At 38.6% G+C, this 242,491-nt stretch overlaps 2 protein-coding genes across 5 annotated transcripts; one reads left to right on the top strand and one right to left on the bottom strand.

The window, feature by feature from the left end:
* Positions 1 to 79,739: 79,739 nt before the first annotated feature.
* Positions 79,740 to 193,500, top strand: gulp1a (GULP PTB domain containing engulfment adaptor 1a). Of its 4 annotated transcripts, none has more exons than XM_042494467.1 (13): positions 79,740 to 79,936; positions 121,197 to 121,284; positions 151,329 to 151,409; positions 169,253 to 169,314; positions 174,978 to 175,049; positions 179,157 to 179,255; positions 179,394 to 179,531; positions 179,705 to 179,821; positions 181,035 to 181,121; positions 182,169 to 182,399; positions 182,581 to 182,719; positions 183,528 to 183,622; positions 192,687 to 193,500. In XM_042494467.1, the coding sequence occupies exons 3-13, from the start codon at positions 151,382 to 151,384 to the stop codon at positions 192,756 to 192,758; spliced, it is 1,140 nt and encodes a 379-aa protein (XP_042350401.1). In that variant the 5' UTR covers positions 79,740 to 79,936; positions 121,197 to 121,284; positions 151,329 to 151,381; the 3' UTR covers positions 192,759 to 193,500. The 4 variants fall into 4 exon arrangements, with proteins under 4 accessions (XP_042350401.1, XP_042350399.1, XP_042350398.1 ...); XM_042494465.1 differs by lacking the exon at positions 182,169 to 182,399 and adding an exon at positions 143,150 to 143,241 and having other exon boundaries at positions 79,747 to 79,936; XM_042494464.1 differs by lacking the exon at positions 182,169 to 182,399 and having other exon boundaries at positions 79,747 to 79,936.
* A 1,428-nt stretch (positions 193,501 to 194,928) lies between these two features.
* On the bottom strand, positions 194,929 to 242,158 carry col5a2a (collagen, type V, alpha 2a). The gene is made up of 54 exons (XM_042494419.1): positions 241,899 to 242,158; positions 219,875 to 220,099; positions 219,316 to 219,335; positions 219,185 to 219,217; positions 219,056 to 219,088; positions 218,745 to 218,798; positions 217,559 to 217,651; positions 215,287 to 215,358; positions 213,113 to 213,157; positions 212,924 to 212,977; positions 212,658 to 212,711; positions 212,113 to 212,166; positions 211,923 to 211,976; positions 211,718 to 211,771; positions 210,622 to 210,666; positions 210,292 to 210,345; positions 210,072 to 210,116; positions 209,828 to 209,881; positions 209,528 to 209,626; positions 209,372 to 209,416; positions 209,190 to 209,288; positions 209,022 to 209,075; positions 208,819 to 208,926; positions 207,634 to 207,687; positions 207,382 to 207,480; positions 207,212 to 207,265; positions 207,004 to 207,102; positions 206,842 to 206,895; positions 206,413 to 206,466; positions 206,265 to 206,318; positions 206,053 to 206,106; positions 205,863 to 205,907; positions 205,684 to 205,782; positions 204,972 to 205,079; positions 204,611 to 204,664; positions 204,358 to 204,411; positions 204,009 to 204,062; positions 203,863 to 203,916; positions 203,634 to 203,741; positions 203,340 to 203,393; positions 203,075 to 203,128; positions 202,553 to 202,714; positions 202,054 to 202,161; positions 201,749 to 201,856; positions 201,557 to 201,610; positions 201,369 to 201,476; positions 201,060 to 201,113; positions 200,769 to 200,876; positions 199,189 to 199,242; positions 198,920 to 199,027; positions 198,350 to 198,662; positions 197,675 to 197,856; positions 197,133 to 197,375; positions 194,929 to 196,145 (listed from the first exon to the last, which is right to left on the bottom strand). Exons 1-54 carry the CDS (start codon positions 241,987 to 241,989, stop codon positions 195,999 to 196,001), a joined length of 4,494 nt encoding a protein of 1,497 aa, XP_042350353.1. The 5' UTR covers positions 241,990 to 242,158; the 3' UTR covers positions 194,929 to 195,998.
* Positions 242,159 to 242,491: the final 333 nt, after the last annotated feature.

The following is a 242,491-nucleotide window of genomic DNA, read 5'->3' as shown; positions in this document are numbered from 1 at the left end:
CAGTTTTTTCAAATAGGCTTTATTAGCATGAAATATCATATGTGTTCCCAAAGCACAATTACAGCTAAAGCCGTTAAATGAAATTGAAAACTGATCACGAGTTACAATATTATTGAATTAATATTCACACTAGTTTACAAAATCGAGTAATATATACAGTAAACATACATATTACATATATTCAAACATATGTTACATTTATCAGATATGACTGCCTATAAACGTGATGTCTGTATTATTGATCTGCTGTATAAGTAATATAAGCATAGCATGGAGTAGAGGAGTCAATATAAAGGGAGGTTGTGAGCTGTGAATTGTTATGTATTGCTGTGTGCATGTGTATCTATAGACTGTGTGTGTGTGTGTGTACTTAATCTCTTTCTCTCTCTCTCTCTCTCTCTCTCTCTCTCTCTTTCTCTGTCTAAATTACAATTTCGTTCATTAAAGATATTTTTTCGACTTTTGCCTTCATGATGTATAGGGCAAATTAGGCGCGGAAGGAGGAGACATTGTATGACATGCAACAAAATGTTCAGTTTGGAGTTGCACCATAGCCGCTGCAGCATGGATTGTGTTTAACCCTAACCTTAACCCTAACCCCCACTCTTCCAGGTGAGCTTGGGCGCCCTTAAATGTCAATTTCAACAGGCTTTATTGGTTCAACAATAATATGTGTTGCAAAACCACAATTATAATTTAAGCCAGTGAATGAAAGTAAAAACTGATCACATGAAGAACAATATTTGTCAGTAGAATAAAATAGGTAATTAAATTAGTTAACACAATAGAATAACATATATATGAACATACATATACACAGACATCTCATATATCCCATATATGTTTACATATAAATGTTGCATGTGTATTATAGATCTTCTGTATAAGTAATGTAAGATTGTTTAGGGTTAATAAGGAAACAACTAACAACAATATATTAATACAAAATCATACATATCAAAACAAAACCCATGGAGCAGAGAATAAATAAAAAGCAAAGTGTGAGCTGTGAGGAGATGAATTCCAGTTTTTATCTGTTGGTATGTGAGTGTGTGTGTCTAAGACTCTGTGTGTGTGTGTGTGTCTTTCTTTCTCTTTGTCTCTATTTTGCAGCTGATGAACTGTAGCAAGCCAAGCTCCAGGTTGCATCTTTTCGACCCCTCAACGGCACTTTAATCCTCTGCGATTCATCTCTCAGTGATGAGAATTTCTCATCTGCAGCCCATTACCCAGACTGAGCTGTCTGTTTCATTCAGGAGATTCGTACCTGAGTTATGGCCTTTGGAGAGGTTTTGAACCCCCTTTCAGCTCCTCCAGGCCTCTGCTAGTGACACATACCGTAATTGAGCTTCAAGCTGGCACACATACTCTAAAAATTATAGTCTGCCAGCCCCTTTGTACCCAGTACTTTTATAACTTGAATTAATTCATTACACTGAGTTTAATACCACACAGCAATGTACAATAACAGACAAGTACAGATGGATGCACCAGTGCTGAAGCTGGAGATTTGATTCACAGTTGCGGGTCGCACAGAGTAAACACTCTAGCTTCCACTATCATGCAAGTCACTTTGATGGACTTTATGTATGTGAGTCAGTCTAAAAATGGTTGTTGTCGACTGAACAGATTGTAAAGCCACATTTGTGATTTGGGGGCTTACAATGACTTGGCTCGTCTTAACATAAAAGCAAAGGCAATGGCACACAGTAAACTGGGTTGCTTTGGTTGTTGGACACAACACATGGCCACAAGCTTGTAAGATGTAACACAATTTAAACAGCTTCTGCATCATTGTCTCTGCACCATCACTGAAGCCGGGAAATCACTGTAACTGAGTACAGCAACACTTTCTATCAGGACAAAACAATAATTATTTTCTAAACCAAAATCTTCAGGGCACATTCCAGCAGAAATATGTACCGAAACTGGGGAGACATTAAAAACAACCAAGACTACATTTAACATGTAGCTACATGCAGCAAAGTGGCCTTTTTTATGATCTATCTTACCCTTGAAAGAAAGAGACTATACAGTTTAAGACTGCTGTCTGTTCAGTCATGAATTTAGACTGTTGCTAGTTCAAACTTAATTTGTTCAGTTCAGTTCAAAACTAGACCGATATAAGCACTGTTAAAAACCTTCAAAGCTTAGGAACAACCAGTCTGCTCAAAGTAAATACACCATTATTTTTCTGTGGCTTTTCCTTAAGTCTCTAGCCAGGAAGTAGGATTTTATGAAATTGAAAAACTCTCAAGCCAAAATGTTTCTCAATAGAAACATGGCTACTTGAGTATTTCAATCTTCTGGGTATGGAGCAAATAGCTGACATGTTAAATGACACTAATCTTAAGACCAAAGCCAATTGGAACCAGGTGTGGGAGTGTGTCTCAGCATCCAAAATAATAATGTAATCAATTTCAGTTGTGAGAAGCCCAGTGCTTTTGTTTTTGTTATGAGGCTTGTGTTGACCCTGTACAAGATAAAGTAAACCTCATGATGATGAATGGAATATATTTATTTATTTATTTTAGTTTGTGGTATTGCATGAACTATATATCCCATTCTGTGTTAAATGTTGTCAATGAACGAGTTAATGTCATGTTATGTTTTCTCTGTTGTTGTCTTTAGGGGTGTGTAGTAGTTTGGATTTGTGTATCTTACTTTTTTATGTATAAATGTAAAAGTGTAAATAAAAAAAAAAAAGAAAAGTCTCTCTACCAGTAAGAAGAAAAAAAAGAATCAAGCCAGGAAGTAACATAATGTATAAGGAAGAAGAGCTCCAAAAGAATTAAGCCACAGATTCGGTCAGTAAAAACAATCATACAGTAGAGTTAGAGTTTAAGAATTCAGTGTCAATAAGTCATTTGCACATGAACATCACAGCTCTTTGAGTATATCAAATACTGTGTCTGTATAATATAAGCCTAACTAGAGGTCATCAAGTGGTAACCTCCGAGGCTGAAAAATGGCCAATGCAGAAGTGCCAAAAACTGCAGGTCATCAAACAGCCACTTGAGGCTGGCTCTAAAACAGAGTGAAGCCCCATAAACTCTCCATGTTAGACTGACCAACTTAACCACAGAAATAAATATATTTACAACCTGGTGCTAGAACAGTTTTCGTCTCTATAGCTACTTTGAACACTCATAACAACCGTGGGAAGTTGGGGAGTTGTCCACAAACCAATGGGTGACATCATGGTAACTACATCCATTATTTGTACTGTTGATAGTTCTCATACACCAAAAACATACCAAGCAGTGGCAAAATGTAGCTTACAGCAATAATTAAGTTTTTCTGTGACGGGTGGGCACATTTATGTGTTTTAAACAGAAATAAATTGTTGTAATATTAGTCAACATGTCACGGGAGTCACAGGACTCTATTTATTGTTTGACTACCAAAAATAAACTATCCCCAACTTTTAGTTTAGCCACAAAATCAAACGGCTGCAACTTAGAGCGACAACCACAGCCTTCCAAGGACATCACATGGCAGCTCACATAAGGACTAACTTCATTTCTGCCTGGTGTTTTTTAGATGATAATCTTGAGCTTTGGCTTTTAGATAAATGTGACTACTTTAAGTTAAAAAGTTTGACTGAATATCTGTAGTGGTTTTAGTTTCTATATTCTTAATAAACTCAAGCTGCTGTCAAAGAAAGGGAAAGATTGCTCCAAAACTGATGGCCACACTCGAATGTTTTTGTCTTGTCCTCAGATGGTGCCACATTGTTGCCAAGACAAGCTGTCTTTCTGGACAAGACCAAGACATGGGGTCCTGGCCCAACTTCCCCCAACAGCTGGGAAGGCTTGGAAAGTTAATATTTGTTTCCTCTCCCTGAAGGGACGCTGAGGTGCCATGAAGCCGGCCTCCTAAAACCCCAACTGCTCTCATGGAGCTCATAAACAGCCAGCAGCAGAAGTGGTCATACTGGTCAGCTCCCAGGAGGGACTGTGTAGAAGTTTACTACTGTGATGCAGAGCAGAAAAAGCATTAAGATGCTCACTTCAACTTCCTTGGGCAAATAAAGGTTTGGAAATGTAATAATAAAAAGATAAAAACGTGCTATATCTCTGTAAATGTCATTAAGGAACTGACGGTGATAGTCCCGTGGAGGTGTTGTATTGACTGCATGACTCAGTTATATCACATCAACCCACCCTGAGTAAACTATGACTATTTCATTTTACATGGGTTAGCATCAGATTGAGGAAATGTTATTCTGACAAATAGTGTGTCATCGTTAATAGAGGTGTTATGTTCTGAGGTGCAGCCTGCTGTATTGTTAAAGCAGAGTGGGGATTTCTGGCATAATTTCATCGACTTCCAAGGTACATGGAGAGGGGAAATTGGAAATCTTAAGAGGACAAAACTCGAGCACTACACTTGCAGTATAAAGAAATACTTTATTGTCCAAACAGTCTGCTGTATTTGAATACATTTAAAGCACAAGTGGTTCCAAGCTGCAGCTATTGCCTTATGAATTACGTTCTTTTGCAGCTATTCCATAAAAAACAAATTAGGTATAATGGCAACATTAATTGACAGTGAAGGAAGTAGAGTTGTGGTGTACATATCTGCCTTCCATTTTGGCAGGCCTGCCTTACATCTTTTTCTAATTTAATTAAAGTTGCACCTAACTATATTATATTCTATATTATACAAACCAAATCAGTGTTGCCAGTTTTGTAATTTTCTCCCAACGTCAGAAAATGACAGAAACATATCATATTGTAATGTGTAGACGTGACTTTTGGAGCTAGAGCTTGCTGCTTTCATTGGAGAAGAGTTGGCAACAATTTTTTTTGTGTACTGGAAACAGTGGTGCTATTATAGGATTTAGTTTTAGTATCTTTCAGCTCTTTTTTCCCCCTTTATTGTCACTGATCTTACCAACCTTGTTTCCAGTGGTGACAATTTTTTTTTTTTTTGGGGGGGGGGGGTCAAAAAGCTCCCAAAACCCCACTGTGCATAACTGGCTTAGCACCAAACAGTATGCACAGTTAGCAACTAGCAAAGAAGTAGACATTAGCCTCAAGAGTTGGTGGACACCAAAACAGAGTTTAAAGAAATACAGAGAATAATGGATACAAGTAATATAATACAAGTCTTAAACCAATGAGTGATGTTATGGTAGCTCCGTCTGTGGTAAATGTGCAAGCTTTTATAAACACGTTAAAACTTTATATATTAATAATACAAAAATGTTGTGTTGGTAGCTTGTTGCGCTGCCCCCAAGTGGCCACAAGCGGAATTAATGCAGGTTTATCTCATCATAGTCTCCTTCACCCTAAGATAATTAAGTGATTTCAGTATCTTTAACCATACTTTAATTCACTGTGCATTATTTAAGGCATGACAAGAACATTAGCAGTGTACATTTTTCAGATGTATACATCTCAATAAAACAGTCTGATAGGGTTAAGAATAATGCAACCCAGCCATTATTCTATTTCCGCCAAAATGCATTACTTACTTCCCTCATAATCTCTCTGATGCTTGGCTACTCAGTAAAACTCAACTAGTGGGTTATTGGATCACCTTTATTTCCTGACTATGAAGGTACAAAAGTTATTTTATTTGCTATTTTTACTAAAATATGTAATATATTAAAAGATATGAATGGCAAATTGGTTTTAAGATGTACGAATGTGGTACATTTATATACAAATTTACACTGAAAGAATTAAAAAATGTAATTAAATATGCAGTCAAATGCCATTCTGTCTTTTTTCAGGATAAAAGACTCATTTTTTCACACCCCTGAAAGAAAATGAACCACACACAGAACAAGCTTAAATTAACTCAACATATTACCAGATTTGTTCTTGTTTGAAAAATGAGCCTGGGAGGCTGACAATGACCCAGAATCCCTTGTAACACTCGAATCGACGGCCTTGCCGCTCAGTGTGTCTGTGCTTGGTTGTACATTTGCGCATATGTGTGGGATGTCAGTGGACAAGAATGTGCCTGTCTGTGAGACTAATCGTGAAGCGTCATTACTCACACTGTTCAGGGAAACTGTGCCTCTGTTGTCCCCCACCTTCTGCATGGAAAGTCTTAGAGTGAGAGAAAGTAAAAGTCACATGGTCAGATCTGCTGCAAAGCTCTGATGGAATTTCCTGTGTGTTAATTTTCCCACGATATCATGGCCCCAATAATCCCCAGTTGAAATAATGTGTTGGAGGGGCGGACTCCTGACACTTGGGTTTGTAGCAGATGACATGATGTCATAGTCTGTTCTCAAGGACTGACCTCCCAGAAACTTCTGAGATGAAGGGAAGCCGTTGATTTGATCTGCTTTCAGGGGGAAAAAAATATTAGAAATGCAGACATCAAAAGAAAATGATCATTTAATTATATTTTATTTTCACTGAAAAAAATAACACATTGGATTTATTTAATTCAATTGTGAACACTGGTTGCACACAGGTTGTTTGGCTTGACAACAATCTACAGACTTATGTTTAATTAACACAACTCTTCATGTTAAATCAACATTAATACTTTGTGTTGATACAAAGTTATTGACATTTTTTTTTAATTTAATAAAGTAAATTAATTACTTAAATCATTTTACTCTGACACAATTTGATGACACTAGTCCAACATTATTTGATCACCTAACTCTAACAGTTTTAATATTCCCACATCAATTACATGTTTAATAATTTTTAAGCGTAGCCACTTTTTTTACCCATTAAAAGTGATGAGACTGTTTTGTTGTAAACCTTTATTCTAGAACCTGTATGAACAGCAAGTGATCCCTCTTAAAATGTGCCAAATTGAAATGTCGTAGTTAAATTTAAAATAGCAAACACATGCATGAAAACTCATCTATAGAGAACATACTGAAACTTATATTCACTGCCTGCAGATGGCTCAACTATTAAAATGCAGCAGCTGGTTGCCAACATAGGAGTTCAGACCCCTCAAGAGGTCACAACATAAATCTGAAGATGATTTTCAATTACAAAAGGAGAAAAAAACTGCAAAAATGTATTTCTTTTATGTTTATTGTTTTGGCTTTTCAATGTTGGCTTTATCTTATGGAATGCGCAAGAGTTTCAGCATCCACCAGACCGTTTAAAAATAAATTAAACATAACTGTCTTTGAGGGAAACACCAGTTTTTGGCAGTCATGTAATGTAACAACATTATAATACTTCATAACAGCACTGAAGTTTTTTTTTGCTTTTAATATCTGCATTTTATTTGAGTTCTTATATTTCTGTCAAATCTGTTTTACTCCACTACATTTCCTAAATAATATGTATACTTGTAGATGCTATATGCTGGAGCAGTGTTTCCCAAACCTCTCCTCGGGTTCCACTTGTCCTGCATGTTTTTGCTTTCTCCCTGCTGCCACACAGCTGATTCAAATAAACAGCTCATTAAGAACTCCCAAAGCTGCTGATAATGAGCTGATCATTTACATCAGCTGTGTTGAAGCAGGGAGAAGCCAAAGCCAGCTAAAACATGCAGGGCAAGTGGTACTAGAGGAGAGTATTGGGAAACCCTGTGCTTGAGAGTGGAATTCCTTCCTGATGATGAGACTGACTTCATGATCCCACTGCAGAAAGGGAGATTCCAGTGGATTCAGATTTGTGATGGGTAACTCCACTCACTGCTCTGGTCTAGCCCTGGATAGTCATGTTTTCTTTAAATCCTTTAAGTTGTGAATAAGACCTTGTTTGTCTTCATGTGTAATGTCCTTTCATTTTATAGTGTTGTACATGTTAGGAGGAAAAACTTTATAATCCCCAGAATTCTGAGTGCTTGCTTTATTTATTACCAGCATTTACGTGTACTTTTGTGTTGTGTTCATGTGATGTTGGACTAATTGGAATGACGTATCTCCCATTGGGAAAATTCACATGAACGGCTTCTCATGTTGAAAAATAATTGATAAATTGATAAATGATAAAAATCATTTTATCACATAAATTGTCAAGGTGACATCATAAATGCACATCCACTGTGGGCTAAATTCAATGTTTCGGCAATGGTAAGAAACATATTTATTAATTCACATATTGTGTGTAGTGTAATATAGTTTGAATGTTACCTGCTGTCCATGTAGAATGACCTAGATTAGTTAGAAATGTTTTTTTTAAGCATAAACCCCAATAAAAAGTCAGGTAAAGCTATTTTTGAGCTATATTTTAGTGATTTAAAACACACATCTTTGAAATCACCTTATTAGTTTACTTTGCTCGTCGTTATCATGAATAAACTGGAAATAGCTGTCAACCTCTTGTTTGAATGCTATTAGCATTAAAATGCAGCCTATCTTCTTTGTAGCTTCCATGTTATCCCACTTTACAATGTCAAAGCTTAAAATTCAACTTAAAATTAACAATATAATTTGTTTTCAGTATTCAACGCCAATTGACGCTGGCATTAGATGTTGCCCTGACACTGAAATTTGGTCACCTGACATCACAACCTAAATTCAGGCAAACATTAATGTCTAACAGCATGAGTGGCCAGATGGATAATTATTATTAATTTCATAGAATTACTTTTGAGTACAGCAATTATCAGACACTTCAAGACTTTTACTCAAATAATATTCTCATAGGTGACTGTCACTTCTACCTATCATTTTCTGTTGAGTAATCTGTACTTCTACTCAAGTGTGGCTTTCCAGTACTTCATCCACCACTGACTTTGGGTGGTGCTTGAAATCTCCAGGTAGATATGAGCAACCTGTGACTGCTTGGCTATTGAATTCAAAATGGCGTAGAACCAGTGATTTAGGAGGTGACATCAAAATGTCAACATCTAGAGGTCTGAACTGCTGCTGCTTTTACTTCTTTTACTCCTTCTCAACTGGTGGTGAAGAAACTGGACTCATGACAACCAAACAGCTCTACCTTGTGGAGAATCAGCAGGTTGCTGGAAGTTTGGAGTGGGCTTTTACATTAGTAAAAGAGATGAGGGCCAGTTCCTCTTAGATTTTGGATAGAAAAAGTAAATAATGGATAGTACATGATTTCTTTGCATGTATGCACCAAAATGATCACCTTGTTTTAGGGATGTTTTATTGAGTCGGTGCTGTCCTACAGCATTGTCGCGTAGTTTGGGAATCTGAATGTTGCCAATAAAAATAGGCTTGGTTGGCTGGTCAGAGCAGCCAGCAAAATGATTGAGAGACGCACTGGAGGAAAAGAACCTGTATCTGAAAAGATCCAACAGTATACAAGTTTTTGGATCTGTGACATATTCATTAGGATACCAGATTTGTATATCACAAAGATCGCAGAGCTGAAAAAATACCATCAACAGATTTTCAGGCAACTGCAGATACAAAGAAATCTGATTGACATATGTATATACTGACCTGGAATACTGTCTCAGCTGGCCAAAAAATCGGATCATCTATGGTTGAGTACAGATATTTACACAAAAATGTTAGGGACTACATGTTTAATATTAAACTAATTTGTCAGAGATGCTAATGTTGTAATATTTATCTACAGTATAATCTGTTAGAAATGCAAGGTTAGGTTTGCCTTACCCCAAAAATCAAAGACAAAGGAGCTTACAGCTCACCTGAAAGGTCCAGTGCTACATAATTTTATCTTTCACATATCCATAGATATCTGGAAAATATCTCATCTGTTGCATATGTTTCTGGATATTATATTGCACGGATAGATGTCCTGATTCCGGATTTTTCAGGGTCCAATCCTGTTTACAGCTTTGTGTGCGTGTGTACACACATGCGTGCACACACAGGACTTATAGACCTATATGCGTTAGTTGCAAAGCGATGTCACAGTGATGGAGCTGACACATAGTCAGAGCTCCAAGCAGTTAGAGCCCTTTTTTTAGAGCTTTGCCCAACGGCACCTCAGAAGTGTCCAGTCACCTGGCACCTCTCCAGCTACCAGTCCACACTCTGTAATGTGGTCTAAGCTGGACTATGTTATCAACTAGTTAGTAAGACGCAATGCTGCATAGTAATTGAATATTTTCTCCATCTTTTACTCTGCGACAGCAAGTATATTATGCTGGTATGCTACATCAGCAAAACATGTAGCTACATAATATCTTTTCAGCTAAGCGGAGGCTAATATTTGAGATATTGTCATTTAGACGTTTTCTTCTTGGCTAAATCTGATTGGCTTAATCTAGCCCCCAAAAAGACTTTTATTTATTTTTTTGCACTATTACAAAAAAGTTAGAAAACTCAGCTGGGCTTATAGAAATCCTCACAGAAGGGAATACAATCAATTTCAAGTAATACAACAAATTCCAATACTTTGATACTTGATCCTAATTAAGCCCAAAAAAAGACGTTGAAAATTGGTCTGACTTTGCCCTAATTTAGCCGAAAAAAAGGCATTGAAAATTAGTCTATGTGTAGACTGTCTGTTTTTGTCTTTATTTAGCCCACAAAAAACATATTGAAAACAGTGACACCACTGTCTGTGGTGTCACTGTAACAGGTGAGGCAGATGATTGATCTGTTCATACGTTCACAACTGATAGGATCATGGATGAGAGGAGGTATTTACAGATTTTTGTAGGTGAAAGACAGTTTTAGGCCCAGCAGAACGAACGGTTCTGCTGCTTGTCTCTGCCTCTACTGCGCTATAAATAACCCAACGCTGTTTTAATAAGGCTCTTAATTAACAGTTCAGCTCCATGGCGACCACCATAGTCTTTGTTATTAATGGGAAACACTGCACACTGCTTATGGACATTCTTTGGATGACCACTATAGCTCCGTTCAGGTCAATTCCAATGTTATACATTTATATCCAGGTGTGTGTGTGTGTGTGTGTGTGTGTGTGTGTGTGTGTGTGTTTTTAATGAGACAAATGTAAACTGCCCAGTAACTCAGACTGGCCGCGCCAACTGAGCATCAATGAGAGAGGGATAGCGTCAGGCGCATGCCATGGACCGCCAGATTTTGAACGTTCTGACCATTAACTTTCTGGAAATTTCTGGACCACTAACATTTTAAAGGAATCCTTCTTACTTGGTGAGTATTTCAGAAATCTTCTATCATTGTCAGTGCCATAGTGGTGGTTAAAAAAGTAGGCAGTATGCTAGGCTATTATTTAATACATCTTTTAGATGTATTACTGATTTATTTGAAGCTATAACGTTATACTGTGGTGAAACTTGTTTTTCTGTGATTGGAAAACTACTATATTTCAGACAGTTTGAATCTATTTTTAGTACTTACTTCACTACCACTAACATGAGTGTGCTTGATGTGTTGCTGCATCATGGTTAAGCTAACAGTAGATAGCTAGCTAACAAGCTAATGTAACTTTAAAGTAGCATTAGCTAATGAAACAAAATGTGGGGTTTCACCCAGGACGTCCACGGTTAGCTGGTGTTGAGAGCCTCTCCTTACTTGTAAGTTAAACTCACAAGCCATAACCTAAAAAGTTGTTTGTGAACTTGATATATACCTTAACTTCATTAATAAACTCAAAGGAGATCTCATGCCCAACTGTAACATCAGATAGATATGATTTTGTAATTTTTATGATCATATATTCACAAAGAACAGAAGGTCCTCTACAAGGCAGGCTACTGTTACCATGCTAACAAACCAGAATCACTCTCAACTTCCATACACTCATTTGTAAATTAAACATTTATTGATAAGGTGAGGTTCACTAAAAATTGGTGACAAACTGATGTTGGGGTTTTATGATTTAAGTAACTAATTTATCGTAAATGCTACCAAGCCTTTGTTTAGCTAACGTTAGCTATTTTCATCTGTACTTTTAAGGTGGTAGGGGAATAAGCCCAGTCATGAAGATATTATGAATATTATGTTAAAGAAGCTTTTGCAAATTACATTGCAGGCTGAGTAATTATATAACATTAGCTAACAGAGGTTATTTTAGTGAGCAAGAAGGCTGAGGAATAAATGAATAATCATAATATCTATACACAAATCAAGTTTTCAGTCTTACAACAAAATAATAAATAAATAAATAATGGACACTGACAGAAGCAAACAAACAAACAAACAAACAAAAAAATTCACACTAACATCATAGGGCTTCACCAGATAAAATTTTGTAACAGTATAAAAATCTGTAGCTTTTTTTTTAATTTGTAAAAGCAAGAGAGTAAAGTGTTGAGTTTAAATCAATCCAGTAAAGATTTAAAGAGGGGTGTGAACCTAAAATCTTTTGTTTATGGATAAAGAATTTTTCCATTAAAGTAAAAAAAAAACAACTAATAACATAGTTCAAATTATCATAACAGATTACATATTTTAAGGGTAAAATCATATTCAGGACACTGTATAACATGATGGAAGAAAAACTAAAACCAGCTCATGAACGCACATATTGCCACTGTGTGCCATGAAAAAAAAAGGTCTTAAAAGGCATTGGATTAATTCATCTAAAAATAAGGCCTTAATTGGTAATAAAATCTCTTTAAAAAATCTTTCCCATACAGTAGCAGCTCACCTGTAACCTGCTCGAGGATGGTCTGGCAATGGAGGCTACTACCCAGAAAATAAGTAATGGAATATGTTTTATGTTTTTTTTGTTGTTTTTTTTTAAATTGTGTTTTAAGTTATTTATTTTTTTTAGATATTTATTTAGTTGATATTCCCCCTCTTTTGTTTTTGTGTTCAGCTGATGTGGTGGGGGAGACACTTTTTTTATTGTACATAGTTTTAAATAGACATATTTTGTTAGTTATCAATAAATGTTTTATAAGCACTTCTTTATCAGTTGTCTCATTTCGAGAGAAACCCCAACCTCATTATCAACCATCAGTTTATGATATACATTCACTGTGTTACAAATTTAGTATCTTTTTATCAGTAAATTTGGGTAAAATACAGCTGTCGCTTGTCGCTTTTGTGAATACGCTCCATAAAACACAGATGAAGGGAGGGTAATTTTGTCATGTGATGAGATCCCTAGGTAATAACAGTCCTGTGCGAATGGGCCTTATGTGTGTGTTGTGTTTTTGGCTGCTGTGCCATGACTATCCCTCTATATCTCCTTATTCTTTGTCTTTCTACCAGTCCACACTCTGTAACATGGTCCACACTGGACTTCTGGACTCCAACCCAGCACCCTCTGGTTCCCACACTAAACTGAACTACCGCTGCCAAACTAGATCGACGCATAGTAAGGGCAATTTTTTATTTTTTTTAAGTCTGAGTTGTGGTTTTGGTTGGTTGCTGTGCCATCAGTTTGTTTATCAATCATGGCCACCATGCCATGACTATCCATCTCTCATCTCTGTAACTATCCCTTACCTCTCATATTACCTCTCTATCTCTCTGTCTATCTCTACTCCTTATCCCTCTTCATCTATATATGGCTGCTGTGCCCTGACTATCTCTCTATATCTCCTCTAACTGTCATTTACATTTTGCTACCTTAGAATTAGCAGTTTCTATCTGTGTTCTTAGTGGTTTTGAGCCATTGAGCTTCAAAATTGTGCATTTCATATAGCAAAAATTTCAAGAAATTCTATTTTTTCTAAATAAAAAGTCCAAAAATATATATAACTTTTATGAAACACCTCACATAATGTTAATATGTTGTCACAGAATGAGAATAATAACTTGAAAAAAAATGTCAGATTGAACCTCATAATGCTGAGGTGGCGATTTGTGTTGTGTTTGGTCGGTTCCATTATCTGAAACCGTCTGTTGTCTGTCTGCTTGGATCTATTAGTTTAGAGCAATATGTAACAATAATTGTCGAAAGTGAATATTACACTGTATTATTATTTATTACACGCACACATGCACACACAGGACCTATAGACATGCATTATTGTCAGAGAGATGTTAGACTGATGGAGCTGACACATACTCAGAGCTCCAAGCAGTTAGAGCTTCAGTGCCTTGCTCAAGGGCCCCATCCTCCAGTTTCCACGTCAAGTCCCTGCAGACTGAGCTATCGCCACCCAGCAAGATCTACAAAAAGTAAGTGCCATTTTTTATTTTTCATGTTTGTGTTGTGTTTTTGGTTGGCCGCCGTGCCGACTTATCTCTTGAAATGATCTTGTATGGCCGCCGTGCCATAACGGTCTGTTATGCTTATATATTTTTTAGCTTGAATCAATATTGATACAATAAAATAATTTTTATTATAATCCCTCAATGGGGAAATTCAGTTTTTTCACTCTTATAATCCTTTCATTCACAGAAAATACACACATTGACACACAGGACCTGAAGGCATGTCAATAATTGTAGAGTGATGTCAGAGAGATGGACCTGCTACATAGTGAGTGATTCAATTAGAGCCTCGGTTCTTTTTGGTTTTTACCATAAGCTGTCTGTGCATTCCAATACCCATACTAACATATGAAATTATATCTGTCGGGTATCAGGCCCATTTATAGCTGATATCTTTAAGAGGATATGTCAAAGATGCTGGTAATATATGAAAAGATACAACACATAGATCTTAAGGAGACATACATTGTAGGATATTTTATGCATATTTCATGGACTGGTATCTTGATTCCGGATTTTTCAGGGTCCAATTTTGTCCGTTTACGGAGATATATCAAGATAGGATCCGTCAAAGATGCAATGTGTATTCTTCTGGATATTGTCTGCATCTAATATATCCAACCTTGGATAGCGCCGTATTTTCTGGTCGTTTGTCAGGTGGACTTTTATAATCGGCAGGTCATAAGGAAAACCCATGCCATATTAGGCTGTAATGAAAACACCCTGCAGAGGCAGTTTGAGTTTCTAAATTCAAGTAGAAGATATAGTCCCTTCTCAAAGGACTAAAAGATATAGAGAATCATTTGTCTGCACTGCAGTAAGAAGGATGGATTTGCACAGTTGATTACACCATGCACAACACACTTTGGCCATCCATGGTGATCTGATTTTATTTTATCTTATGGTCTCTGTGTTCTGTGAGGTATTTCGTCTTTTACGTTGTTCTATCTGATGTATTGAATGTATTTTTTATATCTGTCTGCAGCCAAATTTCCCCTAGGCGAAAATAAATCAAACTTGAACCTGAGAGTAAATAAAGTATATTTCCCCATTCCACACATAGATGTGACTCTACTAACAGAATTACACCCAGTTGCTCTGCGTCTGTAGGTTTTCGATGGGTTGAAGTCTCGGTCTTCAAAGCCATCATTCTGTCCCATTGCAGCACCCCCCCCCAAAAAAGACTTGGATTAAGCCCTGCTCAAGACCACTTCATTCTGTCATACCCTGTTTGGCTCAGATAACTCTTGCAGTGCTTTGGCTCCATTAGAAATCCTCAGCAGCCAGACATGACTCAAGTTAAAATGGAAAGAAGTTTAAAAATAGTAAAATGATGTTGGTGGGACAACTCTGTATGAGTGATTTAGCAAGGCCGGTAATGACGCTTATTGTTATGAACAAAGTTCTTTTCACGCATTTTATTTTGTCAATATTTCCATCCCATTCATAAAAGTTCAACTTCTGCTCCTTTATAAAGCAACACAAGGCAGCCAATGATTTACAAAACAGTGAGTTAGATCAATAATTAATTTAATGACTCAGTAGAGTTTGACAAAGGATGTTTCTGTTCGTGGTGGATAAGAGAGCAGATACTTTAGCACAAGCTTGCAGAGGGGGTGGAAATACTGAGTGTGGACACTTATAAATCAAGGTACAGAGCATGAATCACAGCTGCAACACCTGCTGGCTTTAATGTGAAACTCCCCTGCCGGCTTCTGTAACCACCTGGTGCACTTCATTGTCTGTCGCAATATAATCTTTGTACGTTCTCAGAGGCCAGTGAATAAGCAGTTCTCTTTGATTTAGCATGGTGCTGTGGTTACGGTCGAAGCTATTTATATCACCTACCAAAGCGTTACAAAATGTCCGAGCAGTTCATTCTTTCAGCCGACTGATATGTTTGAAACTTGGAATCGGTTGTCAACACTGACAGAGGGAGGGGTGGATAAAAGCTTTCTCACCTGGGGCTTATATAAAAGCAGCTGTTGCTCGGATATCAAGATGAAATAACAAAACACTATACATACTGTTTAAAGTTATTTCCTGTGCACCATCTGAACCAGCTTGCATTAACCTCAAGTCTCAGTTGAGATGCTTTAATTGCATCTCCACGAGTGTCTAATATTACACCAAAAGAAAGACAATACTATAATTTATACTCTTTAATGTATGAAAAAGCTGATGATGCCAGCTGAATTTAATGTCACAAGCTGGGGAAGTACCAGATTAAACTGCATTGATAGATAAGTGCCTGTTTATTGGATTTTCTTTCCTCTGTGCAATTAACATTTAAGAAAACAAGGAAAATCAAACATCGTTAAGTTTAACATCCTCACTACCATCAAATATCACAGTCATGTTAAAGCACCCAGTATCTTGTAAAGGAGCATCATTGAAAAATAGCTTGAAAAGGCTTATTGGACAAGTAATTGAAAACCCCTAAACAATATAACATTTAAGATCAAGTCTACGAATTTGTCCTTGAAAACTAAAAGCTGTTTCTCTCTCTAAATTAGTGGTTTCCAACCTTTTTTATTTGGCATAGGGTACCTCACCAGTCGCCCTTTTAACTGACACCATCAAAAGGTGTTCATTTAAATTTAATTAAAGTGTAAATACTAAGCAACACTATAAAAGTATAGATATGGTCATTAAAATGGAATACACATGGATTATCATTGTTTAAGTTTGAATGCTGTTACCACTTGGAACAAGCTGAGACTTATACATCCATTATCTTTAATAATATTTTTCAACTGTTTATCCACTAGCTGGTTGTGTTTATACCTGAAGCTACTTATGGTTATCTATGACTTTTAGCTTGTTATGTTTATCCGACTAGACTACAGACTACAGGACAGCTCTCAAAAAGTGAAGCCAAAACACCTTGAACATCCCCTGGTGGCTTCAGTATAGGTCATAGACCCCTCCCCCTCCATGCTAGTAGATGGGATATGGGATAAACTAAAAAAACTAAAAACTCAAAGTACACATCTGATAATGTTTTAGGTAATATTATCTTATCACACTGATATTTGTCCCAGTGTGAAATGTTTGTTTTAAGTAGCTATCTGATGATTGTGCACCATTCGAGTGCTCAAGATTAATGCTGTTTGTGTCTTGTTTTGATTCCATTTTTCACAGGTTTAAATTAAAGTTGCAAACAAAACAAAACATTGTGGTCACAGATTTGTTAAAACCATGTTAGAAAGCACTTTGAAAGACCTTTTTCAAGACACCTGACAGGTGTAGCATATCAAGAAGCTGATTAAACTGCTTCATTACTACACAGGTGTGCTTTGGGCTGGTTGGTTAGATCTTTAGATCTTTATTTTGAACATGCCAAATATAATAGGAAAACAACGTAAAATAAAAGCAAGAAAAACACCACCAGAACGCCCATTGGGCGTATTCAGTACAAAAACATAAGTATTGCATGTCTGAAAAGGAGTAGGAGGAAGTGAATACCTATCCCCTTTTTTCAGTTTCATCAAAAAGTTCATTTTTATATAGGAATCTCCCCAATTTCTGCCCCAATACTCACCATACACACCTTGATCTAATCAATCAAAAACAAGAACAGATCAGTCTGAATACACACACACCTGCACACACGCACACACACACACACACACACACACACGCACTCACGCACAAACTACCACTGTTTCCGTATGCTATAGATGGGAAGAAAATGATTTCTGTGTGCTATTGTTTTTATCCTGAGAGACTGAATAACCTTACTGACATATTTGAGATCAAACATCAAGCTGCATTTGAGGAACATGAAATATATTTAAATTAAACTGGACTTTCCTCACACTCTGTTCGCAATGCCGATAATTAACCACAAGTGCATTATGACTACAATAGAAAATTAATTTTCTTTTGACTCCAGGTCTGCTCAGTGGCCATCTAATCACAATGGTGCTGCAGCGTTAAGTACGGACAAGAAACCTCTCAGTTAATGTGGATAAAATAATCCTTTGGAGTTTTGATAACTCATTGGAAAAAACTCTTTTGTTTACCTATTAGGTAAATTGGTTGTGTGTTGTTTCAGCCCCAGAAATTTATTGACAATTTGCTGCAACCACAAAAGACACAATTTATGATGAGTTACAAAAAGAAGCATTGTTGTTTCCCGTTCAAAACATGTGCTTATCACTTCCTGTGGTTAAGCTTGAGAGGGTGAGACTAACAGTGAGAGCTTTCCCACACTGAGCTGCCTGGGGAGGAACATAAACCCCACCGACTTTGAGAGGATCATGGTATGATGTAGTCTGAGGAGTTGTTCAGTGGTGGACAGGGACCACAGAAAGATAAACAAAAGAGCAAGTTGCAAATTGTTTTTGCCTCATTATAGTGTTTTATGGGATAAAAAGTAAAAAGATAAATCAGGCCAAATTAGCCTTAGCCTCATTAGCCTTAGCCTCTTAATATCCACACTAAATAAAAGAGGATGGGAAACAGACGTCTTTGCATTTTTTATTTTCTTGGGGCAATGATAATAAAAATCCATGTACATGTATTAGTTATATAATTGATAAAAGGAGAACTGTGATGCATCTAAGAATTATTATTTCTCAGAAAGTCAATCAGACATTTAAAGCCCATTTCACCTTCTGATCCTCTAGTAATCTGACTCGTCCAAAGACCTGCTACACTTAAGCCCCCCTTGAAAAAGTCACTACAATGTGATGACCCCTCCCATTGTGGTTATGCGTGTGTGTGAGTGTGTATGTGTGTGTGTTTCCCCTGTTCCTGTTTAGGAGGCAGTCAGATTAACAGGTGTGTCAGAACGATGAGCTACACCTGAATTCAGCTCTTCTGACTGCTCCCTCTATTTGCTACAGAGAGCTGAATATGGCAGTTCTGGTTCTCTCTCCTTCCTGCAAGCAGAGAAGGAATAAAGTTTTATATGGATTAAATACATTTGTTTTATTTTAACCCTTTGAAACCTGACTAAAGTGGCCTGATTTCTTTCAAGAACAGAAGAAGCCCATTAACAGCTTTACAAGAAATGACCCCAAAAAATAACGAGAAATTAGTAAGAGTTACAAGAATAATAACAAAAAAAGGTCAAACAACCAAACAAGGAAATAACATGAAAAGCACTAAAAATCGTGTACTTTAAGATATCGAATTCTAATGATAATACATGTAGTTTTCTGGACATTTTCCATATTTTTTTAATAGTCATCTAATTTCTAGTAACCCTTTTTAAATTTCTATTCCATTTCTTGCCAGGTTGCTGATTCCCCTTTCTGCATGTTTTGGAAAGACATCAAACCAATTTGCTGAGGTTTCAGAGGTTTTAAATGCCTGTAAAAGGCATCTGAACACAGCACATAAAAACTGATGTTGATCCAGGTTTCAAAGGGTTAATTAATGATGACTCTCTGAGTAGGCCTGCAGGAGCCTGGCTGGGGGAGTCGGGTCATCAGGGAGATTGAGCTCACCTGGGCTGGCTGCAGGATTATATATTAGCTGGTGGCAGTCAGCCAGGCTTCGTCTCCCCGAGCTTCCCCCTGTTTGATTTTGTTGGCAGTGAACATGATACCTCAGTGGTCATACTAATTTTTGCAATTTCCGTAACTACCACCATAGTAGAGCTACTTTGGGAGATGGAGCTGCAGCAACATGCATGCCGATGTCGACAGAGCCAGGAGACAGGAGTCTCTGGGAAAGGGTCAGTACCATACAAGAGAGGATGAGTACCAAAGATCGGGAAATCAGAGGTCACTCTTTGGCTTGCTGCCTTCCAGACTCCAAGGCCCTGCACCACAGACTCCACAGTGACCATAACATGTACCAGTACGTGGTCCCAATATGAGCGAAACACTTTCTATATTAGTCTGAACTTAATTAAGCTCTCTAAAACCCAGTTTACACAACAAGATAACCATTGTGACAGAAACTTCACGATAGCGAGGTTAAAGGAATGGCAGTGTTGTCAGGGTTGTGCAATCAACAACAGTCAAATTCTGACGGTGTCAGAAATTTGAGACGAGCCTCTCACTGTGTGACTGTTGTTACGACCTACATCTACTGACCAACCAATAAAAATGCAGCATGAAATGACGCACTGGTCAATACGATCTGCTAGTGCATGCTAAATGCAAATAGATGCTACTTACTTGGAGCTCTCGTTGCAAAACTGGCGTACCAAGTTGGCCATTTCTCCCCAGTCACAACCGTGCCCGCACTCCCCTTCTCTCTTACGACAAAAGAGAGCATCTTGAGTGCTGAAATTCTTACTGTTACTGTTATGTTGTTTTAATTGTTCTATATTTTGGATACTCGAATACTGGCTGAGCTCTTTGTTGTGAGGGAACTGTACCAAACTGAACTGCAGCTATTTTGATTCCAAAAGCCACTCTGATACAGCACCCACACTTCTCAGTGTGATAGGATTGCTGTTAGGCTGTGTGTAATGGTGTTGTTGATGAGTTGGGCAGTGTTCGATCTCTCTCAATCACGCACTCAGCATGTGGTTGACTCAGTCTCTGCAGCTGATCCACCTCAATGTTTCACTCTTGCAAAAATTATCTTTCTTTTTTTCATGTACATTATGCACAAAGCAACAAGCAGCAACAACATTGGGCATTACATTACAGTTATTGTCATCCTGCTTTATTACATTTCTTTTAAGCCCTTTCAGTCATTATATGAACCGTTGTATGAGGTTACGTTGAATGTTTACTAACCCAGCTTTCTGGTGCATTCGTGTTTACAGGACACACCAGAAAAAAACATGACACCCTGGTAGATAATGGACTGGCACATGTGTAATATCATAATGATGCAAATCTCTTGCTCACTTGACATTTACGCCAGTGCGGTGTGGGACTAATGTGGAAAAGGTTCTTCAAATCAAGACTGATAGCCACTTATGAATCCAACATAGACAAACCTAGCATATAGCATATTAAAGTATAGTAGGAAAGGGGAAAATTTGCCAAATTTCTTTCACGTAACAAGCTTGCTCAACTGTTAGAGGAGCACAGAGCGAAAAAGGGATAGAACTGAGGAAGATCTCTGCATTGTGTTGCAAAATGTAACCCTCCAGTTGGCAAATCTGTATGTTATTACAGTTGTATTCAGTGGTGTTATGTAACAAAGTAATGATACTTTGTGTTGCAAAAAAAGGAAACGTCATAATTCTCAGAATTCTGACCTTGTTCTTCTTCTGTTAACAGCATTTACTTGTACTTTTACTTTGAATACTTAACTACAGTAAATATCAGATACTTTAAGACTTTTACTCCAGTAATATTCTAACAGGTGACTTTAACTTCGGCTAAAGTAATTTTCTGGTAACATGTACTTTTACTCAAGTATGACTTTCCGGTACTTCATCCATCCCTGCTTATTCTAATAAAAGATAACGGAAGTAAATTAATTTTTATATTTTAATTAGGAATCATTGCAGATATGCAATGTTTTAACAGTAGGAAGTTGTCACAGTGATAAAAAACATGTAGCCAATACAAATCAAACATTTTGATGCATCAATAATTCTTTTATAATCACATCATAGGCCTCTAAATTGCAGAGGTGCCTAGAGACTTCCACTCCTACCTCTTACTAATTTTTCTGTATGGGCGACTTGTTCTGGCTGTTAAATGGTTGTAAAAACAAGCAGTGTTTTTAGTAACCTCATAACTTTTTTTATTTTGTGTTTGCAGTTGATTTGGTTATATTGTCTCCCTGATGTGGTGTCTGCAACAGCTGCTGAGTGTATGCTTCCAATATCCTGGGGTTTAGTGGCAATTCAATGATCGCGGCCCATAAAACAATGTATTGGAAAATGCACTCAGCTGTGTTTCTTTAAATTTAAAACTTATTTTCCCTCAAAATGGGTTGTCATGCCGGAAAATGAAAACCTTAAGAAAGTGTAACGGCTAAACTTTGTTTCTCTGTCAGCAGCTCCTTAAGTCCTTCTTGTATCATATCACAGATTCAGGCATGACAAACTTGATGAATGCAGCCGGTCCACATGAGAGCGCCTGGGAGGGAACATTAACCAGGCTGCCTTTCAGTCACGGAGGACATGCCGAGGAGGCTATGCTGAAATAATTACATTACAGGCTGAAATTAGAGGCCATCCTCTCAACAAATTTTTTCCAAATGGCAGTGATTTCCCTCTGCAAGCTATTCTCCTCCACTGCACAAATAATAGGCTTCCTCGAGGTGATGCAATCACATCAAGAAATGCAAAAGCCAACTTTCTAAACCTATTTTAATCATCTTCTCCTTGACCGTCTGAGCTTCATCTGCATGGATCCAAAAGCCGGGAGATGAAATGGGCTGTGACCCATCAGCTGGATAGATTCACACCATAAATGATAACTTCAATATTATTATGCAAAGCGTATCCTGTGGTTGCAGTCTTTTAGGCAAGGCACTTAACAGTGACAGCATAGATTTAAACTTCAGTGAGAGCTGCACTACTAACTTTGGCAAACTGTGTACCACACCTCGCCAATTAGGACTTGGAGAACAGTATTGTCACTGCATACGGGCTCTCCAAACTCAGAGGTGTCTCGAAATGTCAGAACAATCCGTGAAGACAAAACTCCCCACTTCCTGTAGGGGTTGAAAAGTAACTGAACTAAAGCGTTACCATTTACAAAAAGTAGAGTAGTGTGCAATGCTTAAATGTTGGTATTAAAAAGTTTGGACAAGCCACTGTACATTTGGAATCATCTTTTATATGTATGTGTATATAACAAGTGCTGAATTTGTAGGTCAAATCATTTTCCTCAAACAACACCATAGATAAAGACGGATTATGTCTCCCGTTTCATGTACATCAGACTGAGGAGGGATAAACTCAGTCTGACTTCAGCTGCTGGTCACAAGGTCAGTGTTCAAAACAAAGCTTTGTGTCCACTGAGAGCTTTATTTATCATGTGCCAGCATGATTGATTTCTCCTTGTCTTATACTTAAAATGATAGATTGATAGATACTTTATCCATCCCCCATGGGGAAATTCATGAGTCCAGTAGCTAATCAGAGTCACATATATTTGATTTCTTTCAGAGGAGTTATGGAGGAATTTTTGCAGATTTCGCATTAATGATGAGGCTAATTTCATTAATATAAACATGAATATCAAAACTTTTTAAGAGATTCAAGAGCCCACATTGCTCTGGCCCTTGACCGTGTTTTAGCCCTCTCTCCAAGCCCTGCCCATATACCTTTTTTTTTTTTTTTTTTTTTTTTTTTAATATTCTGGAGGCTTTTTTTTCCAGGGTAGAGGCACTTCAGCCAAGATGAGTTTTGATCATTTCAATTGAATAAAACTAAAATCATCCATATGCCAGCAAAACCAGGTTCCTTAAGTTTCTCAGGGACTTTGTGAAACCTCTCAGGGTTTCTGGTTTGTTGACATGGTGTGTATCTCTAAGGAACTGTAAGATGCACTTTTTGCAAATCCTCATTTGTACAGACAGCTGTAGCAGTTCAACATGCAGAGCTCTTTACTCAGAGAAATGAAAGAGGAATCATTTTAAATTCAAGTTGAAATAGCTTTTCAAGTGGGATCAGCTATGGATCAGCCTGGTGCTTGACAGTGAGTTTTATGGTGTTATGTTTGTTTCACAAATGTTTTCAAACCACAAATAAGTTACATTGGCAAATGTTCAAAATGAAAAAAAAAAAAAAACAACAACAAGCGAGACTTTGTTGTGTTTCCAGCAGCTTTTAACCCTTTAACACCCGGATTGTCATCTTTTTTCTTGTGCTGCATTTAGACGCCTTTCACAAGCATTTTAACCTCTGAAACCTGGTTTGATTTCTCGTAAAGCACAGGAAGAACATATTGAGCAACTTGGCAAGAAATATCCCTCAAACTGAAAAAAAAACTATATTTACAATTCACTTGGTTATAAATTTAAAACAATGTTACAGAAAAAAAAAATATATATTTTTTGGTACTTTATTGAGGTTTTTTTGGCAGCCTATTTTCCAGCAATGCTCTTGTATCATCTTATTAATTTCTTGCAGTTTTTTTTTTGGCCATTTCTCATTAAGTTGCTCACCTCCCTCCAATGTTTTTGAAAGAAGGCAATCTAATTTGCTCAGATTTCAAAGGGTCAAAACCCCTAAATGTGGGTGTTTTTAGTGACCCATCACTTTTTTACTTGTGGTTTTATAGTGTGGTGGAAATTTATAGCTATGTTATTATTGATTACATATTTTCACATTTACCACACACACTACGCTACATTCATTTCTTGTCTTAACTTGTGCATGACTCAGCTAAGTTATTAACACATTAGGTCACTGTAATAAATTGTGTTATCCTGGCTTCATCCTGGAACAAGGACATCTAAAATTCTGTTTATTGGACAAACATGTTCATGATTTTAGGCAATGATTAAAAATCAGGAATGTTGAATCCAATGTCTGATTTGATTGGTGTGTGAAAAAGGACGGCCCCCATAAGTTCTATTACTGTCATGCTTTAGTTGCTTTGCAAACCAACTCAGGTCTTTGATTATCCATCTTTTATTTGTTGTGACTATGCCTCTGAGAAGTGTCATTTTGACTTAAAAAGTGCACTAAAATAGCCCCAAATGTGTTTTTTAAGCAACCAATTACTATTTTTACAGCTGGGATAGTTCCTCAAAAAGTTTTTTACAGAGACAAAGCTGAGTTGCCAGCCAGTTTCCCCCCAAAACTGAGCATCTTAAGCCAAAACATGATCGTTTCCTAATCATAACCAAGTGTTTCTTACGCCTAAACCAGACTACATGTTAATTAAAACATTGTTTTAATGTAAAGTTTCAACAGAAAAAAAAATTATATAACCTCACCTGACCATGAGTTGCAGAGATGTACCATGCCAATCTTTTTTTTTTTTTTTATCCTTGTACAAATAAACAGTTGATAAATAAATGACAAAAACACATGGATTTGAGTGGCTGTTGTCAAAGTAAAAACCTACATAATACACTAACGTTTGATAGATGGTGAGTCTTCAGGTGTCAAAAGGACTTAATGATAACATTAATAAATTCTGTAGATTTTAAGACATTGAATGATGAACTTCTGTCATCGTGTTTTTAAGAGGAGACAAATAGTGTTTGGGAGAGACAGCTGATGTTTCAATGCATCTGGACCCTGTCAGGTTGCCCTGTTTGATCAATACTTTTCTCTCTCCTCTTACTTTTTGACAAAGGTACCATGCAAAAAGCAAATCAAACAAACATTTGTCTGTCTCTAGCCTTGTAGGGAAACTTATTAAAAAATCTCATATTGCATGGAGAGCGCTCATATGCAGGGCTGCTCGTATCGCAATAATGCCTTTCTCTAGAGGGGCCAGTGGTCAGGAGGAAACATTACGTAGTTTAGTGGTGTAGACTTTGCCTGCGAGGGCTGTCTTTTATTAAATCAAACAAGACATCCAGTTGCTGGATGTGACGCAGCTACATGTGGTAATGCCTGGGTAATAACTGCTGCTCCTGCTGCCTGCGTCAGGGTGCAGTTCACTCGGCGGGAGGCGCAAAACAAATAAACACACAGAAAGCCAGAGGAGAAAACGTTTTCAAGAGATTAGACAGTATAAGGACATGACACACATGATGTAAACAGAGACCAGATGGCAAACATCTTTAGTAAATAATTTATCAGGACATCATTTTTAATTTATGATTTTATTACTTAGGAAGTGTGGGCAGCCCTCACAGTATATGGTATCACTATGAGTCATGTATATCTGGGGCTGCAATTGAAATGTTTCTGGTATTTACTGCTGCTGTATTCTATTAGAACTTCATGTACATGTGCTGTCAATGCTCTGCTCCATCCCTCATCTGCTACCTGTCAGGGACTTCAACATCATGACTAATGAAGTAAATAAATAAATCTCTTCTCCTCTCTGAGACTCTGTCTGTCCCCCTCTCCCCCTGTCCTTTCAACGAGATGAAAAGCCGTTCAGCCGCTGTGAGATCTATTTTGAGGTTACACTTCCTTAATGCATCTGCCAAGCCTCATCAAGTAGCATTAGCAAGAAATAGCAGCACCGGAGAGGAGGGAGAAATGCACTCATGATCAATGCAATGCATGCATTGTAGCTCGCTCGTAGGATAAACTGTGCTCAGGGATGAACACAACTGCTACAAGTAATCTAATCCAGATGGAGACGGTCATGGGGGGAAGCACTCATCATCCTGTAGATTTATTGATTCATTCAAAACCTTGATGGAAATAATTGATCATTTTCATGCAAAAATAAACAACACGAGATCTGATACACATGAAAGAGGGGAGAGCGGGGTCGGTTGGGACATTTTTGTATCAACACCAAGTAACCTTCAATTATTCACAGTCTAGGTTTTGCTTATTTTTTACTTATTTTCAACCGTTTAAAACCTGGAGCAACATCACTTTTCTTGTGCTGTTTTTAGATGCCTTTCATAAGTATTTTAGTCTTTGAACCCTGAGCTCATTGGTGAAATGTCTTTCAAAAAAAAAAGGCAATGAGCAACTTGGTAAGACATTTTCCACCAATTGTAAGAATTAGTAGACTCACAAAATATATATTTTTTTAATCTAGGAAAGATGTGTAGAGGAAAACATATTAATATATATATTAATTTTATGTTTAATATTATGCAACATAATTCTTATAATTTTGAAGCACTTTTTCAAGGTCATTTCCATATTTTTTAAACTTTCTTTTTTGCCTTTTTAAAAAAAATGTTTCAGGTAATTTTCTTCCACTTTTTATTAATTTCTTGCTAATTTTGGTGTGATTTTCTCCTCCTTTGCTCATTGCTTTTCCCAATGTTTTTGAAGGAAATTAAGCCAATTTGATCAGGTTCTTAAGGGTTAAAGCCCAACATGTTCAAATATAGAACTCTGACCAATTTATTCAAGTAGACAGAATCTGTCTGCCCTGAAGGTGAACACTGTATTTCTACATGAAAGACAGACATAGAAACTTTCATCAGAAAAAAATGAATAGAGCCACAGACATGAGTCATCTAATTATGTGTTCCTCCCCGATACAGCAGTGGGCAAATAATTACATGCATTTAGTATGAAATGCATAGTTCTATATAATCATTCACTATTACATACAATAACAATTTTCTTTGGCATTTAATGACCTGGACCCGAAAGCCATTCAGGTGAACATCACGTTCAAAGATAATTGCAACACAAACCCCATTAAAAATCCATGTGCTAGCTATTTTTATTTGCTACAAAGAAAGGAGAAGAATAAACAAGAATTGCAAAAAAATGTATAAACCTGTAAATAAAAATCTATTTGTACTTTTACCCTATTTACATTTATTATAGTATGCATAGAGCCCCTTTAACTATATTATAATTTGCTAAAGTTGCTAAACGTAGCATATCACTGCTGGAAAGAGGTGTTTTTTATAAAACTGGACTGTCTATGCAGTAGACAGATGCAAAACCTTTTGAAATTGGTGCTACTTGACCAGAGAAAACACACATTAAGGACTGTAGCATTGGCGTTTGCTCAAGAGGTAGAAAACTACCAAAACTACAACTACCAGAGTGCCCTCTGACACACCAGACCAATGAAATGCTCCCACTAGTAGCAGAATAATGCAAACCCATCCATTTGACACAATGGTGGCAGGCTGGTAGCAAATGAGCTAATTTTACAGTAAAAAATATAAGCTATAATATGTTTTTGAAAACATTTGAGCCGTTTGATATCTTTTTTCAGCCTCTGTTTTAATTATCTAGGAACCTTTAAGGGGCCTACTTCCTGTTCACAAACTCTACTCTGTTACAGCTAACCAGGGCACTAAAATATGTTTCTGAGAACATTTTTGGTGAGAAATAGGCAATGTAGTAAATCTTCATTCATATGCAATCAGCACTTCCTAGCTTTACCGTGTGATCGAAGTTTGTTCTATGTTTGAGGTAGAGGTACTGTCTTTGTGTCCATGGTGGTGGCATTGGTTGCGGGCAATAAAAAAATGAAGAAGAACAATCTGCAGTTTGCACAACAGCCCCAGAGCATGGATGTATAAAGACAACTGGATATTTCACTAGAGGCAAAGTCCTGTTCATTCCTTATATGTAGCTATAAAATGACCTGGATGATTAGCACTACGTGATGCTGGTAAGATGGGGAGAAGTTTACCGTAGTTAATTTTTTACTCTCAATATTGTTACGATGCAAAGCTGTTGAAAATCAACAATGTATCCATTTAATGGGCTATAGTCTCAAAACTCCATGATACTTTCAACGGTTTAATTGCTGTATACAAAAAGACTCCTCAGTTGGATACGGTACATGAACAGAGTAGGGAAAACAAAATATCCACTTTAATTGCATAATATTTGACTTTTGGCTTCACCTTCTATGCACTTGGGATGTGACTGATCCCTTTGTTTGTATTTGCAGACAGATTTAGACTTTTAAGCAGATTGTGTTGAAAATGAAAGAGGCACATTTTCATTTCAGATACTTTTGTTCCTGTAAGGAGAATGACGTGAGAAGCACACCCGGCCCGTCAAGTATTAACATCAAAGAGCCGAGGAAAATGTGAAGTTGATTGAATTTTGGCTTTCGCCTTTTTGTTCCTGCTAATTAACTGCTTGGGATTCCCTGCATTATCACATTTATTCACATTTCGTAGCAACTTGAGAATATGATGCAACATCATCATTTGAATTTCCCATTTCGCTTGTGCAAACACATTTAACTGAAAAGCAAAAGCCCATTTGCAAAGGAATTCTTTTCATCTTTGTAAAACAGCAAGATCCCCAAGGACAGCACACATGATATTTCATACTTTTCATCCTCCCAATCTCTTTCTCTCTCTATTAAACACACACACCAACACAGGAGGATCTGCGCCCGAGGTCGACGGCTGTGCACAAGCTGGAGTGGAGAGTTGAAACGCCGCTCACGGGGCCAGTGGTTGGCATCCCGTATAAGATGCAGCAGGCCTGCAGTTTGTTGGCTCGTGCCCACTTCACACTCTCCCAGTGGCACCGAGGATTAACCCGAGCCCTTCTGCTCTGCAATCAGTACTCCAGCCAAACTGCTCTCTGGCAAGCAGGCAAACAAAAGCAGGGTGACATCAGGTTGAGGACAAAAAAGAGCTTACAAATTTCACTCAAATATTTATTCACGTTCAAGGTTTAGTGTGGAGATCGTTTTGCTTCCTGTGAAAAACCTTTGGAATATTCATTGATTTGTCATAGCAGTGTATTTTCTTTTCTGCGGAGCACTTGACTTTAATTTTAACCTTGTAGAATTGTATTTACAATCAATATCTCTTTTGTTGTTGAAGCACCATATGTTCTTGAGCAGCCAAATTTCATTTCAGTTTTTTTCATTGTGACCATGCAGTGGTCCTTTTACTTTTCTTTCAGTCCAACACAAACGGACAGTTTCTGTAGATTCAGAGCAGCCATCATCACTACCCTAAAGTCCACTCCTGCTCAGTATTGACCCCCCCCCACGCACACACACACACACCCACACACACACACGCACACACACTGCCAGTGCTGTGCTGTGGTAACTGCTCATCTTGTCAGTTGCAGAGCTCATGAAATAAGCTAATAAAAATAAATTCACCAGCCTGGTCTCAAGCCTCAGTCTGCCATCAAACACACCTGTAATTACGGCTTATCACCATAGATGCTGCTAACAGGATTAAAAATAATGAGATCTTTGAAGTTATAATTTTTAAAGGAAACAAAAATTTGCTTTTGTGCTTTTGTGTTTTCTGTATAATGTTTATTATAACTATTATTATAATAATTATCATTTTCATGTCTTCATGGCACATGTAGCTTTAGCCTCAGTTGTTAGGAATGGTCTTTGTGTGTAGTTATCAGTGGAGGGTGTATGCAGGAATACGGGATACACCCACTCTTTTTCTGTCCGTTCACAGCATATCACCAACCAGCCAAAAAAGCCATCAGAATATAAAGGAGAGTTTACATACTCCTTCTCACTACCTCATCAACCACTGCATATTTTCAACCCACAAAGCTGACAAAATAGTGTAGAAGGTCAATCAGCAGTCATAAATGAAAAATTGGAAGGCTGCTTTGTCGACCTCTCAGAGGTTAAGGACTGCTGTTCTATGAATGGTACAACAGCAGTGAACTGTTGGTGTCATCTCATAAAGAATATCACCGTCAAATCATAAAAACCTTATTACATTTTTCAAGCATTCCAAGGGAATTGAATTTTTCATAATTTATTTGCTATATCTTAACAGTAATTGCCTTCCCACACATATTAACAGGCCAGAAAATCAGTCTTTATTTTTCTGCATTAAACGTGTAAAAAAAATGTCAATTAATATCGATGGATCACAGTGAGAAAATCATTTTCATCTAATGAGGCTATGGAACTTAATATCGCCTTTCCCCCACAACAGTGCATCTTCACATTATTAACTCCTCACCTTGATGATGCCCCGGCTGACGGATCTCTCTCTGCCCCTTATTGCTGAAAGAGAGAAAAAGTTTCAACTTCAGTGAGCCGTTTCAGTTCATGTATCAGTGACGCCACGAGGCAGAATACTGATGCGTCCCCCCGCAACTCAATTAAAGCAAGATCGCCTTCAAACTTGAGCTGAGGAATCAATTTCTTCCTCAGCCCGGTTTTAAATCGGCAGCGATGGATTCTGCAGTGTCAGTGGGTGAGGCGTCGTTACTCACAACACCTGAGGGAAGTGACAGCGGATGTAATGAGATTCTCAATACCCTGTCTCTCATACACATCAGCAGCGCTAAATAGCATGAAGAGAGCAGGGGATTATGTTTATAAATGTTCTTCGCATGGCAGCCTGTGGAAGATGGGTCCTTTAAATAGCAACTGTCTTCCAGCTCTCAAACTTATGATTGCGTCATTAAGAAGGTGCCCACGACTGGTGTTTTGTAAGAGTTTTGCTAACATGTTGAATGAAAAATATATTCAGTGGGTGCAGCTTTCCAATGTGGCTAAAAGCAGAAAGAGTGCATACATTTAATGCCTCGAGGTCGGCTGACAGGCTGTCAACATGTCATGTTGAAGGGTGAAAAGGTCACGGCTAGACTGCATATGGGTTTAACCTTTATCACAGAGGGTTCAAAGAGTTTGCCGTATACATATTTCTTTTAAAGGTAGTCATAAATTATCTTAAAAGTAAGAGTATGTCATAAGAGTATGAATAAATTTTGAGAATAAGGAGAAATGACAAAAAAATAAAATGTTTTCCAATGAAACATTTACAAACTTTGAAATTTAAAGGGGCAGTGTGTGGGATTTAGTGGCATCTAGTGACAAGAATTGCAGATTGCAACCAGCTGAAACTTCCTCCATGTGCCGAGTTTAAAGTCCTGATTAGATTTCCTTCAGTGTTTTATAACATTATGTTAACTGTATAACTCAATGTTAAGGGCGTAACATTATCCATGGGGCACTAATTCTTATACTAATCATTTAAATCCTTTTATGGGTATGTTAGAAGGGGACTCTACCACATTAGCAGTGCAATAACTTAATGCTGATTATAGGGCAGGCAGATTTTTTCTTGAAATATTGTGACTTCTCAGAGAACAAGTGCAGAAAGTTTTGAACATGTGCACAACATCTTGCTGGAACACACACAAGCTTTTTAAGTCCAGGGGTTTAAAAATGAATTAAAATGAATTAATTCACCATTGATGTGAATAGGTGCCACATGCACATTTAAAGAGACTTTCCCAAACAAAAGACACAAATGAGGACCTGATTTTTGTGTTTTCCTTTACAAAAAGACATTTCATAAATGAGTGCATAACAATTAACCAGAATGCAGGATTTTAAAGTGTCTGATGCTCAGAACTTACTGAGAGAGGACCCCTTGATCCCACGCTGAATATGTGTTGAAAAAGAAAACCTACGCTGTGCTTGCGCCCCACATACAAACAGACCAAACAAATGGCCGCTATGGCAAAGAAAATTACAGGTTCTCTGGAGAGCAGCGATTATTGGATGCTGTAAAGCCTATAGATGAACGATAAGAACTTAAATAGAAACAGCAGTCACCTCGGGATGAAATGAAAGAGTAATTTTCTGATGTGATCCGGCACCTCGTGAGCTCACACTTTATTTCAAGATCTGTCCTTGAGCCGATCATAGATTCAATAATATGAACAAACAGGAAAAACTTCGATGTCGCCGAAAATCCATTTATCTTCCTGAAAGGGATGTCTCATCTGACACCTGAGCCTTGTGTTTAATGTCCTCCTCGGCGTTAGGGGCCACTTTAAATCCAAGATTTTTTTTAAAAACATGAGCCTTAGGGGAACACGGCCCGAAACACAAACACAGATAAAGACGCACAAACAGACAGTGAGGCACTTCGAGAGATAGTATCATCTGTCCAGAATGATTAGCGACGCCTTTTTCTTGTATCAGTTTAGTGTGAAAGCAACGTGGAGAGAATTCAGGTGAGACTTTTTCTTTTCTTGTAAAACTCATGTTCAGATAAATGTGCACTGAGCCATGCTGAACACTGTGGCACTGAGCAAAGTCCTATCCAGATGCAACCTGCACAGACTCCCAAGATAGCAGATGTTTTTTTTTATACTCACACAAAAGCTTTGCATATAAAAAGAACAAAATGGAAATGAACTGATTTAAATATATTAGTCGGGAATAGTCATTTCTAAAGGACCTTTCAAATCTGAAACCTTTGTCACATTAAATGTTTCCATTTGTCTACGCTGATTGGTATGGAAAGACTTTTTCAGCCTTGTGGCAATATCCTCACGTACACGTTGTTTTTCATCATTTTCTCTGAGAATGTGACATTTTGAAATAATAAAAGAAAAACCCTGCCTAATATCCATCTTTTGTTCAGCATTTCACAACAGGTGGCAAAGCAACATAAATGCCTTAAGACTTATTTGAGCAGCCAAGCTGAGAACATGCTGCCATGGAAAAGTTAAGAATGTAGAGAATGTACTGTGTTTCAAAGTTTGTATTTCTAACACATCCTGCTCTGGTTTAGTGCTCGATAAAGCTACGCTTGTGAAGTTAATTTTGAGAGGGACAAGTTATTTCAGGTTTCTTATTTAGAGACTTAATCAGCACATCTGCTTTGTTTCCCAGAAGAATCATTTCCCCTGTTAATAAGATCTTGTTTTTTTTTAATTAACAGCAGGTGTTTTTCTTTGTAGTTTCACTTTCAGGCTAAATTTAAACAGAGACTTACTTTGCAAACTGAGCTTAATGGTCCTGAGCGCATTGCCTGGTAGCAGATCTCATCGGGTACGAAGTCTTTAGCCAGCATTTCTACTATTTATTTTAATGCCTCCAAGCAGGTGATAGCCATGGCCGGAGGCATTTCGGGTTGTTCACTGGCTGTGTGTATGTATATACTGTATATCAGTACATACCATTCTTGTGAACTTAATATCTCAAGAACAGCTTGCGGGTAACTCTTCAAATTTAGTACAAAGGTCAATCTGGACTCAAGGACAAGCTGATTAGATTTGGCGGTCGTAGAATAAAGGTCAAATACACTGTGACTGTGCATCCATCTCACTCTTGAAATGCAATGAAGATGTCCTTGAGGGAGTTTTCTCAAATTTGGCACACTTGAACCGAAGAATAAACTGACTAGAATTTGGTGGTCAAACTTCAAAAACACTGGACTTTCACCCTGCAGACCAGTGTTCCTGTCCCGTGTCAAACTAAAAGTCAGCTTGAGCCTTTCAACTATATAACAAAGTTACTAGCGTAGATCACATGACATAGTTGTCACATGACAGTCATTAAGTTCCTGTAGCAAAATGTAGTTATTTTTATTCAAACCATAATCATATTTCTAAACCTAACCAAATAGTTTTGTTGTCTAAACCTAAACTAGCTTTTGGTTGTTGCCTTAACCTAAAATAGTTTCAGTGGCAAAACGTCATTACCTGTAAAGACAGGTTATTTGTACCTGGAGCACTATAGTTTGACGCATAATGCCGCTGACTAAGCTCTTTATGTGCATCAACTGGATATCCTCAAAACCCATCCCCTTAAACCTTTACATTTCGTTAAATGATGAAACACGGTGCATGGGGCTGTAGTAAGACTGATACTCTGTTTTGGAGGGTTTGAGTTCAGGGTTAAGCCAACAAAATGCTTTAAATCATGCAAATCCAAACTGACTTTTTTAATCCTGTCAGCTGTCAATGAATGGGTTGCAGAGACATTAAATCTAAACATTTTTAGAGTTTAGCAGAGGCGTTCCATTTCCACTTTATGTTGAAAGTAGCACTTGAATTTGCTGTTGCAAATTAGATGTAAATAAACTTCATGTAAAGCAGACAGAGCTGTCTCTAGAGGTTCGAGGCGCATAATTTCTACTATATGCGTCGCAAGGCGAGAGACGTGGGGGCTTTCAATAGAAAACTATGAGTTTGTTTTCGATGTTTTGACGTGTGTCATATGCTGGCGGATTTGTTGCTGTAATATATGTAAGTCATCTTCAGTGTTTGAACAAATGACAGATGCTGTTGTTTATCTGGTGAGGGGAGCATCCTTTAGATATAAAAACCTATAACATCATTTGTAGGTTATAAAGTCAGTGCATGAACAATTTCATGCATGCATAGCATCACACTGTTCACCCACCTGATTGCACTTTATTATTGATGTGTTTTTTCAGTTCGTGGGTATTCAAGATCACCTGAAGTCCTGCCAGGAGTCATTTGCTCTGTATGGCCTTTCCCTGACTGACCTTTCAGTGATTAATGCAGGGCCAGTGCCTGTGTGTTAACCTCCCGACAACTCTGACACAAGCTCCCCTCAGCTGTTGAGTTGCACACGTCCAGACATTACAGCCAGATGTTGAGGCTAGAGGGGTTGGAACATTTTGTGGGCAGTGTGTAATTAAAGTGTTTGACAGCACATTAAATCTCCACCACTTTAAGAGTCTAACAGCTCTCTGAGGAGTACATGCACATGTTCCTTTGTGTGGCACAACGCTGCGTCATCTGCCAGGGATTGTCACGCCGCTCTCAGCATGCAAGTACTGTGTTCCCAACAGCTGCAATTTATTTTCAGGCATTTGCTTTTACATTTTTAAATGAATGACATTTAAAACTGCATTTTAGCCAGCATGATAAAAAGATACAAAGATTAAAAGCTCGATGTGTAACCTCGTTAACCAGGAACAATGACATGGGCAAATTGAAAAATCACAAAGCAATGCTTTTCTGAAACTACAAAATGTCTTGAGTCAATCTATTAAATTAATTGTTTCAGCTCTTATCTCACATCTCTGTCAGCAGTTGCACAGTAGGTAGGGTTTTTCTTTGTAGCCATATTTTGTCATTACCTCAAATGTGGGGAATTTAAAAAGTGTCTATTTCTAAGTGACAAATCAGTTTTCTTGCTGTGTATTTAAAGAAAAATTCCAGGTTAATTACACTTTAAGTCTTAGTTTTGTACTGCCATCATTCCTGTTGGTAATGATAATATTGTTCTCATAATAGCTGAGATCTTTGAATGCAGAGACATTACTACAGTAAGAAGCATGCTGTCAGTTCAGCCATTAATTGTAACCAATTTATTTTCATGCAAATCTAAGACTGACTGCTCCTAAACAGTTGGTAAAAAAATCCCTGTTGTGCAGGAAAAGTACTACACTAAGTACAGCAGGTCAAAGTAAAACCTGTAACGTGTGACTTTTTCTTTGTGTGTTTGTTTTTGTGGGTTTTTGGGTTTTTTTTTTTATTTTTGTGATTGCAAAAGTGCAGTGCAAAACGAATAAGAAAAGACAAGACAGAAAAAAACAGGACAAACAAAACAACAACAGACATCCATAGAAAGAATAAGTTAAAAAATAAACATTTTTTTAAAAAACGGAACTAAAAGACACACACTCTCTGTTCAGCTGTAAGGCTCTGCAGTACTTTATTTCCCCTTGTTTCTCCAGGGTTTTTCCCCTCCCTTCTTGTTGAACACTTGTCCCCAGTTTGCCTCCCCTGTCTGTCTGTGTCTACGGCCGGGTGTGGCTGACCTAAAGTCTGCTCTCCAGCCAAACTCCTCACACACCTGCTGCTTCTCACACACCAGCAGATCCTATACTCTGATTACCAGCTATCTGATATAAAACCAGCCTTCCTCTCCAGTCTTTGTCAGTTCACTGTGAACCTTTCAGTAGTAACGTATTGTCTTGATCATTTTTACTAGAAATTCTTCCTTGTTTTTGGAAACCTGCCTGAACCTGTCTTTTACTCTGTGCATCAGATCTGCCAAACTCAACAGGCCTGTCCAGCCACTGAACCATTTAAACTGCCATCTGCCTCTTGTGTGTGCATTGTGGGTCCTAATAACTACTGCCAGATTACTACACTAACAGCTGACACAGGAGGAAATTCAGTGTGTAATATGCAGACGTGGAAGTCCACTGACAAAGCAGCAATATGTATTGACTTGGGATGAGAATGTGTTGCTTTATAGTACCTCTGAGGGATTGTTTTCGTGGTTCTGGCTCATAATTTTGAACACATCACATGCTACCATCATGTAATGCAGTGTTAAGAGACAATAGTTATTTCACCTGTTTCTGTGAGACCAGTTTGGACTAAAGCAAACAACATTTTGGGGAATATTTTTACCATTTTTCTTCATTTGTAAGAACTGTATAACTTATGTTTGGTGATGATGGCCAAGGCAAAAAATAAGAAAATAAAACCCAGCCTGTAATGAGCCAGAATAATCCTTTTATAGTATGAGCCACAGCTCAGGATGAAGAATAAGCTGACAGTGAAACTTAGTATTGTTGTCTTTTCTGAGATGGCACAAAATACATCCACTTATACACTAGCAAAAAATATACAAATGGTAGCCATAATTACAGTTTTACCCTGCATGTTCCCTAATGAGAGAGCTGGCAATAGAAACAGACAACACAGTGACGCTTGTTAGGTTATCCAAATAACCACTAACTACTTTCTATACTTGCATAAGAGGTTTCTTCTGCTTCCCTCTTTAACCCAGGAAATACAGTATCTGAATAATAAAATGCAGAGGAGTGCATGTGGGCCATGAATGATATCGTCCTCATTATTGGTCTCTATTATTTTGGTGGAACCACTGGAGTGTGACCATGAGATGTGTCACTCTTCTTGTTCCTGTTATAATTTAATCAAAGGGGTCTGACCAAATGCAGATGACCTATATGAGCAAACTAATGACCAGAGTAGTGACTCTAACATGTGCAATGGGTTTCATCAAAGTCTGACCCACAACATCTGAGACCGTGCATGTGATTAACACATGAAGATCATATTCCTCTCTGTTTTTCAAAATAGTTTAAGAGATGGTGAATCAAAAGCTCTCATTAGATGAGAATTATGGGTCTAGCCTCAGGTATTTCATTCACTTTGTTACCAGCTCTCCAGTTTTTATGAGCATCAAAACATTTATCTGTGCAGACTGTTGCCTTCCTCCAATGAATCCATTAACAGAAACATTATTGCCATATTCCTATCACGTTTTCTACATTGTGTCTATTTTTTTGAGCTTTGATTGCTGTTTTAATTACATCATCTTGTTGCACCCTCTCCTTCTGCAGTGGTTTATGGCACCAGCTGTTTATCTTGATGCACTTGTATTATTCACATAGCACTCATAGATGGAAATATCAGCCCCTTCTCATTCCAAAGTTGTCAAATACTTTTGCAACACTTTCGGCGTAAGATCCTGAAGGCAAAAGCCATCTTTCGCACCCTTCTTATTATATGCCGCTGAACAGCAGAACCATTCATGGCGTTATTATATACAGCCAGACTGCACTTGCCACAGCAGCATGACACGCAAACTATCGGCATCATTTGAGAACGTAACCAGGTGGAACCGATCGTGTCTGCATAATACGCCGCTGGACGGTGTCAGGTTTAAACACGGCCAATAATGAAGTCATTTAAGGAGCACAAAGGTCCCTGTAAGGAAGGCGGGACGGGTGGTGGATGGATCCAACAAACCCCAGACCTTCATGCAGGAGTCTGGTGTTTGCTTCCTATCTGAATGTGATGTTTTTTTTTCCGACACCTTACCACATGCCTCCTTCCCCTAGTCCTAACCATCCGTGCCAGCGTGTTTGTTTGATGTCCCAGCGTTGGCTGCCAATCACTTTTCGTCTCTAAACACAACCACTTGCAGTTTAGTCCCACCATGTTCCTGTGTTGACATCACAGTAGCAACACAGTAGCATACCTAGAACATAATATATAGAGGTGATAGTCTCACAAAGTGGCAATATCTGATGACTTGGGATGAGAACACGTTGGAAATGTTTAATCTTTCACCTACTTGTGCTTCCTCACCACCCCTGCCGCCACCAGTAGACTCCAAAAGCTTTTCAAGGCTTTAAACATTTAATGAAGATGCTTCACATTAATTAACTCTGATTGCTTAAAGGAAGACTAAACCACCCAAACAATCATTTGTAGATCAATTACTCACCTCATGTTTCACTGAATTTGGCAAGGAAACATTGTTTTTCTCATGCTTCCATGGGGAATGAAGAATCCAAGAAAAAAGGCAGATGTTAGAGGTGGGTGGATCAATGCAAGAATATCTATACTAAAATTACCAAGTTTTTGTGTTGAATATTAAATTCAGTGTCAATAGGATCAATACCAAAAAAAGGGATCTGTTTCTTTTGCTCATTCAAGGAGTAAAACTGTCTGTGTAAACATTGTTCTGTTGTCATGATCACATGTAGTGCATATACTACTTTAATCCAACACATATTTTACTGATGGCTGAACAAAAGATGAAAGAAAAAAAAGAGAGAACTTGGAGTCAAAATGAAATACAGACTTTAGATCCTTCGATTTTAGCCAGTTTGGATTATTAGTTCATGTTATATTTTCAAACTAATTGGTCCATCATTAGCTGTAAATTGAGAAGACTGTTTATATCCTTCATAAATATTGGCACACAGCTCTTGACATGGATTCAGATTTTAATTAAAAAAATCAACACTGGTTTTAATATTAGTGATTCTGGCCCTTTTATGACTTCATATCGAACTGAAACCCAATTTTTTTGGAATCGCCCTGCCTGGCAGATGTCCGTGTTATGGTCAACACCACCTAAACCAAGACCAAGTCACGACTAAAACCAAAGTCTGTTGGAACCAAGACAAGACCAAGACTTTGAGGGTCAAGACCAAGACCACATCTTTTGATATAATATCAAAATATCTATGAGCAAACAAATACAAACACTAAGGAGATGAAATAAACATAACCATTGTTACTTAACACTCCTTTTTTTTGGCAGTTTGGTGATATTCCTGCTGTTGTGGTCTTGACCTGTCTTCAAATGAAATCCAGAGTCCTTTTTGTCTGAGACAATGATAAGACTCAGTGAGAAAGCAGTCAAATCCAAGATAAGATCTTTCAGAGGTTGTCTTGAGGACAAGATCTATCACATCTACCACAACACTAAGTGTGTTGTAAATATTACAGTTTTGGCAAAAATGTGTGTGTTTAGGTAGAATGACTAAATAAAGTAGACTTGGATTTTACTTATACTTTGTAAACAGATGTTTTGATGTGCAGACCCATTTTACTCCAATCCATCAAATATTTTTCCTATGGTTTTGGGTTCTTCATTCACCTTGGAGAAATGCAAGACAACCCCCCCCCCCAAATATAACGAAACACAGGCTGAATAACTGAGCTACAAATGATCATTTGGAGGAAGAAGTATTCTTTAAAGTTTTTCTTGCTTCTTAACATCACAGATATGTTGCAACACCACATGACAGTGTGTAAATAAAATAAGGTCCTTTTGTTGCTTTGAGTGTCATGCTGAGTGTTGGATTTGGCAGGCAGATGCAGGACTGTTTCACATCTGTGTCCAATAGTGTACTTCCTTTGAATAACAAGTACTCACTCGCTTCCTGCCATACATATGATTGTTGATGGCAACTGTTGAAAGGACTTTCTCTTCATTATGTAAATCTCCTGGGTCACGGCATATTTGTGCCGTCCTTTCAAACAGAGGGCCAAGCTGCACGCACATCTGAGGTTCTCAAAGCATGTGTGAGGGGAGTCTGCATCACAGCACTGTGCAAACGAAGAGCAATACAGCTATGCAATTAGTTGGGCTTTTTTTTTTTAAATGGGGGTTGCAAGTTAATTTGGCAGTTACTAAAATGAACCTGCATATTTTGCATGATTCAACCCAGCATGGTGCAAACGAAGAGCAATACAGCTAGGCAATTGGTTGGGCTTTTTTTTTTTAAATGGGGGTTGCAAGTTAATTTGGCAGTTACTAAAGATAGATATACAACATTTTTTTTAAATTAAGAAATCATGAGATGCATGGTTCACATCAAGGATTATACAGCTTTATACAGTATGTAAATGGAGACCTTTTCAATGCATTAGCATGAGGCAACGTCTCACTCATATCGATTTCCTATACCTACAGCACTACCCTGAACTCACTGTGCCCCCCGAGGAAAGAACACTCTCTGTATGCATGGAAATACTGTTCCATATGTATGACTCCGGGCAGAACAACGTGCAGTCAACACTTTTTTGGGGGTGGCAAAATATACATTTGTATTTCATTTTATATGAGATACTATATGTATATATATAGATATATTTATAAAGAGATCACCCCCATTTCAGCAGCCCTGCTTTGGCCTCCTGTTAACTTCAGGATTGATTTTTAATATTTTAGCCATTACTTCTAAAGCACCTGCATACACATGTAAACTTTTCTGCTCCTGTGTAGCTGCACGCAATCTCAGATCATTCAAAATCTACTAACAGTCCCTCGATCGAGACTTGCTACTCAAGGAGTTGGTGGCAAGCCCCCAGGAAGTGCGCCACCCTCTGAAGCAAAATTTACATAGTGGCCGAAAGTGGAACTACAGCGTCATGTGATGCACACTGGCCCAGAAAGACTTTTCCCCATTTGCTTAACATTGGGAAAGAGACGTCCTTAAATCACTGGATAATTTTTTTTGAGACATGTTGACTTTTCAGAACGCAATTTTTTATAGCCATTATTAAAAACATTAAGTCCTAAAGACTTAAAATGCGCTATTCTCCGAGTCAAGATTTGGAATTCAGTCTTTCTCCAGACATAAAATAAACACACATCGGACCCGCGGGACTCTACCGTGAGAGCGCGCATGTAACTCAAAGTGTTTCTGACACAGCACAGGCTTCGTACCGGCTGTAGTAATGGATATTTTTGCTGTAATTCATCATTTTTCAATCACAATTCATAATTTTTACCATTTTACATCACATCCATACACTGTTGGCTGTAAGCCTGTAATATGGACGTCTTACTGTGTCTGTATCAGAGACTGAATATACAGTCTGTGGTCTGTATTCAAGCTATCGGTTATCAGTGAGCAGCGCGGAGCATTAGTGACAGTTACTAAAAGGTACTGAACGTAGTATTTTTTAAAGTTGAGCTGTGTAATAAAAACACGGGGCAATATTACAAGCACCACCTTTTATTACCTTTTTATGGGCACAACACATTCCGATTCTGTTAATTTGATTTCTCCGGTCGTGATTACCATATGATTCCCTGATGAGTTGTATGTATATGTGTGTGTGTGTGTACAGAGAGAGAGAGATAAATATACCATTATCTGATAATCACGTAAATATTAAAACCGACAGCACTGTCGTTATACCGCCGATTAGCTCCTGTTGCTAATAAGCTAAGCTACTACGAGAGACATGCTCGTGCACCGGTGCTGTTCGCTTCGAGCCAGTGAGTCGGAGTCAGCGCTCGGGTACACTCGGCCGCGTTCGGCTGTCGTTAATCACTTCCACGCATGCTCTATGGGCCAGTAGATCCGGATATTTTACACTTTTCTAAACCCGGAAAAAGAGTTTTCTCTGCTCATGCGCCACTGAGCGGCTCTCATAGGAATGAATGAGGCCCCGCCCCCACGGCTGTATCCAGGACTTCCTTATAATACATCCATGGTTGGTGGTTTTGTTTTTCAGGGCCCCAGAACTTTGGAACAGTCTCCCTGTTGTAATCCATCTTGCAAGCTCAAAAAACTTCTTTTAAATCACTACTGAAAACTCTTTTTTTATAAATCGCCTTTCCCTCACTCTCTTTGATAAAGTTTGTTGTTGTTGTTTGTTATATTCTTTGAGCCACTCTTGGGTTTTGATGTATTATTTTGTGTAAAATGTGAAGCACTTTGGAACACTGTACAATATTATCACAGTACTTACTTACTATTGCAATTTTAAAGGTTTTGCAATATGCCCAGTATTGCTATAAGATATATATGGAAATAAATTGCAATTTATAACCTTTTTTTGGCTCAGAATCAAGGGAAAATAACTGTCAACAACTGCTTTTTATCTGATCAAATAGAGTTTCAGTGTGTTCATCTCACTTTTGTCATTTTTATTTTAGAAAAATGTATCCAGTGGACTGAAAATGATATATATATATGTATATATATATATATATATATATATATATGCCCTGTGTGGTATCATTGCATATTTACATGGTGTTGTATTGGTTGTGTTCATATTTCTGTTTCACTTGCTTGGAGTGTGTGTTCGTGTCTCATGTGTGGCTGGTGACTTGCAGTTGGAGGTGTGTGATTGGCTATTCAGAGTGATCGCAGAGTTTCACCTGTTGATTGGCAACTGTTACCACAGGTTCACTCTCCCAGCCGCTCGTCAGCTCCGGTGTGATCCGGTCTGACAGCGAGTCTGTCACCTGTGTGAAGACAACTGACAGCTTGAAGCCGTAGTTGTAAAAATAGTGTTTTTGTGGACAGATATTAGGCAACTTTATGCCATGTCATTTTTGGAGCTTGTAAATATTTGGAGATTCTGACTTGTCAAACACAGGTGTATCTAATGACTTTAATTTGTTCACTCTTAATGATGTGTTCCAGTGTCAGGGCCGCGCTGTGCTGGCTCACTGTCACTGCTTACAGGCACACCTCAGGAACACAGTCTGCGTTAATGTCATTAGCTACAGCCGTGTGTTTCCTCCTGAGTCAAAATGCTTGGAAAAAGATATGAACTTTGGTACATGGGAGGATTAGTAACAATAACTATTTATTTAGCACTCAAAGCAAAACAGAACAATACTACATGAAAAAAACAAGAGCAATTAGCAAAGATAGATAATATTAAAAGGAATTTAAAAATCTATCAAATGCTGTTTAGTTTTTGCTTGGAAATACTTTTCAGCACCAACCAATGTTTTTTTTTTTTTTTTTTGTGGTTGTTTGTCTCCAAAATTATGCACATTTAGTCATCAATACTATCAACCAATAAAGAAAATTTAAATAATTCCCAATTAATTTCTGTGTACTGTAATTATCTATAGTTTATTTAGTTTATTTACTAAGTTCAGTCTTGAAAAGCCAGGGTGAGTATTTTCTTGTTTTTTGGTCTTTTTGTAAATAAATGTTCTTCTTTTGTATCTAACGTGGTGTTGAGTCGAGACAGTCAGTCAGTCAGTCAGTCAGTCAACAACATAATTGGTCATTCATGGGTGCAGGAAAGAGGGCAGCACGTTACTGTCTTAGGTGGTTTTGGGGTGGCAGAATATTTATTGTAGGTCAGGGTTTAACACAGGGTTGCAAAAAGCAAAATGTAGACCTGAATAGTCTGTATTTTAAGCCACATAGTTTTTCTGACCTGAAATGTGCCCTCCAGGGGCTGAGCTTGCCTCTGTACTCCGGGATTAAGGGCACCACCAGCAGCGAGCAGTCAAAAAGCGTTTTGTCTAGATCGATGTCTCCAGTGAAGTCCTATGTAAGTTGATGAGCACCTTGAAGCTGACAAAGCCAGATTCCCTTCAGCACTCCAACAGTGACATCAACATTATAGCCCCTGACGGTGCCAAGCCCCGACTGTTTTGTTGTTTTCCTCACCTCTGCCCTGCACAACCGAAATTGAGTGAGTGTTTATTCAAATGTCACTTCATATGCTGCTGAAATGATAACAAATGTTGATCAGCAAGGCTGCATCCATACATACATTCAGCTTGAATAGAAACCATACTTAATCTCAGATTTCTTGAAAACTAGACATACTTATTAATGTTCAATGACATATTTGGAAAAACAAACATGAGGCCAAAGATAGTGCTGATTACCAGTAAAAAAATATCAAACTCCTCTTTGCTGCAAGCATGTGATCAGTCTTTCTTCACTTATTTATTGTCATGTAGAACACAGCTAACAAGTCCTATCAGAACTGAGCCTTCCTATCATTTTTATATGCAGCTGTTTCATCCCTTTGTAAATATGGGGAAAACGAAAAGTGTTTTGTAACGCTATAATAATGAGCTCAAAGCGGGGAGCAGGACCTGTTATCTACTTTCCATCTGAGTTCAATTTTCCACAATTTCTCAGAAATAACTCACAGTGCAGCATTGTTTGCACTCGGTTTCTCATCTATTTCTCATGCCTTAATGCTGTACATATCCAAAGTGTGATATCTTGTATAAATATGTCATCTTGATAATTGAAGCACTGGGAAGCCATGCTCAAATGTAAAAAAAAAAAAAAAAAAAAAATAGATAATGTTTTTTGTCCTGTTGGCACTACAGATCTGTTTTTCTACGGGTGAGTTTTCTTTAGCTTGTGAATGCACCCAGTCACAATTGCACATGTTTGCATGCAGATGACTTTACTGCAAAAGGTTTCGGATAGGGTGACCAGACAAAAATTTGGGATAGTCTCAAATTACAAGCAACTGTCCAGAATCCTGCATTCTGTTTTCTTTGTCCCAAAAAATGAACCGTTATAGTAATAGAAATAGACTTGAAGGCGACATGTTTAGGAGCTGTGACTGGGTGAAACAGTTATATTGAAAATGTTGCACTGAACATATTGTGTATTTTGGAGCGCTGCTAAATTGTCATGAATAATTAATAACATAATGAAGATGCGTGCAACAAGCTGCTGCTGTCACCAGATGAAGACTTTAAATTAAATGAGAAGTCTTTCATTAAATTAATGGTTCCCAGCTGGTCTAGTCACGGGGTCCAGAAGTCATTAGTTCAAGGTCCGCACACATAATAAACTACCACATATTCAATTTCATTTCACAAAATGTAAACAATACAGTGGCCCGGAGCACATAGACATAAAACTTATTGCAAGAATAAATTGAAACAGTCCTTCAAAATAAAAGCTCTGTGTTGGAAATTCACTGTACTTCAATGTTACGTGTTTTTGACAAACATTAATTTACCTTCCATTTAGAATGGACCCACAACCCACTTCGGGACTGTGACCCACCAGTTGATCACTCAATTTAGTAGTATCAGTAGTTTTTATTGCTCTCTAAATATCACACAACACGGACATGTTGTTCACGATGTATGCTATTAGAAAAAAAAAAAATGAGTCTCTGGGATGCAAAAATCAGCTTTGCAAATGTTTGACTGGGAGGTAAATGCATTTAATAGTTTTCTTACAAGAAAACTATAACTTAAGACATAGCATGCACATATAAAAAATGCAATACTGGTATGCTTCAGGTTAGGGAAAGCTACAAATATACCATGGTTGAGGTATGGTTAATGTTATGTACTGTATGGAATTGTGCCCTAAAATGATGCTTAAACTGAGCTCTAGTTCATAAATTGTGCACTGTAAAAACATGATCAAAGTGATAATACCGTACTGAAGACTCTCAGGAACCAATCTCGATTTATAATATCTTCAGCAGCACACCTACAAGCCAAATATGTCTCCATCCATGAGTTTGAGTCATTTAACAACCCGATGATTCAGCTGCAAGAAAAATGAGTGCTTGTCAGATTTAATTTGAAAAAGCTGTTATTAGCTTTCTACATTTTCTATACCCGTATACCTTCAACAAGATAAATTCTTTGTTATTGAGTAACCAGGTAACGGATGTGGACATTAATCCACAGCAGCCAATCTCCACAGAGTGCACACTTAATTTCCAGCCTGAACACTCAGCTCCAGCTGCTAGTTCAGTATGTCTAAGCTTTTTCCAATTATATACACATGCTACCATGCTACAGTGAGCTCTACAAGGTCTGCTGAGTGTTAAACCCCAGGTCAAGTCTTACTGTACGCCCGTACTAACAATCTCTCACGGGAGCGGGGCTGCTGACGCACACCTGCTCTCACTCGGTCTCCGCGCTGATCCGCCCAAACCTGTGTTTCAGTTCCCATTGGCTCCATACTCCCTCAAGTGCAGAGGTAATTTGGAGCAATTTGAAGTCTGTTTAAGTCTATATTGCTTCTCTCATACACCTTGCCACTTAACAATGTGAGTGGAAGCTGTCAAGTGCTTTGACCTCAGGAAACATTCACTTTGCGCCTCAGAGAGATTTGAGTGTTTTATTAAGAGCAAAAGGGAAACTATAGATGTGGCTCAAAAGTAACAGCCTGACAGTGTTGATGCGTCAAGTCGCACTCCAAATGAAGTCGACATATTTTTTCAATTCTCAATTTATTTTGCTTTTGTGAGTGACTGAAAGACCCATTTTAACACAATTCATACATTCATTCGCTGCTTAAGTGAGTATTTAAAGCAAAGTATTTAAAACAGGGCAGTTTACATGGAATTGATTTTTAAAAAATGATACAAAGTAATGCTTTGGAAACAGGTAATACTTGTTAGTAGGACATTTCTGGTTTTGGACTTTTAATGGGATCACTTGATGAAAATGACTATATAATATATAATATATAATATATAAATAGTTAATATAGCCATTTTCATCAAGTGATCCAACTTTATTTTAACAGGGGATGACTCATTTCAAATGACTTTATTTGAATATTTAATGAGTAAACTCTGAAGTACATGAAAAGATGCCAAATGAAAATGAAACACAGACGTCCTGTAGGGCACCACAGCTCTGTCTCACCCTGGAGGTTTGGACATGAATTGCAACGCACACCGTGCTTCATGCACCAGACCAATCAGACGAGCGGATTATGGGGCGCTCTGGTAGAAAGTTCAGTGCTCCTGTTTGATTGATATTCTTATTCAACCATTTCCTTGATAGAGTCTCACTTCTTTTAAGTCATGAGGCATGATGAATGATTTGAGGTTTAATTGGTGAAACAAGTATCCCCATCACTCACCGGCTTTCTCCCCTCCCGCTCTCCCTCACTATTTGACCTTCAGAACGAAAAATGCGGTAACAGATTAGGGTCACGATAAGGAACATAAAATGTCTATTCGCTCAATTATAGTAAACATCAGAAAGGTCAAATTTGCATGGACCGCTACAACTCAGTGCTACAGTGAGCACTGCAGATGTGTTTCCTGACTGATGGTGCTGACACAGCGGCAGGGCAGGAATTTCACAGCGGCCACAGCGGTGCCCCTTTTTCTGACCTCGATGCCCTTCAGAAAATTGAATGCCCATCGGCCACTGTGGCCTTTGTGCCCCGCACTGCCTGTTTTGCTTTATTCTTTCCCTGCCGTGTCTCTCTGTCCTCTCCTGTAAACTTCGCCCCAGCAACAGAATGTTGGTCCTTGTACTTTATCAGTCAACGGTCGGGAGCATTTGCAAATAGTCACAGCAGAGTACACCGATGAAATATACTCTACGGTTATTCAGAGCACCACACCTTCGGAGCAGCAGCTTATCAGGTGCAGGGAAAGTGAAAGTGAACGCTTAGTTATGTATAAAGAAATAGAATGCTTTATTTTCCTGGACAACAGTGCTCTCATTTTAGTGGAAAGCATCATATTGGATTTACAAGCACACCTGTAATCAACAAGTGATGACTCTAATAAAAAATTCAAGCATGAAAGAGCTCTCATGTTGAAGTTTCTGACAGGCCAATCAGTTCTGTTCATGTGCAACTAGATGAGAAAATAGAAAAAAAGGCTCAGTTGTTTATATTTGGGGAAAAAAATATGTTTTTAATTCAGAATGTTATTAATGTTTGTTTTTTTTTAAATTAATGTTTAACTATTTCTAAGGGGGACTATCCAATGTATAATACAATATATGACAAACTATATCAACCACTTACAGTCTATATACTGTATGTCTCATATATAAATGCTTGATGTGATGTAAATACACTTCACCATATCTATATATCTTATGAGACTGCAATTAGCAGATGATAAAATCTGTTTTCAAAAATCTTAATACCATTCTGAAACAAATTATCATGATGAAAACAGCATTTTCTTTTCTCTGTAAGTGTTACACTGTTTATTTAAAACCCACTAATGCTTTCCGGAATGGGTTCATTTATTTAGTAAACTCAAAATTATGTTCTAAACTTATGGCCTTGATGCCCTGGCATGTGGCCTTTGTGCCCTCAAAAAAATTGCCCTGCTGGAGGCCAAGTGGCCTTAACCCCAAAAATGAAATAAAAAAATTTGTGACAGGCATGTTCAAAACAAATTGCCTGGACTATTATTTGAAGTTTTACGGTAAATACTTATTTCAGTGATCAGTAGTTTTAAGGGACTGCAATTTCAAGTTCAGTAATCCCAGTAAGGTTCTATTACTTTGACATTTTGGGAGTTTGCTGTCATAACAGAACGGTCTGGTCTCTCTGTGTTCTGATAGTGACTGCTGCAGGATGTCTTAGCTCGGTGCAGAGGCAGTAGGAGGTTCAGCTCTACCAAAAGAAGAAAAGAATGTCTTCCAGAAATAGGAAATAAGCATGCCGGTAACTTCAAAGTCATCTTGATCTGCACATTATATGCTCTTAGCAGGCAGGACACTGGTTAATCTCCATAGAGGAATCAGCAGTGTGGAGAGGGAGGGTGTGAACCTGCAACTTGAGTATGAGGATGAGATTTCTACAGAGCTGCGTGCAGTTACCAGCTGTCAGAAAGTAAATTTGCTTCTAAACAGTCTTTCTGCATAAATATTTCAAGCAACTTTCCCAACACTAGACATAACGATATTCTAGTGTTGATATTCTCATCTACTCGTGCTGGGGGATAATCCTCCATTATATTGTTTTATATCTCTTTCCTTTGCACATTAAACCTTAACGAGAGGTTAAATAGCCATAATTATGAATTCACAGTATTCCTTTCAGAAAGTGCACAAAGTGCTGCTCAAACTGCCCTGTCCTCAAGGCTCCTGCTAGATGTTTGGCTGAACTGTGGCTCATCAATAACGGGCCCGCTGGCAGCGTGCTCTCACTGACTATTAAAGTAACAGCAGCAAATGAGACTCAGACAGAACGCAACATTGGTCATTAATGACTTTGAGGTGCCTGTGCACTGTTGCATATCATTTAGATGGCCACAGTGTAACTATTTAGCACTTTAAATGCTATAAATCACAAAACAAGGCAACAGATCAGGGAGCAGCATTAATAACATTGTGCAAAATGGCTTCATAATATGAGCGTGATGTCTTAAAAAACAAATGACAGACCACACATGGGATGATGCACGATAAAAGAAAGCGACAGGCCCAGGTTTAACTTCAAATAATGTTGTAGACATTCAGGGTGTGCAGGTCAAAGAGGTGATTGGGTATTTGATTTGAGTGATCCAAATTTGATTCACGACAAGGATGTCAGTTTTGATGAACTAACCAATTAATATTTCAGTAAAAATAGATATAAACTATACTCCACTGACTCAGTTAACTTCAGCGTTGCATGTCAAAGCACTGTCTATTTAAAGGTGTTGAAATTTTTATGTCTTGTAATGTCAATGTGTTGACTCCTTTTTTATTTTCTGTTGGTTTTGCTGACAGACACTTGTCCACTACCCAGCGTCTGGTTTCCACTGGTTCCTCAGCCCCTCTGCTCTTTGAATCGCTCAGGTCAGCCGGGACCTATATGTTGGCTTGTTGGTGGTGTAGCTCATCTAGCAATTACAGCTGGTATCATTGTCCTGCTGGCAGAATGTGTTGCTGTGGAAACAGCAACACATTTTGCTTTTTAAATTATATTTATATGATGATTAAACCTAAATGGTACAATATGTTTCATAAGTGCATCTTAACCAATGTAAAGTGCTCGCTATCTGCGACCACAATCATTATTATTTCTGTTAACATTTTTTATTTTTTGGTATGCTTTACCATGTTAAAGTTTGAAACTACAGTTCCTATTCCATACACACTACTGCAAAGATGACTAAGAATATAGTATGACCTTTGTGAATCCAGTCCAGGTGCCAATGCAACTGTTACATTTGCTTCAAGCTACCAGTTCTAGAATTATCTCTGCAAGTGTGTTTTTATCATTGGGGGAAGAAGAAGTTGGGATTTTGAATTACTTTTCCACACTCAAACCCACTGATGCACCATTTGTTCTAACCAAATATTAATTTAAAACATTAGCTTTAATCTGCAGTTTTTGTAGCAACCGCCTTTGTTTATTTTCTCCATTATTTATCAGGCTGGAATTCCATATCCTGCCAGTCCACTTGTTTTGTAAAGCAACACACATCGCTGGCTGGCACAGTCAGCCTGCGGGTGAATGTTGTTGTGTTTTTTGCTTTGTGTTGTTGTTTTGTCAGTAGTGCTGTGTGAGTGTTGAAAGGAAAAGAGAAATGATGGCATCACCACTCACTTCATGCAGCCAAGAGAGTCTCTCAGTTCAATTATTAAACCCTGATGTGTCCAGCCAGCTCTCACACTCAGGCCATTTCTCTGCAGCTTCTGTGTACGTCACATCAATAACAATACAAAGCCAAACCCGAGTCATAATTTTCCTTTTTAAAAACACACAAAATGCAGTTACGGGTCTTTGCCTTTGCATGGCAGCATTGTGCACATCTCTTTGTCTTTGAAGTCCCAAACCATCACATGGAAGGGTTTCCTCAAGTAAAAACGCTGCACTGTCTTTGCTGTCTCGGGCTTGTCGGTAACAACAAAGTAGACCTTATTTCCTCTGATGAATCTGTTTGGAACCAGGGTGTGCCCCAAGTGGTTCGCAAGAACAATTTCCATGCCTGCACGTCAGGATACAATACACTCTTGTCACACAGACAAACAATGGTAGATGTCACTGCATATACTTGCTGTGTTTAGTACAGTACGCCAACATACCTGCTGCCCAAGGCGAGATAGAGACTTCGGGGGGAGAGGAGGAGAAAAAGACTTGGCATGGAAATCTTACCAGATGCTCTTCTACTGTGCACAAGTGTGCATGGGGATGTTTTGTTTTATAGAAATATATATATTTTTTACAGAGGAGGATATCAGTTGGACTGCAATCTAGTCCAAACTTTTGTCCATAAGTTGAGATAGATTTTATTACAATGCAATAATACCCCATAAAAATAGCAAAATATATATTAAAGGATACATATTCCTGAATACATTACTGCACATACTATAGCCAAGATTCTGGACATTTTCAGTAATTTCTGTCATAGTTTTCTAATCAAAAATGATTTGTTTATTCAATTAAACAATCTGCTGTAAATAATGAAATACATCAAAATCTGTGTATTATAAAGGCAATTTAGTATCATTAGTCTGTTTAAACATGGCAGTGGTGAGAGGATTTAGAGTACAGCATTATTTCAAACTTGTATGCAACTACATGTTTGCTTCTCAGTGTAAAATGTTTTCTTTTTTTCTCTGCTGTATTAAAATTGTTAATGAGATTTACAGAAAAGGGGAAACAATAGATTATCATGGCATGAATTAAATAATCAAATATACTGCAGAGTTTTGGCTCTGAGGCATATTTAGGATCCAGAGAATTCAGCTTTAAATAATTAACATAATGCATCATGTTTGTTTTGTCACTGATCACAAATCCCCCAAAACACACCGAGGCCAACAGTTCACAAAGCACTCTGCTGATTTATTCATACTGAACACACACATCTATATGCTTTTACTCTCAAATAAGGCTAAACTATTTCAAAACAGCTGGACAGTAGTGGTAGTAGTGGTCGTAGTGGTAGGTGTAGTTTTAACTGTAGGTTACTCATGAGCATTGGTGTAGTAGAGAGTATATGCAGGTATATGGGGTATGACTTATTCAAAGTATATCTGTCAGGCAAAAAGCCATTGTTTTCAATAAAAGAGTTTACCCGACTCCTCCATGGTAACCTAATCATCTACCTAGTAGTGCATCTACCTTATCGACTACCACTACATTACAGCTCAAGAGAAAATTGTGCATTTGCTGGGGACTTAAATTAACTCTACGATCATGGTGATGAAGGAACATGGCACAGTGCAAAATTTAGCTTGATTAATGTGTTTTTAGTAGTTTTTGGACATCAATAGAGCTCTATTACACAGAGAAATAAGCTGTATCTGGCTTTGAAAACACAACAAAATAGTTAGCTTGGGTATTTACCGCAGTGTAGTGCCCGTGATGTTACCCAATGGTTTGTGGACTCCTGTTTTGAAGTCTTAAACATTCTCATTATGCTTTTTTAGACCAGAAGTGACATATCATAAACATTTGTTTGCCACAGAGCATGTTTTGCAAAATTCAAAAATGCAATGGAAAAATCCCATCGACTTTTTGACAAGGCAACCAGAGGGATACTACAAATGTCATCCCTGGGGCATTCTATGGGGAATTCCTCCTTTTAGGAGTCAAGTGGCCATTAGAGGAATTGCAGTTTTTCAAACTTCCACTTTGGCTTCATTTTTCAACCCCAAAGATTGTTGCTTAGTATTTTGTGGTTTACCTTTATGCAAAAAACATATCACCAAATGTGTACATTTTATTCTTTTTTTACAAACCTAATCATAACCCCCCATCCCCCATGTATTAAGACATCCTTTTTGATGGCACTGAAGAGCAATCCTAGATTGAAAGACGCAGCATGATAATAAAAGAATTATGGAATATGCATTTGAATCATTAATCATGTCCTTCAAAGCCATGCGATGCATCTCATCTCGACATAGAGCTCCTAATGAGTAGCTCGCCACTGTGCCCTTGCTGAGAATGCTCGCACTGTGTATCATTTCCAGCCGTGCACACTGATAATAAGCACTGTGCTTTTCACTTGAGGCGTGGAGAGGGGCTGATTGCTGGCCCATGCTAAAACCCTGAATGCTTCATTCACCCGAACCACGCTGGCCTCAAAACTAGTCCCTGCACTGGACTATTTGGCTTTGGGGAGAAGGAAATGGACAAATCACCACTCTTTTGTTTCGTTAGTGGGTCATTCCACCGAGGACATGCTCGTCTGGTGGATTGCCAAGATTCATTAAAGCCCTGATCCACATTCTTGCATATTCTTTTGGACATTAGCAGCTTTGTTTGGGGTTTGCACATTTGTTCTGTTGTCTCTTTTATCTTCTTTTGCCTCTCTCAGTCTTTCTCAGGCTTTTTCTCCCTGTCTCTGCAGCAAACACGCTGTGTGACACCTCGGCCAGGGGATGTGGTCTCAGCACATCGAAAAAAACGAAGGAAGTGTTGATAGAGCAGAAAATTGCCCTTGTTGGTCCCTTAAGTGAGGCTGGGAAATTAGGTAGCCATGGTGATATACCTCCATAGCTGCCACAGGGGCTCCACTTAGCAGCTTACCACACCGGACAGGTATCGACCATTCCCCTTTGGGCACCAGACTAGCCTCAGCCTTTGCTTCCTGATAAAAAAATCTAAATGCATTAGGACTGAGGGCATACCTGTGGGTAAGCACAGGGCCAAATCCAGCAGGACTCTGAAAGAATGAGTGACAGCAGTGATAGGTGGCTTTTTTTCCTTGTTTGTTCACCACTTTTCCATTTTTTTTTACCAGTATAGCCATAAGGTGAACAACACTTGGTGAAGAAATATGTTGGAAAAATATCTATGGATACATTCTTCACCCACTACATTGTCATTTAATTCCCCCAAAGACGAGTTTGTGCTGGCCAGTGTGATATTGCTGCAGGCCATTCCCACACACAATGAACAGCTTGGGTTGGATTTCCAACAGCCTGATGAGCTGTCATGGAGTTGTCACTATAATAGAGCTCAGACTGACCAGTGTGTTATGTAGCCAACAAAGCAGTTATTCTTCAGCCACTTTTCAAAGTGCTTATATTTCAACAACATTTGGCAAAGGAGATATCCAACCATGGCGGTCCTCCTCTCTCTGCTGACAGCGCTTTAAAGGGACATTTCAGATTTTTTGAAGTGGTGTTGTACGGGGTACTTATCCATGGTCAGTGTCATACATCCAGTAGCTTTCAGTTGGCATGCTCCCAGTTTGGAGAGGCAGACTGGAGTCCCACATGGGAGCTGAACAATTTACTGCTGTGGATGGGGGCCAGCACCAAAATAATGTATTGCCGGTAGCCATAAAACGATTGTTAAGGTAAAGCAGTGAAAATACTCTTAATATAGCATATACTTAAACTCTTTTTTTTTAAAGGTCGGACATTCTTTAGGTGGCTAAAATATGTTTCATTGCTCACCACCATTCAGAGCAGTACATTGCTTGGCTCCATGTCCAACTCCAGCCTGCTTCTCCAAACTGGGGGAGTGCTGACAGACATGTACTGTTTTCAGTGTTCTATCGATGGATAAGTACCCCATACAACCGCACTTTAAAAACTCTGAACTATCCCTATAAATGTGCTCAACTGAATTTCGTCTCTACACACACACACGCACACAAACAAACACAAACACACACACACACGCACATACGTCGCATGCTCATTGACCTGAAATAATATGCATGGAATAAACATTTTGGTTGCCTCATCACACTTCATAAACTGGGTGACAGGTGGGAAATATTATGTGATTTTATTATGCTGATTTCATTTTCTGTCAAGCATGTCTAATGGCAGCAGGCACGACCAGCAGATCCCACTGTAAACGGTGTTCGTCGAAAATCTGCTTTGTGTTTTTGTGCACTTTCCCCCCAGAGGGTATCTTAATGGTCTAGTGCAAATTTCTTTTTGATGAAGTCTTATACGGTGTGATTACTCTTAATAAGCCAATCTGTCGGCACCCTGCTGTAAAATCTTGCTCATGATAGCGTTAATGCGTGCTAATGTGGACCACATTGCCTCTCACCTTGTCTGAGACCACACTAAAACTGGAGCCTTGACACGATATGACTGGTGATACGGCTCCTCTGAATGCTCTAAGGTCTCTGATTGATTAAGCTGCAAAAAAATAGTAATTCCTAGTCATGGCTAAATGTGGATAGATTCTCAAACAGCAGAATTGCATGTGATTTATGAGATTTTTTATAAAAAGAAATCCCATGATTCTTAATGCACTCAAAACAACATTTGCTCTCAGCTTCTTTTGAAATAAGCAAAGACCAAAAGTGCAGCATATTAAGGCCAGCAGTGTTTGCGAGAGCCAACTCTATTTGCCTCTGAGCACAGCATTGTCATGATAAAATGTCCTTCAAGTTCCCTCTGAATGCTGGCAATTTATCTTGAAAGCTGTTCATATTTTCTCTGGCGCATCTTTCTAGGCAGGGGGAAAATCAATGGCTAAGCTAAGTAATGAATTCCTATTGGCCTGCAGCAGCATGCGCACTGGCACTGCCACTGTGCAGGGGTAGAGAGAGACTCCAAATAATGTGCTGGAAAACAATTTCGCTTCTCACGGATGAGCCATAATTCACCCTTTAAAGACCACTCTCACCATGACATCCTTATCAATACAGCATGCTCCCCCTGGCTACTACTTCCTGATTTGGCTCTGGACAAATTAATTTTCCTTACAGTGCCATTCATCATTTCCTCTACAGTTGAGCAGAAAAAAAGTTTCATAACTGACAAGAAGAATGCATCCTTTTCTAAGACAGATTGTTACTGCAGCCTTATTTGAGTGAAATTTCCTTGGCATATGTGGAAACTAAAAAAGTGTGTTTTTAAGGTCATTTTTGTATTCTGAGATATTATTTAAGTGCTGTTTAAGTAAAGCATCAATCTGGTGTCATCAAGTGTGTTTCCCCAACAATTTTGTGTTGTGATAAAAGCGCCCAAGCTGTTTTGTGCATACCGTGACTCTGCCAGTGTTGAAAGCCAAGAGCAAGCAGCCAATGCTCATTCAGGGCACACTACCTACAGCGCTGAGCAATCAAATTCAATAACAGTTTTGGCCCATCACTCGACTTGCCAGAATTCTTTTTTCATGAAATCTTTTTCCTACTTTAGCTAAAAAGAAAATTTGGTTGTCTCATTTTTACATGTCAACACCCTTTCATGACTTTTCTTTTTTCTTCTTCTTGAGACACATGCAAATTTATTTAACACAGTATCGAAGAAATACAGGAAGTTGCCACATACCTTTAATAATGCATTGCATGGTGGTAGGAGAAAATATGTGAAAATGATGTGCAGGCAACATGAAAACAATGACAATGCAAAGTCTAGTATGAACGGTCGCAGTTTTATTCATGTTATTTAAATGGTTAATGTTATGAAATGTTCTCAGTTTGGATTTTGGGAAGGAAATACTTGCCAAAGTTTAGGATTAGGATTAAAATAACTATATACAGGACTTAAATGCTGTAAACTTACATCTCTGTGTATATGGAAAGTGCTGATATAAAGTACTTCTCGTAGTTTTGTGTATTAAAAGTACCAGTATAAAGTAGTTTCCACACTTACATGAAGTCACATAACTGCATAGAGTTTTGGTTTGAAACAGGACACAAACAGCGGTCTCCTGGTTGAAAGTCCATAATTGTTTGACCCATCCACAAACCCCATACCAACTAGCTCACTATTTATACTTAATTTATGTGTCCACCATGGCAAAAGATCCTCATTGACCCTCAGTTGGCATTGTTTTTGTGTTACCAGCACGTAAATAAACACTTTATCATGCCCACCTCATGTTGTTAGGAGTTATGTCTATTTACATGTTTCTCTGAGACTGGGCTGATTTATTGCAATGCAGATAATACTCAAAAAAATTTCATCGTTTTACTTAATCTAAATAAATCTCTACTTTATGTTCCAAGTTTTTATTTGTAGTCATTAATGTGTTACATTTCCTCTCATTTCTGAAGGTGGTTCACAAGGGTTAAGCTGCAACTTTAAAAAAAAAAGTCTTTGTCTTCTTCTCTGGTGAGGTAGTCAGGGAAAGAGTATGGTGCATCAAGGGAGGACTTGCACACAGAGAGCAAAAGAAATTCAGACTAGAGGCTAGATTTACCTCTATTTACATTTCAAAGCTGCACAGAAAGGGAACGAATGTGCAAAAGTGCACCGAGTGCACAAGTGCAAAAATTTCAGTTCATGTTGGGCTTTTCTGTAAAATGAAGCAGGCATGATGAGCCACCAAATACGTGCCGAACTCTACAGATGCACCTGGACAATCATCAGGGCTTGACTGAAAACACATGAAGCTCACTGCCAGCAGGTCAGGTCATAACAAGCGCACCAGAACAATACAACTCCATAGCATCGACTCATTCACGTACACATATAAATTTAATTATAGCTGAGGACAGACTCATGAACACAACTTTCTTCTAACCTTACACCTCACATACCTGTGCATGACAGCTACCTCGCTGGACTGCTGCAGCTTGCACGCAGGTGGTGTTCATACAGACAGAGTTGTGGCACTACTGCCTGCCAGCTCTGTCTTTCTAAAAAGAGTTTGCTTTTGATAGCAGGCATCAATATTTTACAATAAAAGCCTTGTGTTTGAAAATGAAGCAATTTTGTTCACCAAATGCCATGAAGAGCTTTTAATTTGACACATAAAAAACAAAAATGTGCATATTTGTTTCTTGTCTGTGAGATATTCTACAGACATGTTGACATTGAAACTGCAGTGAAAGGTGTAATGTTGCTAATATGTTGTCAATGTGAATATAACCATATGATTTTCACGGCCTATTTTATTGTCTTTTGGCTCATTGTTTTGGTTTCAGGGTTGCAACTTTTCTGTTAAGGCTCACTCTCACTGCTTTCATCAAACAAAGTTTGATGAAGCCAGCCAATTTTTTCATAACAAAAGCTCTGATAAACCCACTGGAGCTTTTAGCAGCTATATTTCCCTCTGGAGTTGGCAAAGACCAATCCACAGGTACAACTCTGATTCCCAAAAAGTTGGGATGCTGTGTAAAACATAAATAAAAAGAAAATGCAATGAAGTGCAAATCTTTTCGACCTTATTCAATTGAACAAAGACAAGATATTTACTGTTTAAGCTTTATTGTATTTTGTAAATATGCAGTCAGTCTGAATCTAATACCTGCAACATGTTCTAAAAAATTGTAGGTATAAGGGCAACACAAGACTGAAAGAGTTGTGAAAATGCTCAAAAGCACCTGTTTGAATATTCTACAGGTAAACTGGTAGATTAGTAAGAGATTAAAGTATCATGTCAGGGTATGAAAGGGGAACATCCAAAGGCTCAGTCATTCACAAGCAAGGATGGTTACTTTGTTAAAAAACTATGTCTAAGATTTCACATCTTCAATCCATAATATTATCGAAAGATTCAGAGAATCCAGAGAAATCTCTGCATGTAATGAGAAAGGCAGAAAACCAACACTGAATGGCTGTGACCTTTGACCCCCCTGGTGGTACTGAATTAAAAATGACCATGACTTTATAAAGGATATTACTGCATGAGCTCAGGAACATTTTGAAAAACCATAAAACAGTTTGTTGCTGCATCTACAAATGCAAGTTCAGACACTACCATGCAAAATAAAAGCCATATATCAACAACATCCAGAAATGCTGCCTACTTTTCTGTACCTTTTCAAACTGTTTTTGGAAATCATGGTCATTGTGTCTTTCATGCTAAAAAGGAAAATAACCATCTGTTATTTTTCAAAGTTCAAAGCTAGCATCTATGATGGTATTTCTCAATGTAAGGGTTCATGACATGGTAACTTGCACATCTGTGAACACCTGTAGCACCCTGAATGCTGAAAGGTACATACATTTGAGAAAATGTAGTCATATATCAAGCAACAATAAGAAAAAAATCAGTTTCAAAACTTTAACATTTTGTGTCCTCAGTTTCCAAACACTTTGAGTGTTGTTAGGAAAGGAAAGGTAAGGTGTAAGGAAAGGAAAGGTGGTGTAACACAGTGGTAAACATGCCCCTCTCCTCAGTGTGTTGATATAAAAAAAAAATATATATATATATTATATATATATATATATATATATATATATATATATATATATATATATATGTTTTTTGTACTGTACTTAATTGGATATAGGTCAAAAGGATTTGCAGATTAGTGTTTTAAGTTGATGTTTTACACAGTGTCCCAACTTTTATGTAGTCCATGTTGTAGAAGCAGAGTGAAAACTGGACTTCATCAGGTGGAGAGAAATGTGCTTCCATATAAATGCTAATGTTGCTGTGTGTCTGCTCGATGTGTAGAGTTTCATGTTCATTATTTTGTTGAGTTCCTGACTGGCCTGTACTGGCCATGTGACATTACATGCCGATGGACCAAAATTAATCTATGGATTTGCATAAACATTCTTTAACTGTAAATCTTAAAAAATGGGGCACATGCATTTCCAGGGAAAGAAACCCACGTATCATAAATATTTCAGAAACGAGGAATTAAAATACTACATAACCACCATCATTCAGAGCACAGATAATACAGCTCACAGCTCATCTGCAGAGCACAAGCCAAACAGCAGGCAGCATCACCCACACCACAGCAAAAAGCAATTTATGGCTACAGTGGTGTTTCCTGGCTGTGATCCTGTGGTTTGGGCAGCTTGTTAAGAACAATGATGATGGAGGAATAAACCAACTGCTTCCACTTTATACATCACACTCTTGAAACAGCAGCCAGACAGTAGGAGGATGAATCTTGGCAGATTTTTATTGTGGTGCAATATTTTTCAGCAGAGTTTCAGCACACACAGTGTGTTTTCAAACTGCAAAGAATTTGTTGTGTTGCATATGCAGCTCCCCTCACTTTCCCACTGCACCCATCCTGGCCCTGAAAGGAGAGAAATGTTGAAGTGTGAAATTGGGAATCACTTGGAGCGCTATGTGCTCATCTCTCTTATCGGCTATTTCCAATTCCACGTGTTCTCCACATGCGGGTTCCATCTTGTGTGGTGAACGCATTTGGTCAGCGCCCACAGAGAGAGAGATTTAAGACTTAAAACAGCCTCTTATCCACACATTCACAATCATTTACAGTATGCATATGGAAATATACAACCAGCCAAAACACAAATATAGACACCTACTCACAAGTATGTATTCCTCTTTGACAGAGGTCACATTTAAAAATGCAAATTTTCAAATCTGCCAAAGATGGACAAGTAAAATCATAGCTTGTTACAAATAAAACACACATCATGCATGTCATGATTTAAATTTACACAAGGTAGAGGCAATATTTTTTTTACTATATCGACAAATTTCATCATTATTCTGTAACATTTTGTCATTACAGTAAACATGGCCAGTGTCAGGTATTCCTTGAGGCCCCTTTTATTTAGTCATCTTCCAATTTTGTGCTTTTGTAGATGATGTATGTCAGGATGTATTTCTGCCTATATATGCATGTAATCCCACTGTCAAATTTGTATCTTTATATATTGTGCATTTTTGAAATAATTTGTTTATTGCTGTAAAAGAAAAAAAACAATACGTAACCTACCCAAACCTTTTTTCGTAAGTCTGTTGCCAGTTGCAAAATGCAAAATTAAAAATAAAAAAAAAAGAAAGATAAACAAACTTGAAATGCATACCATTGCTTCCACTTTTTTTCATTAAAGCAGCACTGATATCTTTTCTTTGACCCCTTGGGGAGAAGCTGGAACACAACACTGACATGTTATGACTTACAAAGTTGTTCTGGCCAACATGCTAGCAAACACTTTTATGCATTTACACACCCAGTAGACACAGACAAGCATAGCATTTATCACACGATGAAGCTAAGTCCAATACTCAGCTCATTTAAACCTGCTCACATAAGTTAACCTATGTTGCATACTTACGTTGCATTACATTAGTAACAATCCTACTTATTTTAACCCAAGTCATAATATTTTTCTAAACCACACCAATTAGTTTTTGTCCCTAAAACTAAAGTTTCCACCACTTGTCAGTGGTACTCTCCAGTGGTCATAAGCTATTTGTTTTTTGAGGAGTCATTGACAGACTTCCTATTCTGTCTTTTAGGTATGAGGACGTGTTAAAGAAAACTGTGATGCAGTATAATATAGGCTGCCCTGCATGCTAGAGAAAAGTAGTTGTATACTTTAAATCTGAGTCATGTAATAAACAAGTTTAATCTCAACCACAGTTTGGAACTTTTCACCATAAATACATCATAACTTTCTGCATGCTCGTACCCCACCGCCTGCAGCTGGTGGCCTTTTTATTTTTGTCTCCCCCTGCTCATCAAACAGCCTGAGTCCACCCCTGAATAAGACGGCGATATTTTGTTTATTATCTGTCAAAATACAGCCATTACTAAATGTATAATGTGCTGATGGAAAAGTCCCACCAAATTGTATGAAAGTTAGAAATGGAATATATCGCACACACACACACACACACACACACACACACACACACACACACACATAAACCCCTCCTCTGTGGTGTACCCTAGACCTTAGTGCTAAATGTTGCTTCTTAAATCATTGATTCTACGGTTGCCTACAACTGTAAACTGCACACTCGTATGTTTTATTTAAGGCTTTCTAAGGCAAAAATAAACCATGCAGGAGTCAGCAGCACACACACACACACACAAAAATACGGGCATTGAATGTGTAGCAGCTCCTCACCATTACCAAGATGAAAAGTCATCTCTTTGTGGCCTTTGATCTCCCCTTTCTCTACATCCTGTTGGTGCGCAGAGCTGGATAATGAATCAGCGACAACGGTGCTGAATAATATGTCTCTGCATGGATTCAATAATTCTATTTCAAAGCAAGGTTTCGATATGAAAGCAACAAGCCGCGGCAGCTGAAACAAGTCAGATTTGACCGTTTGACCGAAGGATCTGTGACTTTGTATATGTATAAATCATCTCCAAGGTCATTACTGGGCTCCACATGTGACCTTGTTAGTGGAGTCAAGCCATGCAGAAAGACATTTTATACATCATGGTTGAGATAATTCAGTTTACTGAGAAAGTCATGGTCATTGCAGTGTTAAAATAACTGTGTGCATTAGGGAGTAATGCTATGGGTGACACTAAGAGGATATTTAAAGAGTGCGCAGTACTGTGGAAACTCAGAGGCTGTCATAAGGCAATGAACCATGATGCCCTTCAGGGTGATCCCACTGGAGCTCTTCATTCTCTTTAATGGGCAGTATACCATGGAAAAGCTGCACAGTATAGCAAACCACTATAGAGGTAGAGCAATATTAAAGTTTTTCATCTTTTCCATGTTAAAGCAAGAAAAGGCAAAATTGGTACGCAGCCAGATGCAGCCAAACGGATGTGTATGGGAAAAACCAAAAGAAACTATTTAGACAGGTTTTACAAAATGCTTTCTTCATGAGCCAGGACTTTGTTGTGGTTAAAGCCACCTTGAACCTCCGCAAGTTCATGAGAAAGGTTTGATTTTGATGCATGTGACAGTAGTCATGGCAATTATTATCCAGCAAACATGAATCCTGAGTTTAACCGCAGAGAATCAAAGGAAATAACATAGTTCACTGCTGAAAATCACAAGAGACGGGCTGTAACGAGAAGGCAACCAGTGACGGGAAAATCAAGACCTATATAGATGAATAGGCAAAACTCCCACTCCACCTACACGTGTGGACACACACACACACACACACACACACACACACACTCACACACACACACTAACATACACTTGTGCATTTCATATATGTTTTTAAGTTAGGTACAAAAGATTTTACCCCCGTTTTACTCCTATAATTAGCATCATTTCCACAACTGCATGAGCATACCAATCGTGTCTGTGCTTTACGTATCCAGACAGGCTGCTCTGTCTGGATACATAATCAGACTCTTTTTAGATTTTCCTATGAAAAGAAATGCACCAAATATTCAAATATCCAGCATAATGATCAGACATTAATTTGTGCTTAACTTAAAGTATTTCGGAAGGCGGAGATCACATGATCAGTGCACTGACAGCATCAAAGAAGAAACTGGTCTCGAGCGGTCCAGTTAGGAGGCAGGTTGGGTTGGTGAATAGGTCACATAACAGAAGACTTTGCTCTTGACACTGGAGACGTGAACTCTTTAGTTGCGGAAAGTTAACTTCTGCAATTTTATATTAATTATGTACCTTAATGTTCAGGACATAATGTCGGATGCTAATTCGAAGGATATCATACAAACCATAGTATGAGGATACAATGATCCAGAACATGTACAACTGAATAATGAGAACTGGATACAGCCTCAGAGGTGGGGCCGAGTTTTATTCATTTATTTTTTTTTGGTTGCCTAGTGGCACATGAAGCCTAAAAAGTTTATCTTTCACATAAAAAATCACCCACAGGATTGGCACTGCGTCCACATTGTCCCAGGAATGAGTCCTACATCCGGTCAATGTTTTTTTTTTTTAACCGTTTTTTTTGTTAGATAACTGAAATAAGGTCTGTATTTAACACCAGCTGAAGAGACTTTCACACTTTTTTCTTCGACATAATATTCATCTTTGTAAACACTGTGCTGAGCTGCACTGAGCATGCCTTAACAGCCTCATTGTGGGGATAACCTTAAATTGTGCGACCATAGCATAGATTGTTTATAGCCTTTAGACATTGGCTTTTAACCTCTGGCGATTGTATTTGGGCTACAGAAATGATAAAAGTGGTTTATTTTTGAGGATTATCTTGCTGAAAAAAACCCTGTAACTATCATAAACATTTGTTTGCCACATATCTTATTTTCAGCCATAATCCAAAATCCAATGGAAAAATCCCTTAGGCTTTTTGATAAGGGGACCGTAGTGACGTTAAACTGGCTCTCAGATTCAGAAACATGTTTCTTTTTGCTTACCATTTACCTGTAATACAAGATAGTTAGTTACCAGCCATTGTGTCAGATGGATGATTTTTTGTCACTCACTAGCAGGAGAGTTTCCAAGTCTGGTACGGCACAGCACATTCTGGTAGTTGTAGGTTTTCTACCTCTTGAGCAAAAGTGAATGCCTCAGCCCTTTTCTCTGTTTTCTCTGGTCATGTTCAACGAATTTCAAGTATTCAAGTATATAGTATTCAAGTATATAAGTATTTGTGTCTTTCTGCCCAAAAAGCCCTCTTTTCAGGAGTGAAATTTTTTTTAATGTTAGATGTTACTATTATGATGCGCTGTGCAAAGCCCCTAAACATTCTGCAGCATCTAATATCCATATCCATTGTTTAAGTTTTTCAGAGAAACAGGCTTAATCTAATCTGACAGGTAAGTTATTAGTGGATTCATTTTATCTGTCAATAGCAAAAGCATGTCAGACAAAGATCAAGAAAAGCAACATCAAATTGGGGGCTGACTTAGAATACACTGGAGCAAAGCACGCTTTTTCATTCCAGGGATTTTATGGATTTTTCTTGACAATGCAAGTTCCCTGGCTGCTGTGTTTTTAATTCTAGGCCCCGGCAATTAGCTCACTTTTTTCCTCCACATTGCTCCAGAGACTAGCTTATGCTAAAAGGTTTCTCCAAACAAACTCTTAAAGGTTGTGGTCACAGCTGGAAGCTTTAGTTCTTCACTAGAATGGCGTCACGTGGCGACGTCGAGCTGCAAGGTTTCAAAGCTGTTGCTGTCAGGATCAAGAACAGAACCTGGTACATGCACTGAAGCAAAATGACAGTGAGCTCCTCTAATCCTCTGCTCTAATCCACCTCTACTGAAGGCAAGTTGCCCGCATTTAGCAGAGGTACACCGCTCGCCAGAACACCTGATTCAGCAGGCACGGTAGCCAAATGGCTGAAATCTACAGAATACAATTTGAAGAACATCCTATTATCATAATGTGATAATAAAAGAGGAATATGCAGACAGCAGTGTATGAGACACAGCTTTGTGAGCCATTTTTAGTGGCATTAAACTACTATAAAATCGCTAATATTTTCTATGGAGTTCTCTGTGATACTCAAACATTAAGAAAAGAGAAGTTTATGTTCACAGTCTTCACTTCACTATAAAGCAGGGACACTTAATTTGCTTTGCTTGGGGGGACACTTTTGTGAAATGACAGGACAGGAGGCCAGGGGCCTGTCACAGCAGCTCCATACGTGTTGCAAGGATTTTAAGACATAACTTGGATTTGGGGACATTTATTAAATTTTAGGACATTTTCAGAATTTTAGGATGTTTCTTTGATTTTTGGATATTTCAATAATTTTAGGACATTTCTAGAATTTTAGCATATTACAAAGATTTTAGGACATTTCTAGAATTTCAGGACATTTCTTGGATTTTAGGATATTTCTTGGACTTTAGTACATTAGGGGCTTAACTAGGACTCTGTCAAGGGGTACAGGCGATCCCCCACTGGCCCTTTTTTTAATACACAAGCTCTGTTTTGATGCTGTTTTATGCACTCTGGCACCTTTTTTATACTAAAAGTTCCAAAACAACCCAGTATTAATCACTTTGTTTTTATTGTAAATTCGAAAATGGTTTGGGGCCACCTAGCACCTTATCAGGGACCAGATTTGGCCCATGGGCTGCAAGTTGGGTATTACTGCTATAAAAACTTTATGCAATAATCTGCAGGTCACAAAATACATTTCCTGTCTTTATATGAAGAAATAACATAATGAAATATAGAAGTCTCATAGCCAGCCTTCCGACTTAACTGTCTGTCTCCTCTCGCTCCCTCCAGACTTTCCAGCATTACATCCCCATTACAGGTGGGGAGTAAATCTGCTTCCCATTCAGCAACATAATCTCTGCGCTAAATGTATTGCATGTTTGGGATGATCTAAGATTTGCTTATTACATGCAGGCTTTTATTCCCAGGATTATCGTACTGAGTGACGGAGAACGCTTTTACTTTTGCGGAGGGAATTCTCGAAGCCTGCAGGCCCGTGATAACAAGAACACAAATTGGCAGTGTCTTTAAAGACAGTCGATTAAAATGAAAAGGATGGGTGTTCTAAATTAGTCTCTGGGCTTGTAATTTGACTGATGTCTCTTGCTGAATGTGCGATGATGACTCATTTGTGTAGACCTAATCTGTCATCTAGTGTAACAAAGCATATCGTTACCATAAAAAGCTGGAAAATATGATCAGGGACTTTTTAAAAAAAAAAAAAAAATCTCTTCTCAAACAAAAGCTAAAGACACAATGTTAAATTGAAATGGTGGTGAGACCTTTGCTCATGATTTTAAATTGAACTTAGAGAGTTTTACAGCTACGTTCGTTTTGGGACAGTTGGCAATTTTCAGTCCCCCATTTAAACAAGTTTACCGCATCTAATACATCGTCTTTGGCTATAGCCTCAGACAGAAAATAAGGCCTGCAAGCACCAGCTCCTTTTGTGTTCCACCAAGGAGCCCAATAATGAGGGTAATAACATCTCCAGCACATGGGCTCTTCAGCGCTGTAATGGAGATTTGATTTACTTGTATCTGCCCTCTGGGTCTGAGATGCCCGAGGCTGCAATCACGCTCAAAGCTTTCATGCTCCATTCCAAATGAATTCTCACATCTTTCTTTTTCTTGTTGTTTTACTGGGGTTTGGGTTGGCTGTAAATTTCTATTAACTGACATAACATGTATCAAATACATAAAGCAAGAGCAATTTTTTCACACGACCGCACAGGGGAGAATGTTTACTATTTATTTATGAGATGTGTCATTAATAGTAAGGGGGAACTCATTTCTAAGATGTCAGCCTGCATGTTGCAAATTTGATGAGATGAGCCTGAGATCAAAATATAGCACAGCACAGACTGATGCAGCTCAGACTGATTAGATACTAACAGCTGTGGTCTTGTACCAAGGTAAAAGCTCAACAAACTTTTGTCTGTAGTGTGAACTCAACCTAAAGAGGATCCCCAAGTAGCACATTGGAGAGGGATACAAGTGCTGGGGCAAAAAGAAAAACTCACGATTATCCCTTTTTCACCAAATGAGCTGTGGCTCTTAAAGAAGTTCGGTTCAGGATTCTTTCAATCTTTGTGCGATCTAGCAAACCCTAATTTCCACCAATTTCCAGTGGAACTATTGTAATCAAGGATGTGTCATCAGTGGAAGGTGTTGCAGGAACCAAAACGGAACCAGTTTCATGTTGATGGAAAAGGGGGAAAAGTGAGTTTGAATTCTTACCATAACTTGATAGTTTAATTTAATATTAAACAGTTGCTGAAAATTACTTTAGACCCCAGCTGTATTTTATTTATACGTATATTCATTAATAGAATTATTACCATGTTACCATATTTTATAAAAATTAAACATACAATTAAAATGGCCTATGTCTGATTACAGCATGGTGGCAGTGATTCAAATTAAAATGCCAAATTTTCTTATGGACTGCAATCTCTTGCTAATTAGCTACTATACTATACTACTATATCTGTTTCATAAGAGTTGCGGCTGAAGATGATCAGAGATGGAACATGGTGGAAATGGAATCATGTCCTTTGGATGGTCCGATTCAGGGACCCTTGAAACACTTTTTGTGGAGAGCCATCTGGTCCTTGTATCTCCAAAGAGCTGTGGTCAAATACTCAGCATTAAGTCAAATACATTTTCAGTGATCATTGGCCTCTGCAAGGGTAGTTCCTTGTCACCGATTTTGTTTGTGATATTCATGGACAGGATCTCAAGGTGTAGCTAGTGGGAGTAAGCGGACCTCAAAATTGCATCTCTGCTCCTTGCAGATGATGTAGTTATGTTGGCTTCATCACACCATGACCTCCAACATGCACTGGGGCACCCGAGTAGTCAGGATGAGAGTTTGTACCTCCAAGTCTAAGTCCATGGTTCTCTGCTGGAAAACAGTGGATTGTCCCCTCTGGGTTGAGAGAAGGTTACTGCCCCAAGCGAAGAAGTTCCTGTATCAGGGTCAGGGTCTTGTTCACAAGTGAGGGTAAAATGAAGCGTGAGATGGGCAGGTGGTTGGCCACAGCGTGAGAAGTCATGCAAATGCAGCATCCAACTGGCAAAGCTATTGATTTGTAGGCCCATCTATGAGTTTCCTACTGAGAGTGGCTAGGCTCAGACATAAACTGAGGAGCTCAGACATCCGGACGGGGCTCAGAAAAGAACAGCTGCTTCTTCTTGCTGATAGGGGCCAATTGAGATGGTTCAGGCATTTGATCAGAATGCCTCCTGGGTGCCTCCCATTTTGTGGGCACGTTCAACTGGTAGGACGCCCCGTGGTAAACCCAAAAACACTGGAGGGATTCTATATCTTGTGTGGTCAGGGAATGCCTCAGGATCCCCCAGGACAAGCTGGATAACGTTGCTGGGGAGAGGCACACCTGGAGTACCTTGCACAACCTGAAGCCCCAGCACCCCCTCGATGGATAAGTGGATGAAAATGGATGGATCGGATGGATTGACAACAGACACATTACAACCAGTGCAACAACTGTCACCTCGCCACAGGAAATGATACAATAACAGGCCACACATTTTGCCAACATGGAAAATCAAAATAAAAGTCTAAAACTGGTCCCAGTTTTGACAAATTGTTTATAATGCCTGCAGCATGAGACTGTCCTCCCAAGAGAACTGCCAGCATCAGTTACGTCAGCAAGTTCCCCAAAATGACATATGTTTAAGTTTAAGTGTTACAGCCCTCTAGCGGCCGTAGGAATGATGACGACTGTGCGCCTTGAGCAAAGCAGGATATGTGTGACATGCTGTCAACAAAGCCACAAAGTCTGCAGAGGGATGAGGTTCATTTGGCAGACCACAGTTTAATTTATTTTTCCTTCTCTGAGTTAGCATTGGTTTCTTTTAAACCATGGTCGTTATTTTAAACCAAACCATGATCTTTCTCTAATCACAGTCAGGTCTAACCAAACCATAAGAAAAACGTTGTGTCACTCACTTAAAAATGACATATTTTGTCCTTTAACTTTGTCCTTTAACGAGAATAAACCATTACATTTATGTACCTTATCAGACCTGCAGGGAGGTAGTCAGACTACCATGTCTGGTTATGTTTAAGCATCTAAAGGCATTAATAATCTTTTTCTAACCCTAACCAAGCAGTTTTGTTGTAGCCTTAACTGAATTAAACTGCGACAGTTTCACAATGTAAGTCACATATGCTGTTTTCTGTCTCCTGCTACTAGTGGTGACATTTTAGGAAGCACTTCCATGTGTGTATTAAAGCATATGCATAAATGTACATATAAACAAAGTTTCCATGAGAGAGGGTGGGCTCTTTACCCTCAGCACCCCCACTTCCCTCACCTGAGATAATGTAAGATTTTTGTGAGGATTTATTCTATTTAGTGGTTAACCTTATTCTCTGATTTATTTATACAAATAAGTTAATTTCAGGAATGGTGAATTCATACATTATATTGTATGCTCCCTTGAAGTTAAAATTCAGAACTACATAATGTAGTGCACCTTTCCTTTAAGGTCAAGGATGGTTTAGATCGAGGAATGATATGAGAGATCTGAAGTGACGAATCACCTTGCTGTGGGTTCAGCTGTTGTCCTACTGATTAAGTGGACATTAGAGTGGCATAGTCCCTGTGCTTTCCTCACCCACAGCCCTTAAGTAATTCAACTTCTACAATTAAGACTGGAAGAAGGCGGCCTTACATAGCTTTGTCTTCTGAAAGTCTTCTGCCACTGAAGAAAAACAGAACTGAAAATAGCTGATAAAGATGATGACTTTACCACGTGATAGTACTGCATCACTCAGCTACAACTTTGTGCAATGAGGCTGATTGTGACACAAATTTAGGAAGCCTGTTAGCTGAATGTAGAGATTTATTTACCCTGATGTAGTGTATTACTTCCATCAAATCTCTGCACTGTTCTATCTAGCTGCTGCCACTGAGTTGTAACTCTCAACTCTTCAATGATTCATGAGAGGCCATTTCTTCCCCGAGTGAAGCTATTAGGATCTTGCCACCAGGCCGGGTTGGTGGCTCGGCACGTGTCCTGCTGTACACATGGAGAATAATATTACCAGCTCTAATTTTAATAATAACTCCAATCAGCAAATTTAAACCTCAGGGTGAAGCCTTACCTGCAGCCTGCTCTACAGCAAAGGTATCTCTGGCAGGCAGCATGATGTAAATTCAAATCATAGCGAGAGCACTTTTTTTTTTTTGCAATGATATCTATTTATATTTTGAGACATATTTTGCTAATTACCATGCTGGGAATATTCAGAGATGCAAATTCATGCTTCTTTTATCAAGATTTGCTCTCAGGCTCACCCCTTCTGTCTGGATCCCGAACACCTAGTGAGGGAAAAGAGAGGAGGGAGTAACTGATGTGGGTGAGGCATGACAATGCATACAATCACGGTGACATTTTTTTTGCCAATAACATCACACAAAGCGGCTAAAGACTGCCAAAGCACATCTCCCTAATGGTCGCTTTATATGACATCAATACTCCCATCATCTCATGAGATTGGATATCCAGGGTATAACACTGTGCTTTTGAAACAACCACTCGCTCACAATGCTGCATGGATTTCAAATCCAATTATTGCAGCAGCAGATCACAGGACAGCTGAATCTGAAATGTGCATAAATTGCAGAGTTGACATAGTGTACCTCTGGAGAAGATACATATACACTGCACAAACATTTGTATTTTTTCATATTTTAAGGGGATAATACAGCACATTTCTTAATTGTGCATGACTGTTTTTTTTGCTATGTCTTTACTGAAACAAATCACTGAAATAATGCAGCCAAATTCTAACAGTTGTAAAAAGTTTTTTTTCAAAACACTAAAACACCTAATCTTGATGCACGTACAACTGTAAGTATCATATCCTACAATTAGCACCCCATAAGTGACATTACGTCCTTAAGGTACAGTTGCGTAATTAATGTACAGTAACAGAGGTTAGGTTTAGGCAATAAAAGTCATAGAGATTAGATTAAAAAATGTAAAAATAGTTGCGTCTTTTTAGGTTAAGGCAAGTAAGTTCACTGTGGTTAGGTTTAGGAGAAGAAATATGGCAAGGATGCACCTTAAAATGGCTTATTCACTCGCTTTACTCAAGGTTCATCGCAGCCTTTTGAAAATATGTGTGATATATTCAAATTTTTTGTGCATTACAGTTTGTGAGAAAATTTTACACTGTAAACCTCACATTCCAGCCTGTTCTCATTCTGTACTCGTACCACCGCTTTGATTTGATTTCAACATAAGACCCTGACACCTAAAGCCAGTGTCAGTTAGTATCATAGCCAGCCATAGTATTTATGAAGGTATAGCTTAAAAAGACGCAAAAGTCTGCATAGTGATGAGGTTGGGGTAGATGAATGAGTAAAACAAATGCAGGACTTTCACCTTGTAGACCGCTGTTTGTGTCCCGTGTGAAACAAAAGGTTATTTTATCTTACCTTTCGGGTGTTATGATGTGTCATCATGTTGAAATGCTGCTGGTAATGCTGACATATCAAGAGAGCGAATGTTCTTATAGGGCAGGCTGGATGGGTGGTGAATGGGTCCAACTAACTGCGGACTTTCATCCAGGAGGCTGGTGTTTGCTTCCCTGTTTGAATGTAGAGCTGTAGACCAGGACGTTTTTTCCTAAACCTAACCATGTGTTTTTGTTGACATCCCAGCATTGGTTGCGGTATCCCAGAACGTTAATTGCAGAAGTAGGTGGATACCTTGAGTGTTATACTTTATGTAGATGCAAAAGCCCGGTGGAAAAGTAGCAATATGTGACAACTTTAGTTTACCTTAATTTTACAGGAAAATTTGTTAGAGTGTATGGAAGCGTTTCTATTAAAACAGAAGAAGTGAAATACTTTGAAAGACTTAAAAAGGAACTTTGAAGCCATGAGAGTGTCTCTCAAAATAAGCATATAAGTTTCAAGATCTAAAGAGTATAGAGACAGTAAACAAAGCATGCTCATTTTACACAGAGACAGAAATGGAACCCGCAAAGCTGTAATACAGCGATGGCTGATATGTAGATCTGTCTTTAGCTCTGCTCCTTATATGCAGCCTCACCACACCAGATGGAAATAGATATATTTGTTTATGATGCCTATTTTCCTGGAAAAATCCCCTGTTATGGACTGAGAATGGGATTGCAAATAACAATATGAAATAGAGGTATCTCAAAAAAGCTGCATGAAGCAGGACTCTCGGTGCAAGTGGAAAATCCACTTTGGTGTCTATTTCTATATGAGAATTAATCTGCAGGGTGGAGATGGGTGTGAATCTTTAATATTTGCCTGTGGTGCTGACTATACACTAAAACATGTCAAAAACAATCATCTGGCAGACTTCTGCGTGCAATTGGAATCAGCAGGCTTTGAGATTATTCAGAGGGGAGAGTGTCTCTAATGCAAGGAGCTCTTTGAAAAAGCGTATTTTTCTGTTCCGTGCACTGTGAACCAGAAGCTGGCTGATGGTGAGAGCAGTAAATTAGGAGGAAGTGGATGGGGCTGTTTGTAGCTTTGCCCTGCAAATCAGCAGCAGAGGTATTTTCTAGCCAAACAGTGTATTACATGGCCACAAGTGCAACCAACCTTTAACACTTATAAATAAACAGGATCTTTAATTTACTTGCCTAATATTGTAGACCATATTTTCCTGCCTCAGGGATTGGATCCAAGAATATATTGTGAAATACAAAAGGAAGGATTTTTCATCTCACAGCCAGACAAAGATACTTCCACCATGGTAATGAAGAGTGACTAATATAAAGAAAGCAATGATCTTGTTGTTCAGTTGCTGTTTTGTGATTACTGTCTAATCATCAAAGAAAAAACATATTCTTTATCTTGATGAAAGGACTAAAGCTTGTTATCCAACGCAGTCTCCCAGAAACGTCCTTCAAATACTAATTAGCATTACTAAATACATCCTGAGAAAAATGTAATGATGTCTGAATTTGTTTTTGTTTTTTAAACATGATAATATGACATATAGTAACATAAAGAGGAAATGTTTTAATGAATCTGCCAAGTTGCAAAATGTTCTTGCTGAATATATCAGCTTATTCCCATGTTTTTTAAAGAAATCAAGCCAGCTTCCTTCAGGTTTCAAAGGAATAATATCTGCTCATGCCATTTTTATGGCTCTCTTTAGTACCTCAAAGCAAGAAGTTATGCGTAAGGGAAAGTTCATGATCTTGATAGAATATTGGAAAAGTCAGCAGTGATGTGAAGACATAGCATATTTACTTCGACATTATGAACATCAAAATCAGTTCCCCCAAACTGACCTTAAAACATAAAGCCGGCAATGTCCAAAATTCTTATGTTGTGTTTTTCTTATCATCAACAAATCCCCTGGAAAGATCAAAACTTAGAAGGTGTTAGCCAGTCTCGCAACAATTTCCGACTTCCATGAGACAGGGTGTTATTTAGTCGTCTTGCTGAAAAGTAATGCTGACATGATTAGTACCAACAGATGCCTTAAGTCATGTTCACACTGGACATCAAAGCGTCTCTATATGTCAGTGCACCCAGCCAGCAGTCATCTGACCGTTCACACCGGAAACACATTTCTCAGCAAGAGATTCTGCTCCTCTGCTCTGTTCTAATCACACAAAAAACGCTATCTGCTTAATGTCACTGTGTGTGTGAGTGTGTGTCTGTCTGTGTGTGCCCGCTCATTTTTCTGGCTCTCTGTTTAGACACAACTGACAATTAAAGCATTATATACATATTTGATTATTTATCATTATCAGATCATTTATATCATATATAATACAGCCTTTACATCATTCATGAACGATTATTATTGTGTTTTTCTGTCAAATTTGCTTGCTGCAGATTTCAAGCTGGCCACAGAGCTCTAGGCCACAGAGCTCGGGGCTGCTGTGCGTCAAGTGTTAACAGCCCCATTGCCCAGCACGGGTCCGATAAGAAAGCTGGCAGCGCTGCACATATGCGTGCTTTAAGGCGCTTCTGCGTGCAGTGTGAACTCGGCGTAGTTTCACAAAATAAAACTACCTTTGTGCTAGATTTAAAAAAAATTCAAAAGCTTGCCACAGCCTTTTTAAGACAGCAATGTCTGCTTCCATTAAGTTTCAGCAGGGAGGGCCAATGTGGGACAAGGAAATTTTTTAGGGTGGCCATGGCTCCCCCTGGCCCCCCCTTGGGGTGCCACTGGATGTTGAGCTTTCAAAACAGATAGTATAAGTAAATAGTTACATTTTTAAAGAAGTCCCAGCAATAAATTAAAACATCATGGTACTGCAGTTAGCAAATAATATCTTTTGTTGGGAACTATTTTCAGCAGCAGGTTAAAAATACACATTTGGTGCTCTAATGAGCATTTCAGGAAGCAGGATATGTGACTCACTCAAAATAAACTACAGGGGCCGGGCTCAACATTTCACCCAGTCCAAAAACAATGTCTTACTGATATGTTTTTATTAGTTTTTGGACAAATTTAAGCTTTTTTGGCACAGAACAATGGGCTTTGGTTTTGTCAGTTATTTATCTGTTGATTTTGTTATTTTCATGAGATTTCTTTACAATTAGAAAAATATAGAATATAACCACTATCAGCCTTTAGTCAAAATCCCTTTGTTGCCCAGCTTCACACAATGAATATGTTGCCACTTATCATAATCCAAACAGCAATTTAGTTTTGAGGGAAAAAAATTTGACAAAATAAATTAGTATATAAATGCTATGGGGATTGGTTTGTGTTATCTCTGGTATTAAATCCAGACTGTGCAGCTGGAGGAAGACTATAGATATAATAGGGAAAACTATACAAGACAGGGATGCTCATTAAAGAAGGCAGGTTATCTATAAAATAAAATGCAGATATTCATATTATTTATCATTGGGGACAGTTTAATCCATCATTGTGGGAAACAGTGTCGGCTCTAACCTGAAGTCTAGAAGCCAAGGCACATCCTGTATCTGCAATGTCATCAAAAGAGTCTCTGAAGTTGGTCAGAGTGCTTGAGACTGTAAATACTGTGACAGCACCAGGGGTGATTCTCCTGTGATATTGATACATTTTTAGCAAAGTGTAGACGAGGGGGAAGTCATTTGAAGCTGACTGTCTGCCAGCTCCTTTGAGATCAGGCTCTATAATCCTCTGTGAAATATCTAAGCCAGACTTCGGCTGCCATGAAATAAACTTAATTTTCTCGTAAATGCTTTAAACAAGAGACTACATTTCAAAGTGCACAGCCAATCTCTCTGCCATCATGGATACAGCGACTGACCTATTTGGAATTTGTTTTGAGAATTATTCTCTTTGAGCTCTTAAGTCATGGATTTATATATTTCAGTGTAATGTGATGTGTCACTGATGCTTGCAGAAAGTTGCCTTCTTGCTTTCCTCAGGGCCTGGAATTATTGATTATTGTCATTATCAAGTATTCAACCAAACCTATCACATCAATCATGTAGAATCATAAATCAGTATTATTGAGGGTAGGGGAGAGCGGGGTTGGTTGGGACAGGGGGACAGTGCCTTTTTACTTAATTGGAAAGCAACTTTGCTTGTACCATCCACCATGCTTATACTCAGCTACATCCTCTTCATTTTCAATGTCATAGTGGAGACCTTCTGACTATTCCCCACATTCTTTTCAAAGTTTTGAAAATCTGCAGCATTTAAGTAAATGTAGTCGTTTTTTTAAATTTTCTTTTACATTGCTGTTTATAGCTATGCCACATACAAAAAAACACATCATTGGAAAGCTAGTGTTAGTTTATGCTAGTATTATCTGTCTGAATTTTTGTTGGTAGCCAATGCAGGGGTCCAAATTCCATATATAATGAAGTTACGCTATCTCTATGTGTGTGGTAGGCTATTCCGAGCTTCTCTGTTGTTTGTTGTGGTAGATGGTCCAGCTGTGCATGTATGTAAGTGCAAGTGGTTCCCTCTGTGTGTAGTTGTCCCACTGGCTAGCTAATCGCTACCGTTCTGCGCTGTGCTCGTACAGTGGTGAGGGTCTGTTATCGCTGATAAGGGCAATGACAGTTTTTAGAAAGCATAACAATTTACACAGGGTGGCATGGTGGCGTTGTGGTTAGCACTGTTGCCTCACAGCAAGAGGGTCCCTGGTTCAAAACCCGGTTGGTCCAGCCCAAAGACATGCATGTCAGGTTGATTGGTGACTCCAAATTGCCCGTAGGTGTGACTGTGAGCGTGTTTGGTTGTCTGTCTATATGTGTTGGCCCTGCGATAGTCTGGCGACCTGTCCTGGGTGTACCCCGCCTTCTGCCCGATGACAGCTGGGATTGGCTCCAGCCCCCCTGCGACCCTTACGAGGACAAGTGGTTAGGGAAAATGAATGAATTAATGAACAGTTTGCGCTGTTTGCACCATTAGATGCTAGCCATGAACTGTTTAAAGATAATCCTGGCTCAGTCTCTAAATCATAGATATGCGTGTGCAACTCTGTTAAGCGGGCCTTTTTTCTTAAAAATATTGGTATTTTTCTTGTACAAAAGTTTGTTCATTAATAAAATAGTATTCATGTAAGCTGCATTAACTGATAAAAATAGCAACCACTAGCAAAAATGAATTTAGGAAGAGCTCCTGGCCATTTCAGTGACCTTTGGTGGACATTTACAGATGTCCTATGCATCACTTTCGATATTTATTTATAGATAGATAGATAGATAGATGATAGATGAACCAGTTGATCAACTTTTATTCGTGTCACACATTAAGAGTTGAAGTTTTCAAAACTCATAGCACATCTCCATCTCCATTAAGCTGGCCTCCTTTAAAATGTATATTTTTCTCTCCATTTTGGTTCACAGTCTTAAAAACAGAGATTTCCTAACTAGGTGAATTATTGTTTCAGTGTGCTCGGGGAGCAAAACGACATTGATAGCCTCACAAGTCACAGGCAGGTAATGCGTGGTAGTAAATTAAAAAAAGCACAGCTGTCACTTATGTGTAAATTTATTTTGAAAGATGAAGTCATAAAGTAATGATCTGATCATTCATGCAGCTGAGAATGACTGTGATTTTAACAATTGGTATTCATTTACAGTGAGTGATCACAGAGAGCATGAGGGGCAGAATGGGGTTTAATGAGCTGAGACAAAAATAAAGACAGCTTATTGTGGGTGTTGTTTAATTTACAGGCCACCATCATGCCCTCAAGAGCTGATGTTTTTTTTTTTTCTTTTTCATGAAGTTAGATAAAGGTCATGCCTCTTTCAAAATAACATTTCCTTCTCATAGTATTACTTTTACACTACGATATGCATACCTCCTTAGAAACTGCTTTCTTGTGCTGAACAGTGATGAAGTTCAAAAGGGCACAGTTAGAGACACAGTGTTCCTTTAAGATGATCTGACATTGAAACATGCATTTCATGTGCTTTTCTAGAAAATAAATCAATAGGCTAAACTCCCAAAGCCATGGGGACTTTAGAGCCACGGAAAGCAGCCTGTATTGCTGTCTGGCACATATATACAGATGTCTTCCTTTAGACAGATTGAACCATACCAGGAACATAGAATAGAATAGAATAGAATAGAATAGAATAGAATAGAATAGAATAGAATTTCCATTATATGCAATGCATTTGATTTGGGCACTCTCATACAAGTTCTCTATGGAAAAAGGAACTTGGCACCAAAAGGGGAAATAAGAAATGGGAACATATGCTCCACTTAGTGCTCTCTTCTGTCATTGAGCAATGGTTTAATTTAATGCAATGAAATGCATAACACCAGTGAAAGATCAGCAAAAATGTTTCCCTAATTATGATGATGCTTGTATTAGATGCGAGAACCCCTCCACCCCCACCACAACCCCCAAGATACACATGCTTGGATCATGTCCCCACTGACTTGAGTACTGGACCAAAATATCTGAAATGTTGCAGAATTCTTTCAACACAGTCATTGATTCTGACACAACAATTATTCCTTTCATCTCCACTCATCATAATAATCTTTCTGTCACACTGCAGTGGGCTTTAGCTCTCACTATTTAAATGGCTAAAGGTGATCTTATACTTGACGTCCTAGATTATATGGTTGGATTTAGCTTAACTGTATCAAGCTTGGGAAAATTAGGTACAGTACTATGGGCTCCCTAACATTTCCATACATTTTAGAAACACCCAAAAAACCCCAAACATTTTTAAATGTATTATTTATTGATTGATGGGCTCCCTCAATGTTTTTAGTTGACTGAATTGAGAAGTCAAACTGAATCATTTCAAAATTACCTTAATTTGTCTTTTCAGATCAGTCAACTTAAAATTTTCAGGCACCCCAAACACCAACTTTCATAAGTTAAAACAACTAGTTTCTTTTTACAACCTGTCATTTGGCTGTGAGGCAATACCTATTTCCATTCACATTAACCGGATTTAGAAAACCAGCATTTCTGGACTTTGTATAGCCTACATAGGTAGAAGATGACAGAGCACTTAACAAGGTACAGCCACTGCTCCACATGGCGTGATGTAACTTCACACTCTAAAACTAGCCTAGTCATTGAATTAAATTCACTTGATGTGATAAGTCTTACAAATTTTAGATTTGCTGTTTAATTCAGATTAATTTAGTTTAGCTGCATGGCGTTGCTGGTTGTTTGTTCCACTGTCTTCGCTTTTGGTGAGGGAGATTTTCATTTTTATGCTTCTGCACATATAACAACTGTTATGTTTTTCTGTTAGTCTGTCAATCTGTCTGTACATCTGTTCATCTGATTCTTGTGAACACAATTTCAGGAACATCTGGAGGGAATTTCTTCAGATTTGGCACAAACATCCACTTGGACTAAACAATGAACATTTAAGATTTTGGTGGTCAAAGGTCAAAGTCACTTTGACCTTTCATCCCTTTTGTTCTTGTTCTTGTTCTTGATATTTCAAGAACACTCTAAGGGAATTTCTGCAAATTTGGCTCAAACGTCGACTTGGACTCAAAAGTACACTGATCAGAATTTGTTTGTCAAGGGTCAAGGTCACTGTGACATTGTGTCAATGTTATTCCCATGAATGAAACATTTTAAGAAACCTTCAGGGAATTTCCTCAGATTTGGCACAAACATCCACTTGAACTCAGGTATAAACTTGGTAAAATATGGTGGTCAAAGGTCAAGGTCACTTTGACCTTGCATATGTCTTGTTTTTGTGAACGTGATATCTCAAGAACACCTTAAAGGCTTCTCTGTAAATTTGTCACAAATGTCCATTTGAACTCAGGTATAAATGAACTAGAATATGGTGGTCAAAGGTCAAGGCCACTGTGACCTCAAAACATATTTTTGACCAAAAGAAGTTATCAGCAAATTATGATATTTCACGCAAATGGCTAACTGGATAAAATGCTGAACTTATGGCATTTAGTTTTGGAAAGGTCAAAAGTCAACTCTACTGTGGCATCATAATGCTCTGAAAAAAAAAACAACAACAACAACAAGAAAAAAGAAACAAGAAAAAAACAAAACAAATAAAAAACACCTTTCTTGCCATTATTAAACACCATAACTGGGGAACAGATATGCGCCTTGTCATCAGATTCTGAAGCAGATATCATGTGCTCTTTAGAAGCATCATATCTTTCTTTATCAAGGCCAGTAGCAGCCCACTGAAATCTATTTGATGTGTTTCAAAATATCATTTCGCATTTAGAGATCATATCCACTTTATTCATGTTTTCACAGCAAAAGAACAGATTTTGATTTTTCTTTTTTTCCCTCAAGTGAATATAGCCATTGTCGTGAAAGGGGAGCCTCTTTTGTGGTGCCTGCCTCCCCGATTCTTTCCGGTCGCGTCTTTCCCCTCCTTTTCCATGTATTATTCAAGTTGCGACCAAAGAGCTGTGCCGGCTGAGACTGAGTGCTTGTTGACGTCAGCAAACTTATCCAGCAGCTGTAGAGGAGCTGAGGAGGAGGAGGAGGAGGAGAGGGACCGAGGCTGCTGGATGTGGAGCTCTCTGGCTGTGGAGCACCGAGGACCGTGGGCTTTTTTTTTTCTCGTGTTCGGACTTCTTGTCTCTCCACTGTAAGTGTCCTGTTTCCCCTCTCTGTCTGTCTGTGTGAGCTGACACTCCGCCACTGCTGTTTGGAGTTAGCTCGAGTTTCCCGACTGCCGGGATCAAGCTTTCGTGTTTGCGAACTCGTTCACCGTTTCGATATGTTGTCAGCCATCAAAAGTCGAAGTTGTTGTTGTGGACTTGTTAGCTCATGTTCTCGTAGTCGCTGTAGGCTGCAAATGTGTTTCCGTTTTAACAGTCCTTACCTAACGGGAAACTTTGTTGCGCAAGTCCGTGCAAGGTGGACTCTCTCTGAGCTAACGACGAGTTTGTCCTGGTCGAAAATCTTTCCGCGTAGTTGTCACTTTTAAGTACTAGCACGGCGAATAACTCCACATTTTGACGCCAATATTAACAGCTCGTCTTTTGTGGCCAAAACTGGCGTGTTTTTCTTTTATTTAGGGCGACGTTTTGTGTCGTTAATGATGGAGGTGTACTGGAACACATTAAGAACTGTCTAACACTGCCTGCAGAAAAAGGCGAAAAAACACACTCAGGTTAAGTTGCTGCACCTCAAACACATCTATTCTAGGACACAGATGAATAAACTATCTCCTGAGAGTTTTGCTCCTATTTGCTGTGAGTGTACATCCTCCATAAGGGGTATGCATATGTGGGCTTGGGATGCAGAGAGCATTGTTATTTTTAGATAGCAGATTCACACTGAGAGGAGTGACACTCCAAAATGAGCATCTATTAAATGACATTTACCTTTCATCTCCACTTGTCAGATTTTCAGCCTACATGGTTGTTTCCAGCAGGGATTCAACATGACAATAGCTTTGTAAATTGCCTGCCATTGAGTGATATTAATAACTAAAGTAATGGATACAGCCATTACTTTGATGATGGATAAGCATCTCACTTGTTCTGGTTCCTGTTCCACAGTTCTCATTTCACAGCTGAGGAGTCACCGTTTTTCTGTGGTTGTGAAATCGAGGTTTGTTGGGAGACTTGTTGAAGTCAGCAGTAACCATTGTTTCACAAATCTGTGCGCCTTTTTGCAGGTTGATGGTGTAACATTCAGTAAACATGCTCGTGAGCTGTTTTTTGCAGTCACCAGTGGCGGTAATTGAATAGCTGCTTCCCAAGTGGCTCACATTGTATGCTGGGAGAATCAGTATGTGTTAGCCTTGAGGCTTCTGTACAAACTGCAATTCAGGACAGCAGTTTTTCATGTTTTGAGTGGATTGCCAGGAGAGGAGCAAGGTGGGCATGGAGATCTGATTCCAAGCAGAGTTAAATAAAGGTCATGTAATTTAAATGACAAAGTCTTACTCAGCTGGAGCAGCCTCGGCTGCCACCTTGTGTTTTACTGTGCTGGAGTTTCGTGCCCAAGGCACATTAACCACAGCACGAGTGCAGTACGAATGTACCAGCAGTGTGATGGTCTTTTGTAAACAAGTCTTCCTCCAAACGCAATAAATCCTCATGTATTTTAAATATAATGCACCTCGTCATTTATTGTAGAGCTGAATGGTGCATGTAATCCTAAATTAGGAATTACTGGCAGTGTTGCAAAGCTGGAAAGAAGCTGTGAAAAGCTCCCTGCAAAAGGCCTGAAATTAAGTCTTTTTTCAGAAATGATAAACACAAACAATACTGATTTAGGTCTCATCGGACACAAAACTTTGAAAGGAAATTGCAGATGTACATGTAAGTGATAAATGACATATTTCAAGATACATCTCATGCCCCTCAGGTGTCGGGTAACTTTTAACCCTTTGAGCACTCTGCTTTTTTTCTTCTTCTTTTATTTGACTTTTTTGCATTGTAACCACACACTTTAACTAGCATGTCATTTTTTTTTCAGTTGTCAGTGACATCATTAGCAGACGTAGCAGATGCAGATGTATTTTTGGAGTTATTTTATAGTACACACAATTTGAATTTTCCTTTTTTGGATACATTTTATTTTATTTTCTTCTTTTGTTTTGCCTCATATCCACAGGTTTTCAACACATGGTAAAAAGTGTGTATATAAATTGAAAGAGAGTGTCAGTGTCAGGGGAGCTTCACTCAATTGAGCCAGTCAAATTGACTGTTTGGGGCGTTGGAACAAGAGTAAGAGAGTTGTTAGAGAGATGACAGCATGAAGATATTTACCCTAATTCTTTATGACTACAGACTTTCTGGGACTGATTTTCCTATTTCCCTAATATTTTTTATTACTAATCTGAATCTGCAAAGTACCTAGTATTAAATATTGTGGGGCTTTACCGTATAAACTTTAAAGCTTTGCTCTTTACATTTACAGTTGAATTTAAAATCAACATTCAATGCTACACAGCTTTTTTTCTTGCATGTCTATTTATTCTGTGTTGACGTAGTATTTCTAAACATAGCAAAAAATAACAAAATAACAAAAGATATGCAAGGATACGCAAGGTTCCCACGTTCATGGAAAACCTGTTTAGTCATGGAATTTCAAAATCACATTTTCCAAGCACGGAAGAGTCAAGGAATTTCTAGAAAAACGTTCAGAAAATTTATTTTCTCGAGCTGACAACTTAATGTGGCTTTAATATGCGTCAATGTGTGACAGTGTTTTGTTTCTCCATTTTCTCGCTGCATTCTCTGTCTTCATAAAGGCTATGCCCACGAGCTGAAATTATGTTTGAATAAAATTTTATCTGATGTTTAAAAAACACCAGATATGAGGAAATAAAAAATTTTGTCCATTAAAATGTGAAGGAACCCTGCGTATATATTAGATAACACTAATAATTTTCGTCTTTTAGTATTTTCCAATAAATCTTTTGTTAAGTTCAAAAGTAAAAATTTATTGAAAAACAAAAGTATATGTAATTCTTTCTAAAATTCATGACATGGTATTATCTGACAAGTTTTATCTAACAAGATATTCTGCTTCTATCCGTACGTGTTACTGTTAAGCCTTTCAAACACAACATTTTCACTGCTGTCAAAAAAGTGGTTGCTTTCCTGTACCATACCTTACATTCATTAAAGAAAGTTTATTAGAAAAGATGAATGGCAGATTCTGATGAATCACTTTATTCAAATTGAGGATTTTGTTCAAGGATATTAAATTTTCTTTTATTGCGATGAGCTGATAATGACTGACATCCAAAGCTTCATTCAAAAACCCCAATAAAAGCTTTGAATATGAAAAAAATTACAAATGATGCAGCCCTTTAATGTAGTGAAGTAAATATATTGGCTTCCAAAATGCAGTAAAGTTGTAGTATTAAACAGCAGAAAATGGAAATACTCAAATAAAGTACATCTACCACAAATTGAATAATAATAATAATAGTAATGATGATGATGATAATAATTCTTCTTCCTCTTGTTATTGTTATTACAGCAGTAACAAAAAACCTAATTTAAATAAGACCTTTTCAAAGCACAGTTGCATTATGTTTTCAATTAAAACGAAAGGCCTTTAAAACATGAATAAAAGAGATTAAAGCACAATGAAATGTTATGAAACACAGATGAAATAGCAAATTCTCTAAAAAGTAGGTTTTTAAAAGTGATTCAAAGATGAGGCAGAGTTTGCAGCTCTGATCACTTCAGGTCATTCCAAAGTCTAGGAGCTCAGACTGGAAACTCAGGATCTTGGGGTGTGGAAAGGGACACAGGGCAATGAGAGATCTGATATATAACACCATGCCTCTCAGGGTATTGTCAGTCATCAGTGATATCTTACAATCAGTTCTAAGTGCAACAGGTAGCCAGTGTGAGGAGGCCATTATTGGTTAAATGTGGTCCAAAGTTTTGGATGAGCTAGAGAAAGGAGAGGGATTTCTTTTTTATTGATGCCAGAGAGCAAGGAGTTACAGTAGTCTAATCAACTAGTTATAAAGATGTGGATAATGAGCTCTGGATTTAAGAAAAAAAGGTCTGATCCTTAAAATATTTTTAAAATGATGAAAGAAAGATTGAACCATTGATTTGGCATGTTTGTCTAAGCTGTGGTTTTGATTTTAAAAAATGGCATGAAGAGTTCTGCAATGCTGAGTTACTGAATTGGACAGTTAGTCAAGAGTGTTTGATACTGTGGTGTTCACATCTTGACCTATCATCAATGTATCTGTTGTAACAGCTTTTAGCTTCAGAAAATCTTGAGACATCTACTTGTGGATGTCATTATGGCAGTTTAGCTGGTTGACACTGCCCTGGCAGTTGATGCAGGGTCACAGAATAGATAAGTATGAGTATTCTCTGCATAAAAATAGGAGGTGATACTGTGAGGTCGCCAAGAGGGAATATGTAAATTGAAAAGAGAACTGGGCCCAGCACTGAGCCTTGGGGCACCCCACGGTGAACACCTGTTGCAGCTGATGTGGTATCAGCAGTACCTACACAGAAACTGCTATCTTTTAGGTAGGATGTAAACCATTGCTGATTAGTTCCATTGATACCCAGCCAGAATTCAAAATGGTCTAAGAGGATATCATGGTCAGTGTCCTTAGATCCAGGTAAACAACAATGGAGAATGGGTAGAATCAGCCCTGAGCAATAGGTCACCTCAAGATGAAAATGCATGTTGTTGATTTTATTTGTATTTGACATAGGGGTTGTCTATGGACACAGTTCTGAGATTAAGAGGTTCTGACCTTTGCCGGGAGGACATTTTAGTGACTGGACCACTTTGAATTTTAGTTTAATACCTTTGCTGTAAAAAATTACATACACATAAAGCTAATTTTCTTTTTCGTCATTCCTACTTTTGGCTTGTTCTTGTGAAATAAATATGCTTTAGATTGTGTAAATACTTAGATTTTCCTTTTTTTTGTTGCTATAACTTTAAATTTTGGTCACACAGCATCTCGGAAAGTCATGCTGATACTTCTCTGTATTGAAACAATGTAATCATAATCTTACAATCAGCAGGATCACTTATGATTCAGATTCTAATTGGATTTTTTTTAGCAAGTTTAAGGACTTTATACTTGGTGAACATCAGAGTGAGTACTGCATACGAATAAGAAAGAAATGTGTGATTCTGGTAGTAGGTGAATGACATCTGTGCATTTAAATTTGATCAAATTCTGACTCTAAAAAGAAGGGGTGTGGGCTGAACATGAAACAGGTTCAGAGGGTTAGATGCATCGCACTGAGCACCGGCTCACACGTGGACAGACACTGACTTTAAGTTACCTGTAGCAGGACTGCTGCCAGGAAATGTTATTGGAGGTGGTGAGTGCAATCAATCACCTGCTGAGCTAAATCACACATATCCTGACATGTCTCGCTATCAGTGTATGTGCAAGATGACGTTTTAAAGTTGAGTCTCACTCATTGAACATGTGGCCTTTGCTGTTTAGTCCCTCTGCTTATTTTCCCTGAAGCTTAGTCAGCCTACTTTTTTTTTTTTTTTTTTTACCGAAAGGAAGAGTCACCACTTGCACAATTTTTGATATTTTATAAACAAATTTTATAATAAATATAGCCTGAAAACATCTTTATTTCTGCAGTAAAGTTGGGCTTTTGGAACATAGGGTTTTACGGTGATTGAAAGCCTTGAGTGACCATTAGACGAGCTGCAGTTTTTGGCACTTCCACATTGGCTTTATCTTTTTTAAGCTCTGAAGGTTGCAGCTTAGAAGAGGCTTTGCTGGGGCTCGGCAATATGGCTTTAAAATAATATCTCAATATCTTTAGGCTGTATTGTGATACATTATATATATATTTTCAAATCTCCTCTAAACTTTTGTAAACTGTTAAATTAAAAAAAAGAAACACAGTTACAAATAAAGTAGCTACTGCCATAAAATAAAGTTACTTAAACTACTGTTATAATAAAGTTGAATAAAATGCTGTCATAATGTCAATGAAGTAGAGTATAAAGTTAAATAAAGTACTATCTTAATAAAGTTAAATAGAGTATTATTTTGATTAAATTAATCAAAGCAGAACCCATGGAGCTTTAATTTTGACGGACCCAGACTGGCTCTGGCTGGAAGTGTTGATGTTTTGGCTGAGGACTTGAAGTGTCCAGTCAACAGTTGGATGTTTGCGTTAGCAGAAAGTTACACTGTAACTGTGGCATGAGGATTCCTCCACTCTGGATGGACACAAACTAACAGCTCTCTGGTTCATGTATTAACAGTATCTGCAAGTCATAGTGGTGCTCCATGGTTGCAAAATGCGAATACATAGTTACGGTCTGGAGGTCTGCAGAAGCCCTGCTTTTTGTGTGTATGTCTAGAGGCAGAGAGCCATAGGAGAGAGATGGAAAACAAAACACTGGTGTAAATTTCTTGTGCTGAATCCTCATGCTCAGTATCACTCATCAGCTCCTCCATGTTTGTTTGTTATGGTGCCGTGCATTGTGGAGACGCCCCCAAGGCCACATGGATGGACCATAGACTTCTTAAATAGGGAAGACGCTGTGCTTAAATGAAGATAAACAATTCTAGATATGGATCATCTTGAGCTGGTGAGGTCAATAGGGGCTGGAGTCTGCCCAGTATCCATGGTGGGGGAGTTCCCCCCAAAACACCTGTCGGACCAATTTCGAGCAATGCCACTGAATGTGAGCACAACTTATCATGAAAACTATTAGTCGAACAAACATCAGGCGATGAGAACTACCTTGTTTGGGGAAAAATGTAGTTGGTGTGTACTTTGAGTGTTTAGTTTGGCCTATGTCCCATTCACTAACATGGGGGAGTGGGCTTTATGACCTATACTACAGCCAGACACCAGGGGGCAATCCAGACTGAAAAGTTCCACTTTGGGGGAACTGTCATGTTGTCCATCTTTACATACAGTCTATGGGACAGACACAAAGCGTTATCAGATGATGTAAATAAAAAAAAAAAATATGGCAAATTATGAAATGATAGATGTGTTTATCATCAGGCAGTGCATTTCATCATATCGCACAGCCCTAGGCCCAGCTAATATTAAAAAGTACTTAGTACAAGTAAGATTACTTGTATGTGTGTCTACGTTATAAATTTGCAGGATATTTGGTATGCAAGGTGAACAACACATTATCAAGTGTTGACGCAGAAGTTTGCATCATCGAAGAATAAAGCTGCTTTTTGACATGTGCTTAATGTAAATGTTTGGGTGTAGTCAGCTATGGGGGCCTCTTGTCTGTCAGTACATCAGAAAGACACTTTGATCATACAGAATATGGTGATTGTGATTACACTTCTATTGACTGATAACATCTGAGAAATGACATCTGTGAAATGACTACATCTCAGTAGTTCATTAAGAACATTTGCGTTTTCCTTCTGTAATGTTGACAGCACTCATGTTTACCACTCACTGCCTGCCTTCAGAAGGTTCAGCAGATGCTCCATCTATCAGCGTAAGATCACACAGTGACGGATAACATCATTACTATCAGCCCATGCTCCCCATTCCTCACTGTCACCAACAAACTCTATTACAAGTTCATCTTTCCACCTAGAGCTGTTTGTTGTCAGATTGCTAGAAAGCCTCATCCTCGGCCGGAAACATCAAACAGCTTTTCATCCACTATGACTATTGCCGCTGTTACCTCTGGAATCGAATGCGAGCTGGGAGATTACACGGCTGCTTATTACTGGCTCAATTTTCTTATCCTCATCATGTATTTGTCAAAACAAAATCCTTCTTGGAGGCCAAAACCACACCAGTGACTGAGATAATTGACATTTTTTTGTCTTGCTGGGCCAAGGTGTTGACTCTTACAAATGTCACAGCCTTCGTTCTCGACATCTCAGTGATTGAATTAATCCTTTCACCATTTATTATACATCTCAATTAATCACTGGCTTTTGCCAAAGAGACAGCCAAGGGAGCCCTGGGTGTGCATTCTACTGCCTGTTTTTCATACTGGTGTCGTGTTTCTTTTGTCCTGCTCTTTCTTGGAGGAGACTGGTATTGTTCCGTTAAATAGAGGCTCTTTTGTAGCGCTAATGGATCTCCCTTTTTTTTTCATACGATGTGTCATTCTGGAAGAATATTAAGATGCACAAGGCAAGAAAAAAATGTAATCTAGCTGAAGTTCAAGGCACGAGCTGAAAAAACACTTTCTTGCTACTTTCTTCAGCATATATCATTTTAAAGGACCCACAAAAAGATAGTGATGGTTGAAAAAAAAAGTATGAAATACTACTGGACAGTAGTTCCAATTCTATTTCAGTAAATCGAATAATACAGTTAGTGTTGTTAAAAACATTGCTTTATCAATACATACCAATTCTGATTATTTGAAACAGTTTCGATACCCATAGTATCAATACACCAGCTGCGTTTACTCGCTGTCTCTTGTTAAGACAGTCATTCTGCTTTTCTCTACCAAAGTTACATTGTAGTTTTTTAAAAACTTGTACTGATCTGGAATCACAGCGCTGCCTGATGACTGGATAGTTTTGTAGAGGTTGATGTAATACAATCATGTTCACTAACAGAAAAGTGGGCAAAGAAAGGCAAAATTTAACAAGCCTGTATTATGGACATTTTCCTGTCTGAACACAGTGTTAACTGCATTTGGACCTGCTCCCTTAAAAGGCCGAATGAGTCAAGGGTAAATAAATCTGCCCAATAAGTGAATGCAACAAGGTGCTGGCCCTAATGAAAACTTTCAGCGTGATAAATGAACCATATTATTGGCCTTGCTCCTTGGATGCCACATTACAGCCCAGAATGGAAATGGCTTTTCTGTAAAATACTTCCTGTAGTTGTGCCTTAAGGTGTGTGTATAGAGGATCAGCATTTACTGCTTCAGTCTTTGCAGTTTGACAGCCTGTCATGTCATGCACAGGTTATGATGTGTTTTCAGTGTTATCATCTGATAAATCTTACCCACAAACACACAGGATGAGGGAACTGCCCTATTCACAGAGCCTGTATGTGCAATATAAAGCTTCAGTCTCATTGGCGGTGCTTTGAAAGGTCAGCTGTAAATATGGTCAAAGTTGAAATACACTGGTCGGCAAACTGAATTGTCAAGGGTAGTGCTTACACAAAGGTAGGCGGCAGAACTTGCTGTGCCATGGGAAACAATAGGTCAGTCAGTGCAGATGTGTTTTGCCACTGATCAAGTGTCCAAGCCTCCAGATATGGTTTATAAAGAATATTCTCTCTGTGCGTAATGTAAAGGGACACATTTCTGTTCATTGCTTTAACAGAGTTGGTAATGACACACATTTAGCTTTTGAAATGTCAAAGTCATCTCCTAATCAAAGACTGTTGCACAGTTATATTACTATAAGCTTGAACAGTAATCTATTTATGTTTTTCAACACACTGCATACAACCCTGCAGTACTAATATTTTTTAAGTAAGATGTTGGTCTTCACAAACATTCTAAGCCATTTCATTTGTAAGATGTTTGGACAAGGCCTCTGTGTAAGTGTGGCTTGTTGCCAAACCCGTGGGATTGTACTGTAATAATATTAATGAACTGTGCCCAGTCACACAAGAAATCACTTTCCATAGAGTTTGTTGTTCCCTATGGGTGGAGGGAAAATGCTGGTAAACATCATCATGCTGAAGCCTCGCAACAAAAACTCGACACAACATCTAAAGCCAATACAGGTCGGCTTGGGTTTAGTCTTGTCACCCTCCATTTACAAGGTGAAACATACATGATACACAACGTCAGAAAGAATTAAACTCACCAAGGTAGAACAGCAGCGATATTGCCTTCAGTTTTCATCTTGGGTTTGTAAAGCACTCCCATGTGCAGTATTCCTTTTACTGGTACCAAATGTGCTAATGTTGTTAAGAGCTTAGCCAATAAATCAGGCTGATATAGCTCATCGCAGATATATCATTCTTTGCATATTATTTTTGTTCAACCGAAAAAAAAAACAAAACGCAAACCTCTATAAATCTGTTTTTTGACACCTATATATAAACAGTCATATTAGCCTCAAAAATGTGGTGCCTATCAGGCTCTGTTATTGGTATGTACCCAATAATTCACTATATTTAGAATGACTGTGACAATGGATTACAATTTTGTAAAGTTGCTTCTTTTTCAACAATCCAAAACCCCAAAATAAGAAGTTACAAATATTATAAAAAAGAGAAATGCTGCAAAACTAAAGAATGTTTGTTGTTGTGATGTGTGGGTTGACCCATGGGTCCTGCTGGTTGAACTGTGGGTTTAGGGGCTTTGGGCAGGCCGGTCAATAAGTGACCAAGCAGCACTCCAAGTAAGTTATTAAAAACTTACTTCCTGTGTTAAGGAATATTGCAGTTGTCCACCTTCCACCTTTTCTGTCCCTCTCTCGCTGTTTCTCATTCAGGCACAAAAGCAGCTTTAAAGTCAGCACTTTTGTGCTCAGGTTTTCCATTATCCAGTAATTATTGATTTCTGACCAGGAATATCTGTTTTGGTCCGACATATTTAAATGTCTGAGGCCATTATGTGTGGCAAAAATAATTACCCCATGTAGGCTTGATACGGTGTCCTAAAAACAAGTGAGCTTTACTTCCCACACTGAATCCATCAAATATGCTCTTCCAGGGCCCCTAATAGCTCAGTTGGTAGAGCGGGTGCCCCATGTACAGAGGCTACGCCCTTTCCGCAATGGTTGCAGGCTTGATTCCACCGTCGGCCCTTTGCTGCATGTCATCCCCTCTCTCTCCCCCTTTAAAACTTAAACTGTCCTCTCAAATAAATGCAAAAAGCTCCAAAAATAACATATATTTTTAAAAAAATCACTTCTGTTATATGATGTAAACAATTGCAAACTTATCAGCTCTATGCTTGAGATCATACTGGAGGGGAACTACTTAAAAGATGGGCGAATTCTTGCTATCTACCTATTTTTGTACCTTTAAAACAGAAAACATTTTTTATATTATGATTTTTACTGTAAATTATATACACTATAGCCAACAGTGCTGCTATGGCCGTTTACTAGAAACTTCAGCTGCTTAGTTATCTCCCTCGAGCCAGCTGCCACCTTACTTAGGTATTTGTTGTGAAATGAGGAAGTATTTTAAAGACACCTCACTTCAACTTTTTGAATCAGCCGTTTCTCGTCTACTTTTGGGCTTTCAAAGCGAACGACAGGAATATATAAAAACAGGGCGTCTTGCAAAAGTTCAGCTCAACACAGCATGCTGCAACATCACTTGCGGCAAGTTGACTCATCATTTCAGCCCTAAACTCCTTAGCTCCTAATGTAGTATATTAAAAGGAGTATTTTGAACATGTCATTTGAAAATGGGCTTGGGCAGTATCTTATTTTTCATACTTTTCAGAAATTTCACTTGGGTATACGGAATATGTTGGTGTAAGTGTACGGGGAAAACTGAGCCCCTGTGGTGCCTGCTGTGTGCTACATACAATGAGTTTAATAGAAAGAGGAGCACTTGTATTTATGACGTTATTGAAAAACATACCTTCAGGATTTCTAAATTACCTTGGTATACTGTTATACTTTGATACTGCCCAAGCCTAGTTGACAGTATTTTGCAGCAATGTTTGAGTCATGTACAGCTCTTTTAAAGTACTGGAGTCAGTTTCATTAACCTCTTACTAGAGATCTTTAAACATTAGCTGCTAAGGCCGAGTAGAAAAGGTGAGCAAATGCAAAAGGTGTGTTGGTATTCATAGCCATCTGTTGCCCATTGACATTTGGAAGAAATGTCTTTCACTGTCTCCAAGATGGGTCAGATTGATCTTGTAAGTAAATCACAACTGAGACAAGGGAGGGCAATAACAGAGGAAAATGAGCGAGAGAGCTGATGAGAAGAAAGCTCCCATCAGCCTCATTACATTATTGCTTTCACACCGTGACTCTAGACCTCCTCTGATTTGAGGCAAATCACAGCGGCTGATTTGATTTAATGTGGTCTACATCTTTGGCTCTGTGTGCGGCACTGCATGCTGGGTGCTGGTTCTGTCTCTCTCTGCCTACCTTCCCACCCTTATTGTCTGGATTCAGTGCCTGCAGCTAGAATGCCCTGAAAAACTGAAATTAGTCACAGATTTGCAGACTTTCAGCTGTATATTTGCTTTATTCTTATAGTGTCATTTGACAGTTATTTTAACGGATGATCGCCTTTGTTAATGCAATGAAGTGTTTACATTTAGCAAAAAGAACCTCCGACTTGTGCATGTTTTTGTGTCATTGAAGGGATGGGTCACAGCCGAATGTCAATGAGGACTGCTTGGCATACTTTAGGCATGGATAAGGTTATACATTTTGATTAATGAAAGTCTCCATGCGATGTAATTTCCTGATGAATGTGGCTTCTGCCTTTGTAAGAGATAAGGTAATGGGATGAGAAACATGGCCTCTCACAATTAGGGCTCGTAGCTATCAAAATTTGATAGTGACGGTAACTTTCAGCACATGTGGACTGAATGCTAAATTGGTTTGCGATTGCGGTTGTGCATCATTTGTGCATCATTTGACACACCTTCATTCCTATACTGACAGCAAACTCCTTGACATTAAAGGAGATGACCTTTAATTTGTTAAGCTCCCCTGTTCTGCCTATTGGTGGTCAAAAAGATTGCAAAAGTCTGCTTCCACAGGGTGATGCATATTGTTGGCTTAGGGGTACATTTGTATTCCTACAGCTCAGCGCCTGATCACGACCCTGTGGCAGCTTATCTGACTCATGCCTTACAGTACTCTCACTGTAGTGCAGAATAAGCTATCCACTCAAAGAAGGAAGCCTAACTTTACTCCTTCACTTCAGTGCTTATACATTCAGTGGAAACACCTGCTACTGGCTGTAACAAATTACACTGCCAAGTGAGTAATTTAAACCAATTTAAACTAAGGGGCTGGACAAAGACAACCACAAGACGTATAGTCAGATGTAAAGATGATTTTTCTTGTCTACATACTTCTTAGCAAACTTGCTTAAAGCGGAAAAAAGCAAGTGTAACATCCCGTATTCACAGGTTTGTTTGTGTGTGTTTGTGTGTGTGTGTGTGTGTGTGTGTGTGTGTGTGTGTGTATTTTCTCTCTCTCATACTCAGACCAAACTCTAAAACAAGACAATTTTGTCTTGTCTATTCCTCACCTAAAATGTCTTCAGAAACATATTTTAGTGCACTGTTTGGCTATAATATGAGAATTGGTGAACAGGAAGTGGGGGCTATAATGTTTCCTTGTAAAAACCGAGGCTAAAATAACTGAGGTCAAATTGTAAAACTCATAGGGCTGTGCCCAATCCAGCCTTATGTTGGTAGAATCAGATTTGGATGTTCAATACGAATATTCTAAAGTTTTAACAGACTCAGTTGAAGGTTTAATATGACAGCAGTATTCGCTCAATATAGTAAACAAGCTAGCTGCGCTAACATTGGATAAGAGATGTGCAACAGTTTTTGCCATCACCAGATATCAAACAAAAGCTAGAGAATGTATCGTATTCAGTTGCTATGAGCTGTAAATTGACCAGTTCTAAGCAGAAAAGAGAAGATAGTGTTATCTTAGAGCCTGATAGTGCAAAGCCTGCCTTCCTCTGTGCTGCTACATCACATCCGCTGCAGCCTGAACCAAAGAGTATCGTGAAAGTTGAGAGTGCTCACTCCACAGCAAATTAGTCCCCAGTAGTATACTGCACAGCACACTGACTAGCAAAGAAAAAAAAACGACTCGCAGTTGTATTTTTTCTACCTATTGTGCAGTGTGTCATTTTTCTTTGAAATCTCTGGTCATGTAGCACCAATTTCTGAAGTTCCTACGTCATTCTACTGCAAAGTCTAATGAAAAGACCATCTTTCCAGCAGTGAAGTACTTTTTTAAGTGTCTATAGAACCATAACGGTAACTTTAGTGTCTGAGGTTCATGACCAACTTTTAACTCTCGGGGCATAAAAGTCAGACAGAAATATGCATACACATTGTTTTTGTCAGATTTAGCTGCACGTATGCATGATTTTGTTTCTCAAATCTCAGTCATTATGGAACTGGGCAACATTCACAAGCCTTATTTCCTCATTTATAGATCCCAGTTTATGTTTTGCATATTGTGTGCGCATGTTTTTTGTGCCTACATATTGTTTATACATCTGCTCCCTGGATGATGTAAGTGATGTACATCAAAATATGTGAACATGTTCTGCAATTTTTCAACATTGGACCTGATTTACATATCAAAATATAATGCAAAAGCAGATGCTGGCACGGTGAACTGACTGTAGGTGACAGGCACATTACACTGTGACATTTCTGTTTTATGGAGGAGCAGATGGGCATACGGCCTGGGCATCGCAACTATGTTGCAATTTGGCACAACAGGCCTCTCCATGTGTTGCATTGCATCCCTTGTTATAGTCACATTACTGAAAAGCACCGCGCAGAGGATGGCATCAGATATCTGCCTTTCATCGTGCCATCGCAGATCATGTTGAGCATTTACGGAGCTGACAAACAGCGTTTAGAGCTGATGGCTCTGAGCAAATCAGACAGGGAGACAGACTTACACTGACTGCATTGGTGTTCCAATTTGGCTGAGGCTTTATAGCGCATGTCTTCTTGATCCAACACCTCCAAAGAAATCATTGGCATACGTCTGTCCAAAGCGTCCCTAGTTAATTCAAGAAGTCAGTCGTCGTGGGCGAAAACAGACCGCTTTTTATGGCTCTTTTATTCCTTGATGAGTCCCATTAATTTCAAGGGGCAGGCCTCAGTGCTTTGCAGCTGGTGTTTTTTTGTCTGCTCGAGACAACATGACTGCATTATCCTCCTTCTGGTAATGAATTGGCAGGAGTTATGTGTGTTTTATTGATATTGTTTAGCACTTTAGTTGGGAGGCTGATTTCTCTGTTCTCTCTCTCGGAGTATACTGCATATCTCATCCTCGCAGGCCTGAATGGCTATTTATGTGTTGTAGATGTTTTGCCAAGGCTGCAGTCTGGAGTAAATACTTATCCTTCTCAAGCACATTATTTATATTCTTCCACACTATCAGCCTGGAAGCTTCCTCCATAAAGATCATTCACATTAAAACTAATTAGATTTATTTAGGCTCATTACAATGCGGCCTCCCTGTGCAAAACACAGTCAGGATTTCAGTGTTGTTCTGTTGTCTGTGCTTGAAGTTGACTACAACATAAACCTTCTTTATCACTTTGGCATTTACTTGGCTGTCTGAGGTAAGTCACTTTCCGACATTATTGTGGTTCCTTCACAGAAACTGTGATGACATCACACAAAAGCAAAGACTTTCTTACAATGTCAGACTTTTGCACAATTTCTCAGTCTGTCAGTCGTACTTTTTTTGGTAAAAAATAATTACTAGAAGAAAAATAAAAAACAACTATCTATTTGGGTATTTTGGATGAAATCTGTGATTCAAGAGCCAAAATATAATTGAGATACTTACAACATCCAACCATTTTTTAAAAAAAAATTTGCTCCCATTAACATGTTTTATAGGCCTACTTCTTGTAAACCTATTCCAATTAAATAAATAATTAACACATATTTATATGGATGCAGCTGTATTTTTATGGGGAATACACATTTTCCTTGTAATGACTACAAATTTATATAGTTATTTCCTTGGAAATTACTATTCTGTATATAAAGGATGCATGGAAGTATGAGGACAGGGACATTTATAACTTGAAATGGTTGTACCTATTTTCATATGTAAAGGAAGCATAATTGAGCCATTATACGTTGCTGGTTGTGGTCTTTCAATGGAATTTTTCAGAAAGTATGCAATAATGCTGGTTAACCTTACCATTGAGGTCACAAGTTCTGGTGAAAAGCTACAGTTTATTAGAGAGGTATGAGGCATCAGACAGCCAAGACACAGTTTCTCTATAATATTAACCCCTGTAGCTGCAGAAGGTAAGGTACTGTAGTTCAGAATTCAGAAGTGAGTGTTATTCAGGGTGTTACTTCGACCTTTTCTAATTATTACTTTTGGTAGTAATCCCCTACCTTTCCAGGAATAACTTGAACAGTTTTCTAATATCATAACAAGTTGGGGTTGATTTGGTATGAGGATACTGTCAGTTGGGAGTTCTGCCAGGTCTTTAATCAATCTCTCTCTAAATTTTTGGAATGATCAGGTAAGGTTTTGACATTGGAGCAGTAGCCAACATGGATGAAAATGGGTAACAAAAACTCAGTATAGTCTCTGTGACAAACTAAATCTGCATGACCTCCCATTACCTCATTAGTGGCAATTAACTCACCAATCACGAAAATCCATTCATACGCATAATTTAATACAAATCAAAGAAAAACCATAAATATTGAAAACATTTTGATTGGACGTAATTGGTGTCATTACGCACAATGCCAAAATCAGGTCTGAGTCAAGAACCCCCTCATTTAGTTTCAGCCATGGAGCCCAGTTAATATGGCTATATATAGTTAGAGTCTACTTTTTACCATAATGCATAACCTAACCCGTGTTCTATGTCGGTACGTCACAAGGCACACAGATTCAAACATATCTTGTCAAAATTTAAAAAATTCTGAGAATGTTTTGAGGCTTTTGTCAGTTGTTTCTTTGCTCTGTCCAGCTCACCAGCTTGTTTGGTGTTTGCTTGGAAAGCTTGTTTGGCAGTATGGCCAGAAATGAGGCCAGTGAGGAAATCCAGTGTGTAATTGCAGCTCTAACAGCAGTCTTGGTTACCTCTTTGTGCAGGCACAGAGATACAGACCTGGAGGGCGGCTCCTCAGAGACTTGATGTGAGCTTGGATGGATAGTCAAGTCAATTTTATTTATATAAAATATCAGAAATCCTAAACTTGCCTCACAGGGTTTCAGTATCTGTACAGCAGCCAATATTTTCTATCTATATCTCCTTAGACCCTCAATACAGATAAGGAAAACGTTGAACAAGATAGTAAAATTACACTACAGACATTCAGGATTACACATTTACAGATAGATTTAAAACTCTGATGTGGTGTACGCTGTTCTTTCTGTTAAGTAACGCTAAACCATGCGAAAGCCAGGCCAGAGAAGCCCGATTGATTTTCTCGTCGCTCCAGGAGCACACAGTGATCTATGGTGTCAAAAGCCGCACTGAAATCCAGTAATCGAAGCACCGAGGTGGAATCTGAATCCATAGTAAGCAGAAATCGTTAACCACTTCAGTAAGTGCAGTTTCGCTGGATTGACAGGCTCTGAATGCAGATTGAAAAGGTTCAGATTGCTATTAAATTCCTGCACCTGAAGGTTGCTGAGACACAACAATTTCAATTATTTTTGAATAATTATTCACTCTGGGTGAAGGTGTGTTTTCTTGAAGATGTTTAACCACAGCAGCCTTGAAGCTAGTGTGGACAGTGGCAGAACATAAGTAATTCATTAACTATATTCAGCATTGTAGGTTTCAGGAACGGCCAGAGAGCTTTAAAAAGTTAAGTTGGGGCAGTTGAGGAGGTAGTTGGTTGGTTAAAAGTTCAACACCAGTTTGGATAACACTTCGAGAGATATAACATATTAATATTGAATCAGTGATTTGGTAGAATAGCTGTTGTGCATGAACAAATGTTGTGTCTGTGTTTCTGCAAAATCCAATCACCTTTCTTTTTCACCCTGCCTTTGTTGTAAACCCATTTGCCTTTTGACAAGATTTAGCTGAACAATCAACTAGTTAATTTTCTAGCATATGCCTCAGGGCTTTAGGCTGCAGACAAAATGCAAAATTTTACTTGATCAAATTCATGCCAGTGCAGTCTCTACTCATTACATATATCTGGTGTATAAAAGGTATCATAACTGCACTGCGTTTTTTTAATCTATGATAACCTGGTTACATCTCATGCAACATCCAGGCACTATTGCAATTTCTTTTCTTCTCCTTATAGTTCTTGAACTCATACAGCTGATCTTACATAGAGTAAGTTCTATTTTATTGTGAGAATGTTACCTGCGAAAAAACCTGGGTTATTTTGCAACTTTGGAGGACTGTGATATAGTTTCAGTTTGCAACATCTCTGCCCTTCTGTGGCACAGCAGCCCTCAGTGTTGATGAGGCTATTACTTGTGACATGTAACCAGTCAGATAGTGCTGTGGGCGCAACATTGAGTGATGCTACAGAGTGCTGAGTGCAGGCAGAGGGGCTGCATCAAAGCTAAAGAAGTGCACATTTCTTTTTTTTTGTTTTCTGCTATTAAAGCTATCAAGTAAAAAAGGACATTACCAAATCATGGGCTGGTGTGACCAACTGATGAAGTTCATATTGCATTGCATACTTTCTGGTTCTGACTGCTGTGCAGGAGGAACTCTTAATGAGCTCCTTTTTTTCCTCAGCGGCAGTGTGTGGTGTTTAAGTCATGGGGTAGATAATTGATCTGTCAGTCTAGTCAGAGCTGATCGGATCAGATCGATGGATTAGAGGAGCAGCTGAAAACTTTTGCAAACTTTTAGACCCAGAAAAATGAACAGTTTAAGCTTCACTTGAAGTGGTGCTCTGCTGCTCTGTCTGTGCACAGTGTACGCTCTGCACTCCAAAAGTGTGGTACAATGAATAACCAAACAGGTTATATATTCCAACAACACTCCAGCTCCAAAATCAAAAAATCAATATGTAATTGCAAATGTTTTAACAGTGGTGGGCTGCCACAAATAAATGAATGTGTGGAAACCATGTAATGTCATTTTATTCTTGGCTTGAGGTGAAAACTAACTGTCATTTGGGAGCATGACATTCCCAGTAAAGCAACTCCACACACTTTGGATTGGACACATTGGAATGAGAGTAAATACACTTTATGGCAGATGGTGAAGAAAGAAATATTCTGATGACAGAGGTTTATCTCTGTGAATGTGTTGAAAAAATAAACTTTAGTTAAAGAATAGCAGCCAGAGGATGATTTGATCATGTTTGATTATACACTGGTTAACTAGTCTGCTAAAGAGAATCAAAAGGCATCAACACTAAATAATAGAGCTGTTACAGTTTTTTTCTTTTTGTAATGGACTGTCATTAAACCCCAAACTGCTCCGAAACTACCTTTCTCATGAGGAAAATTAGAAGTCACAAAATTTCATACACTTAGCCGAGGGTCTTTAGTCACACCAGTGTGACCAAAGGAGTGTCACTTCTTGGGGGAAAACAAAATATGAGGGAATGGTCATGCTCTGCAGGCAGTCCTGCTTTAAGTGCAAATACCCTACATTTGCATTGGCATATTTTTTTGATGACTGCTGACCATGCTGTCGTGCTGTCAATTTAAGATGCATTATAGCAGCCTGTGTTAAGATGTGGGAATACCCTGCAGGCTGATGTTTGTCCTCACTGACAGTAATGTGTAAATTAAAATTCTACCTGCAGCGAACAATTTTCAGGTTTTACTAATGCACCTTGTCTAGCTTTCCCCACACACGAACAACAGGTATTCAGACCCCTGTCATCTTCACAAAGCACGCTTTTTTTTCTATCCTTATCTTGACCTTTAAAAGCTGATGTCCCAACTTTGTCATTCAGCGGGCCCGGCTCATCCTCTTTCCCCCCAGCCTTCTTTCTTCTGCCATGCTTTGCTGTTTCACCCCTGATTGTGCCTCCTTCATCTGTCACAGCCCTCTCGCTGTCTGAGAGGAACAGACAGTGATGGATGCTAATCACTTTGCCTGTGTGCCCATCCACCCCACCGCCTAGTCAACAAGCTCAGCCCAGGCTTCCCTCTTCTAGCCCCTGAATAAACGAGCTGCTCTCCTCATTTCTAACACCCTTGTCACCGCATCATTGTTGAGCTTTTACAATATTCATTGTACTTCACATAAAGAAAGATGCACACATCAATTATGTAAAACACACTGCAAATGTATGTATATTTTTACCTTTTCTGAAATCATTACCTCAAACTAAAAATGCAGAAGCCTTGTTTTCTTCCTGCTTTCTCTCTGATGTGAAATACAAAGTGAGCTCTCCCTAACCTCTAATCTACTCTCCTATTCATAAAGTGTTTATAAAGTGCAGGAAATGAAACACTTTTCAGAGTCGGAGACAGTCAAAAATATCCAATATGATCTTTTTGTAGCTCCAAACCATTTTATTTACTTGGCGATAAGATGAGGCGCAGGCGAGGTCTCCCAAGTAAAGCTTCCTCAAAATAACCACTTTGATCTCTGCAGGTCGCATGTACTGTTTGTTTGCACTGATGGCTTTGTTGTGTTTATTGCTGTAGTTTATTGGTTACAATAATCACCTGAAAAATTTCTGGGCTGCTGATTAAATGTGATGTCACCACCCCACCCCTAATTCACAGGGGCTTTTTGCAGTACTGTAAATGTACTTCAGAAACCTTGTGGTTTGCTGTTATTACATTTCGGCCAAATACCGAATAGGAACAAGCATGTTTCACACTCCTAAACAATGAGTTGTGTGTGATAAATGCTTCTCTGCAGTGCTGCTGCTGGAATTCAGAAATGCATTTTCAGTAATGAGCTGCTGAATTATTTTGTCAGGAAACATTTCAAGTTATTAAATATTGATTAAAATTACTCACATGTCTGTATTTCAGGGACATCAAGCCTCCAGTTGCCATGGTCTACCAGAAACTTGGAAAAATGTTTACAAAACATGTTGTGGCTAAGTCCAAGGCAAATGGGTTTGTTTTCTTTTAGTCCTGAAGACAAAGAATGGTCCTAAATGGTGGTGAGTTTGAGGCATGGGACTATATGAAAATTTAATGTCATGATTATCCTGGCCAAATGTTTGCAGTTCATGATATTGTCACGCTAATAATCAAAGTATGTGTAAAACTCTTATAATTGCACAAACAGTTTTAGAATCACTTGACCTTACATTTTGTTAAAAAACAAATTTTGCACTACATCACAGACAGATGAGTACTTTTTGATAAAAACAAACAATCTTTAAAAGCCAGGCTGTTGAACTATTTGAAATGGCATCGTATCTTTTGACATGAAAAATGCCAGTGCTTGATTAAGGTGTTCTGCTTTCTTTAAAGCTGGTATGCAGCCCACTTTTGCAAAGTCTCTTTTATTGTTGGTTGCCCAGCAGTCTCTTTGGGTGCTGCTATTATCACCAATCACCATAATAAACTTAATGCATGTGTTAATGGCTGGAAGCATTATGTTTTCAGGTTTTCCGTTCGTCCATCTGGACAGCTTTGCATCCATAAGTCTAATTTTTGTGAATGTGATCCTCCAAGATTGCCGGAGGCAATTTTTTTCAAATTTGGCACAAACGTCCTCTTGGAATTGACAATGAAGTGATAAGATTTTGGTGGTCATAGGTCAAGGTGATTGTGACCTTGCATCCATCTTATTCTCATGAACCTGATGACTCAAGAACACCATGAGGGATTTCTTTTCTCAAATATGGCTCAACGTTTACTTGGACTCAAGTATGAACTGATTAGATTTTGGTGTTCAGATGTCAAGGTCACTGTGACCTCATCTGTCTCATACTCATAAATGCAATATTCCAACAACACCCTGAAGGAACTTCTTCAAATTTGACACAAATGTCCAGTTAGTCTTAACAATGAACTTACTAGAATTTGGTGGTCAAAGTTCAAGGTCACTATAACCTTACATTTATCTTACTCTTGTGAACACGATATCTTGAGAAAGCCTTGATGGAGTTTCCTCAAACATGGCACAAACGTCCCCTGTGAGACAAAGATAAACTGATTAGAATTTGGTTGTCAAATGTTAGGGTCACTGTGACCTCACAAAACATGTTTTTGTCCATAACTCAGGAATTTATACACTAATTACAAGGAAATGTAACACAAATGTCTAATAGGATAAAAATATGAAATAATGAAAATATCATGAAGGTCATAGATCAATTTAACTGTGACATCATTACATTCTGGAAAAACACTTTTTGGGCCATTACTTGACTTCAAATCTCAGGAACAGAAGAGAAGACATTTGGTCAGATTCTGAACTTATGTGTATGAATCCCTGTTTTCACACACATAAATGTGAAGCACAACTTTACTCTTTAACGAAGGGCATACAAGTGGATATTCTAGTGTATTGCAATCCATGATAACATTGGATATGGTCCCATTCACAGATTTCAACCCTTATTTGTTTGGGGTTGCCTATCATGTGAACCAAATTATATAATGACTAAAAACTTTATTACCAATTCATTTGCTGATTATTTTCTCAGTTGCTTTAAATGCCAGAAAACTGAAAAAAAAAAAAATTCTTAAGCCCAAGTTTTCAAATTCTATTTATTTTTTCCCAACCAACAATCCAAAAACACAAAGATATTAATTTCACTGTCATATAAAACGTTAAAAGCAGCAGATTAACAAATTAACAAACTGAAATATTTGCTAAATATTTGCTGGGAAAATTAATGTAATAGCCTGACTAATCATATGAGCTGTTGACATATATTCACTTTAAAATATACCAAATAAGAATCCCAACACAGTCACAAAATGAATAGCACATGCCAGAACCAAAAGAGCATACTAATTTCTTTTTAAAAAAAATCTGCTTTTGTTTATTTAAACAGAACACAGACTCTTCTGAATATTCCCCCAAACATTAACAAGTCTGCAGTGGATAATGAGGTATTGAGGTATTTGAAGTGCACAGTCATTATGTCCCACACATTGGGACAAAGCAAGGCCACATTCCCTGGAGCCCTTGTTTGGGCTTAGGGTCAGCGATGACATATTTAGTGTAGAAATGTGGTGAAGCCAGTCTATGAACTGTGGCACAGTTACAGTATCTTGTCTTTCATCAGAGGCTATGAGCTGAAAAATCTGGAGCTCACTAAGTCTGGTGTTAGTAACTGAGTTTAAAAGGCAATGGAGTGTATTGACCTGAAACTTATTTCATAAAGCTTTGCATTGATTCAGACAGCACCATCCTTGTAAAAGTGTCACCGTTATCTGTCCTTTTTTAAATCCCAATGGCCTATTCATCTCGGTCTCTAAATGATGAGGGATGAATATGTATTGTAGCACTGTCAAAGAGCACAACACTGTAGTAGACTAACAAAGGTAAGACGGTTTTATATTTGACATTGCCATTTTTTAAAAAGGAGGTAGTTTAAAACTCAAAGTAAATTATTCATTTGAAACACATTCAGTTATTTTTCATCTACCACATACCTACCAACAATGTGATATTAAGAAGTCATGTTGATGTTGAACCCAATACCCAGAAACATTTTGGCAAAGTATGTTTTTGCAAACCACCAATTAGTTACAATTTTAGTTATGTAGCAGATGTGCTGAAACTTAACAATGCTATGATTAGTGCATGGCTTAAAGTACCCTGTTTGGGGGGCAAAATCCCTGCTGGAAATGCAGCAGTTTCTTGCCAAAAAAACCCCAACTGTTTCCTGCAGCAGTCCCAGCATGAAGTGTAGCAATGTCTCTGTAAAAATAGCCGCGTTTTGTGCCACTGTCTGAGCAAGAAATGCAGTAATCGTTTCTCAAAAAAAACCCAACCGGATATCATGCCAGAAGTGGCAGTTTGTTCCACTATCCTGGCAGGAAATGCAGCAGGGTCTCTGTACAAAACAACCCCTTTTTCGTCCTACTATCCTTGCAATAAATGCAGTAATGTCTGTAAAAAAAACAACCACTTTTTGTCGAACTGTCCTTGCTGGAAAAACAGCAATGAATTGTTAAAGTCACAACTGGGTTTGTTTTTTGCTTGCCTTGAACAGTAGTCTTCAGGGGTCTGGCCTTGGTTACACACCATCCCCTTCAAGTTCTTCTGACAACTGGGCTGTGGCTCTGAGTGTCTCACCTCATGAAATGCAGACCTGTTTTATGATGATTTCTTGAATATTTCTCTCATTATACCATGACATTTTGTGCAAAAAACAAAATATATTGCTGCTTTTGTTGTCAAGTGTTGATTGACAAGCACGTTTAAGTAGCTGCTCACCTGAACAGCCCAGCAGGGAGGTTACATGTTGTGCAAGGGCACAACATTTTTTTTTTTTAGCTTTCTGATCAGAGCTACTGTGCACTTTTAGTGGGACAGATGTTCTGTACAAACCTGTCTGGAGAGTGATAAATACTATATATCATAATGAATTATGTGCTGTGGTGGACCCACACAGATAATACTTGCATGCATGACATATAATCTATATGCAAGAGATAACATTTGTTTCCAAAGCTTAATGACTCGTTCAGCATTGGAAAACATGTTTTTCATTTGGTTTAAATGCTCAGATTCTGCCCCACAGAGAGTTTGAGCTCCTCCTCAGAGAGCTGTGGAATCTTGACCTCTGAGTTGAACTACTAAATCAAGATGAGCTGGAAGAAGTCTGAAGATGTGTCTCGCTTGCTTAGTTACCCTCAAGGCTTTTTCCTGTCACAACTCCTCTGTACACTGACAGAGAAGGATAGCCCCTTGGCAGATTGTTTTGGCCACTGGCCCACACATGCATTGAACTTTAAAGTTGGCATGGGGTCTGCCTTTCTTTGTGTGACTGGAATCCACTCCAGTGAAGTTCACTTCATATGTCTTTTATGTAGTACTGTGCTGAAATATACTGAGGCTGATAATGTGAATGTCTCAACAGCACAATTTAAATGATGTCGTAAATTCTCTAAGAAAGGCTAGCCATCCATTTTAATGCAGCTGAACGTACAGTGACGTAAACACTACCATCACTGTCAGTCAAAGTCTGCTTGTTCTTTTGTGTGCGGTCATTCAGAGAAAAGTTGAGTCTGCATTGTTCCACCCTAGCAGTTAAATGTAATTAGACTTTAGTGCCGAGTCTACCCCGAATAGAGTAAAACGAGTTAAATGACAAAGAATTTGCAGGGTGGTTTTAAGGGAAAAAAGGTGCCGAGTTAGACACATTCAGAGTTCAAGGAACCAAATACACAAAAGACTTAAATTAGATGTCTAAAGATAAATTCAGTTTTAAGAGGAAATGCCGACAATTTTGTTCCATCTCATAAATCATTGTCATGTCACATAGAATCTCAAGTGCATGGAAAAGACAAAAGTTAAGGCAGAAAATTCCACAGTTAACCACGACAGCAGTCTCTTTCTTAAGTGTTGAATTGAGCTCCATAACCTCTCCCTTCCCCTGATGGAATAACATGATGGAAGCAACAAATATGTTATTGAACTTTTTAGAATATTGTTACGATATAGTATACAACAGGTTGGGCGATATGAAGAAAATCAAATATCATTATATTTTTGACCAAATACCTTGACATTAATATTGTGACCGTATTGTAGGGTTGACTATTAGTGCTTTCACAAATTCACACAATAAGATTTTTGATAATCATCGATAATGGTTGCACTGATGCTGTGTTCTGGACTGCGGTTAAGCTGGGATCGTGGTCATTGTTGTGCTGATGCTGTGGGGGGGGGTTTCCTTAGTTGATGTGAGGGTCTTAGGACAGAGGGATGTCGTATGCTGTAAAGCCATTTGAGGCAAATTGTAATTTGTGATAATGGGCTTTATAAATACAATTGACTTGTTTGACTTGACTAATACAGATGTAATGACGAAGTGTGACTAACAATGACTGACAGTCAGAAGTTTAGAAAAATCACTTTACTGTAATGCAGCCTTTAAAACCAGGAAAAGGCACAGTTACAATATTACGATATCCAAAATCGAAAGTAATATCTAGTCTCATATCACAGTCCTATTATAATGACATTATATTTGCTCCTTGTTTCATCACATAGGGGAGTGACGGTAACTGCAACACTACACTGCAGTCTGCAGTCACGGGGCTCGGCCGAGGTCATGACCGTCATCACCCTTTTTTTTCTTTCAGTGGTAAATTGTCCATTGGTTAGGCATTAACTGGTAATCAGTAAGTCACTGAAAATACTTTTAACCAGTCACCACGTCTCACTGCCTGTTTATTTAGGGACGTTACAATATAATTAAGCCATCTCCTCACCCTGTTTTGAGAATCCAGTCTGTGTGTAAAACACACTTCAATGACAAACCAGAGATGTATATATACAGCAGCATTAATATAGAATACAAATGTCTAAAGGGCTCCCTAACTACTGACTACTGTTACTTGCAGTTATAGTCATTGATTTCCTTTTTAATGTTCTGTAATAAGATTTTATACACTGAAAGGACAAATAATCTTGACTGTACAGACAACTATAAAAAGAAATGGTTTTCCAATGTAACAATGAATTGTGATATGGATTTCAGGTTAAATCGCCCACTCCTACTTCCAGGCAGTGTCACCATCATCAAGCTCTGTTTTCAGGTGACTGTAATCCAATTTAGCATCTTCCTTCGTTCCACTTTTGAGTTTCCAAACACTTGAGTCGCCTCTGTATTTTACAGTAATGGGGTTGCTCAGCATAGTTTCCCATTGTCATCTATCTTTAGAGCGGCACACTTAAAACCGCCCTGCTCTCTCCCCCAGTCGGCAATAAAGTTAATGAAAACTGATGATTCCCTGTCACAGTGTCTTAGACCTGTTGTTTAACATGTTCCCATCAAATTCAAAATCAGAGCTGAAGTCGGCTGTCAACACATCACAGCTGCCTTGACACTTCCAAAGGTCAACAGATTGAAAGGTCAACTTTTCCCAGAATAGATGTAGAACATTCGGAGTAAAAGGCGCGGCTTAGTTTTACCTCAAGAAGAGCCAGTAAGTGTCAGTGGATATCTTCTGAGTGAATAATGTGAGGGTGTTAAAAATGCAGCTTAGCCTCTCTGTGACACTTTGCTGATTCAACTCCCTCAAGTGTATTTCTCACTTTTCTGACAAGTTTATATCACTGGAGTTGAAAGAACTCATTTTTGATTTCTTGAAGAGAAAGTAAGGAATATATATACTTTAGTGATCTATGCTTCGGTGACCTCAACATGAAGGCTGTTTAAAACAATTTCTTCATTTTTCCTGGAGGGCTTCCTCAAAGGCATAAGCAAGCATGTACGACTCCTCACTTTGGCATCAATATCCTTGCATATGTTTTAAATAAATGGACTGATCAAAAATACTTCTTTTATACTGCACAATATTTAGACACTGCAGCCATAAAAGAAGCCTGACTCTCTCGCTGGACCATATTACTCTTTTCAGTTAAATCTGTCCAATAAAATATAACTCCATTTCCCAAAAAGTTGCTACCTTTTGTAAAACATAAATAAATATAGAGTGCTGTTGTTTTAAAGTCTTTTTTTTATTACCTGTACTCAATTTAATACAGTACAAGACAAGACATTTAATGTTCAAACTGCTAAACTTTATTGTTTTTTTTTGTAAAATGTACACTCATTCTGAATTTGATGCCTGCATCATGTACCAAAAAAAGGTGGGAGAGGGGCATGCTTATCATTGTGTTACATTACTTTTCCTTTTCTCTGTAAGCATTTGGGAACTGAGGACACTCATTTTTAAAGTTTTGAAAATTCTTTCCTACTCTTGCTTGATATGAGACTTTAGTTGACCAAGTTCAGACTCAGGTCAGGGAGACAGATCAGAGAGACAGGCCAAGCCACTTAAGTACCTGCTCTTTAACTGCAATGCCACACTTTTTTAACATGTGCAGAATGGAATTTGTCGTTGTCTTGCTGAAATAAGCAGCAACAAGACATTGTCTTGATGGCAGCGTATGTTGCTCCAAAATGTGTGTGTACACTCATGGTGCCTTCACAGATGTGAAAGTTACCTATAATGCCATGGACATTAATGCACCCTAATACCATTCTGGATGTTGGGTTTTGAACTTTGAGTTGGTAACAATATAGATTGTCCTTTTCCTCTTCAGCCTGGATATAGATCATCCTTTTCCTCTTTAGCCCATGATTTCCAATAACAGTGTAAATTGTGGACTTGTCAGACGACAGCCCTCTTTTCAACTTTGTGTCAGGCCAGATGTGTACTGGCCCGGAAAAGTAGGCACTACTGGGCACTGTTTGTGTTGTTGAAATATGGCTTTCACTTTGCATGGTAGAGTCTCAACCTTCATTTGTACATGCAGCTGACAGACACAGACAAACAGGTGCATTGTTTAATGAAAGTAGTTTTCCAAAGTATTCCTGAGCCCATGTAAGAGTATCCTTTATACCAGATGTTCTCAAAGTCTGGACTCTGGTCCAGATCGGGACCAGACGGCAATCTGGACCCAGCCCACACCTTGTGAAAGGAATGCAATAATACAGTGTTATGTAATGGTTCCGACTATTAATAAATTATTGGTTTTGTACAATATAGTCTCTTTGGAGATCATTTCAAAAATCCCTGCCCAAGATTAAAGTCATCACATATCACAGTTCAAGGGTCGGCAAACAGGCGTCTGTTCAAAATTAGCAATTTAGTGAACGGCTTACGGATATTCACATTTTGTTCTGCAGTCACGAGAAAGTGAGACTTCAGCGTTTTCTGTCAGTGTGAATTACATGGCCAATGCGTTGAGGATGTCACTTTCCGAATGTGGAAAGAAAAGAAAAGCTGACCAAGACACCAGAGTTTTTTTAAGACGAGTGGACAGAGATCCAGCACAAAGCCCATGTGCTTGATTTGCACAGTTGGAGTTGTAAAGAGTGGAAATGTTAAACGCCACTCTGACACAAAGCAAAGACATTTTGAAAAGCAACATCCTCAGAATACAGAGGTGAGGACAACCAAACTTCGACAGTTAAAATCTTCCTATAAATCATCAAACAAGTTGTTTGTGAAATGACACAGTAAGAGAGAGCTACTGAAGCCTGTCTTCGAAAAAATAATCCTTTTCTGATGGCAGTGTTTAAATGAGGTAATTGAGTCTCTGTTTGAGGGAAAAGAGATACAGGAGATGTCAGAGAAAATTCAGTTATAAAAGCAAGTTTAATAAAAGTCATTTGCTTATCACTAATCGTTCCGGACCTTTAGCCTTGAATAGAAACTAAATTTGGACCTTCGAATATTAAGTTTGAGAACCTCTGCTTTATAAAGTCATGTTGGGATTTAATGCAATTTTGCCTGAGGGGTCAAAGGTCACAGGCATTCATTCAGTATTCGTTGCCAGTCTTGCTCCTAATGTGCAGAGATTCCACTGGATTCTCTGAATCTTTTGATGATGTTGTGGATTGTAAATGATAAAAATCCCTACATTTTTATCATTTCAAAAAATGATAGAACTTAAAAAAGTTTTAAAAAATTCTTGCAGTTGTGTGTAGAGAAAAGCTGCTCTCAAACTGCTGAACTGTTTGCCTTCATAGTTTTCACAGTGACCATCTTTGTTCATAAACAGCTGAGCCTTTCAAGAATGCGCCTTTCATACCCAATCACGAAACTATCATCTGCACCAAAAACCTGTTTCCCTGTTCCAAACAGGTGCTTTTTTGAAGTATCCCACAACTTTCACAATCTTTTGTTGCTCCTGTTCCAACCTTTTTTATAACGTGTTGCAGTCTGTATATTTATGAAAAAACACCAACAAGTTTATCGGTTTAAACATTGAAAATATTGTCTTTGTAGTGTATTCAACTGAATACAGTTCAAATAAGCATTGCAAGTCATTGCATTCTTTATATTAATGATGTTTTACACAGCATCCTATCTTTTTTGGTGTTGGGGTTGTCAGAACAAACCTGTAGTGAGTATAACATCACAAATGTAAGGCTGGGACTGAGTGCTGCAAAGGAATACTCTGAGTTTAGATGAGAGTATTTTTCGGGACACTAGCTACACAGCCAGGAAGCGGGGATGACCAGAGTAGAACCCCTGTGGTGCCGGATTGGCAACTGGGCCCCAGGAGACGTGTGGGGAAAGAGAGATTTTGACTAAAAAGCAGACAAAGTCTAGCAGCAGCCTAAGTGTGCTGCTTTCAATCTGTTTAGTTAAAAAGAACATCTTTATCTACATTTAGTTTAAAGGAAACCACTGCACAGAAAAGCAAAGAAAAGAACATCCTGTGCTCGTGCATTTTTTTTTATTTTGTGCTAATTAAAACAACCAAACGGAATGAAATAGCACATCCAGCAGAAAACAAAGTTAATGGAATGTTTTGAAGAATAAAGAAAATGTTAAGTTTTGTTCTGCTTTAGTTGATTTTACACTAATTTTGTACACTAAATTTGAGCCCATTTACACACATTTAATGAATATCATACACATCAAATCTAGAAGAGTATACCAATAACAAGGATCATAAAAGATAAAAGCAGCATCCAACAGTCCTGTACCACAAGGTCAAAGGGGTTAGTGTTTCTATCAATGGTTCTTTGTTACTGTGATGCAAGGCCATGCAGGGCTTTTTGGAACATTTTGGGTCCAATTTAGTAATTAATTCTAAAATTACCTGGCAGCTAATGCAGTCATCCGAAGCCAGGTTTGACATCCTGAAATATATACTTTTCCTTTTTGTTAAACTCTGCCTGTGGCATTCTGAATAAACTCATCACCCACTCTTAAAAAAAAAAAGAGCAGCGGGGATGACATCATGGTCATCTAATCTACTCCAGATAAATGCATGTTCACGTTTTCTTTGCAAGCACCAAAAAGAGGACTAAAACTTCTTACAGCCAGTCTTCTGAATAAGAACTGGGCTCACTCAAGAAACTTTGGGAGCCCAAAAATGCCTCAGCTAAAGTCTCAAAATCCAGCTGGAGCTCAACAGAGGCCTGAGCCTTCAGCTGTTAGCACCTACATGGAGAATAACATTATGGATGGATTTCATTAGCCTCATAATCAGACAGAATAACCATATCCTAAACCAATCAGCAGTCAGTCACGTTTCTGTGCTCTGAATATACACTGGATATATGCACTTAGCTGTAGCTGCAATGAGTCTTAAAAAAATTAAAAGGACACAGTCAACTCACTGTTATTATTTTCCCTGATAATGCTATGCTGTAAATTACAAATGTGCTGAAATCATAGAAAAAGTAGTGTTGCGTGACTTAACTTATTTTGAAAGTTTCTCTTATATCACAAAAACCACTGAGAGTCACCCGCCCACGAGCACACATCCCCGGCTCTCTGAAGCTCTGTGTGCTAAGGCGGCAGTGTTCGCTGCACAGCACGGAGGTCCCCAAGGATCACCGGAAGACAATAGCCTTATTTTTAGGTTTCAAAAAATGTACCCAAATTCTCAATTATGTAGGATATTACCGTAGACATTGAAGTTATCTTAGGTTGCAATGTCTGCGGTGACAGTAGATGCTGTATTGACTCATAAAGATGATGACCCGATAATGTTTTGTCATTCTGGGGAATTGCTTTTTTCTAAATAGTGCAAAATGAGATCCTATTTTCTTCATAGTATTATTTTGTCAAAGGAAAACATAAAAACTCTTATCAGAGAGAAAGAGAATAAACATCTCTCTCAAAATGTTAAAGTGTTAAATTTGTGCAATAGCTTATTTAAATTTTTTATGCCTCCATGTCAGTGACAGCCATGGCAACAAATGTTCACTTAGACTCAATGATGAAGGTTAAGGTGAAGATCCTTGGTCAAATCAAGGTCATTGTGACCTCCTCTGTCAGCTTTTTGTGAATGCAATAGCTCAAGAATGCCTTTAAAGATTTTTTTTCGAATTTGGTCCAAACGCCAACTTGGACTCGAGGATAAACTGATCAGATTTTGGTGGATAAAGGTCAGCGATCAAGGTCACCTTGACTTTGCATCTGTCACATTCTCCTGAATGTGATATCTCAAGAACACCTTGAGGGAATTTCTTCAAATTTGGTACAAACATCCACTTTGAGTCAAGGAGGAACTGATTAGAATTTAGGGGTTAAAGGTCATACATAGGTCACGTCGACCCTGAGTCCCATTTTGTGAACACGATATCTCAAAATAGCCTTTAGGGAATTAAGTTGGCACAAATGTCCACTTGGACTCCAGAATGTTTAGAATTTGGTGATCAAAGGTCAAGATACATAGCCAGTATGTAAAGATACATTTACATTTTAGGGCTTTTTAAAATAAAGTTTTCAGACTTGAGACTTTAATGCTTAATTTTCAGATTCAAATTTTCAGAATACATGAATTTTTCAGTAATTGTCACCATATAACATCTAACACAACATATTTTGGGGAAAAAATAAATTTAAAAAAATTGAGAACCAACTCTAAAAAACAGCTATGGGTCCCAAGGGATAACATTAAACAACATTACTGGCTAAGAATGTTTATTATGTCCACATGGGTAAACTGGCAGCCATAGGGTCACTGACACACAGAAACCACTCTTTATCAATCTCACCATTTACTTGCAATACCTGCCAGTTGAAACATTTACAAACGCTTGTTTTTGCACCAGAACTACTGTGACTTGAAAGCCTCGTCTGCTGGTTCGACTGCTCAGGTAGCTGCCAGAGTAAGTGTCAACACTATGACAAAGGGAGAAAAGCTCTCCTCAGCTTTGAGTGTAATGCTCAGCTGGGGGTATGTGTTGTCAGTGGAAACCCTTAAACCACATGAGAAAACAATAGAAATCACTTACACACTTTGAAGTAAAAAAAAAAAACGTTTTATTGTGCGCAGTAAGCCTGGCTCAGCAGCACCGGAGATGTTGAGTGCTTCTATATTTATTCCAAGAAGGTGCGCTGGTAATGTTTTATCAATAATACAAATCCCCTTGTTGGATTTGCTTGTCAGCGAATGGTCTTGCTGTGTGCACACAGGGGTGAGAAACTGATTAATTCTGCTTCGTTTGCATGGAGCCACAGTTCAACTTAGCTTGACTGAAGTTGACATGGAATATCAGTTAGTGTTTGAACTGGGTCAGGTTGTACATTAAAGCTGCTTTAAGTTCACTTTTCTTCTAAAGCACACAAAAGATGATAAAGTAGAGTTGTGCTGCATTGAAATTCTCTTTAGTGTATGTGTGAGTGTGTGTGTGTGTGTGTGTGTGTGTGTGTGTGTTGCTGGCAAAGTTTCAAATCTCCTAAGATGCTGTCTATGACATGAGCGCAAACAGTGTTTGCAGCTCTTATATTCCTCAGCTTTTCAGTAGATTTATTCAGTCCTTCTTTTATTCATTACATGTCCAACTCAATTTTCTCCTCCCTATGTGCATATACACTGAGGGACGCCTGCCTCGCAGCTCCAACCAAGGTGATGAAAATATAGTTTTTCACCTCCAGGATCTCATTTTAGAAGTTTTTGCAATCTTTCTGGGAATATTTTACTCAACGGCTTTATTGCTGGGCTCTGGGGACACGGACAAATAAAAGTAAACAAAAATTATTTGAAACCCCAATACAGTAATAAAAAATAAAAAAAATGTGTCAGTCAATAGACGTAGCATGTTTCTGATGCATGAGTTTCCTCCCAGACCACGTCTTGGATATGGTGCATGTTTATAATATATGTCTGTAGGATTTTAGATTTATATGGAGTAATGCATGCAGATAATTGCTGTACATGGAAAATGGCTGTTGAGCATACACATGCTCACATATGAGTGCCGTAACTGCACAGTGTATCGAACACCACCAGAAGGTCCATTTAGTAGGGTCGGTTACTGAAATCCCGTGCCTTTATGGACCTGGTTCCCATACTATCAGTACCTACCAGGCCAAATCACAAAACAGATTTTGATATCTCAATTCTGTACCAGATTCCATGCTTTGTGGCTATCGACTGTACAAAATAATTGACATTGTGATGTCACCCAATGGTTTGTGTGATTATTACACAACATGGTCATCATTTCGCATGATGGCGACGGACAACAAATTGTGACCGTTGACATGCACTCTTCAGATGTGCTTAAACCCCTGCAAGTCCCAAAGTTTGACACTCATGCCAGCTGAACATGAATCCATCAGCTTTCCTGTCTGATCAAAGGAACTGTCCTGCAAGGAGTCTGTGTGGCCCTCCAGGGTTTGCTCAAAGTCCCTGGCCTCATAGTCTCACACCTTGATTGTGGCCTCCTTTGAGACTGTGACCATGACAGTAAAGACAGGCTGGAATATGACATGAGTTACCAGAGCGCGGTGCCTGCTCGTGCGCATCTCTCAGGGGGACAGGGGATCCATTCCTTGGGGTCTCTCTTCTGACCCACAGGTCCTTCATGTGTCATCTCCTCCTTTGCCTCATTCATCTTTGGCTCCAGCTCCATTACCTTCTTCTGTAATCTGATGACTGAAAGTCCATTTCTTTTTCAAGAGCCCTGCATACTTTTTTATCAAACTCTTCATATCTATCTCCCTCGGATGGCTAAATTGTCATTGGATTATAGATATATTTTAAGAACTGCTTGTAATATTCTAAATCAAGTCTTGGAAACAACTTTGTCCTTTTTATGCCTCCACATCAGCAAAAGCACATACTGGAGGTATTATGTTTTTTGGGTTGTCTTACTGTCTGTCTGGCACATTCTTGTGAACGCGATATCTCAAGAACACCTGGAAGGAGTTTCTTTAAATGTGGCTTAAACGTTTGAGTTGACTCTAGGATAAGCTGACAAGATTTTGGTGATTTTGATGGTCAAAGGTCAAGATCACCAGGACCTTGCATTTGTCTCATTCTTGTGAATGCAATATCTCAAGAAAAACTTGAGGAAGTTTCCTCAACTTTGGCACAAAAGTCCATTTGGACTCAAGAATGAACTAATGAGAATCTGGTAGTCCAAGATCCATGGTCAAGGTCACAGTGCTTCGGAGATTTCGTTTCTACCAGTTCACTTGTAAGGATTTCTCCATGTTGTCCATGTTTGAAAGCTCCAGTGCAGCTACCTTGTGGTCTTTGCAGAATATTTCTTAAGTGCCATTCATTTAAAAAACCCAGGCCTATTGTACTCACAGCAGCTGCTGCCCTTTGAGTTTTTGTCACCTCAGTTTTTAATTTTAAATAAGGGCTCATAGTTTAAAGTCTGACTGCTACTATTGCTTCTTCCACAGGAGTTGCTTCCGAAGTGCATTGAATGAAAGTGCATCCAGCCAATGTGTCTCCAAATGTCTGTCATAAATCCAGTGAAAAATGTTGTCATAACCAAAATGAGTAACAGATCGATTTAAAAGGAATGAAACAAGATTCAGGTTATAAAAAATTACATATATAATGAAATTTTATTAGGTTGAAAATCTCCAGTACAAAATTCCTCAAGAGCTGCTCTTGATATACAGTGCAATTCACTGTGGTGTATTTAAAGCACATATACATAATCTGTCCCCTTTGTCATTTTGATGCTGTAAGAGCGCTAATGTACCATGAAGAATGAGCTATTTAGAAAGCCTAGGAGTCTCAAAGTCTCTGCTTGTTATTTTGAGCAACCCTCTTTTTCAAATGTCTCAAAACTGATGAATTCTGACTATGTGTAGCTTCTCCGTGTAGGTCAGGACGCTGCAGGTTTTGAGACGTACTGGCAAGCTTGTACTCTCTACACACAGCGCCTGACATCTGCCCAGTGCAGGCACAGTGCTGCCCCTCAGGAAGTAAGATGGGTCGGAGCCAGCCCGGCACAATCTGTGTGTCCCACGTCTCTTATCTACCACTTCCAGCATGTTGCGTTGTGGATCTGTGCTTCTACCCGCATGATGGTGTTTTCTTATCAGGAAACTCATGCTTTAGAGCCTAGAGGGAAGAAAGGGGTTCAAGATCTCTGCAAAACTTTATTTTTAATGGAGATTATTACATGACCTCATCCATTTAACACACCCTCCACAACTGCTCCAACCTCTCCTCCTCCTACCTGCACCTGGAGCAAAGTACAGTTTTTTATTTGGTCATCACACATAATGTGTCATTACACATAATATTTATACAGTTTATACAAACTGTATAAACAAAATCAACAGTCTGTGTATTCAGTGGTGACTGAAAAGGCTCAGACAGAAGCAAAATCTTATATATCTTATATTATCTTATATCTTATCTATATTCTTGTTTCCTACATTCTTAACAATTTAAGCTGCCTTCCAAGACTAATGGAAATCATTGACTTGTAATCCTCAAAAATAGTGTTGTAAACCATTCTTTTGAAATCCAACAGTAAATTATACATTTTTAAGTTTATATTGGAATTGTTTCACAGTATAACCCCATAAACAGAACAACAGCATCTCCTTTAATGTCTTTTTTTTTAGCTTTTGGTATGGTGAACTTACAAAACCTCTCATATCATATTTGTTCTCCTGCAAAAACATTCTTTGCATTATTTTTTAAAATATAAATTCATAAAATAGTTTGGGATTTAAATAAAATATTTTCATCGTTGTGATCATAGTAACCAAACTTATTAATAATATGTATGGCTATAGAATTTGTAATCTTTTCAAATTCCACACCATGAGACATAAAAGGAACAGTAAATCATATAAAGGCCTTATAGTTCAGTTTGTATCCCTAGATTTATGCAGGAGTGCCACTGCCTTTGAAAATTTAACTTTTAAATGCAATATGTTGTTTCCATGTTCATTTATGGTCAGTCACATCCCCTTAAAACGCCATCTCAAAAACTTAATTTCAACCTCAGTATCACAGATTTTTTGATTTGATTTTGATTTCTTTGTGATTTCCAAAAACCATTACTGTAGTTTTCTTAATATAGAGAGACAATTTGTTGATCATCAAATTTTAAGAAAGTCCCTTGCAAGATCATACAAAAGTTCTTTTAAACTTTTGCAGGGGTAATGCAGCATCAGTTCAAATATTGTTTATGTATAGTATGAAAAGTTTTGGCCCAATCACTGATCCCTGGGGTACACCACAAATGAGCTTTCTAACTCTTGACACAGTGTCATTTATTTGCACATATTTCTTTCTATTTTCTAAATAGCTTTTGCCAAAAATGAACTATACCTCTTGCAATATGAACAGTAAACATCACTCCCTTTACAAGACATATTTGTAACTTTATTGGATTTAGTACATTAGACCTGTTATAATCCTCTTGTCTTGTTATAATCCTGTTGGAAGATAATCCAATTTTTTGTTTTTCTTTGTAATTACCCCCCTGTTGTAATTATCTGTTGTCTTGGAAACCTTGAGCTGGGTTCATGTTTCGGGCCTCTAAATCCTCCAGTCATATTTTATATTGGCCCGTACAAATAAACATGACTTGGAATACTTTATCGAGGGCTGCTCCTTTGAGTTTGTTTTGGAGTCGACTTTCTGCCGAGCTGTCAAAACTTGCCTAAGAAAATTAATCCGGTAGACCTCCCTCCCTCATAACAAGTTACCTACCCCTGGCCCCAGGACTTCAAGCTTCTCATTTCCAGTGTATCTTAATCATGATTTTTGGGTGATTGGCTCCCACTAATGAGGGGAAACAGGGTGAATCAATTTCAGCTGAACGGTGCTGTGATCCTCTGCCATTTTCTTTAATGTTTTCCCAACGTGCAATTATTACAGGGACAAGAATTGCAGCATTAAGCGTTTTTAAGAAGTGCTGATTGCCTGCCCACCAGCTACACACCAAACAGTTTACTTTCTATAGCATTTATACAACTGTTGATTAAATTAATCAAATTGCTAACTACTTAAGTGTGTATGTTTTATGTAAAACCACATGTCTGAAACCTTAACTCATTGCTGAAGGAGTGATTAAATTGACAGTTGTTTACTCGTCTTTTCTCCTACATTATTCAGTGTAATGTATACTGTGAGATGCTACTTGAACACATCTAACACTGAGAGAAATGCCAAAGAAAATCTATTCTACCTTATTCCTCAGCGGGAGATAGACCGGAGAAATTTTTATCATGTCAGCTTTGTTTTTGCTGAGATGGAAATTACATTATAGGGATGGAAAAGAACTGAGTTATCGAGGACATTTGTTCTCAAGAAATAATAAAAGTAGGCTCAGTCTCTCAGACTTGAATTAAACAGAGTTACTCAACACTCTGTCATTTTTATTTTTCTAAACTCCCTTTTCTCCTTTTTCTGTGCAGTTTTGGACATGCTGGACAAGTGCAACTTCCCACTGCTGGCTATAAATTTATTTTCTTCCTGTGGATGCCAATGTCAGATTTTTGCTGATGTATTAGAAATAGGCGCTATATTAACAGCACCATGAACTTGCAGGGCAAAGCAATAATTATTATAGCTAATTTGCAGTGGTGAGTCAGGGTGCTTAGAGGAGGCAGATGAAGGACGCAAATGAGAAACAGGTGAGAGGGGGGGGTCAACAGATCTACTTGGACCAGAACTATTTAAAACATCTTAAACTTAAAATATGTCTCAGAAATCATGTGTTTCTTATTCACAAAACACAATGCTCAGTAGGCACCATAGAATTGCTCAGATAGTGACAAACTAATGTTTAAAGATGCTCTTATCTCCATTGACTGCAACGGTTTACATAAGGATGTAATTCAATATTATCACAAATTCAGTTTTTGAGATACTGAGAGTAACTGAGATACTAAGATTCTGAAATATACAACACTACCTCTACCATGGCATCAAAAGTTTATCCTTTTTTTCATGAACAGTGGGAATTTACTTAAAACATTTTGTCACACTATGGGTTAATTTTTAATATTCCAAAAATCTGAACAGATGTTTTTTTTGTTTTTTGTTTTTTTTTGTAGGTCAGTCTCAAGATGCTCTGTAGCAAGTCCGGCATCTATTGTGCAAAAGTTTTACGGTTTTTGCAAAGAAAACAAAGTGATGGACTTCGTAATTCACACGACGGCCAAGCACTTGAACATTTTGGCTAAGTTGGGGCTGGTGAAAGTTGCAAAGTTGTAGTATGTATGACAGATTCGTTATGAATTTTTAAGTTTTTAATCTTAAGATTGTTGCTGTCACACAACTATTAGTACTATTAGCACAAAATGTTAGTTTAGGAAGTTTTCATAGGACTGTACCTTTGTGCAAAGTTAGGCTTTATTTTCATGCATTGGAAGGTAAATGTCATCGTAGGAGAAGGATGAACTTTGGCAATAACAAGAGGGCTGCTTGGCCCTTAATTATGAACTCAAAATCTCTGGGAACACCAACTTTGTCTAGATTATCACTATATGTGTCGCTCTCAATGTCTCACATCTTAAAATTTCAACAGGTGTTTGGACAAATGATCTGCAGCTGTATATATCACCACTATCTTGCATACAGTACTCACTCAGCTCCCATTGATGAAAGGCCTTCAACATCCATGCACTCTCTCTGCCCTTTACATCTATCTCTGAATGTCATTTCCCACAAAATCCTCAGGCACCCTCATGATAACTACTCAATACAGCAGGGTAACGCATAATGGAATACTTTGGCCCTCATTTATCAACCGAGTGCAACCACTTTAATGTTGAAAGGAGTGTGTCCTTTTTTAAGTACTAATTAACTAACTTCTCCTCAATTCTAAAATGTTGAACCGAGAGTCCCGCAGGAAGAAACTTGAGAGACTGCAGGTTTAATAAAAACAAAAGGAGGATTCAAGTGAATGAGACTGGCAGTTTTACGGGTTTTGATTTCAGATTTGCCAGAGAAGCATTTCATCGATTTTTTTTCTCTTTCTACTCAACTTTTTGAGAGTGATTGATCAATGTGTTTGTTTGCTTTCTTTAAACTATTAATAAACACTGACAGCTCACAAATCCCCATAGCTGACACAGTGCTATAAATTTGATAGCGTATATAAGTAAAAATGCTTTATAGTATTGGACAGAAGGCACCAAGCTTATGGTGCTTGGACAAAAAAAAAAAATTGGAAAGCGCATTGTCAGCACCTCAGTCATCAAACACATGCTAAAATAATAACTGTGGGTGAATATATTCTTGTATTGTATTTTTTTATTGGGGTTTTTTTTCTTCAATGCAAACCTGTTTGTGCTTCATGTTGTCTGTCATCATACTGTTATGTAACCTAGAAGTTCTAGTCCGTATTGTCAGGAAATGTGTATTGCAAGTTAACCTATAAATCTGGGCTTCAACCACTTGGCAGAAGACTGGATATTCAGTACTCTACTGTTTAAAAGTTTACAATCGCCTGCAGCAAAAGCTTTGCTGCAGTCAGATGTCAGAGAGAACTAGTCAGAATTTTGAATGGTCTTTCATGCTTTTAGGTTGCAGAAAGTTCTCTTTACTAATAGATGTTATTTTGTATGAAGGATTTGTTTTGTACCGGGGGGACAAAACGCTTTGTGTTGGTTCAACCAGACTGACAACTGAAAGGGCAGAAACAGGCAGAGAGACCTCTGAGCAGCAGTAGTAATAGAAATAACGAAAGAAGGTTCGTCAAGGGTTAGCACTGTTTGAACTGGATCAGAGAATATCAGCTGAACATTTGGACTAACAATCACAGTTTGAAACTATTCAATCTAAGCACTGCCCTGCAGAGGGCCCAAAGAAAAACAGACTGGTTAAATATGTAGAGCCTATTTTGCACCAGTGTGGTTTAATCCTTAGAGCCTGAGCAAATTGGCTTGATTTCTTTCAAAAACATGGGAATAGGGTAACAAGCAACTTAACAATAAATCGGTAATATGTTAGAAGAATATTACCTGAAAAAAAGAAAAAAGAAAAAAAAAGACAAGAAAATGACTATATATTCTATGAATATAGAAATATAAGAATTCTGTAGTTTTCTGGATTTTGTTCTTGTTTTTTTGATATTATCTAATCTCCCCACAGCTAACTTCAGATGACTTTCTTTTTTTTTTTGCAGTTTTCTGGACATCTCTTGCAAAGTTGATCATAGCCTTTTTCAGAAGAAATCATACAGATGTCTTCCTTGGGTTCAGACGTTTAAATACTGACAATCTATAGTGTTAAACACCTTATAATTGTTGCATTTATGCATGTTGAAAATATGAATCTTAAATTAATTCAACACAATTCAAGCGGTAACCTCCGAGGCTGAAAAAATAATATTGGCAATGCTAGCTCCAAAAAAAAAAGGAAAAAAAGCAAGATGGCAATGGCTGAAATGCCAAACTCATAACGGCAGTCCATAAACCAATGGGTGACATCACCATGGATATCAATTATTCATATAGTCTATGGTGTGAGCCAAAACATCATCATTTCCTACCCATAATTGCTTTCTTCCCCCAACCTTACTACACAATAACCATAACGTGCATCGTAATGTACAATGCCAACACTTTCTCTGGCAATAGTGTTGCTTAGTTGTGCTGTTTTTACCTTTGTTTAAAAACATTCATGTAAGAAGTGACTCCAGACCTTTGAGGGGTTGTGTAGAAAACTGCGTATCTTTGATGGTGCAAACAGAGAAACAAAAATCAGCTCCTCGTTATGTTTCTGTCGCAGCCTTAATTGCAACCCAAACACACACACACACAACACAAACGGTTATTTCTTTCAGTCTACAAATAAATGTCCCCGCTCTGAGTGAAGTAAGTAAATTGCTTTGAGAGGGATAAATAACTATATAGATTGTTTTAAATTGCTTAATGTAATCAGCACAGAGTCGACCCGCAGCGGCGCTCGTTCATCTCTAACAGCTTGATTCTTAAGTGTTGTTTTTTTCTTGTCTTTTCCTGCCTACAGAAGATGCAGCACTAATGAGCACCCATCAGCCTTTAGATGAGTGAAGCACAACAAAGAAACCTGAACATCAACAGTCTGCACAGTTACAGTAAGACTCCATATCTGCTATCCCACACACTCCAGAGCTGTCTGTGAAGTTATCATTATATATTATTATTATTACATAGTCATACCCCCTCTTTCTTCAAATCCCCCTCAGCACAGATCCTCATGCACCTGCTTATTGTTCGGTGATCCTCTGTGTGATTATGGGAACAAAAGACAGCCACTGGCATATGGTGGCACTCGCACATACAGCTCTGACACCCTATTCCGCTGTGTATATTCTCGTCAGGGTCTCTTTGCTTTGCGATATAAAGTAGACAGGGATGAGGTGACATTTTGATAGCGTATCTTCTTAGAACATGTATTTATGTTTGGCGATGACATTTCTGGAGCAGCTTTCATATTCGCACAGTTCTGGTAAATATCAAGCAGAGGATAAAACACTGCTGTTCTGTTGTCTCGGTCAGTGGTTTCCGAACGTTTGATAAATCCCTTCATTTTGATTTGGTTTTCATCGTAACATGCCTCCACACACCCCCCTTCCCTAACATGTCATATTCCATGTATGACATGACATTATATGTATATTAAATTAAATTATATAGACTTTCTAACTCTAAAATTTAAACAATGGATTTAATTTAAATGGATAAATAATATTTTTAAGTGGTAAACTTTGGTGACTCAGAACTACCTCTTTTAAAAGTCACACAATAACATAAACAAGCAAACCTTTTGAGGCACTGAGCTATGTTAGATCAGTGTTTTTTTTCAGTGGATACTGGTTGTGAAGAGAATGGCTTAATTTTCCAGTTAGAAGTCACTGTCTGACATTAAGGTAGAGCAGTGAAAATCCTGTCAATACTACAGAAGAGGATTAGGGCCAGACCGGAGAAATAATTTTGAGAGGGGGAAGATTTTTTTTTCATAATGCACGTTGAGAAAAAAGTCGAAATTACAACATTGAAGTGGAAATGTCGAGAATAATGTTGAAAAATAATGTCGACAAAAAAGCTGAAAGGTTAAAAAAAAAGTCAGAAATTTTGGAATAAAGTCAGCCTTCTGAGAGTGTGTTTGACACTTTGGTACAGTTGAGAAGATATTGACAGATTCAAACTTCAGGGATCAATAACTCATGGATGAAATGCTGTCAAAACACAAATTTTATTGCGACACAATTCTTGACATTTCAACTGTTTTCTCGACATTTAGACTTTTTCCTCAACGTCAATAATGAAAAAAAAAATCTTCCTCCTCTCAAAATGATTTCTCCTGTCTGGTCCTTATCCTCTTCCATACAACAGCACTACAGTATTATTATAAATGATATACCATCAATGGATACTTACCCCATAGAAACCCACCTCAAGAAACTTAACTATCCCTTTAAGTATACCAAATAGATGACATGTATTTCTTTTGTTCTGCTCAGAAGTAACAATTGCTTCCATTTTTGGCTTTCAAGGACACAAAACATTACACATTAACTCTGTTTTCCTCTCCTCTTTTAGTTGTTTGAAATATTCGGTATTTGCAGGCTTCAGAAGTGCTTTGTCTAACTTGAGCTCAAAAAGCATCCATTGTCCCCTGTTCATGTAAAGCCATGAGTAGCTCTCAAGGACAGCTCAAGTTCAGTTGTATCTGGCTGTGTCAGGGACTAAGATGTTTCAGCATTCATGTGAGCTCTGTTTATAATAACAAATCTTTCCATCGCTTGCTCTGACAGTCACTAGCCCTGACTGCTGTGCACCTGGAAAACCTGTCAGAAAGTGTTTTATGACAGCTGGCAACCATGAGCTGTTTTCACCAGTTTTAGCTGTTTTTATGCCTCTGGCTGGATGCATTATGTTTTAAGGTTGTCTATCTGCCTGTCCCATTCTGGTGAACATAATAGCTCAAGAACTCCTGAGGGAATTTCTTCAAATTAAGCACAAACATCCACTTGGAGTCGAGAATGAACTTATCAAAATTTGGTGGTCAAAGGTCAAGGTCAAGGTCACGGTGACCTCATCTATCTACTTCTTGTAAACGTGATATCTCAAGAACACCTTGAGTGATTTTTTATTAATTTGACACAAACATCCACATAGTCTAATTTATGAACTTATTAGAATTCGGTGGTCAAAGTCCCTGTGACCTTGCGTCTTCCTCATTCTTGTGAGTGCAATATATGAAGAAGGCCTTGAGGGCGTTTCTTCAAATTTGGCACAGCATCCACTTGGACTGAACTGAGGATTTGGTGTTTGGAGGTCAAAGGTCAAGTTCACAGTGACCTCTGGGCTGTGTTTCAAAGTTACAGATGTTAGCTGCAAGTTTACCTTGACTGGTGTGTGGAGGCATACAACTACATGACAGTTTATGTAGTTTTAAAATTATAATGTGTCAGCTCAGTGGCCGGCATGAGCCACTTGTCATGGTAACACATTAAGCCGGATTGATACTCAATATCATATCAATAAATTAGGTCTTTACTGGATTACATTGTTGTGACGTGGCATTCATTTAATCCTTTAAAGCCTAAGCAAATTGGATTAATTTCTTTCAAAAATGGGAAGAAGGCAATGAACAACTTCACAAGAAATGACTCAAAAAAAAAAAAGTCAATAGTTACAAGAAAATTACCTGAAAATTAGCAAGAATAGAAAAAAAAACATTAACGTACAGGGAAAGTACCTGAAAAAGATCCTAAAATAAATGAAAAAAAATTAACATATGTATTTTATGTGTGACATAATATTAAATATGATTTCAATAATCATAAATATAGATCTATGGCTTTTTCCCCTTTTTCTATATTTTTCTAATAATTTTTTCTCCCTCTTAAAAGCTGATTTTCAGGTTGTTTCCTTGTCACATATTATCAGTTTAATTACATATCATTTAATTGTATATTTCTCGTGTTTCAATCAAGCCAATTTGCTCAAGGGTTAAATGCTTATAAAAGGAGTCTGAATGCAGTGCAAGCAAACTAATGTTAATCCGGGTCACAAAGAGTTATGAAAAAATATGCACTATAGCAGAAAAGAAGCAGTAAACAAATAAAACGCATGATTACCTTGAATAAAATGATGGCTTTCTCTGTGGTTGAACATCACACTCATACTCTGTCCTTGTCTGCACCAAAGCTCAGTGATTAGACGAGTAAATAAATGATGACAAGGAAACAAATCACAGACCCTCTTGCAACCAGACTGTCATACTTTTTGTGGCCTACTTCATCATCACAGACTTCTGTCAGGTAAAAAGTCCAAACTACACAGCGCTGCGTGTCTCCTTCGATTTGAGGCATTATTTCAGTGTCATGGTGAGGACAGAGTGATAAGAGGCGGGAAAAAGTAGAGCTGCATGCTATAAAAGTTGAAGCTTTGATGTTTTCTTGCGCTGAGAACGGCAGCGACGTAGAAAATGTGATCACACATCACTTCCCATGAGTGGTGTGCCTCTGGCAGCACCTTTCTCACCATTTGAAATAGCACAGTTTGCATAGTCGCAGGAGGTCTTTTATCATTTAGGTGCCATCTGAGCTTCTGTGGACCTTTTGGCGTGCATCGAGTGCCTATAGTCCACTTCTCATGCACTTCAATTTTGAGTGACAGTGGGAGTAAACATGACCTAAAAAAATCTTTTTTTAGGTTTAGTTTGGAAATAAGAGCTTTTCAGGCTCTTGGAGTCTCTGACAGTAAAATATGGCCTCGTATAAATGACTTTGGCTGGATTTTTACGTCGAAGCCGGAGAATGTCTTATCATGCAGAAACAGGAGTGTAGATTAGAAGTAAATTATCGAGGTAGATTTGGCTCATAAATGGGCCATTGAAATCCTTCCTAAAGATTTATGAGCGCATTCCATCAGCTAAAGGAGCTTTTTTTATTTCCCATGAAACACGTCCTGCAATCCTGAGGCAATAGCAAATGTAATGGCTACCTGCTATCATGCACCGCTTTACACAGTATTGGTTTCTATCTCACTGGGACTAAGATTTCCCTCAGAAATGACCTTCCTTACACCTTCAAAGCACCTTTAAGTTCAAGAGTTATAGAGAGTAAGAAAGGGTTTTCTATTCCAGAGAGATTAAAGAGCAAATAATGCAGAAATAAGTGGTTTTGAGAAGGCGGCGGGCACACTTGTTGCTTCTGGAATGCGGCGCGAGAATCCATTCATCGTGACTTTAGATGATGGCTCTTGACAGATCTGTGCAATGTTTATCCAGACACTTTGAAGAAGCAGTCGTGCCCTTTCAGATGCGCTGTGCTTGGTCAGCTGTTTCCTCTCCCCAGGAATTCAGAAGCAGACTTCTCTATCGGAGCTTAATAAAGAGGAAAAACTACTCTGACACTAATGATGAGTCTTGCACCCAAGTCAGCGATGCAGTGATGAACTGCGAGGGAGGGGAATCACAAGTTTCATTACCAAAAGGCCACCAGCTGTTTTTCCTTTTACTCATAGCTCAAGCCTTTGAAACCTGCATACGTTTTTGGTTTTTCTCTGTGCTGCGTTCAAAAACTTCTGCAAGCATTTAAACATTGGAAATATGAGCAAATTGGTTTGATTTCTTTAAAGAAACATGGGAAAAAGTGTAAGCAGCAACTTGGTATGAAATTTCCCACAAACAGCAAAAAAAATAGTGAAAGGTCATAAGAAAATGATCTGAAAATAAGCTTACAATAAGCCTTTATATACACACTTTTTTCCTGTTTTGTTCCTTTACCTTTCTTTTTGTTTTTTTTTTTGTTTTTTTTTTTGCTTGTTTCTTGTTTTTCACTAATTTCTTGCTGCTTTTTGGAGTCATTTCTTCTTAAGTTGCTCATTGCCTTCTTTCTGTGTTTCCGAAAGACATCAAGCCAATATGCAATATGTTAACAAACAGCATGTCTTATTGATATTTTGTCTGATTCATCTCCTGACAGAGTAACACAGTTACATTATTACCTGCTTGAACCCTTTTTGTTAGCCCAATAATGCTGAAACAGAGCAGTTCATATATTCATTGTCTTGAACTCTTAGTAATTTTCACTTTATCTGTATCTTCTCTCCTGTGCTCTGCTCCAAATGTGTATGCATGAGCAAAGCTCTGCCATATTTGAAATAAAATGAAAGGAGAGAAACTAACACACCTGTAAATGACAGCAAAAAGCAGTAAAGACTCCCACATTGAGCTGAAATGAAACAAGTGCACATAAACTAGGTAAATAACAAATAAAATATTGTGTTGCTTTCTTTTCGGGGGAAACAGTAAGGGAGGCGCTGACTGTTTTATAAAATGACACTCAAGTTGACAGCTGACATGGAGGTTAACATCTCAGTTGGCTTTTGCAGAAGTTGCAGGTTCCATATTTGGACATGTGAACATCCATATTTAAAATACTTCACTTTCTCTTACATATTTTCCTGATCAACTTCAGTAAACTGGTTTTTCCTAAAACCGATATGAAATGTTGTAATTGTATCATTCCAATGTAATCACTGGACTCCCTGCTCAGTACTGCCATTGTGAAAGTAATAATTTCACAATTTGGGAATATGCTTATTGCTTTAAGAGTGAGATGTGAAGATGTCAATCTCAAGTCGGTGCTTCAAGAACAGAGCTGGAGTCAAGATGTGGTGAGCCTCGATCAGGACAAAGACTGGAACTAGGGGAAAACAACTAGCTCAGGTCTGTGCATAGTTAAAATATCCATTGGCGATTTACACAGTACAAAAACAGACATTTGTTACTGGGTGAATCACATCTTTGAACCATTTCTTGACAAACAGCAGTCGAGGGCCAGCCTAACAGTGATAAAGCAGGGTTTCAATTAAGTTATTAATACGAAGGCCTATAGACACTGCACACACTGAATTTACACTTCCTGTTCAACACGGCAATATCACGCCGATCTGCCATTCCACCGTCCTATATACAGTATAATGCCCTATCATGGGAAGGGGGAACAAAGTGGTCTCTCCTCTGAGGCAAGGACAGAGGTAGTGACAGCACGCAGCTCCGTCTAAAACGTAAAACCGGAAAGACGTGACCATGGGCGTCATGGGTGGAAACTTGTTTGTTAAACTTAAAACCCGTCGTGACTCCTTTAATTACGGGATGCCACGATTCAGTGTATGAAAACACCGGAGCAGAATGATGCCGTCATAGTTTGGTTCTGTGTGAAAATGCAGGGGGGATGTAAAGGGGGGGGGGCAACCTCTGTGTAAGGGTGACTACTGTCTCTCTCTCTCTCTGTCAACCACACACACACACCTTGAAGAGCGATGCAGCACTCTGTTCAGTCTCGATTGTCCCAGTCTTCAGTCCTGGACTGAATGAAGTACTACTGTAATGCATTTGGGTCTGGTTCAGGTGATTGATTAACGTATATTTCTGCGTCTGTTCCCACCCACCTCATGCATCGCCATATGGTAATTTGTAGACATCGCTCAACCTTGCAGGCACAGTGGTACCAATTCTGGCAACATCAATGAGACGAAAATACTTTGGAAAGCTATACACAGACTGTTGTTTGCCAAAAAGTAGATCATTTCGGTTCTTCAATTTTAAGCTTCAGAAATGTAATGAAGTTCACCTAAATCCTGTTACAGAAGCCATAGGATTAAAAGAACACATTTCACTGAAACATAGCCATGATAGCAGTAACTGGGGACACACATTGTTAAAAATGTCAGGAAATGGTTAACTTGTGTAATGTAATTGCCAAGTTCAATTAAAGTTTGGTATTACAGCTAAGACAATTAGACTGGGGATGCTCTGAAAGTGGAAATGGCACCACAGAGAAGGTCTTTTTAGCAGTATTTGGAATGGGATTTCTCTTTTTTTAAGCCATTTTCAGGTTTCCTCCTTTTATTTCCTTAATATTTATTTTTCTTAATTTAGGGACTTATCTAAATGGGGTTTCTGGTGGAATATTATTTCTTTTTTCTTTATCAAAGCATTATGAAGTCATTTTAGCCTCTGATTTTGATAAGGAGTAAGACAAATAAATTTAATTTATTATGTATGTTTTTAATTCAAAAAAGATTTGTCACCCTGGATTTACTTTTATCATTAAATTATCAAGTAGCTTTGTCAAAGACTATAAACTTAATGACCACTATCAAGATGAACTAAAGGGTGTTATCAGATGGCAGTTTAGAGTGCCATCAATTTTAGAGGCCGTTTCGATGTCTGATCCAACTGGGACTATTTTAAGCCTCAGTGCACGACTTTCAGCACAGTTCCTTGGGGTTATTCTGATGTACATCACACACTGTATAGATGTAATTATAAACATTAACTGAAGGAAAATCATCTAAAGGTATCAAACTGACGAAGAAATGCTGGCTATGGGGGAATTTTCCTTGGATAAAAAAGTAAGGTTGCACCTCTTTTGATCACTCGCTAACCACCACAAAGTCCTTAACCCTTTGAAACCTGGATCGTCTTATCTTGAGCTGCGTTCACACGCCTTTCACAAGTTTCTAAACCTGCGAACACGGAGAGAATTCGATTGATTTCTTTCAAAAACACAGGGAAAAAAGGTAGTGAGCAACTTGACAAGAAATGTCTGGCAAACTGCAAGGATTGTTTTTTTTAGAGGGTTAGGGTTAGTGAAAATGTGAAGGGAACTATATTTAGAATTATCAGAATTAAATACTTGAAATTATTTTACAAAATTATTATAATTTTAGCACTTTTTTTCAGGTAATTTCCTTGCTTTTTTTTTTTTTTTTTTTCACTTTCCTGTATGTCTTATGTGTTTGTTTTGTGTTTTTCGGGAATTTTTCTTGTACCCTCCCTTCTTTTAATACTTATTTGTTGCTTACATCTGGTTTATTTCCTTCTTAAGTTGCCTTCCATCCATGTTTTTGAAGGAATTCAAGCCAATTAGCTCAGTTTTTAAAGGGTTAAAACAAGCATCAGTTCTTATAGACAACCCAAAGTTGTAAACACGTCTAAGGCAGAACAGCCTGCAACGTTTTTCATACACACCATTCAAAAGCTATTTTTACACCTCCTGATCCTTCCCATCTGGAGAGCCATCTGAAGGATTCACTAAAGCACTGCTTTCTTTGAAATTCTCAAACTTTCTATCCTGAAGAGATGTATCATTTAGCAGAGAATATCAGGGAGCTGCACTCACAGACGTTTGAGGCATCAGTGTGATATTGCCACAGATGCGTGTGTTTAAACTGACTTTCACCACCTGCTGTATCTGCAAACAGTAAGCACATGTGTCATAACTCTGTTTACTCAGTGGAGTACCACATGCATGTCTCAGCAAATATGTCTTGACTTTCTCAAACCTAACCTCAAGAGGAACTTGTTGTGCAAAATGTGCTCTTAAAGATAGCATAAAATGTCCTCACTTGTGGGCACTCTCAGGAGCACGCTGTCAGGAAAGGCAATCTAGCAAATGTTAGGGGCCCCCCTAAAAAGTATGTGGGTAAAGGGGACCCTGATGGCCACTCGTATTGGCACATATTGCACTGACAGCTCTAAACCCTATTAACTCTTAGATGCACATAGTTTATAAATAATTTAATACTTTTTGAACCATAAATCATAGCTCCCTCTTTTTTTTTTCTGCTGGAAGCTAGCAACGGTGCTGTCTCAGTGCCGCTCTCAGTGTGAACGTCGCCCTCAGAGAAGCTTTCCTGTCCAGAATGGAACTTGTGCTTCTTTTCAAGGACTTTGTACAGTGAATCTATACAGCGAGATCCAATATTGATTGTCTTTTTGTCAATTTTTTATCCATAATCAATCATTCATCTTTGCCAGCTTTAATGCTAACGACCATATTTGTTTTTCCATAATACCCTGCAGAAGTCTTTACACCAATCAGTGGTCCCTGTGACTCTCGTAAGGCATGATGCTACCAGTCACAGGTTCACAAGTGCCTGCAGGGAGGTCACTCCAGGGCACTCAGTTCACTTCCTGAAATATGAATCTTGTGATGTGGTCCTCTGTCTCATAGCAGACAGAAACTGCTTTAAAGAAAGACATAAGTAATGCCACACACAGAAAGTGAGAAAAAGCATTTGGACTTTTTTGGAAGAAATGTAAATAGTTTCTAAACTACATTACATATAATGTTTATTTATTTGTTCACTTTCTGAGCCCCAACATTTAGGAACTGTTTCAGAGAACAGAAAAGCAGGGTTCTGTATTACTGTGTGTGACATTTCAGTAAAAATCTGTGAGATTCAGTGAGTTGTTTTGTTTTTCTTTTTTCTTTATAGCCGCTTTTACACTACCTGTTTAAGGTATGAAATATCGCTCCGTTATGCTGCCTCGCAGTTCTGTATTAAAGGTGAGACAGCAGAATAGTCGGTGTATATGCGTGCAGCCCACTGCAGAACATTGAAAAGCAGCTAGCAGCAGTCAGTGGCAAACTCAGAAATAAACAGCAACCGAAAATGTCAATCAATTGGTAAAATTGGGGAGGGCTTGTTATTGCCTCGTTATGCCATTTTTTTTTTGTTTAGAAAGGGCTGCTGCAAGGGAATGGGAACAGGAAAGAAAAAGGGGGAAGAAAAACAAAGAAGAAAGGACAGAAGAGAAAAAAAGGAAAAGGCTGAAATGTCTTTTTAGCTAAAAATGGACCCCTGAGAATGTGCCTCGAGTCTGGAGAGTGACTTGACTGGTCTGAGACAGCTTTAATCAGGGTGTCTGATCCCAACTAAGCAATCTCCTTCTTGAAGCTGCTCCTCAGACTTATTGGATCAGACCCTTCCTGGAGGGGTGGGGAATGTTCCACAAACGATCTGAACCGCAACAGGCCAGCCAGCTCCTAAGGGTCCGGAGGTGATCTAAAGCAAACGAAGAACTAAGAATACAAGAACCTGGAGAAGGAGGAATGAGCCAAATATTTTAAAAGTACGGCTAAAATGGGGATAAAGCAAACACTAAACAGCAAAGACTAATTTCCCTGCTTTGGCTGTCTCGACCAGCCTCAGATCCACCCTTTAGACCCTTCCAGAGAAGCCCCAAGATAAAATGGCTTTTTTAAAAAAAAAATTAATTGAATTAATTTTTTCCCTGCTCAGTAATTTCTCCTCCCCCTTACCTTCTTTCTTCTTTCCCTTTCTAGTACCGCTCTTTTATCTTTTTAATCCTCATTTTGTGAGTAATCTCTAGTTATTGTCTCCCCATTTCACACACACAAACACACTCGTGCACAAACACAAATTGCTGTCTGTTTTAATGTCGGTCACTTTTATTGCACTTTTATTGTTTGTTTGTCACTTGTTTTGTGCTGTATGTTTCCATGTTATTCATAAAAAATCACTAAGTTGGCATGTGTTTGGTTCTGTACAGAAATGCAAAGGTGGAATAAAGAAGGGACTTTGAAACAGTCCAATAGAACAACTTCAGTATAAAGGGCTATTGTCAGGTGTAACTGTCAGTGCAATGAAACGGGGCCTCTGCCAGGGCCCTCGCAGCGTCTGCGATCATCACCGGGAACTCACAGTGGATTATACAGCTGAGCAGCTGCAAACTGCAAATTTGGTTTCACTAAATTTGTGCTACCCTGCTTCCCTCCCTCCCCTCTATATACTAAAGAAGCATATAAACATTTTTTTCATCATGATGTGGCAGAATGTTCTCCTTTATTCTCTCCAAAACCTTTAGTTTTAGCATGCTTTGCAAGTGTGTGAAGATTTTTTTTAAGTCCTGAACATTCATAACAGTATTTTTTTTTACAACAACAATAATGAAAACAAAGAAAACCATGTTTTAAAAGTAGAGTAGTAGTAAAGTAAAGTATATTTCTTAGGCAGAGAAAGCAGTGATCCAAAAACAAGACAATTTGTTCAGCTTGAAGGATAGAGACAACCTACAAAATGCTCACATTGTATCATATCTCACACAGAGAAGCGTAAATTATTGAGAGCCATATAATTTTCCATGACTTTTGCTGCTCCCCATTGAGACTCTCTGACATTATTATAGCCTCAAACTGTGTAGTGAGGAACAGAACCACAAATGGTGGTCCTCATCTTCCCGGAAAAGGTGTGGAATAACAGGACTCATAAAATTTCATATACAGCTTCTCAGTGTAGTATTAACCTCCAGTTGCGCTTCAATTTACCTGGAATTTAAAATGTGCTGAGAATCATTTGTATGTGTGCATGTTTTCCTGAATGTGCGTAAATGTAACCATGTGTCTGCTCCCGTCTCTATGTCTGCATGTAGTCAATTTTACATATATTGTAAAACAAAATTTGGACTTTGGCTTTGGCTGTCCACCCATTTAATATTACCCAAAACCAAAACAGTTTGGGGGACTCCCTGAACTACATACCTTCAAGCAATCCTTTTTATTCCTCAATAACCAAGACCAGACGCATGTCAGGGTGTCCATCCATCCTGCCATCCATATGTCCCATTCTTGTGAAAGTGACATCTCAAGAATGCAGTGAAGGAATTCCTTCAACTTTGGCTCAAACGTCCTCTTGGAGTCAATGAACTGATTAGATGTCGGTGGTTACGGGTCAAATGTAAAGGTTAGTGGGACCTTGTCCATCTCATTCTTGTAAATGCGATATCTCAGAACACCTTGAGGAAATCTCAAGAGCACCTCAAGGGAATATCTTCAAATTTGGGACAAACGTTCATTTGGGTCAGTGATGAACTGATTCGATTTTGGTGGTCAAAGATTCAAGATCACTGTGAACTTGCATCTGTCTCATTCTCACAAATGTGATATCTCAAAAAGACATTGAGGGAATTTCTTTAAATTTGACCCAAACATTAGTGCCTGTTGCTGTTGCTGCGCTGGCTGTGTTCAACCACTTAGCGCACCTGGTTCTTCTTGTGTTTATACTTATTATATAGTTATAGTTCCTACAGTAAAATCAGAGATTAAAAAGTACCTCAAAGCTGCATTCTATGTACAGAGTTCATTCTTAGTTTTGATGGTGCTGACACAACAAAATGGGAGTTCTAAGAATGAGAAGTTCCTCCTGTTCAAAAATGCTTATTGTCTCTTGACTAAAATCTATGTCACTACTGGTCTGATTTTTAAAAAAAAAAAAAAAAAAAAGAATGGAGGGATGAAGCATCTTTGAACTTCCTTAGAAAATAAGCTAATGGGATTAAAAGAGATGCCTTGAGAAAAGGTCAGATCAATAATCATAACTTGTCCAATTTCATGTAGTTTGGATGGATAGTCAATTACACAATTATTCTTTCAGGGTTTGATACCACGTAACTGAAAAGTGTGATTAACATAAAATACACTTTTCTCCCGAGTGGTTTGGCCTACAGATGTTGACACTTCATGTGCTACTATGAAGTGAACATTTTGTCATTGTTGGAATTCAAGGTTGGTGAGAAATAGATAAATGTTGCAGTGCTCTATTAAAATATGTGACATTGTGAGAGTAGAGAAATAGTAAGGTCAAAACAAATGGCCGTACAGTAGGCACTCATGGGTAGTCCTGTTTTTATTGAGAGCTCTTGTACAAATGTAGAAATTGCAGATTTGACTTTCACACAATGGCTTTCTGATCTATGATGTACTGAAGTAAGTTGGTTATATGTATACAGGATTTAGATGAAATCCATAATAATCTCTTCCTCCCTGCCTTGCATAAATACCTCAGAAATAATATGTATCACTCACATGTAGGACTCTCATTTAGCTGTTAACCATCAGTTACATCAGCTGAAATAACTACCACTGTCTACAGATTTTCTCAGGTCTAACCTTAATGTTAACTTGAAACCCTTTTGCTAAACTCACAAAGACAATGTGTCTAGCCTACAGACTTGGCCAAAGAAGATTTCCCAGTGAAGAAAACAGTATTGATATTAAAAAAGTTGGACATTTTGTGAGAAGATTTGTTTGAGTGGTGCTGTCATATTTCAACCACACAACATACAAAACAGACAGACTGCAGAGGCCTTGCGCCATCTGACATGCCTCCAAGTTTCTGTTGAGGTGAAATGTGCGAGGGGTTGAAGAGGGGTTGAAGAAAAGATGATGTGAATTCATAGGACCTCGATGTTTCAAAGAAAAACACAACACAGAGGTTTTCTCTGACTACGAAAACATGTTTGTATTCGTCCTTGTGGGAAATGTCTACAACTAATGTCAAGAAAAACCTGCCGAAGTGTTTCACAAGGCTATGGTTCACTTTACAGTAATCAGATCTTTAGCTGTTTGTATTGTTGTGCTTGAGGTCAGCAACACAATAAGTGTTGCAATGACACTGTAGAAATGTAAGAATTGTGAAACTGGAGTTTATTATCACAACACAACACTTTGTAAATGTTGTCTCTTTATATCCATCTGTTTATTTTTTAAAAAAAACTTCTTTTTATTCAGAAATGTTGTTTCTGGCCACTTGATGAATGTAGGCCCAGTATGAACTCTCTTTTAGCTCTGTTTTGGTCTCCACCAATGCCTGAGGAAATGTTGGCTCTATAACTGCTAAATGCTGCACTGTGTTAACATATCCTCATATAATGGTCTGCATGATGTCTTACAAAAATGCACTTACAATGATTAGTATGACAACTAACAAATTACCAACCCACAAATTGGTGCATTATGTGATGAAGTGGCTCTCACACCCCAGAAAAGTTTAGACAAGGTTGTCAGTATCTTTTGACGTCAAGTCAAGTCAAGTCAAGTCAAGTCAAGTCAATTTTATTTATAGAGCCCATTATCACAAAACATGATTTGCCTCAGAGGGCTTTACAGTGTACGACATCCCTCTGCCCTGAGACCCTCACATCACCCAAGGAAAAACTCCCGAAAAAGAACCCCTGTAACGGGGAAAAAAAAGAAGAAACCTCCTCCACCTCCTGAGGGATCCCTCGTCCAGGATGGACAGATGTGCAATAGATGTCATAAATAACAAATGAAATACAATCATGGCAAAAAGGAAAGAGAAAGAAAGATGGGGGAGGGGGAGAGAGGCACAGCAATAATGGAATCAGACGCATGTCATATTACAATAATGATAGGTGCGAAATTATCAAATGCACTTTATGATGATATTGTGGGTGTTGATAAGAGTCTCATGCATATATGGAGGTGTCCAAAGGCATGATCACGGCATCGGTGCAACCAGGACCAAGAGCACGATCAGGGCGAGCGAGGGGTACAGTATCAGTGCAGCCACAGCACGAGCACAACCAAAGGCAGGGTCACAGCAGCAGCACAGCTATCACAACGATCAGGCACAGCCAGGGTTGCAGCCAGGATCCGGGAAAACTAGGAAACAAGGGAGCAGGAATGCTCCAGAGAAGCAACGGGATTAGCGTAGTGCAGTTCAACAGAACCAAGGTGGTGAACAGCAAAAAGGACGTCCTTTTTGATTTGGGGTAGGGACCCCTCTCTCTCCCCTGCCTTTTCTGTTTCTGTCTTTCTCTTACTATCAATAAAGCAGGAATGCCAAACAGTACTCTTAAAAAATAAAAGAAAGGAAGAAAGAAAAGGAAAGGGGAACAAAGCAAGACAGTCTGTAATTTATTTATAGTGGACATTAATCTTCCTGAAAATACTGTTCAGCAGGCATATCTGTTCCAGGTTTCACACCTGTGTGGCTAATGATACGGAATAGATCAGCACAGAACCACAATGAGTAACAATTCCCTTAGAATTCAGAAAGCCAGTGCTGCTGGGTCTTTTTCTGCTGATATCACCATGGAGGGGAATTACAGGGACTAAAAGTAAATTACAAAAACCAGTTGAATGAAACAAACCAAAGTTAATGTATTCATAATAACGGTACAGCAGACACAACATGACCTTTGGAGCTGTCTAGAGCAAGTGTGTAGCTCTGCAGTGACAAGACAAGCATTAGCAGCAGAGACCTTCCTGCTTCCACCCTGCTCCTCATGATATTGCATGGCTTGTCGCTTTTAATTAGCCTCCTAGTGTAGATTCAGCAAAAAAGGCCAGTTCATGACCTATTGAGTTTTCCTGTTGTACAGTTAGGAGGCAAATTGATTTCAGTGTGATGTGTTCCTTTTTTTAAATAAATGGTAATGCGTTTTGCCTACCAACAACTAAACTGCTTAAGACAAGAGTTTACGATGAGTACACAGAGAACACACTCTCCAGTCTATAGATTGCTCCCCAGGCGACGATATATTTTACCTGTGAACAGGAGCTGACATGGAGGCTCTAGAGAAGCCAGCCAGTTTCTTTCATCTTTAATAAAGCCAACAATATCCTTGGGAGTCCCACTTGTTTACCATGAAACACACCTAATTCAAATTAGACTGAAACAGAATAAAACTCACCCAGACCCTCTTGGTTACTCATGCTAGTAATCTAGTTAGTAAGTCCACTGTTCCAAGAATCATCAGCTCCGGTTTGGTCAATAAACCTGTAATTCACCCCCCCCCCCCCACACACACACACACTGTCTGCCATTGCTGACCACCAGCTGTTTACAGACCTGTAACTTCTCCCTCCACCACTAGGTGTTGAGGTGTCTTAAGCTCAGATGCCTGTTCCACTAGTAGGAGGCACATATGGTTCCAGTAGCCTCTGTCAGCTCCACTAAATTTGTATAAAATTTAGGCTCTTATGTCTATTTTGCAAGTGTTGGTGATACTTTTTTACTTTCTGAGGTTGGCTGTGGATGGTTGTGGCCTGGTTGTGCAAGTCACTCATCCGGATGATGAGTGACTCGCTGTCTTTCTGACCGACCTTTTAGCAAGCCAGCTGCTAGCTAAACAGGTTGAGGTTTTTAAATGTCTGTAGACATCAGGGAAAAGATGAAGAAAAATGGTCACCAGCCCAACTTATATCCTGCTAGGCGCTGTTCCTGTCCTATCACGTTCTTGCTGTGAGTGACAGCTATATGCCATTCAGAGGCGCCTGAGAAGCGCTGCCTTTGTTCGGGAAAGCTGTCTTGTTGAGGCCATGATGTGTGGAGAGTTAAATCATTCCAAAACCAGAAATCATGGATTACCAGAACCATCGCAAACATGGACAATTATAAAGCTGCAGCCATCAATGTAAGAAGATGCGGGAAAAGTTGCACAAGTTAAAGGAGCTGATGGGATTATATTTCCCTAGAGTAGTACCTTGTACAATTCCATCTGATGAACACATTCTCTATATTATACTATATATATATTTACAGTAAAATAGAGCAGTATAATATCTGCATTCAAATGAGTGGGATGTAGTAAAACTGGTTAGGGGGTACGCTAGTTTATATTAAACTTGAACTGAATTGTGGGCGTGTGTACAAGTGCTGTGCTGTGCAGATTTTAGACATGCTGGCAATCCTGTGATGTATACCTCTCCTCCCACTCCCTCAACAGAGGCATAATAAACAGACTGAAGAGGTCTTGTGAAACCGTTGGAGATTGAATAAATTAAGTAGAGCACTGGTATATTATTTTTCCTACTGATGCTCATTAAAAGCCATAAGATTATGTATTAGATTGCCCTATATCACAGTTTTGCAGTTGCAGTCTCTAATTACTGACCCAATCCTAAAAAAATAGCTTTTTTACCACTAAATAGTTAGAATGGAGCTTGATTGATTTAACATGTTGGTAGTTAAAGTAGAAAATACTTGCCGTATGTCTTTTAGTAACTTTTAATTTACGTTAAGGTTTTGGGTGGGTACCTATAGTTTTTGAACACATAGAGCAAATCTGTTCCTTCCTGCTTCCTGTTTCTGTTGCTAGTGGCAATCTTGCATAATTGGTGTAAAATGGACAAACACTTCATAAATAGAATAACAAAGAAATTATAAATTGAAACAAATGACAGTCAAAATAGACATTATCAGCAACTATTTATTCATGGGTATTTACAGAAATGCTTTGCTCATATGGACATAAGAACGTATTAGGTTCCGTCTTAAGCCATGCTAGCGCCATATGCAGGGGTGTAGCACAAAATTCTGGGCCTTATGCTTAAGCAGTCTTCGTGGCCCCCTCCCCTTCCTTTCGTGATTCATTCGTGATTCATTTTTTCTCAAGTTTTAGTTTAGATTTTTTTTTTTTAGAAAGTCAGATTGGGGACAAATCCTAGTGTAGGGGTGGACTAAACGATTTTGCTTCTGTAAACAGTAGGAGGGGCCTCAAAGATATTTCAATTCTTTTTTTTTTTATAAAAAAGTTATTTCTTTATACAGATTAATACAGTCGATTCCAATTTAGGTACATCATCAATTAGTGAGAAATAAAAAGTTGCAAACAAAACCAGACTTTTCAATTCAGACTTTTTGAGACCAACACTAAATTAAAATGGTAGCCACAGAAAACAATACATAAACATGAGTACATCAACACTGTCATCGTGAGCATGTTAGCATATTGACATTTAATTTTTTTTCCCCTCAAAGTCCCACATAAGTACGGCCTCACGGGCTGATCCTATATGGTTTGATCCAATCTTCAATACATTACTCTGTGTTTATGTTGCATGTGATCGGCAGTTACATACAAATCCTTCCTTTTATGTTTGAAACTCCAAGGTTGACAGAAGGATTCGATAACAAGCTGTGTGAGACCACTTACCCGGGGATTACACTGTTTGTCTTTTGATGCTGTCTTATTACAAAAACATGCAGCATGTGTTGACATTGATTCCTGGAAGAGGACAGTACCCCTGAAGTCTGGCTTCACAAACTTGAGCCAAAAAATAAAAAATAAAATGAAATAAAAAATGAGCTGCTAAATTCAGGCAATTGGCCATTCAAAACATTTTGCGGTGTAGCCAGAAATTCAAACTCATTTCATGGCTGCTGTATTAGGTTTTGAATCAAGGGAATGTTGGATAGAAATAATATCATCTTAGTATTTGCTTGTTAATGTGGTTGAGATGTGTTCAGTGTACAGTAGGAGTGGATGGAAATGATTGCTTTCTTCTTGGCTATAATCATCATAATTTTTGGTGCAGTGGGAGGTGCTGGGACGATCACCAGCCACGCCAACTGAAAATACATAGCAGCTTTGCTACTTTGCATTAGTGCTTAGATGGAACACAAATCATGTGGAGGCTGCAAATCTCAATGAAAATCCACTGAGATGCTTCTCATTGAGATGCATATTCCTGCTTCTCCACCCACTCCACACTCCCACAAACACACACACACACACACATCCCAGGCGAGCAGTGAAATAATTGGACTCTGAACTTGTGTAAATGTGTAAACCATAAGGACAGCAAACACACTGCTGAAGTAGTTGGAAGCAAGATGTAGTTGCTTCAAATCTGCTGTGTATTTATTCCTCATATCGTCGTCCAACTTTTACTCCTTGTACATTTTGCTGCACAACATGAAAAATAAAAATCAAAGTATGATGCTGTAGCCTAGTTACTAAACAAAGTCTGAACAGATGACTCATTGGTATTGTTTTCAACTGTTGACCTAGATGCGTTTGAGTTGTTTTGTCTGTGGAGTTTCTTTGCTGCTGTATTAACCCTTTAAAACCTAGATCAACATTGATTTTCTTGTGGTGCATTCAGGCACCTTTCACAAGTATTAAAACCTTTGTAACCGCAGCAAATGGTTTTGAAATCATTTGAAATTATGGGAAAAAGTGCAACTTAATGTGCAACTTGGCAAGACGTGTCTCGCAAATCTAAAAAAAATGGTAACTTGGAAAATTATAGTAAAGCAAGTGAAGCTCTCTATATCTAGAATATTCATCTTATTATATATTTAAAATAACTTTACACAATTGTTATAATTTTCAAGCAGATTTTTTAGTTTTTTTTCTGCTTGATTTTTCTTTCTTTTTTTTTTCTTTTTTTACTCCAGGGTTTTTTGTTTGTTTATTTATTTGAGTTTTTCTTTTTTCTTTATTTTTTGGTAATGTTCAAGGGTTTTTGGTACTTTTTTGTACTAATTGTTCTAATTTTTGGCTTGTTGTTTTTCTGAATTTGCTTATTGCTGTCTTCCCATGGTTTTTCAAAGAAACTGAGCCAAGTCACTAAGGTTTTAAAGGGTTAAACAGGCAGGGTAACTACATGTTTGTACCAAGGCAAATTTGTGGAAAGTGTAACATATATCATCAATCATAGCTTAAATTTGTCCACCTCATATGTAACGGAACATTTTTTCCTTGAGTTTTTTTTTACCCAGTTTTATTCACGTCTGTGTAGCATGAAGGGCCCCACTTTCCTGGAAAGTGTCTGGGCCAGCCACTTCCCTTACCCCACCACAGCTGTTAATACAAGACACAAACATGAAATGATACAGGGCAGTGCAAAGAAAAACCCTAGAAAAATAAAGTGTGAACAGAACAGCCCCAACCCAGAGACCCTCCCTGTTATAAATGCTCTCTCAGGCAGAAACCAAAAGTGTGCTGGCCAGCAAAAACAAACCACCACCCAAGGCCCCTGACCAAGCTAAATCTCTAACCACATACCATTTAAAGAACAAGACCTGTCTGCCACTGATTTGAATGACCTTTGTAGATTGGCTGGTATTTGTGACCTTTCTTGTCTTTTGATGTCTTTTTTTTTTTTTTAACTAATATACCCAAACAAATCAAGCAAAATACACACTTATGTATTCTCATCAATGCAAATATAGACCTGAAATCATCTGGGTTCAAAGTATGCTCATTATATTTGGATTAATGCCTCCGTTGTTGTGAAACCAGCTAAAGCCCCATATTTCAAATTCCACTTTGTGTCTTGACCGCAGACAGCTGTGCATCTCCAACATATTTCCGAAGATATTTGAGCCATTTGTATATCAGAGTTTATTAACTTTTTCATCCTTTCTCAAAGAAAAATTTCACTGCTGGAAAAGGGTCTGGAAAGACAACTACCTTTTGAAATTGCTTCTGTATGACCAGAGAAAACCAAAGTAAAGGGCTGTGGTGTTTGCTCTGCTCAAAAGGCAGAAAACCTACAACTACCAGAATGCACTGCACCATACCAGCCCAATTAAAGCACCCACTGGTGCGTCATCTTAGGTAAAATCCGGAATGCCGTAACATAATCTCGGTTTGTATTTGATCAGCTCCTCTTAGTGTTAATGTTTGATATCAGCTTTTTCAGCCTCTGTTTTCACTATGCTGGAAATAGTTGGGCACGCGCTTCTTGTTCACAAAACCTATTCAGTTAGTTAAATAATGCACTAAAATATGTTTCTGAAGACATTTTATTTAAGAAATAAGCAATACAGTAACAAAATCTTTTCAACCTCCATTTTTACAGTACGGGAAACAGTATGGTCTCCCTGTTCAGCTAAACAGTGCACTAAAACATGTTTTTGAAGACTTTTATACAAGAAATCAGCAACACAGTAACAGAGTATTGTTTTGATCAGCAATTCTTACTTTTACTGTTTACACTACACTACACACAAGTATTTTAAGACTCCTTTTTTACAATAAAAGAAACAGCATGTTGATCATTTCTTGATCAGACCCCATATTACAGCCAAACAGGGCACTAAATATGTTTATGAAGATATTTCAGCAAGGGATAGATATTGCAGTAACAGAACCTTGATTTATATTCAATCAGCACTGCCTAGTTTTATCATTTGATTCCAGTTTTTCAAGTTCTTATATTAAAGCCAAACAGTGCGCTAAAATGTGTTTTTGAAGATATTTAGGAAAGACAGGCAAAGTAATGACAGAATCAGGTTCATATTTCATCAGCACTGTCTAGTTTTACCAGGCATTCTGATTTGGACTGAGTTTGAGAGAGAGAAAAAGCCATTTCTATTTTCTTTGTGTCTGTGGTGTTGGGCATACAAAAATGTTGAAGTGCAATATGTAGATTGAGCCACAGCCCAACAGCCAGCAAAAAAATCATCAAATGACACGAAACTTATCATCTCATGGATCTGAGCAGAGACAGGAGCAGGGGTGCTGGTTAGACAACAATTACAGTTACAACAATTCATTTACACATACTTCCCACATTAAGCAGGTTTCCATTAACCCTGTTTTCAACAGCCATTTGCTATGCTTCTTGGAATTTTATCTCGAGGAGAGAAGTGCAAAAAATCACTCAATAGAAACAGTAAATGTTTATTGACATTTTGAAAATATCACTTTAGTTTTGTGCAAATCTGAAATGGAAACCAGCCTTTAATACAATTTTATCCCCTTTTCCCTGTATTGTGTGTCTTTGTTGAAAGAACACTTTAAGAATCACTTGGTAAAAGTGGTCAGTTGCCCTTCCTTAAGTTGTTGTACTTCATCAGGGCACTGTAAAGGATGCAGCGTCGGACAGATAGTTTCCCTGATTATACCCTAAGAAAGCAACATTTGCATGAGCTTTCAGACAGAAGTTAAAAAAACAAAACAAAACTGAGGAGCCCTTTGCTGTTCTATCAGTTAGCAGAATAATTGGGCTTCCCTTTCAGGTGTTTGTCAGCTCCAATTTTGTGCTTTTTGCGATCCGCCTTTCCTCTGCTCTTCACTTTGAGAGTTCCCTGACAGTTCATCTGTATCTGATAAAAAGGACAATCGAGTGTCACGTTTTGTCACAAGGGGCTGTGATACACACTTTCGCGCCTTGAAGTTTTTCTGCAGTGCAGTGGAAAAGAAAAAGAGGGGTGTTATTAAGTTGACATAATCTCAGAGGGAGGCTTTTAAAAGCTTTGTGTTGGAAAGGTGTTGTGACTTTTACCTCATAATGCTTTGGCCACACTGCTGTTTCAATTGATGCCAAGATGTTGACCTAAGGCTGTTGCCAGTGCACACTGTGCGATGATGAATCACATACTGCAACAAAAGGGTCAGCCTGCAACCTCTTGCATGTTGGCTTTTATAGGTCATCTCTGCTCCGCTACAGTGCGTCTCGGTGGAACAGCTCCCGTCGAAAGGGGTCTCTTTTTGTGCACATGCAAACCTCCCAAAGAATTCTTTTGGACAAACTGTGGGCGGAGGAAGTTGGGTTTGAATGTCAAGTATCATGTGTCAAGGCAAAAGCTTCTTGTTGAGTTTGCAAACCCCATCATTTCTCCTTGCTGCAGCTCTTAGTGTACCACCATCTGGCCCACAGCTGAAAACTATTAAGATCCGCTGGAACTTCCTCCTCACTATTCCTCCCCAGTTTGAAGGCAAAGTAAGTAGCTTTTATCTTAGCTCTGTTGTTGTTTGCATGTTTCTCTCCATAGATCTTTTTTTTCTCCTCCCTGTATATAACAGCAGTGCGATAAAGTGTGTCAGAGTGCTGAATTTGATCCACAGGAGTTTAAGCACTGGGCTGTGAGAGTCTGGCTTTTAGATTTAAACACCAGGACACCACGGTTGTTTCGACTGAGGAATTCTGGGACTAAATTCATAAACAGATTGGAGTTTGCGATGCCTTATGTGCCGCACTTAGCCAGCGAGATTCCAGAGCCGGGGTGAGAGCAAAGTGAAGAAAACAAAGGATCTTTGTTGATTTTCTTTTCTGAGGCATTATGTTGCGACCACAGTGCATGCTCTGCATCTATTCCATGTTAAAAGCCTGCTGCCTTTTTAGTGCATATGGCTCAGATTAGTGACTGACTGAGAGGCTTTTATAAACATTAACTTTGCTTTCTTCCTTTTTTTTTTAATAAGCCTTTTTAAACATTAACTTTTGTCAAACTTGTGCATTTGGCTGCGTTTTCATTTGGAGCTTGTTGTTTGGGCTGCAGAGAAGGAGAGAGAGAGAGAGTGGACTCCACAGGGTCAAAGTAGGTCGCGCTCATTTCCAGAAAGAGTCTTTCCCAAGCTAAATTCCAAATGTTTGAGTCACTGAAGATGAATTGTTAGACTGTAGACATGCCTTTGCTGGGATTTTTGGAGGATCATTTTCCAAGTTAGAAAAGTGCTGGCTCCACTGTTTTTACTAAAAGTGTGTATGTGAGGGGTTTTATATCAAAATGTTTTGTTTTGTTTTTATATTTATTTCTTAGTGTCATATTTAGACTGTGTTTAAGTGTCTTAGATGGTGCAGGAGGAAGTATTCATGTCCTTTATTGTAAAAGTCCTGCATTGAAAATGTTACCTAAGTAAAAATTTAGTATAATCTTGAGCATTATGGCATTAAAGCATTAAAAATTGAAGTACCCAATACAGGACACAGCCAAAAAAAAAAAACAAATATTAAAAACAAATTAGAAAACAACTTCAATGTTGATCAAAAATAGTCCCCAATTCATTCTTATTCAATCTGCAAATGTATTAACTGACTAATAATTAACAAAAAGTCTCCGTTGTCCTATTGTAAAGTAACCAGCACAGATAAATTGTTGTTGAGTAAAAAGAACATATATTTCAATGTATATTTTAGAGCAGTAAAATTATAAAGTGGCATTTAAAAAAAAAAAAAAGGTCAAATACAAGTAGCTCAAATTCGATCTAACACAGCAGCAGCTAATGTCCGACACTTGACTGTCGTTAAACCTGTTAATAACCATGAGGTGACTTTAGCTGCGCGATAAGGTTGGGACTTTTTTAGTATTTTTTATTGTGGACTGGAAAAGTAATTGTTTTTATTATCCTTGTACCTCAAATTTGTACTAAAATACAGTACTTGTGTAAATGTACTTAGTTACATCCCACCACTACTCTTAACAGACTGTTACTGCATTATGTGGTTTAAATCACCATTTACTCCTTTGAAGCCTGGATCGGCATCAGTTTTCTTGATACCTTTAGCGGCTATTGAGCAAATTGGTTGGATGTCTCTGAAAACCTGAGGTAAAAGGCAATGAGCCACTTGGCAAGAAATGTCCAGCAAATTATAGAAATCAATAAAAGTTGACAAGAAAATGACCTGAAATTGATTTTAAAAAACAGAAAAATATATGTGCAATTATTATAACCATATTTTTTAAAATTATGTTGCAGAAAAAAATATGTTTTTTTTTTTTTTAAATCCCAGACCCGATCATTGTGGGTCTTCTTTTTTCTTTTCTTTTTTTTTTTTTGCTTATTTTCAGGTAGTTTTCTTCTTACTTTTTTAAAAAGTAATTTCCTGCTAATTTGTGAAAAGGCTTTTCTAAAGCATTTTTGTGGGTCATTTTTTTGTTTTTCTTTTTTACTTATTTTCAGGTAATTTTCTAGTTACTGTAAAAATAATCTGCATCTTTTTTGGCCATGTTTTTGAGTGAAGTCAAAACAATTTGCTGAGGTTTAAAAGGGTTAAATTTGGTTTGTGTGCTTGTTCACGATTCTCATTAGGCCTCATAATGATAATGGAGCATAATGTGATGATCAGTCAGGCTGTTGAGACACAGAGCGCATTTCATGTGTACAGCAGTGTGTGAGTGTGTTGTACCATGTGTGCTCGTATGTACAACACACTCTTCCGGTGAGGAATTGAGCAGACCTAACCTGGTGCTTCCCACTGCAGCTGGCAAACATCGAAAGGGAGACTGAGGAAGTTTACAGCTCAGTGTTAAGTCTGTGTGTGTGCGTGCATGTGTGTTTGTGCATGTGTGTGTGTCTTAGGGTCGACAGCTCTCCCAAAGGGGTGCTGTTGATTCACCAGACAGGAAGCTATTAAAACAGGCCGAATGCTGCGGCTGCCAATCAAAGTGAGTGACATCACAGTCAGGTGTCGAGGCGAAGCATTGCATTACACCCCAGTATGTCACAAACAAACAGTAAGGTAGCCAGGCTGTGGCTGCTGCCAGACCTCTCTGCAGTGGATGCCAGAATGAGGCCACTCTTTGCTTTAAGAACTTAAAGCTCTTAATGGTGACTTTAAGGGGCGTCCTAAGCTGATGCACAGGATCGGGGCGAATTAGGGCATTTTTTTTAAGTGATTCAGTATTGCATATAAAAAGCTTCATCAATATCCAAACATTTGTTTGTTGTGTCTAATTTTTCTCTTTAGTGCCAACTGTCAAATGTCTTCTGTGTCCTTTTTAAATCACAGGGACAGAGCTCCAGTGGGAGGTTATTTTAATGTTTTAAGAGCGGGCCCATTTTAGCCGCATTTCTCAGGTGCACCACACCTCTGTGCTGCAGTTGGTTAAAAATACTACTTTTATGTTCATGATGGAAATGAGGAGCGACAGTTAGAATCCCCTCCATACTTCCTGCCACAAAAGATTCCCACTGATGCCTCTCTCCCCCCAGATTTTTATAAAAATAAAACATTATGCCACTATACAAAATTGCACAAACCCTTAAAGTGATAGTTCAGGTTTTTTAAAAAGTGGAATTGTATGAGTTACGTGTCTGTAGTTAGTTTATTACTTCCGGACGATGGTGGTTGGTACTCCCCCAGTTTGGAGAAACAAGCTAGAGTCCGAAACAGTAGCTAAACAGTCTACTGCTGTGGATGGGGGCCACCAACAAAATGTATTTTAGCAACATAAATAAACTGCTTCTAAATAAAAATCCAAATTAGTTTGAGTGTATGCTACACTGAGAATATTTTAGGAGTTTTACCTATCCTTCAGACATTACATTTTGACGGTGAAGCCATAAACTACTTCAGTTCCCCGTCTATGCTGTGGTCAAAGCTACCAGACTTCATTTAGATCAACAGTAATTTTAGCTCGCTGAACACTGGAGCTGCTGATCAACTGCTACTTCTATCAGTAAGTTTGGTTGTGTTATTGTGTGACTCTGTTGAATCTAAACTTACACTTCTAAAAGCCAAAGACGCACAAAAACACAAACAAGCTAACTGAACCAGGCAGCAGTAGACCAGAAGCTCCTGTGTTCAGCAATGTTAAATCACTGTTTTTCTAAATGGAGTCTGGCTTTGAAAAAAAGCGTTATATCAGCTTAATTTTTCTGTAGGATATCACTGTGAGACATTAGGGTGAAGTTGCAAAAATACTCCCAATATAGTGTACAATTAATACTTGATTCTTTCAGGTGGGTTTTTTTTTTTAGGTGGTTAAATTATTTTATTGCTGGCCCCCACCCAAAGCAGTACATTGCTTAGTTTCCACATGAGACTCCAGCCTGCTTCTCAAAACTTAGGCATGCTGACCAACACGTACTTTATGTTGCCCTGACTATTGATAATTCCCGTCAACCCCTTATCTGGCGGCATATGATATTTACGTTCTTTAAAGATAAGGCAGCTTAAATTAAGACAAAGGTTCACCACTAAGGCCACCACTGCCCAAGGTCTTAGTTCCAGATACTGCAGAGTAGTTTGGTGCTGAGATCTGCAGAATCCAGCCTCCCCGTCTTTGGTGAAATGTAAACAATAGCTGTGTCCTCGTTCATCTGCCCATGCAATGTCAACAACAGCATGTTGGACCTGTAAATAAGGAGTGCAAGTTGTCTTTTTCAGCAGGAAAGATATTCTGTTTTGGCAGACTGAGGAATGTCCTAGTCCCCACCCTGAAGCTTGTTCCATTTAACTTCTCTCCAGCCCTTTCCAGGGCCTCTGTTGCAGTAAAATATCCCCTTACTGCAAGAACCCACATACATTGTATTTGTATCTGTGAGCTACATTTTCCTCAATTATGTGCCATATATCATTATGCGCCTGCAGTCCGCAGCTAAGGGCTTTTCATTTTTCCTTTTAAGTAGACAGTTGCTTATCTTGCAGAGCGGTTTTATTCAAATTTAGAAATAATTGGAGCTCTGTCATAGATGTGTCTTTTTTTAATGATGGTTTGTTGTCTATTTGTTTGTCACCAGTTTTTCCCAGCAGTATTATACAGCAAGATTTTTGACTCGATAACCAGCTCCATCATTTTGCTGAGGCACCTCACAGAGATTCAGTCTAAGCTAATGACCCATTAACCTCCCATGTCAGAGTCAGAGTTGTTTTTCACAAACTTCAGTTTTATCTGAGCCCCAAGGACTATGGGGTGATAATGTCTTTTACATAACGGCTCATTGTCTGAATGGCATCATTTGTGTCACACTCGTAATTGGTGTTTGTGCCTCATAAAGGCACAACGCAGCATAAATTTTTTCAGAGTTTGTTGTGGTAGCAGGTGATGTAACGAGGCAGGATTTATTGTTGGAAGCAGCAGCAGAATGAGAGGAAGGCGACAGTACTCACCATCAAAAATGTGGTTTCATTTGGTACATTTCATTTGACCACTGTAACTCCGTACATTTGGCAATTAAGCGTTCAGGTACAGTACATATCTACAAGCAGAAGTTGCTAAGGGAGAGTTTACTTCAGTACACTTGGGCTGTCCATAATACATACATATTTTTGGGCTCTGGAGCTGGTGTTGAACATGAATCCTCAAAATAATAGGTTCTGGATCTGAGACAGTGCCTGACAACGCTTTGAAACAAAAGCTCAGAGACAGCCTAGCATTTTTGCGGTTCTGTGAACAGAGTGCAGCAGGCAGAGTCTCCATTACTTTTTTTCCTCAGCAACAGTTTGTCACCCACGGGATCACTATATGAGAGGAGCTGTTTGCAGATGTTTGTAAGTGAAAGCAAACTTTTAGACCTAGCAGAATGAACAGGTGGGAATCTCAAGAAGTACCTCAATATGAAATTATCACATTGTCAGGATACAATATCATTGTGATAGTAAGTATTGTGTTAACATAAATTGCAATATATTACCTTTTTTCAACTGTACATAATCTCCCCAAAGAAAAAGAAATGTCAACATCTAATAAGTTAACATTGCTAATTGCAGTCATTTTTATTACAGAAAAAAATTTATCTAGTGGACTAAAAAAGTAATTGGGTTTAGTATTTTAGTAAAAAACAATATTTACATTTATATATTTTTTAATATTAATAAGGAAACTATACTTTTCTTTTGTGTTGATACAATATTAGCACACAAAATATTACAATACTATGCAGTGTTGATTTTTTCCTACAATGTAATGCTAATGGACAACCCTATCACTGTGTGTGCGGGTGAACTCACCAACTGTTCCCGGCACAGAGCGGAGCTCTCATGATGAAGAGCAAGAGAGAGAGAGAGAGAGAGAGAGAGAGAGGGAGGAAAGGGCAGTGGCTGAGCAAATCAATACACTGTGCTCAACTCTAAAAGGACGTAAGATTTTACCTATTTCATAAGGCTGCCAAATTAATTCACGTGAAACACATAATTTATATTGATTGTTATTGTTATTGGTTCTTTAAAAAAATAAGAAAGAAAAAATAATATCCGAATCCCAAAACCAGATTCCAAACTAATGACTGAATATCCAAATAGTGGAACGTGTGTAATCCATCATTAAAACCTTTAGAGGTCAACATAGTGACTGTGACCCAACCTGGTCCCTGAGTTGGCCTGGGTCCAAAGTCTGTTGAGTTCAGTCTGGTCTGTTAGGATCCAGTTGTGTTGCTCTGGGTGTGTGCATCAATATGTTTAATACCTGACTAGATCTGAGCTGTGATTACGTGGTGTGTTAAAGTCATCACTGAAAAAAAGTGTTTGTTTTTTTTATGGTCTTTGGAGAGCGTTAAGTTACGCATTCATTCATTTACTAGCTGTAACTGTTTATCAGCTTAAGGGTTGCAGGGGGGCTGGAGCCTATCCAAGCTGACAATGGGCAAAAGGTGGAATACACCTTGGACAGATCTCTGAGAGAGAGAGAGAGAGAGAGAGAGAGAGAGAGAGAGAGAGAGAGAGAGAGATAGAGAGAGAGATTGGTTTCAGTTTCCATGCATGTTGGACTGAGCCTCAATTATCCTCAGGTGTGTTTGAATGGAGTCCGACTGGCCTTGGGTCATTCACTTGGACTCAACAATACACTGATTACATTTTGGTGGTCAAAGCTCAAGCTCACCGTGACCTTGTCTGTCTCATTTTTGTGAACCGATATCATAAGGACACCTTGAGGGAATTCTTCAAAGTTGGCACAAACGTCCACTTGGACTCAACAATAAACTGTTCAGAATTTGGGGTCTGAGGTCAAGGTCAATTTGACTTTGCATCCATCTCATTCTCGGAAATGAATTACCTCAACAGAGCCTCAAGGGAGTTTCCTCAAATTTGGCAAATCATTCACCTGGAATTTGGTGTCAAATGATATAATGACAAAATGATAACATTTGAAATTCTAGTTTCATTGTAGGTATAAATAAGGCAGAAAGATATACTTATTTCATGCACTTTTGCCATAATTTCTTTTCAGTGTGACTAACCGGATCCAATGGATCCACTGCAGAGCTATCACAGTATTTATACATTAAACCATGTGTCTAAATATGCAGCAGTTTGTCGTAGTATACAACATATTGGCCCTTTGGTTCCGAGGCTCGAGCAGGATTTGCTTTTCCATTCTCTAAAAACTTGTAATAGCTCAGGCTTCCCTTGATAGATGGAAAATGCCAAAGATGGAAAAATTCAATTCATTTTCTAAATTGCCCGAGCACAAGTTAATTTGTTTGCAAAGGCAAAGATTGAAATAGCTGTTATGCAGCAGGCCTTGCATATTCTTCCACAGTAAAGAATATTGATTGTGCGGCGGGCTGACAGCTACCTCTGTCCTGGACAGTTTGCCCTTGCAGTCCTCCTGATTGCTGAACTCTCGTGAGGAATTGATGCAAAGGCCTGAAAGCAGTCAACAGCAAGGTGTCACATTTTAGAGGTGCTGCGGAGGTGGACGTTTTGCATTCGTTAAAGAAGCTGCTCTTTTTCCTGCAATGCACCATCTTGTACTTTACCCAGAAAATACTCGCACAAGAATAATAATGATGCTGTTTTTTTGTGGGATCGTTGTCTGACACAAATCTTGAGATGATTAGTAAGAAAACACTGAAGGTCAATGTTGACACTTTATGTGATGACTAAACAACAGCTCAATTTCTAGTTTTGTTCTCTTACACTGAGTATATAGCTGGATGTGTGTTAGTGATGCAGTTCAACACGGAGAACCTTGACAGAAAAATATGCCCTAGTTCTGTTGGAAAGATTAGAAAATAATGCAGCAGGGGATCATCGTAAACAATGTTATATTGTACCGTGCAATACTACGTGTTCTGCGCTGTAGTGCAATAATGACAGCACTTTATTATCACCACAAGATAAGAACCACAGCCTCCACAGATGATGAGTATGATGTGGCCCAGCGGTAAACAACTGTAATGCAGATGGTCTGGGAGTTTAATGGGAACACATTCTGACAGCTAAACATTGCCTCACTCTCAGAGGGTGGGGAGTTTTTGCTGGGAAAAAAAACTTCAGATGGTTTGTTTTCAGACTTGCTGCCTTTTAGTGAAGGCTTGAGGTCAGAGCCATTTTTAACTCCCTTCTCCCCGCTGCTTTTCCAGGTGGAATATAGGCAGATACTCCAGAGGGACCTCGGAGACGCACATTTTCCACTATGAACCGCGCCTTCAACAGGAAAAAAGGTGAGCAGAAATAACTGATGCTCATTTAGCTGCTGGAATTTAGCATAGCCTGTTTTAGCTCCAGCAGTGCCACAGGCTGCACACTGACTCTTTGAGATGTATGAGAGAGGAACACTGCTGTTTGGACAAATGCAAATTTTGCTTTTTCATGGGAAGTTGCAACATAAAAATGATATGTTATTTTATCACTTATGCAACTTTTTGCTGGAACCTGGATGTTTAAAACATTAGCAGCTTTATTTCTATTGCAGCCACCGCACTAGCCGTCATTATTTCCAATCATAGGCTTGATATGCGGGCGATAATGGAAAAGCAAGCCCCTTATACGTGGGTGTAGCAAAAAAAAGTGTTTCCTGTGCAATACCACCTCATGCGAGCGTAAAGCGTAAGTGATAAATGGGAGTTTTTTCTAAATTTACTTGTTTCCATTACGGTTATTTTATACTCGCAATTTAAATTTGCATAAGTTGAGGGATAATGGAAACTCACCTAATGATGAACATTCTTACAGTGGTGTTCTGGCCAGAAATTATATAAATAATGGATTTAGCCACTGACCTCCTCAGTTTGTTTGTGGACTCCACATTTTTGGAGCCAGAAGTGACCATATTTGGATGAAAAGGTTGAGCTAAGCCTGGTTTGGTTAGCATGGTGCATTTACAGGTACTGTTCACTGTGATAATGCTGATTCTCACTGTCTTAAAAACATTAAAACAAAATGTAATTCCTGGAAAACCTAAACATCTAACTCTTTAGAGTTGATTTATACTCACATACAAAAATAGATCTGTTTCAAATGGTGTAATGGTGGATGGGGGTGTATTAATGTACCTTTTAACAGAGGCAGTGTACAGGGATACAGGTGGACAGAGAATTGTTTTTGCTTTATTACCAATTTTTTCCGTCCTCCCATTTTTTAAACGTCTTCATCGTCTCCTGTGGTCAATCTTACTTGACCTATGACACGCTGCCACCAAGAATTCCACTGGTACCACTCCATTTCATTTGTAAGCTTTCAAAAAAAACATGCACAAATACAGACAAAATGAGCAAAGAGTATGAAATGAAGTCTCCATCTGTGTCACTATATGTATCTTGGATTGACCAAAAATGAGTATTTCGAGGGTCTTTTAGTATCAAACGCTATATAAGACTTTAAGGTGACTGAAATGTTTAAATTAACTTTCGCGGTCTAAAAACAGACCGCAATAGCGACAGCTACTGCTAAGCCTTTACTCTGTGCATCAGGGGTGAGGCGTTGGTCACGTTACCAAAACCAACGTTGTCCCTGTGGTAACGACTTGTCAACAGATGGCACTCAAAGTGGCCATTTTGCATAACTTTAAGCCTTAATGAAATGCAAACTACTGAGTTATATAAAAATTCACTACCCCTATACCGTTTTCATTTATATTGAAATTAGCTACAGAGACAAATACGTTTTTTCCCTCTCCATAAACATCTTTATTTTCTGCTGTTAAGTTGGGCATTTCACACAGGGCTTTATTTGGACTGTTGCTATAATTTTTAACTCCTAACCCTACCTTCCTCCCTTGTGAGTCTCTAAATCTTCAAGGTCCTTTTTTGAAGCAATTCTTCTGTATTTTTTCTCACAAGCTTCTAAAAAAGAAACTTAATTTCTGTACACACCACAGCAAATTTTTGGACGAAATAGGGTGCTTGCTCGTTTTCTCTTTCTCTGGTATTCATAGAAATACATTTAGTGAATCTTGTGCGATAAAACTATTAAATGAATCCACCATGTCTGAACATGTGGATTTGACCGGCGTTTAATCTTTTATTTTAGCCCTGTGCAGCTCATTAAATTGGCAACACTAAAAAGTCTTCCTGCTCGGAGGCTCCAAATGGAAAACAAAACTGTGTGATGTTTGTATTAGTTTGGCGGATGAAATGACTTTATTATTTAGATAAAAATCATATACTCCGGGAAAATTCAAAGGTTGTTTACCCAACACTGGTTGTAATAAAACAGCCCAAAGAGAAAGACATTAATTCCCATAAAGCTATGAAAGAACCGTCAATACAAACAGAATACAAAACATGCATTCTTCCATGCATTCAGGTAAGTATCAGACAGTGAAGGTGGTTGTGCGGCACAGCAGAGTCTTGAGGTGACCCTGCCCAAATGCACGGGAAAGGATATTTGTGAGTGCAGTTTGCATAACAGCTTGATGTGTTTACCACCATCTGTCCCACTCCCTCTGCTGTGACTCAACAGACCTGGAGGAGCCTTGGACAGTGTTGAGGAAAGTGTCCGGGGCCCAGGTGTTGCGTCGGGCTTTAATGACGTTTGGGTGATATAATTCACTTTTTTCCCATTAAGCCCTCTATTTTAGGAGCTAAAGATGGTGATCAGGGAAGGAGGGAGGATCGTCCCTTCTCACCTCACATTAAATTTCCCTTTGACTGCGTATAATGGAAATAGCTTTGATTTTAACGAGCATTTCATGTCAGTGAATTTCAGCTGATACCTCAGCTTGCACATTTACACACATGCTATATTGTGGGGGCATGTTGGGAAAAAAAGGAAATTATAGCTGAAACAAGGCACAATCTTAAAGTGGCAGCAGAAGATAATGAGGGCCTCTTCAAAAAAGGAGGGACGGTTAAAAAGACAGTAAACAGTTCTCTCGACAAATTCCTCCAGACAGGCGAGCACACACTGTCCTTCTCTTTTGCAACTGCGAGGAGCTGCACCCATGCACTCGTCTGCCATAAAAGCGTGTTAAAGCCTTTTCACCAAAAGACCCAAAACATTTCGCTGACCTCCATCATGCACTATTATATCTAAACGCCAACAGATGCCTGACCCCTAGGCTTCTCTCTAGATTTAATTTCTGCAACAGTTGTCACAGTCTGTCTGTAGCAAATGGTGCCAAAAGGTCCGCAATAGATAGCATAACAAAAAGCTTTTTCCTTCCTGAAAGATAAAATGTTTTTTTTATTTGAGAGCATGAACCATAATATACAAAAATATCTGGAGGCGTTCATGTGTGTGCACGGTATATTTAGCCAGTGGCATGCACGCTCAGTGGACCTCGGTATTCCGAGTTTCCTGTAGCAAACAAAGTGAATGTCGATGAATGGATTAAATGTCACTTCAGAGTTTATCCTCCAGACACTTTAATATAAAAATCTGAACCAAGGCCTTTTGTACAAGTTTTGAATTAGTTGGTATCTCGAACTGTTCCTAATGAAAATCCTATGATGAGGACGATAAGAAGATGCACAGTGCAATTACTCGTCTGGGTAGGACTCTGAATCGTGTTAGAATAGATTTAGACGGGCCTGCTAGATTGTTTCTGGTCTCTTTATGCAACAATGTGATTCCTTAGAAAAGTTTTTTTTTTCAATTTCTGACCAAATTTGACTTCAGTTGTGGATGAAACCTAATTGGAAATATCATCTGTTATGCAGCTCTGCAGCTGACAACCTCCCACATGGGCTGAATAGAGGTTTATTTGCTAGTGATTTCACATTAGAGTAAATGATTCAGTCTCTGCTGAACTCTTAATAGGTATAAAACAGGATAATTGCCTTGTGTTGTTGATGCTGTTAACATTGCCCCCCTCCATTATCATTTGCACATTTTTTATTTATTTATTCATTAATACCAAAAGGATGGCTTGGACTAGGGATGGGCATTTGAAGTAACTTAAATATTCAAGTACTTGCATTAAATTATTATAGTGTACTCGAGTACTCAGACACACTAGCTTTCAATAGGCTGACACCCACTCACTGGAAACTAATCGCTAATTTTTAAGAAAAAACAAACAAAACAAAAACAAAAACAGATATGAAATACAAAACAGCATTTGCCTTTAGTCCAGCACTCCACTGACTCAGTGAGCTTTAATGGTGTGTTTCAAAGTACTCTCCATTTACAGATTCAGATTCAGAAAACTTGATTGTCCTTCGTGACAGAAAATTGTCTTAGACATAGCTCAACATACAACATAAAGTGCAAAAACAAACTCGGACAATAACCATACAGCATTATTTTCCAAAAACGGATTAAATACCTAATACTAATAATTTAGACAATATAAAAATTACAATAAACTACTGTGTGCAAAATGACATGAGTGTTCATGTAGATGTGTGCATCATTACCATTTATTTAAGATATTTGTGGTAATGGGAATAAAGGAGTTTTTTAAGTGTCTTCTTGCCCAAGGGGAGTTTATAGCGGCGGCCTGATGGTAGTAGCTGAAAGACTTATGCAGAGTGTGAGTGGGATCTTTTATAATGTGATTGGCTCTCCTTTCAGAGGTAGTAAAAGTTTTGTGTTTTGTGTTGTAAATGTCTTGACTATTATTCTCAGCCGGCTGGCAGAGCAGCACTGACAGCTCGTCACCTAGCCACTCTCCTCGAAGTCAGTTTAACATCTGCCCCAACGTTCTTACAAACTGACACCAAAACAGCTCCACTCTGTCCTGTTAATAACCACTAGGTAACATTAGCTGTGTGATGCTACAGTTAGCCCTGACATTGTATATGTGTGTGTGGGTGTGTGTGTGTGTGTGTGTGTGTGTGCAGTCTGACTCTTATCAACTGTTCCTCTGTGTTGAGCTCACACTCCTGCAGCAGTAGTCTCATGATAAAGACAGAGCAACAGCATGGTAAGGAGATGCTAAGCATAGCAAGACACTGCTCGCAGCTCTACAATAAAATATGATTTTACCCATTTCAAATAGTAAAAAAACAGATGTTAAAGTAATGGTTACATGATGGACATTGGGCAGCGATTACTCTACATGTTGAATGAAAATCAATGTCCCAGACAAGTACTTGAGTGCCCATGCCCACCCCTAGTCTGGACGAAAGCTCAGAATGGTTCCAAATTGTCAGTCGTTGTTTTCTTTGTATTCTTAATGTGTAATAGTTACTCATAAATCTGAAAAAGTCAAAGAACAGTCAAACGTGTGTAGCAAAGGTTCATGTATTTATAATGTTTTGTACCCGTTGTGACTCCCTCTGGGTGAGAGAGTGAAGCTGGCACTGACAGCAGGCCCACTCCACTGATTTAGCTCCCCCTTTATGTCTGGGTCTGGCTGTGTTTTGTGGACTTGATCACGTCTAGCAGGTAATGCCAAAGGGGATCTTGATCATTTTTATATCCCATGTTTATTGCCCCATGCTCTAGGACGTGACTTGCACTGAGTAGTTGGACAGATTTCGTGTGCACCTTTCCGGTGAGCCACAGAGCAGCAGTTATGAAAACAGGACTCATCTATTATGTCATGCGCTGCACCAGCAACATAACCTACTCTGACCTCTTAAAGTGATTTCGTGACTTGGCAGCTGATGACCTTGTGAATACTGTATCATGTCTACATTCAATCTATTACGTGCACCAAGCTGAAATGAAAAAAGGAAGAAAAAAAAACAGGCATGAATAACTCTTATAATGTTCACTTTTTGTAGTCAAAAGAAGAAATAGACAAATGTTTTGCTTTAACTGATCATTCTGAAGTAAATGTTAATACACAAGGTATGGCTTTACAACATTAATGCCATCTGTATTTGTTCCCTATAAGCCTCGCTTTCATGACGCAATTCTGCCTGCCTAAAAATAAAACTACATGGTCTATATAAATAATTTTGTTCTCTAATACTGGAGATTTACTGTAGAGGTATAAGCATCAGTATAGATGCAACTGGGTCATATTAAATGAAGAAATAAGAGAGAATAAATGAAAGATTTATTTGCCTTACAAAACTTTACACTTTGAGAGTGAATATCCCTTTGAAATTATGCAGTTGCAGCACACAACTTCTACTACACCATATCACAGCATCTGAATATTACCTTTGCGTGGCCAGATGCTAATAAAACAATGCAGAACACATTTAGAGAGGTTTTCAAAGTTCCTGCTCCACGTTGATGCAAAATCTTTAAATTGGCCTTTTTTAGATACATTTGTGCACCCTCTTTTGCTCCCAAGTAAATATAAAACTCATTATGTGTCACTTATATGTCACTTTAAGTATGAAATCCATCTAAAAACATCTGTTTTTGGCTTTATTCTGAAAATTCAATCAATCAGACCTCTGCATAGATATTGACATTCACAGAGAACCATAATGAATAGCTGTAGCTGAATAAAAAAGTTTTTTGTTGGCTCTTTAATGAGGTTTTTATCAACTTAATGATCTTTTTCAGAGTAGTTTGTGATGCTGTTGTATTGTATTGAGTTATATAACAGATGCCTCTGAGATTTAGTCTAACTTCATTGATAGGAATAGACAGGGACACTATAACCTTCACGAGGGGAGAAATCTGAAACGTATTTGGCAGCATTTCTCTCAGCTATGAACTGGCAACTGAGTGTGATTCATTACCTCTGACTGACCTGCAACACTGTACTTGCTTTGCCTCAAATACCAAATATACTGTACTGATTTACCACATAGAGGCATTATGTGTAGGTTCTATATAAATTAGCTTTTGCTGAGTTGGCAAAAGCTGCACAATATTTCCTGTATTTGTTAAGTCTGAAAAACAGAGTTTGTGAAATGTAAATATCAGAACTGGTTCAAGACAGTTAAAAAAATATTTTTTCTGCTGATGTTTTTCCCACACAAAAAAAACCCAGCTCCCTACTTAAAAACTAAAAAAAAAATAAAACTACTAAAAAAAAATCTAAGAAATTACACCTACTCCTTCTCCCTCATGAAACAATGCAGAATCTATGAATATGCATATATTGTTCATTTCAAAACTTGTACTACTTTACACAAAATGCCTTTTACCTTACAGAAAGATGGTTCTCTGTATGCACACAGGATGCTTCAAGTTTCCACATCACTGATTGCATATTGAAGGATTGGATTCTAAACAAGTTGTGATGTCATAAAATCTCATACATTCATGTGTTGAGATTTAAGGTGAGCACAGATGAACTTTCCACCTTCAGCAGAGAATTATGAAAAAAGACTCTGCAAATGCATCATTCTGCACAGTGAAGGTCAAACAGCACATTGAAGTAACAAGAAGCACATTTTGGATTATATCTTCATATATACTGTATAACAATAATACAATGGTTAATGCTGGTATAAAGAATAGTTTGCTTGCTCTTCTGAGCCACCGCAAAGGTTGATTAAAAAAAAACACGTAATTGTAATAATGTAACAATGTCCTGGTGATGTATTAAGAAACTTCCAGATTTATCCACTCTGTTAGTAATTGGAAGCATGCACTGAATCCACAGTGTGTTTGGTGGAAATCTGGTATAATTCCATTGCAGGTCACTGTACTGCGCTACATCGTATCTGAGCTGATTGACTGTAGTAATACTTAATTTACAATTCTGTCACACCAACAGATGGTCGCTGAAGATTAGTCATGTCATTGTAAAAGAATAGCCTAAATATAACGGCCCACACTGCTGTGATCATACAGAAGGACAGTGCACCCTTTGCCCTAGATTCTCTTACAGCAGCGGTAGCTGGAGCTTCTTCTGTTTTATTGTGACACGAGTTTTCTTCTAATCATGCATGCAGTCATGGCGAATCTGTTTTTATTGTGCGTTGTTCAACTGCTGGAACAAAATAATAGACTGATTTTATTTTACATGTTTTTGTTTTATTCGCTCTTGAACAGTGACCAATTTCAGAACTGTTGTCAGTAGCTACATATAAGGGCCCTGACAGACCAAGCTGACATTCAGACGCTGATCAAGCCGTCGCTGAGAGTCCTTTGCCATAATTTTTGAAGTGTGTCCCGTACAAGTGGCACTAGTTTAAGAGAGAAATGTAAGTGAAAAATGCAAACAAAAGGCTAGTTAAGAGCGTGAGATCATGACAAACTTATTATAACTGTTAAGATTATTTTCATGCTTCTGCACCAACATATTGCCTCTGGCCTCATACCTGTCCATCTGCCCCATTCTCATGAATGTCATGAATCTCAAGAAGGCCCTGTGGGAATTTCTTAAAATTTGGCACAAACCTCCTGTATTACGAAACAATGAAGTGTTTAGATTTTGGTGGTCATAGGTCAAAAGTCCAGGTTACTGTGACCTCTTCTGTCTCATTATTGTGAATGTGAAAACTCAAGAACATCTCGAGAGAATTTCTTCACATTTGGCTCAAACGTCCACTTAGACTCAATAATAAACTTACTCGATTTTTGTGGTCAAAGGCCACTGTGACCTCACACTTTTCTCATTCTCTTAAATGTGATATCACAAGAACACCTTGAGGGAATTTCTTCACATTTGGCACAAATGTCCACTTGGACTCAAAAAACAAACTGATTAGAATTTGATGGCCGAAGGTCAAAGTCACTGTGAGCTCATAATGTCCTGCAAAAACACTTTTTTGGCTGTTACTCAATGTCATAACTCAGGAACATAAGGGGAGACATTTGGCCAGAAAATCTTGAAACTGTGCTGATTGTGTAGATCTTGTGTGCTGCCAGGTTGAAGATGTGTGTGAAGCATCCATGTTTCACAGACATGATTGTGAGCTTCAACTTAACTGGTTTGTGGAGACATACAACAGCGATGGAGTAATTTTAGTGTAATAGATTGAGCTCCATTCATAATTGTTTGTGTTAGTGTTTGCTAGCCCAAAGTAAAGATTATTTGTTCTTTCAGCATAGAGTTGTAGTGCTCATGTGCTTATTGGCTAAATAAGATTAACTTTCTTGGATGAAGCAGGCTTAGAATGAATGTGCAAGCTGGCTTTTAGCTATAGTCTTTACGGTGTGTTCAAGTATAACTTTTTGGCGTAGACACAGGCAAAGTGAGGCAAAAGTCACCCTCCATCTCCATGATGTCGGTTCAGTGCGGTTCAGTAAAGGACAGCTGGTCAAACCCACTAACATGATTGGATGGATCATTCTGATAAAATCACTAGCACTTATTCATCTGAATCTTGATACTCACATAATTTTTAAGCAATTTTTGGAAAATTATTAAAGCCAGATGTCCTCTATCCATCATTATGATCGAATCAACAAGATGCACTCATACAGAAAATTAGATGTTCAAGATAAACAAGCTTTTTAATTTCCTCATGGCCATGCTGGACAATATAAATACCAGTTTAGAAATAAACCCTGCAACTATTACACAAGCCATAATTAATTGTTTGTATATAATTGGAGACCAGATACACTGATGGTGTCCCCCCACTCTCCCCCAACCCCCAAATGCAATTAACACATGTCTGATTGGAAGGACACTCTGGTGTATAAGGAGAGCCCAGAGCTTTTCAGCATGTGTCACTGTCTGAATGTCTGCTCTGACCACGCTGGCTTATAAAGCCATATGACCATGTCCATGATCCTTAAGCATTTCCCTTTTTGGCTCCAAGTAATCCGTATTAGTCATGAATGGATCCTGAATTTCTCCTTTGCAGCAATTTCTTCTGCATTTGAGCTTCACATTAAATTGAGTGAACCCTATCAAGAGCTTTTCAACGTAACAGAGAAGTGGCATTAGATGAACTTACAGGAGCCTGACACAAAAGCATGAAGGCTTGCACAGTGTAATTTGACCCAATACAGTAACCCTGCAATAAGTACTACCAGCACGGATCTAAGAATATTCACTTTTCACTGTCAAGAGAGGTTCAATTTGTCAAGTAGATTGCAGTGTTGTTGTAATAAATTCAATCACAGAGAACTTGTGATATTTTACCCCCAAATGTAATCTGCTCTATATGCTGCAGACAAAACCTCAAGTGAGATTGTCTCAAAGGACACACTGTCACTGTTTCTATGCCATCGCAACATTCAGCATTTTACTCTTTATGTCAAATAGTGGTTGACATTTGGAAGCAGATGGATGTTTCAAATGGAGTAGCACTGTCTTGTTGGGCCTTAGTGGGAGTGCGGTGCAGGTCCTTTCTGCTTGAAGTTGTCTTCTGCATGATGGAGAACTGTGCATGCCCAGCAAATTCACTGTGTGTCAGTGATTGAGCACTGCAGTGAATTAGGCTATTGCCTGCTCACTTCTGGAGGCCCTATAGAAAAATTGTGCACTTACAGCGCCGCACTCAAGCTCTAAAGGGTAAGAGCTGAACACGGAGAATGTTAAAGAGGGGCGACCACAACACTTATTGATATGTATTAGAGCAGATATTGTTTTACGAAGGGATGGCCAATTTACTTAAGTATTGGCCATTGGCGGAGATCATAGACAATATAAAATAATGGATTTAGCCCACTGTGATGTCACCCATTGGTTTTTAGAAGGTACAAGGTAGATTTATTCGTCCTTGATCCTGTTACATCTTTGGAGTTGAAGAATGAGTTGATTAAAATCAACAGCTACTATGAAGATTCCATCTGGTTCCTTGATGCTGCTGCTGCTGATGGTATCATTCAATTCCTGCAGGGCATTTTTTTTTTGGCATCAGAGTCTTTTGTGCTTATGGCTCCCAACAAGGTCAGTCCATCCAGTGCAATAGCTTGATCCGGGATGTTAGGGGTTAACCATGTCTCTGTGAAGATGTGCGCAGAGCAGTCTCTGATCTCCTGTTGCTGAGTGAGCCAAAATCACATTTCATCCACTTAATTCTCCTTCGACCGGACACTTGACAAAAGAGGGCTTGGTAGAGAAACAGCTCTTGGTCCAAGTCGGGTCAGCCTCGCCCTGATGCCGGCTCTCCTCCCTCTCTTCAAGCGGCGCTTTCGGTTTTGTTTCTTTCCTCTGGTTTGACTGGCAGCTCAGCATATGCCATTTGTGGGGATCCTCTCGCAGTCTGCTGCATTCAGTCCAAACTCCACACAACTTTTCCTGATGTTGATAAGACCCCTATTTTCTTAGTTTGACGTCTTGTCAGAAGTGACCTTGTTTAAACAGAGGGTGGAGCTGTGGAGGAGTGAGGGCTGGATCTGACTTACAGACTGTAGTAATGCCTCACAGACTGCCTGTCACTCAAGCTGCCTTCATTTAAATATTCAGCAATACAGTGGAGATCACATTTATTTTTTACTCAATGTATTCCACTTGGGTTTACTTGCCCGAGGCAAGCATTAATTTCGAACCCTGTGAGGGGACAAAAAAAAACCCACTTTGGCGGAAACGCAACGCTACCAGGTAGAGTGCACTCAGTGACCTATGGAGAATTAGTTTACCCTTTGAAGCTAATCAAATTGATTTCTTTCAAAAACATAGGAAGAAAGCGATGAGCAATAAAAACAGAAATGGCCAGAACTTGATAAAAAGTACAGATAAATTACCTGAAAATTAGTTAAAAAAAAAAAAAAAAGGAAATGACAAGGAAATAGAGTGTAAAAGTTTAAAATAACTCTGTCTGCAACATTATTTTAAACATGTAATTATGATAATTCTACATATTTTTAAAAAAATATTTTTCCATATATTTTTTTCATTTCCCGCAACATTTTTCTCTAGCTTCTTTTGAAATCAGTTTCTAAATCTACTATTTTCTTGCAATTTGTGAAGCATTTCTTACCAGTTAAGTTGCACATCGCCTTTTCCCCCATGTTTTTGAAAGAAATCGCACCAATTTGCTTCAGGGTTCAAAGCTTAAAATACTAGTGAAAGGCATATAAAAGCAGCAAAAGAAAAAAGATGTTGGCTCCAGGTTGCAAAAGTTTAATCTGGAAAAAATATAAAGTTTTTTTTCCCTCCATCAACCGATGGATGTGTTGAAGGGCTTGTAGAATTCAGCTGACCAAGATTTTCCTTGAATATAGCCCTGATAAAAGCAAAGCCCCTGAACTTACATCTCGTCCTTGAAAGGTTCTTTTTGGCTGATCTTTGGCACCGGTTTCATAGTTTCACCTTTTCTTTCAGTGAGATATTACCTTACTTACAGTATCTTTAAAAGTGAGGAATGATATGTAATAATCCATATTACTTTTTTTTGCTTCTTTTTGTGGAGGACTTTGAAAAACTGCAGTTCTTGGTTTGTTTGGATGTGTATCTCACTGACTATAAAGACCCTTTGCCTGAATTCACAGCAGAATGTGAGATAAAGGGAAATACATCGGTTAGCTTGCAGATAAGAGGAGATGGTTGGAGATAAAGGTCTAATAGATCAGACCATCAACAAATGCACAAAATGTGCTGGACTTTTGGTCTATTTACTTTTGTGCGTACTACAATACAAATGCTTGTTAGGCCTGTAGGGAATTTTAAATGTTAGTTTAAAAAGGAATAGTATTGTCTGATACATAGTTTAGTCAAACTGCTCACCACAACACATACAGTAATACAGTAATGCGCTGGAACATTTGTGTTACTGCAGCCGAGGCAGATAAGAGCCACCAGAGCCTTTTTCATTTGCATTGCTAAGGAATGAGCTTCTCTTGTTAACTAAAGGTACACATTCCTTCTTTTGTTTTCTTTCTGCCATGCCAAACGACTAACCATTTATATCCGTCTGCTCTGTTTAATTAGAGCGGGTATCTGCGGGAAGCATTGTAGGCTCGAGTCCACAGACTGCCAATACATCAGGAAGAATTTAAACAAGACAGATAAAGAAGGGGGAGTAAGAAAAACAAAAAAGCCCTGCAGTGCCTTGCAAAAATATACCCCCCCTGCCCCTTGGCGTTTTTTCTATTTTGTTGCACTACAGCCTGTAATTTCAAGGGATTTCTGTTGGGATGTTTTTTTGTAATGGATCTACAGAGAATAACAGAACTACGATCATGTGCACACAGGTTGACTTTATTTAACCAATTATTTGACTTTTGAAGGTGATTGGTAGCTCCAGGTCTTATCTGGGGGTGTCACAGCAAAGGCATGGGTGAATACCTGTGCATGCACCATTTTTCATTATTTTATTTTTCTGAATTTAAGTTTTTTTTATTTATTTTTCATTTCACTTCACCCATTTTCAGGCTGTTGTGCAACAAAATAGGAAAAATGCCAAGGGGGGAGTGAATACTTCTGCAGCCACTGTGTATGGTCAGAACCTCCCTGATTTGTAATCACCGGATGGAAAATGATAAAATAGTGGTTTTTAGACAGAGTCAATCCCACGCTGTGAAGGAAAGATGAAGGCAGCTTTTATAAATCCTTGGAGTGTAACATGCATGAAGGACGTGTGACCTTTTACTGTCACACATCCTAACTGGTCCTGCAGGAAGCGGCAAAGCACTGAGCAGCATTGCACTGTCTGTCTCTGGAGACCTGCATGCAGCACACCAACAGTGTGACAGAGAGCCACCGACACTTTTCAGCCTGTCATCTCTTCAATTTTCTCTCATCTTCATCCAACACCTGACAAGTCAACCACACACAGTGACCTTCACACGCCACGACTCATCCTCACGCCCCGACAGTTCATCTTCCCTTTTTTGGCAACCTCCGGAATACCACTTGTAACTTTTGCCGCTCTTGACGTACTTGAGTTTCCATTTTATGCAGCAAAGTGAGAGAAAGAAGTACGCCCTTCCCTCCCCCCCCTCAGTCTCCTGCCTTTTAATCAGAACAGTGTGTGCTGACGCCTTGAAAAAATGTCAGCCTACCTGCCATGCCGCTGTGTCAGCCCTCGCCACTCTCCTCCACACTTCCTCTATCCTCTTTCTTGGAATTTACAGTTTATAAGCCTCCTTAGCTGCACAAGAAAGGAGGAGATGCTTCATCCCTCTATCAACTCTCATTCAAGAGTCCCAGCAGGAAATTGATTGCACTTTGGAGGAGACTGTTGCAAGGTGCAAGCAGGGATAATCTCATTGCACAGCTGTTAAGTAAACTTAAAAGGAGGACAATGTAAGTAGGGGAAAAAGGCTCCCAGTTGACCGTGCAGTGTCTGAAAAGTGAAACAAAGTTCTCTGCGAGTTGGTTGTTTTCCTTTGCATCCTTGCTTCCTGCCATCAAACTGATATCCGGAAGAATTATACGCGACTTCCTTTGCGAGTCAGCTCACTAAGCCTGCTGGTTTCCTTGTAAGTAATATGGGAGATTAGCAAACATAAGCAATCACAATTAAGCAAATGCGGGGCACCAAATGAACACTAATTAGAAGAGACTTTGAATTCATCAAGCCACTTAGCCGACAACATCAATGTAAACAAAGTCATTAGCATACTTGCGCAGAGGACACTGCGAAGTTGATTCACATGGTTTGCACCTTGCAAAGTCTTGATTAACGCAATCAGCCTACAGGAGTTGAGTGCCCCCAAGGTCACAGTCATGCGTCTTTTGTCACAGGATTCATTAACGGGGCGATAAGCCGTCTATGAAAAAGGAAATGAAGTGAGAAAAGGATGCTTAATCAGGGGATGATTAAGAAATTCTGGAAACCTTCAATGATCTGCAGTGACCTCTGACCCACTGCTCATTTCGTGTTGATGTGATCTTCAGTGTCTCTTCTTTTTCCTTTTGTCAGTCTGGGTTACAAGTACACATTTCTCACTGAAGTGCTTTTTTTTTATTCAGTGTTTTTCACCAAAACCCATAACTGGCAAACAGTGTATTTCCTCCCCTGGAAAACACATGCAAAGTTTATTTTTTCAAAAATATATTTTAAATTATGCAATGTTTACCTCCACGTTTATTAGCCTGCAGTCTTGTTTTTTACTACCTTTGTTGGATTGTTACAACACTTCTTTGTGTGTTAGTGCCAGCAACTAAAACAATGAAGGTACCACGGAGAGGTGGAAACACAGATACAGTTCTTCTTTAAAAAGAGACTTACTGGATTCATCAGCTTAACACCCTCATTCCTCATGGGTTGAATGAGATTTATGTTGAGATAATATGGTATCATTTTATTTTTATTTTAGTATACATATTATTTTATTACATTTTCTTCTTTCAATATGTTTTTAATTTCTTAATTTTAATTTTGATTTTGTTTTATTTGATATTATTATTAGTAGTAGTAGTATTAGTATTAGTATAGTGTCTGATTTTTACTAATTGCCAGCAACTGTCAATGTATGTTGTCTTACCCTTATTTTTACTATATGGAGCCCGTTCACATCACAAATTCTGTCTTTCTATTACAGCAGCATTTCCTAAAGTCATGGCTGTGTCTGATAGACTGCCTATCTTATCAAATCCTCCTTTCTTATCTTAATTGAAGAAATACAAGCTATAACTTTGAAACTGATTCTTTCATCAGCACTCATCCTATAGTAATAATTAGAATGTACCAGCAGGCTAACCGAGATAGACAAGCTTGTTAGCTTAATATCATGGGAAAAAGAAATGTCTGTTTCATTTTAGCAACAAGGAAAATGAGGCACTGATTATAATAAAAATTTAATATAATCAATAGTCAATATAAATTCAGAATTATTGTTTTTGCAGTCGATATGAGCCTACTAAAACATGGAATTTAAAGCATCATCATATGGTTTTGGTAACCTTTTAATCAATATACTTATGGTGTTCATGTTGTTCCCCATCTTCGTACAGACCCAACCACAGTGCTGCTGCCATGTCTATGCCTCAGTGCTGGTTACAGTTTTGGCCGGAGGCATTATATTTGTCCGTCTGGTCATCCATCTGTACATCCAATTCTTGTGTACATGGTATCTCAAGAACACCTTGAGGGAATTGCCTCAGATTTGGCACAAGCATCCACTTGGACTAAAGGATGAACTGATTAGATGTGGTTCAAAGTTTAAAGGTCACTGTGATCTCACAAGACTTGTTTTGGGCAATAAATCAAGTATTCATATGCTAATAACTTGTAGAGGGAATTTCTTCAAATTTTGCACAAACATCTACTCGGATTCAAGGATAACATGAATAGATTTTGGTGGTCAGAGGTCAAAGTTGTGTGTTAAATCTTGAGGGTTACCTAAAATTTGGCACAAACAAGAAAGATCTGATTAAATTTTGGTGATTGAAGGTAACTGACTCATAAAACATGTTTTGGGTCCTACCTCAAGAATTCATATTCTAATTATGACAAAACTTCCCACAAATGTTTAATAGGACACAAGATGAAGTGATGACAGTTTAGATCTAAAATAGCAAAGGTCATCTTCACTGTCATAATGTTCTGCAAAAAACACTTTTCTCAAAGCCAGATCTCAGGAACAAAAGTGGAGACAGATACTAACTTGGGTGCTGAAACTGTGCTGATTCTATCAATCTTCTGTGTTGCCGGGGTGAAGATGTGTGTGAAGCATCCATGTTTTAAAAAAATGTAGCTTCTTTGCAGCAACATCCAACTGTAAACAACTGTTTACTGTCATGGCCACATACAAGTCTAGACAGACATGGATTTAAACCACAGCCTGACTGGTTTGCGGAGGCATATTCTAGTTGAAAGTTATTTTGGATTTAGGGCAGGATCTATGTCCTCTTAATTTAGGATACCAAACTTGGGGGTATCCAAAAACTAATTAAGTTATAAAATTAAATTGTCTTTTTCTAAATCCAGTTAGGCATATTTTTGTAATAGCAAAAAACCTAAAGTGATCCTAAACAGATAGGATTTCTGTAATGAGGCCCCAGTACTCTATTTACTCCATAAATGTGTCTGAAGTTGAGAAGTGGACTTCAATTACCATATCAGCGGGACAAATGAGGCTGGAAAAATGAAAGCAGTGTTCCCCCTTGCCTAATTGCCACTCTTAATGTGCCCTTGAGAATGTCCCATAACCCCCCAACTGTGCAGTGAAGCTGTTCAGTGACCAACAAATCAGACCGTGATTGCACCGGGCAACCTTCAGGTGTGAGTGTGCGTTACTGTGTGAGAGTGAAGCTGTCCCTGAAGTGCTGCTTGACGTGGTTAAATAAAGACTGAAAAAATAAAGAAGATATCTGTTAAAAAAGAGAGGCTTTGATCAGAGCCAGTTTTGATCTTTCTCTTTGGTTCTGGAAGCTGGCTACCTGATACATATTTCTGTTGTTAACTTCAACTCTTCCTTTTTTCTGTGATGTTAAAGTCGTGGGGACGTGCTTTGTTGGTAGATATTCATTCTCAATACATTTTCCTGTGTAAGATGATTTGAAGTGGAGTTCTATAATGTATGACAGTGTATTACATATAATAGATGTAAGTTGGCATCCCCTAGTTTAAAGAAGCAGGCAGGAGTAAGAAGCTTGGCAATATACTGCTGTGGACGGGTCAGCAACAAAACCTATTTTAGCCACCTAAAAACAGTCCCCAAAAAAATTATTTCAGTTAAACTGTACACTATATTTGGGGTATTTACACTTCTTTAGTTTGTCAAAAATGAAGCTGTTATATTGCTCTCTCTTTAAAGCCGGACTCCATTAAGTATAACAGCGATTTAACATTGCTGAACACAGGAGCTGCTGATCTACTGCGACCTACATCACTTATTTCATTTGTGTTGTTATATGACTTTTGTGTTTAAAAAGATTAGTTTGAAGTCACTAAAGTCACAGAATAACACAAACTGACAAATGGACTGAAGTAGCTGTAGACCAGCAGTGTTCAGTGAGCTAAAATTACTGTTTTTCTCAGTGGAGTCTGGTGGCTTTGAGAGCATACATGGGAAATTGAAGCGTTTAATGACTTTCCCATTGAAATGAGCTGTCTGATGGAAAGGTAAAGTGATTAAAATATTCTCAATAGAGCGAATAATTAAACAGATATAGATTTTTAAATGTAGGACGTCTTTTAGGTGGCTAAAATGTGTTTTTCTGCTGCCCCCCATCCACAGTAGTACATTGCTTAGCTTCAGTGTCAGTACTCCAGCCTGCTTCTACAAACTGGGGGCGTGACAACTGACTTCTACTGCACTGAACATACTGTCTATGTATAAGTACCCCACTCAACCCTACTTCAAAAAATCCAGACTGTCCCTTTAACTACTGATGTTGATTGTACCTCTGCCATATTAAAAGAGACTGTTGATTCAGAGTGCTTTACTGAGTGAGCTGTTTGTGTCATTCCAGATAAATCATGGATGCACACCCCGGAAGCACTGGCCAAGCATTACATCCCCTACAATGCCAAGGTATGTTCCACCATCAGACTGTGGCAGAGCTTTGTGACTGCACACAGAAACAGCAGAGGGGCTTTTGCAGCCAAACAATGCTGAGGGGCTTTAATAACAGTGTTTAAACTGGAAGACAGAAACCAAACAGAATCCCTCCTTTTGTGGCTACCACTCTCCTGTTCATTTGCTCACGCTCTGTCAGACCTGCCGAACCCACACGTCGCAGATGCAGGTGTCCCATGATGCATTTTTCCCGAGATAAACAGGCCTTTTAATGAAGCAGGAGCTCAAAGTCTGTTGGAACACACCCATTACATCATTTGATTTCGGAAAATACTTTATTTAAGAACTTAGAAATATTTGGATGTTCAGTGTTATATGACTTTTCTTTGGATGCCACCACACCTTCAGAAAGAACTGCTTTTGATGTATATTCTAGTATTTATCAGATGGAGCAGCTGTTTTTCCCTCGGTGCTGTGACGGGAGAAAGTCGTACTTGTCAAACTTTAATTTGAAAGTCTCTCTCTGTTTTCTTGATTTGTTTATTTATTAATGAGAGCGTGAGTGTTGGGTGTGTTTATGAAAAGCAGCTCACGCTTCTGTCAGATCCAGCCTGAACTGGTCTTGCCACGAGAGCTTGAAATGAAACGGCGCGCTCCAAAAGCGGCCTGTGACAAAACACTTTTAAAAAGATTTTTTTTTTTCAAATCTCAGACAAACATGTCTTGAAGGAAGCCTGTCGAACTTAGGGAGCACTTCCCTGTCTGTCAGATGGGTTTTCTGCTTCATTTCCACAAAGAGTTTTCTCTCCTGTGAGCCACTGAATCTGTCAGCCTGCATCCTGAGCTTCAGAAATGTTATGATGGAACTACCGTATCCCCCAAAACTGCCGGAGCTGCGGTACTGTATGCAGCAAAGTAGCAGGCAGAACTGGCAGAGGACACATCTCTAGAATCAAAGCAGTACTGTCAGTTCCCGTACTGTCTGCATATTGTCTGCTTTCGCTGATGAGTTGCCTGTCTGGCTAAATTTGCTGAGATCTGAGTACACTACTCATCACTGGAGGAATTGGAGGGAATGAGTCAGCCAAAGTGCTGAGGCGGCGTGGCCTGTTCTCCCTGGTTTTAAAGTGCTCCGAATAGTTGAAAATAAGCTTAGTTATTAATTTACTGCAGTCTTCTAGCTAGTTAAAACAGAGAAGGATCCCCCCCCCCCCAGAAAAGCTTGAATTTTTAAATTATTTGATTCACTGATTCAAAGAAGTCATAAAAATATCGTGTCTTGAATCATTTTTGATTTTATGGCACGACCAACCTGCAATGTTTTCATTTTCTCTTGATCCTTGAGGTTTTGCTCCAGGCTCTCTTAAACTAAGATGAGGAGTGTAATTACGAATGAGAACACTAAAGTCATGTTGTCTCTGTTTTTCAATTTAAAGTTAGAAACATAGACTTTGTATTTCTTAAGTTAGTTTTAATATCTTTAGACTTGTCTGGTAAACTTTGACTACTACTATTAAACAGAAAAAGACACTTGTAAAGGATTGAGTCATTCAAAAAAACCATTAAGATCCTCATTTTGGGAAATAACAGTTATGCTTTTAGGACTGTAACTTTATTTTTGTAACTCACTAATTAATCATTTTCTCATTTAATTAATTAGTTGTTTAGTCTATAAAATGTCGGTAAAAAGGTGAAAAATTCTAATTTTCCAAAACTCAAGGTGACGTCTGTGTTCTTTTACCAACAGTCCAAAGATATTTAATTTCCAATTATCTGTAACTGACAAAAGAGGAATCATTTTGTGGCACCCTATCAAATGATTGTTTCATCTATAAAGGCCTCATTCTACAGGTTGCTTATTTTCTGAAAAAATTTTCATTGAAAGAATTTTTTAATTTTGGTAGACTTTCAGGAATTATTTAGGGAAATAAGAGCTAAAGTTCAAAAACTTCTCTGCAGTCAGAGTTTATAAAAGCTGAAATTACCTTAAAAGAACTGCTCTATTTGAAATAAAATGTGGTGAAAATGTAATGAGTTTGCAAAATAAATACATTTTAGATTTAAAAAAAAAGAAAAGCACCAGTTTTGAAATTCATGGCCAATATCAATACTGATTTTTCTACAATGTAGCTGATAGCTGATACTGATACCAATACAGATACCAATGTTTTTTTTAATATATTCTTGTGTATTTTGTTAGTTGTTTCCTCTTTTGTGCAAGGGAAACAAAGAAATCTACACTATAGAAAATAATGCTTTTAAAGTTATCCAGTCCTTCATTACACTATCTTTAAATGAGCACAAATTCAGCCATACAAATTTATTAAACAACCTTCAAAGTAGCCTTTCACGTGAAACACACCTTTTTTTCAATACTTGTGTTTACTGAGTTATGCTTGAACACATCATAATGTAACCTAGACAAAAAAAATGATGTGAGACAACGACAACAAACATCTGCCACAGCCATTAGTGAATATCATCTTATTTGTCAACAGGCTGATGGCAGTGAACAAGAAGAACATCAGTTGATACCAATATTCTGCTGCTAATTCAGTGCATCCATATAAATACATAAAGAAATTAGAAGGGATAAGATTTGAGGGCACATTGGGACAACTTGAGTATGTAATAATCTTTGCTACGGCCCTGCTTGAAAGCACCTCTTTCACAGAGAATACATTAGGTATTCTGCAGTGCTCAGTGATGCTACATTGATACCAGAACTGCAACGATTATATGATTAATGGTTTAGTCAAGCGACAGAAAATTAATCAGCAAACTTTTGATAACTAATAAATCATTTTAGTCATTTTTCAAGCAAAAACGCCAAACATTATCTGGTGTCAGCTTTTTAAATGTGACTGTTCGCTGCTTCTGCTTTCTTTGTCATATACAAAAAAAGGTAATATCTTTGGGTTTGGGGCTGTTGGTTTAATAAAATAAGCTACTGAAATACATTTCTTTGGGCTGCTAGGAATTATTACAGGCATTTTTTATTGGTTTATTGGCAAAATGATTAGTCAGGATTATAATGAGATTGATTAATTAAAAAAAAATGTGCTAGTTGCTGCCCAAATTGATACTGAGGGACCGCATGTGTATTGAGGGACCGCATGTGTATTAAGAGACCTTCCAGCACCACCTGCCTCTACAAATATTGCCAAATATTTACCCTGTCATTAGCAGCAATCAGTGTTTGCGAGTCCATTTTACTGTTTTGAATTTGATTAGTTTTATTTTACGAGGTGAGATTAGATTATAGCTCAGTGCTCTGCCACTTCTTTCAACATGTCCACATGCATTTATTGTGCAAATCTGCTTGTGGTGTTTTTGAATGAGTTCCTGCTGATTTCTGTAATCGGCATTGACCTCTGGACTGTAGGAGGAAGGAGAATATTGAGAGGTGAATTCCTGAGCTGGTGGGCTCAGTATGTCTGCCATCGACAGTCATATCACATTCAAAAGTCATTTAAATTGCACGACACAGACACACTTTCTAAAATTGTGTCCCAAAAAATGATCAAACCTTTCACTCAAGAGTGAGCTGTGCATAGACAATGAAGGTGGAAGTGAGTGCAGTTTTCACTCCTCGTTGTATCATCTCAATTAACTTTTCAGACCTGCCACGGGGTCGAAATTTCTGGGTGTGCATATTTTGTTAGATTATTTTTTTTGTGCACAGTTCCCTTTAAGCTAACTCCTGATTCTCACCATGGGGACTGAGGGTCAGGGGTGGTTCGTCTTTCAGCTGCATGCACCGCTTGATGGATGAGCTTCCGAGTTTGGTCTACCTTCGCGAAACCTCCCCAGTCGAAGCTCAGAATTCGCTGGTCAGGAACGAGTGCTCCTCCTTTCTATTCCGAGCATCTGTCAGTGGTGCTCTCAGACATGTCCTTAAGTGTGTGGAGTGCATTTGTCACACCGGCACAGAGTGCTGACACTTTCGTATAAAGCCTCAATCTGTTCCCTGGCTCTATTGATAACTGCCATTGTGCTGTTGTTTCTCCTGCCTCATCGCATTTAGACACATGGATAGAAGTTGAAGGTTTTGTGTTGACATTGGCTGTTATTTATCAAATATTTTTAGAAATAGATATAGCAGGTTTAATAAGCTAAACATTATAAACATTCTTTTGTTTTTTTTTTGTTTTTTTTTTTACATAACATTAGCATTTTTATGTGTCCTTCTGTAAGTCCATGCCTTCCTCGTCAATGTGATATCTCAGGAACACCTCAGGGAATTTCTTCAAATTTGGCTCAAAAGTCTACTTTGAGTAACAGATGAACGGATTAGAATTCATTTAATTAGAACACTTTTTTGGCCATTACTCATGACATATTTCGGGGGGGGGGGCAAGTTGAGTGTTCCACAGAGGCATACAACTGCAAGGTCGTAAAATTTTAGTTTGAAAATGAATCAGTGGACATAAAATTTGGGTTGACTTTTTGGAGTTGTGTTCCCAGTCAGGTCTAAAATTATGGACCCACAAAGGGTTTTAGGCCTTGTATGCCTTTGTGTCAGCTGTCGTGATTTGAGATAAACAATAGTATGCATTATTAATCTTCATTATTAATCTCCTCAAGGCCTTCTATCCTAGAAGGCCTTGAAGGTCATCCTAGAAGGCCTTGAGGAAGATTTCTCAAATTTGGAATTGGATGGTCGAAGTTCAAGGTCACTGTGACTTCACAAAACTTTTTCACAGACACGGCTGTAAACTGTAAGTGCAACTTGACTGGTTCACTGAGGCATACAACTGTGAGGCTATAATTCTAGTTTAATGCTGGCATGAACATGCTGCTTCACAAAATGTCAGAATAAAACTCTTGCTAATGTCCAAGTCCATTAAATGCCCTTAACAGACGTGGCTTATAGAGTATAGCATGATTCCATATAAATAATATACATGACAATTTGTGTGCAAGCCAGGCTGTAAGACTACCTGGACATTAGCAAAGCCGAGTCATGGAAAGCTTCACACAGACTCTGTTGTGTCATCCGGACAATCCATGTCAGTCTGAGCTGTTTGCTGAGCCCCAATGGGAGACACTGTTATTTTGGGTTTTTTTCCAACCTTTAAGGGACTGACACCAGTGTTTATGAAGTCTGATATTGGAACAGGCTCCACACATTAAGCTCAGGAGGCACTGAAGCAGTGTGTCTGACTGGAACAATTACTGTTGCTGCTGCCAGATGGAAAACACCATGTTTAGGCACAAAGGTTAATGGCTCCATCTGTTGGAGAGCAGCTGAAGTGCTCCTCCAGTGTGTGCATATGTGCGTGTTTGTGCATTTGCAGACATACATTCCTCAAAAGTCTGCCTAAAATGATAAATTGATGTTTCTGAAGGATGTGAGGATGAATAATTTTGATAAAAATGCTAGCTACATTTGAATTTTGAATAAAAAATACCAGATAATATCGACTGAAATGTCATCAGTGATTGGTATGTAAATTAAGAGTTCTGTCATTTTATGACCAAAACACTATTTCACAATTTACTCTGACTGGCTTGATTTGTGAACACTGTTTATCGTGTCTAATGAAAGCATACTTCTTATTAAAGTCCCTTTTATCATTTCTTTGTGACCTTTATGGTCCAAACACCTGCTTTTATGCAACATATTATATGTCTTTGTTGTCACATCATAAAATGTTTTTCTGTTCTCTTTCCAGTTCCTTGGAAACACAGAGGTTGAAGCCCCGAAAGGCACAGAAGTTGTGAAGGATGCCGTCAGAAAGCTAAAGGTAAAGCCAGTCCTCAGGGTGAGCTGTAGCCTGAAGGATAGGAGAGTTTGTTCTTGAGTGACCGGATTGGATAGGAGACTCGGAGCAGGGGAGGTGGGAGTGAGTGACAAATGCTCCCCTCCCTCATCAGTTACCAGCAAGGTGCCCTTGGAGTTTTTCAGCAAGTGTGGATGTCTATAACTGCTGGATAAGCACAGCAGTTTGCTCAGTCAACCTTCCCTGGGTAGATGTAGTAGTATTCAAGAAAAGGGATATTTATATGCCATTGAACCTGTTGTTTCTCACCCTGAACTGAATTCTCTCAACCATAACTTTTTCTTAAAATACCAACATAGCACTTTGACTTAATAAGCCAATTTTATTGAAGCACGGGTACTTTAAAACACACTTACAGAACTCAGTGACACATCATAAAAACTCTTGACACTTAATATTCCCCACCACTGATTCTGAGTGTGAATAAATGATCTAATTAGATCCGAGAGCCTAAATTTGCATATTAATGGGAAAGAATTGATCTTTTTTTTTTTTTTAGATCTATATAATCCTATAATATAAAGTTACACTGTGTTAATTCCACCTGTGTAAGAGAAGTGCACTACATTATTTGCTGATTAATGCATTGATTTAAGTGGCACTTTTAACAATGGTTCAAATTACTTTATATAATGTGAAAGGTGTCGCTGTGGTAACTTCCCACAGAGAATTATCACCAATGAATGAATGAAGGCTGATGCTGCTCTGTCAGCTCCATATGTAAATAGGCAGCTGTTTGCTTTAAATTGTGCTTCAAATCTGCATTAAATGATTCTTTTTGGCCACTTTGGTGAAACAAACTGTAAACACAACATTGAAATTGATATGGCAAATGTGTGAAAGCCCAGACATACCACCCAACATCAAAGAATTTTGGCCAACTGTTGCGTTGCCTCATGTCGCCTTTGTCTCAGCCAAAATGTTGCACTTGAACTCACCAGAAAGACTACAGCAAATAGCCAACTAGCATGTATTTTCTGCGCCTGGATGAGAAGAAATACTATTTTATACCAGCAGGCAGCGATAGTCCGACAGTCCAAAGGGAAACCAAAAGACCGACAGGATGGATTCCTGATGCATCATCAGTGTATCTGGTCTCCAATCATATACAAACAACTAATTATGGCGTGTGTAATAGTTGCAGGGTACATTTCTAAACTGGTATTTATATCGTCCAGCTTCGCTATGAGAGAATTAAAAAGCTTGTGTACCCTCGACATCTAATTTTCCGTATGAGTGCTTCTTGTTGATTCGATCATAATGATGGAATGAGCACATCTGGCTGTAAAACAAACAAAAAAACAAAAAAAAACAATGTGATGTGAATGCCACAATTTAGATTGAGTGCCTGTGGTCATATCAGAACCATCCATTTAGTTATTTTAGTGGGTTTGGTTTGACTATCTATCTTTAAAAAAGACCTGACACTTCTGACCTGTATGAGAGGAAATAACTGAGTGAGAGCAGGTGAAAGTAGTCTGTATCCATCATTAAAAAAGGGAAACCAGGCGACCGTCACAATTTAAAATGCCAGTTAGCCAGTTAGCACACTAACAATGCAACTTGATTTTGAAAGACCAAATTACATTTACTGTTCACCAGCGAACAATAACACAAGCTATTAAAAAACATTTCTGCTAAAGAGGTCACTCATCAACATGCTCAGTGAGGTGCAACACCAAATCAACATGCTGAATCAGCTGGAAAAAAGGCAACAAAGTCTCACTGACAACCTGACATTGAACAATGGCTTACCGTCAGCTTGGTGTGTCACAGCCCAACGACACTTTTAGCTCTGTGATTGGTCTCCACCAGCTCTTGAGAAATGTCTCTCATTAGCAGCGAAATGTTCCACGGTGTTCACCAGGTAGTGTGTGCTGTTTGATGCTGGACAGGTTAAGGTAAATTCCTCTTCATCCATAGCCTTATGCACATCTTCATATCCAAACCGTCATTAAAACTCTCCAATATCAGATTAAGTATTGAACGTAAGATAGTATAGCACCAAAATTTAAACATTTATTCACAGTAACAGTGAGACAGCAGTGCCACCATGTGGCCAAACAGGAGAAAATCACTTGCGTTCAGTATGCTGTGAATTAAAACCTTCTTTAGGCTTATAAGAGAAAAATATCAGATTTTTTTAGTTTTTTGTTACAGATCATTGTTTGACACCAGAACAGTGTTAAAAAGCAAAGTCTGAGAAATACTGGATATTTCAGTGTTTAATGAAATGAAATTTGACAGGGTGTAATGTAGTCCCTGGTCACCATAGAGCAGAGGTATGTCCTTAAGGATTAAGGTTAAAGTGCAGCAAACACTCTCCTTTCTCACAGCTCCTTGGTAATGTGGCTGTGCTCACTGCCTGCTGGCCTCGCCTCTGTCTTCTCCTGCCAAGAGTTGAATCTGTGAGGCCGCTTGTAGGGGAGGACTGTTTTCCCAAACCCGTACCTCTATTGTTACATTACATTTGATCTCCAAAGCCTGTTTGGAGACCAAGGCTCCATGGTTACTCTCCCAGATACACTGGCAATCAGGACAGGCTTAGTTATTGTTTCAGAGATCACATGAGGAAAATGGAGGGACAGCCCTTGAAGGCATGTGTATACGGTTTAGGTCAAATACTGGAATCTCATATCAGTTAGATTATGTGTGTTTTTACTCCAGCAAGATAAATCTCTTTAAAACAAACACTCACAGTAGTGTTCTCTCTGTGTGTCTGTTCATGTTTATATCTGCAAGCCCTGAAAAGTAAATGTCTTAAATTATATAAGCTTGACTCAAGGCCGTAAAAAAAGCTCGATTACAGCAGAATTTTTACCATAAGTTTGAAGTCCCATCGTGTTAGACACACACACACACACACACACATACACATAAATATATAACATTGAAAAGTCAAATGTTAGAGCCACAGACTCAGTCCTCTTACATTTTCTATAGTGGATACTTCCTAAACATTTACATATATAGATATAAATAAATAGAAATGTTTGTAAGGTATTATCATCCTCCTGCAGGTTTCCTTATATACAGTGATACACTGTCTCCTTAACTGACAGTGTTCACTCCCCTTCTAACTGACACTTTGATTGGTTATTGACCCAGTCTCACTGCCAAGTCCTGTTGGTATTTATGTCAGTTGGCAACATCACCGTGAAAGACTCAAATTGTTTTTTGGCAGTGCTTGAAGGAGTGACCCACAGCATGATTCACAGATTCCTTTAATTCCCCCTGGAGTCTTCTGTAAAACACTTAACCTTAATGATAATATCCCCATTGCCCTTTAAAGAGAACATGCTGCAGTTGTATTTCCAAGTACGTCTGTGGTGTTCTGCGCTTTTTCTTAATTTATGGAAGTACTTTCAGGTTGGGCAAAATGCAAGAGACACTTTTAAAGCTGCACACTTTTATATTTTTACTTTGATATGGATCAAATGACTGTTGTGATTTGAAAGTACACACTCATACTGACCAACCTTCAGAGAAATTTCATCCCTCTCAGCCACTCCAAGTCCTAAACAATGTCACATCTTCCTTTAGCTTATTATATCAGTGTTACAGCATGAGGCTCTGATAAACCCACCGCACATTACCTGCTCAGCACCAACAGCAAATAGACAAATTTAGCTGTAAGCTCGTGAACATAGTGAAGCATTTAGCAGCTGAAGAGCCAGATACTTTCCCTCAGGAGCTGGTGGAGATCAAAACAGAGCTAAAAAAAAAGCATAAAAAACACATTAAAAAATTATTTAGAATTTCAGTGGCTAAAGGTCAAGCAACTATGAGGTAGTCATTTTTTTTTTAAGTCACTAGAGGACTCTTTAAAGTTGCCTAATCTAGTGAAAGTACCTAAATTGGCAACACTGAGAGACATATATATTTTTTTATTTAAGCTTGTTGTGGTTCCCTTGTGGCCAAAGAAATCAGCAGTTTTAAAGGTGTGGGTGTCATGTTTTGACAGGGTTCGTTACAAGGCTTCTGCTTGTACCGTTTATTTTTTGCATTATCAGAGCACTAACAGGACAGAATAATCCATTTTTTGCTGAATCTGGTTTGTCTCACCGGCAGTTTCAGAGACATATCAAGAAGTCAGAGGGACAGAAGACCCCCAAAGTGGAATTACAGATCTCCATTTATGGTGTGAAGATCTTAGACCCCAAGACAAAAGTAAGTCCAAAGATTAGAGATGTTGTTTCATCACCTGAAGTTGCACTGTCAAAAATACACCATGCACTTGTGGGAAAAGAAGGTGTTTGTAGTCAACATGAAGTGAATAAATAATAAATGTGTTGTTTTGTTTCCCAGGATGTGCAGCATAACTGTCAGTTACACCGGATATCCTTCTGCGCGGATGACAAAACCGATAAAAGGATATTTACTTTCATCTGCAAAGACTCAGAGTCCAACAAACACCTCTGCTACGTGTTTGACAGTGAAAAGTGTGTAAGTGCCTCCTGCTTCCTTGTCTTCTCAGTGAGACAAATGTAGAGCACAATCGACGTAAGGTTAGAATTATAGTACATGTGTTGGATTTGATACTATGCCTTCATTTCTTTATAAGCTGTAGTGACATTTAGGTAAATATCATGAGCATGTCTGTTGCTCCCTTGCTGCAGGCGGAAGAGATAACCCTTACCATCGGCCAGGCCTTCGACTTGGCCTACAAGAAGTTCCTGGAGTCTGGAGGCAAAGATGTGGAGACCAGGAAACAGATCGGAAGCCTACAGAAAAGAGTACGTCTCACATCCTGTTGATTTTTAGCTTGTTTGCTCTCACATGGTCTGTAATTCACTTTAAAAACTCGTACCACTGTGCTGACACATTGATATATTTGTTAATTAATGCAAGGCTTGTTTCTATTGACTGCTTTCAATTATGCAGTGTGGACAATTAAGCTGCGTTGATGAAGAATGTCAGTAATGAATATCAATGAGCCGTGTTGTTACAGACCCAGCACCCTGCTCAAAGTGTGCAGCTCTCCCACTGTATTTGGTTAAATGGTGATTCATTAAAACATTCGTATAAGGCTTGATTTAATGAAGTTCAAAAAGTGGTAGCTGTGCACAGATTTTATTTGTAGTTTAAGGTTAATTTATAGTGATTTCTCAAATGGTTGTCATTTTGGTGCTTTAGATACGTGGAAAAAGCTTTTAAAAACATATTAAATGAATCAAAGGGAAAGACCAAGGAATCAAAGAACAGGGGTCTGATTTTGTGAACCCACAGGATGTTTGTTCTGGTTTTTTTAATCCCAAATTAGCTTTATTTTATTGTAGTGTTGAGTGTAAAGGTTCTGATTGGAGCCACAAAGCACCAAGAAAAATGGGTTTCTTCAATTTAAATGCTTCATTTTCACGATGATGAAGATAGGGATTATGTGATAATTGCCATGGTTCTAAAACAAGAGAGAAACAAATTTACAAAGACTGCAAAGCAAAACATGAATTTGCTTTAAGTTATGTGCAATATTTCAAATTTAAAGTGCCATAAACACTTCAATAATGATCAAATCAATATTGCAACTTAAACTAATCAATAAAACAGGATCACTCACATTTGTAGGTGAAACAAAATACACATGGCAAACATCGCCTCTCCATCTAGGTGACAGCAGGCCTCTGCAGACAAAGAGAGTGAGGTCTCTGCCCAGGCCTCTATTTGTAGAGTGTAAGTGTAGAGGTAAAATTAATTACTAAATTATTAGAAAAAAAAATCACCATTAAATATCAGCGTTGCTCGTTGTACAGTGTGAGAGCAGCAGGAAGGTAGGACCTGCAGAATCGCTCCTTCACACACTTTTGCTAAAGCAGTGTCACTGAAGGAGCTTTCCATTGCAGTCAGAGGGTCACGCGTGGGTCGGGAGTCGCTCTCCAGCAGGGGTGATGGCTTAGCGATCACCCTCCTTTCTCACACCACCTGTACTGAAAGGCTGTTGTTCTCCTGCAGATTCAAGAACTGGAAACAGAAAACTCGGAGCTAAAGCAACAGCTTCAAGATCTTGAGGAGCAGCTGATGATCGCTCATGTGCCACCAGTAAGAACAAACTACTCAAAAACACACATCTTCAGCTCAGAGAGTTAAAAAAATGAAACATATCAAAGCAAGTCTTTGTGACGTCATCTTAACAGCAGCCTTTGTGGCCATAATTAAGGCAAAGTTTTATGTGTTTAAAGTAACATTAACACATGTAGAGTCATGAAGTCAGCAATGTTATGTCTACCATGTAGCAATATCTAATATTAGTTAACATTAGTCACCATAAGCTACTGATCAGACCAGACCAAGTGAGGCTGTAGTTGCAAAACCCCTGAGCAAAGTGAACTTAACAAAGGTGCATTCAGGATATGGCTTTATTTTTGAATATATGTATGGCTTTATTTCGAACCAAAATTAGGACATATAATAAACAAACAAAATAAAAGTACAGTGTATAAGGTAGGAGTATAACTTATATATATCTAACCCTTTCTCACTTTTTTTTCCTTTAACTTATATATTATTTCAACAAATTCCCAAATTTCGTTACAACTAGTGCACAAACAACCATTACCAGTTTACTTACCACTCAATTAAAGAAATAATTGTGGGACAAAGATCTGGTTATGTCATAATTCAGAAGTCATAAGGTCGCATTTTAACTGCAGTGTCTGCAGACAAACTAACTCATTGTGAGGTGACTCTCAAAATGTTTGGGATTCAAATGTTCCACATCAGCCAAAAGTAGGCAACCATTTAATTATAAAAGTTTATCAAATTTAAGCTTGCAAGTATTCAAATTGTTTTTCAGGACAGCTGGCTTTCTAGATATTGCCTCTGTGATTAAATGCCTTGCCTCTGACTCTGGTTTGGACTGACCAAAGCAGTCTGGAGGGAGACTGCGGGGGTCTAAGCTGTGTCTGAAGCAAAGCAATTACACACCTGATTGGTCTGATGAGGATTGTGATACATTCACTATGTAACTGGGACAAATGCCAGTACTTGTGACAGCCTCCTGTGAATGCATTACCCAAACCTCTCCCCCTCTACAAGACTGAATGATATTGTGCCTCTGCTCATTGTCTGTCTGCCGTCTTTTCTCAGCCGCTGCACATAAACGCAGCTAATGAAGCGTACATGCTGCAGAGGCCCTCCGCTCTCTTCTGGTGTCACAGCATCAAGTCGCTCTCCTGTCTGGAGATCTCTTCTGTCACACTCACCCCTATGAGCTCGCCGGAGTCTAACTTGTCCAGCGGGCTACTAACTCCTCCGCCTGCCAAACCTGCTCTGCTTCCTCCTAAGCCTACCGAGGGTTTCAGCATCCCGCGGCCTCGCGTAAAAACCCTATGCTTTTTCTTTTTGTCTGCTCTGTCTCTGACCTTGAGGCCTCAGCGTCTCCTGCTTTTGTTTTCTCTGCTTCTTCTCTCGCTTTTGTATTAAAATGGCTTTGTTTGTCTGTGTGCGAGCTGACTCAAGTCTGACCTCAGCTTAACTGTCTCCAAAACTTCATATACAGGCAGGGAGCATCTCCATGAAACCACAATCTACGGATGTTTTTGACATGGTTCCCTTCTCCCCTGTGACACCACTGGTACCCACATTGGCCAGCAACGGCTGCCCACCACCACCACCGACCACATTACCACCAGATATAAGTGAGAGGTTACTTTGTCACTTTCTCGAGGCCAGAAAAACTGATCAGTATCAGGTGACAAGAGGCAGGTTTTCATTAGCCTTCAAACTGTGCAAATTGAAATTGAAAACACAACAATTTTGAAAAATCTCACATTTATCGCAAAAACGTTTTTACACTCACTTGAGGTCGTATTTCAGGCAATTCCAAAAAGCCATATTTTGCAAAACTGCAATGGAAACCCACGTAATAACAATCGACAATATACCAAATTATCTTGTTATAACATGAAACATTTCACTTTATGACATTTTACCAGAGTCATTTAGTTAAATGTTTCTCGATAGAACAAGATAAATAGGTATATTGTCATAACACAAAAGTCTCATGGTATAACCTGAAAACATCTTGTAAAAACGTGAAAAGTATCGAATAAGTTTTCTTGTTATAAAATGTATGTTGTTCTTGTTATAAAAAGTTTCTTACTTTTACATTAAAATATCTTGTAAAAAGGTGAAACGATCTTGCTATAACATGAAGATGTCTTGTTAAAACATGAAAACATATATTAACAAAAAACTATTCATGTAATTACCTGATACTGATGAGTATTTTTTTTCTTTTTTTTTTTTACCTCGTCTGGCATTTCTATACTTCCGTAGCTTTCCAGTCACATGGTTTACAGGTTTTGATTAGTTCTCGAGCTCCTGTAAGATCTATTTTGTAGAACTAAAGGATTAGGGTTGTTCACTTTAAATATTTGGAGCATTGCATATATCTGTTGAAGCTTTTCGGTCAGTGTGATGTTTATCTACTGTCTGGGTTTGTAGGGAAAGACCTGTTTGGGGCTGAGCCATTTGATCCGTTCACCTGCGGCTCAGCTGACTTCCCTCCAGATATTCAATCAAAGCTGGATGAGATGCAGGTGAGTAAACATTTGTGATTGAAGGCTCATACACACCAACCCAACATCAAAGAATCAGTCGTGATGAAGGCAAATTGCTATGTTGCCTCACACCACCTGTGTCTTAGCCAAAATGTTGCAAATGAGCACACCGCAAAGACTACAGCCAACAGCCTTTTCGCAAGTACATTCTTTGGCTGTGTGAAGGGAAATAGCTCTCTATAACAGCAGGTCGACATAGTATAGTATAGTATAGTATAGTATAGAATGTTGTCCAAAATTCATGAAAAACTACATAGTATAGTATGTCATCAAAAAATAATGAAAAACATATGACATGTCGTCAAAACATCATCAAAAATGTCATAGTATAGTATGTTGTCCATCATCAAAACGACATAGTATAGTATGTCATCCAAAAATCACAAAAAACTTCATAATAGAGTATGTCGTCAAAAAATCACCAAAAATGATGTAGTACAGTTTGTCTTCTAAAAATGATCAAAAACAACAAAGTATAGCATGCCGACCAAAAATCATTAAAACAACCACATACAATCGCATGTCATCCAAAAGTCCCAAAAACGTCCCACATTGGTCGTGAAAACATCACTAAAAATGACATAGTATAGTATATTGTCCAATAATAATCAAAATCGACCTAGAATAGTATGTCATCAAAATTTTTTAAAAAAAAAGTCATAGCATAGTATGTCAAAATAAACACATCAAAAACAACGTAATATAGTATGTTGTCAAAAAATCACCAAAAAGGACATAATGTAGTATTTCCTCCAAAAATCATCCAAGACATCACAGTATAGCATGTTGTCCAAAAAGGACAAAAAATGACATAGTATAGTTTTTTGTCAAAATATCACAAAAACATAGAATAGTATGTCATCATTTTTTTAAAAAAAAAAAAGTCATAGCATAGTATGTCAAAAAAACATCAAAAACAAAATAAGAACTCAGAATAAACGCCATAGTATAGTAACAATCTAAAAAAAATGTCATAGTATAGTATGCCCCCAAAACATCACCAAAAACAACAAAGTGTAGTATGTCATCCAAAAATCACAAATAACATCATAGTATAGTATGTCTGTAAAAAAAACAGGAAAAAAAAGTCATAGTATCATTTGTCATTCAAAAATCACAAAAAAGTCATAGTATAGTATGTTGACCAAAGCTTGTCAAAAAACCACATACCATAATATATCTTCAAAAATGACATAATATAGTATGTCGTTCAAAAATCAGAAAAAATGCTGTAGAATAGTATGTAAAATCAGTAAAATCAACACAGAATATTATGTCATGCAAAAATCATCCAAAAGTATAGTATGTTGTCAAAATATCACCAGAAATGACACAGTAAAGAATGTCATCCAAAAATCATTAAAAAATATACTAAAACACTAAAAACGACAAAGTGAAGTATTTCCTCGAAATATCATCAAAAACAACATATATAACATATATGTCATCCAAAAATCAGCAAAAATGAAAAAGTGAAGTATGTTGTCAAAGCAATCAGAAAAAATGTCATAGTATAGTATGTTGTCCAAAAATCACAAATAATATACAATATATAGAACAGTATGTTGACCAAAAATCGTCAAAAACCACATACCATATCATCCAAAAAAATCATCAAAAAAGACATAGTATAGTATGTCGTCCAAAAACCACAAAAAAACGTCATAATATAGTATGGCAAAAAAAAAAAAAAAAAAAACCATCAAAAAGATATAGTATGTATAGTATAGTATAATATAGTGTGTTGTCAAAAATGTCATAGTAAAGTATGTCTTCCAAAATGGCCCAAAAATGCACAAAAACATCATAGTGTAGTACATCGTCCAAAATCTCGCAAAAACAGCATAGTATAGAATGTCATCCAAAATGGCCCCAACACACAAAAGCCTCTTAGTGTAGTATGTCGTCCAAAATCGCACAAAAACATCATATCATGAAATGTTGTCCAAATGGCCCAAAAAAAACTGTAGTGTAGGCCCCAACACACAAAAGCCTCTTAGTATAGTATGTCATCAAAAATTGCACAAAAATGTCATAGGATAGTATGCCATCCAAAATCGCACAAAGACTTCTTAGTGTAGATTGTTGTACAAATTGGTCCAAAGAGAGACACGTCATAGAATACAAAGTGGAAAAAAAGACCAAAGAAGTCATAATTTAGCAGCTGAAAAATGGCCAAAAACGCCATACTATGGGCGGTGCAGTGGCGTCATGGTTAGCTGTGTTGCCTCACAGCTAGAAGGTCCCTGGTTCGAGACCCGGTTGGAAGGGGCGAACTGGCAAACTGTCCAGGGTGTACCCCGCCTTCCGCCCGATGACACCTGGGATTGGCTCCAGCCCCCCCACGACAAGTGGTTACAGAAAATGACTGACTGACGCCATACTATAGTATGTCAAAAAAATCTAATTTTGACATGTCGTTAAAATGATTGAAATCGACATATTATATTATATTATAGCTTGCAAGGTTGCGTAATAGTATACAAAGTGGAATAAAAGGCCAAAAGAGGCCAAAAACGGCCAAAAACGTCATAATTTGGCGTGGCAAAAAATGGCCAAGAAAGCCATGATATCAAAAAATGACAAATTTTGATATATCCTAAAAATGTCTGAAAACAACTTATCATGACTTCTTCTGTCCAAGAAGAGGGATCCCTTATCATCCTCTACCACTCTTACTGAGGTTTCTTCCTTTTTTTTTCCCCCTGTTACAGGGGTTCTTCTCCAGGAGTTTTTCCTTGGGTGATGTGAGGGTCTAAGTGTAACGCCCTCTGAGACAAACCATGTTTTGTGATAATGGGCTCAATAAATAAAATTGACTTGAATTGACTTAAAGATGTGTCATAGTATACAAAGTGGAAATAAAGGCCAAAAACGCCCAAAACATCATAATTTAGCATGATGAAAAAAATGCCAAAAAAGCCAAAGTATAGTGTGTCGAAAAATTTCAAATTTTGTAAAATTTTGACTTGTCCTAAAATCTAAAGATATGTCATAGTATACAAAGTGGAAATAAAGGCCAAATACATCAGAATTTAGCATGTCGAAAATCATAAAATTTGACATATCCTAAAAATGGCTTAAAATGACGTTTTATAGCTTGTAAATGTGTGTCACAATAAACAAAGTGAAAACAAAGGCCAAAAAAGGGCCAAAAACGTCATAATTTAGCATGTTGAAAAAATTGCCAAAAAAGCCATAGTATAGCATGTTTAAAACCTCAAATTTTGACAAGTCCTAAAAATAGCTGAAAACAACTTATTATAGCTTGTAAATGTGTGTCATAGTATACAAAGTGGGAATAAAGGCCAAATACATCATAATTTAGCATGTCGAAAAAATTGCCAAAAAAGCCATAGTATAGTATGTCGAAAATTTCAAATTCTGACATCTCCAAAAAATGGCTTAAAAGGACTTTTCATAGCTTGTAAAGGTGTATCACAATATACAAAGTGAAAACAAAGGCCAATAAAGGCCAAAAACATCATAATTTAGCATGTCGAAAAAACTGCCAAAACAGCCATAGTATAGTATGTCGAAAATTTCAAATTCTGGCATCTTCAAAAAATTACTGAAAAGCACTTATTTAGCCCTTATAAATGGGTCATAATATACAAAGTGAAAACAAAGGCCAAAAAAGTCCAAAAAATGTCAAAATTTAGTATGTCAAAAAAATGGCAGAAAAAGCCATAGTATAGTATGTCGAAAAATTCCAAATTCTGACACCTCCAAAAAATGGCTGAAAACGACTTATTGTAGCCCTTAGACAAAGGTCATAATATACAAAGTGAAAACAAAGGCCAAAAAACTGCAAAAAACGTCATAATTTGGCATGTCGAAAAAACGGCAGAAAAAGCCATAGTATAGTATGTCAAAAATGTCACAATTTGACATATCCTAAAAAAATGGCTTAAAATGACTTTTTATAGCTTGGAAAGGTGTATCACAACATACAAAGTGAAAACAAAGGCCAAAAAAGGCCAAAAACTTCACAATAATTTAGCATGTCGAAATAACTGCCAAAAAAGCCATAGTATAGTATGTTGAAAATGTCAAAATTTGACATGTCCTAAAAATAGCTTAAAATGACTTTTTATAGCTTGTAAAGGTGTGTCACAATATACAAAGTGGAAACAAAGGCCAAAAACAGCCAAATACATCATAATTTAGCATGTCAAAAAATTGCCAAAAAAGCCATAGTATAGTATGTCGAACATTTCAAATTGTGACATCTCCAAAAAATGGCTGAAAAACAACTTATTGTAGCCCTTAGAAATAGGTCATAATTTACAAAGTGAAAACAAAGGCCAAAAAAGGGCCAAATACATCATAATTTAGCATGTTGAAAAAATGGCAGAAAAAGCCATAGTATAGCATGTTGAAAACCTCAAATTTTGACAAGTCCAAAAAATAGCTGAAAACAACTTATTATAGCTTGTAAATGTGTGTCATAGTATACAAAGTGGGAATAAAGGCCAAATACATCATAATTTAGCATGTCGAAAAAATTTCCAAAAAAGCCATAGTAGTATGTTGAAAATTTCAAATTCTGGCATCTCCAAAAAATTACTGAAAAGCACTTATGTAGCCCTTATGAATGGGTCATAATATACAAAGTGAAAACAAAGGCCAAAAAAGGCCAAAAACGTCATACGTTAGCATGTCGAAAAAAATGCCAAAAAACCATAGTATAGTATGTCAAAAATGTCAAATTTGACATCTCCAAAAAATGGCTTAAAAGGACTTTTCATAGCTTGTAAAGGTGTATTACAATATACAAAGTGAAAACAAAGGCCAAAAAAGGCCAAAAACATCATAATTTAGCATGTCGAAAAAATTTCCAAAAAAGCCATAGTAGTATGTCGAAAATTTCAAATTCTGGCATCTTCAAAAAATTACTGAAAAGCACTTATGTAGCCCTTATGAATGGGTCATAATATACAAAGTGAAAACAAAGGCCAAAAAAGGCCAAAATCGTCATACGTTAGCATGTCGAAAAAAATGCCAAAACAACCATAGTATAGTATGTCAAAAATGTCAAATTCTGACATCTCCAAAAAATGGCTTAAAAGGACTTTTCATAGCTTCTAAAGGTGTATCACAATATACAAAGTGAAAACAAAGGCCAAAAAAGGCCAAAAATGTCATAATTTAGCATGTGAAAAAAATGGCAGAAAAAGCCATAGTATAGTATGTCGAAAATGTCAAAATGTGACATGTCCTAAAAATAGCTTAGAATGACTTTTTATAGCTTGTAAAGGTGTGTAACAATATACAAAGTTAAAACAAAGGCCAAAAAACCTCAAATGTTGATAAGTCCTAAAAATAGCTTGTAAATGTGTGTCATAGTATACAAAGTGGGAATAAAGGCCAAATACATCATAATTTAGCATGTCGAAAAAATTGCCAAAAAAGCCATAGTATTGAATGTCCAAAAACTTTGACATTACCTCAAAATGTCTGAAAACAATTTTTCATAGCTATTACAGATGCCTGAAAGTATACAAAGTTGAAGTAAAGGCCAAATACATCATAATTCAGCAAGTTGAAAAAATGGCCACAAAAAGCCATAGTATAGTATGTCGAAAAACGTCAAATTTTGACAGGTCCTAAAAGTGGCTGATAACGACTTATTATAGCTTATAGAGATGCATGATCGCATACAATGTTGAAACAAAGGCCAAAACAGACTTAAAACGTCATTAGTTAGCATGTCAAAAGAATTTCCCAAAATTATAGCTTGTAGAGATATTGACAATATACAAATTCTGAAAAAATGGCCCAAAAAGGCCAAAAACATCATATGTCATAGTCATAGTATCTCGAAATATGACAATATATCACATGCCCAAAACACTGCTGGAAACCAAATTTAATTGTATATTGAGACCAGTCTAGTATAAAATGTTGAAAAAAAAAAAAACATCGTAATATTGCAGGTGGAAAAATTGACCGAACACAAATCAAAACATTGCGTGTCCAAAAAACAATTAAAAAACCACATAGTATAGCATGTGGAGACATTCAAAGTATATAATTTCAAAAAAAAAAAAAAGACGTCAAAAAATATCATAATATGACATGTCTAAAAAATTACCAAAAATTCCATGGTATTGTAAGTTAAAATAAAAATCAAAATATGACATGTCCAAAAAACAGCTGAAAACCACATAGTAAAGCATGTCGAGACACGACACAACACATAGTACAGTATGTCCTTTAAAAATACAAAAAAAAGTATTGTAAAAAAAAGTATGTACAGTATGTTGACTAAAATTTGTCAAAAAACACATCCCACAGTATCTCATCCAAAAACCATCAAAAACAACATAGTATACTATGTCACCCAAAAATCATTCCATGTCTCTTATTCTCTTATCTAATTCTGCTATATTATAATGTATAAAACTAGTTAGTAAAAAGTTTAGAACTGAATAATAATAATAATAAATAAATAAATACATATTATTTCTGTGGCGCTTTTATAAACCAGAGCTAAAAAGTGCTTCACAATATGAAACTATAATATAAGAAAACAAATTACAACAATTTGCATAAAATGCAATATGTGTGTCATATGTTACATTCATTGTATTTATATACATTTTAAAAATAAATGTATGTTTCTGTACCTCATGGCAATAAATGGAAGTAAGTGGAAAGTGCATTTATTCTTTTTTTTACAGCCTAACTGATATGTTTGGTAACAAAATAAATGTTATTATTCAGTTTTTACATAAACACAAAAAACACAAACAAACAAACAAAATACCATACACTTGAATATTAAAACATGTCAGTACTCTCTCATGGACTAATTATTATGACTGGTTATTACATCACAGTTTTTAAATTAACTCAGATGTTACTTTGACATTTCTTAACTGATATTCCTTGATTTCGACAGACGCATCTGTCGATGTTGGTTTTACCTGTATCGGGACAACTTCACCTGATTTATCAGTCAAAACGATATATCACTCAACTTTACATGCCTTAATTTGTTCTGCAATAATCTAATCTAAAGCCAAATGATATTTTATGGCATAAATAAAATGAAATATTTGCTCATATCTGTCTGCTCTACTGATATAAGGGTCATATGGTGTTCAGTATCGGCACTGATGTCTGTCAAAAAGCACGACTGATATTTGGGTCAGACCGATAAATAAGCTTATATTTTCTTGGAACAGATAAATCTATATCAGTAGAGACATCTGGCATTTTTCTATTGAAGTTTCTTGCTTCCTATTGACAGCGTTATTTATTTATTTTTTTTCTTTTTCTCACTTTATTTAACAGTGAGAGCCACAAATTTCAACCTAATGGTGGCATCATCATGATTCATCCTGTGGGGCTCATGTACTGTATGTATATTAAAAATGTCCCCACAGTCTGTATAGAGGATGCTCATATGTTTCAGTTGCGATCAAAGTGATGTACTGCGTATGTGTGCATTTAGGCATTTATGAGACACTGCATGAAGACAAAAACGGACACTTGGGGGATGTCAGTACGAATCAGTGCTCCATTGTGGCATGGCAAGTCTGCAACCTGAAAAAATGACATAAAAATGACAAAATCAGAAAAGAAGTCACAGTATAGTATGTTGTTCATAAAATAATGAAAAAAGTCAAGGCAAGGCAGCTTCACTTTCATAGAACATTTCATACAACAGGGCAGTTCAAAGTACTTTACAGAGCACTAAAATATAAAACCATAATAAGACATACAGATTTGTTATGTTTGTTGTCCAAAAACCATCAAAAAATCATCAAAGTATAGTGTCATCTAAAAATAATCAAAAATGACATAATTTAGTATGTCTTCCAAAAATCATCAAAAACAACATACTATAGTACGCTGTCCAAATAGCATCATAAATGACATAGTATAGTATGTCGTCCAAAAATCACAAGACGTCATAGTATAATATCCCCAAAAATCACTACAAGGGACATGATATAGCATGTCGTCGTTCAGTATGTCAAAAAAAAATTCACAGGTTAGTATGTCAAAAAAAATCTCATAGTAAAGTATGTTGAGAACTATGTCCAAATAGTGTGTTGGAAATAATCTCTCAGTATTGTTAATGGTGACAACGGTTCAGTTAACATGAAATCAGACAAATACATTCGAAACATAGTTTCTTCCACATCCACAGCAATCAGTCGTTGTCAGCCGGTCTGTCTGAATAGAAAATAAATGGTTTTAGGAACTAAAAAATCAGCTGCAACTTGTGTGATTAATTTTGCAATATAACTGCTGTTAGTCTTTGCAGGACATTGTCAGTAGGAGGCAGTATTGCACTGACATACTTGTTTAACCTTTTTCTCTCTTTCCTTCTTCTTTCTGAATGCATCTCTTTTCCACCTGTAGCGTCAGAGATGGTTCGTAGTCTTTGCTCTGCTCCTGTGACTGTGGCTGTGTCTTTGCATGCTGCATGCTCTCACACAGCGCGCGATTTCATTTACCTCGTCCACCTTCGCTGAAATGTTCATCGCTCTCTCCTTGGAGATTCGGTATATTGAGCTCGGGGCCTCATTGTCTTTAATTAGCAGTTTGTTTTCTCAGCTCTCTTGCTCTGTAGTTAATGAGCTGTTCTTGTCTCAGATTGGCTCATTAGTTAATGTAAGAAAACACTTTTTTATCACCCGCAGTGTTGATTTTCAGCCAATAAGTGTACTATAGCTTTTGCAACAGACATCACATTTTTGCAATATAAACAATCTTTTGACTGTTTTATTTGACATAAATAAGTTTCACAAGTGTTTCTTCATTAGTTGCATGCTTTTTTTTGTCTCTGCCTGAGTTTATGGTCTTGTACATAACGCATGGCTAAGCATGACGGAACAACAAATGCTGTAATCTGTTTGGTTCAGCATTTCATTCTCTGTTTCCCTCAGAGCTTTATTAACCTTTTCTCTTTCTAATCTGAACACAACCTCCTGTTTTCACCTAAATTGGGACATGTAATCTCAGACTGAGCGTGTCAGTGTGTGTGGTCACAGCTGTTCTCTGACTTTTTTTTTTTTTTTTTCAGGAGGGGTTCAAAATGGGACTAACCCTGGAGGGCACTGTCTTCTCTCTGGACCCGCTCGACAGCCGCTGCTGATGCCAAGAAGATGCTCTTTGTCGCGTACTTTTAACTCGTTTGTATGAAGAAGTGCCAAAATCCACTCCTAGGGTTGAGTCAAGATGTCACACTTTTCATCTTGAGGTTTATATGCATTTGCATTTAGATTGGTTTTTCGATATTTCAAGGTTAACTCAGATCCATTATAGAAAAGAACTATTTTTGTAAAAAAAAAAGAAGTACTTTTGCTTGCACAGTCTATGAGAGATGTAAATAGTGGAATATGTCCAATGGTACACTCTGTGGCAGACTTTTCATATGAGACGTTTGTGTGTATGCACCATTTGAATTCTGTATTGTTAACACATTCCTGTTTGTATGCCAAACACAAGCTGGCGATGAAATTAAATGGAATCTGTATCGTTAATGCAAACTTTTCTGCTTGCCAGTAACATCACATCGCTTATTTTACACAAAGTCACACGTTACGTAGCTAATAATCCAGTCGGATCTTTTTTTTTTCCTCATTGACCTTTCCACGTTTTGTTTTCCATGAGATTTTTGTTTTTTATTTGCATTTCACATGTATGATTTGCCATTTCAGTATTAACTTGTCATATTTTTTACTTTGTCATCATTTTAGTCTCCTCTTTTCTTGCACCAGAAGGCACTTTTTTGGGGGGGCAGTCTCTGTCCATACACAGTACTCTTCCCTTATTTTACTTTTGGTTGCATTGACTTTGCTGTTACAGATATTAAAGAAAATCTTACTGCAAAAAAAGCTACTCGTTGATGTTATTTACATGACTCGATTTTGTGTTTTAAATGTTTTCAATTGAATCTGTATCTATAGGGCCATAAAATGTTGTACAGACATTCATAGTTACCAGATGATGAACCTAACGTGAACAACAGCTACTTTTATGACTAAATACAAACAGTAGTATGCTAAAACTCTGTTCCAATAGGCCTAACTTGTGTTTGTGCTCACAGCAAATGTTTGCATGCTGTCAATGAACTACGATTGCAAACTGATCAAATATTACCCAACAAAAAAAAACATGTTAGCATAGTGACATTAGCATTTAGCTCAAAGCACTGTAAGCACTTAGCTGTAAGCACAACCTTACAATACTAGCATGTCTGTCTAGCTGAAACTTAGAGGGCTGAAAAAACAACACAAACGCCGAAGTGCCAAAAAGCGCAGTTCCTCAAATGGCCACAAGAGGCTGGCTCCAAGAGGGAGTCGATCCCATTAGACGCAAATGCAACATTAAAAAGCAACTACATCTCTACATCTAATTTCAACATTTATGGCAACTGTATGGGGTTTAATTTTTACTAACTCAGCTTTTTACATTTAATTAAGGCTTAAAGTTACGTCTAATAAAGGGTGTGGCTGATATGAGTGACAGGCTTCGGTCTATGAGTCAGATCCAGCCTTTTGTCCTCCACAGCTCCATTCTCTTATCCAAAAATTGTCATAATGTTTAATTCAAGGTTTCAAAACGGCAGCTCACAAACCATCATTTGACGTCACAGTGGCTACACCCATTCTTTTATACAGGCCATTGTGACTACAGTTAGTCTTGCCATAGAAACGTCTGTGATTTTTAATACTGACGAAGTCTCAGGAGCTGCTCACTCTGCTGTTGTCCTACTTCTTCACTTCCATCTGTTCATTTTGTGGTCCAACATCACATTTTTTCATTTGTTTCATTTTTTTTACTTTTTTGCTTCAGGATTTCAAACCCTCCTGAGGCTAAAGTGTTTCTGTTATACGTTTCTAAAGGACCAAATGAACTCTTCTCAAACAAGAACAGGCAGAGAGAAATATTTTCAATATTTATTTTCAAGGATGAATTGCATCTGCTTCCAGCGTGGAGAGCCCAATCCTCCTCCTCCTCCTCCTCCTCCTCATCTGCTACTTCCTCTCTGCCTCTGGGGCTTTAGCAGGCAGTCTAACCTCGCAAATGTTACAAATCTCTAATAAATATACTCAAATATGAACCAAATGGTCACAATAGAATTACTTGAAGGCACATTCATGAAAATTGAAAACAAACAGCTTACATTAAGAACAATTGCGAACATCATGTTAAATACAAAACTTTGTTTTTTAAACGACAGAGTTTTGTCTAAAAATGGGTTTGTGTGCACAGCGACACAGGACCTAACTACACCTGAAGTAATATGACAAGAGCTTGGGGGGATTAACAAGCAGATTGTTTAATTTGTTGCAGAGCAAAGAAATACAAAGCAGACAGCCACCTTATTCTGTAAAACGGATTATAAAAAAGGAGTTCAAGAGCATATAAGTCCAAGATACTGCAAAGGGGGAACCGACATGCATAAAAATAAAATATTCTGTGCGACCTTTTACTGAACGGTACTGAAACCGACGGGGGAGAAAAGGTTACAAATCACCACACACCACTCACACGACACCTTATTGGTCTCTCCGTCGTTGACAGAAAGATCTTTATTGGTATCCCCACACCCTGCCCTGAACCGCGCAGCCGGGAGAAGTGCACAAGGATCACACTACTTACAAAACAGCACCTGTGAAAAAAAAGTACATGTAGTGTCATTGTTTCTCAGTTTCGGTGACGAGGTAGCTAACACTGAGGAATGGACAGTCTGAATGTGTCTTTTAATGTTCTCCGTGGTCAGTACAGAGTTTCAAACAACTGGATACAGACATTGTTTCATCAAAACTGTCTTGATAAAATACCTACGCCTGCGAACGCATCACAGGCCGTATTTGTTTCCTCAATAGCACCACAATGTTGTTGTATATGCACACATTTTAAACAAAAAAATGAACAGACAAATCTGTATAAAATAGGAGCGGAGGGACATTTGACGAAGCTTCAGTGGGGTTTTTCTGGGCCTATTAACAGCAGTTATAATTTTAAAGCTTTCATATTCTTTGATATCTTTCATATAAATCTTTGGCAATGTTTTCTGAAATAAAATTAAAGGGTGATATCTTTGGAGCAAACTACACGATAGTGAGCCTCGAAATCACATTTGGAGTCAAACATACACAAGAAGACAGAGGAATGATTCTGATTTTTCACCAATTTAAAAAAAAAATTCCAAACATTCATTCTAACTTACAAATCTTCGATGTCTTGAACTGGGTCGAAAGGCACAATAAATATCTTGCCACAGGGCCAGAATAGTCCTCAGTACTCGTATGTACAACGTGGCTGATCGGGTCAGCTGTCAGTTCAATAGTCTCAGGATTCTCCTCGACGCTCCCTGCTGACGGTTTTACAAGAAGCACACGGGCCCGATGTCGATGCCGAACTCTTGATCTGTGCCACCAATGTCCACAGGGGCCATATCCACTATAGGAAGTCTTGCTGTTTTCTGTGTCCTGTACTCAAACACTGTCTTGCCCCATCTGCCATTTGCTTGCTGTAAGAGATAAACAAATACAAGGTCAGTAAATAATTTAATAAATCTCTACAAGGAGAGCAATCCATCTCAGTGAAACACGAAACATTCGAGTGGCTTTGCTCTGCAGTCGCTGGATGCTGCCGTGTTGTACTGATTTCTTCTGGGCAAATGAGCTAAAGATGCTCAGTATTTGTTATTTTTCTTATTGCCAACACATCAAAGACCAAAACCAGCAATGAATTGATGCTTCTAAAACGTACTGTCTGTGTATCCAAAATCTGATATATCTGATTCCTCTGTGCCACAGAGCTCCACTGCTGTCCAGAAATGATCAAAAACATATCACTTAGCGAAATTATTGCACTGGATGATATTTTCCTTCATTACCATGAACACCTATACTGTAGTTTGGTTTTACTCAATGTCACACACAGCATCCTGCTGCGAAAAATGCTCCTTGGAGCACCACATGTGTATTAGTCTATGACTAAAAGTAGTCCCTAACAAATGCACTTCTCAAAGATGCTTCACTTCTCTTAAAATTTTCTAAATTACAAAATTCACTCTCAGAGTACCACAGGAAGGAATCCTAAAACCTGGAAATCAGTTAGCATTTTAGCACCTCTGGTTCCCTCGTCTCACAGTCAATGAGAAAATGAGATTACAAAGCATCACCATGTCATACACTGCTTTACAGTCTTGTTGTGTTGGGACGTGAAGATGTGCAACTGTAGTCTTGTTTGTTTTTAGCCTAGCGTTTCCTTTTTACTTCTGGCATTTAGGCTTCAAAAATCCTAAAAGTGGCATTCATTTGTGAAGATTATCTTCCTGAACAAAACATGAAAACGCCATAAATGTTTTGAGTTTGCCACAGAGCTTATTTTCTGTAATAATCCAATGAAAAAATCCCGTCGGCCTACAGAAAAAAAGTTTCTATTCTCGCTCTGTTATGGTCTCATTACAGTGTTGTTTGCTACAGTTCAAAACGAAAGAGCAGCCACTCACTGAGCAGGAGTCCTCCACCACTGTGTATCTGAAACGGTTGTTTCCCTCTGCTTTCAGCTCCAGATCGTTGGAGCCTTTGAGGATGACGGCTTTCTTATAGTTGCCCATCTTCTCGTCCTTGTAGCCCACAGAGTTCTTGCAGTGGTAGGTGATGGTCTGAGACGCTTCTTTGGAGAGCAGGCGGATGAAAGTCATCTGAACAGTGACGGAGTTTGCTGGCTGATTCTTGTTGCCGTACGAGAACTAGACAAACAAAGAAAGCGATCAATACGGAGAGTCACGGAAATCCATACGTGAGCCAAGATGCACCCAGATAGAACATGAGTTTCACTGGTTTCTGCAAAAATGTGGTTGCATGACGCGCTTTTTGAGCACATCTAACTCAGTCTGTAGCTCTTAACGTTTAGAAACACATTCTTTACATCATACATTTCTCTATAGCATCCAAACACAACTTCACTGAGCGTTCGCCGTGCACAGCCCCGCCCCCCTCCCTCTCTCCCCCACCCTCTCTCCCCCACCATCCAAATCTAAGTGCTCACATGTGTTCCACCGTTGATGTCAGCTCCGAACCACACAGGTTTGTTCCTGGAAGAGCTCCACCACACTTTACGAGGTACGCTGGATGGGTTGGCAGAGATGCAGGTCTCTCCGGTGTCCATGTTGCAGTGCACTTGGATGGCGTCCTCCACACTGCCTTGGTTTGGATCCACCCAGTACTCACCTACACGACAGAACCAGCAGGAATTATGGACGTGTGGCTTTGCTGATTTATTTTACAGATGTGATGGTAACAGATGTCAGTTGTATTGCAACAAGCAAGTTTGTTTTACAGTTCAGAGGCATCTTTGCCCTGACAGTATTCTTACATTTACATGTTTAATTAACAGCTAAGAGCATAATGAACTAGAAGACTGTATAATTTGTATATGTATAAGTTTCTGTATGTATGTGCATATATCTATATAACTGTCTATATTTGTATATGTGGTGTATGTATTACACATTGTGTTACTGTTTTATCCTATTACTACATACTATTTTATATTGTCCTGGAAAGCACTTGCTATCACAGTGCTATAAAAAGAAAGTTTATCATTATTCTTATTTCAGTTTTGTACATGATAGGTACAGAATATAGACCTCCTGTTTTATATTATTTTTTTAGAGGCAGTTTAAATCTCCTCTCGCACTCAGTGACTGTGACTGACACGCACCGCTCTTCTTTGCGGGGTAGCATCTCTTGAGGTCGTCGCAGGTCCTGGCAGGATGCTTCCTGCTGCCATCGGGGCTCTTCATGCTGTCGATCTGGCTGCTGAGGGCCTTCAGGGTGGCCTGAACGCCGGGGTCCACGGGCACTATGGTGGAGGAGTTGCTGTTGGGCAGTGCCTCATCCTCGCTGAACTCGGGAGGGGGAGGGGGGCCTGAGTCGTAATCCTGAGGGCCGCCGTCAAAGAGGTCATCCATAGCAGCCATGGGAGGTCCTGGGGGACCAGGGAGGCCTGGGGGTCCAGGCTCTCCTGGAGGGCCCTGTGGATTAAGAAAACACAGTTTTTTTTACTGTGATTTGTATGTATAGTTTTTATTTCCTGGTCAGAACTCTGTACACACAATAATAAGACACTTATTCCTCCCTGCTCACTGAACATCTGCTGAAAACATGTTCAACAGTTTAATGGCGCTCTGATCGCTCCTCACAGCTGGCTGCTGCTTTTTAAATACATTTGCTGCAGTCTTTTTATTAGTCCGGCTCACCGACAGCTCAACTCTGAATAATGAGTAAATACCTCGGGTCCAATCTCTCCACTGATTCCACGAGTTCCAGGAGGTCCCATCGGCCCTGACTGTCCCATGTATCCTTCCTTTCCAGGAGGCCCGATAGGTCCAGGAGGCCCCTGAATCACATTCAGATCAAACACAGATGGGTTTTTAGTCTTCAAATCAGGAGTTTGATTTCAAACTCTAAAATATATATTGTGTTTGCTCTAAGACAGACTAAGACTTGTTATATTATCATAGAAGATTTAGGAGAAACTAATGGAGGAGGAGCATTTACCCTCGGTCCACTTGGTCCAACTATTCCTGGAGCTCCCTGCTCACCTGTTGTACCCTAAAGGCAAGAAATAAATATTAATTAGTGTCTTTAAACATTTATACATTACATTTCAAAATGTACCCAGAAATCACACAATGAACAAGAGTTCCTGCTCTTGATGGCTAAGACCTGTTGGAGGATTCTGAAGCTGGAGAACCTCTAAGTTTGTAACAGCCCCGTACACTAGTAAACAGTTCATAAAGTAATGACAACAAATCTGTTTTTCTGCTCCTCTCTCGCTTCTAAATGACACAGTGTATAATATTGCACATCCTGATGCACTTTAGAAACAAAAGGTTCAGTTTTCTAAAACAGCTGAATTTCAATGTTCTAGTTTTCAGGAGAGAAATGCATTCTATACAAAGTGGTGTGCAAAATTCTGATTGGTCAACAAGACATTTAAAATGTGCTCAAAAGTTGCATGACAGCACACCTTCCTCATCACTAAAAGAACCACTGCAGTATCAAAGAACATTAACTACCAGGTTCTGAACTGACAGATTATAAACTCTGACAAATGGGACATTTGCATGTACGAACATAATAAACAAACTAAAAATGACTCACTCCAGAACTTGGCATTATGAGAAATATAGACCAAGTGATTAGGACCGCAGTGAAAATGTCATCAAGAAGCAGAATATTTTGTTTGTTTGGAAATGGTCTCTAGAAATGTTTGGCATCCTCTGGCATCCTCCACTGACTTTAAGTGTAATTGTTATCATTTACTCAGAAGTATTTAATTTTGAATACAAATACTCAGGCTTTAAGATTTGTCTTTAAGGGGCTTTAAAAGGGAAAAATTATATGGCAATAATTATCCACTCCAAACAGCAAAACAAATTGAAATAGGCAAGCTGTTACTGCTCCTCCAGTTTCTGTCATTTAAATTGAAGAGGAACTAACCCCCCCAATAACAAAACTAAAGTGCAATAGCAGGTTTCAACCTTTAGAGGGCAGAATCTATGAATATTTACACACAATATGTAGAATTTTAATACTTAGCAAATGGCAAGAGTTGGACCTGCCTCAGCCAATAACACAACTTAATACCTATATATATATATATATCTTAGGTTACATTTAAGGTGTAGATTTACATTCACATCACACCTGTTGTAACATTTATCTATTATCAGACACCTCCAATCAAAACACTGATCACTAAAACTGGCAGAACTGCTGTTCTGTCCTCAGTCAGAATTACCTGGACTTGATATCTGTCCTTATAAATTTTATAAACTTTCAGATCTATATAAAAAAAAAAGAAAGGGTGAATATAGGGTTTTGGAGCCTCTTCTGAAATGCAGCGTCAGCAGGAGACTCTCTGGAGGCATCACCTGGTGCCTGAACTTGTATTGGAGGCTCTGCATTAGAGCTGTGTGAAAAGTGTAGAGGACTGTGTTAACAGAACTTGAAGCCATTAAAAGTGAACTTTTGATCACTGCCCTGCAGTTAGCAGAAGTGGCTCTGAACTCTGGAGAAACCGTGTGCACACAGGAGAGGAATCCACAGTGAAGTGAGTCAGCGCTTTCACTTACCGGAGGTCCAGGAAGACCCTGCAAACCAGTGAAGCCTCGATGTCCCTTCTGTCCTCTCTCTCCGTGATCTCCCAGGTCACCCTTATCTCCTCTTGGTCCTTGGGGCCCCTAAATTAGAAAGATTGATATTTTTCATAATATTTATTTTGAACTGGGGATGTTTTTATGGTGGTTCTGGGCTTTTATCAGCTGTAACGTTTATCTAAGTCTATCATTCATAAAAATCTACATTGCATGTGATGTATGTTCATGCACTCTGTGACTACCAGATGTTCTCAGCTGAAGACTCACCACTAATCCTCTCTTTCCAGCAGAGCCAGGTGGGCCAACGGGTCCTCTGGAGCCCTGCAAATGAGTCAAATCATTAGGAGGCCCTGAGGAAGTGCAGAGCTCTGCCAGCACTGAAACTCTCGCTTGCTTATTATAAACAAGCACATCATTCCTATCACTTAGTATGAAGTTCATACACGTTCCAACACGCCCTCAGGGCCTCCATCATAACACCCTCAGAATGTAATCATGTGTAAATCTGTTATTACACTCTTGTTTCCTGATGAACTGACTGACACACTAACACGCAGACTTCTGGGCGACACTTACAGCCTCTCCTCTCCTTCCAGCATCACCCGGTACACCAACAGGACCTTGAGGGCCAGGATGTCCCTGAGGGCCAATCAGACCTTCTGGACCAGGATCGCCTCGGTCTCCCTGGAGAATTAACACTTGTCAGACACTATGCAATATGCTAGACAACACAGGTCAAACTTTATAATCTCTTTGTCTCTTACTCTTTGTCCAAGAACACCATCTTTGCCTGGCGGGCCGTCAGATCCTGCAGGGCCCTGAGGAGCACACACGAAACATTAGGACAGCTGGAAACATCTCACACACACACACACACACACACACACACACACACACACACACACACTCTGGTGATATCATTTCAGAACCAGGACCAGTTGAGGAGTTGTGCTTACATCAGGACCAGGATCACCACGAGGTCCGTTAGCACCGGGAACACCAACTGGACCTGGGGGGCCTTTATCTCCAGATGCTCCTGTGGATCCCTGTTTTCCTGGTGGACCCTAAAAAAAAGAAACAGGCAACTCACAAGGCAGCACAAACAGGACCATTTCACATGACACACACTGGTCACAGGATCAGCTCCAGTGCTGTGCACAAGCACTAAAGTAACACGCAGTGATTTAGAAACAAGTCGCAGGATTAATATGATTCATGTTCAGACTACATGAAGACGGATTCTCATGTGCAGGATACAGACCGCAGGGCCGGGAAGGCCTGGCATCCCGCGCTCTCCTCTCTGACCAGGAAGACCCACAATGCCTCTCTGTCCTGTAGTTCCATCTGGGCCTGGAGGACCATCAGGACCCTGAAGCAGACAACACCAAACAACACTTAGATGAGACTCTGACAGTGTGTGTTCAGCCTTGACGTAATGTGTCTCGCTGACAATAACGTGACTCTAAAATTTTAAAAGTGTGCGGGGAACAATAAAAAGCAGTACAAGTTTAACTGAAGCACTTTCTCCTTTTTCCATTACAACTTTAATCCGTTTCCTCGCAGCAGCTACAGGGCACAGCGGGTTTCTTCAGTTCAAATATTCTTATTTTCAATCAAATATTTCAATTTTATTACAGTAATTGCAATAGACACTAACAACTAGGAACTGGCATATCAGTGATCTTTGGTTTTATCTCTGCATTCATTTGGATGAAATTGGCAGCTAAAATGGAACATCATCAACAGTAACATCAGTTTACCGTGGGTCCGTCTTCCCCAGAGTCTCCTTTGTCTCCTGGGCTGCCAGGTGGTCCTGCAGGTCCTCGCTCTCCTTGTCTTCCGGGGGATCCATGGTCTCCACGGAGACCACCAGGACCCTCTTTCCCAGGAGGTCCAATGGGTCCGGGTTCTCCGACTGGACCCTGGCAGGGAATGGACATGAGATAGATGCATGCACTTGTATGTTCAAGTGTTTTGAATAAAAATGTTCATACAATGTGCTGCCCTTCTACACAAGAAAACAAATGAGTCTTTGTGACTTCGTTCTATTTAAAAAGGTATTAACATATTTACCCTTTTACTATAAAGATTCTTTTTGTGTCAACATCAGGTCATTACAGTGACAGACAATTCATCAGGTGGAAATGTCATCTTCACAGTTTTTAGATCATCACACTGATTTTAAATTATATCATATTATATTATAATTTTAAGCTTGTATGACAAATATTTCTTCCTATTACCCTAACTGTGTGTTCATACAAATTCAGGGCCGTACTTACAGTTGGGCCAGGTGGGCCGACTCGTCCTGCAGATCCAGGGAAACCAGTGGGACCCTGGAAGCAGAAAATGATACAAGGTCCTCAGATACTGCTTTACAACAACAGGAAGCAACATCTACTGTTTGAAAAGCTGACAAGAGAATATGGTGTTTGAAGTTATCATTTAAATACATCAAGTATTAATAGCAGTGACACCCTTGTTGTTCTCATTAAATCTTGAATTTCCCCTTATCCTAAGAATTCTGTAAAGATGAAATGATCTTACTGGTGCACCCTGAGTTCCTCTTCCGCCTTTCAATCCAGCAACACCAGCCGGCCCCTAAAAAACAACACTTTATTAGAGAGGCATTTATCAGCATCAAATTTGCAAAGCAGACCTCTGGACCCTTGAAGAAAAAGTACACTGATGATAAATCGTTTTGCAGGAATCAACTCAATAAAACTTCCAGAGTGGACCAAATAAAAGTACTGGGACGCCTCATCAAGCTGTAGCCTGCAGAAAAATACATCACAGCAACGACTTTCAAACTAATTTCTCAACAGCATTTTTGAAACTCACAGGAGGTCCGTGAGCACCAGACAAGCCTTGAGGTCCTGGTGATCCAGCGTCTCCTTTCTGGCCTGGCTCTCCAGGCTCTCCCTTGACTCCAGGTTGTCCATCAGGACCCTGTAAAACATTTGTTACATTATCTGTCTTTACTCTTAATTCATCTCAGTGGAAACAACATCACGAAGAGCCATTTTAGGATTAATAAAATATGACAACATGGCCGCGTATGACTACTTACAGGAGGTCCAGCAAATCCCACTGCACCAATGGGGCCAGGGTCACCTCTTGCTCCCTGTCATAGGAGAGAGATTATTATATTGGGGTGCTCGAATAATGGACATCTATCCTGTATCACCACTATGAACACTGGCCAGGTCTACTCACTGGCACTCCTCTGGATCCTGGGGGTCCGGATGGTCCTTTGGGTCCAGGTTCTCCCTGCAAAGATGTCAGAAAGTTTATTGACAACAATCACTACAACCACTCATTGAGCGTGGGCAGCCCCATAAATTCAGTGTTTTTTTTTATGTTTGAACAGGCAACACAAGCCAAAGACTGTCCTTCACTGGAGGATGCTGTGAGACGCAGCCAAGAAAATAAAAGCAGGATTAACAGCATAGTGCTCATCCTGGGAACTGACGCTTTCCTAAAAACAACTTGTCATCACTTTGAATCAGTGTGATGTGAACAGCAGCCTTCTCATGTGTGTCAGAAATAAAAAGAAGACTCTTACCTTCTCACCACTGGGTCCAGCAGATCCTAGTGGGCCGACAGGACCGGGGGCTCCCTGTTGACAGAGGACAGATCTGGTTGGGGATCTCTGCTCATTACAGCAACTTGTGCAGTCAAGTCAGTGGACACATTTCTTCAAACAAGCAGTGACAAGTCTCGAATGCGCATTAATAAATCACTGCTTTCTTCTTTTGTAGTCTCATGAGTGTTAGTGAAACTTTCTTCCTTGGTTGAGTGACAGATATTTTACTTACTCTTGCACCATCATTTCCAGGTGTACCTTCGGATCCTTTCTCACCAATTGCTCCCTACAAAAAAGAGCAAGAAAAGGTTAAAGGCTCCTTTATTTACTGTTATTGGCAGGCATCAGTGCTCAAGCTGTCAATATGTCCTGAAGAGACATCCATTGAACTCAGACATGGATTTGACTGACAGATGTCTTAATTGTAACTTAAGAAAATCATCATCATCATAATTTTTCCACCCACATAAGTAAACTCATTCTGCAGGCACAATATATTTGTATGTAGCTACCATATATTGTATTTTAGCTACCAATCCCTACATTATATGTAGGGATTGGTAGCTAAAAAGAGAGAATAATTAAGGACTTACTCTGTCACCTTTCGGCCCAGAAGGGCCAGAGATGCCCCTCTCTCCTGGCATTCCCTGAAGACCTGGAGGACCAACGTCACCGAGTGCACCAGGGGGACCAGGACTGCCCTTCAGTGACAAACATCAAGGTTAGCAAGCTTCTTACTTACCAACATTCAGCATCAGTACAGCCTAAAATCAGTATCAACCAAACATACTTTATTATTATTATTTTATTGTGGGGATGCCTGCTGACATTCATGTTTCCAGTATAAACGTATAAGATTATTTTTTGGGGCTTTTTGCCAATATTATTCTTCGGATATCTGAAGCGTGAAAGGGGGAAAGAGAGGGGATGACATGCACCAAGGGCCGAGGTTGGAATTGAACCTGCAACCGCTGCGGCGAAGACGTAGTCTCTGTACATGGGGCGCCCACTCTACCAGCTGAACTGCTGGGTGCCCCATGTTTCCAGTATAAACTTAAAAATGGTTTCCTATTCATTCCGTGCAGACATTTTCGAACACTGTCCTTCTTCTTCGAGTTAGCTGCTAACTGCTTTTTAAATCACATGCGGTCAAAATGTCGCACCGGCTGTCCTTTTTATCCCGACACTAAACAAGCTCTGTTACTACTTCTCTTGACAATGATTTAAATATTCCTAATCTCCTTGAACTATCACATGGTCAAAAATCTTTTGCTGTACATGCAGGTGAGGCCTCTGTGAAAATACCTTTGGCCCATCTGGACCAGGTGCTCCAGGGATGCCCTTAGGTCCCTGCAGACCAGTTGAACCCAGCTCTCCTCTCTCGCCTGGAATGCCGCGCTCTCCCTGGAGAAGAAGCATCATCAGTTTCAGGTGTTCAACTGTACCACCCGCCTGTATCATTTAGTAGAGTGAAATTCCCCTACCCTTGGTCCAATCTGACCCACAGAACCGAGCTCTCCGGGAATACCCTGAAAGAAACAAACACTGGCGTTATTAATTTTCAGACTATGTGTTAGGACAGAGAGCGTCATTAAAGATAAGATCAGATGTTTGAGAAGGATATGCTTCAGTCATTTAGCCAAAAACAGGATGTCTAACTTCTGTAACACTCACTTGGTCACCTGGTTTTCCAGCTTCTCCAGGAGGACCTTGATTTCCAGGTAAACCCTATGAACACAAGACAGTCAAACATGATCAATGGAGCATTTCCTCAGCATAGACTAAAGCCTAAGCATATTGAATACTGCTACATTTTCACACCTACAGTCTCAAACTCAGTAATATTTTTGCATGTGTCTTGCTACCAACCAAAAACAATTACTCACCTGGAATCCATTCACACCTGGGGGTCCCTGCTCTCCTCTGTCTCCTGCGACTCCCTTTGAGAGGACACAGTTATGTCTCAGTCATTTGTGAGAGCAGTAAAAAACAAGTAAACAAATGAATTCAACAAAAGAGGAATCAGAAACTTACAAGGGGGCCGGGGGGACCAGCAGGGCCAACTTCTCCATCTTTTCCAGGGGGACCCTTGTGACAAAGAGACAAGTAACAACCTGTCCATTGCAAATCTGGCGTGTGAAGGCCTTCTTCATACCCTGAGGCTGTGTAAGGTTTTTCTATAACTAAAAAACTGACTAATGATTGTGCGATGAAGTGGATCATTGTAGAATATCAAGCACCACATATTGAAGTCAATAGAACACACACACGCAGACACACACACACAACATGCTGTTGATTGAGGCAGTATCTTTATAATGCATATATGTTCTGTGTTCTTGCTATGCTTCCCTCTGACAGATCAATGAATCACCTGCATGAGTCTGATCTATGCCTTCCCATTCCATGCTGATGGCAAAACATAGTGTACTGTACAATTGCTCATACATAAACAGTACTCACTCTTTGACCTGGCACTCCTGCAGATCCTTGTTCACCTGTCTTTCCTGGGTCACCCTTCAAGTGTAAAAATATTTTTTATTATTTTTAAATGTTCATAAGGAAAAGAACAGACTGGCCTGACAGACTATTTATGCAAAGTTTGGAAGGAATCTGCAGCCTTACACTAAAGCCCTTGGGACCTGGCCCTCCCATGATTCCTGCAGGCCCTCTGTTTCCAATGGACCCTGCAGGGCCTGGGCGACCATCTTCACCTGGGGCACCCTTAAAAAAGTAAAAACACACTTTGACTCCATCATTTCGTATCATTTATCATAAGCTGGAGGCAAACTCTATTGTCTGATTGTGAATATGTTTGAGAAGTTCAACCTACCAATGGTCCTGGCTTGCCCTCTGCTCCCTGGACTCCAGGGGTACCAGTGAGACCCTTTGATGAGGAGATAAAATGAAAATATGAGCAATGGAAATGTAGGATACAGATAAACAAAGTAAATGAAGTAATATAGTTGCTCAAAACTGGAATAGCGAGCTCTTCAGTGTTACCCTTGCACCTGGTAGACCAGGTTCTCCTGGACGCCCAGGGTCTCCTACAGAAGCTTTTGGCCCTGGTGGGCCAGAGGTTCCACGATCTCCTTGAGCACCCTTTAGGAAGACAAATGATGAGAACTTTTTCAGTTGACAATCTCTGGTAACATCTGGGTACAATCCACTAATATCAGCTCCTGTGGGAATACTAACATATCTCTCCACATTTGATTAAATCGTTACTGTATTTTGCAGCAGACAATAGTTTACCTTCGGTCCTGGCAACCCATCAGCACCAGGGAATCCTCTGTTACCAGGTGATCCCTGAAAAACACATCATTAATTAAATTCTGCATCATGTTAATACTTTTATTTGTACACAAAGGATGGGTTACAACAGTGTATAACCAGATAATAAGGTAAACAAATTCTCTAGTGATGCTCCCATAGATGTATAATAATAACTAGATTCCGGATCCAAAATGACACCTATTCATTCCAATGGGGTGGCTGGCCTGGTGCATAAGCCAAAAAAAAGTTTCTAACTTCCAGGTTTACTTCTGCCATGTAGCCCGTTGAATATGTGCAGTACTATTTCACCTGCTGGCCCTGTCCATGATTTTTCGCTCAATTTATACACTTTACATCACAGATTTTTAAATCGTTTTTCTCGTCTCCAGGAGAGTTTGATCATATAAAACCTCCATGAATCAAACATTCATAAGAGAGAGTCACAACTGCCTTTATTTGCAGTTTGAGGTGTTCTGTCAACGGCTTCACAGATTATGTTTTAAAATGGTGTCCTATGGGAAAAGTTTTTTGGGCTGCAAGCGATTTTGTCACTGCAATACTGCAAGTGGCCACCGGAAAAATGGAGGCAAGGCTGAGAAGCTTTTCTGGGGGCCTGGATGCTCCTAGGGAAGTTCTTAACATAAAAAGGTTACACCTATATATTTCTAGAAATTCAGTAACTTCAAATAAAACAGGATCCCACCGCTAATCCTTTTTCCTCACTGGCTTTATTTCATGCAGGTTCATTAGAGAGCAGTCGCCACTCTATGGGCAATTTAAATTCATCAGTTCACCTAATTTTCAGACTGTGGCAGGAAACCAGAGGAGGAAACCTACACAGGGAGGAACATGCAGACTCCATACAGAAAAGACACAGCTGCCAGGGATTCAAACATTCTTGCTGTGGCCCAATGGTTATAACTCTGTTATCCATACTGCTGTTATCCATATGAGTCAATATATTCCAATATGATCCCTGCATAAATGGGAGCATTTCCAATTTCACAATGTATTTTACCAAAAGTGATTCATTGCATATCCTAATCCCACCGCCCCCAAAGAGTGATTACTTTTCTTTATCTCGTTTCCTGAAGATAACCACTGTCCTTTAAGAGCAGCTCTCTGACTGATCAAAGTTACAGTGGGAGGCAGAATGTGACTCACTCTCTCTCCCACAGGACCGGGTGGGCCAACAGAGCCAGAGTCTCCACGGGGTCCTCGCTTTCCTTCTTCACCCTGAGGTCCAATCACTCCCTGGGAGCCTGGAGGACCCTAGAAAGTTGAAATACAAGCCAGAAAATAAAATCTATGAAGCCAAGTTTAACTTATTTTTGTATTAAATTGCTTGGTCTTGTCAAGAATCTTACAGGTTCTCCTTTAGGTCCAGCCTCTCCTTTAAATCCTGGAACACCAACATCTCCCTGTAGCACAAAATGCAAAAAATGTGAGTCTCATGCATGTCAAGCAATTATCAGTGTTTATTCAGTATTTAAAAGGATTTCTGAAGCAGTCTTCGAAATGTAAATCCAATTTACCAGTTGTCCTTTGATTCCAGGCTGACCAGTGCTTCCCTGAGGTCCTGGTGGGCCAGGGGGTCCAGGATGGCCGCCTGGACCTTGTGGACCAAGATTACCCTGCAAAGAATCATGTTGTATATGATCTTTCTGTATCCTTATCACAAACAGAGAATATGTTGTTAAAATAACTGTTTACGTACCAATGGTCCTTTGGCACCCGGGCCACCATCCCCACCCAGGGGTCCCTGTGAATAGGACATGTCTCTGCTTAGAGAATCAAAGCAGTGCACTGCTGACATGTTAACCTAATTTCTTTATGTGTTGTATATTTTGTGTGAGTCAAGTCGGATATATACCGGTAGGCCAAGTGGTCCAGCTCTGCCCTGATGACCGGTCTCTCCTCTCTGTCCCTGTGGGCCTTCTGGACCCCGGACTCCTGTAGGACCAGGTTGTCCCTTTGGAAGACAATCACCAAATACAGTAAATATAACAGACAATGTTAATAAGTAATATCATAGAGCAATAACAGTGAATATGACAATTTAGGGTGAATAATTGCTTTGATAGAAACCATTTATTTATTCCATTAGAAAGTTATTTAAACAGCAATTTAACATGAGCATATAGCCAAAGGAATAGTGTTCTATTATTCGCACCTTCATCCCTGGGGTTCCAGGATATCCAGGTGGTCCGCTGAGACCCAAGGGACCCTGTTAAACATGACAATGACATAAGACTAAAGCTATATACGCTAGAAATGTGCATCCACATGACAATCACACAGATATAGCGGATAAAATATGCGTCATTCAAGAATACCCATTCACACCCACCATAACATGAGTATCCATGCTAAACTATGTAGGATGGTCACTGGACGGTAAGGTAAATCTGACTTACCATTGGCCCGGGCTTTCCGATGTTTCCAGGTGTCCCTCGTTTACCCTAAAAGACACAGCAATATCACTTGGACTTGTAAATTATAATTAAACAATGATGTTTACAGGCGGCTGCCACTGAAGAAACAAAACATATACTAGTACGATAAAACCACCCATTATTTGAGAGCGAAAAAGGCCTGGTAGTGGATGTTTGCGATGCGCAGTGATATTATCCTTACTGCTATGCCTCCGGGTCCAGAGCGTCCTCTCTCCCCTGGCATCCCAGCAGGGCCCTGTTACACACAGACAGCGATGAATTAAAGCTCTCCTCCATTCAACTCAAAAGTTTAAAGTCTGGATTATTTACATATACTGGATGTAGCCTCATTCAAGAAAAGAACAGGCAGAATATTCAGAACAGCCTGTTTACTGCAGTCCACATACACTTGCATATAATTAACTGTATAATGTGTACAGGATGTTCCAGGAAACTCAAAGTGTCAGACCCCCTGAGGGATTCATTGGCTTTATGGAAACCTTAAAAAAGAAAGCATTGGAATTTAACATACCATGGGTCCAGGTGCTCCCATGGGACCTGGGGGCCCTGTAGCACCCTGCAAAACCACAGAAAAGGTACTTGTTTAGTATGTAAGACAATCCCTATAAACATTCATTAGTTCATGTTGGCGCATATCCCAGGTGACACTGGGTATCAGGCAGGGCACACTGTGGACAGGAAGCCAGACTATCATAGGGCTGAAACAGAGACGGACAACCATTCACTCTCACATTCACACCTACGAGCAACTAGTGTCCATCGCCAATTATCCAACCTGAATGTCTCTGGATTGTGGGAGAAAGCCAGAGAACTAGGAGAAATCCCACACTGAGGCAAGGAAAACATGCAAACTCCAAACAGATGGGGTTCCCCAGCTGATTGGTGGATTTTAACCTGGAACCCTCTCGCTGTGAGGTCAGAGTGCTAACCACTGCACCACCATGCCGCCCATAATATTAAATGAATGCAGAATATTTTAGTCTGAGTACTATTGACCAATCATGTTTAATCAGGCTCTGGTTCCATGCAGGTAAACAGTCCATGTGGAGAGACAAAGTGGCAGAATGAGTGGCTAAAATGCAATATCAATTTTTTTTCTTCTATTTCAAAAAATTGTATCTCTATTCATATGCAGATGCATATTTAAATAGCACCCCGACACTGTTTATGACTTGCTAATTGGACTGTAAACAATGGAAAGCACATGGAAGAGAAAATCTTGGTCAGATATATACTGGCTATATGGGAACCCCCCAAATATTGGGCTGTTGCCCACTAAGGTTAAATTGCTGTTTGTTTGTTTTGTTTGATTCTCACCTTTGTCTCATTTTTGATACTGCACCTGTGCAAGTCCATTGGATGTGCGTGCCCTACTACCTTGTTTATTCCTTAAATTGTTGTTAGACCAATATCTAATGGGTTCGAAGATTGGTAGCACTACCACATGGCGAGATGTTTCACAGGCCTTCGAGCGAGGCAGGGGATTAATACAGTATAAATCCAACAGGATTCCCTTCACCAACTACAGAGGAAATCATCTTTTCAACTAACCAACCACACAAAGTGACAGGCAGACTGAAAACAGTTTTATTTTCATTCATTTATACCTTGGATCCAACAGCTCCAGTTTCACCTTTTTGGCCGAGTATTCCAGCATGGCCCTGATAATGGAGACGAAAAACAGTTAACACCTGCATTGACATGTATTTTTTGGCATGCATATAGCAGAGTAGAAAAGCAGAAAAATGAGACCAGTTAGACACAATATAGCATCAGTAACATGTCCATTAATGATTCAGAAGTTCTACCCACCCTGTGTCCCTTCAGTCCAGGAGGCCCGGGTGTTCCTGGGAATCCTCTGGATCCCTGAAATATTTGACATTGAACAGCATTGTTAGGTGTACTGACAACACACATGATGGTGTTTTCTCCTGTGAATGACAGATTTAAGGAAAAATTATGTGCAGGTGAGTGATGGAGTTTTAGAAGTCTGGAAACTTACCGCTGATCCAGGGAATCCAACTTCTCCGGTATTTCCTGATTTGCCTGGTTCTCCCTGAGGACATGAAATTTACCCATTATTTGGTTGCAAAAAGTTTAGCAGTTTACATGTAAAAAATGACACAAACCACACATCAGACTTATAATAAAGTGATAAAAAATGTTTAAAAAACAGTTAAAAATGTATTTTGATTAAAGGGGGAGGGGGGATTGCTGATACTTTAAAGGCTCAGTAAACATTTGTGAGTATACCATCTGTCAGCTTATAATCACCAAGTATCTGCAGGATCTTCCTCCTCAAATTATTACTGTATGACTGCAGCATGGCCTGGCTGACTGTAGGGGAGACTCACTTATGATTACAGATTACAGATTAATCAGCCTTTTGCCAACTTTCCCACTGATTACAGTACTCTAGCAGAAAACTTAGAATTACAGCATGTCTAACAGAAAGGTACCAGTAAATGCTCTTGTGATGTTAACTTAGCCATAAAACTAGTGTTTTGGTTTAAGACAAAATGTGATCTTGTTGATGATCTGACTTACATCTTCACCTGGTTTCCCTGAAGGGCCCTCAGGTCCCCTTTGCCCAGATGGACCCTGAAAAAGTCAGTCATATTGTAAACATCCAACAAAAAACTCATCCCTCTGAAATCCTTCACAGTCAATTAAATTGTATTCAGTCCATCCCAGCTGTGTATATACAGTAGATGTGGTAGTGCTGTTCTGATTTCTCATTAAAATCATGCAAAGATCAAGTGTATCTGGGATTTGATGATATACACAAACTGTAAAGAGGAGTGATGTTATACCATGTGCCCTGGATCACCAACTTCTCCAGGAGGTCCTTGGGGTCCAGATTGACCCTAAGAGTATTGAGGGAACATTTAAAAGTTAAGCAGGGAGCAAAATTAAATAATAAAATGCTACTAGTATCATCAAGGTTTTCTACACAGTGAGAGAGTGAGTGTCAGGGCTTGGTGAAGATGTTGTGGACTTACAGGTGAGCCATTTGGTCCGGGAGGTCCTCTTGCTCCAGCCTCTCCCTAAAATAAACAGTATGCAAGATCAAATGATGATTAGAATTCAGCCTAATACGTATAAAAGGCCAGAAATACTTGGACCTTCCCAGGGTTAGAACAACAGCGTGAGAATAATACAGGGGAGTATTCAACTGATTTACAGTCTCTAAGACACGTAGAGCAAGGGTGGCTTCATTTTTAACGGAGAAACTCTAAGGACTCGTGTGCTAAAACCTATCAAAGCACAAACAGTAGTCATTTAATTAATGTTCCCACCTGATGAATGTCCAAGGAAATATTCTGCTTAATCAGATATTTTTTTCAAGTTTCACAGAATACAAGCATAAACTATGAGTATATTGTAAAAGTAGTTGTAGTAGTAATACATTTAAAAACATAATGACAGTTATATGAAATATATTTATTGTCTAATTGTTTGTTTAAAGTTCCTCTCCAGGAATTGAATAATATTAGATTTTTTTTCCATGAAAACCTCCTTTCTTGCTTTAAAATGGCTTCAATGTGACTCTCCACCTTTACCTTATTTGTATGCACAAAATCTGAATATGCAAATTAGCGCCGCCTGAAGTTCAGCGTACCCTGCTCATCAAACACACAAACCTCTGCTCAAAGACAGAAACCAATAACAGGAGCCTTCAGCTTCACTTATCAAACAGCTAATAATGTTTTGCTAATGTTAGATACACCTTGTTCCTGATTGCTTGCTCTTAGAGGTGAAACTTAACTTGCAAGGTACCAATATTTAGCTACTCATGCTTTTCCTCTGGTACCCCTTGTTTTGCCGTAGTGTCTGAATCGGTGTTTTTTGAGACGGTCGCTACACTGCAGTTCCGAGGTGAAAATGCTTAGCCATGGCATTGACTACTAATTTCACTCATGATATGTCTTGTAGCACATTGTAATATTCTATATGGACATGCTGACAAGGTGATTGATTTTTACTGGACTGGGTTTAAAAACATTCAAAAAAGTTCAGCCAGAATATTCATCTCTTCTTGTTGTTATACCAAGTGCTCACTGTTACTCACTATTATTTTCATTTTGACTAAATTGAAGAGAGTTCAATTTCAAGTCTGCCAAAACGGTGTGGTTGTTTTCCTTCTAAAATGTATGTAATGTATAATGTACAACACAAGAATAAACAAGTCTTAATCTGAAGTCAGTAGCTGACAAGCTATTAAATAAGATGTTTTATGTTATCGCTAAGGAGGAACAAAGATATAAACTTAATTTAGTTTATTTTTTTGTCTGTTTGTTTTAAATGAGTCTATCGATCTGTACAATGTTGCCATCTGTAACATTTGGTAGTCTGGAGGCAGCATCCACGTCCGACCTAGTAAAGATTTGCTAGACAGGAAATTAAATATGCATCAAGATGCATCAAGCTATACTATAGGGGAAATATATATATATATATATATATATATATATATATATATATATATATATATATGTGTGTGTGTGTGTGTGTGTGTGTGTGTGTGTGTGTGTGTGCATATATGTGTATGTATATGTGTGTGTATATATATATATATATATATATATATATATGTGTGTGTGTGTATATATATATATATATATATATATATATATATATATATATATATATATATATATATATCTTAAGCTCTATTTCAGGAATCTGGATATGGAAGTATAATACTATATTGCCCTAAAAAAACAAAACATCAGATTAAGTGAAAGAAGAAATGTGGTCAATCAGAAACTGAAACTATTTAAATTTTAACATCAGACCTTAGATAGCAGGTCTTAGCTAACTGTTTGTTTTACAGATTTGTTTACACAGCTGAAAAACTAGTCAGATCAAGTCAACTTAATATATATGGTCCAAAATTACTAAATTGTTCACAGTGCTTTACAAAATGTGCAATATAAGACACGCTCTATCTTAAAGCTTTGAGTGTATTAACAGAGTACTACAAAACCAGTTTGAAATTTTACATTGCTGTTCCTGTCGTTCTTAAATGCTAACTTGCCACTGTTCTCTGCCACAGCTACAAGCAGAAAAATCTTCTGATACAGAATCAAACCTAATTTAGTTGTTTTAAGTTTTAAGTTAAATAGTGCATCACTCTACTTTTTAGCTGGTAAGTTTAAGAACGTCCTCTCACCCTTGAGCCGCTCAACATGGCTTGAGGTCCTTGTTTTCCATCAAACACTCCAGCCATCTGGGATCCCAGACCCTGCAGGTAAAGCACAGCTCCTCATTTAGGTTAACTGGGTTTATTCAGTTTGTATTTTACATGTATCATGGCAAAAAAGCAAATCTGGTTCAAACGATGCAAACATAAACATAGGTTGAATTCTGAAATTGCTGAAAAATGAAAATTCAAGAAAATAATCAATTAAGTTTTTCAAAGTACTAGGGGTTTCAGGGCTCGTTTTGTGTTTACACAATGTTTAAATGAAACACTGTGTAAACAAAAAACGAGCCCTGAAACAAGCATACGCCACTTCCTATGCAAAAGTTGTGATCTATAATGAACTTGATGGGAGAATGTGTGCACCTGTAGAGAAACTCTGACATATGTGTACAAACATTTTGAAGCGATTAAAAACCAGATTGTACAAATTAAATGTGACACGACTCATTATACGTATAATGCTGCATCTTGCATTTAATTGGTTTAATTGGTAACATTACACATTACTTATAGATCCACTTTATCCTAAAGAATCTGTCCAGCCGTTCTATTTATGCTTTTCAGTTGCAAAAATTTTAAGCCAATTCAAATCTCACTGACTTCCGCTTATTATTTCATTAGCACTGTCTCATCATCACATTCCCTCATCCTTGGAGCACAGATGACACAGCTGGACTGAGTGATGACACTCGTGGTCAGCTGGGAAGTGAAAAGCGCACATCAACCGCATTAAATAACTGCAAATCAGAGAATCAACAGCATTAAATATTGTCTAATACTGTTGATGAATATCACCAAGCACAACTTTTATTTTCACATAGTTTTTGTGTGTAAAACTGCTGCCGTGCACATAAATGTGCACACACAGAGGACACTGGAGACACCACCGTGGCTGTCATAGACACCGTGCCTTCTCCAGTCACTTCACCCGACACACCTTCACCACCTGCACATATGGACTGTGTAACTGAATAAACTCTGGAAATAAATGTGAAAAAAGTGCGAAAATTAAACTGTGTTCATTTATCACACTTTCATTTTGAAATGATATCCCAGAGTCGGGGATAAGTTGGCAAGGTACGAAACAATCCCTCATCAATCTGCTGGGTCATTGACATTCATGAGCTCCTTTGCATTGATCATTTCTGGTTGAATGCGGTTGTGTAGGGGGCGGGATATGAGGCTGAACCACATGCAGACAGTTGCAAGTTGATTGTTTGTATATCAACTTGCAATTAAATCTACACGTCTAGTATGAATTCTACACGCTGTTTTATAAATGAGACCCTGGGTTTTTATTGGTCCTTTTGTGCATGAATATGGCCCCATGTGTACAGTCTGCCCTCTGTCCACGCACTAATAACCCAATCTGAAGTCTTCGTGTAGGTTTCTGTTTAAATGTGACTTACCAAAAATCCTAACCTAACCCAAACCCTCACCATCAGAGTGATAATAAATTCAGTTTATATAATCATGCATGCTTTACAAATGTTTTCATCTAATAAAGAAAGTTTGTTGGAAGTTATTGTGTCTTCGTCTGTAATTTCTGACCCATACATTTTGCATTTCTGCAAACTGCAATTTATTTTTGTTGACCACTGCATAGTTTTTTGTATGAAAATTAAATTATTATTTTTATTATTTTTTTCCAATTGGCACTCAGTCACCTGACATTATTTCCTAATGACTCTTTCCTGCAACTGATTAGATGCTGTGTGATTTAATCAACCAAAAGAGATCATTTTGGGAAATATGTGTTGAGTGGCTTCAAATTAATAGTGTTAATGCTAAATAATTCACATTATGATGAAAAATTAATAGATTCATGGCAGTCTTTTTACATCCTATTTTCACATTAGGGTTTGCGATGAAGGTATCAGTTGTTTTTTCGAGTCAAAAGACTCAAGTCAAAGCGAAGTCACAAGTCACTGATTTTAAAGTCCATGTCAAGTTGCAAGTCTTTTGTGAATGCTTTGATTTGACAAGTCTAAGGTCAACAAATTTGTGACTTGAGTCTGACTCGAGTCCATGTCATTTAAATCGAGTCCACACCTCTGCAATAGGTTTTGACAATATGAAGGATGAATAAGGATTACTACATGGCAACATGTGTTTCTAAGGTGTTTGAGCAATAATTCTGATCATCAACTGTCCTGTGATGTCATTGCTCCTGTGTGTGTGCATGTAGATGTGCATATGTGTGTTTGCAGCATGTGAAAGCCCTCAGTGCGCAACTCACTCCTGGGTGCGTTTGTTGTCCTGAAGGTCCTGGTTCACCGGGCTGACCTGGTACACCAGGCTCTCCATCATAACCGGCAGGCCCCCGCAGTCCCTAGGGAGTAAACAGAAGGAAGTGCTGATTTAAACTGATTCAGTTTAATTTATTAATTTTTTGACTGTGAAAACACTTGGGTACACTTGTGTATTCAGATTTCACTGATGGGTTTTTCCCCAATAAACTGAAATATAGATTGATCAAATGACCAGTAAAGCTAAGATACTTTTGCTTTAGCTGAGATGAACCTGTTTCTGCTACAATATATAAATGATGCAGTTTAATTCAGTTTGTTTATGAACCATGGGCTGTAAAGCGTGGACAGTATTGGCTATGTACTAATAAATCACCCTCACAATGCTGCTGCCCTCCAATGGATTGTAACTCAACCAAGAGCGGCACATTCATTTATCACCCTGCTACAGTTTTGCTTGCAGAGCACATTATACATCAACTTGGCACATTACACTATATTTTGACTGTAAGTTCTTTGCCCTTGAACCACCAAAAAATATGTATATATATATGTATATACTGCAGTATTTTCATTTTATTTTGAAGACTTTGGCTCATTTGACAGAATAAGGAGACATCAGCAAGAATAAAGTCACGTCAAGTTGTCATGTGAATGCTATTTTTAAGAGCACAGAGTGAGCTTCAAATGGATTATGCTGTCATGGAATTATATCTAAAAGCATTTTATTGGATTATTTAAAAGTATATAAAAACAAATATCCATGTATCGGTCTGAACTAAGACACCACAAGGCTGAGAGGCTCCATCCCACAATACTGCTGCGAATTTGCAGAAATGTCCATATAAAGACTAAGAAAAAAGATTAAGACTAACACTGTACTGTATATTTAAGCTAATAAAACATTGGACCCTAAGTGTCTCCCCCATTCATGTATACTTTAACTCTTAAAACACTGCTATAGCTTATTATGTTGTGTACCACCAAATAAGCTCTTAAAAGCACAAAAAATATTAAATCTATATGGTGTTTGCATTAATCTATATGATGTTTGCATTATTCCCTGATATATCTGATAACAATAAGCAACAAGAGCTGAGAGGGTAAAATTTCCATTTGTCCTCACTATTTTCTGTTTTAATGTCATGTTAAAGTTCTGATTTTTTTGAGACATACAGGCCTTCCTTTGTTTCCCCGAGATCCTCTTTCTCCTGGAGAGCCGGGAGGTCCCTGTTGTGATAAACAAAGAAAGAGCCGATAAAGATCTGATCACAACAAGAGCTGTCACAGGGGTGCTTCAAATGTCACACTGACTCAGACGACTAGAGGACTGTTCCCGCTGTGCACCAGTCCTTGTAAGGCGATGTTACGCTCGAGGTAACTGTCCTCTTATGCCATCTAGTGTCAGTTCAGGTAGCCGAACATTCACACAAAGAATGTCATTTGCACAGGAGCAAAATGGTAAAAGATAAAATAAAGATGCTCACCATAGGTCCAGGGCGGCCTCTGATACCAGTGACCTGCAGGAATGTCATCAAACACACCAGTTACAACCTGTATTCACACAGTGGCTTTTTGACTAATAGTGTAAGCCTGTTTAAAAGGTTAACACTCACAACTGGGACATCCCCGGGTTCTCCCTTCTGACCCTGAATAGACAGATAAATGACAAAACCTTTCAAACTCATATACCCATGGCAGTGATAACATGAGATGAATTATGCAACATCACAAAACCATGGCCCACCTTATAGATCCTCTCCCCGCCTGCAATGAAGAAAAACATCACATTATATGTTCACATAATCTTAACTGCATTGTGAATATGTCATGAATAAGTCATAAAATCATCAATAAATCATCAGTGTGAAAGTGCAGAATGTTGAGTGGACAGTGAAGCTGTTTAAAACGGACTCATTTGTCATCATTATACAGGTTTTGTCAAGGTAAACAAAGGCAACATAGTCAATTAACACAATCAGCCTGATGTAGCTCATCCTTTGCACAAGGCTAACAATGTGCAACAGTTAGACAGCGGCAGTAATTTGCTGATTGTTCGTGACAGATCAATAAATAATTTCATTGGCAACACAGAGACCTCTCAAGACTGAGACATATTTTAAAGTGATGATATAATATTATTGATTCCAATGTGAACACTATTCCTTTTTCACTGGGGCTCTTATCCAGGGTTTTTACCAGTGTTAAACATGGGTGTGTGATTGTGCTCTCCACATAAATTATAAATAAGCAAATTAAAAATAATTAACCCAACAAAGAATCACTGAGAGCAGCTGTCCGCTTACCACCAAAAGCGCCCTGCCCTCCGCTGCTCGACGAGTCGGTTTGGCAAACAGGGCAGCACTCGCCATCAGGGATGACCAGCTTCTCACAGTTACTCAGCTCATCGCACTGGATTTCGTCGCAGAGGACCTGACCGTTGTCACAAACGCAGATCCGGCATGGCTCTGGCTTCCAGATGTCCCTGTTGGTGTACACCTGGCCGTCCGCCGTGCAGCTCTTATCATCTCCTGGAACACACAGCACACAGGTGGAGGACATTTTACCAACTGTGTGGGAATCAAATTAAAAACAAAAGCAACATGTGGACTGTGATTTGCCAAACCTGTGTTTATCCACTAAAAGACTTCAAAACACACCTGCTCTTTATTACGATACTTATGAGACATTTACCCAAAGACTGCCAAGACAGGACAAAAAGACAAAATGGACCTTCCATGAAAGTGTTTAGCCAAGGTAAAAAAAAGAAAACTGTGTCAACATACAGAAACAACTTCATGTGAGAAGATACAAAATATTGAGGAAAAAAAAACACATTCTTGAAGCATTCAAGCAAGCAAACAGAAAAACATACATACATTCCTCTTTTTTTATGTTTGCAATTATGGGTTTGAGGTCTATCCCAGCATGCATTGCACAAAATTAAGTTTGCGGGGTTAAAGCGTTGACCCCGATGCTTTGGAGAAAAGTCAACACAAACTCAGAGAACATCTTCTTTCTATGTGGTAACATAAAACTATGCTGCATTAAATTTATGCATTGGTCCTTTAAGCAGCTGCCGCAGGGGGAGAAGTTCTAAGTTATGTTCCTGTTTGATAACTCTACAGGGTATTGTAACTGCTTAAGAAGTCGTGATACATTTTTAATGCTAATACAACTTTAATCTTAGGTGGAAGTGTTCAACATCTGCTCTTAAAGTAAACCATGAATCCAAACAAAGAGTCGAAAAAAGTCGCATTGGAGAGAAAAAAAAAAAACCCAAAACATGCCAAACACATCTTTATACAGCGCTCTCCTTCACAAAAACAACATATGCTGTCTGTATGCTGCTCAATGCATTTCACAGTGATATAAAACAAGGCTTTCCACCACATTATGAACAAAAACAGCAAAAGTTCTGTGTCTGCAGTCGTTAGACATGACATCATTTCCTCCAGAGGCAGTGTCTCAAAAACTTGACACAAGTTCAAAAGAGAAAACCTGCAGCCTCCTGTGAAGCAGCTGCTGCTCACACTTTATTATTATTATTATCCACTTTTAAAAGATTACTTTATATTACTAATGTGCGTTTAACAAATGACTAACCATAGAATAATGTGGCCTGCAGTACCTTACACTTGCTGTAAATTATCAAATGACAGCTATACACACAACTGTACTCACAACAACCCTGAAACTATTCGCTGTATGAATAACGAAATTGATCCTCTTCAGAATATGCGGTCATGAAATAAGAGATGTGAGTGTAGTGGGAGGCCCCAGGGCTTGTTGTGGGTTGTGCCTGGCTTCAACAGGAATTCTGTTTGTAAAGAGTCTGTAATCTGAGCCGACATCTCTCACAGAGGAGCCTCTGAAGGCTTCACCTGTTCCTGATATAAACAGCAGGTGGCAGCTCTGAGCCTCACACTGCAGGTAAGTCAGGTTAGTCAGCTGCAGGAAAACACAGTTGCAGAGAGGAGCCCTGAGTGCTGATATAAAGGTTTTTATCATCTAGTATTATTCAAAGAGAAGATGCATCATTGACTTAAATCTATCTCACTGTATGGTCTGGATGATTCCAAAATAGAGCCAAAGAGCAGGAACAATCAGGTAAACATACAGGTCCACTTATACTGAGGGCTTAAGATACCAGACAACATGTTTTAACATGGCTCAGTCCCATATTTACATTTGTGTTAGACAAGCCTGGGAATGTATACACACTGCCAAGGACGGAAAGACACGAATACAGATGTGTAACAAATGTTCTGAGCTTATATGCGGCAGCATACAGCTCACCTGTAGCACAGCACGGTGGTGTAGGTCAACGCTTGATGAGTACTGCATTTTACAGGCACTAGTGTCAGCGCTTTAGAGTAAAACAAGAAGTGCCTGATATTCTGTTTTTACATAAACACATAAAACAAACTACACTTTTACCTCTAATTTGGTTGTTAACCCATTCAGAACCCACTTAGTTCCACACACACACACACACATAAAAAAAAAAAACAACACAGTAATGGTAGATTTGTGCCCTACATGAAATAAATGGTCTCAACAATCCTTTTCTCATCCAAAGATGTTAAATTATTTGTTTTTCATGAATGATTAACACAAATCAGTGAATAAAGTGATGCACATTATAAAAATATTTTGCATTGCGTTTGTCCTCTTGACGGAAAATATAATCAATTTTTGAAGTATCTCCAGAAAACAGTGTTGAAAACATCACGTTTAAACACCTTTTCCCCTATTCAGTTTTCATTAGTAAAAGAAATCTTTCATAATACATTTTTTATGTGTAGAATGTGACATCTCATGTTAACTTTAACCACTGTTTAAACATAAATCACTTACTGTGATACTTGTAGTACTTTAACAAAATGATTAATGGACAGTAACATGCCTTGTGCTTCCTCCTCGCCTAACGTCAGCCATACTTGTTTTAAATGGGGGGCCTGGCTCTACTGAAGGTCACTTAAGATGATGTGGAAGGCTGTGATTGGCTGACAGACATCCCATCTAGCAAGTCTGTGCATTTATGGAGTCAGAGGACAGTACTCATAGATCTAGACATCTTAGAAAAGTTACGTCCATTGGAATGGACAGGAATCAGGTTAGATTATAAACAGATTATTTTAAAGATAAATAATAGTAACAATATATAAGACATCATTTTGCAAACTGAAAATGAATGAAATAAATGTTTGGTTGTAGCAAAACATGCACTGTGTCAAACAGCAAAGCACCCTCAACCCCCCCGATTCAAACACTCCATTACTTTATTGAGCAAATGACTATGAACATACATATCTTTAAGTCAATAAATATAATGGGTTCTGTATATAAATAAGTAGAGAGCTTCTAGCTAGCACACATTGAGACTCTTGGTGGGAGATCAAAGAAAGCTAAAGTATAGATATACTGAGGAGTGATAAATAACATTTAAATTTTTCAAGACATAATTGGGACCTGTGAAATGACAGGAAGTCGAGGTTTGGATGCTGTACAAATGCACCATGTAATCAGACACTTAAGCCCATTACATCTAATCTCACAAGTACAGGTAGCTTTGATTTAGGTAATACCTGAGATAATGACATGGAAAATATACTTGTACACTAAAATACAGAGTCAAGATTTTTTATTTTTCAGTTTATGCATAAAGTATTTCTTGCTTTAATGTATTTTCTGCTTTTATGCGTTATTTTTTTCCTACTAGTTTTGTTTATTCATTTATTGCCCTTTTCCTATTTTTTCTCATACACAATAAAACTTACAAATATTTTAAGAATAGAATTATCAATTATCATATGCAAGCAAGTGTAAATCTACATTACACACTCTTGTGATAAAGTATGAAAAAACAGAATCAAATAACTGATCATTGGAAAATGCTCACATAGTACTACAGTAAACTTCTAAAAATGAAAATTAACAGTGGCATTTCTACTTGAACTTAAATCAGATTTTTTCTACGAGACATGTCCACCTCAAAATATGTGGATGTATTGAATTTTAAAGCATTGTGGTATTGGGGTCTGACTCACATTAACATATGTAAGAACACACAGTCACCTTTACCCACACAGAAGGCCACAACTGTAAATGGCCCCTTGACACACAACAGCAGCCAGACTTTAACACAGACTCTTTATCTCGCAGCCAGCTGTGTGGGCTGCAGTGGACTACAGGCCATATCTGTGTATAGAAGCACAGAAGATCAACACTCCAGCCAGATAATGCAACCCCCAAGGCAGACTTTTTCAGCCATCCTTGTGCTGTCGGCCAAAAGGTATTTGACAACAATAAAAACACAACAGCGGTTCAGCTGTGAAATTTCCTGCTTTTTAACAGCCAGTAACATCTCTCTGTCTGAGTTGTGGCCACTCCAAAATGAAAACCAGCACTTCCTGGAACGCAAGAGTGCATTTCTCTTCATTTGTGGAAATGCTTGGAATCACTTAAGCCATAAATCTTGATTTTTGGAAAGCAAGCTCTTTTTCTACTATAACGTTCTCTTTTTTTGTTCCACTAAAACAAGCATAGCTGTTCCCATAGAAATGCTTCGGTATTCAGGACTGACTGGATTTGAACTGTCTTTAACGTGTCCTTACATTGTGTGTGTCTTCAGCCTCAAACACGCCTCATTATCTCTTATTGGGATCTCATTCAGGTGAGTATTATCTTTACAGGAGTCAAACTGCCTAACTTTAGTCCCTTTTATTGCCGAGACATAAAAGCGTCCCACCTGGGATGCCTGGCCCGGAAAGTGATTTTTCCTGTTGGGTTCTGAGAGTTCTCAAACACTGCGTGTCGGGACAGTTTGAAATTTACTGGAAGAGAAGTGTGGTCTTCAGAGCGGTCTTAAAAACCCCACCGCAAGCCTTGAGGAGGAGGAGCAGAGGGACGTTCACTTTTTCCCCTCCTCTCAGCTAATTCATTGCAGGTTCCACACTTTTCCACAGACGCCGTAAAAGCACCGTTTAACCATGACAACGGTGAAAAGGCATGCCGCCTTCCGACGGCGACTGCTTGATCTGGATTTTCCACTAGTCAGCTAAGTGGGCAGACGGTTTCCTCTCCCAGTTCAAAACATGGGAGTCTGGAGCTCCTCAGCATGACTCATGTGTCTGCTTGTACCCATCATTTAGCACAGTTCACCACACATCAGCCAGATAACAAAGAAGCCAAAATTCTGTCTCATGTGTCATGGCACACATCAGAAAAAGAAGACAAAATCTGGGAAACCTACTCTTGCATTGCCGCACATGCGATGTAGCAGGCAAATGTGAGGAGACAAAAGAAAAAAAAAGTGGATAGTTTATGGATTTTCCTTGGCTAATATGGAAATACTCATAACACACGGTGTTTGGGGAGAATCTGCTGCTGCCACAAGTGGAGGGGTTAGAAAATGACCTGATGGAAACAATGACTCACATGAGGGCTGGAAATCTCATTTCCTTTAGAAAAAAACGTGCAGTTTGGTCCAGATGCAAACCGCAAACTGATGGCCACACTGTGCTCTCGTTTTCAGAGATAGTGCCCGCTGCACGGTGAGTTTATAAAATCATGCCATTTCTGACGTTTGTTTCCACTCTCGCTGTGAACACGTTCTTCAGTGCAGTGACTGACATGGTTAATGCCGTGAGGAGCGCAGCCTGATTCCTTGTCCAGATGCATATGAGTTACAGCTGCTGAGGGGTGGCTCTGCAGCAGCTGCACTTTCCTGCTCTGAAACCCCTGGTGTCATGGCCAAACATAAATCTTCCCTCTGTAAAGGACCTTAAGCTCAACCTGTGATTGGTCCGCCGATGAAGCTGTCCTTAAAACATCAGTCAAGGTCTTTGCCACATTGGCCCAAAGCCTGAGATGTAACGGGTCAAAAACATGTCAACACAGTGTTTTGCTGCAAAGTGAATCTTCTTCTGAATAACTTACAAAGGAATTTTAATTTGTAAAAAAAGCCTCCTGTCCGTTTAATCATCCGCTGCATGCAGGATTTGCTGTGTTGTGTTAACAGGCCTTGAAATTTGAAATAACGCTCTAGTTTGAACATGCTCGCTCTTTACCATGGCTTCCACAAACAAAGCTCAGTATCTCGAGGGAGGGGTAGGAAGCTCAGGCCAGGAAAAGTTGAAATGAATAAGTAGCTTGCTGATTACATGTCTAGGCTTTTCCATCAACAGGCCCCCATCTCCGATGGCTCTTCCTTTAAAGAAGCAACCACAGTTACGAGCTTTTCCCATCCCACGTTCGACCCTGGGAGGGTTGTGGTCCTGCTAAATTACCCCCCCCTCCTTCTTGTCTCTTTATCTGTTTGGCTGACTGGCTCTTTGCTCTCTGTTGCCTTGGATTTGATTCATCTCCATCTACTGACTGCATATATTAAAGCAGAACTGGTTATTGTCTAAATCTGCATCTCAAAGTTACTAAATAACTGTTTTCTGAGTTCAAAGTAGATAGCTATGAGAGGGGAAACGTCAAAAACAAGCATTTGGCTACATATTCTCATCCTTCACTGCCATGAAATGTTGTGACAAAAGAGAGATCCTTAAGTCCTTAGCTTGTATGACTCAAACAATCTCTGTGTGTCCATGCCAAATGGAAAATGCAATTTACAGCATGTGCATGTGCAAATTATGAAATAAATATGCAGTGCGAAAGATGGCGTGCTGTAAAACGAGTAATTTAGTGTAATTAGAGAATCAGAAAACACAAGCTATTGAAATTAAAATGCAAGCGACCAAACAGAGAATGTTCTTAATGACAAACAGCAAAGACTAGAGCCTCTTTAGCCGGAGGTTATCACCAAGGTCAGGGTCAAAGTTCAAAACCGGGGCAGTCTTTTTTTGTTCAGGCATGAAATGCACTCACAGTAAACTTTGCGCAAAAATGTCTGTACAGCAGTGGAGACGAGGTCCACAGAACAGGACATATTTAGAGTCAGTGTCCCTCTCTCTTTGTTTCTGTGTAGCTTAAGTTTGATAGTGTTCAGGTCACTGTGTGACCACATACATTCTTTATGTTTGCTTTCTTTGCTTTTCTACGTCGAACATGTTGCAGACGGGACTATAGAAGGCAGGTTCAGTACTTTCTAATAACAAATGTGGAATGTAAAAACTTGCGTTTAAACCATCAAACTGCACAGTCCCTCTTTATGTTCCAGTTCTTAAACCTTCATCGACTTCAGTAAAGCTCACTTAATGGTCTGATGACTTTCAGCAGTTCGGCCTGACTTAAAAGAGACTCATACTTCTACACAAAGATAACTATTTCACATTTAGCCACACAGATTACCTTAAAAATAGCATCTTCAAATTGCAACACAATAAACTAAACTGACTTAACTGTCTGAAACTGTGGACAACAGATTTTTATTTTTTTTTAAATCTCTGTGCAGAACAAAGCACCACCATGAATATTCAACTTTACCAGGTGGAGCTGTTTGAAATCAAATCTTACACAAAGTCCTGGTGAACTGTCAAACATGTGGCTTTCATATCCTCTCAAGACAGATCCAGTGCACATTGATCAAGCTAAAAAAACACACTGACACACTTAACTAAATATGAACAATGTGCCGCACCACCTGTCTAACACTTACTGTATGAGATGTACCTATTAGACCAAAACTAGCGAATATATTTGCAGTCACATATATATAATCCACTGAGGCAGTTAATGTAGACGGCTTGGCCATCAGATCTGACATCTAATCAAACACAGAAAACATTGTGACATTTCCTGTTGTCGCGACTAACACAGAGAGGGAGTTTAATTTACTGCAAAAGTTGAAAATTCTCAACCCAATTGCCAGAAAAAAATGCTGGCATTTTACATTTTTGCAAACCACAGATATGTTGCATTTGTGCATTATTTTGTACATGTTGAAACTTTACGTTTCTTTACGTTTTTGTACCTGCGATGAAGGTACAAAAACGGGGTTAGAAAAAGATCATCTTTTGGCATAAAACACCCACATTTGGTGGCACAAAACGTGGTGGAAAAGCAGGCTCCAATCAATATGAATGATGTGTACCAATTAACAATATCACATTTGGCCAATCCATGTGCAGATAAAGCAGGTATACAACAAAGGAAAATGAATGACGTCAAACATTCCAGTTTTGCAGAGCAGAGCGTTAACATATACAAGGGGTCAGAGCGCCCCGGTGTTTTACATCAACTGAGCACATAGCCAGATGTGAAAGAATAAACTGTGGACCCTGCTCACAGAGAAACTCAGAGGAAAGATGTTTCCAGCACAGTATGCCGAGCTGTCTGACCGAAACACAGTGAAATACTATACAGACAAAATGTTTCAGGCCTTGGGAATTAAAAAAAATAAATGGCAGGAGAACATCATAACCTAGAGATGTGACTAGAGAACATTTCACAACATGCTGTAGATTTATCTGGAGTGACATGGTAGAAGCATTATTATCATCACTGTACATGCCTTCTTTACACATTCTCATCTTTGTTCCACTAAGAGCTCAGCACAACTTTTGAATTTATTGACAACCAACTTGGGGGGTAAAAAATGTTTGATTATCAAAACGTATCAAAAAATATACCCTAAATCTTAACACCCTTAATCTTATTGAGATGTGAAAGGTTCGGATAAGCCACTCAATCACTCAACACTTTTTTTACACCCAAAAAAGACTGTGAAAATAACCCAAAAAATTAGGCCTCTAAGTTCACGAGTGGTGTATTTACTGATGTATTTTATGTAGTAGGAGATAGTCCGAAATGCCAAAACCAGAATCTTCAAAATGGCAGCAGACAAACCAATGGGTGACACCACAGGAGCGTCGTCTATAAATGACTCGGTCTACAATCCACCCCAAGTTTTATGTAGCTATGTAGATCATTTCCTGAGGTTCTGTATTTAAAAACCTGATGCCATCGAAATAAAATGGAATTTAATTACTAGTACATTTTTCCCTTACTGAAATAATCGAAAAACAAAGTACGACAACAGACAGTCTGAGTTATTCTTGATAATCCACAGACTTCAACAGTGTTTACAGTTCTCATTTGTGCTAGAAACAGTTCCTGGAAAACTGCTGACAGTGTGTTCTGTAGATTTATTATCATAGACATTTTGCTGGAAAATTCTTCAAACGTCAGAAATTTAAGACATTTACTTCATATAATTCTGAAACGGTGTGCATGGTTAGACACAAAGGGGTAAATAAGAAAATGTGTGGGTTTTTTTTTTATATGATTTGGCTTAACCAACTGTTAAAAGCATTAAAATTCATGGTCTGCACAGTTAACCACTGTCTGCAACTCCCATCACATCACATCTGTTTGCCTTTTCAAGCGCAGACCGAGGTGCTGGCGCAAAGCGTCTCCTCTCTGACATTTCACTTTGAATATGTTCGTACGGGAACATAATCACAGGTGGTTGCGTAACACATCTTGTCATCTATTTCCCCTGTGCAGTGTTGTGGCTTTAGTCCCTAAATCAATACAGCGGCGAAATCACCCTCATCAGGCGACACAGCACAACATGTGGTCACAACGATCAAAACGCTGACTTTGTAAAATACTCATGTTCAGCCGTTTTTCAGGTTTGGAAGGTTTCTAAGTTGTTTCATGAGGCACCCTATATTTCTGGTGAGGAGCAACCCCAAAGGCAAAAGGGATTTATTGCCCCCTCATTTTGTCTGACCTCAGTGCTGCAGCAGTTTAAGGATGCTGCATCCACTCCACAAACCAAATGGCTGCCGCAGGCTCCTTTTTAAATCCCACTTTTTCTTTCGCATTAGCCTGTGTTTTCTCATATCCCCGTCAAGCTCTCCAATCTCCCTTCCTTTCCTCTTATCCCTATCAAAGCACGCTGTCTGCTTTTTGGACTTTTCCTCCACACTCCTCTGTTTTTCCCCTTCACTGCTCTGTTCTTTTTTTTCTTTTCCAGTTTGTTATTCTAAAAGCTCAGAGAAATGATGCAACAGCTAGGGCACGACACCGGCAAGCACTCTATCATGTCAGCAGCCCCTCGGCAAAGGATGTCGTCTTTAAATATTTATATTTTCAACTGGGCTGCATAGTGTGAGGTTACAAGCTTAATATTATTTATATTTATGTTAGACTGCGAGTTCAAAACACGTTTTAAACAATTGTAACCACAATGGGACCAACTTCCCTTGGGAAAACTTAAATAAAAAGGGCTTTATCATCTATTAAGATTTGCACATACCTCATGTAAACCAAGAGTCGTCCATCTAACCCTTTGAAAGTTGAACTTAAAGCCTTGCTTTATTTTAAAACATGGGAAAAAGAGCGATGAGAAACAAAAGAAATGACTCGAAAATTAGATATAATAAAAATAATTAGAAATTACTGAAAAGTACAAGAAAATGACCTAAAAATTCGTTAAAAAGAAAAAAAAAATTCAAAAATGACATGACAAGGAAAAAATTCAAATCCCACCAATTTGAAGTTTGAAGCATGAGTTTAAAGTGTTAAATACTAATGGTGCCTAGAACACAATGAAACATGATGTCTCTACAGGTTTCAAAGGGTTAATCATGAGTCATGAAACATTATTGTTTCAATTAGACATTTATAGGATTAGGGGTTTAACGAAAAAAAAACAGAAGTATTCCGGGGAGTAACTGCAGGGTTTAATAATAGTTTTTTGGGGTTTTTTTTTAATGCAGAAAATTGCATCAAGATCCATCCAAAACACTGCTGGAAGATCCTTGTTTAAAAGTGATGTGACATGATTGTATTTACAGAAATGCAATTTAACAAATGGGTTGCAGCCCTAAAACTCAAACACAAAGCCAGTGTTATGGAGAGGCTTTTGGAAGCACAGACTGACTCTGTGAGGAAAACAGTGTCTGAGCAGATGCTTAGGCCAAAGATTCCTCAAAACATTTAGAGATATGCTTGAGTTGGCGTTCGCCCAGTGTCATCTGTGAAATGGAAACCATGACTTAATTCCAGGTGAACTACATCAACTGTTCCCCGAGCTTTTCAAACATTGCACCGAGACGTGTGAGTTTAACTAAAAACATGGAGGGAGAACAGCTTGGGCAGTTTCCACTGATTATCTCTCCACAGGTACAAACCACCTGGGTCTGACATTAGTTGTGTTTAAAGAGAAACAGTGTGGTGGCTCTGCTGGCCAGTAGCCAGTGATAGCTGTGGTTAATACTGAAGAAAAGAAGAAAAGAGCCTGAGAGGGAGGGGGTCAGCACAATGAGGCCCCTCACTGTGGTGACATCACTGAGGCCCCGGGGGACACGACACAGAATTTATCACTTTCTCTTTATTGCTAAATGGAGCCCTTGAAGTCGGCTGCAGCCTGCGTTTTTGTAAATGCTGGAGGCAGACACAGACAGAGAGAGGTGATGAGGTCAGAGGGGATCTGTGAGAAGACATTTTAGCTTAGGGAGGTCACTGAGGCCCATAGCCACGTGGATCTCTTCAGAAATAGCTGCATCTGTGAAACTCGCACCATGCTAATCACAGGTTTTTAGGTTTATGTGTATATGTTGACATATTAATAAAAATAAACTGCAACACAGAAATGCTGAACATATGTTTGAGCTATTTTAGAAACAGCGTCTGCTCTCTCTCACCAGAAAAAGAAGAAGGCATACTTTTTTCATCCCCAGGGGTAAATTCAATTTCTTCACCCTGGTGTTTAATGTTACATACACACAGGCTTGAAATACACACACATGCACAAACAGGAAACAGCATTAAAATGGAGAGATGAAGAGCAATTGGTGGTTTGGTTCTTTGCTCAGTGCAAACTTCTTCTGTTACCAGTCCACACTCCTTACTTGGCCTATACGGGGACTTAAACCTATGCACTTATGGTCTGAGCTACTGCTGCCCTGAAGGACAGGAGAGGTGGCAGAGAGAAGGGGGATGACACACAGCCAAGGGCCTCAGGCTGGAATCAAACCACTATGGAGCGCACACTCTTCCAGGTGAGCTAGAGGTCGCCCCCATCACCACTCAGTGCCCCAGGAGTCACAAAAGACTATTGACAAATAAATGTATGTAATATGCAATATGTACTATATGTTAATGGAAATATATATATACTGATATTAGTATCCAGAAAATCAGCATCTTTAACCCTTTGAAACCTGAGCAAATTGGCTTGATTTCTTTAAAAACATGAGAAGGCAATGAGCAGCGAAGGAAAAAATGACCCAAAAAATAGCAAGCAATTAGTACAAGACAAAACGGTACAAGAATATTACTTGGAAAAACAAACAAACACAAAAAAAGGCAAACAAAAGTTGGAAAAAGTACTCACAAATTATAATAATTCTGTAACATAATTTTGAACGTGTAATTATGATAAATTATAATACATATTTTTCCCTAACTTTTTCCCTTGACATTTTTCTTGACTTTTTATTTTTCCCCCCCACTTTTCAAAAAAATGATTTTCAAAATCTACCAATTTCTTGCAATTTGTGGAGTATTTCTTACCGAGTTGCTCATTGCTCTTTTTCCATGTTTTGAAAGAAACTGAACTAATTTTCTCCAGGTCAAAAGGTTTAAATACTTGTGAAAAGCATCTGAAAACAGCACAAGACAACTGATGTCACTCCAGGTTCCAAAAGGTTAAACTCCAAAACTCATAAAAATGAATTTACAACAGGCATCTTGCATGCAAGAAAGAAGAAAATGAAAGTATGTAGCACAATTTGCATTGAAACCAATAGTTACGTTGTTTCACATAATGACACTTATTTTCACAGTCTTGACCATCTGCCTGCAATAACGCTGACGGAACTGTGCTGTTACTCATTAATTTCACCAACAGCTGCACAGTCACTGCACTGACTTAGTGGGTTCGGTTTTAAAGCTGAGAGGGCTGTTACAATGTCTTCAAATGACAGGAATAACAGTGGTAAGTAAAATATGATCATAACCAGTGGCAATAATGGCAAAACTACAAATAAAGCACTGTAAAAAAAACTGTCTTCATCTGTTCAAAAATGATGAAAGTATATGATATACCCTTCGTTACTAATATAGCCAGTCTACAGCTGTAGAAGGAGCTGCTGTGTAGGAGAAAGTTCTACAATCTGGACTTCAGACTCAATGTATCACGTTAACATTTCTTGCCAGTTGAATTTAGTTGAAAAAAGGATAGTTATACGCACATCGCGCTTGTGCAAGGCTATAAAGAACAAATGTCATGTGGGAACATGGTAATGCCTGCACACTGACTCCATGCCACATAAGTTTATTGAAGACAATGCTTCGATCCTGCCTGGATCTTCGTCAGGTCAAAGACAAGGATTCCAGGCAGGATCGAAACATTGTCTTCAATAAACTTGTGTGGCATGGAGTAAGTGTGCAGTTGAAGCTAGCTGACAGAATCTGCCGTACTGCTTTCTTTGTGACTTATGAAAAGCCTAATCATATGATAAAATACCATATATTTAACAACATTTCGTGTTTTGTCCAAATTGCAGTTAAATCTACCTATAAATAAATGCTCTCTATCACCCACACACTCAGAGACGCACACAGTGACCTGTATTTCCCTAATGAGGTCAGCGTGAGGGGAATATTCCCATCCATGTCTTTGTGACTTTATGGCAAAATACCAAACTGCATCAACCAATGAAGCACTATTTTACAGGCATCGTGAGAGCGGTCCTGCAGTGTCATCAGTGCCAAGCGAAGGATTATTTCTTGGCAGATCTGCAGCAGTTTGTTTGCAGAAACTCCTCCCTTCCATCTGGAACAGCTGCATACTTTATTCAACATGTCATCAACAGCTGGGTGAGCCTTGGAAATGTCTTCCCAAAAGACCAATTCTGACCAGAAAAAGGCTGTAATATTAGTTGTCTTCAATTCTGAAGAGCTAAAAAATTGCCAGCTGACCTAATTTTTTGATAAATAAATAAAGTGACCTTTTGCAAAGTTAAATTGCTTCTACATTTTTAGCATAGACAGCTTTTAGTGTTAGTAACAGTGCACACTTTCCTTTCTTTTGTCCATAATAAAATTTACTGCTGTTATTTTAATTGCTTATAGGTACAAGGGGAACACAGGCATTTGTACTCAAATATGTCAAACAATCTAAAAAAAAAACAACCTGTTTTGACCTCATTTTTGTCTTATCTCTTGACCGTGAATCAAAATAGTCATTAACAACAACAAGCAGAGCTGAAACATGTGCTTTTCCAGAGGAAATTCCAATTCGACATGACTTCCTGTGCTGCAGTTGGATGAGTTTACTGCGATGTACAGGGATAGAGAATGACACTCCAGAGATGGACTTGTATCAAACACGGGCTTCCCTCGCTGCTGTGTCTCCCACATCCTTTCACATTCTCACCCTCTTTTTTCTCTGATTTTGCTCCCCCATTCTAAACTCCAGCTTTTATCCTCCTCCCCTGCCTTGACTCCTCTCTGTCCCCTTCCTCCTCCTTTCTCTTTCAGCCTTCTGTTCTTTCCCCTCTCATCTGTGCTTTTCTTCCCCTTCAATCCCCTTCAATCCCCCTCTGCTAATAGATATGAAATTATGATGAAATGAGGTCCCCTCCTTTCCGTTTGTATCCCTTGTTTAAAGCTTAACCCCCTAAATACCAGGCCACATCAGTGAAAGGCTTTGAAACAAGAGGGAGCGTGAGATTAAACAGAAATCAAGACTCAAAGCCTGTACTTAAGAGCTGTAATTTAGCTCAGGTAAATAAAGACTGGCATGATGCACAACGCTGCTCCAGCTGTGTGTATTTGTCGGGGTGGAACCGGAGTGGCTGATTAAGTGAAGCCTGAGAGAAAATGTTAATACACACTACAGCAATTACAAGGTTATCGTGCAGGATACTGTTTCTTTAAGAAAACCCATGCAGCTTTGCTTTAATTCCAAGTATATTTACAAAAATGCAAACTGCTGGTATTTAATGTCATTCACATGGATATAATTTGAAAGCAAGCCGACTGTAAATGACCATGGCAGCATTTGGAATTGTTGTTCTTCTGGTTGAAATGTTTCTAACTCTTTGCGTACTGTAAACACTAAAAGCTGGAGCATCTTGGTATGCAAAGCCAGCTCGCTGACAACTTGAAGGCGAACTGAATCAGCTGATGTAAACAGTACAGCTTTGCCACTCATTCTCCAAAACTTCACCTCTTTCAGCCACTTCTCTGCACCAACGGCTTACTAGTTTTTTTCACCTAATGGTAGCCATGAGTCACCGACTACAAGCAGACATTTCCACATCTAGCTGGTCTGGCTCTGTGTGAGAAGTGTTTGTTCGGGAACACTGACTGGACGTTGCGGCCAGTGGGTAAAGGGGCAGCACAGACTCACATTGTGTTAAAAGAATGTACCCTTCTCTTCACTGCATAACTTACGTCTTCACTGGACATCTTTTCAGTCCAAAGTCTGAGTGATGCCGATTTTGATGCAACAGACCATGATCCAATAGGAAAAAAGCTTTCTAAATACTTACAATCTCCTTCTCAGCACAACTGATTGTCTTTCACAGAACTGCAGCTCCCAGCTAACACAAAGTATATCTGCTTTGCGCTCCATTTGAATTTAATAGTATTTGACATTTTGCGAAACATCATCCACTGGTCGCTCTGCTGAGTCCTGGCAGTTCTGCACAGTAAAGACTCCAGCAGTATGTGTGTTGGAACTGTACTAAACCTAATAATTTTCCCCTCTGAACATGAGCCTCTTGGAGATTATCTCTTTGTGTACTATGGAGGGCCATTGTACATTCATTACAATGATTCATTTTGCCAGGCAGACTCCCTTTAAAGACTGTACTCCATTGATCTGGTAGAGAAATGTCCTCCACAAGACACGTCTTGACAGTGAACAGGGGAATCCCAAAATACACGGTCCAACTCAGTCAGGGCATCCATCAAACACAATCACCATAAAGTCAAAGAGATCCAAGACTTCGACTTGTTTCTGAGAAACCGAGCACGCCAGAGCTCGCTGATAATTATGCAACACCCGGATTTAATCACATACAGCACAGTGCTTCTTAACGAGAAATTAACCATTTGTAAGACAACATGCAGTCTAATATTCTTACTTTTAACAGACTTCAGTAAGATAGTTCTCACTTCAGCTTCACTAGACCACCTGGATTCAAAAACCACCTTGAGGCATTTCGCCGCACTTATATGAGGCATTTCACCATCAAGTCACTCAGCTGTCCAACAAGCTGTTAAGAGCCTAAACATAACTTATGCTACATTTCTGACCCTTGTCACCCATGTAGCTCCACTTGTTCACCCTCTGCAGCTGTAATGTACACAACCTCGCTACAACTTAGAATTTAGGTTGAACCACAACCTGCAATTATGGCTGACAGTCACCATGTTGTGGTAGTTAAAACAAGCGGTGCTTGAGGATTTGACAGACAATTTTATCACATTTTTAAGAATTTATGTAGATAAGGTTATATCTAAAAGACGAGCTTTTGATTTGATAAAATATCTATTGATTTTTTTAAATCACAAAATAAAAACCATACACTTGACAATGAATATAAAACATACCAAAAAGTAACCTTAAATGTAGCATATAAAGGCCCTTTGAATGTAATGAAGTAAGTTCTGCTGTTGCACTTCTGGACAAGGCACTGAAATCAGTGAAAATAAAGAGAAATGATCCAAAAATTATTGACAACGAAGCTGCTCAAAAGTCAAACATAAATTAAACTTAGTAGTAACTCACCACAAGGCCTTTCTTACCCCTCCAGATAATGAATGTGCCCCAAATCTTATAAAAAAGTGTTGTATTTTTTTTTTTTTTTTGCAACAATCTATCAACCCAACTTTGCTTGCCTGGTCTATTAACAGATTTTCATTACAGTACAATTTCAGCTTTAGCTTCAAGTAAACAATATAACCACATTCTCAATTCTACTGTTGAGTTTATAGTTTGCTGGGAAGCACTGGGCGTCAATTATATTTAAATGTTGCCAAATTCAGCAAAGTATGCTACTCAAGAAGAAATGCATTGTGAGTGAAGCACTGCTCATTACTGACAATGGCACTCTTCTTTGCTTAATATGAAAATTCACTCTCATCAGCAACGTTAATCTAATTTTGCTGAGTCATTACCTGGTCAACAGCGCTTCCCCACTGAGAGAGAGGGGTTCCCAGATGGGACGTAACATCTCATGAAATTGGAAGATTTAAAGCAATTACAGCAGCCTTTGAAATGGTCACCGGGGGAGGGTCGGAGAACATGTTCAGAGGGAGTGCTATATTACACTGAGACCCGCCAACCTACCGAGGATAAGCACCAGAGGGCAAAAGTCCTCCTGATCCTCTGGAAAAACTACAACCAGCTGTATCAACACTCACTGTACAGGCAAACTAGCAACAGCAGGCCTTCGCAAAAGCATTTACACGATGGTTATGTTTGTTTTCCTGGCATCTGGGGAAGGACAATATTACTTTTTAATTGTTAGGAGAGATAATGTTTGCCTAAATTACACAGCTAAGAATCGCCTGTCATTATTTTATCAACAATTACTTTAATGAACAATTAAATAGGTACTCTGCCAATTTAGGATTGCACTTTCATAAAGATGGCGGATAAAGAAGAGTCAGACTAAAAAAGAATGTTTAAAATTTCAGAAGCAGAGGCCAAGATAGCCTTTTAGTCCTCAGTAACCTCTGTGGCTGAAAAATGAAGCAAATGCTGAAATGCCAAAAACTGCAGCTCATCTAATGGCCACTTGGGGGTGGCTCCAAAACAGAGTCACACCCAACAGACCCCGATGTTGAAATGCTCAACTTTACAGCAGAAATAAGCATGTATACAGCCTGAAACAGACCACTGTTTTGGTCTCTATTTCAACATTTATGACAATTATACAGGGGTTGAATGATTTTATTTTTCAACTCAACCTCCCAAAATTACAAATATTTAAAAACGGGGCTGCTTGAGTGTATGAGTCTGATCTGCCCCTCACTACTCCATAGTTCCTTCCTCTTGTCCAAATATGGTCACTTCTGGCTCTAAAAAGCCAAGACAGCTATGGCCAAAATGCCAAACTTGAGGCTTCAAAACCACATTCTACAAACCAATGGGTGACGTCACAGTAGCTAGGTCCATTATTTATATACTCTATGGTCAAGCTACAAAAATGCTGGGTCCTACATTTCCTATGACGCATCATCTCTCTTCAGACCCTCCTTGCCTCAAATATGCCCACTTTTTTCAAACAGCCTTTTCATTAACAATAAGAAAGTTTTAAGCACAAGTTAAGAGGAGTGTGCTTTTAATTTTTAACTTTTTTCCAACATTTACAGAATACAGCCCAAATATCAACTTGGAAATATTTTTATTTATTCAAATGCCACACATATATGTGGATTTAGTGGCCATGCTTTTTCAGTATAAGCAATTCTGGCACATTCTTAATTATAATGAAATAAAGGTAATTAAGACACTCAAGAGACTTAGCCCGTTGTGTGTTTACGCTCCGTCCTGTCATCCTCCCACACGGACAGGCTGAGAGGATCACAGGGCAGATTGGGGACTAAGTGCCAATCAAGGACCAGGAAGCCTGTCAGGGGGAGCCATAATTGCATGGCTTTTAAACAAACAGTTACTTTAACTTGAACCTGCGGAGGTGTCCAGTGTAAAGATGCGGGAAAAAAAGGAAGAACCAAGGCAAACCATGAAGCCAGAAAGTTTTGAAATCTCTCAATGCTCAAGCCACCCTATGGCAATACTGACACATTATGTCTTACATTAGTCAGTTAACGTCCACCCCTTCCAACTATATCTAAAGGCTAAGATGTTTTTCTTTAATATTTTTTTCCAAACACTGCCAAAGCAACTATTTTAACATCTGGAAGTCATCCCCCCACCCCAAGCCTCCATTTGCTGACTGCAATAATTTGGTTTATAAGCAGTTCCCATGGAACAGTCCGCACAGGCACAATCTGCATTAACAATCTATCAGCTCCATCGTCTGTGCCACCAAGACACCCCCAGGTTCACCGCCAGACACACTGTTAAAACTGCTCTTCTCGGACGTGTAACTCAAGACAATGTACAATCTGCTGAGGCCGACCCCCTTAAACTGTGGAAGAAAAGAGGCGTGTAATCAAGTCATAGCTCAAAAATGCAGCATGTGTTTCTAATCAGAGCCGTCTGTGGACCTGGTTGAATTCACATGTTTGGACGTTTCAGCTTTGGTAGAAAACAGCCCATTTGTTGCGATGTCAGTGATGTGGCAACAACAACTGGAACCAATTTAGAAGACAGAGTGACCTCATGTAGGTTTTGTTGATTTGGAATACCAGATTTTCTTTTGCTTTCTGCTTGAGCGTTTCTCTCAGAAAGAGGGAAAAACGTTTTGAGTTGATTTGCGTTTTGGCTCTGATGAATCTCAAGAACCCTGGTGATGATGAGACAAATGGAACTCTGTTAAGAAGCTAAAGTAATCCACTGGCTTCACAAAGACTGAGTGTTTGGTCCCTTTGATGTAAGGCGCTAAGTGGCATCTTTGAGGATGTGTTACAGCTATGTCAGCGTCTGGGAGGAGTAATGCTCAAACTCTCACACTCACACACACACACACACATACACGAAGAGGCATAATTCTTCTCAGGCTAAAACTGTGGGCACAGACTCCTGTTTTTTGTTATTGGAGTCGCTAAACTATTTCTTTTTTTTTTCTTTTTTCCATGTTCACATCCCTAAACCTTACTCCAAATATTATTTGAACACTTCTGCTCTTTCCAATACAAGTTTTGTATAAGGGCCATACTGTATTTTTATCCTGGTAATCTATACTGGCGTCACCATTTCCAATTGTGAGCTTTAAGTCTGCTCCTTGATCTCATTTGCCAACTTATGTTCCTCTGCAAACTTTCCGCACATGTGCAGCCAGCCATATGACTTTGATTCTTAGCTGTACAGCTACATTGACTGCAAAACTCAACATTCATTTTAAACATGTTTTCAGTCTTCAAAGAACCATGTTTGATTTTTGTAAATTCCACAAAAGTCTGTTTGCTCTGATATCTTTCCAATAACCTCAAGGTCCTCTACAGACTTTTTTCTGACTTCTTTGGATTTTTCAGAAGAAACTTGAATCGTGTTGGCAGTTAGCTGAGAGACTGACACTGTTTGCAATGACATAGCTTCAACAACATTTAACCACACACAATTAGATGGTGCAACTTTCCATATAAAAGTCCCAATAAAACACTAGTGATTGTAGCTGTGGGCATATGCAGTACCCCAGAGCTGCTCATTGTTTTAAGCAGTGTCAGAGCTCTTGGTTTAGCATGGTATTCATTTGTTCGTTCTCACAGCCTCTTATTGGTGGTTAGCATATTTTCTATTCAGTCTAAGCACATTAGCTCAGCAAAAAGCAGTCTCAAAACCTATTGGCTATTGGTCTGATGAAGTTTTTGGAGGCTTGGCCCAATATATTGGTAGATCCACATTTTTTACATGACCTATTAAATGTGACTGGTCAAGATAACATGGACTACAAACTGACTAAAATCAGAAACTAGAACACTTCCGATACTGAAATCCTGTCCCGCTGCATGCAGAGTCTGCATACATAAAATGGCAAAAAAAAAAAAAAAATCTGCACATAAAAAAGGCCTTCCATAGAATACTAACTGGTCATTACTTGAAACAAGTCTTGAAAGCCCCTCACACATACACACACACACACACACACACACACACACACATGTACATTGTCTCAAAGCACTGGTGAACCACATTTTCCCTTAGTCTACAAAAACCATGAACTTTCCACTGTTTTTATTCGGTCAAAATGCAATCATCTCACCCACCACTATTCCATGGAAAGAAGCCTGCGAGATCACTGCGCTGTTTCACATGAACAAATATGGACAGAGACAGTTCCCCCAGCAAGGATGGAGAAGCTCATTGGAACACATCCTTGAATAACTTTTAAATGACATAAGACAAATGCACAGTAACATAAAATCTTTGATTGATGATTATGTCAGATCAGAAAAAAGCATTTGAGTAAAGCTGTATCTTCTTTCACAGTCGCATAAAAGATCCATCATTAAGCTTGATCAATTCAGTGATCAACTGCAGTTTTGTCCTATAAGTAAAATGCCATCATCAGTATTCGAGTTCAATCATTTTTTCAGCAGGGTTAAACTGTGAACAAACACTCAGAGACTTGTTTGGGGCCCTATGCTGCACTCACCACAGGATGGCGCACTATCTGGTGCCACACTATCACTCAACTGTCTCTGCTTAATGTGAAATTTAAGGAGTACAGCCAACCCATTTTAGTTAATGACATAATGAAAGAAAAACTTAAATTATCCAGAGGGAGTGACAGCTTTAAAATAATAAACAGTACTGTCTGTGCTGCCCTGCTTAACTCCACACACCATCAGGGGCCCATCAAATGAACTTTCCAGTGCTCAGTGTGGCCCATGACATCATACGTAGAGACAACACAGTCCCTGTGACGACACGAGAGATCAAACACTCTGGGTGAAGAAAAAAAGAAGGGGAAGCACAGTTCAAGTAAAACAGGAACACTCAGGTGTTCCAGCTCTCGGGGTTGCCAGCGGAAGACATCAGCAGCCCCGCAGTACACCGGGTGACTCAGAGAATCCAACAGCATCTCATGTCTCCTCACATCTGGCCTGAATTAACATGCTGCAGTCTGTGTTCCCTCAGAGGCGCGTGAGCCCTGGTGCTGAAATTCTTTTTGCAGATGTACAATGTAGTCCGAAGGGGAAGAGAATGGTTGCGGTAATGAATGTTCCAAAGTGCTGAAGTGGTGCAAAACCGCAAAGGTGCTCATTTCCCTCCTCTGCACATTTTCGGTGCCTGAGGGTGACATCACTTGCAATCACTGACAGATGTCTTCAGGACTGTTTCCTGACATACACGGCTTGTTTGCCAATTTCAGATAATCCGCGTTAGAGCTACTCTCATCGCTTTTAAATCTTCTCTAATCTAGTCTCCAATAAGCACAAAAGGTTTGTTTTAATCATCCTCCATCAATCCTTGGAGGCGGTAGAACAAATGAAGTTGTCATGTTCGAGGAGGATTCACTTTGGCACAAAAAAAATGCAAACACAGGATGTAGGAAATTAACAATATCTGACCATTCTTTCTTATTAAAAGTGACTTCTCCCTCAATCAGGGGGGCACATAAAGGAGCTTATGTTACTTAAACCACTAGCAAAAAAAAAACTTGTAAAACTTACACAAAATACCCAAAGCTTAAGATCAGTCCATTCCACCAGCCACCTTCAAACATTATTCTCAACAGCGATTAGGTGTTAAAACAAACAGCAGAGGGGTTCACTTACCACTGCTCCCGTCTTGACATGTTACAATCAAAACCTGGGCTACGGAGACTACCAGAAAAAGGAAAGTCCTTAAATGCACAAAGCTCATCATGTCTATAAAAAAGACATGAGCCTTCCTTGCAGGGGAAAAAGGATGAAAAGGGGAAAAAAAATGCTCAGGTTATCACTGCACCACCATGAATACAAGAGTAACCTCTCCTTGTAAGCAGCAAGCAGACCCAGCCCAGACTGCGTGAGTGCTTTTTTGTGTAGTTACAGCTTTAAATGAGAAGAATGCTGGCCAGCCTAATTTTCCTCCCCCTTTTGTCAGCCCTCTCCCATAACCATCCTCTCACAGGCTGTTGTGGCTGTGGGAGAACTACACCCATGTTCACAAGTTCTCATACTTTCCAGCGATTCTTTGCGTCTATAGCCATCTCACAATGTAATAACTTTGCCTTACAGTAAAAGATGCAAGGGAACAGATAAGGAAAACTGAATTTGCTTGTTTGGAGGTGTCATAGAGTTTTGCCTCTCTTCAGAAGTGGTTGCTAAGCAAGATCATAAAAAGTGTGGTTTTATTGCTGTCTCTGAGGCACCAAACAAGACACACA

The sequence above is a fragment of the Plectropomus leopardus genome, chromosome 10 (assembly GCF_008729295.1).
Source record: "Plectropomus leopardus isolate mb chromosome 10, YSFRI_Pleo_2.0, whole genome shotgun sequence".
Classification (NCBI taxonomy): domain Eukaryota; kingdom Metazoa; phylum Chordata; class Actinopteri; order Perciformes; family Serranidae; genus Plectropomus; species Plectropomus leopardus.
The sequence above is the reverse complement of the archived record's forward strand: the minus strand, read 5'-3'. Positions and strand labels throughout refer to the sequence as shown.

Bases quoted from the DNA above. Each gene is read 5' to 3' on its own strand.
- col5a2a (XM_042494419.1), bottom strand. From the start codon at position 241,989: ATGATGAGCTTTGTGCATTTAAGGACTTTCCTTTTTCTGGTAGTCTCC. The intron at 209,076-209,189 runs GTAAATTGGATT...TTTGTGCTACAG, and splicing joins CTGGAATCAAAGGACAACTG to GGAGATGTTGGTGTTCCAGG. The intron at 199,028-199,188 runs GTAAATGCTCCT...AATGTGATTCAG, and splicing joins TTGGACCAAGTGGACCGAGG to GGGCCTCCTGGACCTATCGG.
- gulp1a (XM_042494467.1), top strand. From the start codon at position 151,382: ATGAACCGCGCCTTCAACAGGAAAAAAG. The intron at 182,720-183,527 runs GTGAGAGGTTAC...CTGGGTTTGTAG, and splicing joins CACATTACCACCAGATATAA to GGAAAGACCTGTTTGGGGCT. The intron at 183,623-192,686 runs GTGAGTAAACAT...TTTTTTTTTCAG, and splicing joins CAAAGCTGGATGAGATGCAG to GAGGGGTTCAAAATGGGACT.